General features: G+C 43.8%; 6 protein-coding genes across 17 annotated transcripts in view; 2 read left to right on the top strand and 4 right to left on the bottom strand.

The window, feature by feature from the left end:
* Window positions 1–91784: 91784 nt before the first annotated feature.
* On the bottom strand, window positions 91785–111501 carry LOC115172615 (intraflagellar transport protein 43 homolog B). 3 transcript variants are annotated; one of them, XM_029730231.1, is made up of 9 exons: window positions 111319–111501; window positions 109706–109816; window positions 105302–105366; window positions 102903–102941; window positions 101566–101612; window positions 94936–95008; window positions 92671–92746; window positions 92413–92475; window positions 91785–92085 (listed from the first exon to the last, which is right to left on the bottom strand). In XM_029730231.1, exons 1-9 carry the CDS (start codon window positions 111361–111363, stop codon window positions 91957–91959), a joined length of 648 nt encoding a protein of 215 aa, XP_029586091.1. In that variant the 5' UTR covers window positions 111364–111501; the 3' UTR covers window positions 91785–91956. The 3 variants fall into 3 exon arrangements, with proteins under 3 accessions (XP_029586091.1, XP_029586092.1, XP_029586093.1); XM_029730232.1 differs by lacking the exon at window positions 111319–111501 and adding an exon at window positions 106697–106781 and having other exon boundaries at window positions 109706–109774; XM_029730233.1 differs by lacking the exons at window positions 109706–109816; window positions 111319–111501 and adding exons at window positions 106697–106781; window positions 107715–107733.
* Window positions 111502–119555: 8054 nt separating this feature from the next.
* Window positions 119556–136714, top strand: LOC115172613 (transforming growth factor beta-3 proprotein). The gene is made up of 7 exons (XM_029730230.1): window positions 119556–120381; window positions 129018–129181; window positions 130705–130834; window positions 130998–131105; window positions 133939–134107; window positions 134725–134878; window positions 135590–136714. The coding sequence occupies exons 1-7, from the start codon at window positions 120036–120038 to the stop codon at window positions 135746–135748; spliced, it is 1230 nt and encodes a 409-aa protein (XP_029586090.1). The 5' UTR covers window positions 119556–120035; the 3' UTR covers window positions 135749–136714.
* ttll5 (tubulin tyrosine ligase-like family, member 5) lies at window positions 127136–227932 on the bottom strand. 7 transcript variants are annotated; one of them, XM_029730227.1, is made up of 33 exons: window positions 227797–227932; window positions 227191–227347; window positions 225036–225142; window positions 224831–224913; window positions 222476–222582; window positions 222082–222212; window positions 221873–221955; window positions 218257–218326; window positions 218067–218151; window positions 216746–216847; window positions 216397–216488; window positions 215948–216055; window positions 205269–205350; window positions 204642–204703; window positions 198252–198343; window positions 195990–196031; window positions 194867–194968; window positions 194653–194744; window positions 193996–194058; window positions 193493–193525; window positions 190800–190948; window positions 190224–190482; window positions 188900–189017; window positions 188413–188559; window positions 187598–187692; window positions 187336–187484; window positions 186425–187024; window positions 185545–185732; window positions 176580–176731; window positions 165269–165467; window positions 160512–160732; window positions 156631–156716; window positions 127136–127437 (listed from the first exon to the last, which is right to left on the bottom strand). In XM_029730227.1, exons 2-33 carry the CDS (start codon window positions 227247–227249, stop codon window positions 127412–127414), a joined length of 3984 nt encoding a protein of 1327 aa, XP_029586087.1. In that variant the 5' UTR covers window positions 227250–227347; window positions 227797–227932; the 3' UTR covers window positions 127136–127411. The 7 variants fall into 7 exon arrangements, with proteins under 7 accessions (XP_029586087.1, XP_029586083.1, XP_029586086.1 ...); XM_029730223.1 differs by lacking the exon at window positions 127136–127437 and adding an exon at window positions 136486–139000 and having other exon boundaries at window positions 227797–227931; XM_029730226.1 differs by lacking the exon at window positions 127136–127437 and adding an exon at window positions 136486–139000 and having other exon boundaries at window positions 194867–194962; window positions 227797–227931.
* Window positions 227933–228449: 517 nt separating this feature from the next.
* On the top strand, window positions 228450–230445 carry erg28 (ergosterol biosynthesis 28 homolog). The gene is made up of 5 exons (XM_029730235.1): window positions 228450–228620; window positions 228848–229002; window positions 229250–229340; window positions 229456–229574; window positions 229784–230445. The coding sequence occupies exons 2-5, from the start codon at window positions 228870–228872 to the stop codon at window positions 229870–229872; spliced, it is 432 nt and encodes a 143-aa protein (XP_029586095.1). The 5' UTR covers window positions 228450–228620; window positions 228848–228869; the 3' UTR covers window positions 229873–230445.
* A 2298-nt stretch (window positions 230446–232743) lies between these two features.
* Window positions 232744–276100, bottom strand: flvcr2a (FLVCR choline and putative heme transporter 2a). Of its 4 annotated transcripts, XM_029730219.1 has the most exons (11): window positions 275309–276100; window positions 262184–262325; window positions 259171–259311; window positions 243902–243969; window positions 243677–243780; window positions 241205–241315; window positions 240577–240682; window positions 240336–240447; window positions 239751–239815; window positions 238606–238718; window positions 233276–233369 (listed from the first exon to the last, which is right to left on the bottom strand). In XM_029730219.1, the coding sequence occupies exons 1-10, from the start codon at window positions 275897–275899 to the stop codon at window positions 238644–238646; spliced, it is 1515 nt and encodes a 504-aa protein (XP_029586079.1). In that variant the 5' UTR covers window positions 275900–276100; the 3' UTR covers window positions 233276–233369; window positions 238606–238643. The 4 variants fall into 4 exon arrangements, with proteins under 4 accessions (XP_029586078.1, XP_029586081.1, XP_029586079.1 ...); XM_029730218.1 differs by lacking the exon at window positions 238606–238718 and having other exon boundaries at window positions 232744–233369; XM_029730221.1 differs by lacking the exon at window positions 238606–238718 and having other exon boundaries at window positions 232744–233363.
* A 6818-nt stretch (window positions 276101–282918) lies between these two features.
* The window catches only part of LOC115172610 (jun dimerization protein 2), an 8186-nt gene continuing 2746 nt past the window's right edge, over window positions 282919–288358 (bottom strand). The window contains exons 2-4 of the mRNA XM_029730217.1: window positions 284323–284540; window positions 283876–283980; window positions 282919–283763 (exon numbers count right to left, since the gene is read on the bottom strand). Of these exons, the coding sequence (XP_029586077.1) occupies window positions 283578–283763; window positions 283876–283980; window positions 284323–284540 (509 nt within the window). The 3' untranslated portion in view covers window positions 282919–283577. The remainder of the gene's footprint in view (window positions 283764–283875; window positions 283981–284322; window positions 284541–288358) is intronic.

Genomic DNA, 288358 nt, shown 5'->3' with positions numbered 1-288358 from the left:
AGTAGTAAAACAAGGTTGTCCACTATCGGTATATCTATTTATTATGGCCATTGAAATGCTTGCTATTAAATTCAGATCCAACAATATTATCAAGGGGCTGGAAATCCAGGGCTTAAAAACAAAGGTGTCATTGTACGCTGATGATTCATGTTTTATTTAAAATCAGAAATGTGAATCCCTCCACAGACTCACGGAGGATCTAGATACTTTTTCTAATCTTTCTGCATTACAAGCAAATTATGATAAGTGTATTATATTACGTATTGGATCACAAAAAAAAATGTAACTTTTACATTACCGTGTAGTATACCAATAAAATGATCTGACGGTGATGTGGACATACTCGGTATTCATATCCCTAAAGAAAGAAATGATCGACCTACAATACCTTTTAATAGAAAATTAGCAAAAATAGATAAAATCTTGCTACCATGGAAAGGAAAATACCTGTATATGTGTGGAAAATCACCCTGATTAACTCTTTAGTCATATCCCAGTTGAGTCATACCCCTGCCTTGCCTACAACCCTAGTGACCTGTTTGATAAATTATATGAGCAAAATAGAATCAATTTTATTTGGAAGGGCAAGCCAGACAAAATTAAACGGTCCTACTTATATAATGAATATGAATTAGGATTAAATATTAAAGCATTAGACGTCCCATTAAAGGCTTCAGTCATACAAAAGTTATACTTGAATATGAACTGGTTCTCTAGCAGATTAGTAAGAATGTCTCACCCCATGTTAAAGAATGGCCTTGTTTACCTTTATTCAGATTACAACCTCTCACTTTCGTTTATTTGAAAATGAAATAATCTCCAAAATATTGCTATTTTTAAACTCAGCCATAGGAAGTTGGTTGCAATTTCTGTTTCATCCACCAGAAAAGACAGAACAAATAATACAACAAATATTATGGTTAAACTCAAATATACTAATTGATAAAATATATATGTACTGTATATATTTTTGAGGGAAAAAGGGTATAATATTTGTAAATAATATCAGAAATAGGATTGGTGGAGTTACGTCACACATGAAGCTAACAAAAATATATGGAAATGTCTGCTCTACCCAAAATTACAACCAACTAATTGCAGTATTACCACAAAAATGAGGGGCAAGTGGAAGGGGGAAAAAGTAAGAAACTTATCTGTCAGCCCTGCATTAAAGACCAAAATTGGTTAAAGAAAATTGTGATGAACAAAAAAGTATACCACTTTCATTTAAGGACCCAAAAATGTACAGTTGTGTCATATCGTTTGCAAAATAGTAGGGAAGAGATTTTCGATGTACCAATTCTATGGCACATGGTTTATGAACTGATATGCAAAACAATGCCGGATTCAAAACTTTGAATTTTTATTTTAAATTATAATACAACATTCTTGCAACCATATATAGACACAACCATCCCAGCTCTGCAGATTTTGCTGCGAAGAGACAGAATAATTAAATAATTTGTTTTGGTACTGTCCATTTGTAGCTTGTTTTTGGTCGCAGGTCCAGGAATGGCTGAAGAATTGCAACATTTACCTGGAGCCAACTCTGCAAATTACACTGATGGGTGATTTGAAAAGTCATAGTCAATCAATCAATAAGATAATACTTTTAGCAAAAATGTTCATCTTTCATTTACAATCTGTAGAAACTATGAGAATAGCAAGGTTCAGAAATTTTGTGAAACATCACAGCACAGTTGAACAATAACAAATATAAATGATAAATGGATGGTGTTAAGAGATAGATGGAAGGGGTTGAGGGGAGCTGAAGGGTGGGACTAAAAACTACAAGATAACTAATGTAAAATATACTGTGTCCGTAAAATGTATATAGGTTCAGAACTTTTGTGAAACAGCACAGTTCAAAATATATGGCAAATAGAAATCAAACTGGATGGTCTTAAGAGATAGATGGGAGGGGTTGCTGAAGGATGGGATTAAAAACAAACACAAGCTAACTGTTGTAATATACACTGTGTCCCTAAAATGTATATAGTATGTATAAGCTGGAAGTAGAAGCCTGTGTTGTTGTCCATTTGTTTACTTCAGTTAGGGGAGGGGTGGTAGGGTTAGGAGAAAATAATAAAGGAAAAATATATATTTTAAACAATAAAAAGAAGGAAAAAGAAAATGTATGTGAACCCTTTAGAATTACCTGGATTTCTGCATGAATTGGTCATAAAATGTTATCTGATCTTCATCTAAGTCACAACAATAGACAAACACAGTCTGCTTAAACTAATAACACACATACAATTATAATTTGTCATGTCTATTGAACACACTGTGTAAATATTCACAGTGCAGGTTGGAAAAATTATGTGAACCCTTGGATTTAATAACAGTTTGACCCTCCTTTGGCAGCAATAACCTCAAACAAACGTTTTCAGGAGTTGCAAATCAGACCTGCACAACAGTCAGGAATAATTTTGGACCATTCCTCTTTACAAAACGGTTTCAGTTCCACAATATTCTTGGGATGTCTGGTGTGAACCGCTCTCTTGAGGTCATGCCACAGCATCTCAATCGGGTTGAGGTCTGGACTGACTGGGCCACTCCAGAAGGCATATTTTCTTCTGTTCAAGCCATGCTGTTGTTGATTTACTTCTGTCTTTTGGGTTGTTGTCCTGTTGCATCACCTAACTTCTGTTGAACTTCAATTGGCGGACAGATAGCCTTACATTCTCCTGCAAAATGTATTGATAAACTTGGGAATTCATTTTTCCATCGACGATTGCAAGCTGCCCAGGCCTCGAAGCAGCAAAGCAGCCCCAAACCATGATGCTTCCTCCACCATACTTTACAGTTGGGATGAGGTTTTGATGTTGGTGTGCTATGCCTTTTTTTCTCCACACAGTGTTGTGTGTTCCTTCCAAACAACACAATTTTAGTTTCATCTGTCCACAAAATACTTTGCCAGTAGCGTTGTGGAACATCCAGGTGCTCTTTTGCGAACCTCAGACGTGCAGCAATGTTTTTTTTAGACAGCAGTGGCTTCTTCCGTGGTGACCTCCCATGAACACCATTCTTCTTTAGTGTTTTACGTATCATAGACTTGTCAACAGAGATGTTAGCATGTTCCAGAGATTTTTGTAAGTCTTTAGCTGACTCTCTAGGATTCTTCTTAACCTCATTGAGCATTCTGCGCTGTGCACTTGCAGTCATCTTTGTAGGATGGCCACTCCTAGGGAGAGTAGCAACAGTGCTGAAATATCTCCATTTATAGACAATTTGTCTTACCGTGGACTGACTTTGATAGATACTTTTGTAACCCTTTCCAGCTTCATGCAAGGCAGCAATTCTTAATCTTAGGTCTTCTGAGATCTATTTTGTTCGAGGCATGGTTCACATCAGGTAATGCTTCTTGTTAATAGCAAGCTCAAATGTTGTTTTTATGGGGCTCGAACCAAAATCTCGAACCAAAATCTCCATTCTCGTCTCATTGATTCGACTCCAGGGTAGTTGACTCCTGGCTCCAATTAGCTTTTGGAAAAGTCATTAGCCTAGGGGTTCACATTTCCAACCTACACTGTGAATGTTTAAATGATGTATTCAATATAGACAAGAAAAATACAATAATTTGTGTGTTATTAGTTTAACTTCTCTAAGGTAGGGGGCAGTATTTTGACGTCCGGATGAAAGGCGTGCCCAAATTAAACTGCCTGCTACTCAGGCTCAGAAGGTAGGATATGCATATTATTAGTAGATTTGGATAGAAAACACTCTGAAGTTTCTAAAACTGTTTGAATGGTGTCTGTGAGTATAACAGAACTCATATGGCAGGCAAAAACCTGAGAAGAAATCCAACCAGGAAGTGCATTGTAGTTTTTCAAGACTGGGCCTATTTAGTATACAGTGACTTATTTGCACTTCCGAAGGCTTCCAATAGATGTCAACAGTCTTTAGAACGTGTTTCAGGCTTTTGCAGTCAACAGAGAGCGAACAAGACCTCCTGGAGTCTGATGACCGAGAGAATGACAGGCCACAATTATGCGCGTTCACGTGAGGAGGTAGCTGTGTTCCATAATGTTTTTCAAGACATTGGACTCGTCCGGTTGGAATATTACTGAAGTTTTACGTTAAAAAGGCCATAAAGATTGATGTTTTACAACATTTTACATGTTTCAACGAACGTAAATATAACTTTTTGTTGTGAAATTTTCGGAGCGCTTCCTACATTTGGAGTAGCTTACTGAACGCGCAAAAAACAAGGAGTTATTTGGACATAAATTATGGACTTTATCGAACAAAACAACATTTATTGTGGACCTGGGATTCCTGGAAGTGCCTTCTGATGAAGATCATCAAAGGTAAGTGAATATTTCTAATGCTATTTATGATTTTAGATGACTCCAAAATGGCGGGTATCTGTATTGCCTGGTGTATTTTCTGAGCGCAGTACTCAGATTATTGCAAAGTGTGCTTTCCCCGTGAAGCTTTTTTGAAATCTGTCACAGCGGTTGCATAAAGGAGATGTTCATCTATAATTCTTTGAATAACAGTTTAATATTTTATCAACATTTATGATGAGTATTTTTGTAAATTGTTGTGCTTATTCACCGGCAGTATTGGAGGCAAAATATTTTCTGAACGTCACGCGCCAATGTAAAATGCTGTTTTTGGATATAAATATGAACTTTATCGAAAATGTCTGTGTGATTATTTTTGTCTATGTACTCTCCTTACATAATCTAATGTTTTGCTTTCGCTGTAAAGCCTTTTTGAAATTGGACAATGTGGTTACATCAAGGAGACGTGTATCTTTAAAATGGGGTAAAATAGTCGTATGTTTGAGAAAGTTGAATTATGACATTTTGTTGTTTTTGAATTTGCCGCCCTGATATTTCACTGGCTGTGTCCCGCAGGTGGGACGCTGGCATCCCACCTAGCCCATAGAAGTTAAAGGACAGCCACTCCTAGGAAGAGAACCAATAGTGCTGAACTTTCTCCATTTATAGACAACTTGTCTTACTGTGGACTGATGAACATCAAGGCCTTTAGAGATACCCTTTCCAGGGCAATTTGATCAAGAAGGAGAGTGATGGAGTGCTGCATCAGATGACCTGGTCTCCACAATCACCCGACCTCAAACCATTTGAGATGGTTTGGGATGAGTTAGACCGCAGAGTGAAGGAAAAGCAGTCAACAAGTGTTCAGGATAAGTGGGAACTCCTTCAAGACTGTTGGAAAAGCATTCCAGGTGAAGCTGGTTGAGAGAAAGCCAAGAGTGTGCAAAGCTGTCATCAGGGCAAAGGGTGGCTACTTTGAAGAATCTCAAACATAAAATATATTTTGATTTGTTTAATACTTTTTTGGTTACTACATTATTCCATATGTGTTATTTCATAGTCTTGATTATGACACCGAGGTGGCGACACGCATCTCTGCGTGCCTGGCAGACATCTTTGCTTGGATGTCGGCCCAACATCTCAAGCTCAACATCAAGAAAACGGAGCTGCTCTTCTTCCCGGGAAAGGCCTGCCCACGCCAAGACCTCTCCATCACAGTTGACAACTTCACAGTGTCCCCCTCCCAGAGTGCAAAGAATCTTGATGTGACCCTGGACAACACCATGTCATACTCTGCAAACATCAAAGCCGTGACTTGCTCCTGCAGGTTCATGCCAGGTATTCCCAAACTGGGATGCCAAATAAAAACATGATTCACATGTATAAAATATATAATATATAAAATAAAACATGTATTTTCAAACAGTCCATTTATATTTTCCAACAGGGCTATACATTTGGGTGAGTTTGTTTTCTCGCCTGTGTAGCCTCGTTTCACTGCCAAAAATAAAACTAAACCATCTAGTGTTCAGCGAAATAACAACACAATGTCAAATACAGGTAGCCTAGTCAAATAATTAACATCCAATCACATTAACCGTTACTCTCTCGCGGGAAACCTTCACGCTTGCGCAGACATTTAGAAACGAAACATGCCAATTTGAAAAATAAGCCACGGGAGTTTTTGAGCGAGAATTAAGACGACTTTCGAGTAGTAAGACATGTATAAAAGCAACAGATACCATTAATAAAAGGGGCTAGAAGCTTCTTATATGGTGAGCTACAGAGTGGCTAGGACAGGCAAGTCCCATACTATTGTAGAGGATTTAATTCTTCCTGCTGCCACGGATATGGCTGGGACAATGCTGGGGGAAAAGGCCAAAAAAACAACAGACAATGCCTTCATCAAACAACACTGTTTCATGACACATCAGTGACATGGCAGGAGATGTTTTGAAACAATTACTGCTTTGCATACAAGCCAGTGAATTATATGCGTTACAGCTGGATGAGTCAACAGACGTGGCGGGCCTGGCACAGCTCCTGGTATATGTTCATTACGTTTATGGGGGTCAATTCTTCTGCAAACCACTGGAAACCAGGACAACAGGAGAGGATATTTTTAAATTACTGGAGAGCTTTGTGACATCAAATGGACTTTGGTGGTCAAGATGTGTTGGTATCTGTACTGATGGTGCAAAAACCATGACTGGGGGACATAGTGGAGTGGTAACATACGTGCAAGCAGTTGCTCCCGACGCCACTTGGGTACACTGCAGCATCCACTGAGAGGCTCTTGCTGCCAAGGGAATGTCTGAGAGCTTGAATGACCTTTTGGACACGACAGTGAAAATGGTTAACTTTGTTAAAGCAAGGCCCCTGAACTCTCGTGTATTTTCTGCATTATGCAATGATATGGGCAGCGACCATGTAATGCCTTTAAAACATAAAGAAGTGTGCTGGTTATTAAGAGGAAAAGTATTCACACGTTTTTTTTAACTGAGAGACGAGCTTAAAGTTTTCTTTACTGACCATAATTTTAACTTGTCTGACCACTTGCATGATGATGAGTTTCTCACACAATTGGCCTATCTGGGTGATGTTTTTTCTCGCCTGAATGATCTGAATCTAGGATTACTGGGACTCTCCGCAACTATATTCAATGAGTGGGACAGAATTTAGACTATGTCTGCATTAACAAGGACAACACACAGGTCTTTCCATCATTGATTTTTTGTGTACAAATGAACTCAAGCTTACGGACAATGTCAAATGTGATATAGCTAAGCACCTGAGTGAGCTGGGTGCGCAATTACGCAGGTACTTTTCCCGAAACGGACGACACAAACAACTGGATTCATTATCCCTTTTATGCCCTGCCTCCAGTCCACTTACCGCTATCTGAACAAGAGAGCCTCATTGAAATTGCAACCACCGGTTCTGTGAAAATTGAATTTAATGAGAAGCCACTGCCAGATTTCTGGATAGAGTTGCGCTCAGAGTATCCTGCCTTGGCAAATCGCGGTGTTAAGACACTGATGCCCTTTGCTGCCACATACCTATGTGAGAGTGGATTCTAGACCCTCACTAGCATGAAAACTAAATACAGGCACAGACTGTGTGTGAAAAATGATTTAAGACTGAGACTCCAATAAAACCCAACATTGCAGAGGTATGTGCATCCTTTCAAGCACACCCTTCTCATTAACCTGTGGTGAGTTATTCAAACTTTTTGATGAACAAGTAAGGTTTTATATGTAAGATGGCTAAATAAGGAGCAAAATTATTTATTATTATTATATTATTATTTGTGCCCTGGTCCTATAAGAGCTCTTTGTTACTTCCCATGAGCCGGGTTGTGACAAAAACTCACACTCATTCTTATGTTTAATAAATGTATCGTATGGTGTGTGTGGCCGGCTTATAATGATGGAGAAAAAAAAACATTTGAGAGTGTGCTGACCTTGGTGCTAGAAGGGGTACGCAGCTGGAGGTTGAATGTTTGAAGGGGTACGGGACTAAAAAGTTTGGGAACCACTGCTCTACAACATCCGCAGAGTACGACGACCTTTCCTCACACAGGAATCAGCACAGGTCCTAATCCAGGCAATTTTCTTCTCCAGTCTAGACTACTGCAATTCTCTGTTGGCTGGGGTCCCCACTTGTGCCATCAAACCTCTGCAACTTATCCTGAATGCTGCAGCCCGCCTGGTGTTCAACCTTCCTAAGTTCTCCCATGTCACCCCGCTCCACCGCAGACTCCACTGGCTTCCAGTCAGAGCTCGCATCCTCTCCAAGACCCTGGTGCTTGCCTATGGAGCAGAAAGGGGAACTGCACCTCCTTACCTTCAGCCTATGCTCAAACCCTACATCCCAACCCGCGCACTCTGTTCTACCACCTCTGATTACTTGGCCCTCCCACCCTTACTGGAAGTCAGCTTCCGCTCTGCCCAGTCAAAGCTTTTCTCTGTCCTGGCATCCCAGTGGTAGAACAAGCCTCCCCCTAAAGCCAGGACAGCGGAATCCCTGCCTATCTTTCCAAAACATCTGAAATCCTACCTCTTAGAAGAGTTTCTTAAATAACTCTCACAGCGCCACAGACGGTGACTTTGCTGATAAATAATTTTTTGAGGGAAAATGTACATGATACGGTTGTGATGAGTTGTTCTCTCAACTAGCTATCTTAAGATGAATGCACAAATTGTATGTCGCTCTGGATAAGAGCGTTGGCTAAATGACTAAAATGTAAAAATATAAAATGTACACAGATGCAAAATGGATAGAAAACAAGAAGCTAAACCCATGCAATTGTTTGTACTGATATGTCTATCACCTAAAAGAAAACTTCGACGTACCCAAGCTTCTTGAAAATCGTTCAGTGTATGAGTGTGTAAGTTAGTGAGTTGGTGCTTATTATCGTCCTCGTATTTCATATTTCAAATGAAGATGAAGGGCATTGTGCAAGACAGCGGGGGAGGGGGGGAATTAGAATAATTAATTAGTCTGCATGTGAAACAAGCCGAGGGTATTAAAATCCATCAGGATCTTTACACTCACTGATTTATCCCTGCCAATGCCATACAATTAATTATCTTTTATGCTAAATGTAGATGAACCAAATGAAACATGCCCAACTTAAGTCTCTTTTTATGGAATAGTGTACAATGAAACCTTTTCTTAATTTTCTTTTCAAACCTTTAAAATGTCAATAAATCTCCCTCAATTATCCACTTTTTGTTAAAGAATTGTATGTTTTTAAAAACGTAGAATCGAAGTCAAGATCTGAACACAGTATACAACTTAAAGGGACAGTGTCTACATAACGTGAAGTCCAAAAAATAAGAATGAAAGGACCCTAAGAAAATGACTCCCGTTGATGTCGTAGGTCACACAGGAGACCGCCAACCATGGCATTTTCTGTTCTGAAGGATGTTGTTGCCTTTTGTATTGATGGTAGTGAGAAGTGTACAGAATGGCCAATTTGAGCCTGAGAAGTGGAGTGGTCATCCAATACAAACAGATACCTGGGTTGATAAGTTATTTCACAGCCAGCTTCAACACTCAAGCTGGTAAGTGCTAAAAGTATAAAGATGGAAGACACAGCAACAGCTGGGTTCCGTCTCAGAAATCCCCCCAGGAATCCTGGGAGACACCTCCCACTACAGGCCATTCTCAATCCTTATTACAGAGATGAAATCAACCACAATACAAAAAAAATTCACGTCCCAAATTCATATATTGTCTTTCAATACTCATCAGACAATCTGCACGTGTTCGTCTAAAGGAATTCTCTACCTCTCAGAAATTCCCTTGCAAATTCAATCCGGCAAAGTTGTTTATAAGGAAAACAACCCATTTAAATGTTAAACTATTAAAGAAAACAAATGTGTGTAAAGAATTGGTCATTCCAGCAATAATGAGAATGCCTATTATTTACTATTTCTACAAATAAACTGCAAATGCATTTAGGAGCCATTGTGCTCCTGGGTTCTGTGATATGACCAAGGAGAGGCATGGAATACTGAAGCAGGGCGCCAAAGTAAAGATTTATACAGAGCAGTAGCAGCCGCAGAAACTGACATTGGATGACATCCCCTGCATGATAAATCCCTCTGGACAGACTCCAAAACAAGGAAAAGAACCGCTCAGAACAGTGGCATTGGAAAAGGAGGAAAATACTGTAAGCTTAAGCATTTCACTTCAAAAGGGTTGGGGATATGTTAATAACTTTAATGAAGCCTATTAAGAATGTTAAAAAGCTCCCTCTTAATAGACGTTATTACTTATTGAGAATGTTTTATTCATTCCTCACCAAGTTGTCTGTTTGCACCTAGTCTACTTATTGAGTGTGGCATCTTTTTCTTTGGAACACATAAAAATGACCCAAATATAACGTTAAGGTTTAATGCAATATTTACTTCAGCTCAACAAACCCAATGTGTCAGTTCCAGCAGATGTGATGGTAACTTATTGTCTCTCCTGGGGGGGGGGGGGGGGGGATGTTGAGGGATCCACCATCCCTGCCTCTGCTTGGAGAATAACATGGTGAATATGAGGGGTCTTTAAGGGCCAGGGGTGAATCTTTTTTAGTTTTATGTGAAGTGGGTGAGCGCCAGGGAGGTGAAGGACAGAGTCGCTGGCCGTTCCATCACTCAGTGCAATAAATGGATGCAGTCTGCATCCCAGTTAAGCATTGGCTGTTTTTAAATTCTACCTCTTTTATCCAAATGAATGATGGACCCCGGTACAGTGCACTGTGCAGCAATATTAATATACATCAAGGGCCAGCGCCGCTCACTAAATCAGGAAACCACCCGCATTTGTTATTTAAATGACAAACAGAGGCTGCAGAAGCGGAGCAGGGAGAGGGGACTTTGGAGAAGAGGTGGACAAACCAATTCAAATTTCAATCCGGCAAAGATGCCAGGCCCGGAGCCATCAGTCTAATGAAAAAAGGCAGCTCTATGAGCCTAAACGGACTAGGGGGCTACTGCAGGGTGCCTCTTCTAATACGGCCTACTTCCAATGATTTATATGCACACTAGATGACTCCCAGGGTGTACTGTTTTGAAGCAACCGTGTCTCCATCTTGGCACTCCCCCACTGTTGTAATGTTTTGGGAGGGAAGCTATAAATTGCATTTATTAATGTCTACATTTGCTTTTTCCACGATTATTCTACTACAGACACCTTAATGCATACTTTTAAATTATACTATGTGAGCTAAACATAAAAATACAAAACATATAAAAACATTTTCCTTAAACTTTACATTTTGGAAAGTACTAATGTTACTGTACCCACTAAAACAAAAAGAGACTTAAAAACATGTAATTTTGTAGTTGAAAAATGTAAATTAAATACTGTAGAATTCCATTCATTCCTATGGAAGACTGCTTTTCTGAGTAGTGCCAATATGGCTGACCGGTAGCTTCAAAATCTCTCATTGGCCAATACATAGCATAAGCAATCCAAGGTTTATATACACATCATTGCCTGCTTCCCATCACACTTTCACCAGACTCATTCAGACCACTTCCACATGGGAGGACAGGCAGGATGCTCACAGAGCCCTGCTCTATCAATAACACAGCACACTAGTCAAGTCTGAATTTTTCCCTCAGCTAATAAAAAGTAAATACAGTCTCACAAATATTGGAGACACTATTTGCAATGAAATTCATGAATTCACATATATCCTATATTCCTTTATTAATGGATGTGATTCACATGTATCCTATATTTTTGGTTATAAAGGATAATCTAAAGTAGGATAAAGGATAATCTATTGCCCCATAGCACTCACTTCTGTCATCATAAAGTGCTTTGAGAGGCTAGTTAGGGATCAATTTGTATGCCGCCCCAACCGATCCATGGATTAAGCAATCGCCATTGCCTTGCACACTGACCTATCCCACCTGGACAAGAGGAATACCTATGTAAGAATGATGTTCATCGACTACAGATCAGCCTTCAACACCATAGTACCCTCCAAGCTCATCATTAAGCTCGGGGCCATGGGTCTGAACCCTGCCCTTTGCAACTGGGTCTTGGATTTGCTGACAGGCCAACCCCAGGTGGTGAAGGTAGGCAACAACACCTCCACTTTGTTGATCCTCAACACAAGGGTGCATGCTCAGCCACCTTCTATACTCCCTGTTCACACGTGACTGTGTGGCCATGCACGTCTCTAAATGAATCATCAAGTTAGCTGATTACTCAACAGTGGTAGGCTTGATCACCAACAATGGCGAGACAGCCTACAGGGAGGAGGTGAGGGCCCTGGCGGAGTGGTGCCAGGAAAATAACCTCTCCCTCAACGCCAACAAAATGAAGGAGCTGATAGTAGACTTCAGGAGACAGCAGAGAGAGCACGCCCCCATCCACATTGACGGGGCCACAGTGGATAGGATGAAAAGCTTCAAGTTCCTCGACGTGCACATCACTGACAACCTGAAATGGTCCATCCACACGGACAGTGTGGTAAAGAAGGCACCACAGTACCTCTTCAACCTCAGGAAGCTGAAGAAATTCAGACCCTCACAAACTTCTACAGATGCACCACTGAGAGTATCCTGTCGGTCTGTATCACCACCTGTTACGTCAATTGCCCCCACCACAACCGCGTGGCACTCCAGAGGGTGTTGAGGTCAGTCCAACGCATCACCGGGGGCCAAGGCCTGTTCACCCCGCTAGCATCTAGGCGGAGACAGTACAGGTGCATCAAAGTTGGGACCAAGAGACAGCTTTTGTCTCCAGGCCATCAGACTGTTAAACAGTCACCACTAGCCGGCCTCCGCCCAGTACCCTGCCCTGAACTTAGCAACTGTTACTAGCCGGCTACCACCTGGTACTTTACCCTGCACTTTAAAGACTGCTGCCCTATGTACATAGTCATGGAACACTGGTCACTTTAATAATGTTTACATACTGTGTTACCCACTTCATATGTATATACTGTATTCTAGTCCAGGCTCATTCTATATTCAGTGCATTCGGAAAGTATTGACCCCTTGCCATTTTCCACATTTTGTTACATTACATTCTAAAATGGATTTAATTTTTTTTTAACTCATCAATCTACACACAATACCTCATAATGACAAAGCAAAAGCAGGTTTTTAGAAATGTTTGCAAAATGTATAAAATAAAACTGATATCACACTCTAATGTACTTGTCCTCTTATTCAGCCCCCTTTCCATTCTGGTTAGAGACAGTTTGCGCTGTTCTGTGACGGGAGTAGTACACAGCGCTGTACGAGATCTTCAGTTTCTTGACAATTTCTCACATGGAATAGCCTTCATTTCTCAGAACAAGAATAGACTGACAAGCTTCAGAAGAAAGGTATTTGTTTCTGGCCATTTTGAGCCTGTAATCGAACCGACAAATGCTGACGCTCCAAATACTCAACTAGCCTAAAGAAGGACAGTTTTATTGCTTCTTTAATCAGGACAACAGTTTTCAGCTGTGCTAACATAATTGCAAAAGGGTTTTCTAATGATCAATTAGCCTTTTGAATTGATAAACTTGGATAAGCTAACACAACATGCCATTGGAACACAGGAGTGATGGTTGCTGATAACGGGCCTCTGTACGCCTATGTAGATATTCCATAAAAGAATCTGCCGTTTCCAGCTACAATAGTCATTTACAACATTAACAATGTCTACACTGTATTTCTGATAAATTTTATGTTATTTTAAATGGACAAGAAATGGGCTTTTCTTTCAAAAACAAGGACATTTCTAAGTGACCCCAGACCTTTGAACGGTAGTGTATATACACTGCTCAAAAAAATAAAGGGAACACTTAAACAACACAATGTAACTCCAAGTCAATCACACTTCTGTGAAATCAAACTGTCCACTTAGGAAGCAACACTGATTGACAATAAATTTCACATGCTGTTGTGCAAATGGAATAGACAACAGGTGGAAATGATAGGCAATTAGCAAGACACCCCCAATAAAGGAGTGGTTCTGCAGGTGGGGACCACAGACCACTTCTCAGTTCCTATGCTTCCTGGCTGATGTTTTGGTCACTTTTGAATGCTGGCGGTGCTTTCACTCTAGAGGTAGCATGAGACGGAGTCTACAACCCACACAAGTGGCTCAGGTAGTGCAGCTCATCCAGGATGGCACATCAATGCGAGCTGTGGCAAGAAGGTTTGCTGTGTCTGTCAGCGTAGTGTCCAGAGCATGGAGGCGCTACCAGGAGACAGGCCAGTACATCAGGTGACGTGGAGGAGGCTGTAGGAGGGCAACAACCCAGCAGCAGGACCGCTACCTCTGCCTTTGTGCAAGGAGGAGCAGGAGGAGCACTGCCAGAGCCCTGCAAAATGACCTCCAGCAGGCCACAAATGTGCATGTGTCTGCTCAAATGGTCAGAAACAGACTCCATGAGGGTGGTATGAGGGCCCGACGTCCACAGGTAGGGGTTGTGCTTACAGCCCAACACCGTGCAGGACGTTTGGCATTTGCCAGAGAACACCAAGATTGGCAAATTCGCCACTGGTGCCCTGTGCTCTTCACAGATGAAAGCAGGTTCACACTGAGCACATGTGACAGACGTGACAGAGTCTGGAGACGTCGTGGAGAACATTCTGCTGCCTGCAACATCCTCCAGCATGACCGGTTTGGCGGTGGGTCAGTCATGGTGTGGGGTGGCATTTCTTTGCGGGGCCACACAGCCCTCCATGTGCTCGCCAGAGGTAGCCTGACTGCCATTAGGTACCGAGATGAGATCCTCAGACCCCTTGTGAGACCATATGCTGGTGCGGTTGGCCCTGGGTTCCTCCTAATGCAAGACAATGCTAGACCTCATGTGGCTGGAGTGTGTCAGCAGTTCCTGCAAGAGCAAGGCATTGATGCTATGGACTGGCCCACCCGTTCCCCAGACCTGAATCCAATTGAGCACATCTGGGACATCATGTCTCACTCCATCCACCAACGCCACGTTGCACCACAGACTGTCCAGGAGTTGGCGGATGCTTTAGTCCAGGTCTGGGAGGAGATCCCTCAGGAGACCATCCGCAGACCTCATCAGGAGCATGCCCAGGCGTTGTACGGAGGTCATACAGGCACGTGGAGGCCACACACACTACTGAGCCTCATTTTGACTTGTTTTTAAGGACATTACATCAAAGTTGGATCAGCCTGTAGTGTGGTTTTCCACTTTAATTTTGAGTGTGACTCCAAATCCAGACCTCCATGATAAATTGGATTTCCATTGATTATTTTTGTGTGATTTTGTTGTCAGCACATTCAACTATGTAAAGAAAAAAGTATTTAATAAGATTATTTCATTCATTCAGATCTAGGATGTGTTATTTTAGTGTTCCCTTTATTTTTTTGAGCAGTGTATATGTATACACACTACCAGTCAAAAGTTTTAGAACACCTACTAATTTTCTTTATTTTTACAATTTTCTACATTGTGGAATAATAGTGAAGACATCAAAACTATGAAACAACACATATGGAATCATGTAGTAACCAAAAAAGTGTCAAACAATTCTTGAAATAGCCACCCTTTGCCTTGATGACAGCTTTGCACACTCTTGGCATTCTCTCAACCAGCTTCATGAGTTAGTCATCTGGAGTGCATTTCAATTAACAGGTGGGCCTTGTTAAAAGTTAATTTGTGGAATTTCTTTCCTTCTTATTGGGTTTGAGCCAATCAGTTGTGTTGTGACAAGGTAGGGGTGGTATACAGAAGATAGCCCTATTTGGTAAAAGACCAAGTCCATATTATAGCAAGAACAGCTCAAATAAGCAAAGAGAAACGACAGTCCATAATTACTTTAAGACATGAAGGTCAGTCAATACGGAAAATTTCAAGAACTTTGAAAGTTTCTTCAAGTTCAGTCGCAAAAACCATGAAGCGCTATGATGAAACTGGCTCTCATGAGAACCACCACAGGAATGGAAGACCCAGAGTTACCTCTGCTGCAGAGGATAAGTTCATTAGAGTTACGAGCCTCAGAAATTGCAGCCCAAAATAATGCTTCACAGAGTTCAAGTAACAGACACTTCTCAACATCAACTGTTCAGAGGAGACTGTGTGAATCAGGCCTTCATGGTTGAATTGCTGCAAAGAAACCACTACCAAAAGGACACCAATAATAAGAAGAGACTTGCTTGGGCCAAGAAACACGAGCAATGGACATTAGACCGTTGTAAATTTGTCCTTTGTTCTGGAGTCCAAATTTGAGATGTTTGGTTCCAACCGCCGTGTCTTTGTGAGACGCAGTGTGGATGAACGGATTATCTCTGCATGTATATTTCCCACCGTAAAGCATGGAGGAGGAGATGTTATGGTGTGGGTGTGCTTTGCAGGTGACACTGTCAGTGATCTATTTAGAATTCAAGGCACACTTAACCAGCATTGCTACCATAGCATTCTGCAGCGATACGCCATCCCATCTGGTTTGGGCTTAGAGGGACTATATTTTGTTTTTCAACAGGACAATGACCCAACACAACTCCAGACTGTGTAAGGGATATTTGACCAAGAAAGAGAGTGATGGAGTGTGCATCAGTTGACCTGGCCTCCACCAATTGAGATCGTTTGGGACGAGATGGACCTCAGAGTGAAGGAAAAACAGCCAACAAGTGCTCAACATATGTGGGAACTCCTTCAAGACTGTTGGAAAAACATTCCAGGGGAAGCTGCTTGAGAGAATGCCAAGAGTGTGCAAAGTTGTCATCAAGGCAAAGGATGGCTATTTGAAGAATCTAAAAAGTACAATATTTTTTGATTTGTTTAAAACTTTTTGGGTTACTACATGATTCCATATGTGTTATTTCATAGTTCTGATGTCTTTACTGTTATTCTACAATGTAGAAATAGTACAAATAATGAAAAACCTTTGAATGAGTAGGTGTGTCCAAACTTTTGACTGGAACTGCATTTATATAGGTGCTTTTAATCAAAGAACACAGTTTTTGTCAAAGTGGACACAGTGTTATGAAACTAAATGTGAGATGGTGATATCATGCACTTGCACACATACGAGTGCACGCACACACACACACACACACACACACACACACACACACACACATAAAAACATAACTTCAATCACTCCCCCCAGCCATGGCGGGGACCTTGACCTTAACTTTACATCGCAGTAATCAGGGCTAGGAGCGGCCATGGGGGGCCCTTCCCGTTTGGGGGCTCCTGACATATGACACAGGAGGTCCACAGCAGGGGTAATTTGTTTATCTGGACCTGGCAGTGACAGACAAACACAACCCCCACACCTCCTTCTTCATCCGCTGATCTTTCTGTTAACGTTTCAACAAAACAGAACAAAATGGAACAAAATTGGGGTGATTCTCTCCAGTACACAAAAACTGTTTGTAGTATTTTTAACTCCTTTGGGGTGCATGGTTGGATATTCCCTTGCAGCACTTTTTTGGTTACTACATGCTCCCATGTTTTATTTCATAGTTTTTATGTCTTCACTATTATTCTACAATGTAGAAAAATAGTACAAATAAAGAAAAACCCTGGAATGAGTAGGTGTGTCCAAACTTTTGACTGGTACTGTATATCTGTAAAAAAGGGAATGTCTGTAGTGCAAAACAACAAAGGAGGACCATAATACAGCAGACCCGTTAACGGCGGTGTCTCATCCTGAGCGGCCAGCTATATAAACCTCACTGGCCAAACGTGTGCTAAGATAGGATAGGGTCCTGTCATGGCAGCCTTTTAACAGCCTGCGTGTTCCATCCATGACCCCAACACCCATCAATCACATGATGGCGCAGCAGCAGGGGGTGCAGAGAGCTATGTGGGGAACGCTTTGAGCCAAGTCTCTATGTTGTATAATCAATAGGTATAAAAATAAATGGCTTGACTGTTATTCTCTCCCTGCTACCCTTCTCTAATAAAATCCTAGTAATGCATATTTCATTTACTTTTATACTTATTGATTGCCTGTACTCCAGTTAGTAAATCACGCGGCTATCGATCCCTCAATCGTACCTCTGTCGGATAGAACATAACCAGCCATTTGCGCCCTTTATAAAGAGCTCGGACATTAAACTCTCCACAGTAAATCTTTGCAAACTAAGTTTTTAATTCAAAAATCGATCCGCACTTCAACGTCACATTATGTCTTGAGGCACACCCGCAGTATTAAAAGTAATACCCTGATGCATTATGGTCTTAATGCATGGAGGTCCATCCTTCCATCTCTCCCCTCATTACAAGGAGCCCTGATCGGGCAGGCGCTCTGGGGCCTAGACTGAAGCCTGGAGGGAGAGATCCTGTGGAGGGTGGCTGCCTGCCTGGCCCCTCCCCTGCTGCTGCTCCAGGATCCAGGCTCCAGGCTGAGGAGCAGGGAACACTCACGGGCCACAGGGAGCCCACAGAGACACCGAGCCACATGCTAATCAAACAGTAGAATACCATCAGCTGGCTCATTAGGCTAAATGAGACAACTCGTTTAAAAAATGGAACTAAAAGGCCTCTGGCAACAGGCTTGTTATGCATGCTTTGTAGCTGTTTCAGTAACTCACTGCTGGATAACACAGCTAAAATTGAACTTAAAGGTGTAATCATTTGGAAATTGGTTTGCAATAGAGTTGGCCTTAAGATGTGTTCAAGAGAAGCAGTTAACAGATACAATATACAATACATGAGAGTGATCTTCTTGCAAGATTTACATGGCAACATTACAAAATAAGTGGCAAAAAATTCTGGTGAAAAGTTGTTTCCTTGCACATGGGAACGATTAACATTTGAATGTAATGTAATGTTAAACTAGAAAGAAAGGAAAGTCATAGAATTGGGGATTGAAAATGTATCTCCAGTTAAGAATAGCAGAGCTGTATTAAGAGCTGTATTAAGTAATGGAAAAATAACCAAATATCCAATAAAGCAGATGAACAACAACTACCTTTTCCCAAAGACATGTCGAGGACATTCAAGAAAATGTCTGAGCAATATATTTTACAGGTCATATGAGTCATACAAAGACAGTCCTAAATGCAGCGTGGTCCCTTAGGCAGGGAGTAAAACAACAGTGACACAGGGTCAATTGTAATTCAGGCGCACACATTCAAAAGCAGATATATCAATTAAAAATAATTCATCAAAAGAAGCGAGAGGAGCAGCAGTAACAAAATGGCCATCTATTTTCATTAGGCTACATGGCGCTTCAGGTGTGAGCAGGATCACAAGATGAATAGAGGTATTCAGATGAATCAGAAATGATTAGGGTCTCCTGGGAAGCCGATCAATAGCCCCAAATCAATAATCAATAGGCCACTCACACCAATATACTAACTGCTGACACCGAGATCTCACAATTAAAATGAAAACTGGGAGAGGAATGGCGTAAGACTATGATTTATCTTGCAGCACAAATGTCATTTAGAAATAAATAAGTCAATATATATAACCTGAGTGTGGCCGGCACAGGTGGGAGGCAGTTATGCATTTTAACATGGCCACCATCCCAGAGTCTTAGAGCTAAATTCCACTGTGCACAGTGCCCGTTCACACGACCACACAGTACAAGGACAAATAACATGGAACCACATAGAGCCCTTTAGCACTTCATATCAAATCCCTGATTGTTGCCATCAGCTCTCCCAAAACAGGAGATGACAGGTTTTATTAATCCAGTATCATTTCAACCTCTGCAAGGTACAAGATTAATGTTTATACTTTCCTTACAGACCAAAACACTTTTCTTTCAAGGGTATTTTGAAACAAAGTATAGAAAATGTATAGACACATGAGAGCTCATTGATAAAAATGGATCGTTCAAAAATCTAAATAAACATACTGAAGGCAATTGTTGTAAGTATAAAATTTGCAATGAGCAAGGTGTTATTTAATACAGTTACTGACTCTGAGTATCGATGCTCTCTGCTAGAGAGACACAGCACTATATATCTCCACCCATTTAGTACCAATGCTGATGCACTATATAAGAATATTGATGACGTTTATGTAAGTGAATGTGTGTGTGCCTGCATGCATTTGCATTGGTAAGCGTGTGTAATGTATGTGTTGGGTGACTTGGTTAGGGGTGTGGAGAGGGGGTAAGTCTGGACAGTTTGGGGGCCGGAGAGCAGTAAGGACAGAGACGCCGTCTCACTGGAGGATGGATTTGAGCAGCTTGGGGAGATGGATTCAGGCTTGTGCCATCCGACGGGACACATCAGAAGCACCACTCGTCAATCCCCCTCTCTCCCTCGTTCATTTGGGAGTATGATTTATACTTTTTGAAGTGAAGGGTCTTCAATCCCTCTATAAAGGAATTAAGAGGGTTCCCCTGAGACTGCATTTAAATGAGAGCATGCCAGGGATATGAGGGCTTTTTAATAGATAGAAATTAGTATTCACAATGCCTCAAACTGGAATCTGAAGGAACCTTTCAGGTGGAGAAGAAAGGGCCAGTTAAGAAAAGAAAGCTCTAAGAAGTTTAGCCTTTTCATAGCAGTCGTGTTTTTGCCCCTCATCAAGGAATGGTGGAGGGCTTTCTGAAATAGCCCAGGAGAGAGAGAGAGGGCTTGAAACAGAATTAAAAATGCTCTGTAAATAGGCACTGTGGAACTGGAAACAATGCAAGGAAGAGTCCCAGGCTGAGGGCTGTTCAGCTCCTCAACAATCCCCATGCAGATCCAACCGTACAGGAACTCACTTGGAGGCTTTGAGAAAAACTCTTTAGAAAAACTTCTGCATTTATTTATATTTTTTGCATTTTCAGAAACACTGGAATTCAAAGATTCTACATGAATATATTCTATGTTTGAGAAAGACAACCTTGAAAAATACAGCAGTTATTATTCATTGGAGTCATATATCCCACTGCAGAGTTGTCTGTAGTATAAAGCACAGGTCAAGCTTGCCCCATATACCTGACTGTGCTAGCTAGTCTTTCACAGGAGGCTGTGATGGGGACGTGGCTAATATCACAAAAGTCAGATAAGTGTTTCTACAGCCTTACCCATGTCCTCATCCTACATGACCTTCTCTGTGGGACCATTCCCTTTCATACACTAAAGACCAGGAGAGCCCACACCAACAGCAACAAAGCAGAAAGCACAACTTTACGCTGCTTGATGTGATGTCATCTACATGAACACCCGAGTCTGGAGGTCACAAGGTCTCGCTTTGAGATCCTGTCTCTGAGGAGTTGGTCAATGTTCTAAACCTCACAGACATTGAACACACGTCTCTGAGGTACAAACTTTGATGTAGCATGCATTGGTTATAACACGACCTGTGTTTAGTGACTGGTTCATTTAGGAGAGTTAACCATGTCTGTCAATATATTGAGCTTCAGAAGGGAATGGGCTCAATGGCTCCAATTGGCCCAGGAGAGGCGGAGTCTAACCATGCCGCCAATAATGAGTGCTGTGCGGTGCTCCTAACTGGTTTTGCAGATGGAAGAGGAGCATCTCCGATGGGAGCTGTCTGGCACCATGTCAATGGGATAAACAGGTAACGGTCACAGAGGGCTGAACCGGAACACATTTAGAAGGTGTTCATCCAGACCTACCAAAATAGGGCTAGATAGCCGAAATGTCTTATTCAATAGTCAACACAAATATACCTGGCTCCGGTCTCGTTATCCAATGGAAGGCAGCCATTGGTAGAGGTCCTGAGAGAAATACTTAATTCTCTCCACAGACACGGATATACTGTTGTCCTGCAACACACACATTTTTTTGTATAACATACACTGAGTAGGAACACCTTCCTAATATTGAGCTACACCCCCTTTTGCCCGCAGAACAGCCTCTACAAGGTGTTGAAAGCGTTCCAAAGGGATGCTGGGGCATGTTGACTCCATTGCTTCCCACAGTTGTGTCAAGTTGGCTTGATGTCCTTTAGGTGGTGGACCATTCTTGATACACAGCAGCGTTGCAGTTCTTGACACACTCAAACCGGTGCGCCTGGCACCTACTACCATACCCCGTTCAAAGGTACTTAAATCTTTTTTCTTGCCCATTCACCCTCTGAATGGCACACATACACAATCCAACGCTTAAAAATCCTTCTTTAACCTGTCTCCTCCCCTTCATCTACACTGATTAAAGTTGATTTTACATATGACATCAGTAAGGGATCATAGCTTTCATCTGGTCAGCATATGTCATGGAAAGATGTTTTGTACACTCAGTGTATGTATCACATAACTTGTTAGATACCAGCATTGAAAGCCTTGTAGCCATTCATGTGGGAAAGGATTGTGTCGATAGTGTGCCACTCTGCTATCACCTTGCTGGGCAGCCTCCTCCGGCCTTTCCTGATGCAGCGGGCAGACGGTTCCACCAATCAGAACAGGAGAGCCTGGAGAGATACATTTACAGTGGAAGTGCATGGTATTTTGTATTAGTTATCAAAAGCAAGATCATCACATCTCTGAGTGGGCTGTGCAGGCTGTAGAAAGGTGGGTGGAGCTGAGTCTGGTACCTCTAGGACAGGAGGTGTGTCTGGGTCCCAGCTGGGCAGCAGGCTGGGAACGCCCATCCCCCTTCTCCACACTCCCCCTCAAAGAACCAGTCACTCTGCTCATCATCACCTACTACACAGGCAGGAAATACAACACTGTTAGTCACAATTATACATTGGGCAATTCCATAACAATTTAATAGGATTCTGTATTACACATTTTGTTTGATTGTTCAAAAAAGTATTCACGGATGGCCTGCACCAATTTATAATTTAGTGATGTACAATTAGCCATGGAATGAAGTACTGACTGCATGAGGGCCTATTTCCTAATTGTCCTCCATCAATCCTCTCTCTATTTGTTGACAGACTATCCACCAACACCACACCACACACACAGCAGACAGACAGACAGAAGACCACCCTGGTCCCCAGACACTGCTCTCTCCACAGACCTGTCAGTCAGCGGGGCGCACGCAGGGGGCATGCCTCTCACAGTCAAGGTGTAGTGACAACTGTTAAATCAGGGGCTACCTCGCCCCACCACGGCTAATGAGATTAGCAGAGGCTTCAGCGCTCATTAACACGACATGACAACGCCTTATTAGAGCCGCCTGGGTGCCCGGCAACCAGCCTATTGTATCGGAACCTCCTTCTGTCTAGTCGCAGGATTCTGTTACACGTACAAAGAGCAAAGGCATATCTCCATCCTTTTAACCAACTGGTAATGCTAGAATTAAAAGGCTTATTACATGCTTTTTGTTTGCATTTTACTACCTTACTATAGTTGTATTTTATTTAATTTGCACATACATACCTGTTATGTACACTGAGAGTACAAAACATTAAGAACACCTGCTCTTTCCATGACATAGACTGACCAGGTGAAGGCTATGATCCTTATTGATGTCACTTGTTAAATCCACTTCAAGTCAGTGTAGATGAAGGGGAGGAGACAGGTTAAATAAGGACTTTTAAGCCTTGAGACAAAAGATTTAAGTTCCTTTGAACGGGGTACAGTAGTAGGTGCCAGGCACACCAGTTTATGTCAAGAACTGCAACAGTTTCCCGTGTGTATCAAGAATGGTCCACCAACCAAAGGACATCCAGCCAACTTGACAACTGTGGGAAGCATTGGAGTCAACATGGGCCAGCATCTCTCTGGAACGCTTTCAACACCTTGTAGAGTCCATGCCCTGACAAATTGAGGATGGTCTAAGGGAAAAGGTGGGTATACTCCGTGTAAATGCCACAGAATAATAATATTACATGAATACCTTGTCTTCCCTCATCATTAGTCAATAGGCCAGAATCACTACAAAAGAGGAAGAATAATATCATTGTCAGTATGCATTTCATGTTGAAATTAGAAAGCAGTCTTTATGTAGACACAATACTCATGTGTAACAAGAAAAATGATTTACATTGTGATGAATCATTTCAAAATTAACATTCAATAACCAAATAAAATAATTCCCTAGCTAGGTCGACATAAATATAAAATGACACAGAAAGACAACGTGAGCTCTCCCCACTGGGCTCTCCCCACAAGGCAAGGGGAAGGACTCTGATCGAAACCACTGAGTGACATGCACAATCTAATTGAATATCCTCCGCTGTCAGCTCCAATCTAATCTGTGCTGCGTTCTGGAGGATGACATGAGCGTGGCAGATTCCCCTGCCTTCCCCTCCGTCTGTGAGCAGGATCTGCGGACAACAACTGGCCAGCATTTGCTGTGAAGGCTGCTCCAGCCCAGGCTACTCCATGGCTGGCCCTCTCCATGCCCCCCGGCGGCCCCCGTGTCATTCCTCCACCCCCCTCTGCCACGGGCCCCTACCCCGGGTCTCTATGCCTCTGTCACACCTCTGCCACCTTGGGCTGAGAGATAGAGCCACCAAGGTCACACATTTTTTACAATGATCGTCTTAATGAAGTGGACATTGATGCAGTTCATGTAGAACTGTGTTCTGTTTGACAAAAGGTGAATTTTAATAATTAATATGTCTGTATTGTGCTAAAATTACATATTTCGTTTTTTAGATCCTTAGATTCAAACTGCCATGGACGGAATAAAGTCATTGATTTTGAAATGTCTTAAATTATCTCACAGTATGCCAAGTGGTAATTGTAACACAAACATGCAAGCTCCGTCCTTTGAGGCTTTTTGTCCATTGGGTCAGAGGAAGTCTGACGGTCTTGTTTGCGTTGCATTTTGCTTTGTGGTGATCAGCGTTGACCTTGGTGACGAGGGAGAGAGACCGGTGGGGTCAGATACACGCTGGTATGGTTCTTTGCCATATTGCACAGGCGTGGCGGTGACTGCAGGCTCAGACTAGGCTGCTGCCAGATGGTCCAGCACCATTTCCCCTCACACACCCAAGAAGCAGATGTGAGAGGGACCAGGCCTCTCCAGGGAATGTGGAAGTTGTTTGGCCTAACCAAGCATTCCTGGACCATCTCTCCCTCCCTCCCTCCCTCCCTCCCTCCCTCCCTCCCTCCCTCCCCACCCCCTTCCCCAGACCCTGGTTCCCCAGGCCTCTCCTCAGCTGTCCTCCACCTCTGGACACACGGCTGAGCATCTGGAGCACACTGCTTTCTGTTCAACAGCAGTAGAGGGCATATCTCCTCACCATGCATCCTCCTGGCTATATGCAGCAGCCCCTATAATACACACTAATGGCCCTTTCAGGACTATTGCTACTTATCCCACAGCCTTTCTAGTTCTCCCTCTCTCTTTATTCAGTCCATCCAGGAATTCCCTGGGATTTTTTTTATATTTGCGGGTTAAAATGCTTGATTTTGTAATAATATTACAATGATTTGACTGTTTAATGCGTAAATAGTGCAGTGATTGGGGAAATTTACGGAGAATTGTTGATTTTGCAAAACAAATTGGATCACAGAATCATGGAGGGACTGTCTAATATATAAATATTCTGGTCTTAAGGAGAATATTCTGAGTACAGTTTAGACATGTATAATAGGGCCAGGAATTGCCAGGGACCTCACGATAAGATATTATCACGATACGTAGGTGCCGATACAATATATATTGTGATTCTCACGATTGGGATTTGATGTTCCAAACATAATGCTCACCATATGTCTGCTGCAGAGGAACAAGAGAGCCATGAGAAAACAAGTTTTGATCAGTCATGAAAATAAAAGTGCTGAAAACAATTTGGCTAAATATTTAAAAAGAAGATGGAGAACAGGCTATAGTAATACTGTAGTTTTGGTGCAGCTCCAAATGACTACCCCTTGGGTTGTGCCGTGGTGGAGATCTTTGTGGGCTATACTCGGCCTTGTCTCAGGATGGTACGTTGAAGTTATCCATCTAGTGGTGTGGGGGCTGTGCATTGGCAAAGTGGGTGGGGTTATATGCTGCCTGTTTGGCCCTGTCCGGGGGTATCGTCGGATGGGGCCACAGTGTCTCCCGACCCCTCCTGTCTCAGCCTCCAGTATTTATGTGTAACGGCTGTCTTTGGAAGAAGTGGACCGAGGTGCAGCGTGGAATTTGTTCATCTTTTATTTTGGATGAAAACGCACTTCACAAAGAAAAAACAAACGACAGCCAAACAGTTCTGTCAGGTATACTCACAAAACAGAAAACAACTACCCACAAACCCCAAAGGAAAACAGGCTACCTAAGTATGACTCCCAATCAGCGACAACGATGTACAGCTGTCCCTGATTGAGAGCCATACCAGGCCAAAACAAAGAAATACAAAGCATAGAAAAAAGGACATAGAATGCCCACCCAAATCACACCCTGACCAAACCTAAATAGAGACATAAAAAAGTCTCTCTCAGGTCAGGCGTGACATTATGCTGCAGTAGTTTATGTGTCGGGGGGGCTAGGGTCAGTCTGTTATATCTGGAGTATTTCTCCTGTCTTATCCGGTGTCCTGTGTGAATTTAAGTATGCTCTCTCTATTTCTCTCTTTCTTTCTTTCTCTCGGAGGACCTGAACTCTAGGACCATGGCTCAGGACTACCTGGCCTGATGACTCCTTGCTGTCCCCAGTCCACCTGGCCGTGCTGCTGCTCCAGTTTCAACTGTTCTGCCTGTGGCTATGGAACCCTGACCTGTTCACCGGACGGGCTACCTGTCCCAGACCTGCTGTTTTCAACTCTCTAGAGACAGCAGGAGCGGTAGAGATACTCTAAATGATCGGCTATGAAAAGCCAACTGATATTTACTCCTGAGGTGCTGACCTGTTGCACCCTCGACCACTGTGATTATTATTATTTGACCCTGCTGGTCATCTATGAACTTTTGAACATCTTGGCCATGTTCTGTTATAATCTCCACCCGGCACAGCCAGAAGAGGACTGGCCACCCCTCATAGCCTGGTTCCTCTCTAGGTTTCTTCCTAGGTTCTGGCCTTTCTAGGGAGTTTTTCCTAGCCACCGTGCTTCTACACCTGCATTGCTTGCTGTTTGGGGTTTTAGGCTGGGTTTCTGTACAGCACTTTGTGACATCAGCTGATGTAAGAAGGGCTTTATAAATACATTTGATTGATTGAAATTTGATTGACTAGCGTAAAAATATTGCAATATTGTAAACAATGATATAACGTTATATCATCCAAAATAATGTCTCGATATGTAACTGTGTCGATATTTCCCCCATCACTAATGTACAGTATACTTTTAATCTGGCTCCCAATACTCTTTCTCCTTAAACCTTTACACTCAAGGAATGGCCTATATGGATAGGGCTACATTTAAATGATTCATACAGAATATGAAATGCATTCCAATGCATTTACATAAGCATAGTACCAATTGAAAGGGAAAAGTTTGGAGATTATAGGAAAATTATTAGACCAATATTGATGACACAACAGTTTACCTGACATAAGACTGAATCCAAACATTAAGCTGTCGATTTTATGTGCATTTTAATTTTTACTATACTTTTTTACATTCAGTAACATGATACAAATATTCTTGGAAAATGTGGGGTAGGTGCAACATAAAACAAAGAAATGACAAGGGTTTGAGTGAGAGGACTAACTGGTGTCTCTAAGTGGACACACACCTCTCCAGTGTGCACAACTAGTTGTTTTGTTTGGAACACAGCCCTGCATCCCTGCCATCACACAATTACTGTTGTTGTTTAGGCAATCAAAAAAACAGACCATTATAAATCGCAATCTGGGTCAGGTGGGCATCATTTGAAAGCTTGTTCTATTGTCAACATGACTAGCTACAGGTCTACTAGCTACAGGTCACAGGTCAATTCAGAGAAACGGATCGTAGGTACACATAGAAGGTAGTCATGTGTGCATCAGGTGCGTGTTCAGTGGCAAATCCTCTTCATCCTGTTCAGAACAACCCAGGTTATGATGCCATGTCATCTTGTAACTGTACATCAACTGTACATAGACTGTATGTTTGTTTATGTGTAACTCTGTGTTGTTGTTTTTGTCACACTGCTTTGCTTTATCTTGGCCAGGTCGCAGTTGTAAATGAGAACTTGTTCTCAACTGGCCTACCTGGTTAAATAAAGGTGAAATAAAATAAATAAATAAAAATCAAACATAGTGATCATAAGTGTTGACACTGTACTGTATATGACAAGAGTTTTATTAAATGGAAATGTGAAGTGCACATTTGGACTCTTGGCTTGCTTGTAAGACTTCAAAGCGGTATTTATTATAATCATCAACATCTTGTCACGCCCTGGCCATAGAGAGGATTTTATTCTCTATTTTGGTTAGGCCAGGGTGTGACTAGGGTGGGCATTCTATGTCCTTTTTTCTATGCTTTGTATTTCTTTGTTTTGGCCTAGTATGGCTCTCAATCAGGGACAGCTGTACATCATTGTCGCTGATTGGGAGCCATACTTAGGCAGCCTGTTTTCCTTTGGGGTTTTGTGGGTAGTTGTTTTCTGTCTTGTGTTTTTCACCTGACAGAACTGTTGGCTTTCGTTTTTGTTTCTTTGTTTAAGTGTTTCGTCATTTATAATAATGACCACTTACCACGCTGCATCTTGGTCCCCTCTTTCAGACGATCGTGACACGTCTCATCTTTAAAAATATTTTGAGTCTTTTTAATTTACAGTATTTCCCTGAATCAGAAAACAAAACATTTACAAAAGTTGCCCAATTAGCAGGAGAGTTTAAGGCAACTTCTCAGAACGGCTGCCGTCAGTCAAAACCCATACAGCACTGTGAAGGGCAGAGCCTGAGCTCTGACGTCATTTATAACATGTTATTGTACAGCCACTATTTTCACGGCTGTCGTAGGAAGTGCAGCGTGCATGTCGTTCCACATATTTATTTATACTGTGAAACTATGCAATATATAAATACACTGAAATGAAAAAAACAACAAACCGTGACGCAGAGGTGAACACATACACAACTCAAAATTAATCACCCACAAAACCCAGGTGGAAAAACCCCTACTTAAGTATGATCTCCAATTAGAGACAACGAGGACCAGCTGCCTCTAATTGGAGATCATCCCAAACAAAACCTAACATAGAAATACAAAACTAGAACCTAAACATAGAAATATAAAACATAGGAAAAAAAACCTGTCACGCCCTGACCTACTCTACCATAGAAAATAGCATCTTTCTATGGTCAGGATGTGACAGTACCCCCCCCCCCCCCCAAAGGTGCGGACTTCAACCGCACCTAGACAAAACAACAACCACCCCCCCAAAAAAAAGAGAAAAAAAGGGAGGGCAGGGTGGGTAACTTGTCTATGGCAGCTCTGGTGCAGAACCCAGAACCCTATCATCCATCGGATCCTCCCACAGAGGTGGCGGCTCCAGTTCGGGGCGTAACCCCCACTCCGCCCGCTGATCCCTCTGCTTCAGTACCACCGGACTGTGGATCGTCATCGGAGGAACCGGAATGTGGATCATCGCCGAAGGCTCTGTACTGCAGACCGCCGCCGGAAGTTCTGGGCTGCAGACCGCCGCCGGAGGTTCTGGGCTGCAGGCTGCCGCCGGAGGTTCTGGGCTGCAGGCCGCCGCCGAAGACTCCGGGCTGCAGGCCGGAATGCGCACTGGAGGCCTGATGCGTGGGGCTGGCACAGATGACGCCAGACTAGTAACACGCACCTCAAGGCGAGTGCGGGGAGCAGGAACAGGACACACCGGACTGAGCAGGCGCACTGGAGGCCTGATGCGTGGGAGTGGCACAGGTGGCACCAGACTGGTGACACGCACCTCAGGGCAAGTGCGAGGAGCAGGCACAGGACGTACCAGGCTGGATAGACTCACTGGAGGCCGGGTACGTGGGGCAGGCACAGGATATACAGGGCCGTGGAGGGGCACCGGCAAACGCAGGGAGCTGGCACAGGACGAACTGGGCTGTGACTATGCACTGGCGACACAGTGCGCAGCGCCGGCGCAGGATATCCTGGACCGAGAAGGCAAACTGGAGACAAGGAGCGCTGAGCTGGCACTACCCTTCCTGGCTGAATGCTCAACCTAGCACGGCAAATGCCGGGCACAGGCACAGGCACAGATCGCACCGGGTTGTGAATGCGAACTAGCGACACAGTGCGCATCACCGCATAACACGGTGCTTGCTTCTTCACTCGCTCCCCATGGTAAGCACGGGGAGTTGGCTCAGGTCTCCACCCTGACTCTGCCAAACTCCCCGTGTGCCCCCCCCCCAATTTTTGGGGGGGTGCCTCTCGTGCTTCCGTCGTTGCCGTGCTAGTTCCTCGTAACGATGTCGTTCTGCTCTCGCTGCCTCCACCTGTTCCCATGGGAGGCGATCCCATCCAGCCTGGATCTCCTCCCACGTCCAGGATCCCTTGCCATTCAAAATGTCCTCCCAGGTCCACTCCTGATCACACTGCTTGGTCCTTTGGTGGTGGGTGATTCTGTCACGGCTGTCGTAGGAATGAGCGGACCAAAGTGCAGCGTGTGTGTCGTTCCACATATTTATTTATACTGTGAAACTATGCAATATATAAATACACTGAAATGAAAAAAACAGTAAACCGTGACGTAGAGATGAACACATACACAACTCAAAATTAATCACCCACAAAACCCAGGTGGAAAAACCCCTACTTAAGTATGATCTCCAATTAGAGGCAACGAGGACCAGCTGCCTCTAATTGGAGATCATCCCAAACAAAACCCCAACATAGAAATACAAAACTAGAACCTAAACATAGAAATAGAAAACATAGGGGAAAAAAACCTGTCACGCCCTGACCTACTCTATCATAGAAAATAACATCTTTCTATGGTTAGGACATGACAACTACGTTCCAATTTAGGTACGTATCAGTGCCCAAATATGCAATTTTCAACATGTATACGGCTAGCAGTGTAACGGGTTAATAGCAGAACATTTAGAAAAGTGCTCCTCCACAAAGAAGGTATGGCTCACAGATGGCAGCGGTACAACAGCTTCTTCCATTTCTGAGTTGAAAATGTGTTTGCTTCCTATAGGGGGATTTGGTGCAAAGTTTGAAAAAGATCACAGGTATAAACAATGAATTAGAGCCACACATGAAGTATTTATCCGTACTAAAGGTCTAACGTGATGTCGCTGGGAGCAGCCCTGAGCCAATGTGAAACCATTTCCATTAAGTGCTATCTATTTAATGACCATGAATAATTGAGGCTGCCATTTTTCTTGAGACGAGTTGAAACACCTCTCTCTTTCATCTCCCATGACCTTTGTCAGGAAAAGTTAACTAACATTTTAGTCAAACTTAGTCTGTTTTACATGCACTTACGAAAAAAGGGATCATCCCTGTGTTAGTATCATCCCTGTGTTAATATCAACTACAGATAACGCTCATTAAAAACACTCACCTTCCATTTCTTCATCGCAGAGAAATACCATCACATACTTTGCATCAGGCACCATGTCACTAAATAAGCCTTCACACTGATGTTCCCTACAACCATGGTGGCACTCAATTAATACAAGGACGGTTACATGTTATAAGACATGAAAACTGCATTCCAGTGTGGAACAAAAGCTCCTTTCTTTTCCGTGAAGCAAAAACACACTATCCAATAGGATATAATCCCTGGCTCCTTGGAGAGGCAGGCTAGTTTGCTCAGAGATTACGAGTCGGCCGCCATTTATTGAGCCTGGGCTCATTCAGCAGAGGAATAAAGAGACAGAGACAGAGGGGGGCAAAGCGCTGATAACAATGGATCTGTAGGCTCTTCAAGCAAGCCGCCCCAGCCCAAATCCATGCCCTCTTCCATAGGCGTCTGATTATAAGGTTATCCCACCCTTCCTGAGCTCCTGTAATTGGATTAGTCTCAGAGATTTCTGAAAATGAACTTCAGCAAATGGAATACAGCTCTAAACCAAAACTCCTCGTAGAGTTTTCAAAAAAATCCAAATTACAAAGTGATGGAGTGGAGTGTGACAAATGCACGCCAATGGCTTGTGTTTTTCCGGTGACAAGGTTGTCCACCAACAGTTCCACCACCACAGCTGGAGAAAGTGGCTGTGTCTCTGTGTGCCTCCAACTACAGGTGAGGCCTGCTCTCTGGGCCAGACTGGGCACCAGGTGGCCATCCTGCCAGTAGGCCAATGCTACTCTAATCAAGGATGTGGAGCCCAGCTGGAGCTGCCAACATCTGCTACCCATGCACTTGGTTGGCTAAAGGCAGGCTCTGGTCTGGGCACATACTGCATGAGCTGTGACCTTGAGGCAAGGCACGTTTCAGAGATCAAACACAGAATATGAAGAGGTTAATGGAACAAACAGAGAGAGACTACTGAAATCTAAAAGGTTAAAAGACACTTTAAGACACACTAAAGTGTCTTTAACTCTAAAACATCAGATGTATCATAGCATTTCCTGATGTCTAAATATGGCTGTTGTACCACTGTTGACCCCCCATTACTTGCTACCATTTTTTCATCTCTTTGGGCTTCAGTAGGACTTAACCCATTGATTGTTCAGTCCTCAGTACAGAGCGGCAGTCTACTGAGCAGCAATCAGCAGTGTGCTGTTGTGTAAGTGAGAAATGATTGACAGTGTGCCACGGTGTTCCCATTTATTTCTTCTTCGGAGCTGTTTTCTGTCAGAACGGTTATTGATTTTTCCATAAAGTAAGAAAACAAGTACCGTTGAGAGGTCAGCACAAATTAAACCAGAAGATGTAAAGCCCTCTGTATCCCTATTATTGGTTACCAAAGACGTCTTCTCCCTATTTTTTATAGCCAACAGATAATGAGATCATCAAGGGGAATACCCAGTGGAGGCAGGTGTCTAGCAGTGGGAGGGACATGGGAGGAAAGAGACCAACCAGATTTACACACAGGCAGCACCATGTACTTATATGGGACTAGCCTATTGCGCCATGGTCCAACTTTCTATTTTCGTCCTAGTGTAGTATACTGACACTGATGATTTCCTCTCTGTTGAGGGTATCAGAGGTCAGGCTTGATCATTTATGTAAAAATGTTGACCTCTGGCTCAGGCCTACAGTGGCCAGGCAGGACTGTATAAGCCTATTTAGTAAACCCATTATTATAATTAATATGACAGCATGGTAACTGATTGGTTCCAATGTCACTTAAAGAAAGTTGTATATCTCATTTTGAACAAATAAATGCACTGGAATGCAGTCAGTTGAACTCAGGGCAACTATAACTTCAATTATCAAGAATAAGATAGAAATTCATTTTGAAACCAATCAATACCTCACCAAGTGACATTAATTTGTGACAATATTTCTCCCAACAAAGTAATGAGCTGAGTGATGCCTTGCGGCCAAAGAATCAGTGACCCTACCGACTGATCACCTCAGAGAGAGAGAGGAGATGAGCAGGAGAGGGGAACGTCATTCATTTTTAATGTCAATTGAATACTTAAAGGTGCAGAGGTATCAACGTGATACACTTTTTGTTTTAGATGGGGCCACATTGAATATTGACAACTAGATGAAGACAGGCAGTATAGATCATTTTAAATGTCGGCGTGTTTAATTGCCTCTGTCAGATAGTAGTTATGCCCATGACTTTTATATTACGGGCCAAACTGCCTCAGTAACTTCACCACATAAAGGGTAAATGGAGCATGTGATATTTAGGGGTAATTTGCAGTCTGACTTGGTCTGTGTCAACAAAGGCTAACAATAACATATTTTACAATGGATGTGTTGTAAATATTGCAAAGGTTGCAAACATGATGTAATATTTAGGAAATGAAACCTCTTCATGTAAACTTTCATTATCCTAAAATATTCTATCCTATAGGAAGTTATATTATTGTTTTTCCCAAATAGATATTTTCTCACACACAAATAAAATGAAAGTGATGTTTAGATATATGCATAATGTTTAGAACATTACGCTTCAGACATGCTCTCATCACAAGCCTCTCATTGCTCATTGGACTCTCGGACCAGTGGGATCTTATTTGAAATGTGATCATATTACTCCAGTGCTAGCCTCCCTGCACTGGCTTCCTGTTAAGGCAAGGGCTGATTTCAAGGTTTTACTGCTAACCTACAAAGCATTACATGGACTTGCTCCTACCTATCTTTCTGATTTGGTCCTGCCGTACATACCTACACGTACGCTACGGTCACAAGACGCAGGCCTCCTAATTGTCCCTAGAATTTCTATGCAAACAGCTGGAGACAGGGCTTTCTCCTACAGAGCTCCATTTTTATGGAATGGTCTGCCTACCCATGTGAGAGACACAGACTCAGTCTCAACCTTTAAGTCTTTACTGAAGACTCATCTCTTCAGTAGGTCCTACGATTAAGTGTAGTCTGGACCAGGGGTGTGAAGGTGAACGGAAAGGCTGGAGCAACGAACCGCCCTTGCTGTCTCTGCCTGGCCGGCTCCCCTCTCTCCACTGGGATTCTCTGCCTCTAACCCTATTACAGGGGCTGAGTCACTGGCTTACTGGTGTTCTTCCATGCCGTCTCTGGGAGGGGTGCGTCACTTGAGTGGGTTGAGTCACTGACGTGGTCTTCCTGTCTGGGTTGGCGCCCCACCCCCTTGGGTTGTGCTGTGGCGGAGATCTGTGTGGGCTATACTCGGCCTTGTCTCAGGATGGTAAGTTGGTGGTTGAAGATATCCCTCCAGTGGTGTGGGGGCTGTGCTTTGGCAAAGTGGGTAGGGTTATATCCTGCCTGTTTGGCCCTGTCCGGGGGTTTCATTGGATGGGGCCACAGTGTCTCCTGACCCCTCCTGTTTCAGCCTCCAGTATTTATGCTGCAGTAGTTTATGTGTCGGGGGGCTAGGGTCAGTCTGTTACATCTGGAGTATTTCTCTTGTCTTATCCGGTGTCCTGTGTGAATTTAAATATGCTCTCTCTAAATCTCTCTTTCTCTCTTTCTTTCTCTCTCTCTCGGAGGACCTGAGCCCTAGGACCATGCCTCAGGACTACCTGGCATGATGACCTGGCCGTGCTGCTGCTCCAGTTTCAACTGTTCTGCCTGCGGCTATGGAATCCTGACCTGTTCACCGGACGTGCTACCTGTCCCAGACCTGCTGTTTTCAACTCTCTAGAGACAGCAGGAGCGGTAGAGATACTCTCAAAGATCGGCTATGAAAAAGCCAACAGACACTTATTCTTGAGTTGCTGACTTGTTGCACCCTCGACAACTACTATGATTATTATTATTTGACCATGCTGGTCATTTATGAGCAGTTGAACATCTTGGCCATGTGCTGTTATAATCTCCACCCGGCACAGCCAGAAGAGGACTGGCCACCCCTCATAGCCTGGTTCCTCTCTAGGTTTCTTCCTAGGTTTTGGCCTTTCTAGGGAGTTTTTCCTAGCCACCGTGCTTCTACACCTGCATTGCTTGCTGTTTGGGGTTTTAGGCTGGGTTTCTGTACAGCACTTTGAGATATCAGCTGATGTAAGAAGGGCTATATAAATAAATTTGATTTGATTTGATCTTATCCGTCCAGCACTCCTCTAGCCTGAGACCCACTGCATCAGCCTCCCTGTCCACTCCCACTCCCACCCAGCCTCCAGACCCTTCTTCAGCCTGGACAGACCTTTATTTTTGGACGACCTGTGGTTCCCACCCCACTCGCCATCCACTCCCAACACCGTCAACTTCTGCTGCAGGCTGACCGTCTCGTCTGAGGTCATGCGCTTGACCATCCGCCTCCTCCTAAAATGGCCGTTCCGGGGTGTTCTCTGTGAAGGAGTCCTACTCAGGCCATGAGTGCTGCTTGGTTTTGATGGCCTCAGCCTCACTGAGGCAGCAGCCATGCTCCATGGGGTGGAGGGAGGAGTCACAGTGGTGTTTCCATCCCCGACATCGGAGGATCTAACTGCGCTGCTGCAGAATGGCTCAGAACCATCTCATCCCAGAGCTCCTCTATCTTGGTCTGCTCTGAGGTCTGCTCTGGGGTCTGCTCCAGGGCTGACACCAGGTCATGCACCAGCTCATCCATCATGCTGCTGGGGGAGAGGGGGAGAGGAATACAGGTAAGCTGGTGGATTACAGCTCCAATATTGATGTGAATAGCACATGAATATGATGAGTATGGTGTAAGTTGATACTAGCTTATGGTGCGTCTAGGATAGGAGGACAGTGTAAGCTGCTGGTGTCAACTACAACAATCAGCATCCTCAGATGTTAAAGCATAATGCAGAAGACTATGAAGATGTTTTGTTCAACTAATATAACAATGATTTGGACCCATTTTAAATGCACAACAATTGTGTTAGTCTTAATATATCTTTCATAGACCCTTCATAAGGCCAAGGTGGTTGCTTCACATCTTATATAGCATGGACTACAGGAAAAGGAGGACCGAGCACACCCCCATTCTCATCGACGGGGCTGTAGTGGAGCTGGTTGAGAGCTTCAAGATCCTTGGTGTCCACATCACCAACACACTATCATGGTCCAAACACACCAAGACAGTCGTCAAGAGGGTACAACTTAGCCTATTCCCCCCTCAGGAAACTGAAAAGATTAGGCATGGGTTCTCAGATCCTCAAAAAGTTCTAAAGCTGCACCATCGAGAGCATCCTGACTGGTTGCATCACTGCCTGGTATGGTAACTGCTCGGCCTCCGACCGCAAGGTACTACAAATGGTAGTGCAAACGGCCCAGTACATCACTGGGGCCAATCGTCCTGCCATCCAGGACCTCTATACCAGGCAGTGACAGAGGAAGGCCCTAAAATTGTCAAAGACTCCAGCCACCCTAGTCAAAGACTGTTCTCTCTGCTACCGCACGGCAAGCGGTACCGGAGCGCCAAGTCTAGGTCCAAAAGGCTTCTTAACTGCTTCTACCGCCAAGCCATAAGATTCCTGAACAGCTAATCAAATGGCTACCCAGACTATTTGCACCCCCCCTGACGCTGCTGCTACTCTCTGGTTATTACTTATGCATAGTCACATTAACTCTACCTGCATGTACATAAACTCAGCAAAAAAAAAGGAACGTCAGGACCCTTTTTCAGGACCCTGTCTTTCAAAGATAATTCGTAAAAATCCAAATAACTTCACAGATCTTCATTGTAAAGGGGTTTAAACACTGTTTCCCATGCTTGTTCAATGAAACATAAACAATTAATGAACATGCACCTGTGGAATGGTCGTTAATTAAGACACTAACGGCTTACGTGTAACAACACCTGCACAGGATCGGTACATCCGAACATCACACCTGCGGGACAGGTACACGATGGCAACAACTGCCCGAGTTACACCAGGAACACACAATCCCTCCATCAGTGCTCAGACTGTTCGCAATAGGCTGAGAGAGGCTGGACTGAGGGCTTGTAGGCCTGTTGTAAGGCAGGTCCTCAGCACACATCACCGGCAACAACGTCGCCTATGGGCACAAACCCACCGTCGCTGGACCAGACAGGACTGGCATAAAGTGCTCTTCACTGATGAGTCGCGGTTTTGTCTCACCAGGGGTGATGATTGGATTCGCGTTTATCATCGAAGGAATGAACGTTACACCGAGGCCTGTACTCTGGAGCGGCATCGATTTGGAGGTGGAGGGTCCGTCATGGACTGAGGCGGTGTGTCACAGCATCATCAGACTGAGCTTGTTGTCATTGCAGGCAATCTCAACGCTGTGTGTTACAGGGAAGACATCATCCTCCCTCATGTGGTACCCTTCCTGCAGGCTCATCCTGAAATGACCCTCCAGCGTGACAATGCCACCAGCCGTACTGCTTGTTCTGTGCGTGATTTCCTGCAAGACAGGAATGTCAGTGTTCTGCCATGGCCAGCGAAGTGCCCGGATCTCAATCCCATTGAGCACGTCTGGGACCTGTTGGATCGGAGGGTGAGGGCTAGGGCCATTCCCCCCAGAAATGTCCGGGAACTTGCAGGTGCCATGGTGGAAGAGTGGGGTAACATCTCACAGCAAGAACTGGCAAATCTGGTGCAGTCCACGAGGTGGAGATGCACTGCAGTACTTAGTTAATGCAGCTGGTGGCCACACCAGATACTGACTGTTACTTTTGATTTTGACCCCCCTTTGTTCAGGGACACATTATTCCATTTCTGTTAGTCACATGTCTGTGGAACTTCTTCAGTTTATGTCTCAGTTGTTGAATCTTGTTATATTCATACAAATATTTACACATGTTAAGTTTGCTGAAAATAAACGCAGTTGACAGTGAGACGACGTTTCTTTTTTTACTGAGTTTATTACCTCAATTACCTCAACTAACCTGTGCCCCCGCACATTAACTCTGTACCGGTACCCCCTGTATATAGCCTCGTTACTATTATTTTACTGCTGCTCTTTAATTATTTGTTATTTTTATTTCTTACTTATCTATTTTTTACCTAACACTTGTTTTTCTTAAAACTGCATTATTGGTTAAGGGCTTGTAAGTAAGCATTTCACTGTACTACACCTGTTGTTTTCAGCGCATGTGACAAATAAAATTTGATTTGATACTACATAAAACAATCGTTCAAGCCATCTGGCACTATAGTAACACAGCACTGGCACAACAAAGGCTACAGAATTAATCTATTCACGACTCATACCCTATTACAGCACAACTACGGCTGAAACACGTTTGAATCGATCATGAAGACAGAGAATTGAACCATTATATAGGCTATAATCAGGAAGACTATATGTGACAAATAAGAGTAGTGAAAAACAGGGGAAGAAAACTATTATGTAATATCAATTGTGTGTAGACTTCACCACTTCGGCAGACTCGAAAGATCATAATCGTTCTTCAATGTTGATTGATTCTTTTATTCTGAAGATGGTCACGATAATTAGCTAATAGCCTGGGGAGCGAATAAATGTGCTGAGAAAATAACAAACCAAAACATTACTGTTATGTAATCTTACTACAGTATCTCTTAAAACAGTATTGTGACACAATTGTTGTTACTCCATTTAAAATGAGAAAGATGTCTGAAATAACACGCTCCGTTTCTTAATGAAATAATATCATTATGTTATGATGCTGTTGTTTCCACTCACCATACCGCGGTTCCTGCTTGTTTTGTTTTCACAGCTGTAAACATGATACCTACTTCCGCCCCGCTGCCAGATAAATGAATTAATTTCCACCCCCCAGAAAAATGTTAAAAAGCTAACTCCGTTGAGGTCTCTGCACATAGGCTACCAGTCCTCTGGCTGTTCTGTTTTGTTTGTGTTCAGCATGTTACTGTTGTTTAATAAAAAACAATAAGAAAAACAATAAATAAGTAAATAAAAATAATGAATAAAATAACAAAAAATATAGGCTACCAGTAACAGAAAAATAGTTATAAATATCATACAACAAGAAAATAGACTAGAATAACTGTATTGTTTTCTTTAAAAAGTGAACTTCCCAGAGGGTAATATAATTAAGCAATAAGGCACGAGGGGGTGTGGTATATGCCCAATATACCACGGCTAAGGGCTGTTCTTAGGCACAACGCATCACGGAGCACCTGGATACAGCCCTTAGCCATGGTATATTGACCATATACCACAACCCCCCAAGGTGCCATATTGCTATTATAAACTAGTTACCAACGTAATTAGAGCAGTAAAAATAAATGTTTTGTTATACCTGTGGTATCCGATCTGATATACCACGGCTGTCAGCCAATCAGCATTCAGGGCTCGAACCTCCCAGGTTATAACAGTACATACATCATGTCAGGTCAACATTATGTTTTCTTGACCAGGCAAGCAATAGATGCCTGCCTGTAGGCCAATAATATAGTTAGTATGAAAAAAGAATTCTCAGAGGTTTGCAGAAAACTTCCCTCAAAGTGACATTGTTCCTAGTGTGTGGAGCAAGACCAATACATTTCATGTATATAAGACTTTTTAAAACAATAGAAATTAGTGTTTTTATAATGTCTGGCAAGTGCCAGTAATGGAAGTTTTCCTCAAAGCCAATGGGTGGCTGAATGAAGTGAAAAGTCATTTACCACTCCTTTCATCTCTCGGCTGGCCTAATAATGAAAAAAAGAAAAGTCTCTGCGAAAATGAGCACAAAGGCCATTTAATCTCTCTCATCTTCCTCTTAATAACTGCAAATTTCCCTTTGGGCCCATGGGAGAGGGCCTCTCTGTGCCGCTGCGACCTTATCTGTCCCCTCCATATTTCAGCGTGCCGAGCGGCTTCCTCAGTACCAAGCCCCCGGCCTCCTCTCGCCGGGCCTGTGGGAGAGCTGGGCTCCTGGGCCTGCCATTGTTCTGGCCTGGGAGGAAGTCCGGGGAGAGGGCTGAAAGCCGGAGAGGGGCAATAAAAAAAACTGCCACCGCTTCATTAAGCGCCAGCCTTTCACAAGCAAACATATCAGAAACAGACCCCTTTCAGAGGCGGTAATTAGCAATTTGGAAACCTTGCCCCCTCAGGATATACAGTTTCAATTTAGTCGGCAGGACAGCGTTAGATTCTAAGGCACTTAATATTCATTGTTTCTACCGTCTTCCCAATTTCTCAACATACATTGTCTAGCCTTCCACTGGTGATATGTTTTATCTGTCATGTAATTCTTCTTTTCAAGTACATTTTACAAATCATTTTCAAAGGGATTTGTCAAGAATGCATGGGATATGATAGCAAAGCGCTCTTCAAGAAGCACCAAGCCGGAAATCCTGTAGAGTTGTGCATGCTTGATTAAGTTGAGAAGTAAATAGTCAAAATTTGAGGTAACTCCTTCCAGCCAGTAGCTCTGCCACAGAGGAGACTCTCCCCTCCACAAGAGAGGGCAGATGGGTATTAGAATGTCAGGTCAACAAAAGCCAGACAAAAAAATATGCAAGAAATGCATCATATGTCAAATATGACTGTGATGACCAATGGATATTGTAAAAAACAAAAGGCCATCTTCAGACAGCTATTCTAGCACAGCCTGCGCATCCTTATGCTGTAGTACTTGCTGTTGTATCTGGTTTGAAAGACCAGTGCTAGAATAGATGTCTAAAGACAGATGTTTTTTACAGATCGTTGAAGGATTTTGTGATTAGTTCCCAATTGGGCCTGTAATACTGTAGTTTTGCAATATAGGACAATGTTTTATAATGTCTAACACTTTAACAGTATGGTAAAGTATCATTGTTGGTACTGCTATACTACTTATTTTGCTGCCTGGATGAGAGGGCAAATGTTTGCAAAGTGTTTAATAACCCAAACCACACGCTTTACCTCAGGGGGCAAGAATAACACTTATCTGGGCCACTCTGAATCCTTTGTTTCTAAATGCTACCCATTCCATTCCAATCTGCTTTGTCTAATAAAAATAATTGATTTTTGCCTCTCACATAAATGAAAAAGGAATGTGATTAAGCATTTTGTCTCAAAATCTAAATTCCAAGATCCTCATCAAAAATGGAAAAATACGCAATTCATTAAAGCCAAAAATAAATGGCTTAAAATTTAAAAAGAGGGACAGGGAATGAAATAATGAATGGAGTCCGAGTGAGCTATCTTTCCCAGGCAGAGCGTCACTAGGGATGTAAACTCCCAGCCAGCAGAATGAGCTACCTATCTGTGAAAAGACTGACTGTTCCATCCTATTTGATTTGGTTTCCCTATCATCTCTTAAGAAGATGTCAGCCTTGCTTCGTCTATTGCTCTGAGCCTTTATCAACCCATAGACGCTCCGCTGCAAAAAGGGGAGCCGCATTTCAATGCCTTTCAAGGAGCAACACTAAAGAATAAGTGTTATGCGATAAAAAGAGGGTTGTTAAATAGATCTGTCTATTTGTATGGTAATAATGATTGCTTAAAGACCTGGGGCGTCGTGACTTGTAGAGCAAGGAAACAAATCTGTATTCAGGTATTGTGTTAACATGCCTCTCCAAATGACCTTGTGAAACTTTTACATAGTAAGAAATGAGTTGCATGCTACATTTTTTCATTTCAGATTTTGTATAATTTTCTCTGCACTAGTCAGACTGAAAGCAGCTTGGTATGAGAGCAACCTGTGGCTGCTCAGCACAACTCACTGTCTTATGATTTGATAGAAAATGGGCCTCAATGGGCCCTAATTGATTCAAAGTTTCCCACAATTATTGTTTGTTCTAGTCACATTCTGGGCTTATAGATGACTCAGTTAGTAATGTTGACAAGATCAGAACAATTTGCTTCAGAGAAAATCATCCTGACGTTTCACATTCCTTCAAAAGGAAATAGGCCTACTATTTTAGTAATCATTGTTGATTAAAGAAGCTATTGTCCTTAGTTGCTAGTGCTACATACATGTTTTGTACTCATAAATGAATGAAATATGCCCATTGATTCTTGAAGAACAGGACTTGCAACAGCCTCATGATATTAGTTCAACTGACGTACCCCTCAAAATATGTTTTCAAACTATCATTTTCATATCATGGATGGTCAGTCCTTGCATCCATAGCTCTGTCTATACATTTTTACATTACATTTACGTCATTTAGCAGACGCTCTTAGCGACTTACAAATTGGTGCATTCACCTTATGATATCCAGTGGAACAACCACTTTACAATAGTACATCTATATCTTTTTTTGGGGGGGGGGTAGAAGGATTACTTTATCCTATCCCAGGTATTCCTTAAAGAGGTGGGGTTTCAGGTGTCTCCGGAAGGTGGTGATTGACTCCGCTGTCCTGGCGTCGTGAGGGAGCTTGTTCCACCATTGGGGTGCCAGAGCAGTGAACAGTTTTGACTGGGCTGAGCGGGAACTGTGCTTCCGCAGAGGTAGGGAGGTGAGCAGGCCAGAGGGGGATGAACGCAGTGCCCTTCTTTGGGTGTAGGGACTGATCAGAGCCTGAAGGTACGGAGGTGCCGTTCCCCTCACAGCTCCGTAGTCAAGCACCATGGTCTTGTAGCAGATGCGAGCTTCAACTGGAAGCCAGTGGAGTGTGCGGAGGAGCAGGGTGACGTGAGAGAACTTGGGAAGGTTGAACACCAGACGGGCTGCGGCGTTCTGGATGAGTTGTAGGGGTTTAATGGCACAGGCAGGGAGCCCCGCCAGCAGCGAGTTGCAGTAATCCAGACAGGAGATGACAAGTGCCTGGATTAGGACCTGCGCCGCTTCCTGTGTAAGGCAGGGTCGTACTCTGCGAATGTTGTAGAGCATGAACCTACAGGATCAGGTCACCACCTTGATGTTAGCGGAGAACAACAGGGTGTTGTCCAGGGTCACGCCAAGGCTCTTAGCACTCTAGGAGGAGGACACAATGGAGTTGTCAACCGTGATGGCAAGATCATGGAACGGGCAGTCCTTCCCCGGGAGGAAGAGCAGCTCCGTCTTGCCGAGGTTCAGCTTGAGGTGGTGATCCGTCATCCACACTGATATGTCTGCCAGACATGCAGAGATGCGATTCGCCACCTGGTTATCAGAAGGGGGAATGGAGAAGATTAATTGTGTGTCGTCTGCGTAGCAATGATAGGAGAGACCATGTGAGGATATGACAGAGCCAAGTGACTTGGTGTATAGCGAGAATAGGAGAGGGCCTAGAACTGAGCCCTGGGGGACACCAGTGGTGAGAGCACATGGTGCGGAGACGGATTCTCGCCATGCCACCTGGTAGGAGCAACCTGTCAGGTAGGACGCAATCCAAGAGTGAGCCACGCCGGAGATGCCCAACTCGGAGAGGGTGGAGAGGAGGATCTGATGGTTCACAGTATCAAAGGCAGAAGATAGGTCTAGGAGGATGAGAGCAGAGGAGAGAGAGTTAGCTTTAGCAGTGTGGAGAGCCTCCGTGACACAGAGAAGAGCAGTCTCAGTTGAATGACCAGTCTTGAAACCTGACTGATTTGGATCAAGAAGGTCATTCTGAGAGAAATAGCAAGAGAGCTGGCCAAGGACGGCACGTTCAAGAGTTTTGGAGAGAAAAGAAAGAAGGGATACTGGTCTGTAGTTGTTGACATCGGTGGGATCGAGTGTAGGTTTTTTGAGAAGGGGTGCAACTCTCACTCTCTTGAAGACGGAAGGGACGTAGCCAGCGGTCAAGGATGAGTTGATGAGCGAGGTGAGGTAGGGGAGAAGGTCTCCCGAAATGGTCTGGAGAAGAGAGGAAGGGATAGGGTCAAGGGGGCAGGTTGTTGGGCGGCCGGCCGTCACAAGTCGCAAGATTTCATCTGGAGAGAGAGGGGAGAAAGAGGTCAAAGCATAGGGTAGGGCAATGTGAGCAGGACCAGCGGTGTCGTTTGACTTAACAAACGAGGATCGGATGTCGTCAACCTTCTTTTCAAAATGGTTGACGAAGTCATCCGCAAAGAGGCAGGAGGGGGGAGGGGGAGGAGGATTCAGGAGGGAGGTGAAGGTGGCAAAGAGCATCCTAGGGTTAGAGGCAGATGCTTGGAATTTAGAGTGGTAGAAAGTGGCTTTAGCAGCAGAAACAGAAGAAGAAAATGTAGAGGGGAGGGAGTGAAAAGATGCCAGGTCCGCAGGGAGGCTGGTTTTCCTCCATTTCCGCTCGGCTTCCCGGAGCCCTGTTCTGTGAGCTCGCAATGAGTCGTCAAGCCACGGAGCAGGAGGGGAGGACCGAGCCGGCCGGGAGGATAGGGGACATAGAGAGTCAAAGGATGCAGAAAGGGAGGAGAGGAGGGTTGAGGAAGCAGAATCAGGAGATTGGTTGGAGAAGGATTGAGCAGAGGGAAGAGATGATAGGATGGAAGAGGAGAGAGTAGCAGGAGAGAGAGAGCGAAGGTTGCGACGGCACAATACCATCTGAGTAGGGGCAGAGTGAGTAGTGTTGGAGGAGAGCGAGAGGGAAAAGGATACAAGGTAGTGGTCGGAGACTTGGAGGGGAGTTGCAGTGAGATTAGTAGAAGAACAGCATCTAGTAAAGATGATGTCAAGCGTATTGCCTGCCTTGTGAGTAGGGGGGGACGGTGAGAGGGTGAGGTCAAAAGAGGAGAGGAGTGGAAAGAAGGAGGCAGAGAGAAATGAGTCAAAGGTAGACGTAGGGAGGTTAAAGTGACTGTGACAGCATGGAATTCAAAGGAGGAGATAGACAGATGGGTCAGGGGAGAAAGAGAGAATGTCCACTTGGGAGAGATGAGGATTCCAGTGCCACCACCCCGCTGACCAGATGCTCTCGGGGTATGCGAGAACACGTGGTCAGACGAGGAGAGAGCAGTAGGAGTAGCAGTGTTTTCTGTGGTAATCCATGTTTCCGTCAGCGCCAAGAAGTCGAGGGACTGGAGGGTAGCATAGGCTGAGATGAACTCTGCCTTGTTGGCCGCAGACCGGCAGTTCCAGAGGCTGCCGGAGACCTGGAACTCCACGTGGGTCGTGCGTGCTGGGACCACCACGTTAGAGTGGCAGCGGCCACGTGGTGTGAAGCGTTTGTGTGGCCTGTGCAGAGTGGAGAGAACAGGGATAGACAGACACATAGTTGACAGGCTACAGGAGAGGCTATGCTAATGCAAAGGAGATTGGAATGAAAATTAACTAAACAACTGGGGAAGCGAGAGAGCAGGGCCTCCCTCACTAACCATTCACTGAAACACTCAAATATAACTTTTCCAACTTCCATTTTAGAAATTATAATTTATGTAAACTACAGTGGTTCAATGTTTCCAGGAATAGGCTCAAACTTAGTTTATTCAGCTAGATAACGTGGTACAGTATTCTTCCGTGAAACCCACCCAGTGCACCGTATCCTATGACGCCGTAGCTAACTAGCATGTGAGAGTGGTTACATTTCTCCAGGCCTATCCCTCAGCCTTTTACCAAAACAGAGACGGGTGACCTCTTTGTTACTGTTTCAACTAACGATTCTAGCTTTAAATCACTGCTAGCTACAACAATGGCTGTACGACAAAAAACACCAACTGAACAATATGACTAAAGCCAATAGAGATCTCTCATTGGGATTCAAAGAATCCTGTTTTCTGGCCCCAGATGGCGTAAGCTATTAACAACATTATCTGAAAAGCTGGTCCACAGACCTCCGGAGCATTGTTTTTGTTGTTAAGGAAATCAAACAGTTGTGAGTGTGTTCGTTGTGGCTCTGTACCCGGAGACCTCACTGTGGCACATTGTTTCAGGTGTGTTATTTGCTACAGTTAGTGATGTCAGTTAGTCCCAACAAAGTTAGTCCCAGTTAGTCCCAACAGGGTTGACATGTCAACTTGGCAGAGTGGCAGGCCAGGGTTCACCTCAGTAATTTGATCCCTTATCTCCCCTTTTGATATCTCAGTCTTGTGTCAGTACAAACAACAGCCTAGCCAATGACGTCTGCCAGAGAGTGGCTGATGAACATGATTGATTCTTCAGGCACACCAAGGGATTAGTACAACAATGACATGAACACTTGATGAAAAAGCTCCCTTCTCGCCATAGAGCAGCTGGAGTGAGTCAGGATGTAAACTTTGTGGCCATCCCTCTCAATAAAAATGACCTAATAATGACACAATAAAGGCCATGTCCATTTATTCAAATATCAATACACCTTGTGACATTTTTCCCTGAAAAGCAATGAGGTTCTCTGTATATTCTCTGTGCCCCCTACATGCCTCCATAGAGTGTATTGGGAAGGAAGGGAATTGAAGAACTGGGGATAAAATAGCTAATTTCTCCATTAGCAGCCACTGGTTGACCTGTGAGTAATCTCTGTAACCCAGAAGTAAAATCTTGCGTAATTGGGTCAGCTGCATGATTAACTTATGTGTTCACTTGTGTTAGAAATTGAGAGTCCCGGCAAAAACAGTCTCTGCCCTTCTGATCCATGTGGGCACACACTCAAAGCCAGGGGCGCAACTTTCACTGGGGACGGGGGGGACATGTCCCCCCACATTCTGAAATAGCATTTTTGCCCCCCCCCAGTTTAATCGTTGGAATATTATACAAAACGAGGCAACAGTGTGCTTTAGGGCCATGCGGACGCCTCCGAGTGGTCGGGTAGGCTGTTTGGAGTGTTTGTTATGTGCAAAACACTCGCGGCCAATGTTTCCTCTAACCTGTCCACGTGCGCTCATGCGCAGTAGGCCCGAGACTGCTGCACAGCTCCCCCAGGACTGCCCAGCAGAAATATTAGCCCACAGAGTGAAGCACATTGAACTTCACTCAACTTTCTAGAGCAGTGGTCGACCAAACCGGTCAATCACGATAGACTGGTCAATCTCCAAGGCATTCCTAGTCGATTGCCAAACATTTCTGTAAAAAAAACAACGATAAAGCATTTCCAATATGCGGTGATAATGTATTGGGCCTATAGCTTACTGCACAAACCTACATTGAACACCAAACGTTGGCTTCTACTGAATGATGGAACAGCTATTTCCATGTTCAAATGTTATGGGATGCATTTGCTCCATTGTTTCTGATGGTAGGCCTATATTATCATCAAATAGCCACAGTAGCCTACTTGGCCACTGTTAAAAATGTAACTTAAAGCGGGTTCAGACTAAGTGTTCACAGTAAACTTGCCGGCAGTTGCACAGAATTTTCACAATGTTTAAGTTTGCGCTCAGCAGACCTGAAATTTGCTCAGTGCTGAAAATAATTACAGGGTTCATTGCTTGAGGCATAGCAGTTTAAGCACCGCCTTCTCCCAATCCTGATAGGTCATGTTGACCAACCCAACTCCCCATGCCTGGCTTCAGTATGGCCTTCCCCAGCCTGGTCACACGCTTCCATTTATCTGGTGAGATAAGAAAAAAATCTGTCAGGAGGCAGGGGGAGGATTTTTTGCTCTGAAACAGCCGAGCTGGCAGGTAGAGAGACCTGTAATGCACAAGTCTGTTTTTATTATTCTTGCTGGGGGAACACTATTTCATCAAGCGCATGATTCCACAGAAGAGAGGAGATAGTCCCAGCCGGCTATATTTCTTCCAATCAAAAAGGGGAAAATATTTGTGGGTGCCATCAAATCTCAGAATAATGCTGCCAGATTTTATGTAAAAAGAAGGACTGATGGACAAATACAGGAAGGCAAGACAAGTTTAATGGCATGTGTTCATGAGCAGAGATTGGAAAACTGACAGAGAAAAGCAGAGAAAAGTCTCTTTGCTGGAATATAAATTGTTGTGCGCTGTAAAAAGGCTTTTATCTGGAGTGAATATGGGACATAATACATAGGTCAGGGTTAAGTAATTTTCTCTGGCAAGTTAAGTGAATAATGAAGGCGAGCCCACGTGCAGAATGAGCAGTGCTACTGCCAGTTTGTCTTCATTTATTAAGCCAAATCTCATGATTTTGGCGTTGCCACGGTGGGTGCTCTGGCGCGCACCAGTGGACGACGTATCGCTTAATTTACACAAGGTAATGAAAGCAGGGAATGGGATGACAAAACAATTTACCTGCTGACACGGGAAGAAGTGATTTGCGAACATGGAGGTGAGCGGAAGAGCAGGCAGAGGGGCAGAGGGGTGGAAGAGAAAGGGATAGATGGAGAGGGTGATGAGGAGAGAGAGAGAGGGGAGTAGTGGGATGAAAGAGAGGGGGTACTGGTCTTCTCAATGGGCACGTTGGTGGGGGCTGGTGTGTATATATGTAAGCGGTAGCATAATGTGGAAACACATGATTAGGTAAAGACTAAGGAGAGAGAGAGAGAGCGAGAGAGAGAGAGAAAGAGAAAGAGAGAGAGAGAGAGAGAGAGAGAGAGAGAGAGAGAGAGAGAGAGAGAAAGAGGGGGGAGGAGGTGTGCGTGAGGGACTCACCACTTCTGATCACATGATGGCTCTGGTAACTCCAGTTTATCACACACACACACACACACACACACACACACACACACACACACACACACACACACACACACACACACACACACACACACACACACACACACACACACACGCAATCAAGCTGTAATTGACTTCAAACCTGTTGGAGGGTCTGTTCTGACAAGGCCCTTGTTTTGCTCTGTCCCCCTTCCCAATTTTAATCACTTAGAATATGCCACTCCAGTGAAGGGGTGGGGGGAGGGTAACTATTATCATCACACTGGCCGTGCAACAGGTATTTCTACCCACAGACATCATGAGTCTGTAAGACTGCTATCTCAAACTGTTATGCTTGACAACCACATTACAATCATGTATAGTTTGCCACACACATTTCAAATTTTGTGTGATCTCTGACATTGCTCGTTCTGACATTTCTATACTTCTTAATTTATTAATTAAAAACAATAAAACAATTCTGCATTGTGTGTATTGTTTTTATTTAAATGTTTTATTACTAGGTATTACCGCACTGTTGGAGCTAGAAACACAAGCATTTCGCTGCACCTGTGATAACGTCTGCAAATCTGTATATGCGAACCAATAACATTTGATGACGGCATTGTATTACAGAAATTCATAGTGTAATTGAAACATAGTAATTTTTTTCCTATAACGTATTCAAAGTTATAGAGGAATTTCAGTTTTCCAAGATTGGCTTGACTTACCTTTAAAGGAGCTTACAGAGATGCTGAAACCCTCAGACTTGCCATGATGTTTCGTAACATTCTCCTACAGAGTTTACAGACATAACCCTAAGCTTCCTAGAATTGCCAGATGGGCGGCGACAAAGTTCTAAATTGAATGATTGGTGGACAATCACTGGACTGCATGGAGGCTTGTGTTCCGAAGTGTATGGTGGCCATTCAGCTGATGCTCTTCCACCTGACCAGACAAGAGTCCAGCTGCCGGGACTTGTGACAATGCTTGCAGAAGCCCTGTAATTTTCCAATCACTACCTTTCAGGCCAGGCCACTCTTTAGGGCCGTAAGATCAGATGAGCTCCAGTATTTTCTTTTGTAAGAGGCCACAGTCTATTTGTCTGCACACTGGAACAAAAACAATCAGACAGAGAATCAGGCTTTTTCTGTCTCTCTGGAGAGAGACCATAGGGAGGGAGAGGAGGGGAGGAGGAGGGGGTGAGAGAGAGAGTCTCGTCCTCCTGGCTGGAGCGTTGTCAAAAGTCTTGTCCCCCTGGCTGCCCGCGGTGGGTGGTGGTGATAAGCGGAGTGGCGGCACAGCACCAGGGCTCTGCTGGACCAGACACAGAGAGGAAGTGTCACTCTCCGCAGGCCTGCTGGGTCAACCTGGAGTCTGCTGTGTCCTGCTGGTTGAGTCTTCACAACAAATCAAATACCATAACGCCCCCTCCCCAAACACAGCTGGGGCCCTCCTCTGTCTGGAAGATTGTGCTAACAAAAACTGGTGGTCATCCTGAATGAATTGAGCAGCACAGCTCTGCTCACTGAATATCTGAATGAAACATAACCATTCAACTGCTTACATCTCCAACTCAATATTTAGTCCTTATAACACAATGAGAGCTGGTTAGCTAGGAGACCTGTTCTCCCTGGGAGAGTAACTGGTCTTGGGCCCTTGATCTGAGGGTGTTCCCCTCTGCAGGCTCTCCTCTCCTCCACCCTGCCCTGCCCCTGGCCCCCTCTGCAGGCTCTCCTCTCCTCCACCCTGCCCTGCCCCTGGCCCCCTCTGCAGGCTCTCCTCTCCTCCACCCTGCCCTGCCCCTGGCCCCCTCTGCAGGCTCTCCTCTCCTCCACCCTGCCCTGCCCCTGGCCCCCTCTGCAGGCTCTCCTCTCCTCCACCCTGCCCTGCCCCTGGCCCCTCTGTGGGCTCTCCTCTCCTCCTCCACCCTGCCCTGCCCCTGGCCCCCTCTGCAGGCTCTCCTCTCCTCCACCCTGCCCTGCCCCTGGCCCCCTCTGCAGGCTCTCCTCTCCTCCACCCTGCCCTGCCCCTGGCCCCTCTGTGGGCTCTCCTCTCCTCCTCCACCCTGCCCTGCCCCTGCCCCCTCTGTGGGCTCTCCTCTACAGGCTTATTTCCTCTCACAATGAGAGGTGACAGTGAACAGCGGAACTCGTCAGTGTGAATAACACAGTCATGCTCTGCGAGACTCTATCTGGCTGCATGCACACACACATATGAGTATCACGGGGGGCTGGGGGCTTGGTGCAGAGCAACACAGTGGCAGGAAGGCTGACAGCCCCACCCCCTCCAATATGGCTTAACTAGGGACAAATTGAGAGAATTGATGTGTTACTGTTTATCGTTTGACTCACTTTGTTGTCTTACAATGCCGTAGTGCTATCGCAGACTAGTGTACAAATGAAATAACCTCTAGCAGAAGGAATGGTATAAAGGGCACTCTGACAAGATAACTTGGATGAGTTAAGATGTGTTAAGGAAAACATATTCGAAAAATAAAGACCTGAAAGCAGTGACTTCTTGTGTCGTCAATGCAAAAGTGTGCTGTCTCAGATCTATACCAAGGGCATGCCAGTCATATTTGATCTACAGAAATAACTATTCTCACATTACTGTAAATTCAGGTGTCCCATAGTTGCATGCTCTCTTTAGTTTTTCTCTGTCCTTCCGTAACAAACAGCCTTTCCTGCAGGAGCTGCTGTCTCCAGTTAAGCCGCTATAAGACCACTGGTCAGGCTTAATTTACCCACTTTCCCTGTCCACTGCCCCATCAGCACACAGTATCACATAACTGCTAATGGGCTAATAGGGGGAGAGAGGGAGAGAGAGGGAGAGGGAGAGAGTGAGAAAGAGAGAGCGAGAAGGAGTGAGCGAAAGCGAGTGAGAGAGAGAGAGAATAGTTAGGTCAATTGAGCTCAGGTTCATCCAAACATTTAATAACTTATCCAATCTGGAGCGTTCAACTCTTACTGGGCATAATCATATCATTTAACTGGCCTGGATGAGTGGCCAGCGCAGCCACTCTTTCTTACACTGTCATCACATAATTATGACTTATGCCAGCGCAGCTTATCAAGCTGGATGAAGTCAGCTCGCCGTAAATTTTAATGATCACTTTGACGATATGAACATTCACACATCTTCCACAGCATTAACAGAAAAATATGGGCGCCATAACCACAGTCCTGCAGTCACAAAGACAGACCAGACACTAGGGAGAGGAGAGAGAACAAGAGGAGACACAGGGACTAGAAAGAGTAGAAGACAAACTGGGGAGACGTAACAGAGGGACAGCCAGGCCAACTGATAGGGGCCGACACATCCTCTTGCGTCTGTGGAATGGGTTTCTGTCTGTGGTCACTCTGCTGGCTCTGGGTGAGGAGTGACAGATCTGATCAGTTCAGGCAAGTCAGAGAGGTAAACACTGGAGCAAGAACCAGAGCTGCTGTTGCTATGGTGTGACACATCCAATCCAGCAGCAATGGAAAAACAGCAGCTGACACTACGCCTGGGGCGCTGCTGATGACCTCATTTAGAGCATGGGCTTTTGGAGGAGGCGTGAAGGGGGGGGGGTACTGTATATGGTGGACAGGGGACGCTGGTTTTGACTCCTAAGGTCCAAAACTAAAAGCACTCGCACAAAGTTTGAAATAACTTTCAAAGGTTGAAATAAAGAGAATTTGAATAATGAACAATGGTGATATAAAAATAGATTGGACACAATGAAAATGGCTGCGTGTCTTTTTAATAGCTAATTACTCCACTATGATTGATCAATGGCAAGGCGCATTGGGAAATTTGAGACCCCTGAGTTTTCTACTGAAATAATTCAACTTTTCTTGTGTAATAAGACATGTTCTATGACTTTACTGACCTTAAATGACTATGAAAGAAGTTATGTAAAAACACATATCACAGTAAGAAATAAGCCTAGAAAGGGTGGAGTTTAAGAGAGAGTGGGGGGGATACAGAAGGAGTTTAGAGCACCTGTGCCCACTGATCACAGGAAATGTACAGGTAACTCCAAAAATAAAGGGAACACCAAAATAAAATCTCTTAATAGGGCGTTGGGCCACCACGGGCCAAAACAGCTTCAATGTAACTTGGCATAGATTCTACAAGTGTCTGGAACTCTATTAGAGGGATGCAACACCATTCTGCTGGAGAGATTAGCTCTGAGGAGTAGCCTTGCACCTAATATTTATGTCTGCTTTTGTGGCTCTCCTATTTCAGGAGGATCTCGCCTCGCGGTGGAGCGAATGAATGACAGAGATGACCTGTTTGGAAAGCCCCAGTCTGAGCATGCACTACTTGATTTATGCATGTTTTTGTTTTCTCTCCGGGCTTTGTGGAGGCGTTGGGTCTCTGTTGTTTTTCTCCTGTAACTTGACTCACTAAACCTGAGGAGGGTGATTCTTACCTAAAGGACTCAGAGGTCAGTCAGTTCCTGATTGAGAGTTAGCTCAGAGTCTTAAAGGTGAGTAGCTTTTCTGGACCAGGGGCCCACCACATAGTCATCCCGTGGGTCTCTCAACAATATAAAAACATCTCTCACCACCACCACAGTTCCATTCTTCCCCAACACTAAATGAGATTGAACGTTCCCCCGCACACTTTCCTGGGGCTGTCAAATGAGCTGTCCGTCAAGTGTCAGAGTAGGCCGATGCTCATCTGTTCTAATACATCACAGCCTTTTATATGTACCAGGATCAGGGAGGCTCCTCTTTCCTCTCCTCTCTCACCAGCCCCCCACTGGGACCCAGAGTGATTGATAACAACATCCAGGCAGGGACAAATGGGCACACAGGTGCCCATTTGGAGAACGAAGTGGCAGAGACCCTACAGTGTCCACTGACTTACGTCCTGGTGCCCACCACAGCACCACTAGAGAACATTACATCATGGTGTTAAATATACAGCAGCATGCTGAGCGTTTTCAATCACTCTATGGGATGTACTAGAGTCAAGCTGAACAGTGTTTTCATCCATAAAGTATGCTATGACAGCCGTTGATATGTTACAAATAACAGTATGAAATGTTATGAATTTCAATTCGTTGAATATGTTAGGAATTGCAATTTTGACAATATGTTACGAATTTGCAAAATTCCCTCACTGCTCTAGAATGTAGTGAAATATAGTTCAATTTAAGAGGGGTGCTACTAAATGAATGTCTAAACGTAGTTTTCTTTAGCCTATGTCATTATGAATCACATATAATGAATCATTTGATAGTTTTCTACAATATTATAACCTTAATATTCTTGTACAATATTGATTGAATAAGAAAGTTAGTTTGTTGAGACCGTTGCTAGTTTAGACCAATCCGCTCTTCCATATTTCGGCATTGGGAGGAGATATCATTTGGAGACGTTTCCATGCTTTGGACCAACCAAAATCAACTTGATACCTTCAACATTTTCATCTCCAGAGCCATTGAGAGAGGCTGTTTCTATGGCGATTTAAAGGGAAAGACTCAGAAAAACACCATGAAAACTGGAACAGATTTTTTTCAGGGAGGGTAGATATTGAAATTCAGTCTGTTAGCTTTGTAAATCAAATCAAATCACATTTTATTAGTTGCATACACATATTTAGCAGATATTATTGTGGGTGTAGCAAAATGCTTGTGTTCCTAGCTCCAACAGTGCAGTAATATCTAACAAATCACAATAATACACCCAAATCTAAAAGCAAAAGAATGGAATTAAGAAATATATAAATATTAGGATGAGCAATGTCGTAGTGGCATTGACTAGAATACAATAGAATACAGTATATACATATAAAATGAGTAAAACAGAAAGTAAACATTGTTAAAGTGCCAGTGTTTCAATCTTAAAGAGACCGTGTAGATTAAAATGGCGCCGGAAGAAATGGCAGCAGTTTTACGGGCGCCCAACCAATTATTATGTGTTTTTAACTATTATGTGTTTTTTTTTTGCGTTATTTGTAACTTATTTTGTACATAATGTATCTGCAACCGTATCTTACGGCAAAAAAGAGCTTCTGGAAATCAGGACAGCGATCACTCACCTTGGATTAGACAAAGATTTTTTCTACAATAAAGGCATTCTCCAAACACCCCACAGGACCGACATCCCCGTTATTTGCAAGAGGAAGCGACGCAGGTACAGAGGACAAAGAGCCGGATGCCTGGTCAGGACCCGGCGAAGGCGACTGGGAAAGCTGCCGTTACCGTCAATACTACTCGCCAACGTGCAATCATTGGACAATAAATTAGACAAGGTACGATCACGAATATCCTACCAACGGGACATCAAAAACTGTAATATCCTGTGTTTCACTGAATCGTGGCTGAATGATGACATGGATATTCAGCTAGCGGGATATACGGTGCACCGGCAAGATAGAAAGCACACTCCGGTAAGACGAGGGGGGGCGGTCTGTGCATATTTGTAAACAACAACTGGTGCATGACATCTAAGGAAGTCTCTAGATTTTGCTCGCCTGAAGTAGAGTATATTGTGATAAATTGCAGGCCACACTACTTGCCTAGAGAGTTTCCAGCTATACTTTTCGTGGCTGTTTATTTACCACCACAGACAGATGCTGGCACTAAGACCGCACTCAGTCAGCTGTATAAGGAAATAAGCAAACAGGAAACCACTCACCCAGAGGCGGCGCTCCTAGTGGCCGGAGACATTAATGCAGGGAAACTTAAATCAGTTCTACCAAATTTCTATCAACATGTTAAATGTGCAACCAGAGGGAGAAAAAATTCTAGATCACCTGTACCCCACACACAGAGACGCGTACAAAGCTCTCCCTCGCCCTCCATTTGGTAAATCCGACCAGAACTCTATCTTCTTGATTCCTGGTTACAAGCAAAAATGAAAGCAGGAAGCACCAGTGACTTGGTCTATAAAAAAGTGGTCAGATGAAGCAGATGCTAAACCACAGGATTGTTTTGCTATCACAGACTGGAACATGTTCCAGGATTCTTCCAATGACATTGAGGAGTACACCACATCAGTCACTGGCTTTATCAATAAGTCCCCCGAGGACGTCATCCCCACAGTGACTGTACGTACATACCCCAACCAGAAGCCATGGATTACAGGCAACATTCGCACTGAGCTAAAGGGTAGAGCTGCCGCTTTCAAGGTGCGGGACTCTAAACTGGAAGCTTACAAGAAATCCTGCTATGCCCTGCGGCGAACCATCAAACAGGCAAAGCGTCAATACAGGGATAAGATTGAATCATACTACACCGGCTCCGACGCTCGTCTTATGTGGCAGGGTTTGCAAACTATTACAGACTACAAAGGGAAGCACAGCTGCGAACTGCCCAGTGACACGAGCCTACCAGATGAGCTAAATCACTTCTATGCTCGCTTCGAGGCAAGCAACACTGAGGCATGCATGAGAGCATCAGCTGTTCTGGACGACTGTGTGACCACTCTCTCCGTAGCCGACGTGAGTAAGACCTTTAAACAGGTCAACATACACAAGGCTGCGGGGCAAGACGGATTACCAGATTGAGTCTGTAATACCAACATGTTTCAAGCAGACCACCATAGTCCCTGTGCCCGAGAACAAAAAGGCAACCTGCCTAAATGACTACAGACCCGTAGCACTCACGTCCGTAGCCATGAAGTGCTTTGAAAGGTTGGTAATGGCTCACATCAACACCATTATCCTAGAAACCCTAGACCCACTCAAATTTGCATAACGCCCAAACAGATCCACAGATGATGCAATCTCTATTGCACTCCACACTGCCCTTTCCCACATGGACAAAAGGAACACTTATGTGAGAATGCTATTCATTGACTACAGCTCAGCATTCAACGCCGTAGTACCCTCAAAGCTCATCACTAAGCTAAGGATTCTGGGACTAAACACCTCCCTCTGCAAATGGATCCTGGACTTCCTGACGGGCCGCCCCCAGGTGGTGAAGGTAGGTAGCAACACATCTGCCACGCTGATCCTCAACACTGGAACTCCACAGGGGTGCATGCTCAGTCCCTTCCTGTACTCCCTGTTCACCCACGACTGCATGGCCAGGCACGACACTATCATTAAGTTTCCAACACCATCATTAAGTTTGGAGAAGACACAACAGTGGTAGGCCTGATCACAGAGAATGATGAGACAGCCTATAGGGAGGAGGTCAGAGTCCTGGCCGTGTTGTGCCAGAAAAAGAACCTATCCCTCAAAGTAGCCAAGACAAAGGAGATGATTGTGGACTACAGGAAAAGGAGGACCGAGCATGCCCCCATTCTCATTGACGGGGCTGTAGTGGAGCAGGTTGAGAGCTTCAAGTTCCTCAGTGTCCACATCAACAACAAACTAGAATGGTCCAAACACACAAAGACAGTCGTGAAGAGGGCACGACAAAGCCTATTCCCCTCAGGAAACGAAAAAGATTTGGCATGGGTCCTGAGATCCTCAAAAGTTCTACAGCTGCAACATCGAGAGCATCCTGACTGGTTGCATCACTGCCTGGTACGGCAATTGCTCGGCCTCTGACCACAAGGCACTACAGAGGGTAGTGCGTACGGCCCAGTACATCACTGGGGCTAAGCTGCCTGCCATCCAGGACCTCTACACCAGGCGGTGTCAGAGGAAGGCCCTAAAAATTGTCTAAGACCCCAGCCACCCCAGTCATAGACTGTTCTCTCTACTACTGCATGGCAAGCGGTACCGGAGTGCCAAGTCTAGGACAAAATGGCTTCTCAACAGTTTTTACCCCCAAGCCATAAGATTCCTGAACAGGTAATCAAATGGCTACCCGGACTATTTGCATTGTGTGCCCCCCCAACCCCCCCCCCCCCCAAACCCTCTTTCTACGCTGCTGCTACTCTCTGTTTATCATATATGCATAGTCACTTTAACTATACATTCATGTACATACTACCTCAATTGGGCCGACCAACCAGTGCTCCCGCACATTGGCTAAACGGGCTATCTGCATTGTGTCCCGCCACCCACCACCCCTCTTTTACGCTACTGCTACTCTCTGTTCATCATATATGCATAGTCACTTTAACCATATCTACATGTACATACTACCTCAATCAGACTGACTAACCGGTGTCTGTATGTAGCCTCGCTACTTTTATAGCCTCCCTACTGTATATAGCCTGTCTTTTTACTGTTGTTTTATTCCTAACACCTTTCTTTCCTAACACCTTTCTTGCACTACTGGTTAGAGCATGTAAGTAAGCATTTCACTGTAAGGTCTACACCTGTTGTATTCGGCGCACGTGACAAATAAACTTTGATTTGATATGACCAGTGATTCCATGTCTATGTACAGTTGAAGTCGGAAGTTTACATACACTTAGGTTGGAGTCATTAAAACTCGTTTTTCAACCACTCCACAAATTTCTTGTTAACAAACTATAGTTTTGGCAAGTCAGTTAGGACATGTACTTGGTGCATGACACAAGTAATTTTTCCAACAATTGTTTACAAACAGATTATTTCACTTATAATTCACTGTATCACAATTCCAGTGGGTAAGAAGTTTACATACACTAAGTTGACTGTGCCTTTAAACAGCTTGGAAAATTCCAGAAAATGATCTCATGGCTTTAGAAGCTTCTGTTATGCTAATTGACATCATTTGAGTCAATAGTACCTGTGGATGTATTTCAAGGCCTACCTTCAAACTCAGTGCCTCTTTGCTTGACATCATGGGAAAATCAAAAGAAATCAGCTAAGACCTCAGAAAACAAATTGTAGACCTCCACAAGTCTGGTTCATTCTTGGGAGCAATTTCCAAACGCCTGAAGGTACCACGTTAATCTGTACAAACAATAGTACGCAAGTATAAACACCATGGGACCACGCAGCCGTCATACCGCTCCGGAAGGAGACGCGTTCTGTCTCCTAGAGATTAATGTGCAAATCAATCCCAGAACAACAGCAAAGGACCTTGTAAAGATGCTGGAGGAAACAGGTAGAAAAGTATTAATATCCACAGTAAAATGAGTCCTATATCAACATAATCTGAAAGGTCGCTCAGCAAGGAAGAAGCCACTGCTCCAAAACCTCCCTAAACCAGACTACGGTTTGCAACTGCACATGGGGACGAAGATCTAGCTAACGCCACCTAGCCACCTAGCTAACGTTAGCCACAACAAATTGGGCTAGGGGGCAGTATTGAGAATTTTGGAAAAAAATGTGGACATAGGATTTTGACTATTGTTTTTCTGACGCAATTCTCTATATAAACAATAAAATAATCATTTTATGGGTGAACAGCCTAAAATTTGTTGTGGCTAACGTTAGCTAGGTGGCTAGGTGGCGTTAGCTAGGCTAGGGATTAGGGGTTACAGTTAGGATTAAGGTTAGGGTTAAGATTAGAGTTAAGGTTAGGAGTAATTAGATAATTAGATAAAATTCTATAGTAGTCCGTGATGAGATTCGAACACGCAACCTTTGGGTTGCTAGACATTCACATAAAACGCTCACCCATCCACCCCGACCAACCACCCTACTTTCATTTGTGCCTTAATTAACCTTCTCTGTTATGTAATCATACAAAATGAAACATATCATACCAATTTCAGTGTCCTGGATTTACATTTACTATGTTATATCTAGTCTATGAGACCAGGCTGGTATTATTGGCATGTTGCGGTGCTGCCAAGCTAATGGCCACTTGGCACATATCCTAATCTCAGCCTCACTAATCCAATTCATGTGACCTGCTTGGCATTAGAGATACTCATCTGTCTTTACTGTTCATTAACAGACCTCCTCTTGGACTAAACCCATTCACATTCCGCTCCTCTGGATTTCCTGAAAGGGAACACCAGCATATTAACCCCTGATCTAATATGAAGACTCAATAGAAGGGATGGATACACATCATAAGATATTCTACATAGAGCTAAAATCCATATTAACTTCACAAGAGGGACATGATTTTCTGCGAAACTGAAAATCATTTCTGGACTGCAACAGTACCAGTACAACAGTACCTCCAGACCAGTACAGGAAGATCTTCACTCAAACAAGCCTAATCCCTCATGAACCTCGCCCCTGACTCCAAGAGTTTGATCTCCAGACTTGTAGATCACTTTACAGCATAATACTCTGTATCCACACAACATTTGAAGGAGACCTAGGAGGAAGACCTTGGTATGGAGTTGGGCTGATTGCCTTCAAGATATTCAATTGTGATCGCTAAACTCCCGACACCAACTTATTCAGTACAAAGTGATTCACAGACTACACTATTCCTGTACCAAATTACACTCGTTCTACCCCTTGGTCTCTCCGATATACAAATCTGCTGAGGCTACCCTGGGTCACCTCTTTTGGTCATGCCCCAAACTGCACAGATTCTGGCGGGACGTTTTTAAGTGTTACTCAAAAGTATACAGCTGTAACCTCATATCAGTCCCGGACACTTAAGTTTAAGGCAGGTCACAGCACCTAACAACTTTAACCAACTGGGAACAGAAGACTACAATATGCCACGGTTATTGCAAAAATAAACATTTTAAGCCTTTGGAATAAGGAGACTGTACCTGTTTTTAAAACCTGGTTAGCTGAAGTCACCAGTTTGCGACATATAGAAAGGATTTGCCATGATATCTTTAACCAGATCGAATATATTTGTTAAGATATGGCAGCCCTTTATAGCGTGGGTTTCACATGATGATGGGCAACACAACATACAACCTGCAACCCACCCTGATTCACAGTAATTATCTTTAATGCTGAGCATAATCCTTATACTGTACCGTATGTCAAATATCAATGAAGCAAGGTGCCAATTCCTTAAGAGCAATGTTGTGTTCTGTTTTTCTGTCTCCTGTTGAGGGGTGGGGGTATTCTCAATGTATTGTTTGCTGTCATTATGTGTCTGTTTGATAAACTGAAAATACATAAATAAAATGCATATTTTTTAAAAGCCTAATCTCTCCATGTGTGGAGCAGCAGGAGCAGCAGCAGTGGAGGGGTATGCAGATCCTGCTCTACGGGGTGGAAAAGCCAGGCATGCACCACCCAGATAGAATTTGTGACCCCCAGTTTTGTTTCCCCATAAACATAAAATGGTATATGAATTACCCTGCCCGGTTTTGGCAATTTAAAAAATATATATATTTTATTTTATTTCACCTTTATTTAACCAGGTAAGCTACTTGAGAACAAGTTCGCATTTACAGCTGCGACCTGGCCAAGATAAAGCAAAGCAGTGTGACACAAACAACAACACAGAGTTACACATGGAATAAACAAGCGTACAGTCAATAACACAATAGGAAAAAAATAAAGTCTATATACAGTGTGTGCAAATGGCGTGAGGAGGTAAGGCAATAAATAGGCCATAGTAGCGAAGTAATTACAATTTAGCAAATTAACACTGGAGTGATAGATGAGCAGATGATGATGTGCAAGTAGAAATACTGGTGTGCAAAAGAGCAGAAAAGCAAATAAAAACAATATGGGAGGAGGGGTGAGGGAGGGGGATGTAATAATGTAATATTTATTACATTTATTACAAATATGCATTCTGATTGGGAACCTAGCCATGCAATGTCTTAAGATAATGCCTTCATTACCTTGTTTAGTAAGCTCAATGAGAGGGAAAAAAAGTTCTTCACTTTTGAAGACAGCTAATAATAGGCTAGCTAGTAGCTACTAGCTTCGTTAAGTTTTGGTAGCAGCGCACTGAATAATTATAGCTAGTTGGCTAAGCTTTGATCAGCCTGGATATCCAAAAATGGCTGAGCACTGCCAAGAACAAAAGAACTGAGGACCACCATGCTGAGAGTGATGCCAAGCTCACCGACCACCAAGACTGAGGAGCCTAGCAGAAAATGCACCAGCAGCACGAGGGTAACATCAAAACAAGCGCCTGCACCTCTTTTACCCCAGCCATTAGCACCTGACGACCTGTTGAATCTAACCATAACTGAATCAGTGGAAGCAGAGTTGATTGTGGCTCGCACGTTCTTGCAAAGGGAAATCACAACCACAACAAGCAACAACAACTGGACCCCACTCAGTGTTCTTCAAAAGACACGCAGGCCTTTTTCAGCAATGCCGACTGTGCTGTTGGCACCGAAAGATGATTAACATTTTTGGGGCATCTACAGCAATGTCCGAGAATTCGTTCTCCACCCTGAAGAACTCATTCAGTGAACACAGACTCTGAACACAGAGCATGTTACATCAACAAAATACCCAGCTTGTCCAGTTGGCCTTTGAGAGGGACCTGACAAGTACATTTTGACAGGTAGGAGAATGGAATCAGAAACTTTTCATGAAGTTCAACACAGAATTGAGGAGGCTGCAACTCTTCTAAATAGTAAACTACAAACTTTATGTCCCTGGCCGCCTTACCAGTATTATTTATTCATTGGTTTTCCCTCATGTAAGCCTACTGGTTGTTTGGCACATTTTTTTAATGTAATGTATAGTTTAGGCCATTGCTTTTGACTGCAGTGTAACTTTTAGATTTATCTGTGATTCTTAATGTAATTAATGTAGAATTGCTATTGATAGATATACAGCTTTGCATTATTTGATGGGTATAGGGACAATAACCAATGCAGCCTAATTGGTTGTGCTCTGAGGTGAGCCCTGGTGCAGTGCTAATGTTGTCCTGGCTCTCCACTCCGGTGGTGCTGAAAGCGGCAGGGCATCTAACATTATCCTTTCATCTGACTGGCTGTAGCCTTCTGTTCATGGTCCTGAATCAATGGTTAAGGTGTGTGCTGTTTTAATGAGCGCATCTTGGGCTACCAGTCATCATGGGGCTTCTCTTCAACATTGCATGCTTTCTTGTGTGCAATATGACAGTTGTTTTGTATATTTTGTATGTCGCAGTAGTAGGACCAACACCCTGTGTAGCCTACTAAAACAAGTAGGCAAACATTCACTCTGTTATCATTAATTTGCAGAACAGTTGTTGTTGAGTGATAGGGTACTGTAAAAGTCATATCAATAATGTAAAAACGACACATAGCCTACTTTTTGCCCCCTCCCTGCTCTCTTGCTACAGCATGTGTGTGTGTGTGTGTGTGTGTGTGTGTGTGTGTGTGTGTGTGTGTGTGTGTGTGTGTGTGTGTGTGTGTGTGTGTGTGTGTGTGTGTGTGTGTGTGTGTGTGTGTGTGTGTATTGAGCACCTGGAGAAGTGCCGGTTTGATCACACTCATTGCGTAGTGTCACAAATTTTACTGCAATGTAGCCTATAGTTCAAATGATTGAAGTTTAAGCTATGAAGCTTTGATAGCGTAGTGGTGCTCATCCTGTCCAGCTGATTTGTGTGTGTTGGTAGACACAAATAATGTGTAGGCCTATGGCAGATACACTTGTATGTCGTAGTGGGGCGCATATGTTTATTGTGTTATTATACTGAACAAACAAATAAACACAACAATTTCAAAGATTTCACTGAGTTACAGTTCATATAAAGAAATCAGTCAATTTAAATAAATTAATTAGGCCCTAATCTATGTATTTCACATGTCTGGGCAAGGGTGCAGCCATGGGTGGGCCTGGGAGCACATAGGGCCACCTACTTGGGAGCCAGGCATGCCTGCAGTCAGCATGCCAATTGTACGCTGCCTCAAAATTTGAGACATCTGTGACATTACGTTGTGTGACAAAACTGCACATTTTAGAGTGGCCTTTTATTGCCCCCAGCACAAGGTGCACCTGTGTAATGATCATGCTGTTTGATCAGCTTCTTGATATGCTACAGCTGTCAGGTGGATGGATTATCTTGGCAAAGGATAAATGCTCACAACAGGGATATAAACAAGAGAAAGGAGCTTTTTGTTGTTGCATATGGAACATTTCTGGGATCTTTTATTTCAGCTCATTAAACATAGGACCAACACTTTACATGTTGCATTTATATTTTTGTTGAGTTTATATAAAACGATAGTTGTTGATTTTTGTACATTTGAACAGTAGTAGGGGCCAACCTGCCTTGTTTTATTAGGGCTCTAAAACAATACTAGTTGTGCCCCCATATGGATTTAAAATGCCCATTCAGGTATGCCATCCTGGAGCCAGGCCTGTGGGTATGTCAGTCAGTCTGAAAGTAATAAGTATATCAGTTGAGGCTGTCGTGTGTAAAAGTGTGTGAAGCGATGTAATCATGGCAGTCACAGGGCTTAGGTCCAGCACAGCTATTCACCATGCTACGATAGGAGGCTGTGAGTAAATGGACCTGTCCTGATAATCACACACAGGCTAAACGCACGCACTCACACAACAACTAGTTCCATCATAAATGACATCCCTCCCTCGATCCAGATCCGGATGACAGGGAATTAATGCTTTTGACAGAAAAGCATTCTCACTTTCTCTCTATAGCGATCTCCAGCGAGATGTTAGTCCAACTGTCTCTTTTAATCTAGACACTATCAAACATTCAACTGTCTCTTTTAATCTAGATACTGTCAAACATCCAACTGTCTCTTTTAATCTAGATACTGTCAAATATCCAACTGTCTCTTTTAATCTAGATACTGTCAAACATCCAACTGTCTCTTCTAATCTAGACACTGTCAAACATCCAACTGTCTCTTCTAATCTAGACACTGTCAAACATCCAACTGTCTCTTTTAATCTAGACACTGCCAAACATCCAACTGTCTCTTTTAATCTAGACACTGTCAAATATCCAACTGTCTCTTTTAATCTGTTCCATGCAAAAAGCATGCAATTTGTCACATGCTTCGTAAACAAAAGGTGTAGACTAACAGTGAAATGCATACTTACGGGCCTTTCCCAACAACGCAGAGAGAAAAATAGAGAATTAAAGAAACAAATAATAACATGAAGAATAAATACACGAGTAACGATAACTTGGCTATACAGTGCATTCGAAAAGTATTCAGACCCACATTTTATTACTTTACAGCCTTATTCTAAAATGGATTAAATAAAAAAATGTAATCATCAATCTATAGTTGAAGTCAGAAGTTTACATACACCTTAGCCAAATACATTTAAACTCAGTTTTTCACAATTCCTGACATTTAATCCTAGTAAAAAATTCCTGTTTTAGGTCAGTTAAGATCACCACTTTATTTGAAGAATGTGAAATGTCAGAATAATAGTAGAGAGAATGATTTATTTCAGCTTTTATTTATTTCATCACATTCCCAGTGGGTCAGAAGTTTACATACAGTCATTTAGTATTTGGTAGCATTGCCTTTAAATTGTATAACTTGGGTCAAATGTTTCGGGTAGCCTTCCACAAGTTTCCCACAATACGTTGGGTGAATTTTGGCCCATTCCTCCTGACAGAGCTGGTGTAACTGAGTCAGGTTTGTATGCCTCCTTGCTCGCACACACTTTTTCAGTTCTGCCCACACATTTTCTATAGGATTGAGGTCAGTACCTTGACTTTGTTGTCCTTAAGCCATTTTGCCAGAACTTTGGAAGTATGCTTGGGGTCATTGTCCACTTGGAAGACCCATTTGCGACCAAGCTTTAACTTCCTGACTGATGTCTTGAGATGTTGCTTCAATATATCCACATAATTTTCCTTCCTCATGACGCCATCTATTTTGTGAAGTGCACCAGTCCCTCCTGCAGCAAAGCACCCCCACAACATCATTCTGCCACTCCCGTGCTTCACGGTTGGGATGGTGTTTTTCAGCTTGCAAGCCTCCAACCTTTTCTTCCAAACATAACGATGGTCATTATGGCCAAACAGTTCTATTTTTGTTTCATCAGACCAGAGGACATTTCTCCAAAAAGTACGATATATATATATGCATATATATATGTGCAGTTGTAAACCGTAGTCTGGCTTTTTATGGCGGTTTTGGAGCAGTGGCTTCTTCCTTGCTGAGCGGCCTTTCAGGTTATGTTGATACAGGACTGGTTTTACTGTGGATATAGATACTTTTGCACCTGTTTCCTCCAGTATCTTCACAAGGTCCTTTGCTGTTGTTCTGGGATTGATTTGCACTTTTCACATCAAAGTACATTCATGTCTAGGAGACAGAACGCGTCTTCTTCCTGAGCAGTATGACGGCCGCGTGGTCCCATGGTGTTTATACTTGTGTACTATTGTTTGTACAGATGAACGTGGTACCTTCAGGCATTTGGAAATTGCTCCCAAGGATGAACCAAACTTGTGGAGGTCTACAATGTTTTTTCTGAAGTCTTGGCTGATTTATTTAAATTTTCCCATGATGTCAAGCAAAGAGGCACTGAGTTTGAAGGTAGGCCTTCAAATACATCCACAGGTACACCTCCAATTGACTCAAATTATGTCAATTAGCCTAACAGAAGCTTCTAAAGCCATGACATCATTTTCTGGAATTTTCCAAGAAAATGTGTCATGCACAAAGTAGATGTCCTAACTGACTTGCCAAAACTATAGTTTGTTAACAAGAAATTTGTGGAGTGGTTGAAAAATGAGTTTTAATGACTCCAACCTAAGTGTGTGTAAACTTCCGACTTCAACTGTACACACAATACCCCATAACGACAAAGCAAAAAACAGAAATTCTGCGGCATTGAAGGTCCCCAAGAACACAGTGGCCTCCATCATGCTTAAATGGAAGAAGATTGGAACCACCAAGACTCTTCCTAGAGCTGGCCGCCCAGTCAAACTGAGCAATCAGAGAAGAAGGGCCTTTGTCAGTGAGGTGACCAAGAACACAATGGTCACTCTGATAGAGTTTTATTGGACAGACTCCTCAGAGGAGGAAGGGGAGGACCATCCTCCTCAGTGAATTTCATAAAAATTAAAATTAGAAAACATTGGAAAAGTTATAATTTTTTACATAAAACTACACTAAATATATTCAAGTCACCAAATAATTGATTAAAACACACAGTTTTTCAATAGTCTACAGTAGCCTCAACAGCACTCTGTAGGATAGCACCATGGTGTTGCCGGAGGACAGCTAGCTTCTGTTCTCCTCTTGGTACATTGACTTAAATACAAAACCTAGGAGGCTCTTGGTTCTCACCCCCTTCCATAGACTTACAAAGTAATTATGACAACATCCAGAGGACATCCTCCAACCTATCAGAGCTCTTGCAGCATGAACTGACATGTCCACCCAATCAAAGAATCAGAGAATGAATCTAGTAATGAAAGCTAAGCTACAGCTAGCTAACACTGCAGCGCATAAAATGTGGTGAGTAGTTGACTCAAAGAGAAAGACAATAGTTAAACAGTATTGAAAAAATGTATTTCTTCAAAAATGAAGGAGAAGCGAGAGAGGGAAAGAGACGTCATTTTTTTCACTTACTTAGCTACCAAATGCAGCTGGCTAGTTTAGTTACACAAACATCCGGCACAAACAGAGGGATGCTATGTTAGCTAGTTTGCTATGACTATCCAACACAACACTGGAACTCTTCCAAGTCAAGATAAGCTTTTGGTTTTATTAATTTATTGCCACCGGGGCCTGCCAGTGTAACTGCTTACTGACTATACAGTGTAACGTTACTGCATGATTGTAGTGGGTTTCCTAGCGCATTAGTTCCAAATCAAATCGTCAAATCAAATGAAATTGGTCACATACACTAGGTTAGCAGATGTTATTGCGAGTGTAGTGAAATGCTTGTGCTTCTAGTTCCGAGGAACTTTCCACCTTCTCCACTGCTGTCCTGTCGATATGGATAGGGGGGGGTGCTCCCTCTGCTGTTTCCTGAAGACCACGATCATCTCCTTTGTTTTGTTGACATTGAGTGAGAGGTTGTTTTCCTGACATCACACTCCGAGTGCCCTCACCTCCTCCCTGTAGGCTGTCTCGTCGTTGTTGGTGATAAAGCCTACTACTGTTGTGTCATCTGCAAACTTGATGATCGAGTTGGAGGCGTGCATGGCCATGCAGTTGTCGTGTCTTGGCTATCATTATGAGCCCAAATGGCAAGTCATGACACAGTCATGGGTGGCCAGGGTGTACAGGAAGGGGGCTGAGCATGCACCCTTGTGGGGCCCCAGTGTTGAGGATCAGTGAAGTGGAGATGTTGTTTCCTACCTTCACCACCTAGGGGCGGCCCGTTAGGAAGTCCAAGACCCAATCGCATAGGGCAGGGTTGAGACCCAGGGCCTCAAGCTTAATGATGAGCTTGGAGGGTACTATGGTGTTGAATGCTGAGCTGTAGTCAATGAACAGCATTCTTACATAGGTATTCCTCTTGTCCAGATAGGATAGAGCAGTGTACAGTGTGATGGCGATTGAATCGTCTGTGGACCTATTGTGGCGGTACACAAATTGCAGTGGGTCTAGGGTGACAGGTAAGTTGGAGGTGATATGATCCTTGACTAGTCTCTCAAAGCACTTCATGATGACAGAAGTGAGTGCTACGGGGCGATAGTCATTCAGTTCAGTTACCTTTGCCTTTTTGTGGACAGGAACAATGCTGGCCATCTTGAAGCATGTGGGGACAACAGCATGTGGGGACAACAGCGGCTAGGGATGCCGTCTGGGCTGGCAGCCTTGCGAGGGTTAACTCGTTTAACTTCTCTGGGAAAGGGGGGCAGTATTGAGTAGCTTGGATGAATGAGGTGCCCAGAGTAAACTGCCTGCTACTCAGGCCCAAAAGCTAGAATATGCATATAATTAGTAGATTTGGATAGAAAACACTCTGAAGTTTCTAAAACAGTTTGAATGATGTCTGTGAGTATAACAGACCTAATATGGCAGGCAAGAACCTGAGAACAAATCCAACCAGGAAGTGGGAAATCTGAGGTTTGTAGTTTTTCAAGCGATTTCCTATCCAATATACAGTGTCTGTGGGGTGATATTGCACTCCCTAAGGCTTCCACTAGATGTCAACAGTCTTTAGAACGTTGTTTCAGGCTTCTACTGTGAATGGGAAGAGAATGAGAGCTGTTGGAATCAGGTGGCTGGCAGTAGGCCATCTTCTCAGTCATGCACACGGGCGTGGGCACGAGCTCCCTTCTCTTTCCTTTATGAAGACAAAGGAATTGTCCGGTTGGAAAGTTATTGAAGACTTATGATAAAAACATCCTAAAGATTGATTCTATACATCGTTTCACATTTTCTACAAACTGTAATGTAACTATTTTGACTTTTCGTCTGGACTAAACGTGCACTCTTGTGAATTTGAAATGCTGGACTAAACGCGCGAACAAAAAGGAGGTATTTCGACATAAAGATTAACTTTATCGAAACAAAACGAACATTTATTGTGGAACTGGGATTACTGGGAGTGCATTCCGATGAAGATCATCAAAGGAAAGTGAATATTTATAATGCTATTTCTGACTTTTGTTGACTCTACAACATGGCGGGTATCTGTATGGCTTGTTTTGGTGACTGAGCGCTGTACTCAGATTATTGCAAAGTGTGCTTTCGCCGTAAAGCTTTCTTGAAATCTGACAGAACGGTTGCATTCTGCTAACCATGTGTATGTGACCAATTTCATTTGATTTGACGATTTGATTTGGAACTAATGCGCTAGGAAACCCACTACAATCATGCAGTAACGGTTGCATTAAGGAGAAGTTTATCTGCATAACATAACAGTTGTATATTTTATCAACGTTTATGATGAGTATTTCTGTAAATTGATGAGCTCATTCACCGTAAATTTTGGAGGCAAAACATTTCTGAACATTACACGCCAATGTAAAATGGGGTTTTTGGATATAAATATGAATTTTATCGAGCAAAACATACATGCATTGTGTAACATGAAGTCCTATGAGTGCCATCTGATAAAGATCATCAAAGGTTAGTGATTCATTTTAGCTGTATTTTTGGTTTTTGTGACGCCTCTCCTTGCTTGGAAAATGGCTGTGTGGTTTTTCTTGTCTAGGTGCTGTCCTAACATAATCTAATGGTATGCTTTCGCCGTAAATACTTTTTGAAATCGGACACTGTGGTTGGATTAACGAGAAGTTTATCTTTAAAATGGTGTATAATACTTGTATGTGTGAGAAATTTGAATTATGAGATTTTTGTTGTTTTGAATTTGGCGCTCTGCTATTTCACTGGCTGTTGGCAGGGTTGGCGTCCCACATTTCCCAGAGAGGTTTTAAACGTCTTTCTCATGTCGGCCACAGAGAAGGAGAGCCCACAGTCCTTGGTAGCGGACCGCGTTGTTGGCAGTGTGTTATCCTCAAAGCGGGCAAAGAAGGTGTTTAATTTGTCTCGAAGCAAGACGTCGGTGTCCTCCGGATATATGGTTTCCAGTTTGCATAGAGTCCAGTGGAGTTCCTTGAGGGCCGTCGTGGTATCGGCTTGAGGGGGGATATACACGGCTGTGACAATAACTGATGAGAATTTTCTTGGGAGATAACATGGTCAGCATTTTATTGTGAAGAATTCTAGGTCAGGTGAACAGAAGGACTTGAGTTCCTGTATGTTGTTACAATTACACCATGAGTCGTTAATCATGAAACATACACCCCGCCCTCCTTCTTCCTGGAGAGATGTTTATTTATGTCGGCACGACATACAAAGAATCCCGGTGGCTGTACCGACTCCGACAACATGTCCCCAGAGAGCCATGTTTCCGTGAAACAGAGTATGTTACAATCCCCAATGTCTCTCTGGAAAGCAACCCTTGCCCTAATTTCGTCTACCCTGTTATCTAGAGACTGGACATTAGCGAGTAATATATTCGTAAGCGGTGGGTGGTGTGCGCACCTCCAAAGTCTGACCAGATGGCCGCTCTGTCTACCTCTTCTTCGGCGACATTGTTTTGGGTCAGCCTCTGGAATCAGTTTGAATGCCTTGGGTGGTTCGAACAAAGGATCCTCTTCAGGAAAGTCATATTCCTGCTCGAAGTGCTGGTAAGTTGACGTCGCTCTGATATCCAACAGTTCTTCTTGGCTGTATGTAATAACACTTAAGATTTTCTGGATTAACAATGTAAGAAATAATACACACAAAACAAAATACTGCATAGTTTCCTAAAGACTAAAAGTGAGGTGACCCTCTCTGTCGGCGCCATCTTACTATGTTGACTAGGACGTTACTTTAGTACTAATATGGGGACAACAATGTAGGCTGTGTATAGCGGTTAAGTTTTTTCTCCTGGTCCATACTGTTACATCTGCACCTGCCACGACCTCTACTGCTCATCCTGTGTCTCCCTAACCTGCCGCCACTCCCCCAGTGCTCTCTCCCTCTTTCTCTCTCTCTGTGTGTGTGTGTGTGTGTGTGTGTGTGTGTGTGTGTGTGTGTGTGTGTGTGTGTGTGTGTGTGTGTGTGTGTGTGTGTGTGTGTGGAGACAGGTGTGCTGGAGGCAGAGCAGATCCCCACCAGCTGCAACCTGTTCTATAATCAAGAACTCTACAAATACTCAGCCCTGCCACTTCCATGCTGCCAGATCGTAACCTCTGCTCAGTCAGTCTGCGTTTTTAGCCATTTGTTCCTGCATAGATCCCGTTTTTGTGTTGTGCCTGTTTTCCCTTGACTGACACTGTTTTCCTCTCTGCTACAGTTCTGTTCGCACTGACTCTGGTCCCTGTCTCCAGTCCCACGTCTCGTCAGTCCTGCGACCCTGTTCTGGACCCCCCACTCTACTGCTTCCTTGGATTCCTCTCCGGACCTGCTTACCCAGCCCCAACTGGCCTAACTCCAGCCTTAGCCTCAGCACCTGGCTCCCTGCAACCTGCCCAAGCTTTCCCTGGCCTGCACCCCATCTTACCCCTGTTTTTCAATAAATACCTTTGTTACCTTATCCCAGTCTCCTCATCTGAGTCTACTCTTGGGTTCACCTGCTCCGCTCCGCGTAACAGTACGATCTGGCCAAGATATGAACCTAGCAGACTCAGATCCTCTCCACCAAACCCTCGCCAGCCAAGGCGCCCAACTCGACCAACATGACCAAGCCCTGAAAACCCTTCTGGAGCACGTCAAGGAGTTTTCACGGAGCCTTTCGGATCTGCAGGGCCGAACCTTCGCCCAGAGCTAACAGCCAGCCCCAAGTCCCTCTCCTCTGCCCTGTGAGCCTTTTGTTCTGGCCCCTGTGCATTACGATGACAACCTCGGAGCTTACAAAGCCTTTTATGTACAATATTCACTAGTATACGAGCAACAGCCTTACGCTTATGCTAGCGAACGGGCCAAGATTTCCTTCCTGATCGGCAGCCTCCATGGAGCAGCGCTTTCCTGGGCCACGGCGGTGGGGGAGAGACAGTCTCCCATCTGCTCCTCTTACTCCAGCTTCACAGAGGAGATGAGGAGAGTCTTCGACCACCCTGTTTGCGTAAGGATGCCGCTAAGCAACTCCTGTCCCTCTGTCAAGGCTCCAATAGTGTCGCTGAGATGGTGATCGAGTTTCGCACCCTCACCACTGAGAGCGGTTGGAATGAGGAGGCCCTTCAGGGAGCATTCCAGCAAGCTACTGCTTCCTTGGATTCCTCTCCGGACCTGCTTACCCAGCCCCAACTGCCCTAACTCCAGCCTCAGGACCTGGCTCCCTGCAACCTGCCCAAGCTTTCCCACTGAGAACATCAAGGATGAGTTGGTGTCCAGGGATGAGCCTGATGGACTCGAAGAGCTCATCTCTCTTGCCATCCTTATTGACAACCATCTCCGTGAGCTTCGGAGGGAGAGGGCAGGTAGGGTTGCATGCCCCATCACTACATCTGCTTCTTTGCTTGGTTCTCCTCCACCGACTACCTCACTTCCCAAGTCTCTTCCAGAACTTGAACCCATGCAGCTTGGCCAGGCACGTCTCTCACCTGAGGAGAGGCAGCGGCGAATCAGCACTAGGAGCTGCCTAAACTGTGGCCAGGTTGGTCACTTTGTCTCCACTTGTTCTCGGCGGCCAGCTAAAAGGAGGTGGCTCGGCAGTTGTGGGGGATATACTGTTGAATCAAATCGCCGCCCCATCTCCCCCCAGACCCTTGTAGACGGCACCCTTGTGAAGCAGAGCCAGGCTTTTCCTCTGCCTGCCCTCACCGACTCGGGCGCCGATGAGAATTTCCTGCACTGAGGTATCGTTATCCAATTGGGCCTGGACACTGTTCCACTCGCTTCACCCCTGAATGCCAAACTCTCAATGGACAGCACCTCGCCCGTATCTGAGAGAACTGTCCCTGTCATCCTGTGTCTCTCTTGGAATCACCAGGAAAGGATCATTCTCCACATAATCAACTGCCCTCACTCTCCCCTGGTTCTTGGCCATCCTTGGTTAAAGCTGCACAATCCACAGATCGACTGGACCACCGGAAAGGTAACCACTTCATTTTGTCACTTAAATTGCACTGGATTTTTCTTCGTTCTGCCCTTGCCCCTGCCTTGCCTGTGCCCCAGTTCATTCCAGAACCTACGGACCTGTCATCAGTTCCTCTCGAGTATCACGATCTAGCTCCTGTGTTCAGCAAGCACCACGCCCTGTCGCTGCCGCCTCATCGACCGTACGACTTGCGCCATTGACCTCCAGCCTGGGGCTCCTCTCCCCTGTAGCCGGTTGTATAACCTCTCTTGCTCCGAGCAGGAGGCTATGGAGGTATACATCCAGGATTCCCTGGCTGCAGGGCATATCAGGCCTTCTTCCTCTCCGGTAGGTGCTGGATTTTTCTTTGTAAAGAAAAAGGATGGGTCGCTGAGGCCGTGCATAGACTTCCGTGGGCTGAATAACATCACTGTGAAGAACAAGTACCCCTTGCCACTCATCAGTTCTGCTTTTGCCCCCCTCCATGGTGCCATGGTGCTCACCAAACTCGACCTCCGGAATGCCTACCACCTTGTCCGCATCAGAGAGGGGGACAAGTGGAAAATGACATTCAACACACCACTTGGACAATTTGAGTATTTGGTCATGCCTTTTGGTCTCACTAACACCCCTGCTGTTTTCCAGAGCCTAGTCAATTATGTACTGAGTGATGTGATTGGACGCTTCATTTTTGTCTATGTGGATGACATTCAGATTTTTTCTAAGGTCTCTGAGGCTCACCAGCAACATGGTCGCCAAGTTCTCCAATGGATTTTGGAGAATATGTTTTTGTTAAAGCTGAAAAATGTGAGTTCCATGCTTTGTGTCTTTCCTAGGTTATATTATTGCACAGGGACGGTTACGTATGGATCCCACCAAGGTAAGGGCAGTCACAGAGTGGCCTGCACCCTCAAACCTGAAGCAGCTACAGCATTTCCTGGGGTTTGCACATTTTTACAGGCGTTTCATCCGCAACTACAGCAGTCTGGCAGCACCTCTCACCACTACTCCGTTCCATTGGACCCCTGAGGCAGAGGCACCTTTCCAGGAACTCAAGCGCAGCTTCACTTCCGCTCCAATCCTCACCCAGCCAGAGCTAGAACTCCAGTTCATCGTGGAGGTTGATGCCTCCGACACCGGTATAGGTGCTGTTCTGTCTCAACGTTCCTCCATTGATCGGAAGCTCCACCCATGTGCATTCTTTTTCCGTAAGCTCTCACCTGCAGAGAGAAATTTTGACATCGGTAACCGGGAACTCCTGGCAGTTAAGGTGGCTCTAGAGGAATGGCGTCACTGGCTGGAGGGCTCTGTAACCCCCTTCATATTGTGGACTAACCATAAAAACCTGTCCTACATCCAGACCGCCAAACGTCTGAACTCCCGGCAAGCCAGGTGGGCATTGTTCTTCAGGAGATTCAACTTCACACTCACTTATCGCCCTGGTTCTAGGAATACCAAGCCTGACGCCCTCTCCTGCCAGTTCACTGCCGACAACACTGGTTCCGAGGCAGATACCATTGTGCCATCCACGTGCATCGTTGCTGCCATCTCATGGGAGATCGAACCGGACCCTCTGGACTTCGTTAATGGCCTTCCCCCATCTAACGGTAACTCAGTCATCCTCACCATAATTTACAGATTTTCCAAAGCTGCTCACTTCATTCCCCTCTTCAAGCTTCCGTCCTCCAGGGAGACTACGGACCTACCTCCCATGTGTTTCGTCTGTATGGCATTCCTACTGACATCGTTTCCGACAGGGGACCCCAGTTTACATCCCAGTAATGGAGATCCTTCTGTTCAGCACTGGGTATCAATGTCAGTCTTTCATCTGGATATCACCCCCAGACCAACGGCCAGATCAAATGGGCCAACCAGGAGATGGAGACTACCCTGCGCTGCGTGACTTCGGCTAACCCTTCCTCCTGGAGCGCTCAGCTACCCTGGGTTGAATACGCCCACAACACCCTCACCAACGCCTCGTCAGGTATGTCATCCTTCGAGTGTGCTCTGGGTTATCCATGCCCATTGTTCCCCGCCCAAGAGGTCGAGGTGGCGGTTCCGTCAGTCCATGACCATATGCGCTGTTGTCATTGCATCTGGAGAAAGGCCCAGGCTGCCCTTCTTTGTGCCTCCACCAGGACCCAAGCCAACCGGCGCCGTGCCTCAGCTCCAGTCTACACTCCAGGCCAAAACGTATGGCTCTCATCGAAGGACCTGCCATTGAAGGTGGCTTCTAAGTAACTTTCCCCCCGATTCATTTGTCCATTTGAAATTGATCGTGTCATTAACCCCTCTGCTGTGCACCTGAAACCCCCAGCCTCTCAAGATCCACCCTACCTTCCATGTATCCCTGATCAAACCTGTCAGTTCCAGTCCCGTTTCCTCCTGCAGCAGCTCCTCCACCCCCTCAGCTCATTGATGACTATCCTGCCTATACCGTCCGGAAGCTTCTGGGCGTGAACTGTCGGGGTCACAACTGGAAGTACCTGGTGGACTGGGAAGGATAGAGTGCTGCTGGGTTCCCCGCCATCATTCTGGACCACTCCCTCTTACGTGCTTTCTATACCTCACACCCAGATAAGTCATCTAGTAGCCTAAACCCATCAATGTTACATTGAACTGGGTGAATGGAAAATGAATTACTGTCATCCAACATGCTTTAATATAAATATGGCCATGCTCATGAAAAAATAAATCTTCCCTCATCATAAACGGCACTGACCACCAGTGTCTCAATTCCTCAACTAGACAATGTTTACAAGTCAAGAAAAGCGCTTCGGCAGATTTCCCCCATATCCTATTCAAATATATATCGGAATACTTGTCCCAAGTGCCTACTTGGGATCCCCCATCTCTCCTCTCCTCTCTCCCAGGCTGTGACAGGGACTTTATGTCTGGCGGTGGAATGATAATGTTTCTAATCTTGTTACATTGCACAAAGAATTGTGTTCCATGTTAATGATGAACTGGCCCCCTCCCGGCCCTGCCGAGCTGCTTACTTTCAATTTGTGTACTGTCATCTCCCTGCAACGATGCTGAAATTGATGCGCCCTCTTCCTTTTAATTAAATCAAACCCAGTTGGGGGCCGGGCATGTCGGGGGCCTGCGCCCATTCAGCCGTAAAAAAGACCTGCCTGACTTCCAGCCAAAACTGAGTGCTGGTTTAAACTCTGGTTTGGGTTTGTGTGTCCTTCACCCTTCTCTCTGATTATAGGCTCTTTGAGGCAAACAGGACATTCAGCATTTTGTAATTTACCATAGAGGTGTAAACCACTGCTTCCATGAAAACTCATTGAAAACATAGCATTGGCACGGGATGTCAACTGTCTAACGTATAGATTTATAAAAAAATAAAAAAACGTTTACCCCTTTTTTCTGATATCCAATTGCAAGTTACAGTCTTGTCCCATCGCTGCAACTCCCCTACAGACTCAGGAGAGGCGAAGGTCGAGAGCCAATGCGTCCTCCGAAACACAACCCTGCCAAGCCACACTGCTTCTTGACACTGCTCGCTTAACCCGGAAGGCAATCGCACCAATGTGTCGGAGGAAACACCGTCCAGCTGGCGACCGGGGTCAGCTTGCAGGCGCCCCGGCCCGCCACAAGGAGTCGCTAGAGCGTGGTGAGACAAGGAAATCCCGGTCGGCCAAACCCTCCCCTAACCCGGACGACGCTGGGCCAATTGTGTGCCGCCTCATGGGTGTCCCGGTCACGCCTGTGACACAGCCTGGGATCGAACCCGGGTCTGTATCAACGCCTCAAGCACTGCGATGCAGTGCCTTAGACCGCTGCACCACTCAGAAGGCCCTAATGTATAGATTTAACTCAAATAAAATATTTACCTTGACACTATCTTGGTCTTTTCCAATCAGTCAAAAAAGTAATAGCTTGTTGGTTGGGTTATGAAAAGCCTGACATGTTTTGTAGGTTACATCACAATACAATATAATAGTCATGGAATAATTTATGTCAGCTAAAACATTCCAGTTTCACAATCTAAATTCAGACATTTTGGAGTTATATGGACACTGCCTCAGCTCTACAAAATCTCTGCTAGAAAAGTAGTCCCTCCAACTTGCCTTGTAGCTTTCACAGGTACAGTGGAATGTTGGAGCCAGCCAGACCATAAAAAAAGGAAGAGATTCCCACACATTTGAGGTAGGATAATTGGATTCCCTGGCTATGTCCTGTATGGTGGGCTGTGGGCAGAGGTGATATTATCAAGGTAACGTAAGGCTGTGGTGCTGTGGCGCAGGGATGCCCGGCAAGGTCCGTCCTCCAGGTTCCACATCACTGCCTGCTTGGCTATTCATCCTGTGGATCCTGCAAATTAAATTATGGGAGGAAGAGCAAAGGACATTTTTGGGGAATTAATCCCATTTAAGCCTAAACCTACTTCAAAATGTCATAGCGAGGCAATCTTAAGATATAAGGCACATGTACAATTAGACAAGACATTGGAGCACACAGAAAGGTTGTTTTTTGGTAAGCAGGCAGATGTGAGAGATGTATCAGAGTGTCTGGAAATGATCAAACAGTTGGATAATCAATTTGAACAAATAAAGAAATGCAACATGTACAGATTTTCCCTCAAACAGTCTGAAAGATTCACACCTGGTGTCCTGGAGACAACCTTCATTATGTCACTTATCCAGATGCACACCTAATAAAAGTCTACATTTTTCAAAAAATATAATTATTTTGGAAAAGTTATTTTCAAAGGATAGTCATCTCACATATTCAAATGAATTCAAATGAACTCAAATGAGCATTTTGATTATTAGTTTCTATGTTTAGAAATGTATGATTTAGATTTTATGTAAAATATTGCCCTAGAATGATAACATTTTGTTTCTGTTTTTATATCTAGGCCTCTAACCCTATTCCTTGTTCAGAAAATGTGTAACGATTGTTGTTGGTATTTATGGAATACTTCTTATTCAATGGATTAAATGTATTATATCTACAGAATGCACTTTGATGTGAAAGCATCCCAAAGTAATCAAATGACCGTACAACGCAACAATAAACACTGGTTTAGGCGAAATGATCAGATGACTCCAGGCATCCACACGTTCTTCCTTTGACCATCTTTGAAATGGAACATTGTTTTTAATTCAATAATATAAGAAAAAAGATATACATTGATTTTATTTGTTTAGCCCCCATATGACTATATACTTGTATTTTAAATAACGTTTTCATGGATTCATTTCGACGTGATTCTAAGAATAACACCGTTGTTTTGGTTTTTGAAAATTAAACAATCATTTTAAAATTGTAATCGGTCTCACTGGGCCTTCAGTTTTCTATATCGCATCAGTTTTACAGGTCATCTACAGTAGCTGGTGGCCATATACAATCCACCTGTCACTACGAAACAGGGCTGGCTGTATGGGCAAGGTCAATGCATGGACTTCCTCGCATGTAAATATATCACATTTCAAATGAAACACCTGTCAAAAAAAAGAAACTAGCCTAACTGGTCACTCAGCCTAAACGGTCAACATTTTTCCGTTTGTTGAAATATTATACCTAATCACACAATATGACATTTTGAACAAAGGCTACTGAACATAAGTACATGTGTGCAGTTTATGCTTACATTTTTTTTGAATAATTTTAGTCATGCAAATGATCGAATTACAATAATATAGCAGTAGACCTATTAATTTAAATATGAATGAAGCATATAGGAGCCATAGGCTTATCGAGACTGCTGCAATTATTATTTGAAATAAAGTTGCAGGATTACCCTGTCATTTTACAAAGAAAACCCCAATCTAACCTGTAATTATGTGATTAGACTTTATTACGTCCTAATCAGCCAATTTACGTCAAAAAACGAAATACTGTTACAACTAAACAATTCAACTGCATTCAACGCCTGAAGCCACAAATACGGATATTTAACCTGCCCCAGCGTTTTATGAAGTTAACCACAGTAGGCTACACTGCGTAGTGTGATCCTCTCGGCATTGCAGATAAACACTGCCCCCTGCTGATCAATACAAATACAAGGAGGATTCAAAAATGCCTTTAAAAAAATCGGATTATTTGCACATTCTACATTAATTCATACAATACTACACAAATTAATACATTTCCATACACAGAAGCTTCGGAAGCATTCAATAAAATAAAAAACATAAATCAAGAACATATACCAAATAGAATTTCCCCTATAAATCATATTGTTGTTTGTGGAACAACAATATGACTGCAAAATACATTTCAGCCTGTCAATAAGAGTAAAACATAATTTGATGTGGCTTATATACTGACATATCAGTATTGCATGTCCCACAAACCTGGAGGAATATTGTAAAAGATAGGATGGGGTATACTAGTGTAAGCATATTGCCTATAGTAAGTTTCAATCTCAGGAAGGTCTATCACAGAATTCAAAGTTGTTAATTTCAAAACTCTATATTTAAAAAAAAGCGATATTTTAACATTCTATATATTTGAATAAAAATGATGCTAGACTAGAGAAGAGGACAACATTTTAAACAAAGACATACTGTGCACACGTTCCAGGGAGGGCAGTGGCCCTAAATGGTCCTATAGCCTGATTACCTGACAGGTCCTTCACTGTCCTCCTCATCAGGAGCAGCACAGACCTCAGCCAGGACTAACAGGCCACAACACTGAGTATGTCTCTTCTCCCTGGTTACACATCTCCCCCACCCAATGCAAACAAACACAACATGCACAGTAAACAGGATATTGACACACACACACACACACACACACACAAGCAGGCATGCATGCACGCAAACACACACACACACACACACAAGCAGGCATGCACACAAACACGCAAACACACACACACACACACACACACACACACACACACACACACACACACACACACACACACACACACACACACACACAAACAATAACACACACTTGCACACTCCTCAGTACACCCAGATGTCCTGCTTGGCCCTGCCATTATCCCCTCCTCTACTCCAAACACACAGTTTTAATTTCAAAGCTCTGATTAGCTGATGATTGCATGACAGCCGCCGACCAGGTTCCCTTTTCGACAGGCTCCCAGACTGCAACTCAATCATGCCCAATTAGTGGGTCCCCAAACACTCTCTCTTATTAGAGGACTCATAATCGACTCATTGTGTCCTGATTTGGCAAATAAATCACTCTGGAGGTCTCTCTCTCTTCTCCCGCTCTCTCCCTTTTTCACTCTCTCTTTTCTCCCCTCTCTCTCTCGTCTCTCCCCCTCTCTCTCTCTCTCTCTCTCTCACTCACTCACTCTAACCACCCCCCCCCCCCCTCCCTCTTTTCCTTGTCCAGGGGTTCAGTGACAACATTTTCAGGCAAGCTTTTCATTGGAGCTGACAGTTTGAGCTACACTGCTGGACTCCTTTTTTTATTACCCAGAAGAATGAAGAATCATTTAGCGGCGAAGGCATGCAGCATGCGGGTGTCCTTGTCCTACAAGGTTAAGAATCCATTCCGTCTGGACAAGAAAGGAGTGAATTAAAATAAATGACGGCCAGATATTTATTGCGAGTTTGTAGATGAAGCTAAGTCACTCCAGTGGACAAGCGGGGGCTGCCAATCGCTCAGTGTCACCGCATGACCTGTTAGCTCTTTCTGCGTGGCACAAGGGAATAACGCTGAATGTCACATCATTCCTTTCCTGCTTGTATATATTTTTTTGATATATATTGTTGTATACTGTATATAAATGCGTGTTGTTGCGGACAGTAGGGGATAGACGTCAAATGAGATAGCAAGGCATGAAATAATCTAGTGCTGGATGCTAATAATATTAGTCATTTGATTGAAAGAAGAGAAATCCTGAGAAATAGAAGCTTGGTAGACAACACTAGCAGCTGACTTAGACAACAAGATCTAGAATGAAGAGGACGGATGGGATACAAGAGGACCCTTGACACTGTCCATTCATTCATACAACATTCCACAAACTCCTAGTAGAAATCTGTATGTGAGCCTCAGATCTCAGCACAAGGGTATAACAGCCTAATTAATTAAGTGGACTGTGATGAAGTAGCTTTATCATAGTGGAAAGATGTCCGGTGCCAAGGAAAACAATACGGTTTTCACACAGGTGTTTCCACACAGTGATCATGTGCTATGTTCACAGAGAGTTGTGTTCTGTACAGGCCTCAAGATGAACTACAATGAACATGGAACAGAAATGAATCACTGCACTTCATAGGCTCTGTGGGGTCTACTGGGTGGAGCTCCAGGGGCATGAGTAGCAGGCAGGAGGTCTATGAAGTGATGGACTTACAGGGAACCGCCTAACTCTGTGATGCAGTGAACTCAGAACCCCTAGCCTACAAAGTGGACTCAGTGGTCTCCCACTGTCATTCTGAGCCTGGTTATTGGGCTCATATGGCTTCTGCCGGTACTGTGGATTTGAGCATGCCCAGTGGGCTCTCAGAGGGGTCTGTGAAGTAACCTCTGGATTGTACGTATAGAGACTGACAGTAGCCCTCAACAAGCTGTTGCTGAGTGGCTGTGCATGTTCAGATGTCCCTCGCATACCTTAACATGATGATTACTGTCACATACTTTTCACTGTGTCCAAATCACACAGCAGAACACAGTCCTCATCATAGGAGACTTTCTTTACTGTAACCACTTGACTCTTATACAGGGTTGGGGAGTAACTGATTACACGTAAGCAGTTACATGTAATCCGATTACAGGAAAAACTAACTGTAGTCAGTTACATTACCAGCTAAAAATATTGTAATCAGATTACAGATACTTTTGAAAAACTAGATGATTACTTCTTGGTTTACTTTTAAATTCAGAAAGGATATTTGCGAAAAAATACATTATGACACCGTACTGTTGTCTCAATGATATTCAGTTCAGCATTGAAAACAGGCGCACGTTTAAGTTTGTTCCACCTGAGCGAGTCTAACCACAAGTAAGAGAACACCATGATGATGACACACCAAATGCATCTGATGGATCCTTTATTTTACTCTCAGTTATGTTACTGATTACAATTTTGGACAGATAACTAGTAACTATAACGTATTACATTTAGAAAGTAACCTACCCAACTGCTTTTAGGCATGTGTGTCTCTCTTAACTTTGAACTAAAGAATTCCCCCCAAACTCTCTCTCCCACCCACCACTATCCTCTCCTCCTTCATCCTTTACCTGGTGCTGTGTGTGGACTGAGGATGTCTATGTGTGTGTGGTGGTCATTAGTCTCTGTATACAAGGTAAAAGGAAACGTCCTGGCCAGCTGGCGTGTGATGTGGGGTGCAGCGTGGTGTGGTCTGCCACTGTGAGACCCCCACGGATGAACCACCAAGGCCTGGTGCCCCCCTCCCCCCGGCAAGCCTATGAGACCACCACAGGCACTCAGCAGATGGAGTCTCCAGCTCTCCTCTCCCTCTTCCACAGGCAGGCAAGGAGGCTGGGGCTGGGACTGGCCTAACTAACCTCCGTCACAGATGGCAGAAGAAGCCTGGGCCTCCAGTGGAGCCCTGCTGGGGAGATGCTGTGCTGCAGCAGGTGTGATCTCAGCTCCTCTCTCTCCCCCCTGTCAGCACCTCAGTGGTGGAGCGCACACTCTGCACTCCCTCTTCCTGTCCTGACTCCTCTTCACTTAGACACCGTCTGTGCTGAGGTAACACAACCACATCCTCCCCCTCACTAACCAAAGACATGTCCACTACACTACAGTCCATAGCACAGCAGTTTCACATCTCTGTAGATCCAGATATTCTGACAAACCACTTTTTATCATTCACTAACACAATGAAATAGAGATCACTGAGAGGTGACTCTGACTGAGGACTGAATTGGAGGTATGGTGAATAATATGAAGTACCAAGATCAAAAGTACAACAACCAAAGTAGATGTTTTTGCCCATTTGAGGGCAAATTGTTTCAGTCTGTTGACTCAGGTGTTTTTTTTACTGCTGGAGATGAAAAGCTCTCCACCTGACCTCACCACTGCCATGGGGCCTGGCCCACACTACCCCTCTCCTTCCCATCAGCCCCTTCTTTATCACCAGCGGCTTCAAGACAAACAGGTTGTGCTACAGGTTCACACGTCTGCAGCCAGCGTTCTCCGTGATGGAGAGGGTTTATAGGGGGTGCCACCACACCGCGCCGCCGAGTCCCTCACCTTGAACTGTCCCTGTCCACAAGGCCTCAGTGAACCCTATCCCCTGCCCCCTGGCCTCTCCAGCGCCCTGGCCACTCCGACTGCCGCTGAGTTATTATCATAATTTCCCAGAGAGGCATTGCAGGGCCTCCACAGCGTGAGTCGCCCGTGTTTTACAGAATGTTTTGTGTTTTATTGCCTTTGAGTCACTCGTAGGCCAGTGGAGAGGGCCCACAAAGATAAGAAAACCACTCATGTGAAAAATGAAGGGCCTCGTGTCCTGGACTGAGAGGAGAAAAGACGAAATAATAAAATACATGACAAATGTGGACCCTGACTGTATTTCATGTCCCCCCCAACCTATAAAAAAAAATATGAGGAAAAAGAGGAAAATAATAATAATGAATTCAGCCAATCTCTGCGTTACTAAAAGAACATACGCTTTTTTCTTGGTTGGTTTGTACTTGAAAAAACCTCCCATGAACACCACCCTCCCCTCTCAACACCAACACCCATCCCCCCCGACTACCAAGCCCTTTGACAACCTGACACCCGTAAGATGCCCAGGGGCATTCCAAGCTGCTGCCGTCCTAGTCATTTCATGTCCAAGCCCACCTGGGGTAAACTAAAAAAGGACTAAGAGCAAGAGAATATTAACAAAAAAGGAGAGAAAAAAACAGCACGGTAGAAACTGAAAACCCTTTCCCAACTCACACAACTTTGGACTCTTAAATTTAAAGCTTTGTCTTTAAAGTGGTCAGGAGAACCCCTCCCCTCAAAGCCCCCCTGTAGTTTCGCAGTATAAAGGTGCAGCTTAATATTTAATGGAAAATAAAACATCTGTTTAATCTATTACTTTCAAAGGCAAATCCCCTTTTGATCAAAAAATGATATTGATCTGCCTGCCTCAGTTCTATGACGGGGATTTCTCTTTCAAACTTGAAATATCATCAAGTCTTTGTGGCAAATCAATACAGGGGCTAAACAGCTCTACTTTTTCAAGTCATTTTCAAAGTGCACTGAAACTATTTGAATATGGTTGCATTTGCATTTACTTCCACAATATAAAATCTACATTCAGGTTGCCTATGTAAACAGAACGTATGTAATGCAGTCGACATTTGCCCTAGAGTTAAAACATTGCTAATGTTTCATCCTACATATCGCCTACAACGCATAATAATGAACAAACTCAGGGTCTGATGATTTATTTACTGCATCTCTGGAATAATCAAACCAGATCACTCATCAGAGAAGCTGGACATCCAGGCTTGGCTTGTAGCACCTGACTCAGCCTGTAAACCCCTGGCCAGGCCAGTAACTGCCGGAGGCCTGTGACAGGCCAGACACGTGGCCCCTGGTGGAACGAGCAGGTCCGCTCCTAATATCCCGTGAGCATTGGCGTGTCTGTCCTCACCCGTCACTCTGTGTGTGAGGGGCCCCGGCTGAAGGCTCAGGCTATCTTCACATCTCCTCATTTTCGTAACACTTTAATTACACATCAGCATATTGCTTTTGGGCCATGTGGAAGGCAGATAATGAGACTAGATAAAATGTATAAACTTCTGTCAACACCACGGCATATTAGGGGTAGTTGGAAGCATATTATCTCTATTTCTTCTTCCAATTAGCGCCCTGTATCAAAATACATTAAGACAAAACTGTCATCCCCGAGTAGGAAAAAAAACATGTTTTTTAAGGAGGCCTTGGTCCATTTTTTTTTTTAAACTGTTTTACTTCCCCTGTTTGTTTTCTTTGCCAGAAAGTGAAAAGTCATTTCCACACAGGGAGTCATTTCCACACAGGGAGTCATTTCCACACAGGGAGTCATTTCTACACAGGGAGTCATTTCCACACAGAGAGTCATCTCCACACAGGGATCCAATAAAACCCCAGATAAAGGACCCAGTAAACTTGGTGTCCTCTCAAGGTTTTACAATTGGAGTTAAAAAATATAAGAAAACTTCCATAAAAAATAACCAGTGTAGATTCACATGAGAAACAACTTCTACTAAATAAATACCGGGTGAGAACATCACTTTTATATAAAAACTGATGTAACTTCTGATGAAAGAGCTACAACACTTTATATGGGACCCTGACAAATGATAAGAGTTCCACCTAAGAGTTCTTTATTCCATTGAGCTGCAATTATTCCACATTAAATACTGGTCAGAGGATCCCACTAAAATAATACCTCGATAAGTAAATCACCATCACTCCCCCCAAAAATGATGACCTCAAACAAAATGAGACCTTATCCTCTAAATAGCTCCCTACATTTGATCAGAGGCACACAAATAAGTCTCTGCTCACCTCTCCGTGACACTGTGTTCTTCTGGAGCCAAATACATCTACACTGCGAGGAGCTCTAGGAGCACGGGCCGTCTCTCTTCGTACAAATAACGTATGTGTTACAGATGGTTTGACGTGATTAAATTCTGTGCGCCCAGCTACCGAGAGGTCATTCTGAGCCTTGCTGCAGCATCAGGATATAAGAGAGAGGAAGAGAGATGGAGCGAAAGAGAGAGGGAGGGGGAGCATAAGAGCGGAAAGAGGAGAGTATGAGGGACAGAGAGAGGTCACTTTGAGGAGCTGGATGCAGGCACATGCCAAACAGCGTCTCCTCTCCCTCTCTAATCCCCACTATGATCCACTGGTGTTCTGGCGAATCGTCTGAGAGAGGCCACAACCCGTGATCACTGCGGCCTAATCTGGGTCCTCCGCCCGCGAGCCGTCCACCTCAAACGCCAGCAGCCTGGCGCCAGCAGAGGAGTGGCAGGCGCTGCCATCTCCAGAGAGACAGCTAGAGGTTGTCTCTACATGGATGGGCACTTCGCAGCTCTGCGGGGGTGGGAGGAAGGGGCAACACGGCAGCTGCTCAGGGCATATGGGCAGAATTCATTAAGGCTGGCTAAATAAGCCAATTGTGGAGAGACTGTACTGTGTGTGAATGTTGGAGAGAGAGAGTGTGAGGGAAAGAGAGAGATGGAAGAGAGGGATGGAAGAGAGGGAGCCCTCTCGTTACAGTAATTCTGAACTCTGGGCATTAACTTTGGTACTTTCCGTTTCTGTAATACCCATGAAGACTGATTTGAGGACTACCAAGTAACTGGCTGAATGGTTATCTATGTGTGACTGGAGATAATTGAGCTGTGAAGATTGTGTGTCGTCCAGGCCTTTGGTGTGTATCCACAAGTGTCATGAGACCGCTCTCCACTTCAGGTAGAAATACACCTAATCACAGTCTGTAAATGTTAAACCTGTTTTCTCAATAGCCAGTGTGGCTTCGGAGGCCTGCGTCTTTATTCACACACATGAACCAGACTACTCTGAGTGAAGACACATTTCACTGACAAGGCATAAACACACACTGACACATACTAAACATGTGTGTGCAAACTATGACTATCTAAGGTATAAATTATTTCTGATATATTAATGGCAGAGGACATACACCATGAGAACTTCTTAGCTACTAACAATCAGTATTATTTTGCACCGGACCCATGCGCAGGACGATAGGCATATACAGTGCATTCTGAAAGTATTCAGACCCCTTGACATTTTGCACATTTTCTTACGTTACAGCCTTATTCTAAAATGGATTACATTGCATTTCCCCTCATCAATCTACACGGAATACCCCATAATGACAAAGATTTTTTTTTAAATTAAAAAACGGAAATATGACATTTACATAACTATTCAGACCCTATATCTAGTACTTTGCTGAAGCATCTTTGGCAGCCATTACAGTTTCAAGTTGTTTTGGGTATGATGCTACAAGCTTGGCACACTTGTATTTGGGGAGTTTCTTCCATTCTTCTCAGCAGATCCTCTCAAGCTCTGTCAGGTTGGATGGGGAGGGTCGCTGCACAGCTATTTTCAGGTCTCTCCAGAGATGTTTGATTGTGTTCAAGTCCGGGCTCTAACTGGGCCACTCAAGGCTGTGTGCTTCGGGTTGATGTCCTGTTGAAAGGTGAGGTTTTCATCAAGGATCTCTCTGTACTTTGCTCCGGTCATCATTCCCTTAATCCTGACTAGTCTCCCAGTCCCTGCCACTGAAAAACATCCTAACAGCATGATGCCGCCACCACCATGCTTCCCGGTAGGGATGGTGCCAGGTTTCCTCCAGACACGATGCTTGGCACTCAGGCCAAAGAGTTCAATCTTTGTTTCATCAGACCAGAAAATCTTGTTGCTCATGGTCTGAGAGTCCTTTAGCCTTTTGGCAAACTCCAAGCGGGCTGTCATGTGCCTTTTACTGAGGAGTAGCTTTCGTCTGGCCTCTCTAGCATAAAGGCCTGATTGGTGGAGTGCTGCAGAGATGGTTGTCCTTCCAGAAGGTTCTCCCATCTCCACAGAGGAACTCTGGAGCTCTGTCAGAGTGACCATCGGGTTTTTGGTCACCTCCCTGACCAAGGCCCTTCTCCTCAGATTGCTCAGTTTGGCCGGGCGGACAGCGCTAAGAAGAGTCTTGGTGGTTCCAAACTTCTTCTATTTAAGAATGATGGAGGCCACTGTGTTCTTGGGGACCTTCAATGCTGCAGAAATGTTTTGGTACCATTCCCAAGTTCTGTGCCTCGACACAATCCTGTCTCGGAGCTCTACGGACAATTCCTTCAACCTCATGGCTTGGTTTTGCTCTGACATGCACTGTCAACTGTGGGAACTTATATAGACAGGTGTGTGCCTTTCTAAATCATGTCCAATCAATTGAATTTACCACAGGTGGACTCCAATCAAGTTGTAGAAACATCTCAAGGATGATTAATGGAAAGAGGATGTGCAAAGCTGTCATCAAGGCAAAGGGTGGCTACTTTGACGAATCTCAAATATGAAATATATTTTGATTTGTTTAACACTTTTTTGGTTACTACATGATTCCATGTGGTATTTCATAGTTTTGATGTCTTCACTTTTATTCTACAATGTTGAAAATAATACAAATAAAGAAAAACCCTTCAATGAGTTGGTATTCTGAAACTTTTGACCGGTAGGGTATGAATTTATGGTTGGATCAGAAGGCACTCATTAATATTAGTAGATCAGTCAGTCAGTCACAATTTACCCATGATACATTTAAGCAATAAGGCCCGAAGGGGTGTGGTACAGTGAGGGAAAAAAGTATTGGATCCCCTGCTGATTTTGTACGTTTGCCCACTGACAAACAAATGATCAGTCTATAATTTTAATGGTAGGTTTATTTGAACAGTGAGAAACAGAATAACAAAAAAAAAATCCTGAAAAACACATGTCAAAAATGTTACAAATTGATTTGCCTTTTAACTTCTTTGGGATAGGGGGCAGTATTTTCACAGCTGGATAAAAAACATACCCAATTTAATCTGGTTACTACTCCTGCCCAGAAATGAGAATATGCATATAATTAGTAGATTTGGATAGAAAACACTTTAACGTTTCTAAAACTGTTTGAATGGTGTCTGTGAGTATAACAGAACTCATATGGCAGGCCAAAACCTGAGAAGATTCCATACAGGAAGTGCCCTGTCTGACAATTTGTTGTCCTTCTGTTGCATCTCTATCGACATTACAGCATCTGTGCTGTAACGTGACACTTTCTAAGGCTTCCATTGGCTCTCTAAAGCCGCCAGAAAGTGGAATGGGGTGTCTGCTGTCTCTGGGCAAAGTATAGGAGCAGAGTTTGTAAGTGGTCAGCCTGGGGACAGTGAGACTGGAGATGCGCAGTCATAAGAACTCGCCATGTTTTTTTTTCAGTCTTTGAATGAATACAACGTTGCCCGGTTGGAATATTATCGCTATTTTACGAGAAAAATAGCATAAAAATTGATATTAAACAGCGTTTGACATGCTTCTAAGTACGGTAATGGAATATTCTGAATTTTTTTGTCACGAAATGCGCTCGCTTTACCCTTCGGACAGTGACCTGAACGCACGAACAAAACGGAGGTATTTGGATATAACTATGGATTATTTGGAACCAAAACAACATTTGTTGTTGAAGTAGAAGTCCTGGGAGTGCATTCTGACGAAGAACAGCAAAGGTAATCCAATTTTTCTAATAGTAATTCTGAGTTTAGGTGACCCCGAAGTTGGCGGATGTCAAAATAGCTAGCCGTGATGGCCGAGCTATGTACTCAGAATATTGCAAAATGTGCTTTCGCAGAAAAGCTATTTTAAAATCGGACATAGCGATTGCATAAAGGAGCTCTGTATCTATAATTCTTAAAATAATTGTTATGTATTTTGTCAACGTTTATCATGAGTAATTTAGTAAATTCACCGGAAGTTTTCGGTGGGTATGCTAGTTCTGAACATCACATGCTAATGTAAAAAGCTATTTTTTGATATAAATATGAACTTGATTGAACAAAACATGCATGTATTGTATAACATAAGGTCCTAGGAGTGTCATCTGATGAAGATCATCAAAGGTTAGTGCTGCATTTAGCTGTGGTTTGGGTTTATGTGACATATATGCTTGCTTGGAAAATGGCTGTGTGATTATTTGTGTCTATGTACTCTCCTAACATAATCTAATGTTTTGCTTTCGCTGTAAAGCCTTTTTGAAATCGGACAATGTGGTTAGATTAACGAGAGTCTTATCTTTTTGTTGGTTTTGTATTTCGCGCCGTGCGATGCCATTGGCTGTTGGCTAGGGGTTCCGCAGGCGGAACGGGGTTCCGCTAGCGGAACGTCTGTCCTCAACAGGTTTTAATGAGGGAAATAAGTATTTGACCCCTCTGCAAAACATGACTTAGTACTTGGTTGTAAAACCCTTGTTGGCAATCACAGAGGTCAGACGTTTCTTGTAGTTGGCCACCAGGTTTGCACACATCTCAGGAGGGATTTTTGCCCCACTCCTCTTTGCAGATCTTCTCCAAGTCATTAAGGTTTCGAGGCTGACGTTTGGCAACTCGAACCTTCAGCTCCCTCCACAGATTTTCTATGGGATTAAGGTCTGGAGACTGGCTAGGTCACTCCAGGACCTTAATGTGCTTCTTCTTGAGCCACTCCGTGGTTGCCTTGGCTGTGTGTTTTGGGTCATTGTCATGCTGGAATACCCATCCATGACCCATTTTCAATGCCCTGGCTGAGGGAAGGAGGTTCTCACCCAAGATTTGACAAGACATGGCCGCGTCCATCGTCCCTTTGATGCGGTGAAGTTGTCCTGTCCCCTTAGCAGAAAAACACCCCCAAAGCATAATGTTTCCCCCTCCATGTTTGACGGTGGGGATGGTGTCCTTGGGGTCCTCCTCCTCCAAACACGTTGAGTTGATGCCAAAGAGCTCCATTTTGATCTCATCTGACCACAACACTTTCACCCAGTTGTCCTCTGAATCATTCAGATGTTCATTGGCAAACTTCAGACGGGCATGTATATGTGCTTTCTTGAGCAGGCGGACCTTGCGGGCGCTGCAGGAATTCAGTCCTTCACGGCGTAGTGTGTTACCAATTGTTTTCTTGGTGACTATGGTCCCAGCTGCCTTGAGATCATTGACAGGATCCTCCCATGTAGTTCTGGGCTGATTCCTCACCGTTCTCATGATCATTGCAACTCCACGAGGTGAGATCTTGCATGGACCCCCTGGCCGAGGGAGATTGAGAGTTCTTTTGTGTTTCTTCCATTTGCGAATAATCGCACCAACTGTTGTCACCTTCTCACCAAGCTGCTTGTCGATGGTCTTGTAGCCCATTCCAGCCTTGTGTAGGTCTACAATCTTGTTCCTGACATCCTTGGAGAGCTCTTTGGTCTTGGCCATGGTGGAGAGTTTGGAATCTGATTGATTGTTTGCTTCTGTGGACAGGTGTCTTTTATACAGGTAACAAACTGAGATTAGGAGCACTCCCTTTAAGAGTGTGCTCCTAATCTCAGCTCGTTACCTGTATAAAAGACACCTGGGAGACAGAAATCTTTCTGATTGAGAGGGGGTCAATTACTTATTTCCCTCATTAAAATGCAAATCAATTTATACAATTTTTGACATGCGTTTTTCTGGATTTTTTTGTTGTTATTCTGTCTCTCACTGTTCAAATAAACCTACCATTGAAATTATAGACTGATAATTTCTTTGTCAGTGGGCAAACGTACAAAATCCGCAGGGGATCAAATACTTTTTTTCCCACACGAGTGCTTGGATACAGCTCTTAGCCGTGTTATATTGGCCATATACCTCAAACCCCCAAAGTGCCTTATTGCTATTATAAACTGGTTACCAACGTAATTAGAAGAATAAAAATAAATGTACCTGTGGTATACAGTCTGATTTACCCCAGTTTTCAGCCAATCATCATTCAGGGCTCGAACCACCCAGTTTATAATATGGTTTTGATGCTCTCGAACATGGCCAATGTCTATGGCCTCGGAGCGCGAGCCTCCTCGTTAACTGCCGGGCCGTGATTGGCCTGTGTCAGCACGTGGTCCTGTGTGAAGACAAATGTAGTAGTCAGAATGGATCCCTATTTAATTAAATATCTCAATTTGTATCGAACTTAAAAATAATTCACTGTGGGGCTCAAACTTGATAATTTTAAACAAATTTAAGAGCCCAAAACGTCCGTCTAAATTATTTTTGTTTGACTATTCTGGCGATCGTAATTTTTATAGGTTTTTTGGACAGACCAAGGTTTTTGCCACCACTAGGTTGCTATGCAGTAGCCAACCAGCAGATCTTGTGACTTCACGCTCCAGACCAGACATGGGTGGCCTGTGTATTATTGCTTCTCCTAAGGCCCTGTGGTTTAGGTTTGATGCATGGTTGTTCTGTAAGTTTGGAGAGAGCATACACCTGGACACCTCCAGCCTTCTGCTAAGGAGGAAGATGTCTTCCTTATATAATGTATGCTAATCCCCCAGGTGTCAATGGGAAGTGTGTTCAATTCATTTGAGATAATAGTGAAAAAGGGGCTGCTCTTGTCGAAGAGCTGGAAGATAAAGTCAATGGCACAGTCAATAACAATAAGGTTGTGGGCTTTAATGAACAATGTTAATTTGAAGACAATTAAATGGATTTCAGCTTAGCTGATTATCAACCTTGGACTTGTATGGGACTAAGGTTGTAGGGGGGTTGATAGTGCAGGTGGAAGACACAGGGGCATGTTGATCTGTATCAGATCATTTAGAAGGCTTTCTAAAGTAAAGGTGAGTTTGTCTTTTAGCAGTTTAAGTAGAGTCAAACAGATAGCACTTCAGTGTAATACCATATACGTGTTACTAAACTTCTGTGTTTTAGAGGAGATAATTCATTTGGAACCTACCATAAAATTAGAGTAATTCATTTCACAACAAATACAAATGTGGTTTGTTAAAATTTATTAGGAAAAACAAATACATTTTGCACTTGGAAATAGACATTTGGAATATGAACAACAATATGAGGCAAGCTACGTATATTTGATGGTCCCTATGTTTCAACGGAGCATTGACATGCACCCACCCAGGTCCCAGAGGAGACGTTCTGGTCCACTTTATCCCATCTTGGGGAGGCTTGTCCTCATAACACAGACCTGCTCCTCCTTCTCTCCTTGATCCCATTCCGTCAGCAGCTCTGAGGACACCTCTGTAAACAGATGATCCCAGTCCCAACCCACGTCCTCCTGAGAGAGAGCGAGAGAGAGCGAGAGAGAGAGAATATGGGAAAAGAAACATACAAAAATGGTGTAATAGATAGTGTAATAAAGATGAGAAGTATGAGAGAAAAGAGGGGAATAAGAAACAGAGAGAGCGGAAGAGACCAGAGGGGGAGAAGGAGAGCAAGAGAGAGGAAAGGGAAGGTGAGAGAAAGAGAATAGAGCTTGTTAATGTACACATCATAAATCTTGATTACCTGGGAGACTGGGAGGCGACCTCCCCTGGTGCTTCAGAAACATCTGGACACCCCCTCACAGGGAACAGCGGCTATATTTACAAAAAAACTCACTCACCTCCCTCACCTCCTGCTCTGGAGCTAAAACCTTGGTGAGGAGCTTCAAGTCAATCTCACCGTCCTAGGTAGAGGCAGAGACCTTATGAGAACACCAGCTTGCAGAAACACACTCTACAGACAGAGGTCATTTATATTGGATGCATCCTAAAAGGACCTCCTTGAGGAAGAGAGAGGGCTGGGTAATCTAATACAGAGTCAAAATAAATAGCCATTGAAACCTGGCTATGTGTGTGTGGCCCCATATGAAATGTCTTACCAGGGTCTGGAAGGCAGAGTACTTCATGAGGTCATTGTCCAGATCTCTGTATGTCATTACCCGGTTCACCTGGATGCTGGGGAGAAGGACAAACACTATGTAAACAAAAATCCCATCATAAATGTAGCTACCAGTGGAGGCTCCTCAGAGGAGGAAGGGGAGGACCATCCTCCTCAGTGAATTTCATAAAAATAAAAAGTGAAACATTAAAAAAAGTTATCCTTTTTGATAAAACAATATAAAATATATTCACGTCACCAAATAATTTATTAAAACACACTGTTTTGCAATGAAGGTCTACACTAGCCTCAATAGCACTGTGTAGGGTAGCACCATGGTGCAGCCGGAGGACAGCTAATTTCTGTCCTCCTCTGGGTACATTGACTTCAATACAAAACCTAGGAGGCTCATGGTCCTCACCCCCTTCAATAGACTTACACAGTAATTATGACAACTTCCGGAGGATGTCCTCCAACCTATCTGTAATGGGTCCTGTGTGTAGCTGGTGTAGAGAGTCAGGCGCAGGACAGCAGATATGAGTAATCAACGTACTTTACTCAAAAATACACAAATACAAAGCAATAAATGCGAGCCCACAATAACGGACCGATATACAACGAACAATTACTCACAAACAAACATGGGGAACAGAGGGTTAAATAATGAACAAGTAATTGGGGGATTGAAACCAGGTGTGTAAGACAAAGACAAAACAAATGGAAATGAAAAGTGGATCAGCGATGGCTAGAAGGCCGGTGACGTCGACCGCCGAACGCTGCCCGAACAAGGAGAGGGACCGACTTCGGCGGAAGTCGTGACACTATCAGAGCTTTTGCAGCATGAACTGACATTTTGTCCATCCAATCAAACGATCAGAGAATTAATCTAGTACTGAAAGCATAAAGCATAATACAGCTAGCTAGGACTGCAGTGTATACCTGAATTTGTCCAATATAAACTCTTGTTTGCAACTATTTTACTAAAGATTACACTCTAGATCAGCTAGATGCAGGCGAGATTGTGCACAGTGGTATTGAATGTGTCAATGTCTGTCACCTTGATTAAGCAAATTCCTCTCGACCTGTGAACCTACATTGTAAACTTTCATTCATAGGCTAGAATTTGAGTATCATGTAGTAGCCTAAACCTATTGATGTTACACTGAGCTGGGTGAATGGAATGTGAATGACAGTCTTCCAATATGCAGAAATATAAATAAGGCCATGCTCATTAAAAAGAACGATCGTCCTCCCTCATCTTAAACAGCACCAACCACCACTGGTAGCTGCTATACCAAACATGTACTTGTTGGCATGCTTTTCCTCACTAGCCTGATTAGTGCATGTCTATTGAAATACAGTAAAGTATTCACTACCTGCATCAGTAAGATATCACCAGACCAATCTAGAAGCTGTATCATAGTACAGTACAACTTGCAAGTATCACTCTGTGAGACAGATATCTTCTCAGAAGTTTGAGGTAGTGCACACAGGGCATGGAGAGTTCATTAAAGAACAGAGCGATCAGGAGATGAGCGCCAAGTGGTAACTGCCTCAAATTGAAACCCAGCTGCTTATCTGTAGTTGGAATTAAGAGGGGGGCTCTGAAAGTGGCGAGGGCCTAGCAGTGCATGCCAGTCCTACTTACTGCACATTACACGCTACATTGCCCCCTCAATGAGTTCAATGTGAATATTATCTCGTACAGAGAGCAGGTCTCAGCCTAATAACCTCCGCCGCTGTCATAGCCGCGCTACATAGCGGACACATGTCGGCGTGTCTCTCACTGCCCTGTAAATCGTTAGTAAGGGTCCCACTAACCGCCATGCATAAATCACATCTCAACTGTTATTTCTGCATAAAGGCTCAATATGCCAAGACACCTTCAATACCATGATGAGAGGAGGCAAAGTAACAGTCAAAGTCACCATCTAAGACCAGTGTATTCTTATCTTTTACTCTCCTTGATGTTAAGATGTAGGCCAGGTACTGTACATGGCTCTGAAGATGGGTCAGCAACCCGCCAGAGGTATGGCGAATCTGGTAATATATGAACATCTGAACAGCTGTCTGGTCACTTATACCAGAGTTATGCAGTCAGAGACAGTATGTGAGACAGTGTGCAGGTGTGTCTGTATTCACTTAAGTGCAAGACTGACCAAAAGGATGCACTTCATCAATCATAAAAATTGAGTGATGGGATGCCATGAATCTAACTGAGTGACTGGGGTCAACTAGAGTGGAGCGTGAGATGTTTTTACAGTACCTTGGGGGAGCAGCAACTTGCATGTTAAGGTCTTCCTCTTGTACTTCGTCAAGGTCTGGGATCACCGGTATATCTAAAACACAACATACATCCAGGACATACTGTATCAATATCTTATCAATGTCACACTGTCTATTATTTAGTAATTCAATCTCTACACCTAAAATGTTAACTGAGATGCAATAGTGGTCAACCACATTAAAACTGGACATGGATTACAGAAACACTAAGATAGTCTTCTTTGTGTTTGGTATGACAGTTTGTGTGTGTGTAAGCGTGAGTGTCTGGGAGTAAATTGGCACCTGATTTGTCCTCTCCCTCTCTCTCTCTCCCTACATCTTCCATAGAGCTGCCCTGTCACAATAGCCAGGCGGCCATGAATATTCAGGAGACCAGGCGGCAGCTCTTCCTGCTGCGAGAGGGGCGCTGGCCAGGGGCTCCCCGGAAAGAACCCCCCGCTACCCCAGCATTTTGGCCCTGTCAGCGCCACCCACCCCCAGGACCAGTGGTGGCCGGCAGGCCGACCTGTGTCCACTCTGCCACTCGGACAGGGGCGGCGTCAAGCCATGTGCAAGAGTATTTGCTGGCGGGCCCATCTGTGTGGGGTCGGAAGTCACGGTGCGGCCTGGCAGGGGCTGCGGTGCCAGGAGCCACTAGCCCGCTGCTCAAACAGTGGGAACCCGCTTTAATTGGCAAAACGCAACAGGACAGAGCATGGCTCAGCTCCCAAGAAGGACGGGCAAACTTTCACAGCACATTTCAGATGGACTTTTGTTAGAGTGGGAGACGGGGAGGCGAGCAAGACAGACAGACTGTGATGAATATTGAAATGTTGAAGCCACTTAATGTACTTGTAAATTTAATATGAAATTAATACATTCATTATGCCATGTTATAAACAAACAACAAAATAGAAATAGATGAACTACAAGTATATTACATAATCTGGGGGAAAGTAGGTCTCCACTACTGACACAACTGAAACCGATCAATTCATACTTGTGCAAACTTTGCAATTACACTCTTAAAAATAAAGGTTCTAATTGGAACCAAACAAGGTTCTTCAGAGCGATGCCATAAACCAGAGGAAGCATTTTAGGTTCTCGGAAGAACCTTAAATGGGATGGTAAGAACCACACACACAACACATTACTTTATGCAAATATCTATTAGCATATTTCCCAGGGTGCCTTTTGAGTGAATTTTAGAGTTACCAGTACCACCGGTGACTGTGTTTGCTAGTGACAAAGACATTGTTTTTCCATTCATTTCAGTCCCATGGCCTTCAGGTGAGATCCTAAGTAAATGTGTATATTTCATAAGACCTTATTTTAAGCCCCTAGTTTTACCCTAATAAAATGGCCTGAAACTCATAGTTTACAGGCCACATCAGGCCTGCAAGTCACATTCTGTTATGCTGGCTTGTAAAGTGACGTGTAATTCCTATTGGAATCCAGTCACATTCCTTTATTTAGAATGTGCATTCACCTGCATTCAGAATGTTCGCCTGGGTTGGGATAAGTAAAATGGGATTAGCTAAAGCATCTAAACTGGAACAACAATTTCATTAACAGATGAAATAAGTCTAAGTAACAGATTGGATTCATTTAGCAAAGTGTATGTTATGTATATTTGAGTAGCAAGTAGCATAAGATTATATTAATCAATCAATGTACAGTACATCCAAGAATAGATATTTAAACAAACAATTCTAAAAATCAATCTGCAAAAGAGTGTGATGGAAAGTTTTATGTTGGTGCTTTTCTATTTACCAATCTCTGTGCTCTGTGTGTACTTTTCTAATAACCGTTTTCTGTCTTCATGCAAGTGACTGACTGAGCAAATCCTCACTATCAGTATCTGCAATCTGGCCTTACACCCAGAACCTTGTTTTGAGAACAAAAGATATCTTAATTTCAAGGTCTCAGCTTAGAGAGAAGAAGCCTTGTGAGGTATTGGTCTGTCACATGCATAACCCAGTATTGGTCGGTCATTTGAATTAAGCAAACGTTAATGATAAATTATTTTGAATAATGAAAAAGCTAAATCATGCAAATATTACTTTCTGTGTAAGTATATAAGAGAACTAATGGGACTGCCCCGTTAGAGCTCCTGACAGACATTCACTATGGTGCATCAATGTTATGGAACCTCTCCAGCGCGCTGACAATGATTAATTTAAGATTGACTTAGAGTGTACCTGTGTAAGAATTTCCACGACAAGAGCATGCTGGGAAATATGATGATGGGCTTGGTTTTGGTTCAACTCTGGTTATTAACACCAACATTGGTGTTCTTTTACACCACTGAGTGTTAATTTAACTCTTTACAGTGTTAATTTAACTCCTGAATCAACACTAGAAATGTTATACTGGCCAATTTGCTGTGTGCTATGAAAGAGACATCTGCAGGCTTCAATACATTTCAAGAAACATTTAAAATTCGGAAGAACCGTAGATGACACGTCAAGAACCCCCGATTTAACTCAAAGGTTCTTTATCGGGCAAGAGTTTTCCAAGGAATCTTAAGAGCGGAGGATGAATCTTTTTCAGTGTAGAGTTTTTTGCCTGTCAACATCAAAGTCACAGACATCTACCTAGTCCTTGTTGCCATGTAACAACTCTAAATGAACACAAAAGCAGAGACAGAACAACCCACGTGACCTCAGAGGATAGGTCTGATTTCCATGTGTTTTGTCTCTTTTTTCAATACTGGTTTTGGTTGAAGGCAGTTGAAAAGGTGATTACTATATGGTATACAGCTATGAACAGAAATCAGCAAGTTGGAATAACTTATTCAGCAGGTTAGGATAATTAATGTAGCAGGTTAGGTTAGGAGAATTAGGTTAAGGTTAGGACAGTGGTTAGGCTTAGGGTAAGTTAAAATACTTACATTTTAACAATTTATGTATCACTTCCATCCGTAGCTATATACCATCTAGCCATAACCGTTGAACAGTGTAGCTACATTTCCTTCTGACTTCTTCCAGTCATACAGTGTGCTAGGTGTCAGTGAATAGGCCGGGAGAAACTGGGGAGCGGTAGGGAGGGTGCAGGGATGTCAGTAATCTCTGAACACAGCAGTGCACCCTGAAGGGAAAGTCAATAGAGGAGCTAAATACAGTAGAGGCCAGGAGATGAGAGGCACGATCTGATGGGAGGAAATATTTGTACATCTGTGTCCCTATTCCTTCAAAATACTGTTTTGAAAACACACTGGGGGTTGTAAAATAAAGATGCTCTGAGATGTTTAGTCTGTAATATTCTCATATAACTGTATAAGCAAAGATTTCAGCAATGACATAAGAAAAATACTCAAAAAGGAAGTTATTTGTGTTCATAGAATAAGCTAAATGAGAAAAAGGATTAAGGTTCTGAATGATTCTTCAGTTGAAGGAAACAGGAAAAAACCTGGTCAAATTCCATCCACTTTGTACAGATAACAACCCTCATCATCAGTTGATAACTCATTCCTTTCTCTTCCAAAAAAATTATTATAAAAAAAATGCCACACTCGGTTAGCCTCTGACAAGATTCATCTGTGTTTCTGATATCCAAATAAAGGCGGGCCGGCTATTTCATATTCATGAGGCCCCGGTGACACTTTGTCCTCTCATTTACAAAGCACAGCGTTCAGCAGAATCCGTCCCCCCCGGACCCCCAATCAAATGTAATGGTCTTAGCGCAATGACATCAAAATGCCTCGCCGTCCTGTTCTTTGCAAATAGCTTCTTGGGTTGTTTCCCCCCATCCCATCTCGCCCATAATGCACTATCAACACTTTTATGAGAGTTCAACGTGAAGCAGTTAGGGGTAGGTTCTCTATATGCAAACTCTATTATTAAGTGAAAATAGGAACAACATTTTTAAATGAGCTTCAAATTCAACCTATTACTGGAGGTCAAGAGGGGATTAATACGAGCTGCAAACAAGCTAGAGTTTTTCTGAAGGAAAGGTCAACTCCATCAGAAGGAGCTGTCTGTTCCCAGCACTGCTGGCACAAATTACCTGATACATTTCCTCCCTTCCACATACCAGCCTGGACATCTATCAAGGTTGCTTTGTCTAGCGGCGACTGGGCCAAGCCTCTCCTTATTACACGGTCACGGCGAGTTTCCTCGCTGAAGCATGTAAATATCAAAAGGGGATAATTTGCTGTGAATGTAGACATACTGTACTCCCGGCAGGCACGCCTCAGTCAGCGACTTTGGGGAAACGTCCCCACATCACCAGGCAGGGCTGTTATAATCTAAGCAGCGAGTCAGTGGGATGATTACCTAGGCACGGGACACATTTGAAAGGCTTATGGGACAATATTCAGCAGATCACTGAGAGAGAGAGAAAGAGAGAGAGAGAGAAAGAGAAAGAGAGGGGAGAGCGAGCGATAAGAAAGAGAGAGATGAGAAATAGAGAGAGAGAAGGAAAGAGAGAGGAGAGAGATGATAAAGAGAGAGAGAGGAGAGAGATGATAAAGAGAGAGAGAGGAGAGAGATGAGAAAGAGAGAGGATAGAAAGAGAGAGACAGGAGAGAGGTGAGAAAGAGAGAGAGAGAGGAGAGAGAGAGAAAGAGGGGGAGACAGAGATGAGAGAGAGAGAGAGAGAGAGAGAGATGAGAAAGAGAGAGGATAGAAAGAGAGAGACAGGAGAGAGGTGAGAAAGAGAGAGAGAGAGGAGAGAGAGAGAAAGAGGGGGAGACAGAGATGAGAGAGAGAGAGAGAGAGAGAGAGAGAGAGAGATGAGAGAGAGGGGGAGAAATAAACAGATTTAGAACAGATGAGTGTGTTTGTAATGGCAGTTCTTTGTAATGTAACTGTCAGGGGACTGAAGGCCAGCCGAGGGGTAGAGGGGGACAAGGGTGCAGGGTCTAGCCCTCTCTCTCTCTGCCTCTAGCCAGTGGACATATGGGATAGGGTAGGAGACATAATCAAGATCGGAGGGGCTATCTCACTAACCCTCAGCACTGCAATTTCCACTGCCCCTGCCTCTGGCACTGTATTAAGAGGTCTCCCTCCACTGAGGAATAATCTTTCCAGCTGCATTTACTGGGTAAGAAGCATACCACTGGGGTCTCCACACAACTGACCCTTTCAGCCACTGCGTGTGTGTGTGTGTGTGTGTGTGTGTGTGTGTGTGTGTGTGTGTGTGTGTGTGTGTGTGTGTGTGTGTGTGTGTGTGTGTGAGAGATTGTGACTGTGACTGTGAATGTGTGGTATAGCAACTTAAAAGCAGTGTCAAAAACAGGATGTATGTTTACGGACATTTGTTTAAACAAAAAATATCAAAAACAGAAGAAAAATGAAAAAGGCTTTGTAAAAACAAATTGGCCATAAAACTAAAATAGGATATACCCTTCAGAGGGTAAATGGGGAGACAAAATATGTAAGTGCCTTTGAACGGGGTATGGCAATAGGTGTCAGGCACACCGGTTTGTGTCAAGAACTGCAACACTGCTGGGTTTTTCATGCTCAACAATTTCCTGTGTGCATCAAGAACGGGCCATCCAGCCAACTTGACACAACTGTGGGAAGCATTGGAGTCAACATGGGCCAGCATCCCTGTGGAACGCTTTAAACACCTTGTAGAGTCCATGCCCCGATGAATTGACAATGTTCTGAGGGTAAAAGAATGTGTGGGGGGGTCTTAGGAAGATGTTCCTAATGTTTGGTAAGCTCAATGTACAACGATTATAATATTTTGTCAATCTAATTCCAGTAATGTAGTTCATAACATTAAACATATAACAATCTAGAAGATGAAACATGTAAATACATTTTTAATAGTATTTTAAGAATCTAAATACACAGAAAAGGGCTATGGTGGGTATATGTGTGAGCATAGTAACTACAGCCGCAGACACAGTGTTTCTGTTCCTCATCAATATGTCAGCTTAATACCTCAGAGACAACCTCCTTATACAATGCCAGCCAGCCTGGCCATTGTCATTGGTGTGCATATGTATAACTCCTTAGTGTTCTAACAGGGAATCACAACTCCTATCTTTGCTAAGGCAATTTCACCCTTATTTCCCCTGCTGCTTTGCTCTGAAAAATGTAACAATTATCCCAGGCTGTGCTTTGCTGAAATGTCCTCCATCTATCCTGACATTGTTTGTGATGCGGAGAGCAGGACCCTGAGGTGACCGCTGGATCCATGCGCTGCTGCACCTGCCCTGGTGTGTGTGTGTGTGTGTGTGTGTGTGAGAAGACGTGTGTGTGAAAAGCTCAAAGGGGACAGCCACTTAAATCCTGCCACACTTCAGCCAATGAATAGGAGAATGAATTTAGTGAATACTGTATTTGAGGTCTGTTATGGACTTGTGTGTAATGTGATTTAATGAGGAGGATTACCTGTGATCCCCCAGTTCTAACTGAACATATTCACCTGTGACTTTCATCTATAAACGATTGTGTGCTCTGGTTAGTTATGGGGCATCTCTCAGTAGCTGGTCTAAACAGAGTTCTTATGAAGGATTCATCAATAGCACTGACAAGAAATATGTAGTGTCAGAGAGCGCGATGAGAGGCTACTTATATGCTCTATTTCCAGTGGATGAATGTGCTGCAGAGGGAATGGAGGACTCAGCTCTACCCTCCAGAAGAGACGCAGGACTGGGATGCAAGGGTGCTCTCACCTCCTTCATCATCCGAGCCCTGGGGGGTTTGTGGTCGCAGGCGTCGACTGCAGAAACAGGAAGTGGGAGAGTATGAATTATTGAAGGCATTCAGCGGTGAGGTCATCAGAGGGAGCCAGATTTGGATTGGGCTGATGTGCTTTGATGATGGGCCTGTTTCTGTGGGCTGAGCGAGGCTCTAGATCAGCCTGATAGGAGGCTTGCTCTGTCTCTGTCTGTCTGCTGCAGGCTGACTGGGACTGTGTCTACAATACAGCAGCAGACGCAGCCAAAAGGCTCCGCAGCCACAGCAGCATCGTTGGGACTGCCTGCCTGTCTGTCAGTATGAGCACCCCAGGGCTTCAGCTACTTCAACAGTATCCCTCCAAGAATCAGGGATTTTTCTTCCATTGAAATCCTTGGGCGGGCCACCTAAGCATTTTTTCGGGTTGCCTAAATCCAAATAGTGTAAAAAAAAAAAGGGATGGAAAAACACTTTCAAAAGATAATGGACCTATATATTTTTTTATAAAATAATCTATGAGAACTAACAATCACCTAAATAAAAGCTAGACAGTCAGGGAGAATTGAAAATTCCAAAAACAATGCATTTATCAGTATAGATTTCGTTATTATGTTTGAGCAAAAGAACACAGCATTAGCCATGGCAAAATACATAAAATTGCAGGAAATGAGCTTTAAAACCGCAACATTTTTTCTTAGCTGCATGAAGAAATTTGTCAAATTGCAGGAAATTGGCTTAACATTTTTTTGATTCTGTCGTGGGCGTGACAGAAGCCACGTTCTGATCCAGAAAAAAAACCTGAGAATGAATAAAAAAATAACACAACGAGGGCAGTAAATAACTGTTACTGAGATGGGCTGGTGGTGAAAAGAGCATATATCAAGGGACTATTTTGAAGTGCTGCCTGTGTTTCTGTCAAAGCTGCGTCTCAACACCACTATTTAAGCAAGGGGCTCCAGCAATGATGAGTAAAACACACCATGTTCTTTAGTCTCCTTCCATGTCACTACTGTCTATTCAATGCCTATTATGAACGTTGGAAACGTGGAAAAACTAAAATTACAGGCTAAACTTGGCTCCCAACAACAATACAAGTGATGACAACTCTAGTCACACAGGCTTTTTAAGTGATTGTTCTTGGAAGGCGAGGATTAGTTGCAACCAAGGACAATCTCAAAGTACAGCAATTTCCACATCAGAGCATTGGGTATAAACAAACACTTAAATTGGCCTAATTTTGCTCCTGTGTTTTTTTTTACAAAATAGTTATTTCATTTCATCAACAACTGAGGGAAAAAAATCAGAGTAAAAAGACGAGACTGAGAAAACGTACTCTTCCACGTCCTGCACCATGGCAGGTCTTCTTCCAGACCTAAGGGAGAAAAAAGATCCTTGTTAAGACTTTGCAACAAAGGAATACAGAGAAAATACTTTTGGCCACAAAAATAAAAGGACTAGAATCAATTCAATTTTAATAAAACAAAACAATTACCAATTCTATTATTGAACAGTTCTTCTCTTTCGATTTGTAAGATACATCTTTAAAAACCGCTGCTGGTTTCTGATATAGGCTAGTTGTTCTGTCTGATTTGAGCCTCATAGGGCCTAGGTCAGGGGTACTCAAGTACTATTTGAGAAGGTCCGGTCACACAAATTTCATAGGTGGCAAAGGTCCGAATGGATATTGTCATTCATCTGCGTAGTAACAAACCCCCACCTTGCAACCCATGCAATCCCAAACTGTTCACACCCCTCTTGTTGGCAGAGGAAACATTTAGCAGTTGTAATGGTAATTTCCTGCAATTCTACAAATGTTGCCATGTCTTATGTGTGTTCTAATGATACCAGGGGCCCGCGGTCCACCTATTGTGTTCTCTGTTGTCCGTCTCTCTATCTGAGCCCTCAGCCTCCTCCCCTGCTGGACCACGGGGTTATTTTCAGACTCCTCTCTTACACAACCCTGCTTGACTGTGGCACCGCATCCCACGCCCTACACACTCTGACCAAATCACTGTCTTTTCACACATTCTCACCTCAACACACTATTCTTAGCTTAACACTGTTTCACACCAGAGAACGGGGGAGATAATATTAAACAAAACCCGGCTACTGTCAAATAAACTAATCTTAACAGCATTAGAAAAGCTAATCAATTATTACATTCTTGAACTTTTAGACCAAGACAGTCTAGGTATGTTTGGCTGTGAAGTCAACTTATACAAAGTTACATTAGATATGAGTGTTTCTGGAATTCTTTAGGGGAGGAGATGCATGTCACATTCTGAAGGTTCTCCTGGTTGAGGAGTGCCCCCTACTGGTTTTAAAGAAAACACATACTGTCATTTTCTCTGGACTGAAAAAACATTTTCTTATTATTTTTCATTACTGTGTATCAATAACCTGAATAAGAAATGTAATGACATTTAGTATGTTTATAAATTGCACTTTATAAATTATATATTCCCTCATCTCTGGAGGCTCTGGAGTCTGCCATGATGGTCAGTGAGACAGATCAGAGAGGGCAGGGCTGAGGGAGCCCACCTTGCTGCCCTTGGACTGTGTCCTGTCCTGTGTGCCTGGCACCGGGGGCGGGGCTGGCGACACTTAAGACACATTACAGGCCCCTTGATTAAGACTCATGTAGGCTGAAGCGATAGACATGGTAAAACTGTCTGGAAAAAGTTGTTAGGGATAAAATATATTGTGACAACCCGGCTTCAAAGGTTCATCAATAAACTGACAGATCATTTAGTGTCAATTAGGAGTGATAGATCGACAAATCCTGGGATTTCTGCGCTGGGATTAGTGGGAGGAGGGCAGCAGTGATTGAGCATGAGGGGTGACATTGAAGGGAAAAGTCCTTGCCGGTTCCAGGGGGGGCCATTACTTACTTTGTTTCAGAGAGGATCAATGCACGTGAGAAACCCTTAACACCTCCTGTATTCCAATCTCTCTGAACGCAGGAATCAAGACAAGTTACACTAATGCAAGGAAGCGACACCCTGACCTTCCCAGAGTGAGAAAAATATATTGAATTTGCTGTTCTCTTTACATGCACTATCGGCACAGAAAACCATGCAAATAAACCCAATTGAATCGTCTTGTTCACTTCAATGTATGGATTTATGCATCTCCCCAGCTCTCCTCCCCACAGAGACTGGAGTAGAGTGGTAGATGGAGCCATCTGGAAGAGTGGAGAGCCAGTTCCACAGTCTGACTACAGTCACACTGACATCACATAGGGAGACGTACAGTCATTTGAATGTGTTCTATTGGGGGGAAATGATTTTGTTTCAGACATTCCATCTGTCTGTGGTATGAAATATTCATACATTCATTGTACAGAGATTTGAATGAATTCACAACGGCATGTGTGCCTTTAAAGGCGAGCGTGCTTTAGTTAGACAGCCATCGTAAGAGGTGATGAAGTGGCCTAAGCCCTGTGATGAAGTGGATAGCTGACTAACAGTGCCCTCCTGTGGCTGATACATGAACCATGTCAATTACCGGATCCCGCGCTGATGAAGATGAATGTGGAGTTCACTGCTCAGAGGCTCCCTGGAACGTTGTTGATTCAGAGCAAAAAGTGTAAAGAATTTGCACTGATAAATATCCTATTCTCTGTCTACAGCATGAGCGATCATTAGTAACAAAATAATACATGTTGGAGACTGTGAGGTAGAGTTACCTAGAGGCTGGAAATACAATTTGTTGAGAGAAGGTGATACTCACTTGGCTGATCCAGAAGTCTCTTCAGCCCAGCCGCCCTGCCTGCGGGCTGGTTTAGGAGGGGGCCCCTGAGGTGAGAGAGACCATTAATGACAGGCATAACAATGGTCTGACAAGACAACTCCTTTAAACTATTCAATTCTACACTTAGGTTGAAAACATACAGGAGGAAATGTGAATCATTTTGAGTCCAAAATAGCAAGTATGTTGTGGCATGTCATGGTCTCTAAATCTATGTGAAAATAATACTTTATATCAAGCTTAACCAGAAAGAAAAATAAAAAGCATGCACCCATGCACAAACATATTTCCAAAACGGAGCAGACCTTATAAGTTAAGATGAGTCAACAGGAGGCTCTCTGATGTTTAAAAACAGAACCCTTCACGGAACTGAATTTGTGAGGTATAGCCTACAACAAACCAAGTAACGCTTAGTTTCCCATATCACTGGGGAAAGCCTACTTTATCTATTCTTCTCTTCAGTGTTCTGGTAATCTATGTTTGCTGCACTGTACCATCCTACAGATGGCTGCACATTTCTAGCAATGAATGACATAGCTTCTCACTTAGCCCACTTACAAAATACTTAGGAATGGCATGCATGACATATTGCTGTTGTTTATTATGGTTTTAACTGCTGTCCAATCACAGAGCCTGAACATATGGAGTAGAGTGTGGGAACTGCCACACAGAGGACTGCCCGGGGGCTGCGAGTCTGACCTAAAATAGCTTCACAGGAAAAAATGACCCTCTCCCTCTCATTCTTCGATTCTGAAAATAGTCAATTGAGTTTGGATTGTGGTCCTGAGACCGGAGCCCGGGGAGTCAGGGACCAGCACTTGAATGAAAGAATTCCTCAGAGCACACAAGGGTGGGCAGCAGACAAATTAATTTTGGGGAAAAAAGCACAACACTCTCATTACCAAATTGGGTCTGCAAAAGACACAGTGGCCAGGAGGAATTTCTTTGTTGCGACATGAAAGAGGAAATCAATTTTTCATGGCTGGTTCTTTCACCAAACCCATTTATAAATGTGAATGTCAGCATCTAGAGAGGGAGGTGGAGGCTGCTGGTGTTAAGCTGGAAGGTTGAGGATGAACAAGTAATTTCATGAAATTAGTAAACAATGGGATTTCAACAAGAACAAGGGAGGCCAAATTAATAATAAATGTGGTAGCTCATCGATACTGTTCAATTCCTCAGGGTAAAACCCGCTTTTACAGTCTGCTACCAAGAAAAACGCTCAGAAGACTATGTAATTAGGAGTTCATGAAAGGAGGGTAAATACTGATGACAAAGATGATACAAAAAGCAAGTGTTCTTTAAACATGCCTATCTTTAGCTTATGATGAGTTATTTGAAACTAACAAAAACTTAATGAAATGTTTTTATCCTCACCCAACGAGGGAGATTCATTGAAAACGTCATGGCCTTTTTAGCTTCAGTGGAGGCTCCTCAGAGGAGGAAGGGGAGGACCATCCTCCTAAGCGAATTTCATAAAATAAAAATATTGAAACATAACAAGAAGTTATCCTTTTAGATAAAACTATATTAAATATATTTACGTGCCCAAATAATTGATTAACACACCCTGTTTTGCAATGAAGGGCTACAGTAACCTCAACAGCACTCTGTAGGGTAGCACCATAGTGTAGCCGGAGGACAGCTAGTTTCCATCCTCCTCTGGGTACATTGACTTCAATACAAAACCTAGGAGGCTCATGGTCCTCACCCCCTTCAATAGACTTACAGAGTAATTCTGACAACTTCTGGAGGACATTCTCCAACCTATCAGAGCTCTTGCAGCATGAACTGACATGTTGTCCACCCAATCAAAGGATCAGAGAATGAATCTAGCACTAAACGCATATGCTACAGCTAGCTAGCACTGCAGTTCATAAAAAGGGGTGAGTAGTTGACTCAAAGAGAGAGAAAGACAATAGTTGAACAAATTCATGTATTTAATGCAGCTAGCTAGTTTAGCCTACACAAACACCCAGCTCAAACAGAGAGGGATGCTATATTAGCTAGCTGGCTATGGCTATCCAACACTGGAACTCTTCCAAGTCAATGTAAAACTTTTGGTTTTACATGTACATTTACATTTAAGTCATTTAGCAGACACTCTTATCCAGAGCGACTTACAAATTGGTGCATTCACCTTATGATATCCAGTGGAACAACCACTTTTTATTAATTTATTGCCACAGAGGCCCTGCCGGTGTAACTGCTAAACTGCTTGCTGACTGTACACTGTACTGCATGTTTGTAGTGGGTATACTAACGCATTAGTTCCTCGTAACTATGTTGACTAGGTATGATGTTAGCTAATATGGTGACAACAGTGTAGGCTGTGTGTAATAGTTAGCGGTTATGATATGGCTTGGGAAGGTTTGGCTTGGAATGTTTTTTTCACCTGGTCACAGACAGCTGATGTGTTATGCACTGAGGTCCACAAGCTATGGGAAAAGGTGAGAGGAGGAGAGCGCATAGAAGTGAGAAGGAATTCTACAAAGACCAAAATTATCATGCTGTTTGTATGTGACTGCTATGAAAGTGAACTGTGTTTTTGCGTGTGATCAGGGGGTGTATTCATTCTGCCAATTCTGTTGAAAAACGTTTTATAAATGGAAGCAAACTGAACGAAATAGGGATAAACATACCTGAATTGGTCCAATAGAAATTCTCTCATTTGCAACTGTTGAACTAAGGGTTACACCCTAAATCAGCTAGATGCAGGCGAGAGTGTGCAAGGCGGTATTGAATGTGTCTGTCACCTTGATAACTCACATTTTTCTCTTGACCTGTGCACCTACAATGTAAACTTTCACTCATAGGCTAGGTTATGGCAACCTCATGATAGGTATAGGAAAAATGTGAGTATCATGTAGTAGCCTAAATACATTGATGTTACATTGATCTGGGTGAATGGAATATTTATGACAGTCTTCCAAAACATCTTTCCTCATCTTAAATGTCATCGACCACTGTTCCACTAGACTGTATGACCATATATGAACTTTACAGTTATAGTAGAATAGTGGCAGTGGGGTGTATTTAGGCAATAATGTCATCAGAGTGAAGGGTTAGGCTACATATTTTCTATTCTAGACTTTTCTGAAAGTCCAAGCAGTAGACCCTTGTGGTGGTCAAACTCAGACTAACAGCCCATGAATGCAGTTCAGCCTTTGTTTAAAAGGATGTCAAGAATGTGACCAATCAGTGGGTATTTATAGGAAAAGCAGACCAGGGCTGATAAATAAATCTACTAAGTCGCACGCCACTGGGAAAAAAATGCATTTCATGTGCATGTCAGGTCACTAGGGGCGCGAGAATCCTGATTCTACATTAGGGAAGTTGGCCTAATTTGGGAAGATTACTGCAAAAGCATAGCTGGAATTCCTGGTCAGGGAATGTTGGGTGGCTTACAGTTTGCCACTTCTAGGGACAAGAAAGACCTCCATACCATGAATGCCAATGCTTTGGAATAAAGTGGTTGACATTGTCATATGTCATTTCCAATTTGACTTTGAAAGCAATTATGCCTGTAATCACGTTCTGTGTGTCTGTGGGAGATGAGGGTCCAGGAGCAAAGGCTGGTATGAATCAGCATGGATCAATACAGTCGAGCAGTAGACCTTTAGCCTCTCCCCACACAGCACTGAAAATCAGACTAACTAAAGATGATCCTTTCTCTTCATAACAGGGGAAGTTATAGAATGGGCAATGCTGTACCAAAGCAAACAGCATAGGCCCACTTAAAAATGAACACCTAGACCCTGCTCCTTTGGTTTCATATCTGAAGGAAATGGGTAGGTGGGCTTTGCCAACAACAACAAAAAAATTCAATACCACCAGGTACGTAGGACAACTTTTAAGTCAAAGAAAGTGCATGGTCCACTTCAAACACATTTTACATAAAAGGAGCAGCATCCACAGAAACTACTGTACTGTAATAACCCTACATGTATAAAGCAGAATAAAGCAGTGCATCCCTTGAATACAACACAAAGTAACTTTATACCACAATGTGAGGTATTCAGAATAGAAGTGACAGCTGAGTAGGTATATAAAATGTCTACATTCAAATCATATGGTATGTGTACTGATTTGAGTATGTAGTCTACTGTACACTATGAGGGTATACTGTATGTTATTGGGGTATAAAGTTACTCTGCAAGGTTTGAAAAGGAATACTGCCAAGACATGCCATATCATTACTTAGGTGTCCTCATACAATACCTCTTCCTCATCCTTGGTTCATGCATAAGAAATTATTCACACGTATTCAGATTGAGTGTATGCAGTGAAGTTAACGGCCATGACAGGTAATATATGATATTTGGTTTTAGGTAAATACAAATGCATTACAAGCAGCACTGATAATCAATCACAAATCACAGCTACCTCTCCCATGGATGTAGAAGAAGAGGATTTCCTGACGTGTCGAGGCTCCTCCAGAGATGTTTGCTCTGCAGCCTGTTGAGCCCGTTGACCCCGTCGACCCAAACTTGCAACCTGAAAATCATATTTCAAGTCGATGAAAATGATCTTAAAATGACACGAACACGTCGTAAACTCTCAAGCATTACCTAGGAATTGACTTTTTGAGATAATATTGCTGGCTTTATGGTAACCCAAGAATGTACTCTTAAGGAGAAGGGATTTACACATACCCACTCTCAATTATGATACGGTTCTAGAAACGTAAAGCCCTTTACTTTCAGCGGCAGGTATCCTAGCGGTTAAGAGCGGTTCAAATCCCCTAGCCTTCTAGGTGAAAAATCTGTCAATGTGCCCTTGAACAAGGTAACCCTAATTGTAAGTCGCTCTGGATATGCACTTCTGCTAAATTACAAAAACAATACATTTAAAATGTCTTTCATATCACATCAAAATGATGTTTTAACACATTTTTGGCAGCCATATTCTGTTACAAGGAGAATGCTTGCCCATGATTATGACTCTCAGTTCCATTACATTACACATAAGAGTCATTGGACGAAGGCATCTTCTGTAGTGGGGAGTTCGGTCCGAACATTGACACGCATTGCTTGAGCTATGGTTTTAGAAGCATAAGGACCTTATCTTTCATATGTTTGAGAAATCATTTTCAAAAAACAAAAAGGTTATTGATAAACACCTTTATTGAGTTAGGGTTCCCACAGGGCCATATCTCCATGTTACAGCCGCTTGTTTAGAGAAAACAGACAGAAGACAGAGTGGACTGACTACTTGTGCTAATTAGCTATCTGAAGAAAAACACCACACAGGTATTGTCACTGAAAAATACTGTAAACCGGTTTAAACAGTGTACAGTAAGTGTGTATTTTGCATTTCTGAAACGCTTTTGATGTGATTTGAAAGTAGAGGGATTTATGTTTCTAAACCGCAATTGAGAATAATTTCACGTTTAGATGGAGTATTTGGGTGTTTTAGCTTCCAGAGCCAATTCGCAGTACAGCAACGTTAGGCTCCTTTAGTCCCTTTGAGCATGCTAGATCATTAGCACTGATGGTACAGTAGCCTCTGTCTTCCATACACACCACACACTGTAACATGGAGATATGGTCGTGTGGAAACACAGTAACCCTAACCAAAATAAAAGGTGTGTATCAATTTAACCTTTTGTTTTTTGAAAATTATGTATCGCTGATATATAAAATAAGGTCCTTATCCTTCCAAAACCTACTGGCGCAAGCGATGCATGTTCGAGTTCAGATCAAGCGTCAGGGCTCTTAACCAAATTTCGCCGGAAGAAGATAGCTACTGTACCTTCATCAATAGCGCTAAATGTAGTTAGCTAGCGTCTGACTATGAATAGGGTAGGGTTAGCTTTATGGTCGTTACTTTTTTATGCTTACTAATACTAGCTAGCTGCATGGGAAAGCAAAGGCACATAATCATGGACAACAGAGAGATCGCAAGAAAGTTCAAGGTTTGCCATGTCATCCCAAACATTGCTAGCTACTTCTGTAAATACTCTGTATGCATACAAGTTGAAAGCGTAAATCACTCACATTCTTTACAACTCCACTGTCTCCGAGTTTAAGATGATCGTCCATTTTTTCTTGCGTTGACAGATGTAGCAAGCTACTTCCTGGAGACCCGGAGCGTCACACAGCAACCATCTCTATGGTGACAACAATTGGGGGGGGCTGGTGTTTGGTCCATGCTCGAGAGGCAGAGCAGTCTGGTAATAGCAAAACTGGCCTTAAACATAGATATTACAAAAAAACATTAATCATCTTCATTTGAGCCAAAGCTCGCAAAGTCATGAAAATAGCTTGTATTAACTATGTTATTATTAGTCTTACATGCCCTGTAGTCAAGGTTCGGTATAGCTCGTTTGATAGTTTATTTGTGTTAGTCAATGGGTAGTTGGGTGCATGCCAGCAACTGGACTGGAGGTCCAGTATTGTTTACTAGGATCTTGCCGGTAGATGTTGATTTAAGCCCACTGGAACTGGCCGTATATAGAGATGCTGATATGGATCCTCACCCTGGAACTACACCAAATATTTCATACCGGTATGTTCATGTCATTCATGACCTAAAACATCATGCTACATCTCGATCAATTTTAGTGGTAGCGATTTCTGCAATTAAAGATTTCGCTAGTCCCTAGGGAAGCATGCTTGGTGTCGTTTTACAATAACCGACATTACTGAAATGATATTGTATAAATCATTGGAGAAACAACTTTAACAAAGTTGAAGGACATAGGAACTTGTTGGACATATGCCTCAGACCCAATAACTCAAACTCTCAGCATACAGGCTAATACAGGTTCATCAGAATCACCTTTATTCGCAAAGTACATTTACACATACCCATAATTTGCCTTAGTGAGAAGGTGCTGCCAGCAATAGATAATATACAAACAGACATCATACAGAATATACAATAGGCCTATCAGAACAGTAAACATAAAACTCTTGAGACTAGGCTAGTTACAGTGGGAATATACAATTTATAGAGGGGATATACACTGCTCCAAAAAATAAAGGGAACACTAAAATAACACATCCTAGATCTGAATGAATGAAATAATCTTATTAAATACTTTTTTCTTTACATAGTTGAATGTGCTGACAACAAAATCACACAAAAATAATCAATGGAAATCCAATTTATCAATCTATGGAGGTCTGGATTTGGAGTCACACTAAACATTAAAGTGGAAAACCACACTACAGGCTGATCCAACTTTGATGTAATGTCCTTAAAACAAGTCAAAATGAGGCTCAGTAATGTGTGTGGCCTCCACATGCCTGTACAACGCCTGGGCATGCTCCTGATGAGGTGGCGGATGGTCTCCTGAGGGATCTCCTCCCAGACCTGGACTAAAGCATCCGCCAACTCCTGGACAGTCTGTGGTGCAATGTGGCGTTGGTGGATGGAGCGAGACATGATGTCCCAGATGTGTTCAATTGGATTCAGGTCTGGGGAACGGGCGGGCCAGTCCATAGCATCAATGCCTTCCTCTTGCAGGAACTGCTGACACACTCCAGCCACATGAGGTTTAGCATTGTCTTGCATTAGGAGGAACCCAGGGCCAACCGCACCAGCATATGGTCTCACAAGGGGTCTGAGGATCTCATCTCGGTACCTAATGGCAGTCAGGCTACCTCTGGCGAGCACATGGAGGGCTGTGCGGCCCCCCAAAGAAATGCCACCCCACACCATGACTGACCCACCGCCAAACCGGTCATGCTGGAGGATGTTGCAGGCAGCAGAACGTTCTCCACGGCGTCTCCAGACTCTGTCACGTCTGTCACATGTGCTCAGTGTGAATCTGCTTTCATCTGTGAAGAGCACAGGGCGCCAGTGGCGAATTTGCCAATCTTGGTGTTCTCTGGCAAATGCCAAACGTCCTGCTGTAAGCACAACCCCCACCTGTGGACGTCGGGCCCTCATACCACCCTCATGGAGTCTGTTTCTGATCGTTTGAGCAGACACATGCACATTTGTGGCCTGCTGGAGGTCATTTTGCAGGGCTCTGGCAGTGCTCCTCCTGCTCCTCGTTGCACAAAGGCGGAGGTAGCAGTCCTGCTGCTGGGTTGTTGCCCTCCTACGGCCTCCTCCACGCCTCCTGATGTACTGGCCTGTCTCCTGGTAGCGCCTCCATGCTCTGGACACTACGCTGACAGACACAGCAAACCTTCTTGCCACAGCTCGCATTGATGTGCCATCCTGGATGAGCTGCACTACCTGAGCCACTTGTGTGGGTTGTAGACTCCGTCTCATGCTACCACTAGAGTGAACGCACCGCCAGCATTCAAAAGTGACCAAAACATCAGCCAGGAAGCATAGGAACTGAGAAGTGGTCTGTGGTTACCACCTGCAGAACCACTCCTTTATTGGGGGTGTCTTGCTAATTGCCTATAATTTCCACCTGTTGTCTATTCCATTTGCACAACAGCATGTGAAATTTATTGTCAATCAGTGTTGCTTCCTAAGTGGACAGTTTGATTTCACAGAAGTGTGATTGACTTGGAGTTACATTGTGTTGTTTAAGTGTTCCCTTTATTTTTTTGAGCAGTATATATACGCAGAGGGAGGGATGCTGCTATGGCATCCCTACCCCATTTTTCATCTTGCCCATTCACCCTCTGAATGGCATGCATAAACAATCCATGTCTCAATTGTCTCAAAGCTTAAAAAGCATTTTTTTAACCTGTCTCCTCCACTTCATCAACACTAATTTAAGTGGATTTAACAAGTGACATCGATAAAGGATCATAGCTTTCACTTGGATTCACATGGTAAGTCTATGTCATGGAAAGAATAGGTGTTCTTAATGTTTTGTAAACTCAGTGTACAGTAGTAGGCCTAAGGTGTTCTTAATGTTTTGTATACTCAGTGTAGGGCTACAGTGTTGTGCTGATGTGTTGGGGAAAGTGGGGTAAGTTGAGCAATTTTTTACATTAGCATCACCCTGTCAAGGGAAATATAGTATTATTTCTAACAAAGATATCTGCATGTATTTCAGGATGTTGTGTATCCATGGAAATAATCAGAATTCATGTAAAAATGACAGTTTCGAAAAACACAGCATGTCCAAAAAAAGTGGTTTCTTGGCACCACTTACCCCGGGTATGGGGTAAGTTGAGCCGCGGGACAGTGTAAGTTAAGCCGCCTACAAATTTCTGTATTGAATTAGTTTTATAAAAGGTAGTGCTGAAATGTATCTTTATTTCCCAAATTTGACACAATCACAATCGTTTTTTGTATTTTAATCATTTTAAGCATCTTTTAACACAGGCTTAACATCTAACAAGCACTTTTAACATAGGCCCTGTTGTTACCTCATATCTAGCGATAATTCCTTGCATTATGCCTGGGGGGGAAAAAACACTTCAATTTGCTCAACCATTGGCTCAAGTTACCCCATGGCCATTTGCTCAACTTGCCTCAAGGCAAACATTTTGAGTATATTAGCCCACACAGCTACAAGGATGCACTTTGATTATCAGTTTAGGACCTCATATTGAAACTTAGAGAGACCGCAACTGATGTTTAGAACAATCTTAAAATTATTTACTTTGGTTTAGATACAAGCATCATGAAACATCTAACACAAATCATTTTTCTGGAACTAAGTTGTTTACCAGTTTGTCCATGTGGTTTCTTTCTTCAAAGACTCCAGGAAATTGGATCATTACGCAGAGTTCACCAGCCGCTTTCGGGCAGTGTTCGACCACCCGCCTGAGGGTCGAGCAGAGGGTGAACGTCTGTTCCACCTGAGGCAGGGGACAAGGAGTGCGCAGGATTTCGCCTTGGACTTCCGGACCCTCGCCGCCAGCGCGGGATGGAATGACAGGTCCCTAATCGATCACTACAGGTGCAGTCTGCGCGAGGACGTCCGTCGGGAGTTGGCTTGCCGAGACACCACTCTCACATTGGACCAGCTGGTGGACATGCCCATCCGGCTGGACAACCTGCTGACTGCCCGCCATTCCCTGCACCATCTGTGGCCGCAGAGGGCACACTGCTGGTCGGTGCTGGGGGGGTTCCTCAGGGAGTCGAGGCAGCAGGCAGGGCACTATCGTGTCACCCCAGGTGAGTCAGCACCAGGCTCACCCAGAGCCCCCTGTTGCTCACATGTATATGTGTTTATTTCATTTCCTGAGTTTTCCCCACATTCCCAGCATAAGGCGCTAGTAGATTCAGGCGCAGCTGGGAATTTTATTGACCGTTCATTTGCTCGTAGGTTTGGGATTCCCCTTGTTCCTGTGGATATGCCCTTCCATGTGCACCCCCTAGATAGTCGACCATTAGGGTCAGGGCTGATTCGGGAGGCCACCGCTCCACTTGACATGGTTACGCAGGAGGGTCACAAGGAGAGAATCAGTCTCTTCCTTATTGATTATCCTGCGTTTCCCGTGGTGCTGGGCCTACCCTGGTTGGCCTGTCATAACCCCACTATTTCGTGGCAACAGAGGGCTCTCAAGGGGTGGTCACGAGAGTGCTCAGGGAGGTGTGTGGGGGTTTCCATCGGTGCGACTACGGTGGAAAGTCCAGACCAGGTCACCACCGTGCACATCTCCCCAGAATATGCCGATTTGGCTCTCGTCTTCTGTAAGAAGAGGGTGACTAAATTACCACCCCATCAACTGGGGGATTGTGAGATAAATCTCCTGGTAGACGCTGCACTTCCCAGGAGTCACGTGTATCCTCTGTCACAGGAGGAGACGGCGGCTATGGAAACATATGTCTCTGAATCCCTGGGGCAGGGATACAGTCGGCCCTCCACTTCACATGCCTCCTCGAGTTTCTTTTTTGTGAAGAAGAAGGATGGGGGTCTGCGCCCGTGTATTGACTATCGAGGGATCAATCAGATCACAGTGGGGTATAGCTACCCGCTGCCTCTCATCGCCAGTGCGATCGAGTCAATGCACGGGGCGCGCTTCTTCACAAAATTGGATCTCAGGAGCGCCTACGACCTGGTGCGTATCCGGGAGGGGGACGAGTGGAAGACGGCATTTAGTACCACCTCAGGGCACTATGAGTACCTCGTCATGCCGTATGGATTGATGAATGCTCCATCAGTCTTTCAGGCCTTTGTTGACAAGATTTTCCGGGACCTGCCCGGGCAGGGTGTAGTGGTGTATATCGATGACATTCTGATATACTCCGCTACACGCGCCGAGCATGTGTCCCTGGTGCGCAGGGTGCTTGGTCGACTGTTGGAGCATGACCTGTACGTCAAGGCTGAGAAATGTCCTTCCAACAGTCCGTCTCCTTCCTAGGGTACCGCATTTCCACTTCAGGGGTGGAGATGGAGAGTGACCGCATTTCAGCTGTGTGTAATTGGCCGACTCCCACCACAGTAAAGGAAGTGCAGTGGTTTCTAGGGTTTGCTAACTACTACCGGAGGTTTATCCAGGGTTTTGGTCAGGTAGCAGCTCCCATTACCTCACTGCTGAAGGGGGGACCGGTGCGGCTGCAGTGGTCGACTGAGGCGGACAGGGCTTTTGGTTACCTGAAGGCTCTGTTTACCTCGGCTCCCGGGCTGGCTCATCCGGATCCCTCTTTGGCGTTCATAGTGGAGGTGGACGCGTCCGAGGTTGGGATAGGAGCCGTGCTTTCTCAGCGCTCGGGCACACCACCAAAGCTCCGCCCCTGTGCTTTCTTTTCGAAGAAGCTCAGCCCGGTGGAGCGAAACTATGATGTGGGGGACCAGGAGCTGTTGGCTGTTGTCAAGGCTCTGAAGGCGTGGAGACATTGGCTTGAGGGGGCTAAACACCCTTTTCTCATCTGGACTGACCACCGCAATCTGGAGTATATCCGGGCGGCGAGGAGACTGAACCCTCGCCAGGCAAGGTGGGCCATGTTTTTTACACGTTTTGTTTTCACTCTATCCTACAGACCAGGTTCCCAGAACGCTAAGGCAGACGCACTGTCCCGGATGTATGACACAGAGGAGCGGTCCATGGATCATACTCCCATACTTCCAGCCTCTTGCCTGGTGGCATCGGTGGTGTGGGAGCTGGACGCGGACATCGAGCAGGCGTTACGCACAGAGCCCACTCCCCCCCAGTGTCCAGCTGGGCGCATGTACGTTCCGTCTGCTGTCCGTGACCATTTGATCTATTGGGCCCATACGTCACCCTCCTCTGGTCATCCTGGCATCGGGCGGACGGTGCGTTGCCTTAGTGGGAAGTACTGGTGGCTCACCTTGGCCAAGGACGTGAGGGTTTATGTTTCCTCCTGCTCGGTGTGCACCCAGTGCAAGGCTCCCAGGCACCTGCCCAGAGGGAAATTACAACCCCTACCCGTTCCCCAACGGCCGTGGTCGCACCTATCGGTGGACTTCCTGACGGATCTTTCTCCCTCACAGGGCAGCACCATGATCCTGGTCGTTGTGGATCAGTTTTCTAAGTCCTGCCGTCTCTTCCCTTTTCCCGGTCTCCCTACAGCCCTACAGACTGCGGAGGCCCTGTTCACTCATGTCTTCCGGCACTACGGCGTGCCTGAGGACATAGTCTCTGATAGAGGTTCCCAGTTTACGTCCAGGTTCTGGAGAGCGTTCATGGAACGTCTGGGGGTCTCGGTCAGCCTCACCTCAGGTTTTCACCCCGAGAGTAACGGGCAGGTGGAGAGAGTAAACCAGGATGTGGGTAGGTTTCTGCGGTCATATTGCCAGGACCGGCCGGGGGAGTGGGCGGCGTTCATCCCCTGGGCAGAGATGGCCCAAAACTCACTCCGCCACTCCTCCACTAACCTCTCTCCTTTCCAGTGCGTACTGGGGCCGGATCAGCCGGATCTGGCACCGTGGCATCAGAGCCAGATCGAAGCTCCTGCGGTGGACGAATGGTTCAAGCGCTCGGAGGAGACCTGGGACGCCGCCCATGTGCACCTACAACAGGCCGTGAGGCGGCAAAAAGAGGGCGCTGACCGTCACCGGTGCGAACACCCCCCGGGTCTGGCTCTCAACCCGAAACCTGCCCCTCCGCCTGCCCTGCCGGAAGCTGGGTCCGCGGTTTGTGGGGCCATTTAAAGTCCTGAGGAGACCGAACGAGGTATGCTACAGGTTACAGGTTACAGCTTCCCCCAGATTATCGTATTAATCCCTCGTTTCATGTGTCTCTCATCAGGCCGGTGGTGGCTGGTCCACTCCAGGAAGCTGAGGTGCGGTAGGTTCCTCCGCCCCCTCTGGACATCGAGAGGGCCCCAGCGTATATGCTGTTTGAGCTATCCTGGACTCGAGGCGTCGTGCGAGGGGCCTTCAGTACCTCGTGGAGTGGGAGGGGTACGGTCCGGAGGAGAGATGCTGGGTGCCAGTGGAGGACGTCCTGGACCCTTCGTTGCTGCGGGATTTTCACCGTCTCCATCCGGATCGCCCTGCGCCTCGTCCTCCTGTCGGCGTGCTGCTGAAGCCGCACGTCAAGGGGGGGGGGTACTGTCATGACTTCCGCCGAAGTCGGTCCCTCTCCTTGTTCGGGCGGCGGTCGACGTCACCGGCCTTCTAGCCACCGCCGATCCACTTTTCATTTGTTTTGTCTTTGTTTTACACACCTTATTTCACTCCCACAATTACTGTTTCATTATTTAACCCTCTGTTCCCTCACAGGTTTATGTGAGTGATTGTTTATTGTATTTTCGGTCTGTCATGGTTTGCGTGTATTTGTTACTTTGTATATTTAACATTTTGAGTAAAAGTACGTTGATTACTCATATCTGCTGTCCTGTGCCTGACTCTCTACACCAGCCACAAATAAGACCCCTTTACAGTTAAGCCAGTGAAATGTCACAAAAAAAAAATCAGCTTTTAGTTTTTGAGATATTTAGCACCAGCCTATTGCTAGTTACCCATTATAAAACTGACTGGAGCTCTATGTTAAGGGTGGCAGTTATTTATTTTACAGTAGGGTCATTATATCACTAAATTATTCTCTGAATATCAAGTCATATGCAGGAGATCATGTCTTCCACATTAGCTTCCTATATCCACTAGGAGGCAGACGGTCACTTCTTAAAAATGTCCATTGCTCTTGTGTGATCCAAACTATTTTGTGACCTGACGTGCCCACGTAGGCTATTATCTGTATACATTGATTAAATACTGTATAGGACAATCACAAACAAGTTGTTTATGTATCTATAATACATGGCTCCAAATAGACAGACATCATAGAGGGTGAAATGCGCTCCCAGAAATGTCCCTGTGGAATGATAATCTGCAGTCCCTCCTTCTCAGACGTCACAACTACCACTTACTATAAAGTACCAGGGAAATCACAGCGCGCCCATTGAGTACAAGACTGTTGCGCAAAGAGGACAGGAGCGTGAGGGAGAGCGGCACTGACCTTACACCAGCAAACGTTGATGGAAAAGAAAAAAATGCAATGGAGAAAGTACATTTTGTCATGATGAACGAATGACGAGGGAAAACGGAAGATGTCAAGGGTGTGACACAACATTTGAAGGAAGAATAGAAAGACGACAGATTGAGTGAAAAGGGGTCTCAGATAAGATAAAGATAATTTTCAACAATGATCTGGACTATTCTTGGAATGGACACCCGGATAGCACCCAGATGACACTAGCCCTATATTGACAAGATGGGTTTCCTCGGGGGAAAGGACTCATTGACCTCCTGAATGCAAAGAGAGAGAGGATAACATTTCATCAGGAATTTAGTCCAAATAATTGTCTTTTTTCTGTTTCCCCTTTACCATACTTCCTTATATTTCATCAGCTTATTAGCTAAGCAAGGGCAGATAGAAATATGCATTTGGGTAAAGCACTTCTGTTTTTCCTCCTGTTGAACTGTGTGACCATGACTTTGTCACTATCCACTTGCACCACTGTGGACATAGACCACATAAAGAAAAAGAGAGTAGAGGCAATCCGAGGACAGATTCTCAGTAAACTTCGACTGACCAGCCCGCCGCAGACAGTGGGTCCGAATCAGGTACCGTTTCAGGTGCTGGCGCTCTATAACAGTACGAAGGAGCTGATCGAGGAGTTGGGGAGAGACAGACAGCAAAGTTGTGGACAGGATAACACGGAGACTGAATATTACGCCAAAGAGATTTACAAGTTCAATATGATTAATGGACCACCAGAAAACAGTAAGTGCTGTTAATGTATCTATTTTACGCGTTTTACGCATGAAGGCCACTTTTCTATCCATGCGCTTTGTTCGTTTTGTGAAATCATGATCCTACCAACAGCTGATCGTGTTGCCACGGTGGCTTCTATTCACAGGAGGTTGGTGGTACCTTAATTGAGGAGGACAGGCTCGTGGTAATGGCTGGGGCGGAATAGGTGAAATGGTAGCAAATTTGGTCTGATCCCATTTAGTCAACTGGTCGATTGTTTGCTCCATAGGCTGTTGGTCAACCGAGATTTTTTTTAGTCGAGCAGTGGCATATATATATATATATATATATATATATATATATATATATATATATCTCACACGAGACACCTGTCTGATTCACGCCTGTCTGAGTAGACTTATCCAAAGACAGAGGCTGTGGGGATTGCCCACCAGTATCACCAGATTACCATTTACCATTAATGACCATTTCGAATCTACAATGTTTGTTTGGTTACGGTCATTTTTGTTAATGCATTCAATATATTATAATTATAACAGTCTTACGGTTGTCATTGTAGGAGTGGACACGTTGTTTGCAGAGTGCACAACCTAGGCTACACTTGTGGGGTAAAAGTTTTGGTTTATTTCATTCCATTTATGAGTTGTCATTTTATTAATTGTCTTTTGTTTGGAACTCTTGTCAATCTTGAGTAAGGACACGCACCTGATTACGCAGCCTGCACACAAATGTAGGCTTATAAATGTGCCCATTTGGGGATCTGATACTAGGCTACTTTCCTGATGCTTTATTTCTGATTGTCTTAACTCACCATCATTGTGGAGCTTCTCAAAGTCATTTTTTTCTTCGCCTCAAAAGGCAAGTAAACGAAGCCTGTTTTTACATCCATTGATAATGACAATAGTTCCTCAACACAGCCTATTTGAAACATATTTCCATCTCTCTCCCTTTCAATTACCACTCAGCATGAAAGGGATCACGCTCTGGCCCGGTGGAAATATCATCAAAAAGGCCTACCTGATTACTTCTTATCCCTTGCTCAAATAGCCTACAGCTGTGTCTGTCTGGAGTTCCCTGGCGCAGCAAACTCTTGAAGGCCCAGAATATTTTATACAATGTTGCAAGTTTGCTAGCACAAGCTTCTGGCTGGTCACAAAAATCTGGCACCAGATCAGTAGAAATGGTACGATAACTTGGCACTCCAAATGGAAAAGGTTGCTGACCGCTGGTGTAGCCTCATACCGGCAACTTCAAGAGCTTAATGGCAGAATCTGCGAAGGCCAGCATCAGCGGGCAGTGGGAGGAGGAGGGTCGGTCGGGTTGGAACAGGTTTTGTTCTTCTGGTTAAGCTATATCTTGATCTTTGGCTCCCTCTTTATTAATTTCTGTGTCTTAATGTTCAAATGCAGTGCTTAAAGCATCAGGAAAGTAGCCTACATATAGTTGATTTCATTCAAACATCTCATGCAGATGTAATATCAATCTCTGGTGGTTTTCCATATAAATAATTGAAACTAATAGAGGAGCATACCTCTCCAATAAATAAAAATGTAGTATGAAAGATCAGTATAGCCTAAAGCAACTTTTTCATTGACAACTGAAGAAAACCCATATAGCCAATGTATTACTCCCCTTTTCAAAATGTCATTCTTTGACTCCCCTGCAGAGTTAAGCCCCCTGTGTCCAGTTTGTCAGTGTGCAATGCAAGCAGTGTCTGTGATTTATTTTATGGCATTCATACAACTGCCATATGTTCCATTTCCAGCTGAATTGATCTATAAAAGCACCCGTAGATCTGCAGCATAGGCTAATACCTACTGTAAAAACGTGGAGACAACGTTAACAAATTGTACTAATGAAATAACGCACGAAATAACGCAAAAACACCCTTGCTCCGCCTACAGAGGAATTGACCGACATAACGTTAACGCACGGTCGCATCTCTGCGCAGTGGAAAGAGCGCGACAAACGGAGAGGGCAAAGCAAACAGTCTAATTGGCGTGAGCGCCATTCCTCCCTCATACCTCACGTAAAAGCCATGGGAACTCCCAATAGCTGACCCAGCACACGACCGTCTGAGACATTCCATTGGAACACTTTTTTCAGGCACTCTAGCGATTTTAGCATCCCTTCAACCACTGCACCAATTACAGTTTTTTCCCAACTCCAGATATTATTTGTTCCCAAAACTTTTGGGATTCTAAGAGCATTGTTTCATCATGCATTGTTTTCACCTCACCACTGTTTTCTTTATTAGCACTATTTAGAAGTTCAAACGCAGCTAATTCAGCTGCAAATTGGCTTGTGCACTAGAACAAAATTGCCTTGCTCATCCTAGTAGTCATTTCCTGTATAAATAGACCACAATTGATTGTTCCAGTCTAATCGGAGTGAAGTTCATTGGACCATCTCCCTCTTTTGCAGTGTATTGTCTGGAGGGGAATTGTTTACTAAGTGGAAGACTTGGAGGTCTATTCACTGTTCAGATGCTGGATCATTGCATCATGTTACTTCTTTATAATCAACAGGTGTTTAAAGCTATTCAATGACATTGAACAGAGCTTCCTCTGGCAACAGCTCAAGCCCCCCGTGTCAAATCTGTTTCCTGAGTGCTTCTGACTCTCAAAATAGTCACTACTACAACCATCTTGGTCAGAGGTATCCAGAGGCCACAAAACAAACAGAGGTCTGGTGCGTGGGCTCTGGGCTGCATTATAGCCAGGAGCCCTAGTCACATCACTCTGTCATGACACTGTCATGATCAAAGTAAATAAACAGGGCATAGTGGCCACAGTTGTCACAACGGCTGGCTCCAGGCATAAGTGACATAAGTGGTCGCTTAGGGCCCACGGCTGCTAGGGGGCCCCGACCAACTTTTATTTTATTTATAAAAAAAATAAATATATATATATATATATATATATATATATATATATATATATATATATATATATATATATATATATATATATATAGATATATAGATATATAGATATATATATATATTAGTGACTCAGTCAGGGTCGGGTTCTCAACTAACAGTTGAGAGTTAATTTGATGGAAACACATCTCTGGTGGGATATATTGTTTTTAATGCAGATTTTTTAAATATTCTAAGATCGGCATAAAAACAATGTATCCCACCAGAGATGTGTTCCCATCAAATGGACTTTTTGCAGATAAAAGGCTGTGTGTGATGATGTAGTGTACATTAAAAAAATAACATCATATAGCATGTGCCTCTCTGGTATTTTCACGTGCGCTCTAGCCAACAGAGCTATCTGCACACTGTTGGCTAGAGTACACGTATAGACTACATGATGAGATTATATTGACAAAAGAGTGAGATTATTTTTATTTTTCAAACGGCAGCTAAGCATTGATTATCAGGTCACCAGGATAAGACCCTAGATATTTATTAGACAGGAGCATCAAGCTCATCACATTGCACTTTCACCACCCTGCGAAGTTCATCATAACTCTGTAGTTTAATAAACTGCATGCCTTCCCAACAAGTTGTAGTGGGAGGACCACACAACATGTCATCGCGTGACTCCAAGTTTACTTCCATATGATGGTTATTATTCATTTTTATTTTTCCTTTATTTAACTATGCAAGTCAGTTAAGAACAAATTCTTATTTTCAATGACGGCCTAGGAACAGTGGGTTAACTGCCTTGTTCAGGGCCAGAACAACAGATTTTTACCTTGTCAGCTCAGGGATTCAATCTTGCAACCTTTCGGTTACTAGTCCAACATTCTAACCACTAGGCTACCTGCCACCCTATTATATAAATATTTGCGCATAAAAGCGTTTCAACCAACATTTATCGCATAATTCATTTTACAGACCCAAAAAGATCTCACCTCGTCTAGCGTATTTTGTTTTGACAACATTTGGAAAGTTTACTGAAAAATGTTGTTTCCATCGGGCCTGTCATTACATGTTTATCCGACATGTACTTTACTCACATAAAAAGGTTGGATGTAAATCTGGTTACTGAGAGTCACTCAATTAGCCATGTCACCTAATGATTTTTAGATTGGTAAATTAGTCTAGCCAGTTATCTAAACTTGTAGTCAGAGTGACTAACAACCAATCAATCAGGGCCCTCTGGAGGTCAGGGCACATGCCTTGCATGCCCAGTCGGTATTCAGCCATGATTACTATATCATTAACATGGCATAACATGGCCCCCAACCTAATCTTGTTTAGGGCCCCCAAAGGCTAGAGCTGGCCCTGGTTGTCACTCATTGGCCATTGAACAAGACTAATTCCATTAATCTCGTACATTTACCTAAATGTAGCCTACAATGCACTTTTCTGTCCCTGTTGTTTTTTCTTTGTTTAATCCTGTTCTTTGTTCACATCCAGATACACCCTCTAGAGTAGACTGTAAGGGAGGGAGGGAGAGTGTTGTCCCCTCAATAACAAGGCCTGCAGTGTTGATGAATAATCACCTTTCTCTTCCCTTCACTTTCCATTATGTAATTTTCATAAGAAGTAGGGCCTGTTTCAGTATCAGTGAGCGTAATGTCTATCACCACAGTAATACAGCAAGACATATTTTCATTCCATTTCCATAGTCTAATGGGTTTTACATACACTCTTTTTGGAAGGTGGGAATGTCTTGGATTATTGTCAGATTGGTGCTTTTTCACTCTTTTTATTACTCAGTTACAGGGCTGAGTGTAAGACGAAGAGACTTTTCCTCCCAGACTCATATGCTTTAATAACTAGAGTAATTTGCCAAAATACTCATGGTACCATTAGTTAGGTGTCTCTGAATATAAACAGTGTTTTCCAGTAAAGCTGTGGATAAGACAAGTGCAGATGGGAGCCATTTGGTGAACACTGGTAGAGGAGCCAAACTAACGCCACAAGGTCCAAGCTTCTCCATAATCCACAGCACCCAGTCCTAGGTTTGGTTTGGGTACTGAACTCCAGTTGTACTCACTCCTCCACATATATTAGCACTCATTCACTGTCTTTATGTTGACATTTGGCATAGTAAGTCTGTCCAAAGACTACCACTGAACCATCTAAGAATACCACGTATTGGCTCTCATTGCTGCAAATTAGGCAGAGCCAGGTTTATTTAGAAGAAAAGCATGCAGTGAGTGTTTTGGCATACGGCAGTCATTGATTCAGCATTGGGAGGGAAGAAGATGTGTGCCGGAGCTGAGAACAGCAGTGTTCCTGATATATGGAATTGTAGAAAGGTGACGTCATCCCAAGCAAACAGACTTCTCTGGTCCATTCCGAAAGACAGCCCCCCCCATCCCCCATCCTTGATCAAGTGGAAAAAAGCTGTCTTACTTCAGCAGAGAACTCCATCACATTATCTCATCTTAACAGTCAGCCACAGGGCTCCATGTGTAGAGACTTACTCAGGACAGGAGTACTGGAAATGTCTTGGTCTGAGGAATGGCTTGGTCTGAGGAATGGCTTGGTCCACACTAGAGTGTTGTTTAAATGACAGTAGCACAGACAGGTGATCATGGCAGGTATGTTTTTATTGATTATGACCATTCATTCATATGTAGTAATTTGTTTCGCAAAAGTGTGAATTGTAATTGGATTAGAATTTACTGCTCAAATTATAACGTTTATTCATCTGGAGATAGCTAAATTATTTTATTGACATGTTAGATAAAGATAAAACTGTAAGTTGAAAAAATGCCATATGTGTGGCCTTCTGGATAAGCCAGATTAGTCTAATAACATTAGTTATTAGACATTAGAATACCAGCTTTTGCAGCGCCGTTGCCATTTTTCACTGGTAAACGAGGTCCAGACTCCTCAGCAGCTGGCCAGCACCTGCTTTCTGTGCTTCCCATTTCCTTTGTTTACCTTCACATAGCTTTGGCGAGACTGACATCACGGCCGGCCCTTTGGGCACTGGGAACATGCTGATTGCTGGGAGTGTTTGATGGGAGCTTCTGTGTGATGTCACCTACCAGGGCAGGGAGAGGAGAGGAGCTAGCATGGTGGGGCATCCCAGACACAGGAAGCAATGAGGTGAGGGCGGAGGGGGAAGGGGGCGGAGGGGGACCAGTGTCTGTCTAGGGTGGAAGCTTTATGAGAAGCTTTAGAACAGAGCTATTCTGTCCCTCGATGCTCCTGTGTGGAAGATTTCACTACTATTGTAACCCTCGCCTAAAATTATTCTATTGACCAGGCAGGTTATTGATCTAGAACATGAATATCTGGTCAACTGCTCAACATTTTGACTACAAATACTCTGCTTTCAAGTTTCAAAGTTTATTCGCCACGTGCACAGGATACAACAGGTGTAAAACAGTACAGTGAAATTCTTACCTTGAGAGCTCTTTCCAAACAATGCAGTGATAATAACAATAATAATATAGATCATAATAAATATAGATAATAAAGATAGTAATAATATAGATAATAATAGGAAATATCACAACAAATAAAAGCAAGAATAAAAACCTACGATGAGCGTTAAAGAACACCAGAATGGAAGTATATACAGGTCAGTGCCAGTACCTTATTCAATGTGCAGGGGTACTCCTCAGCCCCACAGTCCATGGAAGTCATTGCAGACACACTGCCACATAAGAGAAAGGTTACAAAAAGCAGGACCCCATTTTCAGTCCCTTCGGAAAAGTGGGAGAGGTATTTGTACCACTTCATATGAAATGCCATGAAAACCTTGTAATTACATAGTAGTTACCGTGTAGATACACAATTTTACATAGTGCTTAGTGTGTAGTACGTAACTGCGATACCTGTTTGTGCCATTACACACAGGATTTATTACATGTATTATATTTGCAAACAAAGCCAAATTTGGACAGCTTTCTTTCACCACAAAACTGACTATTTTCAGCATATTCACAATGAATCTCAAAAGAAAGGTTAACAACCTTGAGAAATGGGAAGGACTACAATATAATAAAAGTTTGTCGCATTGACAAATAAACTATTTTGAGGGGCCATAGAAGCTCTTTGGGACATGTTTTGGTTGCTTCAGATAAGGTTCAGGTCAAGATCCCGCTGATGTCAGCATGCTCACGCTGCTGGCCTTAGAACCAGATCTGATAATGGAGAGAAAAGAGACTGTAAATTAGTCTGCTGTGTATTTCACTCTAATTATGCTGGCAATCTCTTACACTCACAGCCATGGAACAAATTACCTTCAGACCCTTGGCAATAATAAGCCATAATGTGAAATCCACCTAAAACCATTGCAATGGGAAAAATGAGGTAATCCAAAAGGAAACCAAAGACTTGATTAGAATTTCAAATCTCCTCTTGAAGTGGGCCTTTCCACCTTCTGTGGGGGAGGCAGAGGGACAAGAGAGATGAGAGAGAGAGAAGGGGGATAGTGAGACAGGCCAAGGGAGTACTGGGCTATTGAGCCCTTATAGATTGTGAGCAAGCACAGGACAGATATTTGACTAGGGGTGAAGAGTCTAAAGACTGAAAAGGTCACATATAAATAGGGGGACTTAAAAATAAAATAGTCCATGGAAATATGAGAGAATGGCTAAACAGCTGTGAAATAGGATTATGGATCATAGGAAGTTTAGGTAGATGTGTGAGCTCACAATGCATTATACAAAAACATCCTTCTCCATTGTTATAAACATATCTAGATTCATGTCAACCAAAGGTGCGATATCCTTGTTAACCATCACCAGTGAATCACAGGGTCTCTATTAAAGCTCAGGCTTGGGGTTATAAATTAGCAATGGCTTGGCTGTAAATGAGTGTTTCCACTTGGCTCGTAAAATGCTTGCCGTGTGCTTGTTTTGCTCAGCGCTGCATGCGCTCGGCCTGTTAAAATAATAAACGATTCAATGGTATTAGGGTTGGAAAAAAATAAAAGCTTCCTTGACTGGGCAGTGCAACAGGAAGTATTTCAGAAGGGGCCCATCGAGAAGTGTTCTGTGGCTGTTACTATAACTACTGTACTGTACTACTGTAGCTGGGTTCACGGTCTGCCTTACACAACCACACCACACAGGTTGACAGGACTGGTACCCCTTCCAATTGATGGTTAAAAGAACCTTAAGGTGTTTCTCTCAGTTATACAATCAGCCCCCCCTGACAAACAGTCCACTGAAGGACTCTCTCCCTTACAAACAACACATTGATTGAGCTAGTGTTCTGTATCTACCTGCATGTGATTGCACATGTTGTGAGCTGAACTGAGCTAAACTGGTTGGTTGTTCTAGGGAACGCTTGGCTTCTGAACGAGCTCTGGAGCAGGAGGCAGGGAGGAGGAGCACACTGCCATCTCAGCCCAGCCTGTTCAGTTCCACCAACACATGGGACATTTGGTTTTCATTTCATGACTTCAACTTGTTGCTAACTCGGACTGCACAAAGCATAAACAGATGGCCCAAGGCTTCATTTTATTCACTGGCAATAGTTGGAGAATGGTTAAGTGTATTTTTTCTGTTTTAAAGGACATTCGTTTGGAATGTCGAACTATGAAATACAGAAGATATAGAGATAAACTGAACAATTATTTAATTTAAAAACAGAGCTTACGCTGTGTACCAAGAGTGAAGACTTTTGTCATAGTCCTGCTGTGTGGAAGCAGTGAGGATGGCATCATTAGAGTTGTGTTTTAAGGTGAGTCACTTTGTCTCTGTGTCCTGCCCTGCAGATGACCTTCCCTACTGCCCCAAGGGCATCACTTCCAAGGTATTCCGCTTCAACGTTTCTGTCATGGAGAAGAACTCCACCAACCTCTTCAGAGCCGAGTTCCGAGCCCTTCGTGTCCCCAACTCTAGTGCCAAGAGGAACGAGCAACGGATTGAGCTCTACCAGGTGTGTGAACGTAATAAAATGTCTCAATACACATGGGACAGTGAAGTCAGTCTACATGGAAAGAAGAAAACATTTATATCAGGGCCCCTAACTCCCCCTGTCTTTAAGTGATTATCATTATTCCATGTGCCTCAAGTCAAGTACATTTGCACACAATTCAGAGCGTGCTACAGCAGACTCTGAGAAACTCTAGATTACCATTTTGCAATCGCTCCTTTCACAGCTGTCAATCTCAGAGCTTTTGTCCAACCACCCTTTTTTTCAGTTAGATGTTTTCAACAAGAGATTCAGACATCTGCACCTGTATTTGTATATTTTAGGAGGTGTGTATGTGTTTCTGAGTGGTGTGTGTGTGTGTGTGTGTGTCCGTGGATTGTATGTGGGTGGGGTGGATGGGATGTATTTTTGTTTCCTCATTAATCTCCCGTGAGAGACTGGGAGCTATGATCAGGTTCCAACATTTCCTGCCAGGGAGACGAGCGTCTCCAGCCTGCATACCGCCTCGGAGGCAGGCTACTCTCTGGCCAGGGCCAAGCTCAGCTCAGACTGGCTGTCAGGTCCCCAGATTGTTTCCAGGAGCCCAGAGGAGATAGAGGCAGGGTCAGCCGCTGCACTGGGGGAGTAAATAGAGCTGCTCGCCCCCACACATTAGTCGGGAGCTGATTGGCAGGCCCTGGTGCTGGCCGTGCTCTCTTGCTGGGTCCCCTGTTCCCACAGGAAGCCGGATTAGAAACTGACAATGTTCAGGAACCTGTTTATCTAGCCTGCTGTGGTGCTGAGCCCCCCACTTCACTGGCCTCTTTCTGGAGATAACACTTATCGTTCACAGAAAGCTTAGGCGTTATTTAAAGTGTGGATCCCTAAATCCTATGCCTTAGGGCTGGATTCAATCCGTATCACGAAAGATCGCCGCTTAAAATGTAAAAGTAATTTCCAATTGAACGGACATATGTAGTGTTTACCGTTTTTTAAAATTACTATTATTATTTATTTATTTATTATCAAGGGGTGCTGCAGCACTCTCAGCACCCCTACTTCCCATGGCTATGTTGCATTTACATTTCAATCTAGCTATAACGCGGATCTTTCGCGATATGGATTGAATCCAGCCCTTAGTTCGGCAATTTGAGACAAAGTATACGTCCATGCTGGTATACAGCACATAATCAGAGACACTCAGAGATCTGAAGCAATGGCGGCTCTAGCAACATTTGCAGTGCCTCATCCTGACTAGACCAGTGTTAGGAAACCAAAAATGTTGAGAGCCCAATTGAAGTTTGAAGTGCAAATGGAGGGACAGCCAGGTTCTTCATTGGCAGTAGGGCTACACACAGGCATTAACTTGCAAAATGGGGATATCAACACAGGGAGTCACATTTTCCATGAGGAGAAGACGTTTGGCCCAGGGCATCCTGCAGCGTCTGGCTCAGACAGCGCTGGCTGGGTTGCCGTCTGGTGTGTGTGGGTGTGTGTGGGAGAGAGAGTATATGCAGCTGGGTCACTCTCTTACCTCTGGCTGGCAGATCCTGCGGCCAGACGACCACATAGCTAAGCAGCGCTACATCGGGGGCAAGAACGTCCTGACCAAAGGAACGCCAGAGTGGGTCTCCTTCGATGTCACAGACACAGTCAGGGAATGGCTTATGTACCGAGGTGAGTGGGCCAAAGCCCTAATGTTCCCGGTCTCATACCATGTGTTGCATATCAAAGCACGAGCCAAAAGGTATTTGGAAACTCAATTTCATTTGGACAAAGGAAAATGGTCTCAAGGAAAATACCACTTCCTCATATTGCCTTGCTCTCTTCTTCCCCTCAGAGACCAACCTGGGCCTGGAGATCAGTGTGCACTGCCCCTGCCACACCTTCAACACCAACGGTGACATTATTGAAAACGTCAATGAGGTGCTACAAGTCAAGTTCAAAGGTAAAATGATATGAGGTGCTGCATTTAAGAAACCAACCATTTGATTCCTCCTTTTTGGCTTTTCCACTGCTCATCACAGCCCCTCTTTCTATCCATATGAGCTCTGATTTAGAAAAAGACCAGTGAACATGGGCCTCAATGGTTGATACTTATATGGCTTTCTTTTGTGAAGATGATGGTTTTCCTCTCAGAGAGAGAATGAGGTGAGAGAAAGGGAGTGAGAAAGGCAGAGGGAGAGAGAAAGGAAAAGAGATGAGACAAAAGGACTAGAGAGGAAAGAAAGAGGAGAGAAAGAGGGAGAGAGCGACAGATCATGGGAATACAATTGGTCTGGTATCTCACTTAGCATTCGGGCCTCCGGGTCCCTGGTCCTGGGAACGCTCCCCTGACTGGCTTGGCCACAAAGAATGTGCTACCACGGCACTCAGACGCTTGGCCCCGAATTAAAGAGGGGCTCCAAATCCACCGGCAAGGTCTCTCCTGAGATCTCTACTGCTTTTGCTATCAGGGGCAGATTGGATGAGCAGACACTAACCCAGGGGGAAGACAGAGGGATCAGCTCTGACTGGTGGAGGAGGAAGAGTGAGAGCAGAGAGAGGAGGAGGAGTGGGGCTGAGTAGGTGATGCCTAAAGTCCAGCCTCTTACCAGTGGAGACAATGCTTTTAAGACATTACAGAAAGTACTATGACAAAAACAGCAGTGGTGAATTCTAATTCTGTATAACTGACTCAGACATACCCCATTCCTGAGCTGAGGGGCAGGGTTCTCAAATCAAATCAAATTTTATTAGTCACATGCGCCGAATACAACAGGTGTAGACCTTACAGTGAAATTCTTACTTACGAGCCCCTAGCTAACAATGCAGTTTAAAAAAAACACATAAGAATAAGAATTAAAACTAACAAGTAATTAAAGAGCAGCAGTAAAATGACAATAGCGATACTATATACGGGGGGTACCGGTACAGAGTCAATGTGCGGGGGCACCGGTTCGTTGAGATAATATGTACATGTAGGTAGAGTTATTAAAGTGACTATGCATAGATGATAACAGAGAGTAGCAACGGAGTAAAAGCGAGAGGGGGGGGGGCAATGCAAATAGTCTGGGTAGCCATTTGATTAGGTGTTCAGGAGTTGCATGGCTTGTGGGTAGAAGCTGTTTAGAAGCCTCTTGGACTTAGACTTGGTGCTCCGGTACCGCTTGCCGTACGGTAGCAGAGAAAAGTGTATTACTAGGGTGGCTAGAGTCTTTGACAATTTTTAGGGCCTTCCTCTGACACAGCCTGGTATAGAGTTCCTGGATAGCAGGAAGCTTGGCCCCAGTGATGTACTGGGCCGTTCGCACTACCCTCTGTAGTGCCTTACGGTCGGAGGCCGAGCAGTTGCCATACCAGGCAGTGATGCAACCAGTCAGGATGCTCTCGATGGTGCAGCTGTAGAACCTTTTGAGGATCTGAAGACACATGCCAAATCTTTGCAGTCTCCAGAGGAGGAATAGGTTTTGTCTTGCCCTCTTCACGACTGTCTTGGTGGGATTGGACCATGTTTGTTGGTGAAGTGGACACCAAGGAACTTGAAGCTCTCAACCTGCTCCACTGCAGCCTCATCGATGAGAATGGGGGCATGCTTGGTCCTCTTTTTCCTGTAGTCCACAATTATCTCCTTTGCCTTGATCACGTTGACAGACAGGTTGTTGTCCTGGTACCACAGGGTCAGGTCTCTGACCTCTTCCCTATAGGCTGTCTCGTCATTGTCTGTGATCAGGCCTACCACTGTCGTCGGCAAACTGAATGATGATGTTCGAGTCGTGCCCGGCCGTGCAGTCATAACAGGGAGTACAGGAGGGGACTAAGCACGCACCCCTGAGGGGCTTGTGTTGAGGACCAGCGTGGCGGATGTGTTGTTACCTACCCTTACCACCTGGGGGCGGCCCATCAGGAAGTCCAAGATCCAGTTGCAGAGGCAGGTGTTTAGTCCCAGAGTCCTTAGCTTATTGATGAGCTTTGAGGGCACTATGGTGTTGAACGCTGAGCTGTAGTCAATGAATAGCATTTTCACATAGGTGTTCCTTTTGTCCAGGTGGGAAAGGGCAGTGTGGAGTGCAATAGAGATTGCATCATCTGTGGATCTGTTGGGGCGGTATGCCAATTGGAGTGGGTCTAGGGTTTCTGGGATAACGGTGTTGATGTGAGCCATGACCAGCCTTTCAACACACTTCATGGCTACAGACGTGAGTGATACGGGTCGGTAGTCATTTAGGCAGGTTACCTTAGTGTTCTTGGGCACAGGCACTATGGTGGTCTGCTTAAAACATGTTGGTATTACAGACTCGGACAGGGAGAGATTGAAAATGTCAGTGAAGACACTTGCCAGTTGGTCAGCGCATGCTCGCAGTACACGTCTTGGTAATCCGTCTGGTCCTGCGGCCTTTTGAATGTTGACCTGTTTAAAGGTCTTACTCACATTGGCTGCGGAGAGCGTGATCACACAGTCTTCCGGTACAGCTGGTGTGCTCACGCATGTTTCAGTGTTATTTGCCTCGACGCGAGCATAGAAGTACTTTAGCTCGTCTGGTAGGTGTACTCCTCAATGCCATCGGAGGAAACCCGGAACATATTCCAGTCTGTGCTAGCAAAACATTTCTGTTGAAATACTTGGGTCTACATTTGAATTGACCTGAACTTTGTTTTCTAATGGACTAGGACTGCACTTCAGCTTGATTTACCAAATCTGTGCCTTTTTTTCCCTATCGAATGGTCTTGGTCTACGTAGTTCCATCCGCTAATGACACCTCTGTACTAACGCCTGATGTCCCTGTGTCTTCCTCCTGTAGGTGTGGAGGGTGACTACGATGAGAGCCGCTGGGACCTGGGCAGACTGAAGAAGCAGAAGGAGCAGCTCTTTCCTCATCTCATCCTCATGATGCTGCCCCCTCATAGGATAGACACCCAGTCCTCATCCCGCAGACGCAAGAGAGCCCTGGACACCAACTACTGCTTCTCGTTCGTAACTAACCACCTCACTCTTCTTATTCAATCACTAAGTTGCTGTGCAAAATCAACCTGTGAAATCATAGCTGAAAAAAACAACGATTTGAGTGCATGTCATATATTTAGATGAAAACGTACTGCAGGATGAGTAGCCACATTTTTGTCCAATAGATAAATAGCCCCTGGTTACTCCTGTAAGCAACACAGTAGGTCAAGTTGGATCTCAAATGGTAATGGTGGCTTCTCTCGTTTGTAATTCACTTGGCAGAGGAGCGTAGGAATAAGCTGGTTAATTTGCCGTCAGATAGCATGGCAGAGGCATTAGCAACCTGATACAAGTCAAGATTTGTCCCTGTACGACAGCTACCTCCCTCCCCTCTCTTACATGCGGTCCCCTCTTCTCCACTCTGGAATCTCTCTGTCAGTCTCACTGACAACAGTAAGACACCTGGGCTGCCTCCAAGAGGGAAATGAGGACACACACACATCTGTGGAATTTGTGGTCTTCTTAGGGCTCAGTCAGACTGCATGCATGTAGTGAAATGTACGCAACCTAGAAATAAAGCATTTCTCCTTCAGGTGAAGTATTTCATTGCTTCATAAAGATCTCTCTCTCCTGCCTACTGTAGTAACTATGAGGAGAACTGCTGTGTACGACCCCTCTACATTGACTTCCGCCAGCACCTGGGCTGGAGGTGGATCCACGAGCCTAAGGGATACTATGCCAACTTCTGCTCCGGGCCCTGCCCTTACTTAAGGAGCGCAGACACCACACACAGCTCGGTGAGACACGGCTTGTACACCAGTAATGCACTCATTACCCTGTGTTAAGTATTATTACCACTAAATGACACAATGGAATGCAGGCACTTACAAACATGTACTGTATGTTGGCACACCTAAACAGACAACACCCACCTACACACTCTCACAATCTGATAGCCTGAGGTTTCCCAGGCCAATATGAACAAATACCAACCCATCATCACATTGCTTAGTATTAAGGCTCTATTCAATCAGATCTGCTTTAGCTGACATCCGCATAACGGTTGTTTTGGTGTTGTCGGAGGTGGAACTGTGTTAGTGCTGTCAAATCCACAAGTGGCTCCAGGCATTATACCTAAAGTGGACATTACAATTGGCTGCACGGAGTCGAAATCTGAATTTTTTCATTGAATGATTTAATTATTTCTATATAGCCTACACTTTTTCATTCTGAACTTCTAATGCGAGTGTGACGGGTGTGGCTTTGTAACAATGATCAAGAGCAGCTGCTCACCGATTTGAAAGCGCCAACTCTGTTACACCTCCGACACCGCCAAAACAGCAGCTATGCGGGTGTCGCCTATCGCCAGTTAACGCTTGATCTGATTGAAGGTCTAACTTCAAAATCAAACTTGTTTTTCATCCAAATGAAATGAAAGGGAATAACAATTATTTTTGTAGTGATTGTACCTGGCCTGACGTCCCCTCCCTTCCTCCATCCCTCCGTAGATGCTGAGTCTGTACAACACCCTGAACCCTGAGGCGTCTGCCTCTCCCTGCTGTGTGCCTCAGGACCTGGAGCCCCTCACCATCCTCTACTATGTGGGCCGCACCCCCAAGGTGGAGCAGCTCTCCAACATGATCGTCAAGTCCTGCAAGTGTAGCTAAGGGCCACGGGCCCAGCACACTGGGATCTGACAGGGCCACACACGGCACTACACCGAGGGAGGGGAAGCGAAGGGTGGCATGCTGTCTGTCCCACCACCAAGAGTACACCTGTCCACCCTCAACACTCTCCCCCCTCCTTAGTCGAGCCCACAGAGGCCCTGCAGAGAGAGACGCAGCCCACCACTCTACCCACAATTCCCAGGCTGTGTGCCCAAATTACTTTCAAACCTCACTCCAGACCCAGCAATCTCAACATAACTTTTTTATTGGCCTTTTACAACAACAACAAAAATTATTCTCAATGTCAAGTGTTTTCCCTTATTTTTTTGTTGTCAATATTTCAGCCTTCTGAACTGCCTTTAGCTTTGTGCCATATGACCACGGGCATTCAAAGCCAACCTCTGTGTGCTCAGAGGAAAAGAACAGACGTAAGCTGTTCTAGCCATGACCACTGCCTACTCAAGGACATACAGTAGTTGCAGTCAAAAAGAGAGACCCACTGAGAACCTGGATTTACAGTGCAAATTAATCAAAGGGGCTAAAGCAAAAGCTCTGTCAGGCTTTTGTTTCCTAAAGAGAACCATCCTTTTTAATGGAGGGCTGACACAAAGCCTTGACGCACAGGACAAACAGACTGTCCATGCTGGAAACTAGCGCAGCGTGCACCACATCTCCCTACACTGGTTAATCTAGGACAGATGCTGATGGACTCTAATAATCTTAGGAAAAATACAAAATGCTGGAAAACAACCTTTATTCAACAAAGTATCTTTATGGTTATGTTTACCTCTGTTATGCAACAGAATCATGTTTTCTGGATTTTCTTTTCTTAAATGAAGCTGACTTTTCTGTTGTACAAGACAATGTATGTCACTAGGTGAACACTTCACTAGATCAAACTGTAAAAGTTTTTATTGCTATTACTCTTAAACACTTTTTTTTAAATTAAAAATGGTCTTGGAAGAACAGATGTATATTTTCTTTCAAAATCTTTAGATAATTTATACTGATACCCACAAATGATGATTATGTATTTACGCCCAGCTCAACAGCTATCCATATTAAGATCCTAGTGACAAAGAGCTAGATTCAATCAGATCCTCTTTAGCCAAAATCCGCATAGATGATGTTTTGACGTGTCGGAGGTGGAACTACGTTAGAGCTCAAATACACAACGGCTCCCGTAATTATACCTAAAGTGGACATTGCCATTGGCTGCACGGAGTCGCATTGAAATGATTCCCATGCAGCCTAGTTTACAAGTTCAAACACTGGAATGTGAGATGTAGTCTACACCTCAATTAGGCTGATTGAAAATCATTAAACAAAATTAGGATTTCTATTTGAACGCCACTATTTCTATGTAGCCTACACTTTCTCATTCTGAACTTCTAACGCGAGTGGGACGGGTTTGGCTTTCTGACAATCACCACAAGAGCAGCTGCTCACCGATTTGACAGCTCAATGCAATTTCACCTCCGAGCCTGCCAAAACATCAGCTATGATGGTGTCGGCTATCGCCAGTTAACGCTGGATCTGATTGAACTAGGCCCTAGTTCACTTTCAGAGGTGCAGGAAACTGATTTGATTGACAACCTTCTTTAAATAAAAAATAAATATATATACACACACACACACACAATGCAACCATTTACAGTACATATAGACGACACTAGCATAATAAACATATTGCTACTTATATTAATGGTCTTGCTTGCAAATGGTCACTGATGGTTCCCACACTGTTTGGTCCTCACAATACAGCAGTTGGGGAGACACATGCAAAAGGCTATTAATAACCTACTAACTGTATTCCCTTTCAATAATACATGACCCAACCCACTGCTGCATATGTTCTTCCCCAGTTTGTACTCGAGATAACAGCATGCTGGCATACACTCTTAGAAAAAAGGGTTCTTCGGTTGTCCCCATAGCAGAACCCTTTTTGGGTTCCAGGTAGAACCCTCTGTGGAAAGGAGGGTTGAGTACATTTACTACACAAAAGATGGCATTGCATAGGTAGGCCCCTTCATCACCATGCTCTGAGCACAGGGTCCATGAGACAGACATTCAATAGCTTTTTCCCTCGGGTTGTAAAAGAGCACACACACTACAAACGGACAACATTGTCATTGCATTACAGTCCGAAACGACTGACTGCAAGGTATTGTGTAACATACAATGGAGTTAAAGCCAGATAAAAACATTACTGTGCAGGTCTAACAGTATACTGCACATTACTAAGCCAGAGCGCACAAAGAATGGCAGTATAACAGGTGTACACCTCGTTACAGTTCATAGTGGGAAAAGTCTGGTATATACTGTTACTGTAGAGTCTAGACAAACAAGGGAGTGCCAACATGAGAACTGGAAAGGCAACAATACAACTCATTCAAGTGTCCTGCTAGCCAATGTAACAAGTCTTCATGAAAAGAGAGGAATCCCTTCAGTATACATTAACAATGACCAAAAATAACTGGATTGGCAACTGTTTGTGATACTCTGATAAATTCATTCATGAGAGAATTGTTGGTTCCCAAGCACAACATCAAGCCTGCCTCACCAGACAACACTTCCTTTACTTGCTCATTTCTCAGTAAAACAAGATCATTGAGACAATCTCTAAAATATTGGTCAATTGCAGTTTCTCTTGTACCCAAACATCCCTACACCGCAAACATGTCTTTAAAATGAGACAGAAGGGGGTGATAAAGCACATCTCTCTGGCTGTACAGTAATTGCTATAATGTATTAAGACTATACTGTGAGCTCCAGTGATAGTGCCCATGGGGCCTCTGGTGGGAACCAGCTGTTGCTGGGTGTCTGTCACTGAAGTCTTTCCATGGCATAGACAGACAGACAGCATGGGGAGAATGAGGGATGACAACTGCTGCGATAGGGTTATGGAGTTGGGGCTGGGGCTGGGGGGATACAGAAAGCCACTGGAAAGTCTTGGCCTGTGCAACAGATCCCGACCTGCGTCAGGCCCAGGGATTCCTGAAAGGGCAGGCTATCCTCTTGCATGTCTCCTTCATATAGAAACAGTAACAGGGCCTGGTGTGATGTCAGACATACAGTCACAGCAGTGGGATCCTTAAGTTGTTTCCTACCCAGCATGCACCTGTGGTCACATGCAGCGACACCTCTGTCGGCAAGATGGTGTGCCATAGCTCCCGTCCTTTCTCTGGTTATCTCGCTGTCATCTGAGCTTGGACCCCTGTCCCTGAAACAGTTTGCTGTACCCAGAAAGACCTGCAGAGGACAGAAGATAACTAAGATGAATAAAATAACTACATTGGGGTGAACATCGAATCTTGTGCTTTCAAGGCCGAATCTTCAGTGTGCAGTACTACTGTGGGAGCAGGCCAGGGCAGAAGCTGGGGAAGAAAGTACTCCCTAGTGCTGACTGGTGTATCTTACACAAAAGAGCATTTAGAGTCAATGCCAAATACAAATAGTGTGAGGAGTTGAGCCAAACTTTAAAAGTTCTATATGGAATTTATTTTGCTAATGGTTGCAAAATTATGCTAGATCAGGGGTTTTCAAACTGGGGGTCTGCAGAGGTAGTCCAAGGGGTCTGCAATTTTTTTGTATTATTATATTTTGGGAAAATACATTTCGGTGGTATTTTTATGTGAAAAATAAGAATTTTATGAATATCGCCAGCTGCAACAGAATACCATCATGGAAATACTTTTTATATCCCTGCGTCCAGTATGAAGGAAGTCAGAGGTAGTTTCACGTGCATATGCTAACTAGCGTTATCGTAATAACTGCCAGCAGCATACAACCCTGCATCCCACTGCTGGCTTGCCTCAAGTTAAGCAGGGTTGGTCCTGGATGGGAGACCAGATGCTGCTGGAAGCAGTGTTGGAGTGCCAGTAGGAGGCACTCTTTCCTCTGGTCTAAACAATATCCCAATGCCCCAGGGCAGTGATTGAGGTCATTGCCCTGTGCAGGGTGCCGTCTTTCGGATGGGATGTTAAACGGGTGCCCTGACTCTGTGGTAACTAAAGATCCCATGGCACTTGTCGTAAGAGTAGGGGTGCTAACCCTGGTGTCCTGGCTAAATTTCCAATCTGACCCTCATACCATCATGGCTTAATCACTTAATCATCCCCAGCTTCCAATTGGCTCATTCATCCTCTCCCCTGTAACTATTCCCCAGGTTGTTGATGTAAATGAGAATGTGTTGCCAGTCAACTTACCGGTTTAAAAAAAAAAAAAAAAAAACTGAAAGTCTACAGGAACAGTTTGTACGCTGGTTGGAGTCATTAAAACTCATTTTTCAACCACTCCACAAAGTCGGTTAGGACATCTACTTTGTGCATGACACAAGTCATTTTTCCAACAATTGTTTACAGACAGATTATTTCACTGTATCACAATTCCAGTGGGTCAGAAGTTTACATACACTCAGTTGACTGTGCCTTTAAACAGCTTGGAAAATTCCAGAAAATGATGTCATGGCTTTAGAAGCTTCTGATAGGCTAATTGACATAATTTGAGTCAATTGGAGGTGTACCTGTGGATATATTTCAAGGCCTAGCTTCAAACTCAGTGCCTCTTTGCTTCACATCATGGGAAAATCAAAAGAAATCAGCCAAGACCTCAAAAAAAATTGTAAACCTCCACAAGTCTGGTTCATCCTTGGGAGCAATTTCCAAACGCCTGAAGGTACCATGTTCATCTTTCTGAACAATGGTACGCAAGTATAAACACCATGGGACCACGCAGCCGTCATACCGCTCAGGAAGGAGACGTGTTCTGTCTCCTAGAGATTAATGTATTTGGTGCGAAAAGTGCAAATCAATCCCAGAACAGCAGCAAAGGACCTTGTGAAGATGCTGGAGAAAACAGGTACAAGTATTTATGTCCACAGTAAAACGAGTCCTATATCGACAACCTGAAAGGCTGCTCAGCAAGGAAGAAGCCACTGCTCCAAAACCACCATAAAAAAGCCAGACTATGGTTTGCAACTGCAAATAGGGACAAAAACCATAATTTTTTGGAGAAATGTCCTCTGGTCTGATGAAACAAAAAATAGAATTGTTTGGCCATAATGACCATCGTTATGTTTGGAGGAAAAAGGGGGAGGCTTGCAAGCCAAAGAACACTATCCCAACCGTGAAGCACGGGGGTGGCAGCATCATGTTGTGGGGATGCTTTGCTGCAGGAGGGACTGGTGCACTTCACAAAATAGATGGCAGCATGAGGATGGAAAATTATGTGGATATATTGAAGCAACATCTCAAGACATCAGTCAGGAAGTTATAGCTGAAATAAATCATTCTCTCTGCTATTATTCTGACATTTCACATTCTTAAAATAAAGTGGTGATACTAACTTCCCTGTAGCTCAGTTGGTAGAGCATGGTGTTTGCAATGCCAGGGTTGTGGGTTCGATTCCCACGGGGGGCCAGCCCAGAATAAAAAATGTATGAAATGTAAGTCGCTCTGGATAAGAGCGTCTGCTAAATGACTAAAATGTAAAAAATGTAAATGTAAGTTAAAGCTTGGTCGCAAATTGGTCTTCCAAATGGACAATGACCCCAAATATACTTCCAAAGTTGTGGAAAAATGGCTTAAGGACAAAGTCAAGGTATTGGAGTGGCCATCACAAAGCCCTGACCTCAAGCCTATAGAAAATTTGTGGGCAGAACTGAAAAAGTGTGTGTGAGCAAGGAGGCCTACAAACCTGACTCAGTTACACCAGCTCTGTCAGGAGGAATGGGCCAAAATTCACCCAACTTATTGTGGGAAGGTTGTGGAAGGCTACCCAAAACGTTTGACCCAAGTTAAACAATTTAAAGGCAATGCTACCAAATACTAATTGAGTGTATGTAAACTTCTGACCCACTGGGAATGTGATGAAAGAAATAAAAGATGAAGTAAATCATTCTCTCTACTATTATTCTGACATTTCACATTCTTAAAATAAAGTGGTGATCCTAACTGACCTAAAACAGGGAATTTTTACTAGGATTAGGGATCCATCTTTAAAAAAACACTGCTGGTTTCTGATGTAGGCTAGTTGTTCTGTCTGATTATCCCATTCTTCCCTGCAGATCCTCTCAAGCTCTGTCAGGTTGGATGGGGAACGTCGCTGCACAGCTATTTTCAGGTCTCTCCCGAGATGTTAGATCGGGTTCAAGTCTGGGCTCTGGCTGAGCCACTCAAGGACATTCAGAGACTTGTCCCGAAGCAACTCCTGCGTTGTCTAGACTGTGTGCTTATGGTCGTTGTCCTGTGGAAGGTGAACCGTCGCCCCAGTCTGAGATCCTGAACGCTCTGGAGCAGGTTTTCATCAAGGATCTCGCTGTACTTTGCTCCGTTCATCTTTCCCTTAATTGTGACCAGTCTCCCAGTCCCTGCAGCTGAAAAACATCCCCACAGCATGATGCTGCCACCACCATGCTTCACCGAAGGAATGGTGCTAAGTTTCCTCCAGATGTGACGCTTGGCATTCAGGCCAAAGAGTACCATCTTAATTTCCTCGGACCAGAGAATGTTGTTTCTCATGGTCTGAGAGTCCTTTAGGTGCCTTTTGGCCAAGTGGGCTGTCATGTGCCTTTTACTAAAGAGTGGCTTCCGTCTGGCCAGTCTACCATAAAGGCCTGATTGGTGGAATAATGGAGGCCACTGTGTTCTTGGGTACCTTCAATGCTGCAAAAATGTTTTGGTACCCTTCACAAGTTCTGTGCCTCGACACAATCCTGTCTTGGAGCTCTAGGTACAATTCCTTCGGCCTCATGGCTTGGTTTTTGCTATGAAATGCACTGTCAACTGTGGGATCTTATACAGACGGGTGTGTGCCTTTCCAAACCATGTCCAATCACTTGAATTTACCACAGGTGGACTCCAAGTAGTAGAAACATCTCAAGGATGATCAATGGAAACAGGATGCACCTGAGCTCAATTTTGAGTCTAATAGCAAAGGGTCTTTATACTTATGTAAATAAGGCGTTTGTTTAATTTGCAAAGAATTGAAAAAAAAAATGTGAAAAAAAATTGGGTTTTTGCTTTGTCATTATGGGTTGTGTGTGTAGATATATTAAATAAATAAAAATCCTCAATTTTAGAATAAGGCTGTAATGTAACAAAATGTGTCAAAAGCCAAATGGTCTGAATACTTTCCTGAATACACTGTATATACTGCCTTCAGAAAGTATTCACACCCCTTGACCTTTTCTACATTTTGTTGTGTTACAGCCTGAATTTAACATGGATTACATTTAGATTGTGTGTCACTGGCATACACACAACACCCCTTTATGTCAAAGTGCAATTATGTTTTTAGAAATGTTTACAAATGAAAAATATGAAATGTATTGAGTAAATAAGTATTCAACCCCTTTGTTATGGCAAGCCTAAATATGTTCAGGAGTAGACATTTGCTTAACAAGTCACAAAGAAAGTTGTATGAACTCACTGTGTGCAATAATAGTGTTTAATATGATTTCCAATCCCTCGCAAAGAAGGGAACCTATTGGTAGATGGGTAAAAATAAAAAAAGCAGTCCTTCCTAACTCAAATCAAATGTTATTAGTCACATGCGCCGATTACAACAGGTGTAGTTCTTACAGTGCAATGCTTAATTACAAGCCCCTAACCAACAATGCAGTATAAAAAATATGAATAAGAAATATATTACAAGTAGTTAAAAAGCAGCAGTAAAATAACAATAGCAAGACTATATACAGGGGGTACTGGTACAGAGTCAATGTGCGGAGGCACCGGATAGTCGAGGTAATATGTACATGTCGGTAGAGTTAAAGTGACTGCATAGTTAACAACGGAGTAGCAGCGGTGTAACATAGGGGTGGGGGGGGGGGGGGGGGGGCAATGCAAATAGCCTGGGTAGCCATTTGATTAGATGTTCAGGAGTTTTATGGCTTGGTATTTTATTAGGATCCCAAAAGCAGCAGCTACTCTTCCTGGGGTCCACACAAAACATGAGACATAATACAGAACATTATTAGACAAGAACAGCTCAAGGACATAACTATATACATTTTTAAAAAGGCATACGTAGCCTACATATCAATGCATACACACAAACTATCTAGGTCAAATAGGGGAGAGGCGTTGTGCCACGAGGTGTTGCTTTCTGTTTTTTGAAACCAGGTTTGCTGTTTATTTGAGCAATATGAGATGGAAGGAAGTTCCATGCAATAAGGGCTCGATATAATGCTGTACATTTCCTTGGATTTGTTCTGGATTTGGGGACTATGAAAAGACCCCTGGTGGCATGTATGGTGGGATAAGTGTGTGTGTCAGGGCTGTGTGTAAGCTGACTATGCAAAGAATTTGGGATTTAACACAATGTATCTTATAAAAAGAAGAAGTGATGCAGTTAGCCTCTCCTCAACTCTTAACCAAGAGAGACTGGCATGCATTGTATTTATATCAGCCTTCCGATTACAATTAAGAGCAAAACGTGCCGCTCTGTTCTGGGCCAGCTGCCGCTTAACTAGGTCTTTCCTTGCAGCACTGGACCACACAATAATCAAGATTACACTAAACTAGAGCCTGCAGAACTTGCTTTTAGGATTGTGGTGTCAAAAAAGCAGAGCATCTCTTTATTACGGCTAGACCTCTCCCCATCTTTGCAACCATTGAATCTATATGTTTTGACCATGACAGTTTACAATCTAAGGTAACGCCAAGTCATTTAGTCTCCTCAACTTGTTCAACCGCCACACCATTCATTACCAGATTCAGCTGAGGTCGAGCACTTAAGGAATGATTTGTACCAAATACAATGCTCTTAGGTTTTAGAGATGTTCAGGACCAGTTTATTACTGGCCACCCATTCCAAAACAGACTGCAACTCTTTGTTAAGGGTTTCAGTGACTTAATTAGCTGTGGTTGCTGATGCGCATATGGTTGAATCATCAGCATACATGGACACACATGCTTTGTTTAATGCCAGTGGCAGGTCATTGGTAAAAATAGAAAAGAGTAGAGGACCTAGAGAGGTGCCCTGCGGTACACCACACTTTACATGTTTGACATTAGAGACGCTTCCATTAAAGAAAACCATTTAAGTTCTATTAGATAGATTGCCATAACGTGGATTCAGAGCTGAGGTTGAAAAGCCATTGCACTTACATTTTTTCAACAACAGGTTATGGTCAATAATATCAAAGGCTGCACTGAAATCTAACAGTAGAGCTCCCACAATCTTCTTATTATCAATTTCTTTCAACCAATCATCAGTCATTTGTGTCAGTGCAGTACATGTTGAGTGCCCTTCTCTATAAACATGCTGGAAGTCTGTTGTTCATTTGTTTACAGAGAAATAGCATTGTATTTGGTCAAACACAATCTTTTTCCAACAGTTTGCTAAGAGCTGACAGCAAGCTTATAGGTCTGCTGTTAGAACCAGTAAAGGCCGCTTTACCACTCTTGGGTAGCGGAATTACTTTGGCTTTCCTCCAGGCCAGAGGACAAAGACTTTCCTTTAGGCTCAGATAAAAAAATATGACAGATAGGATGGTGGCTGACTATAGCCACTCCTTAGTAGCTTCCCATCTAAGTTGTCAATGCCAGGAGGTTTGTCATTATTGATCGTTAACAATAATTTGTCCACCTCTCCCACACTAACTTTACAAAAATGCACTGCTTTAATTTCATTATTTGTTTTTTCATGCATGAATATAATTGCTTACTGTTTGTCGTGGGCATTTCCTGCCTAAGTTTGCCCACTTTGCCAATGAAATAATAATTAAAATTATTGGAAACATTAAATGGATGATGAATAAGCCATCTGATTCGATGAAAGATGGAGTTGAGCTTTAACAGTTCTAACAGTCAGTTTCTTAACAGGTGTAGGTTTATCAATAATTGGAAGAAGCAATTTCATAAATTTATCAAGCGCAGCGTCTGGATGCTCCTCCTTAATCACATCAGACCAACAAATATTTTTAACATCATCCACATAAGAGTCATAGCAAAATCTTTTGTATGATCTCTTATAGACTATTTGAGGCCCAGCTGTTGGAACTTTGGCTTTCCTGGATATAGCCACTATATTGTGATCACTGCATCCAATGGATACGGATATAGCTTGTCATGACTGTCCTGATCAGGTCAGGGTACAGGAGACCACCACCCTACAGATTATCTCCCAAACCCCCAAAAGAGGAGGAGAGATCTAGGGGTCTGAAGATGTGGGGGTTTTATGACACCTCATGCCCATAATAAACCTTAGGCCACAGAGAAATTCCTTTGTCCTAACAATGGAGAACTGGCCTCAGAACATTAAACATGCAATAAAGGGACTTTGGAACAATGGTTTCCGTCAGCCACAATGGTGGTCATGACGAGAGGTGGAATATTAAAATGTATGTAACTTTTGTATTGTTTTTAAAGGTTAAGAGATGACGTTATTATGAAAACATTGTACCATTAAGAGTTTTCCCAGTATATGCCTGATGTTTATACATTGTACGTTGTGTGGAAAATATCCAAATCAAACAGAATGTTTTAGTAAAGATGAAATGTGAAGTTAGTGTCTAAAATTGGATTTTAGTCAAATCTAGGCCTTGCCCCTTAACTTGGTCCGCCCAGAGAATTGCCCTAAAGGCGGTTACGCCCACTTCTGACCCGAGGGTATAAGACAGGAGAGTGAAGAATTAACATAGGAGACTAATTGACCCCAAGCTGCAGCGAAGGTCTAACAAAGTCGACGAACCCCAAAACGAAACACAAGGTTGAAGACAAAGAAATATTTTTCTACACGAGCTACGGACGAGTAGCTGTGTCTAAGCGGGTGAATTCAAGCCGAACCACCCAGCCTCCACTCTCCATTGAATCGTGGTATCTACACCGTTCGAGCCCGAAGCTGTGAGCTCTGAGCTACAGAGCTGTCTGTCCTCAGAAGACCGCGAGGGATCAGACCACTAAGCCAAGAAGGACACTGACATCGTGAGGACAACCAGAGAGTTGCGCCGGAGAAGTGCGTCATTGAGAAGCCTAAACGACCCACGTGGAGCTTCCCACCTGAGACCTGCAACACGTAATTACATCATTATATTCTGACCCATAAGAGCGGCAGTTCGGGGCAAGGCTAGGTTTAAATAAGCATGGCTGACAAATGAACCCAAATGTATATTTCTCTCGTGTACTTTCTCTTTTAAATCCCCATTTTGGGTAACACGTGCCATAGTGTGTTGGCCCGTTATACTAAGTCCTAATCAATAGCTAGACTGTGTTTTGTGTATGTGTATTTTTATCATCATTTTAGCTTGCTAGTAAATAAATAATCAACTAAGATTGGTGTGGTAAACTCATCGGTGAAGCCCGGGTTCGTGCAGATTCCCGGATTATGCGACGTTCAGACATGAGACAAGAGGTTGATTAATTTAGCGACTGTTGTAAAATCGATATTCTGATATCCTTTGAGTTAATTTGGGAAATAGAAACTCAATCAAAATAATGTTCCCATGGTGCCCCAGGTTAATGAGTTAATAATTGCTTGATTCATTGCTTAATTCATTTAATCACGCAATTATAAACCGTTAATCATTCGATGAGCAACAGTCGTCACATTAACTAATACAACGTCACGACAAGCTTTAGAACAAAGTTCTACAGCATTAGTAAAGATGTGATCAATATATGTGAATGATCTTGTTCCTGTATTGGTTTGTAAACACCCTGGTAGGTTGATTACTAACCTGAACCAGATTACAGGCACTGGTTACAGTAAGAAGCTTCCTCTTGAGCGGACAGCTTGATGAAAACCAGTCAAAATTCAGGTCCCCAAGAAAGTAGACCTCTGTTTACATGACATACACTATCAAGCATTTCACAAATATTATTTATATACTGACTGTTAGCACGTGGTGGCCTATAGCAACACCCCCAAAAGAAAAGGTTTAGATGTGCAACCACAACACTTCAATAACACTTGACATAAGATCTTCTCTAAGCATTACAGGGATTTGGCTCTGAATATATACAGCAACTCCTCCCCCATAAGCATTTCTGTCTCTTCTATAAATGTTATATCCTTGTATTGCTACTGATGTATCATCAAATGAATTATCTAAGTGAGTCTCAGAAATGGCTAATATATGAATGTTCTGATGTTAGCAAGTTACTGATTTCATGAACCATATTTCTAAGACTACATATAATAATATGGGCTATTTTCAGCCCTTTCCTGGGTAGCTTATCAGAGATAGACATAATATTGAAAAGAGCAGACAAAGCAAGAGAAAAAAAATATACATTCAGCAGACCATTAATCAGTTGGTGTGTGTTCTGCGGGGTTGAGGCTACGAACCCATAGGCTTGGCTCTCTCATCCCTTCCAGGCTTCTGGGAGGGAGGGTGGACAATGAGCCTGTCGTAGCGGATGTACGCAATGTCCCCACGCGCTCTGGCAGCTTTCATGGCTGGGATCAGTTCTTTCCTTTTCTGGTGCACAGCTTCAGGATAGTCCTCGTTGAGGAACATACACGTTCCTCTCAAGTTTTTGGCTCTTTCAAGAACAGCTACCTTGTCCTTGAACCTCAGGAACTTGACCACTATTGGCCTAGGCCTATCACCTGGGCCGGTGGTGGGTTTTCCAGTCCTGTGGGCGCGCTCCACCTCAATCTTCCTGTGGTCCATCTTCAATTTCTCAGAGATCATTTCCCTCACTTTGTCCTCAGACTCTATCCAGGTCTCATGTGGAGATTCTGGAATTCCATCGACAACCATGTTTCGGCCTTGATTGTCGCTCGAGATGACTTACAGATTGCTGTCATCTTGCTGTGTTCCTGTTCCATCTCGTTGAGCTGACCCTGGGAGAACTGCAAACTGTTCTTCAGGTCCTGGACCTCTCTGGTCAGGTCGTCCATTATTTTATTAGTAGAATCCACAAATATTTGGACAAAACCCTTTAACTATTTTCTTGTTGTTGTAACTGCTTATAGGTCTCTTTTTATTAGTTTAAAAGATCTTTCACGTGTGATGAACACCACTGGCACGGTCCTCAACAGTACTCCCGCCGGCATTGGTCTTTGTCATGGTAGCTAGCAATGTATGTTAGGCTGTTACTCCTCGCAGTTCCAGACAGGGAAGGTCACGGGGAAAATTGAAAACAACAAACGGCAGGGATCTAGACAGCCACAAACCTGGGACAATCCGTGGTCCCAGCCACAATGGCTAACCGCGTTGCTGGCTGCATTCAAGAACAACTCGCTAGCATGATGTCCAGCTAACTAGCAGCTAGGCTAGCTGCAACGCCAAATAGCTCCTCAGACCTGTCCTTGGTCGGCAGGATCACTGGAAAGATACAAGCAGTCCCAGCAACTGACGCCAACTGCGTTGCGGGATCCAACATAAGAAGCTAGGTAGCTACCAAGAACATTCCAATATACTTTTAAACAACAAACTTTCCAAACAAAACCGAGCTCTTCCTCGTTCCTTGTGGAGGTAGAAGCTGTTTAGGAGCCTCTTGGACCTAGACTTGGTGCTCCGGTACAGCTTGCCGTGCGGCAGCAGAGAATAATCTATGACTAGGGGGCTGGAATTTGACAATTTTTAGAGTCTTCCTCTGACTGCCTGACACCACTTTTTCCTGTAGCCCACAATCATCTCCTTTGTCTTGATCATGTTGAGAGGTTGTTGTCCTGGGACCACAAGGCCAGGTCTCTGACCTCCTCCTTATAGGCTGTCTCGTCGTTGTCGGTGATCAGGCCTACCACTGTTGTATCATCGGCAAACTTAATGATGGTGGTCGAGTCGTGCCTGGCCGTGCAGTCATGAGTGAACAGGGAGTACAGGAGGGGACTGAGCACGCACCCCTGAGGGGCCCCTGTGTTGAGGATCAGCGTGGCGGATGTGTTGTTACCTACCCTTACCACCTGGGGGCGGCCCGTCAGGAAGTCCAAGATCCAGTTGCAGAGGGAGCTGTTTAGTCCCAGGGTCTTTAGCTTAGTGATAAGTTTTGAGGGCATTATGGTGTTGAATGCTGAGCTGTAGTCAATGAATAGCATTTTCACATAGGTGTTCCTTTTGTCCATGTGGGAAAGGGCAGTGTGGAGTGCAATAGAGACTGCATCATCTGTGGATCTGTTGGGGCGGTATGCAAATTGGAGTGGGTCTAGGGTTTCTGGGATAATGGTGTTTGTGTGAGCCATGACCAGCCTTTCAAAGCACTTCATGGCTACAGACGTGAGTGATACGGGTCGGTAGTCATTTAGGCAGGTTACCTTAGTGTTCTTGGGCACAGGCACTATGGTGGTCTGCTTAAAACATGTTGGTATTACAGACTCGGACAGGGAGAGATTGAAAATGTCAGTGAAGACACTTGCCAGTTGGTCAGCGCATGCTCGCAGTAACGTCTTGGTAATCCGTCTGGCCCTGCGGCCTTGTGAATGTTGACCTGTTTAAAAGGTCTTACTCACATCGGCTGCGGAGAGCGTGATCACAGTCTTCCAGAACAGCTGGTGCGCTCATGCATGTTTGGGTTATTTGCCTCGAAGCGAGCATTGACATGGTTTAGCTCGTCTTGTAGGCTCGTGTCACTGGGCAGCTCTCAGCTGTGCTTCCCTTTGTAGTCTAATGGTTTGCAAGCCCTTCCACATCCGACGAGCGTCGGAGCCGGTGTAGTACGATTTGATCTTAGTCCTGTATTGACACTTTGCCTGTTTGATTGTTCATTTGAGGGCATAGTGGGATTTCTTATAAGCGGCAGCTCTACCCTTTAGCTCAGTGTTGCCTGTAATCTATTGGTTTGGGTATGTATGTAGTCACTCTGGGGGCAACGTCATCGATGCACTTATTGATGAAGCCAGTGACTGATATGGTGTAGTCCTCAATGCCATCGGAAGAATCGCGGAACATATTCCAGCCTGTGCTAGCAAAACAGTCCTGTAGCTTAGCATCTGCTTCATCTGACCACCTTTTTTAATTGACCGAGTCACTGGTGCTTCCTGCTTTAATTTTTGCTTGTAAGCAGGAATCAGGAGGATAGAATTATGGTCAGATTTGCCAAATGGATGGCGAGGGAGAGCTTTGTACATGTCTCTGTGTGTGGAGTAAAGGTGATCTAGAGTTTTTTTTCCCTTCTTGTTGCACATTTAACATGCTAATAGAAATTTGGTAAAACAGATTTAAGTTTCCCTGCATTAAAGTCCACGGCCACTAGGATCGCCGCCTCTGGATGAATGTATTCCGCCATAAGAAAACAGGAAAACTGAGTTATTTTTTTCAGTCATAAGAGACAGTAGCAGCAACATTATGTACAAAATAAGTAAAAAAAAAAAAGTTAAACAAAAAAAAAAAACATAAAAACACAATCAGTTACAAACACGTAAAATGTCAGCCATCAACTCAGTTGCCGTAGAGGAAAGAAACCGCACAGATTTGCGACCATGATGCCAATGGTGACTTAAACCGTTACAGAGTTTAATGGCTGTGATTGGAGAAAACTGAGGCTGGATCAACAACATTGTAGTTACTACCCAATACTAACCTAATGATCAAGTGAAAAGAAGGAAGCCTGTACCAAATAAAAATATTCCAAAACATGCATCCTGTTTGCAATAAGGCACTAAAGTAAAACTGCTAAAAATGTGGCAAAGAAATTAACTTTATGTCCTGAATACAACGCATTATGTTTGAGGCAAATCCAACACATCACTGAGTACCACTCTTCATATTTTCAAGCATGGTGGTGGTTGCATCATTTTAATGATATCGTTGTCATGGGGCAAGGACTAGGGAACATTTTTGGATATAAAGAAATGGAGTAGAGCTAAGCATGTGCAAAATCATAGAGGAAAACCTGGTTCAGTCTGCATTCAACAGACACTGGGAGACAAATTCACCTTTTCACAGGACCATAACCTAAAACACCAAATATACACTGGGGTTGCTTACCAAGACGACATTGTATATTCCGGCCTAGTTACAGTTTTGACTTAAAAGCTGCTTGAAAATCTATGGTAAGACTTTAAAATGTCTGTCTCGCAATGATCAACAACCAACTTGACAGAGCTTGAATAATTAAAAAAATTATAAAATGTGCAAATATTGTACAATCCAGGTGTGCAAAGCTCTTAGAGACTCACACAGAAAGACTCACTGCTGTAAGCCATAAAATCTATTATGTGACTTGTTAAGAACATTTTTACTCCTGAACCTATTTAGGCTTGCCATAACTAAGGGTTTGAATATTTACTGACCCAAGACACTTCCGCTTTCATGCTTCATTAATTTGTAAAAATAAAAAAGAAACAATTCCACTTTGACATTATGGGGTATTGTGTGCAAGCCAGTGACACAAAATATCAATTTAATCAACATTTTAATTCAGGCTGTAACAACAAAATGTGGAGAAAGTAAAAGGGTGTTAATACTTTCTGAAGGCACTGAAAGTATCCACACCCCTTTGCTATGACACTCCAAATTGAGCTCAGGTGCATTCAATTTCCTTTGATCATTCTTGAGATGTCACTACAAATAGATGGAGTCCACCTATTCCTAATTTAATTGTTTGGACATTATTTAGAAAGAAACATACCTGTCTATAAGGTCCCACAGTTGACAGTGCATGTCAGAGCAGAAACAATACCATGAAGTCCAAGGAACTGTCCGTAGATCTGTCACGTCCTGACCAGTAATAGGGGTTATTGGTTATTGTAGTTTGGTCAGGACGTGGCAGGGGGTATTTGTTTTATATGGTTCGGGGTGTGTGTGTACTTAGAGGGGTGTTGTATTTATGTGTTCCGGGGTTTTTGGTTTATGTTCTTGTTTTTGTATTCTAGGTTGTCTATGTTGTGTATTTCTTTGTTGGCCTTGTGTGGCTCTCAATCAGGAACAGCTGTACATCGTTGTTTCTGATTGAGAGTCCTACTTAAGGAGCTTGTTTTTCCACCTGTGCCTTTGTGGGTAGTTATTTTTTGTATTGCTGTTAGTATAGCCTGCGAAAGTGTCATTCTGTCGCTTCTTTGTTTTTTCTTGTTTTTTTCGTGTTCACGTTTAAATAAAATAATGATGAGCACGCAACCCGCTGCGCCTTGTTCTCTACATTACGACACCCGTGACAAGATCTCCGAGGTAGAATTGTGATGAGGCATATACTGTGTCTTGGGAAGGGTATAAAACCATTTCTACAGTGGTGCTCTTGGAAATGAAACTACCCAGATTCTGCCTAGAGCTGGACGTCTGACCAAACTGAGCAAGAAGGACCTTGGTCAGAGAGGTGACCAAGAACCCAAAGACCACCAGAACTACAGACTTCCTTGGCTGAGATGGGAAAACCTGCCAGAAGGACAACAGTCTCTACAGCACTTCACCAATATGGGCTTTATGGGAGAGTGGCCAGACGAAAGCCACTCCTGAGAAAAAGGCACATGACAGCGTGCTTGGGATTTGCCAAAAGTCATGTGAAAGACAGAGCTCATAAGGGAAAAGATTCTGCGGTCTGATGAGACAAACATTTTACTCTTTTCATGAATGCAAAGCGATATGTCTGGAGAAAACCAGTCATCTAAGCATGGTGGCAGCATCATGCTATGGGGATGCTTTTTAGCAGCAGAGACTGGTAAGGATAGAGGGAACAATGAATGGAGCCAAATACAGGCAAATCCTTGATGAGAACCTGCTTCAGATTGCAAACGACATTAGACTGGGGTGAAGATTTACATTCCAACAGGACAATAACCCCAAGCATACAGCCAAAGCAACACCCAGGTAAAGCCCAGACTTGAATCCCATTGAAAATCTGTGGAACGACTTGAAGATTGCTGTTCACTACCGCTCGTCATCTAATTTAACAGAGTGAGAAAATCTGCAAGAAATAATTGGAAAAAATCCCCAAATCCAGATGTGCAAAGTTGATAAAGACATAACCAAAATGGCTCAAACCTATAATTGCCGCCAAAGGTGCTTCTACAAAGTAATGACTAGGGTATTTAATTTTCAATAACTTTGCAAACATTTCTAAAAACACGTTTTCACTTTGTCATTATGGGGTAGTGTGTAGATGGGTGATATATATATATTTTTCAGGCTGTAACAACAAAATGTGGAATAAGTCAAGTGGTATGAACACTTTCTGAGGGCACTGTTTGTTAGAGTTTACACTTCCTCTTCCAATGAATTGTGGGGAGGTCAAAAGAATGAAACTGTCCACCAAATCTATTCATTTTAAAATGTTGATTACTTCTACTTGCCATTCATCTGATAAGACAATATTTTTTTTTTGGTAACAGATGATGGGGATCCCTGGGTTGGCAGTTTGCTTGGGTGGGGTCCCTGGGTTGCCAGTTTGCTAGATGTTTGAATTGTTATAGGGAGAAGAATTAGTCTAAGGACAATTCTGAAAATAAAATCAGATGAGGTATTGGATGTAGAAATATTTCCTGAACTTTAAAACGTTTCGGAGGAACGTGCAAAACCAATGGAGAAAAAGAGGAATCCGCTGGCAAAAAGTCATGGTATGGCTGTGTTACTTTTCATGGCCAATGCAGGTATGAGTGGAGCCGCCCAGGCAGCCACTGGGCAGCAGCCCTTTTCCTGCTGTCCCCTCACCCCTTGCATATCGCCTGGCCCAGCGCCAGGCATCCAGTAGAAAAGGAATTCCAAGTGCAGGTCGAGCTGCTGTATTTGTGCTTCCAAACAGTATTCCCTTTCATTCCCTCTCGGCAGACTGTTTATTTTGGTGCTCTTTTACACCGTGGGGCCTGATGGAGCTGGAAAACGAAAACATCTCCCAGACTTCCAATCCGATGACATGACCGTTGGAAGCAGCTTTTTCTAGCTCAGCAAAAGAAAGAGAGAACGGCCAATATTCCCCTTCCTTTATCCCCAACAGTAATGCAGAAATCAAAATCATAAACAAACACTAATGAAACAAAGCCACCAAACCGATACAGACTGATAAAGAACACTAGATACCTGTGAAAAACCAGGATTTTTCTGAATTGGACAAAAGAAGAATGAGAGTGATGCGTCTTTACTTGGTTCACTTATAATTGTCTTCAACTGCAAAGTGTCAGCAAAGCAAAACTGGAAAAACCCGGCTAGCAAAGCAAAAACAAAATGGCAGAACTATTACTCTGTACCGGTCTCCTACTAAAACGACACAAGTGCAGCATTCATTTCCTTCTCAAACAGAATACAATAAATCTCTCCTCAGCTGCCTTCTGTGTAGCACCACCCACTTCATGAGAGAAAGACCATTTGGGACCAATAGGTATAAATATTTTCATAAGCTTTGATAGGTCCTCATTTGGGGAGAAAGCACGAGAGAGAGTGGGAGTTGAGAGAGTGAGTGCGAGAGAGAGAGAACGAGGGAGGGGAAAGTGAGCGAGTGAGAGAGAGAGAAAGAGGAAAGAGAGTGAGAGCGAGTGTGTGATTAATATTGGCTGACAGCTGATCAGAGAGAATGCTGTCTGTTCAGACCCATTCTAACTCCCTGTCAGAGTGGATCAGAGGAGGCCAGTCACCTCACTACAAAGGGACACTGGGCAGGCAGCGTTCCTAAGCCCCACAAAGCTATGTCCACTCGAAAAACAAAGGGCATAACACCAGCGATACCAGCGCTGGCTTCAGGACTGCTCCAATCTCAATGCATGGCTAAACCTGGTCCAGGGCTGGCTTGTTAAAAGGTTTGGTACTGACTTTTTTTGGTTCTTTCTCTCCCAAGCTAACTGTTTCGCGTTGTATTGGAGTCACCAGGCATCTCCCCCAACCTGGTGCCCTAAATTATGGAAAAAATGCATTCATGAAATTCAGGAGCTGCTCCCCACGGATCCAGTTACAGTTATTGATTACTTTATAAGATGTTTGTTAACCTACGCCAACCTTCATACTTTGAAGAGAGAAAATCGGAGAAAAAAAAGAAATGTTCTGGTGGCACACATTTTTGGGTTGGTGCATAGCTGCTGTCTTTTTCCAGCTCCGTTTGGACAGATGCAGGCTGATCTGGGTTTCTCTTGGTCGGCTCAAGTGTGACGCTCACATGATGAATGGTGTGATACACTAATGCTAACGTATAGAAGGACTATGGAAAAAGGCCCTGATCAGACAAACAGATGTGCATCCGCTAAAACTGCTTAATATCACTGTTACTGCAATAAACTCAACAGTTCCACCAGTCCCTTTCTCAGGCTCCAGGGTGGAAAGAGTTGTGCAACTGCAGGATGAGAAGGCGGTAGACGCTCACACACTCTAAAAGGTATAAGTAACAAAATGTACGATTTGCAGACATCAAACTAAATTGAATAATGTTAATATAACAGCAATAAAATAACAAAATGCAATACCACAATGAGACCAAAATGCACATACTATGTTTCCTATGAAAGACCTGCTCAGCCGTGTGTGATTTCTGGGGCACAACTGGCCAGGGATTTAGGTGGCTGGGCAGCAATTAGGATGGGAAGCACGGCCAACAGCTGGGAATGCACAAACTGTGTCTATATCCCACCACTGGATCCCATTACAAAAGAGAGATGGCAATCACACTCACCCGCTAGCAGTCATCTGACCTCTATAGTTAGAAACTTGGAGCCTATCTGATCAAACAGCAGATCACCATTGCAGTAGAAACCTAATTAAGTATTTACACAGTCAGAGATGGCCCCTAAATCTTTTGAAACAGACCCATCAGGCCTGGATTTGTGCACAATGAGAAGAGCCTTGCAATAGCTATACTCTTGTCATTGCTTGCAGATCCGGTCTGAAGCAGTCAGGCCAAACAGGACAAAAATATCCAAATGGTGTTGATCAGTCCTCGATGGAAGAATGGTCACTATGCCTGGCTGTGATCACTGACACTGGCATGGAGAGGGCATACCATCTGCCCAAGGACTACAGCACCAGTGGGCAAGCGACAGACAGGGAGGGGAGTGTGTGTGTGGACTGTCAGACCCACCTGCTTTCCCGCACACGGCCTCGTAGACCACATGCTGCGAGTTGGACGTCAGAGCTCCATTGGCTGGGCGTTCTGATGAGGTCTGTCTGTGGGCAGAGACAAGATAAGAGTGATCGACTCCTGTACAGTACATTACCCAGAGAGATCCAGAGATAGGGCAAAAACAAACCAATGCTGTTCCACATTCATTGTTGTGGAGGGTTCCACTGATATACTGTAGTGCCCTTCACTCTTATTGTAAGAGCACTGTGAAGGCCAATTCTCTTAGAGCTACAGTGGAGGCATAGGGATTACTGGCTCCTATTACGACTATGGATACATTGTGTGTGTACTGTGACATCACCAGGCAGGCGTGGTGGTTTGCTATGTGCTGTCCATAGGGTCTGGTGGGGGTCTCTTGACACTCCAAGAGGTTAAGTGTTTAGTGAGTGTTGGGACACATTCCTCTACCATGGTAGCTGTCCTGGATGACGTTTTCCTCAACACTGACGCTCCAAAGGAACACGTACGTTGTAGGGTTAGCTGATACGGTTGTGGTGCCGGCTGGGTCATTTGTGGAATTACCGGTGTGTTTTTAAATAGAAAAGTCATGAGAACAGGTCCCATTGTGACTGATACTGTTTCATAATGTTTCATGAAATGGGTGACCAATTCTTTCCAGCAAGTACTACCAACATGTATAGGGCACTGCCTCTTAATAGAACACACAACACTGGCTCTCACAGAATCAGACTACACAGGGACAATGTGTGTATACAGCTCCTCAGACTAAATCATTATGGGTGGAAGAAGGACATAAAGCAGGGGCCAACAAGCCTGTAACTCTATACATTAAATGTGTTAAGCATTTTTGGGGGAACAATAAATAAAGCTTAGCTGGTATTAACCTCTCGCCCCATAACAGTGGGTTGACAAAGCAGCATTAAGAAGGTAATGAGGGCACACACTGCTTCCTTGTAGGGACTGCACAGTTGTTCCTTCACACCATTACACAACCACAAATAGGACTGGCTCACTTAAAGTGCGGCATAACTATACAGGAAGCAACCCTTTAATATTTGGAGAAAGCTTGACCTCTGAGTTCTTCATATCACTTTGTAAACCGTCTCTCACTTCTACACGTCATAAGGTGTAGACCGGCAAACACCGCAGTATGGAAGGGCTTAATATATTGAACACGTATCTCTGCATGGAGTATGCACCCACAGTTAGACGTTTAGGAAATAAATGTAAAGCCTTGTAAGAAGCTTTTTCTTTCAGAGGGGGCTTGAGTGGATTTTCCCAGATAGACTATGAAATCTAGGAACATGGTTGCCTATGGTTGTGTGTTTCTTTGTGTATGGTGGAAGCGAGCGTTTCTTTATGCTATCTGGACGTCTAACCGGGGGGTGGCGGGGGATTAGTGTTCATTTATAAACAGAGTTTTGGCAGCATGATGTGTTTATAGTATCAAGTTGTTCCTACAGCTGACTAATAGGCAGCGAAGGCAGCAGCCAGTTTGACAGTAATGGTTCTGCTGTAATTGTCACCCTATTAAGAATGCCACATGACAGCCTGGGTTTCCGTAGCTACAGCTGCAAAACCCGCCAAGCCTCACAAACACCAAACACAATTTATTTGTGTTACAAATTGCTTTCAAATTTGTAACTGAAGTCATTCCCAGTTTGCAACCATGTTAGGCCAATCGACACTCTAGGGTCCTGCCCAACTGTATGCCACAGATACAGTAGCAATTTGGTTATGCAGAAAAGCATGACAATTGGGGTATTGGTGAAGTTTAGAATTTCATTGACGTTGTCCATAACCATAGACAAGCCTTGATGCTTTGGTTTCATCTTAGGATATCTCAGAAGCAGTCATTGTTGCGAAACTAAGCTTCATTGTGGTCCATTCACATTCTTTCGGTCATCTCTCTCATCAATTAACATATAATGAGACAGAAACTAATTCTGACAAATGTACTGACAAGTCTGTCCAATCAGTGGCTGAACAGACTTGGCATTTCCTCATGATGTTCCGCTCTGATTGGCTGACAGGGCAGCTTGGTGGTGGGTCCAGTGAATTGGCTCTTCTTTCTACATCCCAGCCCTCGGCGAGAGAGAGGAGACAGTTTGGCTGCTCCAACATATAAATCCACTCCCCTCTTTATTTGACTCCCAAACACAACTGCTAATCTTGATCCTTATTACTCACTTACCGTTCTCCAACAAACCCAAACTGCATGTCATTCAGATCCTAGATTCAATAACAAAGATTTACTCTCTGTGTTCATCAATGATGTATTGTCCTGTAGGAAAACAGGCAGCAGGGGCAACATTTTGAGATAAGTATCAAATGTAATGTGTTTCGAAGATAAAATAACCTTGAACATTTCTAATACCTACAGTACAGTGATTTCATGTTGGGGTGGACGAGCTAAGACTACTTAAACTCATTTCAAGGGCAACGCAATACCTTGGTTAACATAAAGGGAAACAACTTATTATCCATTTTCTGTGAACAATCATCTCATCTCTTTCAGACAGAGGTTTGCTTTCTATCCGTCATTCTTTATTTCCCTCTCTTCTTTCTTTTCTTCCTTTTTTCCATCAGTGCATTTTTGGTCTAGAAGCTTCCGTTTTCCCACACTCTCCCCTGTCACACAGGCCGACCACAAAAATGCAGGACAGTGGAGAGTGTGAGGAGGTTCTGGAATTCCGCATGCAGAGGGTAAACACAGTAACTGCCAGGAAGACACACAGAGAGGAGCAAACATTGCACCTACCCTGCCCTAACCGACCTTGCCATAACCGACCCTTAACTATTCACTGCCTTCCCTCCCCTCTGACCGTGCCGCTTGTCCAGGAGAGCGCTCCTCACACATCAGCAACATAACACAACCACATCCCTCTAGCCTCTCCTGCTCCCTGGCTGGCCTCAGCCACCACAACAAAGCTGCTATCTGCTGAGGCGGCCACTAAGGCTTTGTGTCATTAGCCAAATCCTTGTACCCCTGATGAAAGGCACCAACACGGACCCTCTGATACAGACAGAAAGACAAGTGACATGCGCACACACAGACAGAGATACAGTAGGAGCAGACAGGTAGAGCAACGGCTTTACCATACAGTTCTATAAATATTCCTACTTAGCAAAAAAGACAGCAAATTCAAATGGCCAGGTCCATATAAATCTCTGATGTAATACTAGAGAAGCACACATCATGGCCAGAGGGGGTGGAGGTTGAGGAGAGGAGAATGACAGAGCTGGGACCACTGCGCCTCACGCTGGGGGAGAGGAGCCCTCCATCGAAGCCATGTGCTTTAAACAAACAAGCAACCGTATCACTGAGTTTTGCCATTGCTGTGTAATTTAGCCAGATGTTGGGTAATAAAGTCATACTGCAGCATGGGAAAGTGATGGCAGTTTCAGGCTTCGCTCCGTTTGCGCTCTCCCCAACTTTTCTTTCTTTCTCCATTTTTCCTCCTCTCTTCTTCTGTTAATCTCCAAACAAAACAGGGTTTAAACAGCGCTCATAAATAGGGCCCTGCAGTTGAACCGCATTGTGTTTACTGAGCAGGCAGAAATCAGGCCTGTGATGAGGTTGTTTACTGAACAGGCAGATACAGCCTGAAGCCAAGGGACTGGTACTGTTCGCTCCACGCTTCATGTAGGCTAGTCTAACTCTCAGTTCCTTTTGAACTCTCTGCTGCTGCTGGACCCTGGTTCACCCCTCCAGCACAGCCATAGTCCTTTAGACCCACTAGCTTGCCATCGCATATACTGCATATTCATGTCATGGTCCAGTCAACGTTTCCACATTACAGTGGTAATAATGAACATTGTAGTAAGAAACTAATGAACAGCAGCATCCCAAAGGCAGCTCTAGCTCCAGGTCTTACTTGTTGAGGCGCTGGGTGGCTGTCTTCCTGACCAGACCCTCCCTGGCACTGCTGGGTGGTTTGGGGTTGAGGATGTGTCCTGGGCCTGTGCAGGCGTGGCTGTGGTTCTGGCGGCCTGGGTGGATCACTGGTGAACTGGAGGAGGATGGGCCGGTGGGAGCCTGGGGCCAAGGAGCCGTCACAGGATAGGATGGCATCATGGCCTTAGCAGCCAACATGGCCTAAGGAGCAAAAACCACACATTTAGCTTCAGATTCACAATCAAGTAAGTTATGACATTACACGTAAGAGGATTTATACAATAGGGCATCATGTCCCTAATCCCCTACCTAAATCAGGGATGGGAAAGGCTATCAAATTGTAAATGTGCTCAGTACAACCATAAAAAACATCAGACTTTGATTTTAGCAAAAAAAAAGTTCTGCCTTCCAGGTCATCTAAGGTCAAACGTCATCGATCTAAAAGACAACTACATCAATTAGCTTTGAAAAAAGTGCTATCCTTTATCAAAACATGCTCTACATATTTTGAGGTTGGAAGCAGTGCAACACAAATTCTTCACATTTCATACTTGTTTAGACAAGATCTCTTTAATGACTTCTAGAAACCTGGTAAACAACATGTTCATCCTGACATAATATTTAAGAACTACCGTTCACCGGTTGCCTGTGTTGCTGGGGAATGCTTCACAGACATTCCTTCCAGATCTCATGTCTATGCTATTTTCTCTGCCACTTTATATATCTATCTAACAAGCTAATGGTTTTCCAGCTTCCCAGCGCATGATTTCAAAGGGCCGGCAGCGTGACAGAGAATATTTTGATGTAATTTCTGTGTTGATAAATGAGAAGCTGAATTTCCAGGTTGGAGGGTCTGTGGTTGTGGAGCAGTTGAGCAGGGCCAGGGAGGGCACCTTTATTTGGCTGCCAGGTGGCCCCAGGCCAAGCCTGTGGAGGAGCCGTGCAGTCTGCACCCAGTAACTGGAACATAGAGTAGAGCACCGGAACAGCACTCTCTCTTTCACACACACACACACACACACACACACACACACACACACACACACACACACACACACACACACACACACACACACCTACCTACCTATGCTCCCCTGGACACAGTTTTATATTCAGTTAAGCCAAATACTTCAATAAATTCTGCCACAAGGCAGGGGAGGTGAGTGCCGGAATGGAGAGGGCGCTTATTTCAGTAAGACCAAAACCCACAATGGTTTTTCACGTGTCATTACAGAGTAGGGTCAAGGCATTGACTAATTCTCTGACCAATGGAAGGACAGTCTTGGAAGGAGGGTTTACTGGGCAATTCTACTCTGAGCCAAAGTGAATGAGCCTTAAGGCCATGGAACACATGGAAACGCTACACAATTGCAGGGCGTCTGTTAGTATAGACTCCCATTCAAGTCAAGCTGGCGAGAGAGACTGAGGGGCAGAGCAGAGGGAGAGGATATTTAAGGGACGGTTCCCTGATTGGGTGGTGACTCAAGGCGCACAGTCAGCCCTCCCATGAGCTCAGTAAAAGGGCTGTTTGTTAAGGGGAGAACAACAGGTTGGCTCTCTTGCTCTCTTAACGCTGTTCCCTTTATGGCATATGATTACACACACACACCAACTAATGCTGCAAACTATTTCCTGCAATTTCGCAATCAGGGGGAGAGATGGTCCCTGCTCAACCCTACCTGGTAATCGTGGATGGATGCTGTGAGTGGCTGGCTGAGAGTGGTTGTGGCTTGGTGAACTCGTGAACTATGCTCAATCAGCGAACTGGCGATGGGAGCGGAGTGGACAGGAGCTGGGGGATCACTTTCAAAGAGAGTCTTGCGTAACCCAGCCAGTCCGGGCCAAGAAAAACATCCCCTCAATTGCATTAATTAGACTCAACCTAGACGTAAAAAGGATGATGTGAGAGCAACTGCATTACTCAAAAAAAAAAAAAAAAAAACTGTGCCTCCCATCATCCCACCCCGAAAGGTGTATTTGTATTTATTATGGATCCCCATTAGTTCCTGCCAAGGCAGCAGCTACTCTTCCTGGCATCCAGCAAAATTAAGGCAGTTTATACAATTTTAAAAACATTACAATACATTCACAGCACAGATTTCACAACACACTGTGTGCCCTCTTGGCCTTAGTCACAGTTTAGTCACCTCAACCTGCTCAATTTCCACATTATTTATTGTAAGATTTAGTTGAGGTTAAGGGTTTTGTGCATGATTTGTCCCAAATACAATGCTTTTAGTTTTAGAAATATTTAGGACCAACTTATTCCTTCCACCCACTCTGAAAGTAACTGCAGCTCTTTGTTAAGTGTTGCAGTCATTTCAGTCGCTGTAGTAGTTTACATGTATAGTGTGGAGTCATCCGCATACATAGACACTTAAAGCCGGTGGCATGTCGTTAGTAAAGATTGAAAAACGTAAGGGGCCTAGACAGCTGTCCTGGGGAATTCCTGATTCTACCTGGATTATGTTGGAGAGGTTTCCATTAAATAACACCCTCTGTTTTGTTAGACCGGTAACTCTTTATCCACAATATAGCAGGGGGTGTAAAGCCATAACAAGTTTTTCCAGCAGCAGACTATGATCGATAATGTCAAAAGCTGCACTGAAGTCTGACAAAACAGCCCTCAATCATTTGTTGAATGTCCTTCCCTATAAGCGTGCTGAAAGTCTGTTGTCAATTTGTTTACTGTAAAATAGCATTGTATCTGGTCAAACAATTTTTACTAAAAAGGTTAGTAACAGGCTGATTTACTGGCTCAAATAGCCGACCAAGGGGGCTATATACTATTCTTAGGTAGCGGAATGACTTTTGCTTCACTCCAAGCCTGGGGGCACACACTTTCTAGTAGGCTTAAATTTTAAATATGGCAAATAGGAGTGGCAATATCGTCCACTATTATCCTCAGTAATTTTCCATTCGAGTTGTCAGACCCAGGTGGCTTGTCATTGTTGATAGACAATCATTTTCTCACCTCTTCCACACTCACTTTACGGAATTCAAAATTCCAATGCCTTTCTTTCATAATTTGGTCAGATATACTTGGTGTAGTGTCAGCATTTGTTGCTGGCATGTCATGCCTAAGTTTGCTAATCTTGCCAATAAAAAAATATTAAAATGTAGTTGGCAATATCAGTTGGTTTTGTGATGAATGAGCCATCTGATTCAATGAATGATGGAGCTGAGTTTGCCTTTTTTCTCTAAATGTAATTTAAGGTGCTCCAAAGCTTTTTACTATCATTCTTTATACTATCAAAATAAAAATAGTAAATTACTGGGAGTTTATATATGGAGTGAGCGACTCTATATTGTGAACACTACATCCAATGGGTCTGGATATTGCTTTCAAGCAAATGTCTGCAGCATTAGTAAAGATGTGATCAATACATGTTGATGATTTTATTCCTGTACTGTTTGTAACTACCCTGGTAGGCTGACTGATAACCTGAACCAGGTTGCAGGCACTGGTTACAGTTTGAAGTTTTTTCTAGAGTGGGCAGCTTGATGAAAGCCAGTCAATATTTAAATCACCCAGAAAATATACCTCTAGTCTCTCCCCAGCCTCCATGCTGCCATTCATAGAACGACTCTACAACAAATGCTGCAAGAAGAATAAACACAGATTTCCTGTCCAGATCCCCTTTCAAAGCAAACCAAGAACCAATGCGTTTTTTTTTCCAGTTTCAAAATGATATAGTGTCAAGTAACCCAAGGCATTCAGTTTAATCTCATTCAGCAATGGCAGAAATCGCATATGTCATGACTAGTCAAGCATGACTAAAAGGTTTTGTAACTATAACGGTTTAGAAAAGTTATGCCTCAGAAATCAGTTTCAGCATTGTAATGGGAAAAAAATGAATGTAGAATCTGATATGAGCTGTGAATGATGGGATTAGGCTTCTTATTCAGTGTAGAATCAGTGGCATTGCCACGCCGGAGCCCTTGTGGGCAGCCAGCCTTGATTACTTACCTTCCAATATAAGCACAGCCAGCAGTAGACTCAGTAGAACAAAGAGTTCGCTTGGTGTGAGAATTCATGTTTGCTTTCAAGAAACGAGCTCCCTGTGAGGATGTTCCCACTGGACACCATTTTGTTCAGCGGTTAGAGGAGAAATTCCCAGAATAACTTTGCAAGCACTAACATCAAGGCTTTCCTCTACGGGTGATGGGGGAGCTTTTTACACAACTTTTGGAGAGTATCCCCATTGCTTAACAAAAACAAGCAGTTGATATAGCCCAGACAAAAAGAGATGAGGGTTTTCCTGATTTATAATTCAATAGCACTCAAATACCCTACTAAGTGTTTACATCTATGCTTTATTTGAGTAAGAGGGAAACATCAAGGGATGGAAAGGGAGAATTGCAACTTCTAGTGTTTCTCTGAACTCCAATCAGAGAAAATCACAAAAAGTCTGTAAAACGGTTTTGACACAAAGCTGAACACTGGTTCCAAGGATTGGGTTGTGTGCAACTTTCAGCCCAGTGAGAGAAGGAGCGTTTCTAATACACTCACCACACTGTATATACAGTATAGCAGGGTTTCTAGTCTGGGTCTACCTGAACATGAGGTTCTCCACATTCAGCCTGTGGTTTACAGGAATGCATGGTTCTCATTTCGTTGGGCTGAATAGTTCCAAGACAACCAGAACTACATAGCAGTGATCTTTTTCTCTAAACTCCACAACCACATTTACCCTACTGTTCGGTCCGTGGTATTGTGGTCTGTAGCTCACTGACCTGGTGGCGGGTGCGGCTCTGGTCAAGCAGTTGGCGGGACTGGAACTTCTGCTGCTGCAGCTGCTGGATGGCGAACTGGAGCTGGTAGCTGCCTGGGATGGGCTGGTAGCGCTGCTGGGGGCTGACGCCTCTCACCAGGTTGTAGGCACTCTGGGTCTCCCCATCCCAAAGACCCTCCTCATCTCTCAACGCCTTGGGGCTATGGGAGCAAAAGAAATGAGATCAAAATAGTTCCAAAGTTAACGTGTATTGTATGCTTGATAAATTAAGAACTGAGCATCTAGCTTTTACTGATGCAAAAGGTTAGGCTCAGACAGCAGTGGAACAGAAATAACAGCAGTGGTGAGCCATGTATTTAGGCCTACCATCTCATCATCAGTCACTTGACCATGCAACCAAGACTGAAATGTAGTGTTAGCTCATTAACTGGCCTATTTCCCTCCACATGTTGAGTAGTAAGACTGTGAACAACAAGTAAAGGGGACAAGACAGCGTGCGGCACCCCAGCCGCTGCACCCAGATGCCCTCCTGTCAAAACTGACCAATCAAAGAGGCAAAGCAGAGAGCCGACCCGTGGCAAACATGGGGCACATAGAAAACATTGAAACCTCTCCCGCCGCAGGGCTCTCAGCGCATCACGTTCCATCCGTATCACAAAGCCACAACCTGGAAAGCCAACCTTTGAACGGCTCCACACATTTGTAACTGGATTATCTTTCACTAGGACTAAGCCTTTCAGCCTTTTTGGCCCCATCTAAAGCAATGGGGGGCGTCAGGGCTTGCCCCTCCAGCACAAGTTCACTGCAGAGTCTGAAAAGGAAGGCACCCCTTCTGCCAAAAAACAATGTTCTAAAGAGCAGGGTGCTGAGAGAAAAAATGAAAAGAACGAAAGAGAGAGATAAAGAAATAGAACCCCTGAGGATGAAGAGCTCCTGGAAATTCCTCCCATACATTTACATTTAAGTCATTTAACAGACACTCTTATCAAGTGTGACTTACAATTAGTACATGCATCTTAAAATAGCTAGGTGGGACAACCACATATCAGTCATAGTAAGTACATTTTCCCTCAATAAATTAGCTATCAGCAAAGTCAGAGCTAATAAGGGGGGAAATAGTCAAGTCCTAGTTCATGACAGGCTTATTTTCTTTATATAAGAAAAATAGATAACATTGTAATAACATTTGTATACAGTAAAAGTTAAATAAAATATTATCAGACTTCAAATAACACAATTCACCAAAGACATTTTTAGAACAGAACTGAGATAAGGTCTAAAATTAGAATTCAATTAATCTTGAATAACAATGCACGCTGCGGGAAAATAATCCAGTGTCGCTCACACAGGCTACATGAAAAATATTCCCGTCCGGCGTAGCCAAACAAAGACACAAGGGATCTGAAAGTCATGTGAACGAGCTATCCGCCCGCTCATTTCACGTAATGGCATGTATATTGCAAAAACAACTGGTGTGACCCAGAGCCATTCAAACTTTTTTCACCCTCTTCTGCTAACAAAGGTCTGTCTGTGAACCCTTTAAGACAGAGTCCAAATGACCACAAGACAAAACAAAACCCTGATGGATGGTTTCGCCTCCATTTTTTATTATTTAAGTATTTTTCCCCAAAAATATTCCAAGTACAGTATGCTTCAGTTAGTCTTTAGCAATATCTCTCCACTTGAGCTACATGGGAGGCCAAATCACACATCCTCCGAGTCCCACATCAGGGGCCTCAGTTCCTGGCCATTCAATTCCAGCACAATAAATAACAAATAGGAAAGGGGAAAAAAACTGGCACATCTGAGTTTCCCATCACTGGTACAGTACATGTGTGCAGTTTTAGCAGCCTGGGGCCTGCTCTGCCTGCCTGCAGCATGTGGGTGTCAGTATGAACCCTGCTGAACCCACTGTACTGTAATATGCTGATATGACTTACAATAACACAGCAGTGTGAGCTGAGCACATGTGCAGCATCAATCTAACTCAGAGCCGAATGTGGGAAAGAGGCTGTTATGAAATGACATCATGCTGCTTCAGCCCACCATACCTCCAAGTGCTGGCCTAGCTGGTCAATGTGGACATCAGGCTCAAGGGTTCAGGGGTATTTCCAGCACCAGTCAAAACGTTGGACACACCTACTCATTCAAGGGTTTTTCTTTATTTTTACTATTTTCTACATGGTAGAATAATAGTGAAGACATCAAAACTATGAAATAACACATATGGAATCATGTAGTAACCAAAAAAGTGTTAAACAAATCAAAATATATTTCAGATTTTTAGCCACCCTTGATGACAGCTTTGCACACTTTAGGCATTCTCTCAACCAGCTTCACCTGGAATGCTTTTCCAACAGTCTTGAAGGAGTTCCCACATATGCTTAGCACTTGTTGGCTGCTTTTCCTTCAATCCGCAGTCCAACTCATCCCAAACCATCAACTGGGTTGAGTTCGTGTATTTGTGGAGGCCAGGTCATCTGATGCAGCACTCCATCACTATCCTCCTTGGTCAAATAGCCCTTACACAGCCTGGAGGTGTGTTGGCTCATTGTCCTGTTGAAAAACAAATGATGGTCCCACTAAGCGCAAACCAGATGGGATAGCGTATCGCTGCAGAATGCTGGGGTAGCCATGCTGGTTAAGTGTGCCTTGAATTCTAAATAAATCACCTACAGTGTCACCAGCAAAGCACCCCCACACCATCACACCTCCTCCTCCATGCTTCACGGTGGGAACCACACATGCAGAGATCCGTTCACCTACTCGGTGTCTCACAAAAACACGGCGGCTGGAACCAAAAATCTCAAATTTGAATTTCCATTGCTCGTGTTCCTTTAGTAGTGGTTTATTTGCAGCAATTCGACAATGAAGGCCTGATTCACACAGTCTCCTCTGAACAGTTGATGTTGAGATGTGTCTGTTACTTGAACTCTGAAGCATTTATTTGGGCTTCAATTTCTGAGGTGCCGTTAACTCTAATGAACTTATCCTCCGCAGCAGAGGTAACTCTGGGTCTTCCATTCCTGTGGTGGTCCTCATGAGAGACAGTTTCATCAAAGCACTTGATGGTTTTTGCGACTGCACTTGAAGAAACTTTCAAAGTTCTTGACATTTTCCGGATTGACTGACCTTCATGTCTTAAAGTAATGACAGACGGTCGTTTCTCTTTGCTTATTTGAGCTGTTCTTTCCATAATATGGACTTGGTCTTTTACCAAATAGGTAAAATACTTGTTTAACACTTTTTTGCTTACTACATGATTCCATACTTATTTCATAGTTTTGATGTCTTCACTATTCTACATTGTAGAACATAGTAAAAATAAAGAAAAAACCCTGGGTAGGTGTCCAAACTTGACTGGTACTGTATTTTCTCCCCCTTGTCCTCCATCTAGAGGGGCATTGATATGATAACTATGAAACACAGAGTACTGGAGCCTACAATGTTGAGAAGCAGAGAGCTGGTGGATAGGTTCAAAGTGCCAGTGTGAGTGCAGTGCATACAGTGGGGGGAAAAGTATTTGATCCCCTGCTGATTTTGTACGTTTGCCCACTGACAAAGAAATTATCAGTCTATAATTTGAATGGTAGGTTTATTTGAACAGTGAGAGACAGAATAACAACAAAAATATCCAGAAAAATGCATGTCAAAAATGTTCTAAATTGATTTGCATTTTAATGAGGGAAATAAGTATTTGACCCCCTCAAATACTTTTTCCCCCCACTGTAAGTCCATCTCTCGTGTGTGTGACTGAAATGGGGGGAGAGGGTTTTAGTCCATACTGCCTGCTGAGGGGGGAAGGGCTGTTACTAGGGTGTCGATGTCAACTCATTAACATGGCCCCCTTATCCCAGGTTGGAATTTCTCTCTCCCCTACCTCAGGGGATACCTTACTCCCAGCACTACATCTGGGTCCAATTGAGGTGGGAAAAAAAGCTTTTTATTGAAAGGAGGAAGACATCAAACCGTTTTTTCCCCATTCATTTTTAAGTTTCCTTGAGTTTTCTGGGGAGCCAAAGAGGCTCTGCAAATGGACAGTCACAAAATTTACTGGAATTAAATGCTGCGACAACGTCCGACCAAGTAAAACAACAGTCTGACAAAATATTGAACAAAACCAAAAATACCAGTATGTGTGTTGCGGTGACCAGGGTCTGAGCAGTTCTTGAGTACTGCAGAACCAGAAATGGTGGCCCTGTGGCTATTTGGATATGAAGACAGAGATGGAGGTAACAGTGGAGAGAGAGTTTGGGTGCCAAGGTAGAGAGACACATTAGTGTTCTCCTCACTGAGGGGAGTAGAATGCGCCAACCATGACGTATTACAACCCTAAATACACAATTGTGGTGCTCAATCACAATTTCAAACCACAGCTATTGTTACCCAAAAACTTACTGGACATTAATTCTTACCTGAGCCAGTTGTTCAATCCAGGATCAGGTAAAATTAGTCAAATACATCAGAGACTGTAAACAATCTGGCCTTCTTTTATATGCTTGTCTTAAACTAGCAAAAGCGAGCTAATGATAAAACACCATGCACCCATTGGTCATGCACCCTGATGTTTTGGGCTCCCGAGTGGCGCAGTGGTCTAAGACACTACATCTCAGTGCAAGAGGCTTCACTGCAGTACCTGGTTCAAATCCAGGCTGCATCACATTCGGCTGTGATTGGGAGTCCCATAGGGTGGCGCACAATTGGCCCGGGTTTGGCCGTCATTGTAAATAAGATTTTATTCTTAACTAAACTTGCCTAGTTAAATAAATAAAAAAATGTTAGGCATTAATTTGACCTGTGTCAATTTCACATCAATTTCACATCAATGATGCAGTTTGGGACAATTCAAAAAGCGTCAAAGTATTGGGAAGTCAAGCGTTACTCCTGACAGAGTTGTGAATGGTGAGGTGTCTATATAGTAATAGTATAATGGTGTTTATGAAAGTGAGTGTAGCCAGCAGCCCCCTGCTCCAGGTTGACAGCAGACTGGAGTGGAGAGGAGTGGGGTAGCAGCTTCTCTGTGTTTCAGAGTGCTGAGGCAGCATACCTGGCAGATCCTGGCAGCATGTCGGCACATCAAAGGGCCAAGCTACTCTTTGAAACCCATCATGCTTCACCCCTGTGGTTGCTGCTTAAAGAGCCAGCGTGCTTAACTGTTTCAGTATGTTTGGCACAGACCACCGGCCCCAGTTGTAGGGGGCTCAGGAAATCCTACATGAAAGAAACAGCACTCGAAGACGAAATCAAGATAATTTATCCTAATATCTCATCAACGATGTTACACCGCTTTCTAAGATCCCTACGCCAAATTTACGGTTGCGGGTAATGGGGTGGAAAAAAAATTGGGGTTTGTGTTGTTGCGGAAAGTAACAGAGAGAAAGTGATGGATGGCACGTTCTTAACAGGAGAACCTTCTGACAAAGGGATCCTTTTTACCTGAGCTGTCCTGTGACAAGGTGAAGGATCTCATCAAAATCTCTGTTATGAAGTATTAACCGCAGAGCTCCTAAGTGGCAACATACTTTAGTGCACTCAAGAACAGTATTTTATGAGTTTACCTCAGAGGATTTCCAGTTAAAAAGTAGAATAATAGTCCTCACATGAACTGGGATCAAAAAGGAGAAAGTACTGTAGATAAGATAAAAGTACTTAAAGTTTAAATGTCACATGCACAAGTGAGTGTGCATAAATAAAATACAAGGGTCAACTCAGTCTGTGTAGCTACTTGGTTAGCTATTAGCAGTCTTGGGAAGAGAAGCTGTTCAGGAGCCTGTTGGTGTCAGACTTGATGCACCGGTACCGCTTGTTGTGGGGAAGCGGAGAGAACAGTCTATGGCATGGGTGGCTGGAGTCTAACAATTTTCCGGGACCATCCTTTTGCATCACCTGATATAGAGGTCCTGGAAGGCAGGAAGTTCGGCCCCAGTGATGGACTGGGCTGTCTGCATCACCCTCTGTAGCGCCATGCGATCAAGGGCGGTGCTGTTGCCATACCAAGCAGTGTTGCAGCCAGTCAAGATGCTCTCAAAGGTGCAGCTGTAGAACTTTGAGGATTTCAGGGCCCATGCCAAACATTTAACCTCTTGAGGGAGAATAGGCGCAACTGTGGAACTTGTTAACAACTGTCCACGTGTGTGTGGACCATTTTAAGTCTTTAGTGATTTGGACACTGAGGACCTTGAAGCTCTCGACCCGCTCCACTGCAACCCAGTCAATGTGGATTGGGGCGTGAACGCTGAGCTGTAGTCAATGAACAGCATTCTCACATAGGCATTCCTCTTATCTAGGTGAGTGAGGGCAATGTGGAATGCAATTCAGATTGCGTCGTCTATGGATCTTTTGGGGCGGTGTGCAAAATGAAGTGGGTCTAGGATGGAGTTGATGTGTGCCATAGCAAACCTTTCAAAGCACTTCATGATTACAGATGTGAGTGCTACAGGACGGTAGTCATTGTGGCATGAAGCCTTACAGTTCTTGGGAACAGGAATGATGGTGGTCAGCTTAAGACATGTAGGGATTACAAACTGGGACAAGGAGAAGTTGAAAATGATCGTGAATATGCTGTTCTGCGCATGCTCTGAGAACGCACCCTGGAATACCGTCCGGCCCAGCGGCCTAGCGAGTGTTGATCTGATTAAAGACCTTAGTCACTTCGGCCTCAGAGAGCGAGATCACCCAGTTCACTGGGTCAGTGAGGGCCCTCACGCACGGCACGGTGTTGTTGAAGCCTGTATTAAATGCATCGAGTTCGTCTGGTAGAGAGGAAAAGTTAGGCAGATCATGACTTGGTCTTCCTTTGTAATCTGTGATGGACTGTAGATCCTGCCACATGCGGCGAGGCGGCGGAGCTGGTAATATGATTCCACCTTATTCCTATATTGTCCTTTTGCTCGTTTGATGACTGTGCGGAGGTCATAGTGGGACTTCTACTTGTCCTCTACTTCTACTTGTACTTGTCCTCAGCTATAATCTCAGGGTTTTATTTGATAGCTGTGTGTGCGGTAGCCCTGTCCTTTAGTTTAGCGCAAACCTCTGTGTTAACCTTCACTGTGGTTAAGCATCCTTCACTCATGCTGCCAAACATACCCTCTAAAACTGACCATCCTACCGAACCTCGACGATGTCATTTACAAAATAGCCCCAACACTCTACTCAAAAAATTGGATGCAGTCTATCACAGTGCCATCCGTTTTGTCACCAAAGCCCCATATACTACCCACCACTGCGACCTGTACGCTCTCATTGGCTGGCCCTCGCTTCATACTCGTCGCCAAACCCACTGGCTTCAGGTCATCTACAAGTCTCTGATAGGTAAGGCCCTGCCTTATCTCAGCTCACTGATCACCATAGCAGCACCCACCCGTAGCACGCGCTCCAGCAGGTATATCTCTCTAGTCACCCTCGCCTTTACTTCCAGTTCTCTGCTGCCAATGGCTGGAATGAATTGCAAAAAAAACACTGAAGCTGGAGACTCTTACCTCCCTCACTAGCTGTAAGCACCAGCTGTTTGAGCATCTCACAGATCACTGCACCTGTACATAGCCCATCCAACTATCTCATCCCCATACTGTATTTATTTATTTATTTATCTTGCTCCTTTGCACCCCTGTATCTCTACTTGCACATTCATTTCTGCACATCGATCACTCTAGTGTCTAATTGGTATATTGTAATTACTTCGCCGCCATGGCCTATTTATTGTCTTACCTCCCTTTTCTTACCTCATTTGCACACACTGTATATAGATTTACTTCAACTGTATTATTGACTGTATGTTTTGTTTATTCCATGTGTAACTCTGTGTTATATGTGTCAAACTGCTTTGCTTTATTCTTGGCCAGGTCACAGTTGTAAATGAGAACTTGTTCTCAACTTGCCTACCTGGCTAAATAAAGGTGAAATAAAATTTCAAAAATTAACTGGACAACGTCGCAGATGTATTTCCTAATGAAGCCAGTGACAGAGGTGGTTAACTCGATGTTATTGGCGGAGTGTCTGAACATATTTCATTTAGCACTAGCAAAGCAGTCTTGTAGCATAATCTCTGATTCTGATGACCATTTCTCAACCGGAGAGAGTTACCGGTACTTCCTGTTTGAGCTTCCGCTTGTAAACCGGAAGCAGGAGTACAGAGTCATGATCTGATTTGCCAAATGGTGACAAGGGAGGGCCTTGTATGCTTGCTTGTGGGTAGAGTAACAGTGGTCTGGGACTTTATTGCGAAGGAGACGTGTTGATGGAAGTTTGACATCATGTGGTGGCAGGTAGCCTTGTGGTTAGAGCATTGGGCCAGTAACTGAAAGGTTGCTAGATCGAATCCCCGAGCTGACAAGGTAAAAATCTGTCGTTCTGCCCCTGAACAAGTCAGTTAACCCACTGTTCCTAGGCCGTCATTGTAAATAAGAATGTTCTTAACAGACTTGCCTAGTTAAATAAAGGTAAAATTAATGTTTTTTTTTAAGTGTCTCAATGATGTGGAATTAAAATCGCCGGCAACAACAAAAGCAGCCTCCAGGTGCAAGTTTTCCTGCTTGTTTATAGCCTCGTACAGTGCCAACTTGTTATTTTTCTTATCCTGAGTGTAATGTATACAACAGTTGCAATAATAGCTGAAAACTCCCTTAGGATGTAGAAGGGTCAGCATTTGACCATCAGGTATTCCAAGACGGGTGAACAATGGGTCGAGACTTCCACTGTGCTCAAGTCAACACACCATTTGTTTTTGATGAAGAGGCAAAACCCTCCCCTTCAATTTCCCTGACTCTACTGTTCTGTCTGCTCTGTGAATGGAGAATCTATCGAATTGGATAGCCATGGGTAGTATCTTGTCTAAAGCCATGTTTCAGAAAAGCAGTGAATATTGCAGTTACGAGAGTCCCATTGGTAGCAAATCCACGAACAGAGGTCAACCATTTAATTATAGGATGGCATTGGCCAATAGAATGAAGGGAAGAGGTGGCTGGTTTTCCCCTCACCTTAATCTCGCCTGGACTCCCCTATTCTTGTCTCTAACGCCGGTATTTCCTCTTGGTTACCCCGAAAATTGGGTCAGTTACAGAAAGAGCCCAGGGCAGATGAGTCAAAGTTGAAGCCAGAATTGAGGCAAGTAACTGCAGATTTGATGTTCAAACGTTTGTCTGTTATAAGAAATGATAGCAGATAGATTTTGTGGAAATTAAGTAAAAAATAAACGCTAAAAGATTACAAAATAGCAAAGTTGGGTTGGAGCTCGCAAAATGGCTGCAATACAGTACGGTGCCATCTTCTGTTTTGGACTTACAATTGAAAGGAGGATAATCCATCAAGGTCATAACAATTAGGCTACATTTAAAATGTGAAATGTAAAAGTTAACTTCTGTCTCCCTCCATAGAACTACTCTTTGAGATGATACATTCTATTAAACGTGTCTTCCTCCATTTGTGGAAATAAAAACATTTTAAAAAGGGAAAAGGCCAGACATTCCAGGAATTCCCACACAGTTCCATACATAAGGAAGGGCTGGACTGGAAAAACAGAGAACGGGAGATCAGGGCCAAACTGTCTGAGACATTGTCACTCACATATCACTGTAAAAATAGAGAGAGCAACCATGTATGCTTAAACCTTGCTCGGCCACCTCTTCCAGAAGCAGCATCCAGCAGAGGTTGAACCCCCCCTTAACTCACGTGACTCAGTCTGGCACACATATTCACAGTGTCCATGTGTTCACGTCTCTCTTCCCCTCTCCTTCTCTGCAGTCTGCATTGGCCCATGTGAGGGAGAGAGCATGGTTGCAGAGAAGAGGGTTGGAGCAGACTGGCTATGTGGCGGACTTACTGTTGACTCTGCCCCCACTTATCCAATGCAATGTATTAGGCTGCCAGCATGCTTCACACACTCCAGGCAGCTATCAGCAAACTCCACAGCTAGCCTCACAAAGCACAATTAAAATGCTTCAAAATAAGCATTTTGTTAGTCAAAGGCCTACATTGAAATACCCCATTAAGCCCAGAAGTTGAAAATTATTTTCCAAAAACTCAGTCTTCAATTTAAAGATTCTTCAGAGACCATTAAACCTGGCTTGAGGTTTTATTGACTGTGACCAAATAGGCTACCACAAACTAAAGCACCTATAAAATTGTCTAATGTTGATTATACAGAAAATCCTCAAAATGTTAATTTGCCCCGATGTGAATGAAGCTCTTAGCATAGTCCCACTAAAAGCCTCTCATGAGGTTGAGCACAGCTCATGTGAACCTCTCACCGGCAAGCTTTAGAAGGGAGACCAAGAGAAAGGCATCCGCATTAAGGATAGACCTTTGAAATGCACACTCAAGATACACACTTGGAGAGTCCTCTCCAAATTGACGAATGGGATCCAAGCCGCCTCTGTAAAAACAGGGGTTAAAAAAAAAGTGCCAGACCTGTGTATTATATTCATGGCAGTGATGCATTTAATCAAAATTACTGTTCAAGCCACTGATCAGAGATGTTCCAAGTACTGGAGGGGTTGCAACATCCATCACTTTAAGGGCTTAAACTGGTAGAGAAAAAGAGAGCACACCATTTCTAATGCTCCAAAAGTTGGTAATACAAGTTACCTTTGACCATCAGAGAGACATCAAATAGTGACTATGTAGTCCAGTGGATGCAGAACAGACTAGACCACAGGAGGAGGTCTGTAAAAACAGTTCTGATTATTCTTTATGAGGCCTCCACTGCCCCAGCGCCACACTCAACCTGCTGCTCTGAATGACTGTATACAACTGCCCAGCATCTCAGACTCCAGTCTCTCTGAGGAGAGGAATTGCTGTTTACTTTGGCAGTGAACCTCGTTGAGATTGCAACGCGCCATTCCCTCTCCACAGCCTTTGGGGAGGGCAAATACCACTGGAGAAGCACAATGGTAATATTTTGCCCAAAGCAACACGAGAGGTCTTATAAGGGAACTGAGGTGTAGTGCATGACAAATGGATGGTATACTGGTGACAATCAAGGGGAGATCAAGGGGTATTGCAGACAGTCACCCCGTCTTTCTTGATTCAAGACTGCATTTAATCCCACATAATTTCTCATTGTACAACCAATGTAGTATCAGTGATACTGTATATAATGAATCATCTCATTCCAAACAGACCCTTGACTCTATCTCATAAACAGTCGTTATCAGTACATGAACAGAGTAGCGCAATGAACCAATGGACATAGGTGATGGTTAAGGGAATTTCCTGCACGTGGGTCAGTATAAATGCATTACGTTGTTGCATGTGAGTATCGTGCAACTCTTTAGGAAGGTGTCTGTTGTCATGCACTACACCTGTGTTTGACTCACCCAGTAGTGCTGTGGATGGGGCCTGTGTCAGAGTGGACAGCCCTGACAGGCCGCTGGGTCACAGCTCCAGTTCCATGACCATGCCGCACTCCTGGGGTCAGGGTGATGGCCCCTCTGCTCAGCACCCTGTTAGTCAGGTTCAGGTTGGTCAACTGCAGGGACAAGAGAACACACAGCGACAATGCATCAGAAACGCAACTGTGTTCATCATTGGCACGCTAACTGCTAAATCGTGAGAATTTGTGGTGAAAAATGTCTGCAATCATCTCTCCAGAGAAAAATGGTTAAACCTGAACTGTCAATACATGGTCTTATTGAGTAAGCAAGCAAATAGTGATATTTACATTTACATTACATTTAAGTCATTTAGCAGATGCTCTTATCCAGAGCGACTTACAAATTGGTGCATTCACCTTATGATATCCAGTGGAACAACCACTTTACAATAGTGCATCTAAATCTTTTAAGGGGGGGGGGGGTTAGAAGGATTACTTTATCCTATCCCAGGTATTCCTTAAAGAGGTGGGGTTTCAGGTGTCTCCGGAAGGTGGTGATTGACTCCGCTGTCCTGGCGTCGTGAGGGAGCTTGTTCCACCATTGGGGTGCCAGAGCAGCGAACAGTTTTGACTGGGCTGAGCGGGAACTGTGCTTCCTCAGAGGTAGGGGGGCCAGCAGGCCAGAGATGGATGAACGCAGTGCCCTTGTTTGGGTGTAGGGCCTGATCAGAGCCTGAAGGTATGGAGGTGCCGTTCCCCTCACAGCTCCGTAGGCAAGCACCATGGTCTTGTAGCGGATGCGAGCTTCAACTGGAAGCCAGTGGAGAGAGCGGAGGAGCGGGGTGACGTGAGAGAACTTGGGAAGGTTGAACACCAGACGGGCTGCGGCGTTCTGGATGAGTTGTAGGAGTTTAATGGCACAGGCAGGGAACCCAGCCAACAGCGAGTTGCAGTAATCCAGACGGGAGATGACAAGCGCCTGGATTAGGACCTGCGCCGCTTCCTGTGTGAGGCAGGGTCGTACTCTGCGAATGTTGTAGAGCATGAACCTACAGGATCGGGTCACCGCCTTGATGTTAGTGGAGAACGACAGGGTGTTGTCCAGGATCACGCCAAGGTTCTTAGCACTCTGGGAGGAGGACACAAGGGAGTTGTCAACCGTGATGGCGAGATCATGGAACGGGCAGTCCTTCCCCGGGACGAAGAGCAGCTCCGTCTTGCCGAGGTTCAGCTTGAGGTGGTGATCCGTCATCCACACTGATATGTCTGCCAGACATGCAGAGATGCGATTCGCCGCCTGGTTATCAGAAGGGGGAAAGGAGAAGATTAATTGTGTGTCGTCTGCATAGCAATGATAGGAGAGACCATGTGAGGATATGACAGAGCCAAGTGACTTGGTGTATAGCGAGAATAGGAGAGGGCCTAGAACAGAGCCCTGGGGGACACCAGTGGTGAGAGCGTGTGGTGCGGAGACAGATTCTCGCCACGCCACCTGGTAGGAGCGACCTGTCAGGTAGGACGCAATCCAAGCGTGGGCCGCGCCGGAGATGCCCAACTCGGAGAGGGTGGAGAGGAGGATCTGATTGTTCACAGTATCAAAGGCAGCAGATAGGTCTAGAAGGATGAGAGCAGAGGAGAGAGAGTTAGCTTTAGCAGTGCGGAGAGCCTCCGTGACACAGAGAAGAGCAGTATCAGTTGAATGCCCAGTCTTGAAACCTGACTGATTAGGATCAAGAAGGTCATTCTGAGAGAGATAGCAGGAGAGCTGGCCAAGGACGGCACACTCAAGAGTTTTGGAGAGAAAAGAAAGAAGGGATACTGGTCTGTAGTTGTTGACATGATATTAAACAAGTATAATCTGCTTGAGTTACTTGTCCTCCCACTATGGTACTGCAGATACCAGGGATTTCGATTTCTTCTTATTGGACTCATACCCACTGGCGGCCGCCTTGTGTGCTGCAGCAGCAGTCTCATTTCTCCCTCCCCAGCTGTGTGAAATGTACACAGTGCATCTCAGAGCTAGTCTCCAGTCTCCACTCCGCTCTGCAGCCAGGTGGTCCCCCCTCCCCGTAACTCCCCACCCCCCTGAGAGGGACTCTGGTCATTACTCACCAGCCAAAATCAGTTTACCACCATAACAGCACAATTAGCAGTGAGGTGCTACAGTATCCCTCCCCATTACTACAGTACATGCTACAGCATCATCTGACTGCATTGGGCTGCTGCACTCCCCTACATACTGTACGGTCTATACTGCCCTGGGAGTTTGGTGGAAATTAATACTTATACAGATTTTCTGTGGCCCTTCTCTGTCTCCTGCCCTCCAGCATACAGTGCAGAACCAAACAGAGGGACTCATTAAAAGCAGTGGACTGGGGGGAAAAAGACCGGAGAAAATCACAAATTAAAAAAAAATGTAGAATCTGTTTCCTAATGAGTTCAGTTAAGAGTGACAGTTGATATTAAGAAATATATATTCTCATGCACAATTATGTGATTCTGCAAAGCGGGAAAAAGTACTTTTGTTTACAGTTATTTTTAGAAATGACAGCCCAGCTAACAAACGTTCGCACAATTTTAAAGAACGTTCCCTTAAGAGGCTCATTAGCAGTGGTGGAAAAAGTACTCAATTGTCGTACTTGAGTAAAAGTAAAAAGACACCTTAATAGATAATGACTCAAGTAAAAGTGAAAGTCACCTAGTAAAATACTACTTGAGTAAAAGTATAAAAGTATTTGGTTTTAAATATACTTAAGTATCAAAAGTAAATTTAATTGCTAAAACGTACTTAAGTATCTAAAGTAAAAATAATTGAAAATTCCTTATATTAAGCAAACCAGACAGCACAATTTTCTTGTTTTTAAAATGTACGGATAACCAGGGCCACACTCCAACATAGTTTAAAAACAAAGCATTTGTGTTTAGTGAGTCCGCCAGATCAGAGACAGTAGAGATGGCCAGGGATGTTCTCTTGATAAGTGTGTGAATTGGACCATTTTCCTGTCACAATGTAGTACTTTTGGGTGTCAGGGAAAATGTATGGAGTAAAAAGTACATTATTTTCTTTAGGAATGTAGTGAAGTAAAAGTTTCCATAAATATAAATAGTAAAGTGAAGTACAGATACCCCAAAAAACAGATGAAGTAGTACTTCAAAGTATTTTTACTTAAGTACTTTACACCACTGCTCATTAATTATTGGGTTCATAGGAATGTTCCCGTGAATGTTCCTGTGATGTGCAAGGAATGTTTCCAAGAGACCATTCCCTTAATTAAGCAATACGGCACAAGAGGCAGTGATGCATCATGAATGCAGTCACAGGTAAAAGGCGTTGTTCGACCCGACGTGATAGCAGAGGCCAATAAAGCACGGCTTGGAACACTGCCCCTCCAATCAGCATCCAAACAACCAGTTTAAAATGTCAAATAAAACATACCCAGAATGGGGCTACCATGTTCTCAGAACTTAAGATATGAATATTTTAGACACATTTCATGGGAACTTTGCAAAAACATTTATGTGCCCGCCCCCCAAAAGAAAATGGTGCCATTCATAGCTCTTTGTCTGTTGGCAATGTTAGGGAATACTCACACAGTTGTCAGGGCTGGCTCAAGGAAGCAGGAGAGGTAGAGTCAAGCGCAGGAGACAGTACATTCTTGAACACACTTTAATCCGTATGCACAAAAAATCAAGACAGTCCAAACACGGCAGGGCAGGGTGCCAAACAGATACCACGCTCCAAAACCCTTATTAGACGTCCAAAATAGGGACGCAGCCCATAAACACCTCTGCGGTGATAAAACACAAAACAACCACAGGCAGAGGGAAAAAAACACACGTTCCTCAAGATTCCACAAACCTGACAAGGAACATAATCACGCACAAACACAGACATACCTCGCTAAATTAAATAACCCCCCCTACTAATAACTAAACCAAAACAGGTGCGTGCCTACCTAGACCTAACCAACAGAAAGTGAAACAAAAAGGATCGATGGCAGCTAGTCGGCCGGCGATGACGACCGCCGAGCGCCGCCCGGTCGAGGAGGGGCGCCACCATCCGTCGGTGTCATGACAACAGTGCTTTTAACATAGTGTTTTCAACTTACATATTTGACACACATGATTACATTGTGCATGTTCATGTATACAGTAATTGTTATTCAACATGTCTTCACTTGTAATTTGAACTCACAACCTCCTGGTTCACGGTACGGCGATCTTTAAAAAAAATATTGTTTTTGTCTGTGCTACAGAAGGCTATATCGGTCCGTTAATACAGGACAAGTAAAGACCCATTACTTTTGTGAGAAAACAAACAAAACAAAAAAAGGTAGAGGGGTTCAGCAGCAACCTCAGCACCCCTACTTCCTGCGACTATGCAAATAGAACACAGAGGGGTTTATTTAATGGAAGCCTCTCTAATGCAAATTCGGTTGAGTGTTTTTTATTTCACCTTTATTTAACCAGGTAAGCTAGTTGAGAACAAGTTCTCATTTACAACTGCGACCTGGCCAAGATAAAGCAAAGCGACACAAACACATAGTTACACATGGAATAAACAAGCGTACAGTCAATAACACAATAGAAAAAAAAGTCTATACAGTGTGTGCAAATAGCGTGAGGAAGTAGGCAATAAATAGGTCATAGTAGCGAAGTAATTACAATTTCAGCAGATTAACACTGGAGTGATAAATGAGCAGATGATGTGCAAGTGGAGATACTGGTGTGCAAAAGAGCAGAAAAGTAAATAAAAACAATATGGGGATGAGGTAGGTAGATTGGGTGGGCTATTTACAGATGGACTATGTACAGCTGCAGTGATCGGTTAGCTGCTCAGATAGCTGATGTTTAAAGTTAGTGAGAGAAATATAAATCTCCAGCAATTTTTGCAATTCGTTCCAGTCACTGGCAGCAGAGAACTGGAAGGAAAGGCGGCCAAATGAGGTGTTGGCTTTGGGGATGACCAGTGAGATAGATATACCTGCTGGAGCGCGTGCTACGGGTGGGTGTTATCGTGACCAGTGAGCTGAGATAAGGCGGCGCTTTACCTAGCATAGACTTATAGAGGACCTGGAGCCAGTGGGTCTGGCGACGAATATGTAGCGAGGGCCAGCCGACTAGAGCATACAGGTCGCAGTGGTGGGTGGTATAAGGGGCTTTGGTAACAAAACGGATGGCACTGTGATAGACTGCATCCAGTTTGCTGAGTAGAGTATTGGAAGTTATTTTGTAGATGACATCGTAGAAGTCGAGGATCGGTAGGATAGTCAGTTTTACTAGGGTAAGTTTGGTGGCGTGAGTGAAGGAGGCTTTGTTGCGAAATAGAAAGCCAATTCTAGATTTGATTTCGGATTGGAGATGTTTAATATGAGTCTGGAAGGAGAATTTACAGTCTAGCCAGACACCTAGGTATTTGTAGTTGTCCACATATTCTAGGTCAGAACCGTCCAGAGTAGTGATGCTAGTCGGGTGGGCGGGTGCGGGCAGCGAACGGTTGAAAAGCATGCATTTGGTTTTACTAGCGTTTAAGAGCAGTTGGAGGCCACAGAAGGAGTGTTGTATGGCATTGAAGCTCGTTTGGAGGTTAGTTAACACAGTGTGGTGTACCGCAGGGCAGCCGTCTTGGACCATTATTGTTTTCTGTGTTTAATAATGACCTAAAAATTACCTTGAATAAATCCTGTGTGTGCATGTACGCTGACAACTCAACAGTAAAATAAATAACTAACACCCTTAACATAGAGTTCCAGTCAGTTTTAGAATGGGTAACCGTCCATAAGGCATTACTCTGTTTTCTTGATATCTCAGTCAACCACTTTGGCCATGTAGTGTATGTTTCTGAGTGTAATATATATAGGTTACTTGAAAAAGTAACTAATAATATTACAATATTTGAAGACAGTAACTCGTTATATTAATGTGTTACTAAAATTATTGTATTACCCCCAACACTGGTCCTATGCGATTCTGTTGGAATTTGTCTATTTTTCCACATTAAAACTTGGAGATGGAACTCTGTGTTGTGTATTGTTTTGGTATAACTGGCATCATCATTGCTTAAATGGCAAATGTGAGAAAGTACAGACATGCTACTCTAAATATACACATTTCTGATATTCTGAGACTATGGCAACCATGTTCTGGGTATGTTTCGATCAGAAGCAACACTACCGCCTGGGCCATGTGTCAGAAATGAATTAGGAATGTTACAGACATTATTCCTTATCAGAGGCATGTTTGTTATACATGGTATACATGGTGTGAATAAAAAAGACGATAGCTGAGCATCTGAGAACTCTATCTAGAATTCTACTGAAACCCATCTTCCAATGAGAAACTAATTTTAATTAGATCAGATAGGTGTGTTGTATCTGTTGCCAAATAATGACATTAATAACAAGAATGTGAGTAGGGTAACTACCCTAGCGGGTCTCAAACACAGACCATCAGCACCAATGACAAACACCCTAGCCAGTGTTCCAATAAGGGATATCTCCTGGGCATGTGCTTATTGGGACATTATAGTTAGGCCCTGTCCAGAACAAACCCTAACCCCTTCTTCCCTAGGCATTTGGGTAGCTCTGAAACAACTTGATAGGTGTAAGCAAAAGGATGAATACACTTTGAAGTAAATCTCAGCTCGAACATTAATGTTGTATATTCTGAGAACATTGTAACCATGTTCTAGATGATGTCAAACATAACTTAAGGGAATGGCCTCCCAAATTTAACACCAGAACATGCTAAAAAAGGTTCCAGAAGGTTTTTGCTAACATAATAGAATGTTCCCCTAACTAAAGGAACTGGAAACTCAAACATTAGGGGAACATTACAAAAAGAAGGTTCTCTCTCCATAGAATTGTTAGCTGGGAGGGCTGTTTATTTTTTCTGCGCTTTAAAAGCCAAGTTCTGGGCAGGTGAACGAATTGTTTGGCTAGTAGTCATGCCAGAGAAAGGGAAATGTCAAACATTCCTAAACGACAGGTGTTTAAATTAATGCAAGAGCTGACAGAACACAGCCAGGTCGGGGAGCTTTTCAGGGCCCAATACAGAGTTTATTTTCATTCCTCAAGGATTTGGAAGGAATCTATAATACACTGTCAACAGATCTCAATGGTGAAGGTTCTTCAACCATGCTGACCTAGAAGTGCTGGGATGCCAGTTATCTTCAGTAAATCCATAATTACATTTGAATGTAAGCTCGAATCCATGAAATCGGAAATTCCAACATTTCACAATCAACAGTTCCCCAAAAGGAACTCCCCATTTCATTTTCTCTTTATTTAACTAGGCAAGTCAGTTAAGAACAAATTCTTATTTTCAATGACGGCCTAGTGGGTTAACTGCCTTGTTCAGGGGCAGAACGACAGATTTGTACATTGTCAGCTTGGGGATTTGAACTTGCAACCTTTCAGTTACTAGCCCAACGCTCTAACCACTAGGCTACCCTGCCGCCCCATGTTGTTCATCAGAACTAAGGTGTTTCTCAACTCCAGGCTACCTTAATATGTACATTCCTATCATTACTGCATCCAACTAGGATTACACTTGACGTGTGCCTGCTGCTGCTCTCCTGGGAGGGACTGGGAGAGGGAGGAAATTACTTTTGGGTGGATATGTTTGATATACCCGAAACATAAGAGATATGACATTAATATTATCACGTTTCACCACAATGGAAGTAAAGAACACACGTCTCCAAACCAAATTGTAATTACTTAAATACTAAATCATGTTGAATCATGTCGGGGTGTACATGGACCTGTCTAAAACAGAATGTTATGAAAGTGTAATCATGTTTCACGCCCTCAAGGTACAAGTTACATAGAGGGAGGACTGACAATCCAGCACATATTTATTTGATTTCACATGATAAGAAATACTTACATTTACCCCATTCAAAATTATTACATTGTGAAAAAAGTTAAGGTTATTCCCAAAAGATGAGGCCTGGCATGTGAAAAGGAGTAATTGCTGAATCTTCAAAGGTCAATCAGTGGAACAAACCAGCAACCTTTCGGTTACTGGCCCAACCTCTTAACCATTAGGCTACCACCCTGCCCACACTAACACCACTATGACAAAGGGTGGGAGGAACATGGTGTTGCTTCTCTATACAGAACACTATTTATAAGTGATTTAATGACTTCTAATCTGAGTCGAGAGAAAGGCCAAGTATATTCAGACCCTTTAAGTGCAAACCATTAAACTATTTTGCCCTGCAAAATAAGCTTTTGCCATTACCAGGATTAACTATGCATGGGAATTACAGAAAACATCTTTCAGAGGAATAGAATAGTGTACAGAGAAGAGGAAGCCATAAAACTGCAGTCTGTGTGGTCTAGTGCCATCACAAAAAAACTCCCAGGGAGGGAGAGCAAGTGGGAGGGAGCGAGGTAGAGCGGGAGGCTTGTGGGCTTACCCACTGAGAACGACAAACCCTCAGGGAAGAGAGGAAACAGAGAGGTGGTGGAGGAAGCAGAGCCCTTGCTCCCCCACTCGGTGCCAATTTGCCACATTCTTCCATTTATAAGCATCAATTACCACAAAAAAGTGACTGCCTGTTAAATATCAACAGAAAGCACTCCCTGTGGTGCATCTGATAATGAGACCTCACACAGAGCCTCAGCTCACCGCCCCACCGCTCAGATCAGCCAGCTCCAGCCCACAGGCTGTAGGCTCCAGGAACCCTCTCTACCTGCTGGATGAGCGAGCAGCACTGAGCTCTGAGCCATCACTCCCCATGGGGTCACAGAGAGGTTTACACACTAACAACACAGCGGAATATTAAAACACTCTCAGTAAAACCACTGTGCAAGACAGATCACTTTACAGTACAGTGTATCATATAATTGTAGTAGTTGTGTTTCCTGACATGATCACCCTACCTGTGCATCAGATGACTGTATCTAGTTGTTGAGCAGGAAAGAAGGTAGAGGGGTTGGATAGGGTGACAGGAGACTCACGTGTTGTGTTAGGAGACTGATGTGGCTGGAGCTGTTGTACTGGCGGGCAGCCTGCTTCTCTGCCAGTTTCTGCAGGGCTGAGACTATGGCTTGTTGGTTGGACTGCGCCCGAGCAGGCAGTGAGTCCAGGTCCTTAAAGACCCCATTTGGATCTGGTCTGGGCCGGCTGGAGGCAGTCCTTCTGATTGCTGAAGCAGAGAGAAACATACAATGAATGACGGGTGTAGGGGTCCAGAGGTACTGCAGGGGGTCCATGGAAAAAATATATATATACAAAAATGTGGATTCTGAATTACATACCTACAGTAGAAAAGAGGAGAATATCTTCTTTCCAATGATGTCAACTTTATTTCTCAACTCCTAATAATGAGCAAATTATACTCACTGGCATATCTGACATAGGCTTTTAAAAAGCACCTGCGAATAGGCTACCAATGCGGCAAGTTGCTGCTGGTAACCTTTCTTGACTTAGTTATACATTTTTGCCAACACATGGCTAACATTTGTATATTTATAATATATTTTTTTTTTACCCTTATTTTATATTATTATTGTATAATCAGCTACTCATAGCGAAAATGTGTTTGGAGTTACTTTTCTAGCTAATAGGCTATGTTAGAGTTTACACAAAATAATGAAAAACTACCAACCATATCTATTCATTTTAAAAAGTTGATTACTTTTCTTTGCCATTATCAGTCACCTGATAAGGAATTATAATTTTTTGCTAAAATATGATGGGGATCCATGGGTCGCCCGTTTGCCCGGGAGGGGGTCCCTGGGCAAGAAGAGGTGGAAGACCACCGTCTTAGGCCATAGAAAGACTGGGAGCTGAGAACACACCAAACATCTAACAGGATGTTATTCATCAAGGGTTTACCTTGACCTGCAGAGATGGGCCTGGAGAGCTTCTGGCTGTAGATGTGGATGGCACCAGGCATGGAGGACGAGGCTGCAGCCGCAGAGGAGGTGGAGGTAAAGGACTGGACCTGCCTTAGCACCTGGGAGACTGGTGGTGCTGAGACTGTGGTGGGACCAGGGCGGGCAGCTGCCCATATTACCCCAGGGGGCTGGGGGACAAGGGTCGAGGCTGAGGAGAACACAGAGGCCTGGGGCTGTGGAGGGGTTTCTGGCTGGCGAGGGAAGTGGAGGCGAAAGTGGGACTGGTCGTAGGATAGGGGCTGAGATGGGGGCGGTGGTGGGGGGCAGTGCAGGGGCAGAGACTGGGGTGGATTCTGGGGGTGAGAGTAGTGCTGCAGGTGGATGTGGCCACAGTCTAAGGCAGCTGGAAAGCTGGAGCAGTGCTGAGAGGCCTGGACCTCGGGTTGTTTACTACTTCTGAGGGCTGCAGCCGGTTGCTCTACAGTGGGTTGGTCAGCAGTGGGTGGGACTACACTGGCCTGGTCTGTGCTGTTTCTGACTTCAGACGTTGAGGACTCAGAGGCTGAGGCGCTGGAGCCCTCTTTTGCCACGGGCAAAGCTGTTCAGAGCACAAAATAAGCCAGATCCCTGTTATCATCCAGCTGGCCATTCCATGGCTCTGACACACGTGGGTTAATAATTAGAAGCTGACCTGTACTTGACTTTGTATGACTCAGCCTTTTTTCCCTTAATGTGACTTTTCAAAATCAAAACAGCAAAATTCCCAAATACATTAAAGGATTTGTCAACAAAAGATGAAATAAAAAAAATACAATTCTACTAATTGTAGAAATATGTGGAATCTGTGGCACACTGGAATACAAAAGTCCCTACTGAACAGATGTAATTCATCTGACAATTTCTACTCACTTTTCTGGTTCTCTGTGGTAGCTGGCTCTCTTGAACCTAGGCTGTTGCTATTGTCAGGTTTAGTGCTCCGACATTTGGTTCCCAAAAAGACACTGGCTGATTTGTTTTTGTGTGTGTAGAATGTCAGGACCTCCTCCAGATCACTTTCACTGGAAGAGAAGAGAGCAGTGTGAACATTCGCCATGATACCAAGAGTAAGACCAGTGTTAAGTAGCAGAAGTAAGTGAAACAGTCAGGAGCGAGTAGGTGCCAGCTCACTTACCTTGCCTCAGCTATAAACTCCTGAAACACACTGGGGTTGATACAATGTTCCTGGTCTTTGACCTTCTCCAGTTTCTTCACCATATGCTCCGTCTCCTGTGAGGAAAGAGACCAGTCAGAGACCAAGTACACTGGCCTGTCTGAGCAAGTCAGTATTAACAGTTATTTGTTGCTTCCTCATAAAATGAACAACTCAACCAATTTATTTATATTTTTACCACTTTTTCTCCACAATTTCAGGGTATCCAATTGGTAGTTACAGTCTTGTCTCATAGCTGCAACTCCCGTACGGACTCGGGAGAGGCGAAGGTCGAGAGCCGTGTGTCCTCCAAAACACAACCCAACCAAGCCGCACTGCTTCTTGATACAATGCCCACTTAACCCGGAAGCCAGCCGCATCAACGCGTCGGAGGAAACACCGCACACCTGGCGACTGTGTCAGCGTGCATTGCGCCCGGCCCGCCACAGGAGTTGCTATTGCGCGATGGGACAAGGACATCCCTGCCGGCCAAACCCTATCCCCTAACCCGGACGACGCTGGGCCAATTGTGTGCCGCCCCATGGGTCTCCCGGTCGCGGCCGGCTGTGACAGAGCCTGGACTCGAACCCAGAATCTCTGGAGGCACAGCTAGCGCTGCACCACTCGGGAGGCCCTCAAACCAAACATTTCTAATTGGATAAGAACTCAAAGGAAAAACTAATAATGAAAATAAAATGGAGACTCCCTGACTAGTGTAATAACTATAAACAGGTCCTAGAACAGTAGCAGACACTAGAGGCTGAAGAGTCTCTTGCTGTGTGGCTGGCAGTGGACACCTTGTTGTAGCAGTGGATGAACTCTCCTAGCTGGTGGGACAGGATGCGTCGGCGGTCCTGGAGGGGGAGCTGGCGACTGGGCAGGACCATCCTCATGTCCTGCTGAAGGTTACTGGCCGCACGCTTCAGGAAGCGGATCACCAGCTCCTGGAGATGAGACCTGCTGTCACTGCACTTCATCATCATTACACTCACTTTTACATTGTGTTATTATTTCATTTATTGCAGCAACAAAAAAATGGATGGACTTTTCATGATGAACACATGTCCACGTTTATTTTCTCCAGAGGCTTTCTGATAAAATCAACTTTGACGCAGTCACGTACTCACACGATTTTCCTCTCTATGTGGCCACAAACACCTCAGCACATTATGACCCAAGTGGCTCCGATGAGTAACATAATGCAGATAAACATAACACAAGGGTCCAGGTTCTCTTTTCCATACAGTCATTCCCCGGGGCAATGGTATCAGACAGTTGTATTACCATTTGCTCATTGTCCTTCTCTGGCCAGGCGGAGTTAGCGATAGTCCTGCTCTCTGCGAGTAGCCTCATCTGCACCCGAAGGAGATAGGACGAGAAGGCCATCCGAGCCTGGACCTTACTGCAGCACAGGGAGAGAGAGAGGCTTGATTTAGGAGGACATGAGAGGCTGAGGAGAGGAAACTAAAGAGGAAGAGAAAAAAATATGGCAGAGACAGGAAGAGGAAAGAACATTTTGTAAAGATAAAAAAATTGCAAAGATAAGCACGGTTAAAAAAGACAAATGGGATGGAGAGAATGACAGTAGAGAAAGGAATTGCCCACGCAGGAACACACACACTGCAACACAGATCTCATCTCCAACTTTGTCATTCCCTGACAGTAAATAATGAATAATCTCCACCCGGTCTCCAGACAATTTAAATGGGAACAAAGGTTTACTGCCTTTCAGGAATCTCAGATACATGTGTTACAACAGCAAGCAAAAGCACTGACGCATATTCTGTTTGTTATTTTAGGCATCATGCAAGAGACAAAACAAATACAGGTATGTATCATTTTCAGTCAGAGTGTTGGCGCACAGTGTGACTTGCCCTCTCGGCCAGCACCAAGAGTGAATAATTGTTTTCATGGCCCAAATTAACCTGAAAAGGGTACTGCCAGTACAATGTAGTGGAAAAATGTTTTGTAAAAAGCTGTCAAACACAAACAATGATATACTGTCCTATAATTTCCCAGGTCCCTTCACAGTCCTGGCAAGCTCAGAGGAATTTCGACAAACGTAGACTTGTTATTGTAATTCCCCCTCAAATTACAATTTCAGACACACTTAAAAAATCTATAGGAGACTGGAGCCTTTGTTGCCGTTTAGACAGAAGTATGTAATATTCATTAATGTTATTGTAAAAACAAAAAGAGGTCTAAATGTTTTTGCATGCGTATTACAAAATGAAGGATGGTGTGGAGCCTTTCAAGTCCTTCCAAATTAAAACAAAGAAAGGACAGTTTGACTCTTACAATTAACAGTCCAATCACAGGGAGTGTCTCTAGATTGAATTCAAGGCTGATACCCAGGATTCGCTTCCTCAGTGTTTTCTCTATGTTGTGAATTAGGTACACATGGAAGGGACTGATCACAACATGCTGGGGTAAGAAAAGAGGCCCAGATTTTCTCCTTTGCTTTTTTGGCCCGTGCTCTGGGAGCCTCATATTTCTCCTTCTGCTGCTGAGAGAAGCAAAGAGAGGGGTGGTGGGATGGATGAAAAGGGAGGGAGGAGAATTCGGAGAGGGCTGCCAACAGGAGCAGAAGCCTGCGGTGTGCACTGACCTGAGGTCCCAGCCCTGCTGGAGGATGTGGAGCAGGTTGACTTTGGGTTTGGTAATGGCGGTGGTGCATCGGGCCGGTTCTGCTGAGGACAGGGCCTCATTGTGGAACCGCTTCAGTGAGGTGGGCATAGTGTCGGTCTGCACCGCTAACGAACCCAGGGCTTTCTTCTCCTTCTCCTCTTCCTCCTGAACCCTCTCCTCCCCTTCTTCAACATCCTCTTCGTCACTGGTCCCAGTAGGGGAGGCCTTGCGACCCCTCGCTTAAGTACAAAGCATTACAGAAAAAAAGTCAAACCTCAGAATGTCAATTACATCATTGTCTCTTTACTGGATCAAATGCAGACACACTTCAACACTTTGCAAAGAGAACTTATGGTAGTTGTTATATAAACTCTCACTGTCATATTAGGCCATATTCATTCTGGTAGTGGGGAGTTCTTCATAGAAAGTAAAGGAATGAACGCATCTGATTGTCTCCCCCTTGGCTTGGCCAGACAGGCCGTGGTCTCGGTCTGAGACTAGACAGAGTGTTGCTATGCTGTGTCAGCTGGAAGAGGACAGACTCCCTGAGGCCTACCTGCTCTTTTCCTCCCCATGGCGGAGTGCTCTGCCAGGTGGCGCAGCCTCCGCCTCCGCGCCTCCAGCGACAACAGCTTCCTCTCGTACTGGATCACGTGACACGCGTGGACCACATCCACCTGCAGCTGCACATTACCATTCAGCTTCCTGATGGGGGACGAGAGGAACGGCTTTAATATGATTCCTTAACCACAGATTCCCATTCAGTATGATAAAACTGAGGGATCAGTTCGATTCATACAGCCTGCATTGCAATATTTTCTGCTATAGCATTCAAGTGTTGCTTTATTCCCAATGTCAAATAATACATCAGAATGATTTAAGGAACTGTAATAATATACAGGTACATTAGACATTGCTAAGACAAGTCTGGCTGAATAAGTCCCTGAGAAGATAAATGTATCAGATTATTATTTTCCGAGATATTGTGGTAAGATATGGAAAGTTGGAAGACATGGAAGTGGTCAGATGACACAGATGCTATGCTACGCTACAAGACAGTTTTGCAAGCACAAACTGGAATATGTTCCAGGATTCATCCAATGGCATTTAGGAGTATACCACCTCAGTCACCGGCTTCATCAATAAGTGCATCGACGACGTCATCCCCATAGTACATATCCCAACCAGAAGCCATGGATTACAGGCAATATCTGCACCAAGCTAAAGGCTAGAGCTGCCACTTTCAAGGAGCGGGAAATCCTGCTATGCCCTCAGACAAACGACCAATCAGTCAAAGCATCAATACAGGACTGAAGATTGAATCCTACGACATCAGCTCGGACACTCGTCAGATGTGGTAGGGCTTGCAAACTATTACGGACTACAAAGGAAAATCCAGCCGCGAGCTGCCCAGTGACGCGAGCCTACATGACGAGCTAAATGCCTTTTATTCTTGCTTTGAGGCAAGCAACACTGAAGCATGCATGAGAGCACGAGCTGTTCCGGACGACTGTGTGATCACACTCTCCGTAGCCGATGTGAGCAAGACCTTTAAATAAGTCAACATTCACAAGGCCGCGGGCCAGACGGATTACCAGGACGTGTATTCAGAGCACGGGCTGACCAACTGGCAAGTGTTTCTTCACTGACATTTTCAACCTCTCCCTGACCGAGTCTGTAATACCTACACGTTTTAAGCAGACCACCATAGTCCTTGTGCCCAAGAAATGGAAGGTAACCAGCCACCGCCCCGTAGCACTCATGTCGGTAGCCATGAAGTGCATTGAAAGGCTGGTCATAGCTAACACCATCATCTCAGAAACACTAGACCCACTCCAATTCGTATACCGCCCCAACAGATCCACAGATGACGCAATCTCAATCGCACTCCACAATGCCTTTCCCACCTGGACAAAAGGAACACCTATGTGAGAATGCTGTTCGTTGATACATTTAGCTCAGCGTTCAACACCATAGTGCCCTCAAAGCGCATCACTAAGCTAAGGACCCTGGGACTAAACACATCCCTCTGCAACTGGATCCTGGATTTCCTGACAGGCCGCCCCCAGGTGGTAAGGGTAGGCAACAACACATCTGCCATGCTGATCCTCAACACGGGGGCCCCTCAGGGGTGAGTGCTTAGTCCCCTCTGTACTCCCTGTTCACCCACGACTGCATGGCCAAGCACGACTCCAACACTATCATTACATTTACTGACAAAACAACAATGGTAGGCCTGATCACCGACAACGATAAGACAGCTTATAGGGAGGAGGTCAGAAACCTGGCAGTGTGGTGCCAGGACAACAACCTCCCCTTCAGCGTGCACAAGACAAAGGAGCTGATAGTGGACTACAGGAAAAGGAGGGACGAACACACCCCCATTCACATTGACAGGGCTGCAGTGGAGCAGGTCAAGAGTTTCAAGTTCCTTGGTGTCCACATCACCAACAAACTATCATGGTCCAAACACACCAAGACAGTCGTGAAGAGGGCACGACAATGCCTTTTCTCCCTCAGGAGACTGAAAAGATTTGGCATGGGTCCCCAGATCCTCAAAATGTTCTACAGCTGCACCATCGAGAGCATCCTGACCGGTTGCATCACTGCCTGGTATGGCAAATGCTCAGCATCCGACCGTAAGGCGCTACAGACGGTAGTGCGTACGGCCCAGTAAATCACTGGGGCCAAGCGTCCTGCCATCCAGGACCAATATACTAGCCGGTGTCAAAGACTCCAGTCACCAAAGTCATAGACTGTTCTCTCGGCTACCGCACGGCAAGCGGTACCGGAGCATCAAGTCTAGGTCCAAAAGGCTCCTTAACAGCTTCTAACCCCAAGCCATAAGACTGCTGAACAATTAATCAAATGGCCACCAGGACTATTTACATTGACACCCCCCCCCCCTTTGTTTTTACACTGCTGCTACTCGCTGTTTATTATCTATACAGTCATTATTATTATCTATACCCCCTACCTACATTTACAAATGACCTCGACTAACCTGTACCCCCGCACATTGACTTGGACCGCTGTATATAGCTTCGTTATTGTTATTTTATTGTGTTACTTTTAATTAGATTTTTTAGTTTATTTAGTAAATATTTTCTTAACTCTATTTCTTGAACTGCATTGTTGGTTAAGGGCTCGTAAGTAAGCATTTCACGGTAAGGTACCTGTTGTATTCGGCATATGCGACAAATACCATTTTATTTAATAGTGAGGGAAAATGGCGGCAATAACACCCACCGTGATCTTGACGTCACCACCGCTTTCCCCAATCTGAGGACCAAAGCAAGCAACATGGAAAAATCATAAAGGGCCAGAGGAGATGCCAGCTCCCCAGATAATATTATGCTATAGTGAAACTGAGTAAATGAAATACTGTACAAAAACCTAAAACTCATAAGCACAATATGCATCTGAAGTCTGAACCCATGCAACAGAATAAATAAATGTTGAATTGTGTAACAAAATTCTTTATCGTTTTGTTTATTCTGTAACATTTTCCCTGCTCTATTAACTCTCCCCAGCCCCAAACGCTGTTTGAGGACTAGACTACCAAAGCCACACTGCCACATAGACACTGTGCTCGCTCTGGAAAACTTTACAGTTTACTATTACCATACAGATCTTATTAGCTGTTGTCCTCACCTATTCATCTGAAGACAAAACAAACAGTCAGGGTCCAACCGTTTCCACAAATTGATGGAGAAGCTGTTCCCTTTCCCAACCACGAAGAAAATGCTTACCTTTCATGGAAAAGTCTGTTAGCCAACATGGAGTTCATCGATGTCTTATACTCCAGATAACCACTGAGAAACAGAGACACAGATAATGACAAAATGACAACCATCAACATCACAGGCTGCACTGGGCTTCAGCATCTTCTATCGAATTTGTGGGGAGATGAATGTGTTACAACAGGGATATTGTGATACTCAATGTCATAGGCCGTAGTAATTTCAAGACCACTTCGAAACATACTGTGTAAAAAGCCACAAAATCCCCAGTATTAACAGGCCCATAAAGCTAATCAAGCAGCAAATCCCTCATACAGGAATATGGACTGTAAGCACAAAACTGGATTTCCCCCTAAATAGGGGGTTTAATGCTGTTTCAACTAGAAGTCATCATGGGATTTCAGCCATGTTTGGGGAAAATATAAAAATGTAAAGTGTATAAATACTCTGAGATGTAATGTACAGTAACCAGCCAATTCTCTAATGTGCATCAGCTTCTCACCTTACTCCTAACTGCAGTAGTAATAGATGTATTAAGTAGTAATAGCAGTGGTTAAATGTAGGGAGGCAGCAGTATGGACATCGCTTTTCTTCCCTTATTCTAAAATGTATCTAGACACTTGAATTAGTGTGCAACATTACCCAAAGTGTCTGAACCCCTCTCACCTATACAGTTCCCATGTCTCTGGGGTGGGGAAGATTCGGATGAACCCCCCTCGTCTCTCGTGCTCCTCTCTTATCCTCCTCAGGACTTTCAACTGCCATGGAGAAAAAAAAGAAGAGAAAAAAAAGAGAACCCTTAACAACAATTCTATGTTAGTGATAGATAATATGATAGATCTGCATGAGAGGGAAACTAACTTCAGCTATGTATATTTACCTCCTCAGCAGTCAGGCCCAGGGTGCTGTCCCCCTGTTTACTTCCTGGCTTCTCCTTAGGCCCGTCTGTGTCAGTGTTGTTGGCTGACAGGGGTCTCTGCCGCTGCAGGAGAGGGGAGTGAACACATTGTTATATTGATACTGTACCATCCACGTACTTCCCACATAAATCCACCCTGCTACTGGTTTAATACATAAATCCACCCTGATACTGGTTTAGTAAGTGTAATGAATAGGGTGTTAATGCAAGTTGGCTAGCTCTGTTTAATTCTTTCATTTGCACCTAAGAAATCATCTCACACACTGATAAAACATCTTAAAATGTAACAATCTGCTTATCTTTACATACAGAAAAGCACCAACTATATTGAAAATGTAAAAAAAAAAAAGAATAATCATCCCCTTTCCTCCCTCCCTGGGTTAAATAAATGGCGCATATTCCATCTTGGCTAGCTGGCATTCCTGACTCCCTCTTACTCGGCATGCATTACCAGGGCTGATTGACGACTGGAGCGCAGGTTTGAACCCGGTCAGACAGCAGGGGCATAACCCCACAGGATCACATACAGCATTTGTCATCTAAATAGTGGGGGGAGATTACTTTTAATTTGTCTGACTGGTTGGGGGAAATATTAAATAACCTCAAATGTTGCTCCTAATCACTGTATAGGGGAAAAGGACAGGTTGTCCCTAGAAGCCCAGGATTGTGTAACTGCCTATCTAACAGGACTGCTTTAGTGGCAAGATTGTTTTGCTGTGTCTGTAACCGGCAGAGGGGTTGAGGCATTGCACACTTGTACTAATGTGATGGATTCTAAGAGCTGCATTGTGGTGCTTATAAATCATAGTCTTGCCCAGACCAATCTACTAAAGACTATTCGATTTAAAGCACCACTTTAAGACCTTGATGCATAAATCGATAGAGTGTACTTTTTGGAAGGCGCAAGTAGGGAAAATAGCAGAATAGTTTGGACTCAAAAAGAGAGTCTAAAAAGTAAAAGTGGTTGAAAAAGTATCTTTCTTACCAGTTAAATGTAAAGACGTCACGGTGGTGAGGGAGAGGGAAAAGGTGCAGCAGGTTAATGTGGTTGGGTTAGATTATATGAGAAGGCAGGACAACTTACCACTCTGGAGGGTGCAATGGCTGACTGAGCAGATAAAGGACGCTAAGAGAGGCAATGGAGTGTAAGTGACAGTGAGATGAACATCAGCCGTTAACTACACCTCACTGTAAACATACACACATGCAAAGACGCACACTTAGACAAGCACATCGAAAGACACACAAACAGACACATGCATAGAGTACACATATGAACAAACTTCCAGCCTTCTTACTGTAGGGAAACTCTATCTGTGCTCATTGCACGATAGCTATAAGGTGGAGTAGAAAAATGTCTGATTTGATGTCCCACCAGCAGATCCCAGCCCAGACCGGGTGCAGTAGTTGACTGCACGGAGCCAAGTGTATTAGCTGCTGTGGCATCATTAAGCAAAAGGGCCTAGTGAGAGGATTAGTCACTTGATAAAAAATGATAAATTATAATCCACGGAGCGCTGCACTCGCAGTGCTGATGATGTCACCCCAACACTGCAATTACATTAACAGTTGTTTTTCATGAGAATGATTTTCCATGGGGGCAAAAAGGGCTCAGCTCTAACAGCAAAACAAGTACAGTACAGCACAGTAAGAGACATGATGAGATGCTGAGAAAGACGTTCCATGAAGTTAAGTTACAATTGAAGTTGGAAGTTTAAAAACACTTAGGTTGGAGAATTTAACACTCGTTTTTCAACCACTCCACTAATTTCTTGTTAACAACTATAGTTTTGGCAAGTCGGTTAGGATGTCTACTTTGTGCATGACAAGTACATTTTCCAACAATTATTTAAAGACAGATTATTTCACTGTATCACAATTCCAGTGGGTCACAAGTTTACGTACACTAAGTTGACTGTGCCTTTAAACAGCTTGGAAAATTCCCAAAAATGATGTCATGGCTATAGAAGCTTCTGATTAATTGGCTAACTGACATAATTTGAGTCAATTGGAGATGTACCTGTGGATGTATTTCAAACTCAGTGCCTCTTTGCTTCACATCATGGGAAAATCTAAAGAAATCATCCAAGACATCAGGAAAGAAAATTGTAGACCTCCACAAGTCTGGTTCATCCTTGGGAGCAAATTCCAAATGCCTGAAGGTACCAAGTTCATCTGTACAAACAGTAGTACACAAGTATAAACACCACGGGAACACGCAGCCGTCATACCGCTCATGAAGGAGACGCATTCTGTCTCCTAGAGATGAACATACTTTGGTGCGAAAAGTGCAAATCAATCCCAGAACAGCAGCAAAGGACATTGTGAAGATGCTGGAGAAAACAGGTACAAAAGTATCTAGATCCACAGTAAAACAAGTCCTATATCGACATAACCTGAAAGGCCACTCAGCAAGGAAGAAGCCACTGCTCCAAAACCGCCATAAAAAAGCCAGACTACGGTTTGCAACTGCACATTGTGACAAAGATGATACTTTTTGGAAAAATGTCCTCTGGTCTGATGAAACAAAAATAGAACTGTTTGGCCACAATGACCATCGTTATGTTTGGAGGAAAAAGCCCAAAGAACACCATCCCAACCGTGAAGCACGGGGGTGGCAGCATCATGTTGTGGGGGTGCTTTGCTGCAGGAGGGACTGATGCACTTCACAAAATAGATGGCATCATGAGGGAGGAAAATTATCTGGATATATTGACATCAGTCAGGAAGTTAAAGCTTGGTTGCAAATGGGTCTTCCAAATGGACAACGACCCCAAGCATACTTCCAAAGTTGTGGCAAAATAGCTTAAGAACAACAACGTCAAGGTATTGGAGTGGCCATCATAAAGCCCTAACATCAATCCTACAGACAATTTGTGGGCTGAACTGAAAAAGTGTGTGCAAGCAAGGAGGCCTACAAACCTGACTCAGTTACACCAGCTCTGTCAGGAGGAATGGGCCAAAATTCACCCAACTTATTGTGGGAAGCTTGTGGAAGGCTACCCGAAACGTTTGACCCAAGTTAAACAATTTAAAGGCAATGCTACCAAATACGAATTGAATGTATGTAAACTTCTGACCCACTGGGAATATGATCAAAGAAATAAAATAAATCACTCTTATTATTCTGACATTTCACATTCTTAAAATAAAGTGGTGATCCTAACTGACCCAAGGCAGAGACTTTTTACTAGGATTAAATGTCAGGAATTGTGAAAAACTGTATTTGGCTAAGGTGTATGTAAACTTCCGACTTCAACTGTATATGGCATGGAAAGACGGTTCCTTCAGATGTCTAAACTAAATCACTTTTTTGTGAAACAATTAGAAGGGTGGTGTCCCATACCTGTGCTTTGTGGGCTGGGTACTTCAGGCCCGGGTCCAGAGCCACCCGTTCAGAGCGGGGTTGTCGTAGCAGGGGGTCCTGACAAACAAAACCTGCAGGGACATGACACTACAATGAGTAAATGACAGAGGCCAAATATTCTAGAGAGCATGTGTTATCTATAGCAGTAAAGCCACATGAATAAAAGATCAATCTGACACTACCATTTGTGACATCAATACGGCAGCTGTAGTCCTAATCTTTATCCACAGTTCTTCTCACACCGACTCCCAATAATTGACATATGCTCTCTCTAAAACTCACTATGAGCTAACTGATCCAAAAAGTGAAGACAGAAAAACTACTTTATACTTTCCCTTCATACTTTCTCATACAGAGTGATAGGAAAACTTATTTTGGATCAAATCGACAGCTCAGGTCCTGAGGTTATTTGTACTGCCTCATCCAAGCCGTCAGGTAAGAATCGGGCTCTTGCCACGTTCTTGTCTAAATGCAGCAAAATATTACAAGCACGGCTGACGCGTTACTGACAGCTACACACAAGGGGAAAATGAATGCTAATGGCATGCTGTCATTATTTACAGAGCTGGTATGCAGCCCAAGTGTTATCTGCCAAAAGCGCCGGGGTTTGTTTGGTGAATAATAGATGGGGTATGTTTTACATGTCACTGCTCATTTTCCCCAGGCCTGCACTCATGCATCAGTCCAAAGATAACTGGATATTTATGATTCCCTCCTCTCACTTAATGAGCGGGAGGGAGTGGAGGGAGATCCAGCCGCAAGCTGGCCCTGGTACAGACATACACATCACAGTCCCTCACACAGCGCCATTAGATATGGCCTCCAGGCTCTGGGGCTCAGTGTCATTTTATATCGTCAACGGATCATGACAGGGAAGTACAAACAAATGATGACAAAAGTACTGATATGAACATACAGGGAGATTAAATGTAACCTTTATTTAACTAGGCAAGTCTGTTAAGAACAAATTCTTATTTACAATGACGGTATACCTGTCACGTCCTGACCATATACTTAGGTATTTTTGTATTATATTTGGTCAGGACGTGGCAGAGTTATGTTTGGTTATGGTATAGTGGGGTTGTGAGTATTGGGTTAGGTTCTAGGTTAGGTTTTCTATGTGTAGGTGTATATCTATGTTTGGTTAATTGGGGTTGGGACTCTCAGTTGAAGGCAGGTGTTGTCTATCTGCCTTTGATTGAGAGTCCCATATAGTGGGGTGTGTTTGTGTTTGGTATTTGTGGGTAATTGTATCTTTTGCATTGCTGTCTGTTCAGCCTGTGAAACTGTCATCTGTCGTGTTTATTGTTTTTTTCGTGTACATCATATTTAAATAAAATGATGTGGAGCACGCAACCCGCTGCGTATTGGTCTGACAGTGATTTCGAGATATCTTCAGATGAAGGTGAAGAGCGTGACAGAATTACCCACCAACAACGGACCAAGCAGCAGAGGAAGGAGCAGCACAAGGAGAGGCACCAGGAGAAAAGCTATCTGGAGTCATGGTCTTGGGAGGAAATCCTGGATGGGAAAGGACCATGGGCTCAAGCTGGGGAGTATCGCCGCCCGCAGTGGGAGATCGAGGCGGCGAGAGCTGAGAGGCGCTGGTACGAGGCAAGGGAGCTCAACGGACACAGGAGGCAGCCCCACAATTTTTTTGGGGGGGGGCACACGGGGAGATTGGCAGAGTCAGGTGGTAGACCTAAGCCAACTCCCCGTGCTTACCGGAAGCAGCGTGGTACTGGTAGGACACCGTGTTATGCTGTGGAGCGCACGGTGTCCCCAGTGCGCGTTCAAAGCCCGGTGCGCTACATACCAGCCCCCCGCAAGTGCCATGCGAGTGCAGGCATCGAGCCAGGGCGGATGGTGCCAGCTCAGTGCGTCTGGTCTCCAGTGCGCCTCCTCGGTCCAGGTTATCCTGCGCCGGCGTTGCGCACTGTGTCTCCAGAGCGCTGGGAGGGTCCAGTTCGCCCAATGCCTGCTCTCCGCCTGTGCCGGGCCAAAGTGGGCTTTCAGCCTGGAGTGTGGGTAAAGAGTGTCCGTACCAGAACTCCAGTGCTCCCCCACAGCCCGGTTTATCCTGTGCCTCCTCCTCGGACCAGGCCTCCAGTGGGTCTCCCCATCCTGGTCCATCCTGTGCCACCTCCCAGGACTAGGCCTCCAGTGGGTCTCCCCATCCTGGTCCGTCCTGTGCCACCTCCCAGGACTAGGCCTCCAGTGGGTCTCAACTGTCCTGAACTGCCAGAGTGGCCAGGGACGCCCGCCAGCCCGGTGAGTCCTGTGCCTACGCCTAGGGCCAGGCCTCTGTCATGTCTCCCCAGCCTGGTGAGTCCTGTGCCTGTGCCCAGGGCCAGGCATCCATCATGTCTCCCCAGCCTGGTGAATCCTGGGTCAGGGCCGTTGGAGTATCCGACCCCGGTGTACGGCCCAGAGGATCCGACACCGGGGTGCGACCCAGAGGATCCGACACCGGGGTGCGACCCAGAGGATCCGACACCGGGGTGCGACCCAGAGGATCCGACACCGGGGTGCGACCCAGAGGATCCGACACCGGGGTGCGACCCAGAGGATCCGACACCGGGGTGCGGACCAGAGTATCCGACAACAGCTTGCGACCCGGGACTGAGGGGAGCTGCCTGTGACCCAGAACCGGGTGAGTCTGGTCACAATTCTAAAGTAAAGTTGATTAACTATGACTGTGATGATTCTGCCTACAACCCAGAACCGAAGGAGGCTGCTTACAGCCTGGGACCGAAGGAGTCGGCCCACGAACCAGAACCAAAGAAGTCTGCCTACTGTCCTAAGCCCAACAGGTCGGTCTACGGTCTGTTGGACAGTAGGCCAGAACCGGAGCCACCTCCAATATAGGTGGGTTGGGGAGGGGGGGTGTAGTACTGTGCCATCGTTGACGGCAGCCACCCTCCCTTCCCTCCCTTTAGTTAGGGGGTTAATTGTGTGTTTTTTTGTGTGTTTTTTTTTTTTCTGTTGGTTTGGTGCATTCAGTGTATGCACCTTTAGGGGGGGGTAATGTCACGTCCTGACCATATACTTAGGTATTTTTGTATTATATTTGGTCAGGACGTGGCAGAGTTATGTTTGGTTATGGTATAGTGGGGTTGTGAGTATTGGGTTAGGTTCTAGGTTAGGTTTTCTATGTGTAGGTGTATATCTATGTTTGGTTAATTGGGGTTGGGACTCTCAGTTGAAGGCAGGTGTTGTCTATCTGCCTTTGATTGAGAGTCCCATATAGTGGGGTGTGTTTGTGTTTGGTATTTGTGGGTAATTGTATCTTTTGCATTGCTGTCTGTTCAGCCTGTGAAACTGTCATCTGTCGTGTTTATTGTTTTTTTCGTGTACATCATATTTAAATAAAATGATGTGGAGCACGCAACCCGCTGCGTATTGGTCTGACAGTGATTTCGAGATATCTTCAGATGAAGGTGAAGAGCGTGACAATACCAGGGAACAGTGGATTAACTGCCTTGTTCAGAGGCAAAACGACAGATTTTTACCTTCTCAGCTTGGGGATTCGATCCAGAAACCTTTCAGTTACTGGCCCAATGCTCTAACCACTAGGCTACCTGCCACCCCAAATGAGCTGTACTTGTAGTACAAGTGTCATTGTCAATGCTCAACTTGCTTTGGAAAAAATTGGCTGAGATTGAAAGTGTAATAAGAATATTTATTTCAGATGTGGACTTGAATTTCTATCAAATATTCTCCACAGCGCCAACCTAGCTACCTGAGAATGCATTAATTGTGAAGGAAGGTGACATAATAAAGACATGTTATTCTCTGCATTAAGAGTCTGTTGCATAAACAGTGTTAATCTGCACCTAGGGCTAACCAATTTTTTGTTTGCAAGCTAAGGATTTATTTGGCTTAATAATGTGAGATCGCATTTCTCAAGAGAGCTTAATGACTCCAAAACAACCAAGTCATCTGTTGACAATTTCCCCTGCCAGTCATTGAATGTCAATTACAATGATGCCTGTGGTTTCTCCACAATTCTGAGGCCCCATTATGGAGCAATCCTACTAGGCATATTCTCTAATATACAACGTTAAACTAAGTGTGGGGCAAAAGTTAAAGTGTAAAACAATGCCTGACTATCTCCACAGGCTGAAACCAAGCGTCAGGCAGCAGAATGGCCAATTAGTGGCTTTCTTCCTTCGCAGTGAGGATTTGCTGAAGAAAGCCCTAATAACAAGAGACACCGGGCTGAAAAATAAACGTAGTGGAACCTGCTGCAGGCTAAATGCTGAGGATGGCAGGAGCCAGGGCCAACAAAGTTTCCATCTACGCTGGCACTCCCCAGCTAGGCCGCAGCCCAGTTCACAGGTAAAGAGAGGCCTTGGAGGAGACATGGAAACGGGTGTTAAAGGCATGAGCAAAGTGATCACAAAAGGGCAACTCATTAAGCAGCCTGCCCATGACATGTCCTAAATGAAGTGTTGAGAATCGGGCCTGTTCTGAACTGACTTACTATGCAAAGCTATTGAGATGGCTTGAAAACATTTTGTGTGCATGATTAGACAGATGCCTGCCTGAGAAAAGGTCCTTACAATTCATTATATTGTCAAAATGGAAATAGGTATCTTAGCAAGAGTGGTTATAATGAGATAAAGAGCCTGCATGGCAATTTGTGGATTCCTAAAAACTGGACCTTTCTGACAAACTAGGCTTTAAAACAAGAAAGTATATAGAGGTTATGGTTTAAAATAAACAGGTGGGTAGGGTTGGGTGGTACACCATATATGCGGTATCCTGGGGTATTTCAAAATACCATCAGTATGACTTTCCAATAAGGTCAATACCCAATATTACATTTTTTAATACACATTTGAATATTAGTACTTTTTAAATAAATACCTGCAGTCAACTTGTGCACTAGGTAATAGATAAAGCAGATCGCGTTCATCATTTTGCTTGTTAGACTATTTTGTTTGCCAGCTATATACACACACCTTATAATGATTAAGTTAACTCTATAGGATTTGCCAAATGTTATTCTCTCAAGCTGGGTTTTACTATCTTGCTAATGTTAGCTAAGTGGCTAAAGTTAGCTTGCAAGATCAAGCTTCTTGATAACAGGAGCAGAGACAATCCCCTCCTGGATTAAGATCCCTGCTGTCTAATGTTTGTTTTGTTTGTGCTGCAAACTGCATTTTGATATGTACTGAACAAATATAAAACGCAACATGTCAAGTGTTGGTCCCATGTTTCATGAGCTGAAATAAAAGATCCCAGAAATGTTACATATTCAAAAAGCTTATTTCTCTAAAATGTTGGGCACAAATCCCTGTTAGTGAACATTTCTCCTTTGCCATCATAATCCATCCACCTGACAAGTGTGGTATATCAAGAAGCTGATTAAACAGCATGATCATTACACAGGTGCACCTTGTGCAGTGGACAATAAAAGGCCACTCTAAAATGTGCAGTTTTGTCACAACACGATGCCACAGATGTCTCAAGTTGAGGGAGTGTGCAATTGACATGCAGACTGCAGGAATGTCCACCAGAGCAGTTGCCAGATAATTTCTCTGCCATATGCTGCATCCAATGTCCTTTTAGAGAATTTGGCAGTACGGCCAACTGGCCTCATAATCGCAGACCACGTGTATGGCGTCGTGCGGGCGAGCGGTTTGCTGATGTCAATGTTGTGAACATGGTGGCGGTGGGGTTATGGTATGGCCAGTCATAAGCTACAGACAAAGAACACAATCGCATTTTATTGATGGTAATTTGAATGCACATAAATACCGTGACAAAATACAATTTATTTTAAGGTATCTGTGTCCAGATGCATATCTGTATTCCCTGTCATGTGAAATCCATAGATTAGGGCCTAATGAAATTTACTGTATTTAAATTGACTGATTTCCTCATATGAACTTTAACTCAGTAAAATCTTTGAAATTGTTGCATGCTGCGTTTATATTTTTGTTCAGTATACTTACATAACTTTATGATCTGGGTTATCAGTCTTAGTAGTAAATGTTCGCATTTGCGCGTTAGCATTTACCTAGCATCCACTATGAGGATTCCATAGTACTAGTTAGCATTCTGGTAAGTAACTTTTTTTAAAAGGGGGTTTTACATTTGATAAAAATATATATAGCACCCCTTGTGTGCACTACTGGTAATTCCGTATATCCCCAGGATGACACAGGCACGGTATGAAAGTATGGACATCTGGATACCGTCCAACCCTACAGGTGGGTATGTAATAAACAGAAACATTTTGGCCTAGAGCATTCATTCAGGTGTAGTCGCAAGCCCAAACCCTTGGCATTCCCCCCTCCCCAAAACCCATGCATTAACACTTTTTTTTATGTGCAAAGAGAGAAGGAGAAAGAGACTCACCCACAATAGAAAACATGTCTGATATCATGCTGGCCTTTATCTTCAGATCCAGAGGAGCGTCGCTGGAATGAAAGATTCAAATCATATAAAAATTAACAAAAGACATTAGAAAGACATCAAAGTCCATACAATAAAATAACACAATATGCCCTCTCACAAACAAGTGCAATCCCAAAGTTGTAGAGGACACAAACGTCTCAATCACAGTCAACTCACAGAATTTACTGGGCTGGAAAGAACTGCTCAGATGTATTTCAAGAGGATGAGGACATAAAAGCTTACATTTAGCCACTGGGTATTTATCAACAAATGAAGTGTAAATCCTCAAACATGCCATTTCATTATGTGTTATATTAACATGTCTATTACTAGAGCTCACCAGAGGATGTTTAAGGGTTTATGGGAGGAAAACAGAAGTGTGTTTCATCTCAAAGAAGGACAAGAAGAACACTTGTTTGAGTTACCCTAAAGTCCCTTCAGCAATTTACACAGGTTTTTTTTCAGAGCAGAGTAATGCTCTCAGAATGATGTTCAGAGAGCAACTGCTGTAAGGTCAAAGATCTGGCATAAGTATGTATTTGTTCCTGTGAACCGTGAGATGACATGCAGTCAGTCACAGTCACTCACCAGGCCAGGGAGGGAGAGAGGTTGACCTCCAGGAGCCATGGTTTGAGATTGGAGTCGATGAGCACATCAAAGCCATACAGTTCTGTAGATAAATACACACACATGAATAATGGAGTTACCAGAGGACATGGGAGGTCAGCAGAGTCTGTCTATTCTGGCTTCCGCTGACCCCATTTGTGATAACTAGGAATCTTTTCCCAACCACATATTAGGCTAAGTAATAGGCTAGGGCCTAGCGTTTTTCCTGGTCAGGTCACGTGGTGAGGAAAACCTTCTGATCCTAGTAATGGAAGAGCCTGTTGTCTTATAAACAATAATAAGCCACAATATAACACAGAAGACTTCAAGCGTCTTATCTTGGTTCCCACAAACTGGCAGTTGACAACATGGCTGGTGTTCAGGCTACTGATTATATGGATATTAAATATCCAATCACTCAGAGAGAGAAACTACATCAAACGACTGCTGCTACTGAGGATTGGCTGGCTGCATTACATTAGCTAAGTATATTCACATTTCAGCTCCACTGAGCTGCTTTCATAAGAGCTGAGATGAGAACAGAGCATGTGAGCGGAGTAGAGCAGTTGGAAATCCCGCTCATCGAGCGGTTCTCCGCTCCGGTGCTTCATGTCCTTTCCAACCACTCCTCTAAAAGGAAAAAAACAACAACGCTACTCCAAATTCGCTCCATTCGTTAAAATCAATTTAACCAACACCCATCTATTTTTGTGACCACCATTTGGTTTTGAAGTATTAAAACCAAACCATATGATTTGAAAGAAAAGTATTTCAATAAACATGAAAATGTGAATGTAAGAAGCGCACATAATTTCAAATAGGCTACATGTCATATTAAACAGCATATAAACACTCTAAATACGTCAGGAGCCAGACAGGGAGCCTAAGAAGGAACGAAAATGAATTACCTAGGCTATATTATTTCAATTATTTGAAGCCTATAAAGAAATACACTGAAGCATGTGCGAGTGCGACACAATAGGCTGTTAGGGACATATAGCACTCAGCATTTAAACATTTCATTATAGTCTATAAATTGCGCATCATCAAATCCGCTTTCAAATGAAATAATTTGTCGTCACACGCTTACTTACAGGTCCTGTCCAACAATGCAAAATTAAAGATCAATTTAATAAAAATAAAAAATTGTGACAGTGAATAACGAATAAAACTAACATGGCTATACAGTGCATTCGGAAAGCATTCAGACCCCTTGACATTTTCCACATTTTGTTACGTTACAACCTTACTATAAATGAATTAAATAAATGTTTTTCCTCATCCACACACACAAAGTGAAAACTGGTTGAGAAATTTTGGCACATTTACTACAAATAAAAAAACAGAAATACCTTATTTACATAAATATACAGACCCTTTGCTATGAGACTGTTTTTCAGTGGCAGGGACTGGGAGACTAGTCAGGATCAAGGGAAGGATGAACGGAGCAAAGTACAGAGAGATCCTTGATGAAAACCTGCTCCAGAGCACTCAGGACCTCAGACTGGGGTGAAGGTTCACCTTCCATCAGGACAATGACCCTAAGCACACAGCCAAGACAACGAAGGAGTAGCTTCGGGACAAGTCTCTGAATGTCCTTGAGTGGCCCAGCCAGAGCCCAGACTTGAACCCGATCGAACATCTCTAGAGAGACCTGAAAATAGCTGTGCAGCGACGCTCCCCATCCAACCTGACAGTGCTCGAGAGGATCTGCAGAGAATGGGAGAAACGCCCCAAATACAGGTGTGCCAAGCTTGCAGCGTCATACCCAAGAAGAGTCGAGGCTGTAATCGCTGCCAAAGGTGCTTCAACAAAGTACTGAGTAAAGGATCTGAATATTTATGTAAATGTGATTTATTTTTATTTTTATTAATTTGCAAAAATAAAACCGTTTTTGAGTGGTCATTATGGGGTATTGTCTGTAGATTGAGGGGGGAAAATGATTTAATCAATTTTAGAAGGCTGTAATGTAACAAAATGTGGAACGTAACATAGCTATATAAAGGGAGTAGAAAATAACATGGCTATATAAAAAGGGAGTACCAGTACCAAGTCGATGTATATGGGTACAAGCTATGTACTGTACATATACAGTACCAGTCAAAAGTTTAGACACCTACTCATTCAAGGGTTATTGTTTATTTGTACTATTTTCTACATTGCTGAATAATAGTGAAGACATCAACACTATGAAATAACACATATGGAATCAGGTAGTAACCCCAATTTTTTTTAAACAAATCTAAATATATTTTAGATTCTTAGAGTCACCCTTTGCCTTGATGACAGCATTGCACACTCTAGACATTCTCTCAACCAGCTTCATGAGAAATGCTTTTCCAACAGTCTTGAAGGAGTTCCCACATATGCTGCTTTTCCTTCACTCTGTGGTCCAAACCATCTCAATTGGGTTGAGGTTGGGTGATTGTGGAAGCCAGGTCATCTGATGCAGCACTCCACCACGCTCATTGTGTAAGGGCTATTTGACCAGCCTGGAGGTGTGTTGGGTCATTGTCCTGTTGAACAACAATTCATAATCCCACTAAGCGCAAACCAGATGGGATGGCGTATCACTGAAGAATGCTGAGGTAGCCATGCTGGTTAAGTATGCCTTGAATTATAAATAAATCAAAGACAGTGTCACCAGCAAAACACCCCCACACCTCCTACTCCATGCTTCACGGTGGAAACCACACATGCGGAGATCATCCGTTCACCTAGTCTGCATCTCACAAAGACACGGCGGTTGGAACCAAAAATCACAAAATTGGACTCCAGATGTCCACTGGTCTAATATTCATTACTCATGTTTCTTGGCCCAAGCAAGTCTCTTCTTTATTTTGGTGTCGTTTAGTAGTGGTTTCTTTGCAGTAATTTGACCATGAAGGCCTGATTTACGCAGTCTCCTCTGAACAGTTGATGTTGAGATGTCCGGAATGACTGACCTTCATGTCTTAAAGTAATGATGGACTGTCGTTTCTCTTTGCTTAATTCAGCTGTTCTTGCCATAATATGGACTTTTACCAGATGGGGTGGTATACAGAAGAAGGCCCTACTGTACCTTGTCACAACACAACTGATTGGCTCAAATGCAATAAGGAAAGAAATTCCACAAATGAGCTGTTTTGACTGGTAGTATAGGTAGAGGTAAAGTGACTAGCAGGAGCGTATGTGTGTGGCGTCAGTTTGCATGTTTGTGCGTGTGGGCGTATGTGTCTGTGTGTGTTGGGGTGTCAGTGGAAGTACACTGCATATACAAAACATTACAATGACAGCTTTCACCTGGTCAGTCTATGATCACTTATGAATGTCACTTGTTAAATCCACTTGAAATCAGTGTAGATGAAGGGGAGGAGACAGGTTAAAGAAGGATTTTTAAGCCTTGAGACAATTGAAACATGGATTGTGTGTGTGTGTGTGTGTGTGTGTGCATGCACGCACGTACTTGTGCCATTCAGAGAGTGAATAGGCAAGACAAAAGATTTAAGTGCCTTTGTACAGGGTATGGTAGTAGGTGCCAGGAGCACCGGTTTGTGTAAAGAACTGCAATGCTGCTGGGTTTTTCACACTAAACGGTTTCCTGTGGGTATCAAGAGTTGTCCACCACGCAAAGGACATCCAGCCAAATTGACAAAATTGTGGGAAGCATTGGAGGCAATATGGGCCAGCATCCCTGCGGAACACTTTCGACACCTTGTACTTTCGACATCAGTGATGTACTGGGCCGTATGCACTACCCTCTGTAGCGCCTTGAGGTTGGATGCCAAGCAGTTGATATACCAAGCGGTGATGCAGCCAGGCAAGATTCTCGATGGTGCAGCTGTAGAACTTTGAGGATCTGAGGACCGATGCCAAATCTTTTCAGCCTCATGAGGGGGAAGAGGCGTTGTCGTGCCCTCTTCACGACCGTGTTGGTGTTTGGACCATGATAAATCCTTAGTGATATGGACACCGAGGACCTTGAAGCTCTCGACCTGCTCCACTACAGCACCGTCGATGTGAATGGGGGCATGCTCGGCCCTCCGTTTCCTGTAGTCCACGATCAGCTCCATTGTCTTACTGAAGATGAGAGAAAGGTTGTTGTCTTGGCACCACACTGCCAGGTCTTTGACCTCCTCGGTGATCAGGTTTACCACCGTTGTGTCATCAGCAAACTTAATGGTGGTGTTGGAGTCGTGCGCAGTCGTGGGTGAACAGGGAGTACAGGAGGGGACTAAGCACGCACACCTGGGGGGCCCCTGTGTTGAGGGTCAGTGTGGCGGATGTGTTGTTGCATACCCTCAACACCTTGGGGCAGCCCGTCAGGAAGTCCAGGAACAAGTTGCAGAGGGAGGTATTCGTTCCCAAGGACCTTAGCTTAGTAATGAGCTGAGGGCTCGATGGTGTTGAACACTGAGATGTAGTCAATGAACAGCATTCTAACGTAGGTGTTCATTTTGTCCAAACAGGAAAGGGCAGTGTGGAGTGGAATATAATTTGCATCATCTGTGGATCTGTTGGGGCGGTATGCAAACTGGAGTGGGTCCAGGGTGTCTGGGATGATGGTCTTGATGTGAGCCGTGACTTTCAATGTATTTCATGGCTACAGATGTGAGTACTATAGTCATTTAGACAGGTTACCTTGGTGTTCGTGGGCACAGGGACAATGGAGGTCTGCATGAAACATGTAGGTTTTACAGACTGGGTCAGGGAGAGGTTGAAAATGTCAGTGAAGACACTTGCCAGCTGTTCAGTGCATGCTCCAAGTATGCATCCTGATAACCTATTTAAAAGGTGTTACTCACATTGGCTACAGAGAGCGTAGTAACACAGTTGTCCGGAACAGCTCATGCTCTCACGCGTGATTCAGTGTTGCTTGCCTCGAAGCGCGCATAGAAGAAATTTAGCTCGTCTGGTAGGCTCGTGTCATTGGGCAGCTCTCGGCTGTGCTTCCCTTTGTAGTCTGTAATAGTTTGCAAACCCTGCAACATCCGACGAGCGTCAGAGCCGGTGTAGTAGGATTCAATCTTATTCCTGTATTGATGCTTTGCCTGTTTGATGGTTCGTCGGAGGGCATAGCTGGATTTCTTAAAAGCGTCCGGGTTAGTGTCCCGCTCCTTGAAAGCGGCAGCTCTAGCCTTTAGCTCAGTGCAGATGTTGCCTGTAATCCATGGCTTCTGGTTGGGATATGTACAGTACGTACGGTAACTGTGGGGACTACGTCGTCAATGCACTTATTAATGAAGCCGGTGACTGATGTCGTAAACTCCGATGCCAGCGGATGAATGCCGGAACATATTCACGTCTGTGCTAGCAAAGCAGTCCTGTAGCTTAGCATTCGTTTCATCGGGCCACTTCCGAATTAAGCGTTTTAATGGTACTTCCTGTTTCTGCTTGTAAACAGGAATTAGGAGGATAGAGTTATGGTCAGATTTGCCAAATGGAGGGTGAGGGAGAGCTTTGTACACATCTCTGTGTGTGGAGTAAAGGTGGTCTTGAGTTTTTTTCCCCCTCTAGTTGCACAGGTGACATGCTGGTAGAAATTAGGTAAAACAGATTTCAATTTTCCTGCATTAAAATCACCGGCCACTAGGAGTGCTGCCTCTGGATGAGTATTTTCTTATTGGCTTATGGCCCTATATAGCTTGTTGAGTGCGGTCTTAGTACCAGCATAGGTTTGTGATGGTAAATAGACAGCTCCGAAAAATATAGATTAACTCTTGGTAAATAGCATGGTTTACAGCTTATCATGAGGTATTCTAATTCAGGCGAGTAGAACCTTGGAGACTTCCTTAATATTAGAGATTGCACACCAGCTGTTAAAAGACACACACCCCCGCCCTTGAGTTTACGAGACGCTGCCGTTCTGTCCTGCCGATGCATAGAAAGCCCCGTTATATTTATATATATTTATGCGAGTGTCAAGGATTTGGGCCTGGTCCGGGTGAGCATTATGTCCTGAATTCTTCAGCCAAATCGAGGTTAGTGACTGCTGTTTTGATGTCCAGAAGCTCTTTTCGGTCATAGGAAACGATGGCGGAAACATTATGTACAACAACAAAAAATTAAGATCAGCACAAACAAAATAGCATAATTGGTCAGGAGGCCATTATATACAATATAAAATGTTCATGCCATTATATACACACTATAAATCCTTCCACATTGGGCTGGTGTTGCTCAGTCAATATTGTAGCACAACATTTGCCTACATGGTGATCTCAGTTTAAACCACACCTCAGTCCCAAACGGTCACCCTCTAGGCCTAGCTGAAGAGAAGCAAATGATTATGACGGAGCAAATTATTGATAGACCCTGAACGCCAACCAAGCTAAGTTTGGAAAGTATTTTCCAAGTGCGAGGGACCTGGCGAGACAGACAGACAGACAGACAGACAGACAGACAGACAGACAGACAGACAGACAGACAGACAGACAGACAGACAGACAGACAGACAGACAGACAGACAGACAGACAGACAGACAGACAGACAGACAGACAGACAGACAGACAGACAGACAGACAGACAGACAGACAGACAGACAGACAGACAGACAGACATATTCCACTCCATCGTCAGCTTGGCAGAGAGCGACACAATAAAGACCTTTTACTGAGTGGTCAGGGAGTTCCCTGTGTGCAAACTCATCCATTCTCTCCCACTCCCTCTCTCCTTCCTTCACGGTTATAAAACAGAAATTTCACCACAGCGCGACGGGGCTAGGAGCCCTGTGGAAGCCCTCCTCACCACCACTCCCTCACACTGCACCGCTCGGCCTGGGGAGAGTCCATTAGCTCAGCCCACTGCCCCCAGAGAAAAGCCACAGTCTTTTACAGGGACAGGGCACTGGGCAAAGCTCTGGCCATAATGCCAGGGGAAAATCTGCTTAAAGGCTCTTCAAAAGAAAAGAGTCAGTTTTGAGAAGAGGCCAGAGGTTGTTGTTTTCAAAGCGGTCATAGCGCAAGTTGTTTATTCTAGTGTTAGAGGTCAACATCAGTGTTAATACAGAGAACCCATGCTATGTTATGTTCACACAGTTGTTGGCGGATGAGTGATATTACAGTGCAAGTCAAGTTTTATAATAAACAAATCTATATTCAGTCATTCATTGTTTGTTTATTTATTGATTTTCAACAAGGGCCTCCCTATCCTCTTCTTCATGGTTTTCTGACAATAGTAAATGGCAGCATGAGACTTCCAAAGTCTCTGAGATTCTAACTTCTTCAAGAGTAGGCAAATTTATCTTTGCTTGTAAAATATTTATTTAACTGACTTGCCTAGTTAAATAAAGGTGAAGAACAAATTCGGGGAACAGTGGGTTAACTGCTTTGTTCAGGGGCAGAATGACAGATTTTTACCTTGTCAGCTCGGGGATTTAATCCAGCAACCTTTCGATTACTGGCCCAATGCTCTAACCACTAGGCTACCTGCCGCCCCTAAATATGACACTTACGAAAGATCTAAATTATTTCCAACTCATCCATATTCTTTTTAAATTTGAGAAAAGGCATTCATCATGTCATTACTAGGGGTCAAGGGGCTTGCTAAACTCATGTTAAAGTGGAATTGATCCAAAATGTGACAATGCAGTCCTTAGCCAAGGCCTGTAACATTAGTAGCAGAACCAATCTGTCTTTGGGTAAGGATTGGACACTAAAAGCCAAACAGTAGTTGCTAAGCAGAATGCAGGGATTTTCTTTTCCATTCACTGACACAGAGAGAGAGACAGAGAGAGAGAGAGAGACAGAGAGAGAGAGACAGAGAGAGACAGAGACAGAGAGAGAGCGAGAGAGAGAGAGAGCACCATAAAACAAGTATCAGGGAACAGAGCATAAATTGTTTGAGCCTGGAGTGCCTCAGTGGCACCACAACAACGGGAGAAAGAGAGAAAACAAACAAAGCCTCTCCACCTCGCCAGCCCCCAACAAGCAGACTCCATGTGCCGCGCATTTTCCCCCAATTAGGAGCAGACGCCGCTGCTGCCCCATGAGCCCCTGGAGCCGGCAGCCGCTCGCGCCGAGACGCGTTTGTTCTGTTGCTCGACCGCTGCCTGGGGAGTGCCGTTAACGCAGCCACAGAGAAGCCACAACAGACATAACACAGCGAGAGAGGAGAACATCCACAACACCCATTAAAAGAGGGAGGGAAATAAATAAAGAAGAAGTGATGATCAAGAGGAGCGTTTTTTACTATTGGATGGGCGCAGTTGGAAACTCCATCACAAGCGACAGCGCCAGAACAATGATCTCCCCACCCCGGCCATGCAGTTCATGGGCCCCACAATAACAACAACAACATAAAGAATCTTCTTGAAGTGGGTTTCATTGTTACTTATCACAAATTGGATTATTGCAGCATTTTCAAATAAATCACTTATGTTGACATTGTAAATCCTGAGAAACAGAGAGGAGCAACAAGTTTGATGCCAAAGGCACGAAGACGCCCTGAATGCAATAAAATAAAAACTGCTGTATCTCCATGGATAACACAAAAAAGCACTACGATAAAAATGAGCAGCTCAAAACATAGGCTAAATCCAGTGATTTGCAAAGAATTTCATAATAACCATATATCATCCTCATCGTAAAACCCCTATTTTTGGGACAGTAAAGTGTTTGATTTACGGACAAATGTAGGACTAAAAGTTGTTTATAAACTATTGCTGATTCCACACTATGTAGTAGATTAAATGAGAGATGTTCTGTGGAATACATGAGCAGTTAGTGGAATGTTTTGTGTTGAACAAAATAAGCCTTTGGCTTGGCTAGATCAGATCTCAGTCAAAACATGTCTTAATCAGCATCTCTCAGTAAAAAGTCTATCCATTAATCATAAGGCATAGTGGTAAAGAGAGCAGCATGGGTGGCATCCTCCCCCCAACACACAACTCACCAAGGCAAGTTAGAAGGGAAAAAAATTGTTGTTTTTACTCTTTCCCACATCACAGAGAGTATTAAAGGATTTTGTTACAGTAGGCTCGTTAAGATAGGCAGAGCAATTTGTGCAAAAAGTGCAAATCCCATTTGAAAACAATAAACATTGTATTAAAGACACTAAAAAGGCTTGGAATAGTTTGCTGCAAATTAAGATTACAACCCGCTTTATGGCCATGTGTGGCTATGGTCCAGAAGTGGCAGAGATTGCCTGTTAACTCTGAACAATAGGCCCTATTTTAGGGACGCATACACCGCCCTCATTACCCACAATTATTTAAAAGGATACATCACAGCCTACTAATGTTTTCCTTTTAATTGGTGCATGGCAACATTGCTGGATCATTTCAGAGCATGAATTAAGATTGAATTCCTGTTTGGGAGATTGTGGGAGGAGGAGAGGAAGGCAGAGAGAGAAGGACGTCGACAGGAGCTGAGAGAGCTGTGGTTTGGGTTGAAATGATTTACGAGAGAAGATAAAGCACAGTGATACTGGACTCCCTGAAGCAGAGGCAGGCCTGGCCTCCCAGCACTCATGTTTTATACTGGCTCCTACAGTACATGTCTCCACAGACACTCAGTTAAAAAGCAACAGGCCCACCTTGAGAGGAGGATGAGAACAGAGGTAGCAGGACAAGGGTGGTCCTCTGGAATTGTCAGGACTAGAGTTGTCACTGTCTTCCTTTGGAAATTGTCTCCAGCAGACACACTGAATTTTATAATTAACTAGCTTGAGGCGATCTGAAGACAATAAAATTACACCACATTAGACGGTAAACTGATATCACAAAGGGTAAATGGGCATGTTTATTAGTCAACTGTCTTGTGTATAGAACAAAATAGATGGGCCTAATTGCCTGTGAACAGTGTGTGTATGCTCACAAGGATGTGTGTAAGTTCATTGGTGTGTCAACATCCATTCATGTCCTGTTCTCTCACTCTACTGTCATCTTTCCCTAAAATGACTCATTTCCATCAGGCAAGTACAAAGGCAGGATTAAGGCATGCCGCCCCGGCCCCACCTCATCCCACAAACACCTTCATCTGAACATTTCACACCCAGAGCCCGTCTGCTTGTTAAGCACTGTGGTGATGCCTGCCGATCGGGGCACAGATATTATCTCTACACAAGCGATGCTCAGATAACATGCTTTTTGCCTTGGTACACAGCCCCTACAGCCCAAACAATCACAAGTCAGGGCCTATTATGTCTACAGTGGCTTGTCAAAAGTGCAGCCAGGGCTCTCTACTTTTCTAACCAGTGAGAGCACAAAGCAAAGAGAGACAGAGTTACAGACAAGAACAGGAAGAGAACGGGAGACAGAGAGAGACAGCGTGCAAGAACGAAAAGGAGACAGAAGGCAGAGGATGCTCAGCAGACCTGGCTACAGTCAAACCCCAGGTCTCGGAGAGAACGCCAGCGAGAGAGGGAAGACAATTAGTGCCAACACTAACATCAGTAATGGCTCCAAAATGGAGTTCACGCGAGCCTGGTGCTACACAGGAGCAGCCAAGAAAACAGACACCCTAAATCAGACAGACCTGAATGGCAACAGAAAAAAGGAAACAAATTCCTGCTTCGGTCAACAGGCTGACTCCAAAACCATCCGGACTGTCAGAGAGCAGGACGGATTTGGGAATGTCTGTAGTCTGCACCGAAGAAATGAAGGAGAAAATTAAATGCTATGGAATACTACATATTCAAAGATCGAGCATCAACAAGGCAAGAGTGTGGCAGACAATCTTACCGAAGCAGTTGTTCCTGTGGGGCACAAACATCTTGCAGGCAGTGGCTATCTGCAGCTCAGCGCTCAATACAGCCTTGATCACCAGGTCCTCCACCTGACTCATCAGCACTGGAAAACACAGAAACAGACAGCAGGGTGACACTCAGTCTGAGACCTGCCATGGGTTAGTCAACTTTACACACAGGACCCTAAAGAACTCTACACTGGACACAAAGTGGCTAGAATATCTCAACATCTTTAACACAATCTGTGGTTACAGGTTGACGTGTAGATTCTGCCCTACTGAGCATTTTGACAGAGAAGGGTGGGGATCTGGGTGTAAGACTGAATCCGGTTCAACTACAGTAACATTTCTTTGACTGTTCATGGACAATAGCATGGACGTTCTGAGCCAGGAGAGGGTGGAGGGGAGGAGGTTCAAAGGAGAGTGAAGAGTTCAGACTACTCACATGTGGTGTCTTTTCCCTCCTGCTTCAAATACCGCAGCATTGCACTCATGCTCCATTTGTTCCCATAATCCTCCACTTCAGGGTCATCACAACTGAAAAGGAAGAAAATAAATATAATGGTCTGGCTTTTTCCAAAACAATTCATGCTACAACGTTGAAAAGATAGTCATTAGAAAACCAAAGTGGGAATCTATCTAGCATCTGAAAATACCATTCAAAAGCCCAAAACACAAAAGGTGTATGATTTGCCGTTTTCCCAATTCTATGCACCATCAATGAGCTACATATTAACTTAGAGATTCCTGAAGGAGAATAGAAAAGTGGTTGTTCCCTGCAGATCCCAGGTTACCTGACATAGTCGCTGCTCTTCTTGTTCACGCTGTAGTTGGTGAGATGCATGAACTGGTTCTTGATGTTCTTTGTGCCACAGTCATACTTCACGGTGGCAAACCTGTAGGCAGAGTTGTGGTTCAATTAAACAATTTCCAAAACCACAACTTACAGAGGATGCACAAAGAGTTACTATACAGTACTTACAGCAATTGATATGATTGACCTTTGACAGCATTAGAGGGTATTTTAGTAAAGGAGAGATGTTCCCCATACTGTACTATGTATTAAAGAGGTTTGGACACCACATGTGGAATATTGAGAATTCCTTGGCATACAGTGAGTACCCGAATCCAGTCAAACCAAATGGAATGTCAAAGATTAAAGTGGTATTCGCGATTCAGCCAGGATTAATTGCCCACCGTTAATAATCAAGCACGGTCTGCGCTAAACAGCAGTGTGCGTTTGTGTTTGCGTGCCTCACGCTGTGCAGCACATCTCTGTCAAGCCCAGCCGAGATGAGCCAATCATTATGCATCATCCACCCATCACTGCCCCCAACCCCACCTGAGCCCAGACGATCTTAATGATGAATGAATACAATATTACAGCTGGCTCCAGGTAAAGAAACAGGAAAATTGTTGATCTAATATGATAATAAGAAAATAACTAAATATTGCAAATAGCATTGCGGCTGTGGGACACTCATTTTTAGTCTGTCACTGCAGATTTACATCTGAGACTCATAAGATAATTACAGCACAATATCATTCATGTTTAATAAATCTGTAAAACAATTTGAAACAGAGTTCTGTCTCCTGCTTATCTGGGTCCAAGTCTGAGCAAAGAGCATTTGATTATCTCATTGGACCATGGAGACAATGGAGAGCTTTGTTTGAAAGCCCCACCAAACCGTACTACTCATCAGTGGCAGATAGAAACGTTTAGACCGCCCTCTACTGGTCATTGTGTCGTAACTTCCTAACTACAGTTGATACTTTTCTTCACTACTTTCATGAGGACAGGAAATAATTCCAAAGGCACTATCCAACATGGACCCTTTTGACCCAATACACACTTCAATGACCTAGCTAATGGAGATTAGATATCCCATACATAATCATTGGTGGCAGGTAGCCTAGCAGTTAAGGGCGTTGGGCCAGTAACCAAAAGGTCGCTGTTTCGAATCCCCAAGCCGACTAGGTGAAAAATATGTCGATGTGCCCTTGAGCAACGCTTTTAACCCTAACTGTTCCTGGATAAGAGCTTCTGCTAAATGATTCAAACGTAACTGGACATTATTTGCATAACACAAAGGAAAGATCCAGTACACAGCTCACCTGGCCAGGCCCTCCTCATAGAGATAGATAGTGAGTGGATCATATGATGTCACCAGCACATACAACCGCACATCAAACTTGAAGTCTGCAAAAAATGTATTAAACATAGATCAAAATTACTGCTTTTCTAACTACTGTCTTCACCTGCATAAGTAACTGATTTGACAACACAAGAAGGGCAAAAACTCACCATCAATCAGTAACGGGTTATTGATGTAGCGAGAAACTAAGATGTTCTCATCCATTGGAATCTGGGTGGGCTTTGTAGGATAAGGATCATATGTTAGGCTAAATAACACGTCAATCATTAGATTACACATACAGTGAGCTCAAAGCATTTGACAGTGACACACTGAAATTATAAAATGACTATGGAGGTTAAAGTGCAGACTGTCAGCTTTAATGAGGGTATTTTCATCAATATAGGGTGAACCGTTTAGAAATTACAGCACTTTTTGTACATAAGTCCCCCCCATTTTAGGGGACCAAAGGTATAGGGACAAATTCCCTTATATGTGTATTAAAGTACTCAAAAGTTAAGTATTTGGTCCCATATTCCTAGCACGCAATGATTACATCAAGCTTGTGACTCTACAAACTTGTTGGATGCATTGCTCTTCGTTTTGGTTGTGTTTCAGATTATTTTGTGCCCAATAGAAATGAAGGGTAAATAATGTATTGTGTCATTTTGGAGTCAGTTTTATCGTAAATAAGAATAGAATATGTTTCTAAACATGCTGCCATGACTCCTGAGAGTCCTGAATGAATCGTGAATAATGATGAGAGAGAAAGTTAGACAAAGATGCACAAACATCATACCCCCAAGACATGCTAACCGCTCACCAATACAGAGGTTAGCATTTTTGGGGGGGTATGATATTTGTGCGGCTGTAGCTTTCTCACTCATCATTCACGATTCATTCAGGAGTACAGAGCCAAAGTACAGAACCAAAACAAAAACATTTGTCACTGTTCCAATACTTTTGGAGCTCACTGTATAATGCACCAGGTCCAGTACGATCAAGTCAGACACATGAAATTGGCCATCCAAAGAGAAAACCCATCCTGTACAGCAGTCTATCAGAGGAGCGGGGTCATTTATGAGTATGAAATGTGTTGCAGGTGGTGAAACCGAGAGGGTTGAGGGAGGTGGAGAGCTACTATCCGTCGGGCTGGCTACAGTTCAGAGAAAACCCCCAAAATGAACATCCTTCTTTCTAAATATCACCCTGACATTCTTTCCACTGTTTCATAAAAATACCCCAGAAGAAAAAGCATGTTTATAGGTTGTCCAAGTCAGAGAACCTTCTGGAGCTCTTCCAAAGCCTTGAAGTGTGTGATTTACTCAGTGCTTAATGTCTATGACACACATTGTTTTATACTTAATTTTTCAACAGAATCCACCCCCTCCCACAAGTAACTGCCATATTGTTTCATTTACAACCAGAGATCCCTCAGGCCTTTATCCCCGAGTAGCCTTAAGGTGAGTGTATCTACACTGTACAGTGCATTCAGACACTATTCAGAACCCTTTACTTTGTCACGTTACAGCCTTATTCTAAAATGTATTAAATAAATAAAAAATCCTCCACATTCTACACACAATAACCCATAATGACGAAGTGAAATAAGGTTCATACATTTTTTTGCAAATCTATTAAAAAGAAAAAACAGAAATACCTTAATTACATAGGTATTCAGACCCTTTGCTATCAGACTCGAAATTGAGCTCCTGTTTCCCTTGATCATCCTTGAGATGTTTCTACAACTTGATTGGAGTCCACCTGTGGTAAATTCAATTGATTGGACATGATTTGGAAAGGCACACACCTGTCTATAAGGTCCCACAGTTGACAGTGCACGTCAGAGCAAAAACCAAGCCATGAGGTGCAAGGAATTGTCTGTAAAGCGCCAAGACAGGATTGTGTCGTGGCACAGATCCGGGGAAGGGTACCAAAATATTTCTGCAGCATTGAAGGTCCCCACAGACACAGTGGCCTCCATCATTCTTTAATGGAAGATGTCTGGAACCACCAAGACTCTTCCTAGAGCGGGCCCCCCATCCAAACTGAGCAATCGGGGGAGAAGGGCCTTGGTCAGGGAGGTGACCAAGAACCTGATGGTCATTCTGACAGAGCTCTAGAGTTCCTCTGTGGAGATGGGAGAACCTTCCAGAAAGACAACCATCGCTGCAGTACTCCACCAATCAGGCCTTTATGGTAGAGTGGCCAGACCAAAGACACTCCTCAGCAAAAAGGCACATGACAGCCCGCTTTGAGTTCACCAAAAGGCACCGAATGACTCTCAGACCATGAGCAACAAGATTCTCTGGTCTGATGAAACCAAGATTGAACTCTTTGGCCTGAATGCCAAGCGTCACGTCTGGAGGAAACCTGGTACCATCCCTAAGGTGAAGCATGGTGGTGGCAACATCATACTGTGGGGGGATGTTTTTCAGCAGCAGGGACTGAGAGACAAGTCTCTGAATGTCCTTGAGTGTCCCAGCCAGAGCCCGGACTTGAACGAATACCTCTGGAGAGACCTGAAAATAGCTGTACAGCGATGCTCCCCATCCAACCTGACAGAGCTTGAAAGGATCTGCAGAGAATAATGGGAAAAACTCCCCAAATACAGGGGTGCCAAGATTGTAAGCATCATCCCAAAGAAGACTTGATGCTGTAATCGCTGCCAAAGGTGCTTCAACAAAGTACTGAGTAAAGGGTCTGAATACTTATGTAAATATTATATTTCCGTTTTTAGTTTTAATAAATTAGCAAACATTTCTAAAAACCTGTTTTTGCTTTGACATTATGTAGATTGATGAGGGGGAAAAAACAATTTAATCAATTTTGGAATAAGGCTGTAAAGTAACAAAATGTGGAAAAAGTCAAGGGGTCTGAATACATTCCGAAGGCACTGTATATACACAAAAGCATGTGGACACCCCTTCAGCCACACCCGTTGCTGACAGGTGTATAAAATAGAGCACACAGTCATGCAATCTCCATAGACAAACATTGACAGTAGAATGGCCTTACTGAAGAGCTCAGTGACTTAACGTGGCACCGTCATAGGATGCCACCTTTCCAAAAAGTCAGTTCGTCAAATTTCTGCCCTCATAGAGCTTCATGAAATGGGTTTCCATGGCCGAGCAGCCGCACACAAGCCTAAGATCACCATGCACAATGCCAAGCGTCAGCTGGAGTGGTGTAAAGCCAGCCGCCATTGGACTCAGTGAAAACGCGTTCTCTGGAGTGATGAGTCACGCTTCACCATCTGGCAGTCCAACGGACGAATCGGGGTTTGGACGGTGGCCAGGAGAACACTTCCTGCCCCAATGCATAGTGCCAACTGTCAAGTTTAGTGGAAGAGGAATAATGGTCTGGGGCTGTTTTTCATGGTTAGGGCTAGGCCCCTTAGTTTTAGTGAATGTGAATCTTAACGCTACAGCATATAATAACATTCTAGACGATTCTGTACTTCCAACTTTGTGGCAACAGTTTGGGGAAGGCCCTTTCCGGTTTCAGCATTACAATGCCCCCGTGCACAAAGCCGAGGTCCACACAGAAATGGTTTGACGAGATCGGTGTGGAAGAACTTCACTTGCCTGCACAGAGCCCTGACGTCAACCACATCGAACACCTTTGGGATGAATTGGAACGCCGACTGCAAGCCAGACCTAATCGCCCAACATCAGTGCCAACCTCACTAATGCTCGTGGCTGTATCCACATAATGTGTTATACACTAAATGACCAAAAGTAACACTTTAACAGTGCATTGTTCTTCCTATGGTCTATCCCTTACATTGCTGACCAGGTAGATCCCTCGTCCTCTTGAAGATGCGACTGGCTTTATGATCCAGGGGCCCTGGTCCTTGACGAAAGAACCTGGGATGAGGCAGAGAAGACAGGGAAGAGTGGTGTGCTGTGAGAAAGACTAGCGGAGAAACATGGTGGCTTATTGTGTTTACAGTAATGACAGTCAATAGATGTTAACAGACAAGCAGGACTTACTACAGAACTCCTGGTACTCTGAGGGAAGCACAAAGGTCTGAGGGACGATGTGGAAGTTTTTAAAGCCGTGAGACTGCTGCATCCGCTGGATGTTTTTATACAGCCGATCTTTGCGCGTCAGTTCATATGACCTGGAAATGAACAGGGCCATTGACCTTTCAGCTTGAAATGCTTGAGTTCTCTACTGCTTGGATGCTGATAGAAATAAGAGCTTGTACAAACACAATGGCAACAAGACTACTCTGCATGACAGTTTGTTTCATTTCATGTTTTAGAAAGGCACTGGTTCAAACAAAATGTTATTTCCTGTGAAAGCCAATAAACACAAGGTCGACTTCAAGGGGCTTAAACAAAGAAGTTGGACACAGTCATACAGTTGGACACACAGTCATACCTGGGAAAGTGGTTGACCTTCTGGAAGTCTTGAAGGCTGCGTAGGAGGTAAGGCTTGAGGTGAGACCCCGTCCACATGAGGTTGAAGTCATTACTGTTTGGATGGATCTGAAAAACAGACCTTCCAGTCAAGCTCAGATCTCAACGTTATGTACTTCAGACGATTCAGAGGCAGTACTCACAGTAAGACCAAACTATATGCAACGGCAGGGGAAATCGTTAGGAAAATTAAAGGACATCATAACAGGAAAAATATAGCCTTGGTGCAAACACAAGGTTTGCACAGTTACTGTTGATAACCACAGTTACTGTTTTATATACATCACATCTGACGATATACAGCCACTAATCTCTACCTTCAGATCATCTCAAAGGGAAGCCAGCTCACCAGCTATTTTAATCACAATCATATTAATTTATATCTGTTTTGTTTTATTCGTACCCTTCTGCGCTCCTTTGTGAAGAGGCAGGTTTGACATGGGCCAGCACTAACTGCTATGAGAAAGACAGATGTTTGCAATAGAGGGTTATTAAACTTTGGCTCTGGGATGATGTGGCAGACACTAGCATGTCTTTGATGATGGGTTTAGTGGGAGTCAAGTGGCATTGAAGTGAAAAAAAATAAAAAATTAATAGTAAGTGCTTGGATGAAGCAATAATGGGGAGTGTGCTCTCTTGTGAAACAGGATTAACGCTATACTGGGCCAACTTTGTCTGTGCGTGCATTTCCAGGCTTCGACATAGACTGTCAGTCAGGAAAAAACAGACCTATCCCCTTACAACGCATGACAGAGAGGAACATACAGTACCAGTCAAAAGTTTGGACACACCAACTCATTCAAGGGTTTTTCTTAATTTTTACTATTTTCTACATTGTAGAATAATAGAAAAGACATACAAACTAATGAAATAAAACATATTGAATCATGTAGTAACCAAAGGTGTTAAACAAATCAAAATATGTTATATTTGAGATTCTTCAAAGTAGCCTTGATGACAGTTTTGCACAATCTTGACCAGCTTCATGAGGTAGACACCTGGAATGCATTTCAATTAACAGGAGTGCCTTGTTAAAAGTTAAATAGTGGAATTTCTTTCCTTTGAGCCAATCAGTTGTGTTGTGAATGCACCAATTTGTAAGTCGCTCTGGATAAGAGCGTCTGCTAAATGACATAAATGTAAATGTTGTGAAAAGGTAGGGGTGGTATACAGAAGATAGCCCTATTTGGTAAAAAAACAAGTCCATATTATGGCAAGAACAGCTCAAATAAGCAAAGAGAAATGACAGTCCATCAATACTTTAAGGTCAGTCAATTCGGAAAATGTCAAGAACTTTGAAAGGTTCTTCAAGTGCAGTCGCAAAAACCATCCAGCGCTTTGATGAAACTGGCTCGCATGAGGACCGCCACAGGAATGAAAGACCCAGAGTTACCTCTGCTGCAGAGGATAAGGTCATTAGAGTTACCAGCCTCAGAAATTGCAGCCTAAATAAATGCTTCACAGAGTTCAAGAAACAGACACGTCTCAACATCGACTGTTCAGAGGAGACTGCGTGAATAAGGCCTTCATGGTCAAATTGCTGCAAAGAAACCACTCCTAAAGGATACCAATAAGAAGAGACTTGTTTGGGCCAAGAAACACAAGCAATGGACATTAGACCGGTGGAAATCTGTCCTTTGGTCGGATGCAAGAATTTTGGTTCCAACCGACGTGTCTTTGTGAGACGCAGAGTAGGTGAACGAATGATCTCCGCATGTGTGGTTCCCACCGTGAAGCATGGAGGAGGTGTGGTGGTGTCGGGGTGCTTTGCTGGTGACACTGTCGGTGATTTATTTTGAATTCAAGGCACACTTAACCAGCATGGCTATCACAGCATTCTGCAGCAATACACCATCCCATCTGGTTTGCGCTTAGTGGGACTATCATTTATTTTTCAACAGGACAATGACCCAACACACCTCCAGGCTGTGTAAGGGCTATCTGACCAAGAAGGAGAGTGATGCGTGCTGCATCAGATGACCTGGCCTCCACAATCACCCAACCTCAACCATATTGAGATGGTTTGGGATTTGTTGGACCGCAGAGTGAAGGAAAAGCAGTGCTCAGCATATGTGGGAACTACTTCAAGACTGTTGGAAAAGCATTCCAGGTGAAGATGGATGAGAGAATTCCAAGAGTGTGCAAAGCTGTCATCAAGGCAAAGGGTGGCTGCTTTGAAGAAGATAAAATATATTTTGATTTGTGTAACACTTTTTTTATGTAGAAAAATAGTCAAAATAAAGAAAATGTAGGTGTGTTCAAACTTTTGACTGGTACTGTATGTGCAAGTGAATCAGAATGAGATTTCATGTAATACCTCATGGAATCCATGAGTGGTCAGTAAGCCACGAACCAGCCGGCTCTCCGTGCGCACAATCTTGAAGGCCAGGTTGTACCGTTCTAAAGACAAAATATGAACATAACATTATCATTCAACAGAAATTAAAGGATTGGGCCAGGATATGAATTCAACAGAATTCTATACTCTCATATCTTTAGAATGTTTCTTATGGACATCGTACCTCCAACAGAACGGATGTTTCCATCTTTAGAGACGATGGCTTCAGCAAAGAACACCAGGACTGGGATCTTCCTGCTGAGGCCACTCCAGGCAATGCAAGGATGGTCCCTGATGAGACAGAGAAAAACAGATCAATAAAGTATTATTCTTACATTGAGAGGGTCATGCAGGGTCAAGCTACTCAAGAGTAGAGTTTATACTTTAAGCTCAAAAAATAAAATATGGGTGACAAAATACCCATATAAAGTCCAATAAAACAAGAACCTAAATGAGAGGGAAGAGTATCTAAAACACAGCATACCATTAGCCTAAAGCTGTAAACCCTTTCCAACATGTCTTTAATGTCTCTTTATGTTGAGTTTAGAGTCCTGATGATGCTACCCTTAGTGTGGTGGAATGCAATCTGACAAGGTGTTTACATTAGCGGAGCAGAGAGTGGTCGAGCCACACACAGGCTCATGGATACTGAACAATAACAAACCTGTCAAGTAATCAACACTCTGGTAACATTGCACTGAAAATATCTGATAGGTTGGTTGTGTCTGGTTCTATCAGTGACCATGGTGGAGATAAGGGCCTCTTTACACGACACATACTAGTCCCAGGAAATATATTTTTGTAGTGTAAAGAGTCGGATCTAGATTCAAATCTCTCTGAGAGACGTTTCTCCAACTACCACCGGAGATAGTGTGGGACACATCTACACCACTGAGTGCTATAGTGTAACGAAAATTGCTGTCCCACAACACATGTCCCTGCAAAGATTACCTTAATACCAGTACAGTATTTTTGGTCTGTTAGCCAAAACCTGTAGGATGTTATTATGCCTGTGTAGAAGACTGGGTTACACAGTGATTTGTCTACATCACAGGAGCTTTACAACAGCAGTATGCTCAGTCTCCTCCAAGGTGCAAGGAATTCAGAGAACTTCATTTAGGTTCTGCTTCCTTTTTTCAGTAAAAGGCTTTTAAAACATCCACACATTTCTGAATCGTTGCATTAATCAAGTGCGCAACATTATGTGCAATATGATTTAGATGAGAACCTCCTGTATATCAGTTTGAATTGCTATCTTTATTTTGTTTGTCTATATACTATTTTATTATGGAATGCTAATAGGTACACACAAAGCAGGAATGTGGCTTCGGCCACACTACATCCAAGGATAAAGTAAGGATAGTGTAAACAGAAAAGTTGCAAATCTGATGTTGAAGAGCGATAAATCTTACTACACATATTCTACTAATGTAAATCCACACTTAAGATGGCCTGCTGCTGGAGAAGAACTATCAGACTTGACCATTCTAGATAAGGTTGGGCGCGGTAGTAAACAATACCTGCTCCTGGCTCAGGTATTTAGGCATGTCAGACAAAACTGTGCCACTATAGTGAGCTTTAATGAGATGTAATAGTTAGGCTTGTGCCCTGCAGCATCACCACCAGTAATAAACCAGTATCTACCTAATATAGGCTCAGGTCATAGATGTCAAGCTCAGTCCAATATTAAGCAAGCAGTGCCTAATTATGTAGGCCTATTGCATGTCTTGAGGGAGATTTGTCTGGCACTCAAGACACTTTACTTAAATAATACATTTTAGTCTCTGATGACCAGGTCTGAGATAGGACTATTCTATACATTTTTTACAGATTACATTACAGCTGTATGAGAATGAGCTAAGGTGCATTTGCAGATTAATTAGTTGCTAAAGAGTTTAGTAGCCTAATGAAATTTGAATTCAGGACTAGATGAAGACAAGACCGTGAACATCTTGGACTCTTCTGCTGTGGTAGTACATGTTCTACTTAAGGACATACTTGAGGTGCCAGGCTATTTACGTGCCAAATTGATCACATTTATAGACACCAAATAAGCCAGGCTTAATTTAGATTGCACGGTAAGCTCTAGTTAAGTTTAACCACATATCGACACTTTATACAGTATATTTAGATCATACAGGGATCTGTTCTTACAGTGTTTATTATTGTTGCATATAATTACATACTAGAACTCTTTGAATTGAATCTCTGTGGTGGCAATGAGTTTAAACATTATCTGTGTATTTTTCTGTGTTACTTAGCACACTAATGTTGCTTTCTACAACTAGAAGGAAATGTAACAAAACCATTAGAAACACTTAATCAGAACAGCCACTTACTCTTGCTCGTCCTCTGAGGAGGACTCTGAATCCTCTTTATCCCGGATCACAGTTGGCATTTCCACCACAGTGAAGGGGGAAGTACCTCCTGATTAAATCTGCTTTGAGTCAGGTATCTGGGGTTATGACTGTGGGCATCTCCAACTCTCACCGTCTACTGTTGAAATATCAGTCCAGTTAAAACACAGCATTTTCATACTGAAGAAATACACTGCTGTCTGCAATTGAGTTAAGTTATATATCATTAATAACCATGCATAAATTAATATTATGAGTCCATATTAGCACTGCCCAGAAACAAGCTGAATCATAGACCGTGAAACACCTAGCCCTAACAATGTCAAATATTTTGTGTTGCTATTACAGCTAACGCTAGCTATGTTATAAAGATATTACTAGCTCATGATACCAGCCAGCTAGGAACTTTCTGCAACATCTGAGATTGGTTAGCTACTTAGCTAGATAGCTAAATTAGGTAATAAGGTTGGCACATTAGCTACCTAGCTTTACTGTGTTTTGTAATACAAACTATATGTTTCATTGAGAGAGCAAGCTAACATTCAGGTTATAAATCATGACAGCCGTCAAACTACCATATAAACATACCCAACTCTTTAGCATAGGATAAACTTCTGTATTCGAAGAACCACAGTTAGCTAGCTAGCCATCATAAAAAGTCTTCCTGTAGCTAGCCTATTTGTAACTACAACAACTGACTGGCAACCAATGAAGAGAGCATGCGCACTGTCCTCAAGCACGTGACCTTTTTGGCCACACAACTTCCAATTTGTGATGAATTTCTATAATTCCAAATATGCATAATAAAATAAGAATTCCAATGTTTTTATTGAGGGATAAAAACGGACTTGGGCATTCCAATGCCTGCAATGTACTACTGAATCGGTGCATTTGGTCAGAGAATGTCACGCAGGGAATGCTTTGGAATATTCAAGACGAATTACATTGTCTAGCATAGTATTAAAACAATTGTTAAAGTAATATAACAGATTTTTGGTGTTTTAATTTGTATAGTAGGAATGTAAATCGTCGCCACTCCGTCTCCTGTGACCGGGAGCACCACGAGAGCTAAATCAATCGTGCACACAGTCGCAACTAAGATTTGTGTTGTAATGATTGGTGGAATGAGCGAAATAAGGCGGAACCTAAAAGCACGTTACCAGTCGAACGACCCATTGTGATGAATGGGACGATGATGAAGCCATCTTTTGAGCTCTATAATTGGCCAAATTGAATGTCCATATCAGCTAGTTATTGAGCGACAATACAATAGCGAGATTCACACGGTAGTCTCAATCTCCAAACATTAGCTATGTTTTTACAGACATGTTGACATTATATGCCTATTGATTTCGACTCGCCGATCACTGTCGTATCAGGGTATGCCCCAGGTATAAACTACATCTTAGAAGGTAAGTTAGACACATACATAATTTCGTTTGTATCGAGCTAGCAATGATGGTTGCTGTTGTAGCTAACGTTAGCTATAGTACCTACGATCATGGTGGTTCTTGCAACCTGACAGGTACTGTAGCATTCATCTGAGCTGCAACAAGCAGAATGAAGCTGTTATTTTCTTGTTCGTTTTTGCAAAGTGCTGTGCTGTCTGCCCCTTACTCTCAGCCAATGTGTCTGGCAGGTGCATCCCACAGAAGGCAAGGATGAGTCGTTTTCTGAATGTTCTGCGGAGTTGGTTGGTCATGGTGTCTGTCATTGCCATGGGAAACACCATCCAGAGTTTCAGAGATCACAGCTTCCTCTCTGAGAAACTCTACACAGGGACACCAGAGTTTGGTGAGTAGTTTCTACACGGGATTGCAACACTCTCTAAAGCAGGCCATGATAGATCTTACCGTGCAAGGGTGGGTGTGGGTGCAGGATTTTGTTCCAACCTGTAGGATGTTATTATGCCTGTGTAGAAGACTGGGTTACACATTGATTTGTCTACATCACAGGAGCTTTACAACAGCAGTATGCTCAGTCTCCTCCCAGGTGCAAGGAATTCAGAGAACTTCATGTAGGTTCTGCATCCTTTTTACAGTAAATGGCCTCCAAGCAAGAACATTTGGAATCTGGACATTGTTGTCGTCAATTATCCGCTGCGCGTGTGCCATAGACATTCAGAACAAAACGTAAGATGTCCTGCATCCCTGCACGGTTGTCTGTTCATGCAACAGTGAGTGCATAAACTGTGATTAGTGTTCTGTGGGAGTTATCTTAAATAGTTATTGTCTCCTCTTCATGTAGGCTCTATCACATCACCCTGTGGACATTTGTACTGGCTCTGGGACACTTCCTGTCTGAAGCCTTCATCTACAAAACGGCACCTCTGACCATTGGCGTTATGGCACCTCTCATTGTGGCGAGTAAGTACTGCAGCTCTATAATCCCATCTGATCAAATAGTGAGCTTGTTTTGGTAACCAGTAACAACAGTATTAACAAATCATCAAACTACCAGGTACATAAGGTGCATCGCTCAACTAAATGTTTCGTCTGATGGAACTTGCTCAGAGCTTGTGCAGCTGGTGTCTGTTATTGCAGAGTAAACCCATTGCATCCTCTCACCTCTCCAGGTTTCTCTATTGTGGGAATGCTGATTGGGTACCAGTGTGTTCCAGAGCATCAGGAAGAGGTGGGTGCACGGCAGAAGAAGCGGAACTGATTCCAAGCAGCAGAAAACTGTTTTAGCCCACCTCTAGAGAAAGCTGTGGGATAATCTACTGCTTATTGCCTTGAAGAATGAGTGGTATATTTATTATACTGTATGTACACAAAGACAAGAGTCCAATATGTGTAAACTTTTTTTAAGACGGGCTATGCAATAAGGGGGATTTATTTTGCAGGTGACTCGTTCCTGTGCTTCGTGATATGTACATGTGCTACAATATACTATGGTTTTTATGGCTACAGCTGTTTCACTCTTACACTGAAAATTGAACAGTGATTGTCAATCAATGTTTCATGATGTACAATAATAATGTAGAGGTTTATGTATTAATTATGGTTTGATTGTGTGATAGAGCTTGTGACTGTGGATTTTGACATCTGTCATTCACAGTACTTTAATGGAGGATCTCAACATTGGGCCTTTTGTCTTGCTTTCTAAACTGCTCTGAGTGATAGTGAGTGATTTCTGTATGTTACTGGATTGTGTCTGTGGTGTAACATGTCCATGAATAAAATAACAGAGCATTTTTCTCAATTAAAAAAATAAAATAAATTTTAGTTCACCAGATTACCAGGTGCAATTGTTCACAGTATCTGAGAATTTGTCCAAACAGTTTTACAATACTATAATTATGTTCTTCATTACAGAGTATGACAAGCATTTTAAAATTGCATCACCATTTGTACAGTACCAGTCAAAAGTTTGGACACCAACTCATTCAAGGGTTCTTGTTTATTTGTACTATTTTCTACATTGCTGAATAATAGTGAAGACATCAACACTATGAAATAACACATGGACAGGGTTTTTATTTATTTTTACTATTTTTCTGCATTTTACAATAATAGTGAATACATCAAAACTATGAAAGAACACATCATGTAATAACAAAAAAAGTGTTAAACAAATCAAAATAGATTTTAGATTCCCACCCTTTGCCTTGACAGCTTTGCACACTCTTGGCATGCTCTTAAACAGCTTCACCTGGAATGCTTTTCCAACAGTCTTAAAGGAGTTCCCACATGCTGAGCACTTGTTGGCTGCTTTTCCTTCACTCTGTGGTCAAACTCATCCCAAACCATCTCAATTGGGTTGAGGTTGGGTGATTGTGGAGGCCAGGTCATCTGATGCAGCACTCCATCACTCTCCTTCTAGGTCAAATAGCCCTTACGCAGCCTGGAGGTGTGTTGGGTCATTGTCCTGTTGAAAAACAAAGGATAGTCCCACTAAGCGCAAACTAGATGGGATAGCGTATCGCTGCAGAATGCTGTGATAGCCATGCTAGTTAAGTGTGCCTTGAATTCAAAATAAATCACTGACAGTGTCACCAGCAAAGCACCATCACACCACCACCTCCATGCTTCACGGTGGGACCCTCATGTGGAGATCATCCATTCACCTACTCTGGGTCTCACAAAGACACGTCGGTTGGAACGAAAAATCTCAAATTTGGACTCATCAGACCAAAGGACAGATTCCACCAGTCTAATGTCCATTGCTCGTGTTTCTTGGCCCAAGCAAGTCTCTTATTATTATTGGTGTCCTTTAGTAGTGATTTCTTTGCAGCAATTCAACCATGAAGGCCTGATTCACACAGTCTCCTCTGAACAGTTGATGTTGAGACGTGTCTGTTACTTGAACTCTGTGAAGCATTTATTTAGGCTGCAATTTCTGAGTCTGGTAACTCTAATGAACTTATCCTCTGCAGCAGAGGTAACTCTGGGCCTTCCTTTCCTGTGGCGGTCCTCATGAGAACCAATTTCATCATAAAGCTTGATGGTTTTTGCGACTGCACTTAAAGAAACTTTCAAAGTTCTTGAAATGTTCCGCATTGACTGACATTCATGTCTTAAAGTAATCATGGACTGTCATTTCTCTTTGCTTATTTGAGCTGTTCTTGCCATAATATGGACTTGGTCTTTTACCAAATAGGGCTATCTTCTGTATACCCGCCTACCTTTTCACAACACAACTGATTGGATCAAATGCATTAAGAATGGAAGAAATTCCACAAATTCACTTTTAAGTAGGCACACCTGTTAATTGAAATGCAATCCAGGTGACTACCTCATGAAGCTGGTTCAGAGAATGCCAAGAATGTGCAAAGCTGTCATCAAGACAAAGGGTGGCTCCTATGAAGAATCTCAAATATGAAATATATTTTGATTTGTTTAACACTTTTTTGGTTTCTACATGATTCCATATGTGCTATTTCATAGCTTTGATGTCTTCACAATTATTCTACAATTTAGAAAATAGTAAAAATAAAGAGAATCCCTTGAATGAGTTGGTGTGTCCAAACGTTTGACTGGTACTGTATATACAATGATTATACAAAACAATATACTGTATCATTTGAGTGAAAAACACTTCTTATAAGATTACACAATCATTAAAAAAGAAAAATCACTGGACAACTTCTAACCGCTTAACATCAAGTCAAATAAGCAGATGAAAAAGTTCTCAGTAACAAACTACAGGTCAAAGAAATCATATACTTTAGAAAATACAACACTAGCCTACTTCCAAAAAGTCCATTGGATTGTCTCTCGCCACGCTAATGATTTTTTGCTCACATTCTGTTATCATTGTGTTCCTTTAAAGGCTATTTAACAAGTCAATGCAGAGAAATATTAAATAGAATCGTCCCAAAGTTCTAAGAATGTGGTTAAAGAGGTTGAGTCCTTACGAGACATACTCAGATGCACAGTAAGTATCAATCATATTCACCATTATCAGCAGTATTTGTTACTTTTATTTATTATTTTTTACTTATCTATTTTTTGCTTAACATGTATTTTTCTTAAAATTGCATTGTTGGTTAAGGTCTTGTATGTTAGCATTTCACTGTGACAAATACGCATGTGACAAATACAATTTGATTTGATTTGATTTACTCATAATTATCTCCTTGTAATCCTATATGGCAGATAACAATCTCAAAATCCTGTTAAGCCACTAGGTGAGTTGGCTTGACTGGATCGGCCCTCTGAACAGACTGCCATTCAACTGAAACCACTGAATCTGTAGTCTAATTTTAACTAAACTTAACAAATTCCAAAAATAGAACAGTTACATTAATACTTTCTCCTCCAGTATGGTATTGGTCAAATGTCAGGAAACAAAAAGCACAGTTTGAATATTGCTCTTATCAAAATGCACAGACATCAACATTTATAATATTTAGATTGGAGACATTTAAAGCTAGAGAAACCAAATGTAAATATAAACAATTCATAGTGAACTCTCAAAAAGTGACAGTTAAATATGAATTATCAGCACAAAAAAATTGAAATACCCTTGGTTGTGCTTGATAATCAAACCGTTATCTTCTGACGAGTAATTTGCTGTAGAGGGAGAACCTGTGTGATTCCAAGTGTATGATGGGATTTCTTTCTTTTCACACCCGTTCAACTTGATTTCCTCCTTATACTTTGACCTCCTTCCGTGTAGCTGGCTGAGAGGCCTTCCTGTGGGTGACCTGCCTGTTTCTGTCAAATCAAAACATTACTATTAGAAATCAGATTTTCCTAATGATGTTCCAATATTATATTATGTATTGGTACTACATGTTAAAACTTTAAATTGTGTTATTTCAATTGAGGTGGAGCTTGCAAACAACAGAACATCTTATCGGGTCTCATTATACCATAACATTGTTAAATACTCCTTTCTGATTGGCTTGAAGGACATTCTAGAGTGTGCATTATTTCCCTTTATGGTCGAGCCCTGAATGCTGATTGTCTGAAAGCCGTGGTATATGAGACCATATACCACGGGTATGACAAAACATTTATTTTGACTGTTCTAATTACTTTTGTAACCAGTTTATAATAGCAATAAGGTACCTTTGGGGTTTGTAGTATATGGCCAACATACCTAGGCTAAGGGCTGTATCCAAGCACTCCGTGTTGCGTTGCGCATAAGAACGGCCCTTAGCCATGGTATATTGGCCATATACCACACCCCCACGGGCCTTGTTGCTTAAATAACGCACTGTATGTTTGCATGGTAGAATTCAATGGCTATAGTTCATGTTTTTGAAAGCAAAAGTTGAATTGAAAACAGTATTGGTTGGTAGAGCATGGTGTTTGCAACACCAGGGTTGTGGGTTCGATTCCCACGGGGGACCAGTACGGGGAAAATAAATGTATGAAATGTATGCATTCACTACTGTAAGTCGCTCTGGATAAGAGCGTCTGCTAAATGACTAAAATGTAAATGTAAAAATCTTCAGTGGTGTAAAGGACTTAAGTAAAAATACTTAAAGTACTATAAGTAGTTTTTATGGGTATCTGTACTTTACTTTTTATATTTTTGACAACTTTTACTTTTACTTCACTACATTCCTATAAAAAATGATGTACTTTTTACTCCATACATTTTCCTTGACACCCAAAAGTACTTCTTACATTTTGAATGCTTGGCAGGACAGGAAAATGGTCCAATTCATGCACTTATCAAGAGAACACGTGGTCATCCCTACTGCCTCTGAGCTGGTGGACTCACTAACACAAATGCATAATTTGTAAATGATTTCTGAGTGTTGGAGTGTGCCCCTGACTATCTGTAAATTTTCTAAACAAGAAAATGGTGCCATCTGCTTTGCTTAATATAAGGAATTTGAATTGATTTATACTTTTACTTTTGATTTTTAAGTATATTTTAGCAATTACATTTACTTTTGATACTTAAGTATGTTTAGAACCAAATACTTTAAGACTTTTACTCAAGCAGTATTTTACTGGGTGACTTTCACTTTCACTTGAATAAAATAAATACAGAAATAAACTAGCAAGTCTCTTTGTTTGGTTACCATGGCAACTACTGTAGCTATCTTGTAAACTTGCAAGCTACTTCAGTGGATGTTGAACACATTTCTACTTGCAAATGAACACATTACTAGTGGCAAATGTGTTAAATTATAGCCATGGTATCAAGGGGATAATAAACTCAGGGCTCTATGCATTATCTGGAAAACAATACATATTTGTAAATTAAGCATAAATAAGACACAAACAGGCATTTGCGTTTGGTTCCCAAACATGTTATAGTCCCATACCCCTTAAACATTCAACCTCCAGCTGCGTACCCCCTCTAGCACCAGGGTCAGCGCACTCTCAAATGTTGTTTTTTGATCATTGTAAGCCTGCCACACACACACTAAACAATATATTTATTAAACATAAGAATGAGTGTGAGTTTTTGTCAAACCAGGCTCGTGGGAAGTGACAAAGAGCTCTTATAGGACCAGGGCACAAATAATAATATAATAATAATCAATAATTTAGCTCTTTATTTAGCCATTTTACATATAAAACCTTATTTGCTCATCAAAAATTGTGAACAACTCACCACAGGTTAATGAGAAGGGTGTGCTTGAAAGGATGCACATAACTCTGCAATGTTGGGTTGTATTGGAGAGAGTCTCAGTCTTAAATAATTTTCCACACACAGTCTGTGCCTGTATTTAGTTTTCATGCTGGTGAGAGCTGAGAATCCACTCTCACATAGGTACGTGGTTGCAAAGTACGTCCGTGTCTTAACAGCCCGATTTGCCAAGGCAAGAAACTGAGCGCAGCCCTATCCAGAAATCTGATTAACTTAAATTTTCACAGAATCGCTTGTTGCAATTTCAATGAAGCTCTCTTGTTCAGATATCGGTAAGTGGACTGGAGGCAGGGCATGAAGGGATAACGAATCCAGTTGTTTGTGTCGTACGTTTCGGGAAAGTACCTGCATAATTGCGCACCCAACTCACTCAGGTACTTCGCTATATCACATTTGACATTGTCCGTAAGCTTTAGTTAATTTGCACACAAAAAATCAAACAATGATGGAAAGACCTGTGTGTTGTCCTTGTTAATGCAGACAGAAAAGAGTTCCAACTTCTTAATCATAGCCTGAATTTTGTCCCACACATTGAATATAGTTGGAGAGAGTCCCAGTAATCCTAGATTCAGATCATTCAGGCGAGAAAAAACATCACCCAGATAGGCCAGTCCTGTGAGAAACTCGGCATCATGCAAGCGGTCAGACAAGTGAAAATTATGGTCACAAAAGAAAACTTCAAGCTTGTCTCTCAATTTAAAAAAAAAGTGTCAATACTTTTCCCCTTGATAACCAGCCCACTTCCGCATGTTGTAAAAGCATTACATGGTTGCTGCCCATATCATTGCATAATGCAGAAAATACACGAGAGTTCAGGGGCCTTGCTTTAACAAAGTTAACCATTTTCATTGTCGTGTCCAAAACGTCTTTCAAGCTGTCAGACATTCCCTTGGCAGCAAGAGCCTCTCGGTGGATGCTGCAGTGTACATAAGTTGCGTCGGGAGCAACTGCTTGCACGCGCGTTACCACTCCACTATGTCTTCCTGTCATGGCTTTTGCGCCATCAGTACAGATACCAACACATCTTGACCACCAAAGTCCATTTGATGTCACAAAGCTGTCCAGTACTTTAAAAATATCCTCTCATGTTGTCCTAATTTCCAGTGGTTTGCAGAAGAGGATGTCTTCCTTAATTGACCCCCCATAAATGTAACAGACATATACCAGCAGCTGTGCCAGGCCCGCCACGTCTGTTGACTCATCCAGCTGTAACGTATATAATTCACTGGCTTGTATGCGAAACAGTAATTGTTTCAACGCATCTCCTGCCATGTCACTGATGTGTCATGAAACAGTGTTGTTTGATGAAGCCATTGTCTGTATAGTTTTGTTTGCCTTTTCCCCCATCATTGTCCCAGCCATATCCGCGGCAGCAGGAAGAATTAAGTCCTCCACAATAGCATGGGGCTATCCTGTCCTAGCCACTCGGTAGCTCACCATATAAGAAGCTTCTAGCCCCTTTTATTAATGGTATCTGTTGCTTTTATACGTCTTGCTACTCGAAAGTCGTCTTTATTCTCATTTAAAAAACTCCAGTGGCTTATTTTTCTAATTGTCATGTTTTGTTTCTAAATGTCTGCACAAGAGTGAAGGTTTCCCGCAAGAGAGGAACGGTTAATGTGATTGGATGTTAATTATTTGACTAGGCTACCTGTATTTGACATTGTGTTGTTATTTCACTGAACACTAGATGGTTTAATTACATTTTTGGCAGTGAAATGAGGCTACTCAGGCGAGAGAAAAAATACTTTTAAATGTGATTCACATTTTATTTGGCGTACCCCCGACGGCATTGCCCGTTTGGGAATACCTGTACCAGAATATACGAGTATTGCTGTCATCAAAACAATATATGTTTCATGCAAGAAGCACATCAATCCACAATTTACAGGTAATGTATACAATTTATAGGCAATGATCATCTTTCTCTGGAAGACAGAAACAGCTGATTGATCTGCTAACCGTTTTTGTAAGGTACCAAAACATTTCCTCTGGGGTTTATTAGCGTCACTTAAAAAAGTGAACTGGAAGTGAAAAGGTCTGTGCTGCACAATAAACAAAAGGGTGATTCTTTTTCCAATGAGCTCATATAGTAGGGCTTTGCTTTGAGAAGGATGATCAACTCAATGAGCTCATATAGTAGGGCTTTGCTTTGAGAAGGATGATCAACTCAATGAGCTCATATAGTAGGGCTTTGCTTTGAGAAGGATGATCAACTCAATGAGCTCATATAGTAGGGCTTTGCTTTGAGAAGGATGATCAACTCAATGAGCTCATATAGCAGGGCTTTGCTTTGAGAAGGATGATCAACTCAATGAGCTCATATAGTAGGGCTTTGCTTTGAGAAGGATGATCAACTCAATGAGCTCATATAGTAGGGCTTTGCTTTGAGAAGGATGATCAACTCAATGAGCTCATATAGCAGGGCTTTGCTTTGAGAAGGATGATCAACTCAATGAGCTCATATAGCAGGGCTTTGCTTTGAGAAGGATGATCAACTCAATGAGCTCATATAGTAGGGCTTTGCTTTGAGAAGGATGATCAACTCAATGAGCTCATAGTAGGGCTTTGCTTTGAGAAGGATGATCAACTCAATGAGCTCATATAGTAGGGCTTTGCTTTGAGAAGGATGATCAACTCAATGAGCTCATATAGTAGGGCTTTGCTTTGAGAAGGATGATCAACTCAATGAGCTCATATAGTAGGGCTTTGCTTTGAGAAGGATGATCAACTCAATGAGCTCATATAGTAGGGCTTTGCTTTGAGAAGGATGATCAACTCAATGAGCTCATATAGTAGGGCTTTGCTTTGAGAAGGATGATCAACTGAAGCACAAATAGTTCAAAGCACTAATATTGCACTCAAGCAGCAAGCGGCAACACTTTATTTCCACCAAGGTTTTACAGTGCTTTAGTGCCTCACTCACTGCTTAGCTGACAGAAAATTAGTTTTACTGATTCTTATAATTAAAGTGCAGTACACTGTCCAGATATTAACTCCCAAACCTGCTTGGACCCTAATGCTTTACCAATCCCTGTAATCGGTTTTGGCTAATCCCACAAGGCATCTCAATCCACATTATTGATATTTTCACTTAGCAGAAATAGCAAGTGCCATGTCTTTGTTTAAGACCTTTTCACCGTATTGAGGTGGGTTATAGACTACAGTATTTTGAAAAGATTATAAGTAAATTAAGTGTTTGATGTGTTTATCTTCCAATGGCAGTTCTCAACACATCACCAATACCAGTGCTCTTTATGATTGCATTTTGTACAGTACTGTGCAGCTGCAGCATTTTTCTTGTGTGATATAACCTCAAAGACTTGATGCCCCTACCTTGGCAGGTGTGTGTTTGGGTTTTAGTGAGGTTAGTGTCAGGACTGCTGCTCCTGTGGGCTGCTGGGTGCTGTGGCCCCGTAGTCCTGTACCCGAGATGGGGAGCCTGCAGCCTGGAACAACAGCTAGGGAATCACGCACAAGAAGGGCCAAGGGCTCCTCCACCACCGCCATCATCCGCATCACCATAATCCCTCTGCCCTTACCAGGCCCTCCCATAACACTGGCCTCTAATTCCAGCACTCCACCTGCTTCTAGAGAGAGCCTCCTCTTACTGAGGACTGGGGGTGGAAATGATATGGCATAAAACTGGATTAATGGGATTATCGTAGTTTTGCATAAATTAGTTGAGTAAAGCTCCCAACCTGCGTTGAGATAAAAGAAGTGATAGCAATATTCTCATAACAGAAAGAATACAAGCACTGAGCAGAATGGATTTGTTAGGTATGAGAGTATTGTTAATTATTTAAAGTTGATCTTGAACATCTCATCATCCCTGACCACTTGTGAGTTGAGCCTGAAGTTTATTATGAATCTATTATATGATTAAAGCTCATTTAGTTTGAGAAAATTCCATTTTATATTGAGTGAGCTTGCCATTTTTATCTGATTTATTTTGCTACCAAATGAGTGTAATTGCCTACTGTAAACTACAGTGTGATGAAACAGTATGAGTCAGTGTAATATTATTGTAGTTTTATACTCCAGATAAACGAGAATGATAATTCACCCTGACATTGTGTGATAGCTTTCTATAGTTCTGCAAACTGTAGTCATAATCTGTGACAAAAGGCATCTTTGTAAAACAGGTGATTGTGTCGAATGAAACAGAAACTTCTCAAGCATAAATTCTGTATCAAACACCCGCAAGGCATACAATCAAATAGAACGAGTTGGAGAACTGACAGCAGGTGCAGAGTCATGCTTTCAGAAACACCTGGGATGTTTTCAGAAAGCTGAAGAAAAGCATGGTGGTGTGTAACACCTGCCTGTAACCCCTGCGTCCACTCCACAGCAAGCAAGAGGAACCCATCCCCACAGAAGCAGCCAGCCAGAATAGTCCATTGAATGGAGCATCAGCCAGGGGCAGTATCCGACACATCCCCTTTAACTGGACACCAAATAGCAGAAACAGACACACTTACACTCGCCACCTGATTCTCAGCCAGATGGTTGGCCTTTTGCCGTCGGAGGTCAGACTTGATGAATGCTGTAAGATTTAGAGAGAGGAAAGGCACTTCTCAGAAACATATATTCAGGAATGCATGGGTCATACATAGCATACATATTTAGGAATACACAGGACATGTATAGCCTTTGAAACAATATGGGAAATGTCCTACTGTATATAGAAAATGTGTTCATTTTCATCATGATCATTATAAGTCACTAGAGGGCATTATTACTCCATGATGAATGTTAGACACAGCTGTTATGCAATGTCTGCTTGACTGACACAATGATCTGAGGAGTCATGCACTACTAGAGCCCCATATAATGTGGATCACATAACATGTCACTGTGCTTAACTATAACAACTGCAGGCAGAGGAGTCCAATGTTCAATCAACTGTAAAGCTACTCTGGGGCGGGGGGGATTTATCAGTGTTGTTGGTACTTGAGCTAAAGAGCACTTTTACATTTCATGCCTGCTGACTATGCTGAGAGAAAATCAACTCCACAATCAAAAACCCTCTGAGGCCATTACCTAGCATACCCTTTAAACTCTACCTGTCATGATGGTCCCTATGAGGAGGAAGACACATAAAAAGATGTTCCCAGCGAATGTGCCAAAGTGGTCTATGATTTTCCCTTGACCGATGGTGAATATGATCCCAAATATCTGGAAGATGGAGGGCAAATGAGGGGAGTCAGCATGATAATTGATCATCTCTAAACACATTCATACATACAGTAGACCTCATGCATACAACAAACCTTTCGATGCTGTCATTAGTATGGTCCCTGTTACCTGAGCTGAACAGTTGAGCAGGCCTGAGGAGGTGCCCTCACCCTCTGGGAAGGTCAGCTCCACAGCAAACTCAAAGCCAAGTGGCAGGTATCCAGTCATGAAGAACCTAAAGACATAGGAGGTTTATCAGTGTTGTTGGTACTTGAGCTAAAGAGCACTTTTACATTTCATGCCTGCTGACTATGCTGAGAGAAAATCAACTCCACAATCAAAAACCCTCTGAGGCCATTACCTAGCATACCCTTTAAACCTTCAGCTCTTGGTCATCTCCTTTATACATCAATTAACAAATGATAAAATACTTATTCAATGCCAAGGTAAAATAATGAATGTTGCACAGAATCATTAAAATTAGCTTGTCTGCCACAACACTTTACAAAAAATTGTCTTTTAACACAACTAATCAGTGTCTCAAGATGTTGTCTGTCTCTTCTCACAGAGTGGCTGTTTAAAGAGCAAGGAGACAGTTTGTAATGTAAATAGCATACAGTGTTCCTGGAGTGTGACCAGAAAAGAAGGCCTAGTCTACCCTCTCTTATAACTGACATGTTAGAGGTGGGAATAGCTGAGAAATGCAAATCATTCACAAACATCATTGTGTTTGGTCACAGTGTTTGTTCACTCTTACCCTAGAGCCCCTGATGTCACAAACACCACCCATATGTGGCCTAAGTTCAGGGTGAAGGCATAGACCACCATTCCCACGAAGGACATGAGATACACAGCCAGGGTAGTCTGTCTGGGGAGAGAGGTAAATAATATTTGTTTGTTTTATCCTGCTTTTGCCTGTATGAAATCTACTGTATGTATGTATAAACAAAAAAATGTCTAACTTTATTTGGTGCCTTTTTCACGTCCTGACCAGTGAGAATGGTCATCTTGCCATAGTAGAATGGTCAGGGCGTGGCAGGGGGGTTGTTTTGGGTGTTTTGGGGTTGGTTTGTTTCTAGGGGAATGTGTTCTAGTTTTCTGTTTCTATGTTTCATTTTCCATGTGTGGCCGAGTATGGTTTCCAATCAGAGGCAGGTGTCTTTTGTTGTCTCTGATTGGAAGCCATACTTAGGCAGCCTGTTTTTCTTTGGGTCTTGTGGGTGTTTATTTTCCGTTTAGTGATTGTACCTGACGGAACTGTTGAGCGTTTATTATTTTGTTGTGAAGTGCTTTTCATTAAAAGTAAAAGATGACCACTATACACGCTGCGCCTTGGTCTAATCCTTTCGACGCCTGTGACAGCCTTGCTCAATATTTTATAACCCATATAGGATTTGAATGAGTCTGCAATGTTTTTATCTCATCTGGATATTGCTTTTACATAACATGGCCACAAAGCACTTAAGAAAAGTCCCAGTCCTGAAACTTCCTAGGGGCAACACTGCCTGTGAGACCTACACACAGCACCAGCAACAAGTTCCAGTTCTCAATTGGCATGCAGAACTGTTGGATGAGGCTGGCTGTGGCTTCACTGTCAACACCTCCCATCCCATTCTTTATGAGAAGAAAAACAAGATTCCTAAGACCCCCTTAGCATAACTCTGGCATATTCTGGCCTAGATCAACATGCTTACTATGGTGAAGCTCTTCCTGTACAACCACAAGTGAAACATTGCTCCACTCAGCTGTTGTTGTTAATACAACTTAGTCCTGTGACTCTCTCACATGGATGTATGTCAACAACAGAAATATTGGTTGACTGTTTTGGCTGAATATATTAAAATAGCATGTGAAGAATTGTTCTGTTTTAGACTGCTGGGTGAAGTGAGGGTTAGGGGGCTAGGTTGGCAGGTAAACATTTGGTTTTGGTACTGCAGTTGTTATTCATAAATGTGTAAAACTGGGTGTCAGCTGCTACTGAACCACATAGATGAATCATTGTTTGTTCAAGATCAGGTCAGAAGGTGTTTGATGAATGGATACTCTGTGGTGAGAAACAACAGCCTGTTTTATTTGACTAAAACAAATAGAAAGGTAAAACGGAATTAGACATTGTCTGTGCAGATGTCTGAATGACTGCATGAATGTCTCCGGAGCTTCCATTCCAACAGGCCAGTACTTCAGCTGATAGGACGCTTGGACAAAGCCTGTCAGCTTAGATATGCAGGGAGACGCATCAGATTCCACTCTCAGTTCCTCCAGAACCTCAGTGGTTCCCACTTCCAACACAAATACTTCATCCACCTAGAAGCCTGCTTTTGAATAGGAGATTTAAAAGACTTTCATGCAGAAAGTGCTTCATTTAGAGTGGCTAATGAGAGAGGCTGTTGTGTGCAAGAGCCCAGCCCATCCAATATCATATTGGGTTTACTGTTTTGTAACCGGAGCTCAAGAAAGTATCACAACATAACTGATTGTTACCTTTTCAAGCTATGGTATTTTTGACAAGGAATAAGTTATTGGGATACAATATATACGACTTACAAGTAAGCTTAGGTAGATACAGTGAATCTGGTTACTGCTTGAGCATGAGAGCAGAATTAACTAGACTATACACAATAGTTTCCACGAATCACCTTTTAATCAGTAATTAACAGGGCAAAAGTTCTCAAAGATGACTCATCAGCAGTTACTAAACCTTTTCTAACATGGACAAATTACAACAATGCAAACAAATAGAGTTTTGGTGACTGACATGACTTACATTAACCACATTCTTGTTTCCTTCATGTTCAATATTTACATAATAACCACTAGATGGAGTCTGATGGTGTCAGAAAACGAAGATAATGTTATCTAACTAAAGTGTTCGGTTGACTGACTTGATTACAGAGCTTGACCAAAAAGCTTCAGAGGATCATGACATTTCCTGGGAATCTTCTTGTGTCATCAGATTAAAGATTAGAGTCAGCAGCCTTGTCAGCAAATCAGCTACAGCCACACAATTATAATCTTATGAAATGTGTCTTAGGTGGGGACTGGGGACCTTGTGTATGTTACCTTATTTAGTTACTTAGTTCTAAGAAAGAGCCACTGAGATATCAAAGTCACAAAAAAAGAGTTGAATCTAGGAGCATAATTCTGATGTAATAATGTGTGTTTAATTTCAGTTAAGTCTTTCTTGGGTACTCTCAAATGTTCAGTCCTAGGAGGGATAAGAGTGTCTTACTTGTAGGTTTTGGTCTTGTCCAACCAGATCCCACATATGAGGGACCCCACCATCCCGGCAATGACAATGGTGAGGCCAATTCTCCCAGCATTCACCTCTTCACCCTTCGGGGAAATAAATATTTTACTTATTTGGGAAGGGAACAACTCAATATTTTCCTTTGAATAAGTGTGGCTATAACTGCAGGTCATGGCCAGTTGTGTTAAGATTTGGGGTGAGACTTACTGGATAATGCTCAATTATCATCCGGTTCAGCAGTGTGGAAACAGCATAGAAACAACCGACATTCAGCCCTGCAGAAAACATAAAGGAACATGTTGTCACGGCTCTCTACGAGAGGTGAGTGTAGGAGTCAGGTGCAGGAGAGGAGTAAATGCAATCAAAAGTTTTTAATAAAGTCCATCCAAAACATACAGGCACAGGACCTAAATACACAGTCCAAAAACACCACTAGAACAAAATCTAGGGAAAACACCTGAATGAAGTAATGAACAAAATCACGTCACCCAACATAAAAACAGGGAAACGAAAATAAACCCGCACGAAACAAAGCGGGTAGGGAGAAAATAAATACCCACAATAATCAACCTAAACAAGGAAAAGGTGCACAATCAAAACAGACAAGACCAAACAAAAAATAAAAAAAGGATCGGTGGCAGCTAGTAGACCGGCGACGACGACCGCCGAGCACCACCCGAACAGGGAGAGGAGCCACCTTCGGTAGAAGTCGTGATAGTAACCCCCCCCCCCCGACGCAGCGCGTCGACGCCGGCCTTTGAGGACGACCCGGAGGACGAGGCGCAGGGCGATTCGGACGGCGGTTGTGGAATTCACTCAGCAAAAATGGATCCAAGATATCCCCCTCCTTACCCAGCACCTCTCCTCCGGGCCATACCCCTCCCAATCCACGAGGTACTGCAGGCCCCACATCCGGCGCCTAGAGTCCAGGATGGACCGTACATTGTACTCCGGTGCCCCCTCGGTGTCCGGGAGGGAAGGGCGGAGGGACCTCCCGCACCTCAGCGTCCTGCAGTGTACCAGCTACCACTGGCCTGAGGAGAGAAACATGAAACGAGGGGTTAATACGATAGTGAGGGGGAGCCTTAACCTATAACATACCTCGTTTATTCTCCTCAGGACTTTAAATGGCCCTACAAACCGTGGGCCCAGCTTCCCGCAGGGCAGGCGGAGGGACAGGTTTCGGGTCGAGAGCCAGACCCGGTCCCCCGGCGCGAACACTGGAGCCTTACTGCGGTGGCGGTCAGCGCTCACCTTCTGCCATCCACCAGCCCGTTTAAGAGACTCCTGGACGGCTCTCCAGGTCTCCTTTGAGCGCTGCACCCAATCCTCCACCGCAGGAACCTCGGTCTGGCCCTGATGCCATGGTACCAGGACCGGCTGACAGCCCAACACACACTGAAATGGGGATATGTTCGTGGAAGAGTGGCGGAGTGAATTCTGGGCCATCTCGGCCCATGGGACGAACCTTGCCCACTCTCCTGGCCGGTCCTGGCAATATGACCGCAAAAACCTGCCCACATCCTGATTAACTCTTTCCACCTGCCCATTACTCTCGGGGTGAAAACCAGAGGTCAGGCTGATCGAGACCCCCAGACACTCCATAAACGCCCTCCACACCCGGGACGTAAACTAGGGACCCCGATCAGAAACTAATGTCCTCAGGCACCCCATAGTGCCGGAAGACGTGTGTAAACAGGGCCTCTGCGGTCTGCAGGGCCATAGGCAGACCGGGCAAAGGGAGGAGTTGGCAGGATTTAGAAAACCTATCCACAACGACCAGGATCGTAGTGTTCCCCTGTGATGGAGGAAGATCGGTGAGGAAATCCACCGACAGGTGGGACCAAGGACGCTGTGGAACGGGAAGGGGCTGTAACTCCCCTCTAGGCAGGTGTCTAGGAGCCTTACACTGAGCACACACCGAACAGGAGGAGACGTACATCCTCACGTCCTTAGCTAAACTGGGCCACCAGTACCTCCCTCTAAGACCCCGCACTGTCCAATCAATACCTGGATGACCAGAGGAGGCTAGCGGGTGAGCCTATCTGATCAATCTATCGTGAACACCAAGCGGAACGTACTTCTGACCAGCTGGACAACCTGGTGGAGGGGGATCTGATCGTGATACCCGATCGATGTCCGCGTCCACCTCCCACACCACCGGTGCCACCAGGCAAGAGGCCGGAAGTATGGGAGTGGGATTGATCGACCGCTCCTCGGTATCATAGAGACGGGACAGTGCGTCAGCCTTAGTGTTTTGGGAACCTGGTCTATACGAGATGGTGAAGCGGAATCTGGTGAAAAACATCGCCCACCTAGCTTGACGGGGATTCAGTCTCCTCACCGCCCGGATGTACTCCAGACTACGGTGGTCAGTCCAAATGAGAAAAGAGTGTTTCGCTCCCTCAAGCCAATGTCTCCACATCTTCAGGGCTCTGACAGCCAACAACTCCCGGTCCCCCACATCATAGTTTCGCTCCGCCTGACTGAGCTTCCTAGAGAAGAAAGCGCAGGGAAGAAGCTTGGGGGGTGTGCCCAAGCGCTGTGAAAGCACAGCTCCAACCCCAGCCTCAGACGCATCCACCTCCACTATGAATGGTAAAGAGGGGTCCGGATGTGCCAAGACGGGAGCATCGGTGAACAGAGCCTTCAGACGACCAAAAGCTTTGTCCGCCTCCGCCGACCACCTCAAACGCACCGCCCCCCCCTTCAACAGTGAGGTAATGGGAGCATCCACCTGTCCAAAACCCCGGATAAACCTCCGGTAGTAATTGGCAAACCCTAAAAACCACTGCACTTCTTTGACCGTGGTCGGAGTCGGCCAATTACGCACGGCCGCAATGCGGTCACACTCCATCACCACCCCAGATGTGGAAATGTGATACCCCAAAAAGGAGACGGATTGTTTGGAAAACACACATTTCTCGGCCTTGACGTATAGGTCACGCTCCAGCAATCGTTCAAGTACCTTGCGCACCAGGGACACATGCGCGGCGCGTGTAGCGGAATAGATCAGAATGTCATCGATGTAGACCACCACACCCTGCCCGTGCAGGTCCCTGAGAATCTTGTCTACAAAGGATTGGAAAACTGCTGGAGCATTCTTCAACCCATACGGCATGACGAGGTACTCATAATGGCCAGATGTGGTACGAAACGCGGTTTTCCACTCATCTCCATCTCGGATACGCACCAAGTTATACGCGCTCCTGAGATCCAGTTTTGTGAAGAAGCGTGCTCCGTGGAATGACTCCACCGCCGTGGCGATGAGAGGTAGTGGGTAACTGAACCCCACTGTAATGGAATTTAGACCTCGATAGTCAATACACGGAGGCAGACCTCCATCCTTCTTCACAAAAAAGAAACTCGAGGAGACGGGTGACATGGATGGCCGAATGTATCCCTGTCTCAGAGATTCAGTGATATATGTCTCCATAGCCACTGTCTCCTCCTGTGAAAAGGGATACACGTGACTCCTAGGAAGTGCAGCGTTAACCTGGAGGTCTATCGCACAATCCCCTCGTCGATGAGGTGGTAATTGGGTCGCCCTCTTTTTACAGAAAGCGATAGCCAAATCGGCATATTCGGGGGGGATGCGCACGGTGGAGACTTGGTCTGGACTCTCCACCGTCGTCGCACCGATGGAAACACCTAAACACCTACCTGAGCACTCCTCTGACCACCCCTCTAGAGCCCCCTGTCTCCACTAAATTTTAGGATTGTGATCAGCCAACCAGGGAAACCCCAGCACCACCGGAAACGCAGGAGAGTCAACGAGGAAGGGACTAATCCGCTCCTCATGCCCCCCTCGCGGCACCATGTCCAGTGGAACCGTGGCCTCCCTGACCAGCCCTGACCCTAGTGGTCGACTATCTAAGGCGTGCACGGAGAAGGGTTGGTCCAACTGAACCAAGGGAATCCCTAACTTATTAGCGAACCCACAATCAATAAAGCTCCCCGCTGCGCCTGAATCTACTAGCGCCTTATGCTGGGAGTGAGGGGAAAACTCAGGAAAGGAAACATACACATACATTTTACCAACAGGGAGCTCTGGGTGAGTCTGGTGCGGACTCACCTGGGATGTTCGAGCAGCGCTCTGCCTGCCCTCTCGACTCCCAGACGAGCTCCTACAGCACCAGTCAGCAGTGTGTCCTCTATGACCACAACTGGTGCAGGAGGAGTCTCCTCCTCCAGTCGGCCTAGCGGCATCACTTCCCGATTCCATGGGGATCGGAGCAGGTGGGCTGGGGGGTGGAACGAGCAGGACCCGATCAGGACGCCCACGGGCAGCCAGCAAGTTGTCCAGTCGAATGGACATGTCTATTAACTGGTCCAAGGTAAGGGAGGTGTCCCGACAAGCTAGCTCCCTGCGGACGTCCTCTCATAGGCTACACCTATAATGGTCTTTCAGGGCCCTCTCATTCCACCCTGCGCCTGGGGCCAGGGTCCGGAAATCCAGCGCGAAGTCCTGTGCGCTCCTCGTCTCCTGCCTTAGATGAAACAGACGTTCACCCGCCGCTCTACCTTCAGGTGGATGGTCGAACACAGCCTGGTGGCGGGTGAACTCGGGTAATCCTCCCTCGCTGAGTCTGGGCCTTCCCAAACTGCGTTGGCCCACTCCAGGGCTTTCCCCGTAAGGCAGGAGACGAGGGCGTTAACACTCTCCTCTCCCGAGGGAGTTGGGCCAACGGTTGCCAGGTAAAGCTCTAATTGGAGCAGGAACCCCTTGCACCCGGCAGCCGCTCCATTGCACTCCCTCAGGAGCGCGAGTCGAATCCCGCTGGAGCTGGATACCGTTGGAGTGGGTGGTGGTGCAGGCTGAAGAGTGGCTGATGATGGTGTAGGGATACCACTCCTCTCCCATCTCTCCATTCTCGCCAGTACCTGATCCATAGCCGTTCCCAACTGGTGGAGAACGGCTGTATGTTGGTGTACACGCTCCTCCATGGAGGGGGAGGGCACATCTGCTCCTGCTGACTCCATAATTGTGGTGCGGGTTTCTGTCACGGCTCTCTACGAGAGGTGGGTGTAGGAGTCAGGCGCAGGAGAGGAGTAAATGCAATCAAAAGTGTTTAATAAAGTCCATCCAAAACATACAGGCACAGGACCTAAATACACAGTCCAAAAACACCACTAGAACAAAATCTAGGGAAAACACCTGAATGAAGTAATGAACAAAATCACGTCACCCAACATAAAAACAGGGAAACGAAAATAAACCCGCACGAAACAAAGCAGGTAGGGAGAAAATAAATACCCACAATAATCATCCTAAACAAGGAACAGGTGCACAATCAAAACAGACAAGACCAAACGAAAAAGAAAAAAGGATCAGTGGCAACTAGTAGACCGGCGACGATGACCGCCGAGCACCACCCGAACAGGGAGAAGAGCCACCTTCAGTGGAAGTCGTGACACATATACGTTTTGTTTCTGCACTCTGAGTATTTTGCAGGATCTGTAGTCTGCAGAGAAGCAGGTCTTTATTTAGTTTGAGCGAGGAGGCCTGCAGGGAGAGCAGGGGGATCCACATGGGACACTGTGTTTGGGTTTCACTGGCCCTGTCCTAAAGGAAGCCTAGCAGACACACACATGGAACCCATACTAGCCTGTTCAACCTCTCTTTTGTGTCGTCTGAGATTCCCAAAGATTGGAAAGCAGCTGCGGTCATCAAAGGGGGGGACACTCTTCCCAAACTGCAACAGACCTATATCTATACTACCCTGCCTTTCTAAGGTCTTCGAAAGCCAAGTTAACAAACAGATTACCGACCATTTCGAATCCCACCGTTCCTTCTTCGCTATGCAATCTGGTTTCAGAGCTGGTCATGGGTGCACCTCAGCCACGCTCAAGGTCCGAAACTATGTCTTAACCACCATCGATAAGAAACAATACTGTGCAGCCGTATTCATTGACCTGGCCAAGGCTTTCGACTCCGTCAATCACCACATCCTCATCGGCAGACTTAACAGCCTTGGTTTCTCAAATGATCGCCTCGCCTGGTTCACCAACTACTTCTCTGATAGAGTTCAGTGTGTCAAATCGGAGGGTCTGTTGTCCGGGCCTCTGGCAGTCTCTATGGGGGTGCCACAGGGTTCAATTCTTGGGCCGACTCTCTTCTCTGTATACATCAATGATGTTGCTCTTGCTGCTGGTGATTCTCTGATCCACCTCTATGCAAACAACACCATTCTGTATACTTCTGGCCCTTCTTTGGACACTGTGTTAACAACCCTCCAGACGAGTTTCAATGCCATACAACTCTCCTTCTGTGGCCTCCAACTGCTCAAAAATACAAGTAAAACTAAATGCATGCTCTTCAACCGATCGCTGCCTGCACCTGCCCGCCCATCCAGTATCACTACTCTGGACGGCTCTGACTTAGAATATGTGGACAACTACAAATACCTAGGTGTCTGGCTAGACTGTAAACTCTCCGTCCAGACTCACATCAAACATCTCCAATCCAAAGTTAAATCTAGAATTGTCTTCCTATTTCACAACAAAGCATCCTTCACTCATGCTGCCAAACATACCCTTGTAAAACTGACCATCCTACCGATCCTCGACTTCAGCGATGTCATTTACAAAATAGCCTCCAATACCCTACTCAATAAATTGGATGCAGTCTATCACAGTGCCATCCGTATTGTCACCAAAGTCCCATATACTACCCACCACTGCGACCCTTCAAAACAGCTACTGTGGCCCCAATTTAAGGCACTTCCGGTTGGCACAGGAAGCGTAGAATCGACACATGTTTTCAATGGGGTAGGCTTTTACACAATCCTGAGTTTTAAGTCTTTACGTTAAGAATTGACTGATTTACACAGGGTTGAATTGAGTGATTTTCACAATCTGCAGGTTGGTTATATCAAAACACCTTTAGGGTGTTTTTAACAACTTCCGGTTGCTACAGGAAGCTTAGAATCGACACAGGTAGACCTCACAGTAGCCTGATGGATTGTCATTGAAGACAGGTTCAAAAGACATTCATAACCCACATAGGCTTCAGGTTGAATTAAGGGGAATAGGCAATGTATTCCTATGGGGAGAGAAGTCATTGCAAACTTTTTGATGTAAACACCTTCTTTTCACTGTTAAGGGTTAATGCCACACGGTCGAATTGTGCTTCTAACCCTAATGGTTCTCTCGCTGTCAACCAAAAGCACTTGAAATTTAGGTCCAGGCTTCATTTTGGGACTACTTTTTTTCAAGGTCGCTGCGCTCAGACCGAGCGAGCTACGGTCAAGCGGGGCATCTCGTTGAACTCGGCACAGCCTAGAGATAATGGTAATGCCATTGCAGGCTCTGTGTGTCTTTAAGCACCGCACTGTGTCACTCCATCCTTGCTGTGTGTGTGTGTGTGTGTGTGTGTGTGTGTGTGTGTGTGTGTGTGTGTGTGTGTGTGTGTGTGTGTGTGTGTGTGTGTGTGTGTGAGTGAGAGAACTTTTCTTTGACATCTGATGGGATAAATGACTGATTTACAGTTCATGAGGGTTGCCTAGTCACACATATGAAGTTTTGGAAAGATGTGACTTTTTTAACCCTTCAAAACAGCTACTGTGACCCCAATTTAAGGCACTTCCGGTTGCTCCTAGAAGCTTAGAATCGACACACGTTGCCATTGGGGTAGGCTTTCACAGGATCCTGAGTTTTAAGTCTTTACGTTAAGAATTGACTGATTTACATAGGGTTGAATTGAATGATTTTCACAATCTGCAGGTTGGTTATATCAAAACACCTTTAGGGTGTTTTTAACAACTTCCGGTTGCTCCAGGAAGTTTAGAATCGACACAGGTAGACCTCACAGTAGCCTGATGGATTGTCATCGAAGACAGGTTCATAAGGCATTTACCATCACGAATTTGACATGCTCAAAAATACTGCAGAAATGCATAATTGACTGGCCCGATGAACTCGGGATGGCCGGGCAGTGACTGTGGTTCCTCTCCATCGCTCGTTGGTGTTGATTTCAGAATGTCATTTTGGTGATTGTACATCACTGTTTAAACATTTTGTCATTCTGACACCAAACTGATACCATCTGACACCAAATCCACTTTTTCCAACTCGTTTAGAAGCCAACAATCACATATTTCAGAGCAGGCCCATAATTCACAGCGCCTTCAGTTTAAACCAAAAAAAAACATAAAACACTAGCTGCGGGTCCAGCTTTGACATTATGTGTAGGTCTATGTGAGGCGACCCCGAATCCCAAGTTTTGGCTCGATAGGTCATTCTGTGCCCGAGCAACGACCTTAATTGGTGCTGAAAATCCACTTTTTCCGGGCGTTGCTACGGGGTCCTTGAATGAGCTATCGGACAGAAACGTTGGGGTCCGTCTCTATAGGCCGAGGCGGTTTCAATGCACCTAGTCTTGTGACTCTGGGACATTTCTAAATGTCGCAATTTTCGTGATGTCAAAATTAATTGAAGTTATAGCAACTGTACGAGGCTGTTTCTCGGTCTGAGAACCGTCTAGAGCCATATAACTCACCGTGCACTATCGACTTGAGCTCTAGAACAGGTTTCTAAAGTTTCAGAGCTCTAGGTCTGAGGGTTCTTTGACAGTTCAAACAAAGGTAACTATTGCAGACTGTGTGTCTCTAGGCCCCACACTGTGTCACTCCATCCTTGCTGTGTGTGTATAATTTTTTCTTGCAATTCTGATGGGATAAATGACTGATTTACAGTTCATGAGGGTTATCTAGTCACACATATGAAGTTTCAAAATGATCTGACCTTTTTATCCCTTCAAAACAGCTACTGTGACCCATATTTAAAGTAAACACATATTTAAAGTAAACACATATCCTCATTGGGGTAAGCCTTTACAGAATCCTGAGTTTTAAGTCTTTATGTTAAGAATTGACTGATTTACACAGGGTTGAATACAGTGATTTTCACAATCTGCAGGCTGGTTAAATCAAAACACCTTTAGGGTGTTTTTTACAACTTCTGGTTGCTTCAGGGAGCTTAGAATCGACACAGGTAGACCTCATAGTGGCCTGATGGATAGTCATCAAAGACAGCTTCACAAGACATTCATAACCCACATAGGCTTGAGGTTGAATTAAGGGGAATTGCAAACTTTTTGATGTTAACACCTTCTTTTCACTGTTAAGGGTTAATGCCACATGGTCAAGGTTATGCTTGCACAGATCGGGAGGACCTTAGGAACATTCCTGTGGTTAAATTGTCCTTCTAACCCTAACGGTTCCGCCGTTGTCCCCCAAAAGCACCTGAAATTTAGGGGCAGGCTTAATTTTGGGCCTACTTTTTTTCACAGTTGCTGCTCTCAGAGCGAGCTACGGTCAAGCGGGGCATCTCGTTGAACTCGGCACAGCCTAGAGATAATGGTAATGCCATTGCAGGCTCTGTGTGTCTTTAAGCACCGCACTCTGTCACTCCATCCTTGCTGTGTGTGTATGTGTGCGTGTGTGTGAGAGCTTTTCTTTGACATCTGTTGGGAGAAATGACTGATTTACAGTTCATGAGGGTTGCCTAATCACACATATGAAGTTGTGGAAAGATCTGACCTTTTTTAACCCTTCGAAACAGCCCCTATGACACCATTTTAAGGCACTTCTGGTTGACACAGGAAGCTGAAAGTGAATACATATCCTCCTTGGGTTAGGCTCTTATAGAATATTGAGTTTTAAGTCTTTACGTTAAGAACTGACTTATTTACAAAGGGTTGAACGAGTGTGTGTTATTTCAGAAAAAAAATCACAGAAAATCACAGAAATCTCACAGAGCTCCGAAACCCGCCTTAACGGATTCATCTGAACACGCTGCAACTGGATCTGTAACTTTTTTGAGATTTTTTTTTTTTTTTTTAATATCACCAATTGTACATTGTACGATTTCTCTTAAATGACGATAGATAAATGTCTGGTTCTTTTTTTCCTGACACCGTAGGCTCATGTACTTTGACGTGAAGTGGTCAAATTAGCACTCTATTTTAATTTTTGACCTTTAATCCCAGAAAAATGACCTTAACTCAAAAAGCGTTGAGGCCTCGACTCCATCTTGTTCGGGGCCAACTGCCCATTATGCCAAACCAATGCTCACCAAGTTTCGTCTTCGAAGTCTTTTCCGTTTAGGAGAAAAGGCCACGTCGTGATTGGTGATGTTTGTTACATTTGCAATATGATTCCATTCGCCCTCTTGTGGTATAATCCGGGACAGGTGAAAAATTACAAAAATGTGAACATTTTATAAAACGGAAACCGAATGTCCGAAAGACTCCGTTCGATGACTTCCCGGAAGATCTGGCCCCGGTGCACGGCCCGACGCCGTCCGCGAATTTTACAAACGTTCGTGGACGTCTAGTAAGGGACCGTACATTTGCAATATGGACTTTCTCATCAACCATTCAGTAAATGCCGAAATGTTCCCTGGAGTGGGCAAACGCCGTGTGGAGAGAAGGAGACACGGCGCCAGACCACTTCGAGGAGTTCACCCGTCGCTTCAGGGCCGTCTTCGACCATCCACCTGAGGGCAGAGCGGCGGGGGAGAGGCTCTTCCATTTGAGACAGGGGACGAGGAGCGCCCAGGACTTCGCTCTGGAATTCCGGACCTTGGCAGCCGGAGCAGGCTGGAACGACAGGGCCCTCATCGACCACTATCGATGCAGCCTACGAGAGGACGTCCGACGTGAGCTGGCCTGCAGGGATGCCACTATTTCCTTTGTCCATCCGGTTGGATTACCTGCTGGTCACCCGCGGACGTCCAGAGGGGGCTCTGTCGGTTCCATCATCCAGCACCCCCGCTCCGGTGCCCATGGAGCTTGGAGGGGCTGCGCATAGGGAGACTGGAGGAGGATCCATCACGTGCGCCATCTGTGGCCGCAGAGGACACACTGCCGGTCGGTGCCGTGTTGGTTACGCTGGGAGTCGAGGCAACAGGCAGGGCACTATGGCGTCACCCCAAGTGAGTTTGCACCACACTCATCCAGAGTCCTCTGTTGATCAACTGTTTCTGCCTGTTCGTTTCCCTGAGTTTTCCCCACATTCCCAGCATAAGGCGCTTGTCAATTCAGGCGCAGCTGGGAATTTTATAGACAGAGCATTAGCCATTAGGTTAGGGATCCCCATTTTTCCTATAGTTAGACCCTTCCCGGTACACGATCTAGATAGTCGACCATTAGGGTCCGGGCTAATCAAGGAGGCCACCATCTCCTTGGCTATGGTTATGCAGGGGAGTCATGAGGAGAGAATCAGTCGCTTTCTCATTGACTCTCCTGCGTTTCCTGTGGTACTAGGCCTTCCTTGGTTGGCTCTGCATAACACCACTATTTCCTGGCAACAGAGGGCTCTCACGGGGTGGTCGCGAGTGTGCTCAGGGAGGTGTATAGGGGTTTCTGTTGGTGCTACCATGGTGGAAAGTCCAGACCAGGTCTCCACCGTGCACATCCCCCCCAGAATATGCCGATTTGGCTCTCGCCTTCTGTAAAAAGGCGGCGACTCAATTACCACCTCATCGACAGGGGGATTGTGCGATAAATCTCCTGGCAGACTCTGCGCTTCCCAGGAGTCACGTGTATCCCCTGTCGCAAGCGGAGACGGTGGCTATGGATACATATGTCTTTGAATCCCAATTCGGCCCTCTACTTCACCCGCCTCAAATTTCTTTTTCGTGAAGAAGAAGGATGGAGGTTTACACCCGTGCATTGACTACAGAGGTCTCAATCAAATTACGGTGAGGTACGGTTACCCGCTACCTCTTATCGCCACGGCGATTGAGTCAATGCATGGGGCTCGCTTCTTCACGAAACTGGATCTCAGGAGTGCGTATAACCTGGTGCGTATCCGGGAGGGAGACGAGTGGAAGACAGCGTTCAGTACCACCACAGGGCATTATGAGTACCTCGTCATGCCGTACGGGTTGATGAATGCTCCATCAGTTTTCCAATCCTTTGTAGATGAGATTTTTAGGGACCTGCACGGGCAGGGTGTAGTGGTGTATATCAATGACATTCTGGTTTACTCCGCTACACGCGCCGAGCATGTGTCTTTGGTGCGCAAGGTACTTGGATGACTGTTGGAGCATGACCTGTACGTCAAGGCTGAGAAATGCCTGTTCTTTCAGCAGGCCGTCTCCTTCCTAGGGTATCACATTTCCACATCAGGTGTGGAGATGGAGAGGGACCACGTTGCAGCCGTGCGTAATTGGCCGACTCCCACCACGGTTAAGAAGGTGCAGCAATTTTTAGGGTTTGTCAATTACTACCGGAGATTTATCCGGGGTTTTGGTCAGGTTGCTGCGCCCATTACCTCACTGCTGAAGGGGGGTCCTGTAAGGTTGCGGTGGACGGCTGAGGCGGACAGGGCTTTTGGGCAACTAAGAGCTCAGTTTACTTCGGCTCCAGTGCTGGCCCATCCGGATCCCTCTTTGGCATTCATAGTGGAGGTGGACGCGTCCAAGGCTGGGATAGGAGCCGTGCTTTCACAGTACTCGGGCACGCCACCGAAACTCCGCCCCTGTGCTTTCTTCTCGAAGAAGCTCAGCCCAGCGGAGCGTAACTATGATGTGGGGGACCGGGAGTTGTTGGCTGTGGTTAAAGCGTTGAAAACGTGGAAACATTGGCTTGAGGGGGCTAAACACTCTTTTCTCATCTGGACTGACCACCGCAACCTAGAGTACATCCGGGCAGCGAGGAGACTGAATCCTCGTCAGGCAAGGTGGGCCATGTTCTTTACCGGTTTTGGGTTTACCCTATCCTACAGACCAGGTTCCCAGAATAAGAAGGCAGACGCACTGTCCCGGCTGTATGACACAGAGGAGCGACCCATGGATCATACTCCCAGCTTCCTGCCTGGTAGCGCCGGTCATGTGGGATCTGGATGCGGACATTGAGCAGGCGTTGCATACAGAGCCCCTCCAGTGTCCCGTTGGGCGTAAGTACGTTCCGTCTGCTGTCCGTGACCAGTTGATCTCTTGGGCCCACACATCTCCCTCCTCTGGTCATCCGGGGATTGGTCGGACGGTGCGCTGTCTGACTGGGAAGAACTGGTGGCCCACTTTGGCTAAGGACGTGAGGGTTTATGTCTCCTCCTGCTCGGTGTGTGCCCAGTGTAAGGCTCCGAGACACCTGCCCAGAGGTAAGCTACATCCCTTACCCATTCCACAACAACCTTGGTCACATCTGTCTGTGGATTTCCTAACGGATCTTCCTCCCTCACAGGGAAATACCACGATCCTGGTCGTTGTGGATTGTTTTTCTAAGTCCTGTCGTCTCCTCCCTCTGCCTGGTCTCCCTACGGTCCTACAGACTGAGGAGGCCCTGTTGACACACGTCTTCCGGCACTACGGGGTGCCTGAGGATATAGTGTCGGATCGGGGTCCCAAGTTCACGTCGAGAGTTTGGAAGGCGTTCATGGACTGTCTGGGGGTCTCGATTAGCCTTACCTCAGGTTTTCACCCCAAGAGTAATGGGCAGGTAGAGAGAGTCAACCAGGATGTGGGCAGGTTTCTGCGGTCATATTGCCAGGACCAGCCAGGGGAGTGGGCAGTGTTTGTGCCCTGGGCCGAGATGGCACAGAACTCGCTTCGCCACTCCTCCACTCCTACACTAACCTCTCCCCCTTTCAGTGCGTATTGGGGTACCAGCCAGTTCTGGCACCGTGGCATCAGGGTCAGACCGAGACTCCTGTGGTGGACGACTGGTTTAGGCGTGTGGAGGAGACATGGGAGGCTGTCCGTGTCCATCTGCAGCGAGCCGCGCGTCGCCAGAAAACCAGCGCAGACCGTCACCGCAGTGAGACCCCGATGTTCGCATCGGGGACCGGGTCTGGCTCTCGACCCGTAACCTGCTCCTCCGCCTGCCCTGCCGGAAGCTGGGTCCGTGGCTTGTGGGGCCATTTAAAGTCCTGAGGAGGGTGAACGAGGTATGTTATAGATTACAGCTTCCCTCTGATTATCGTATTAACCCCTCGTTCCATGTGTCTCTCCTCAGGCTGGTGGTGGCTGGTCCACTCCAGGAATCTAAGGTGCGGAAGGTCCCTCCGCCCCCTTTGGACATCGAGGGGGCCCCGGCATATATCGTTCGTTCCATCCTGGATTCGAGGCATTGGGTGGGGGGCCTTCAGTACCTCGTGGAGTGGGAGGGGTACGGGCCGGAGGAGAGGTGCTGGGTTCCAGTTGCAGATGTTTTGGATCCTGAACTGCTGCGGGAGTTTCACCGTCGCCGGCCGGATCGCCCTGCGCCTCGTCCTCCGGGTCGTCCTCAAGGCCAGTGTCAGTGCGCCGCTGGAGCCACGCGTCAAGGGGGGGTACTGTCACGACTTCCGCCGAAGTCGGCTCCTCTCCTTGTTCAGGCGGCGTTCGGCGATCGACGTCACCGACTTTCTAGCCATCGCCGCTCCATTTTTCTATTATCCATTTGTTTTGTCTTGTTTCCATACACACTTGGTTATCATTTCCCCAATCAATCTACTTGTATTTAACCCTCTGTTTCCCATCATGTTTTGTGTGTAATTGTTTCATGTTTTTCGTGGTGTTTGATTTACGCGCTTTACTTTGGTATGTTCCGTGGTTTTGAGCGGATTTTTATTTATGTAGTGCTCCCGTATTTTGGAACTATAATAAAGTGCGCTTGGTTACATTTCGCTTCTCTCCTGCACCTGACTTCGCCTCTCATACACCCGATGTTGACAACATCAAAGGGTAAACAATGTAAAAATGAACAAAAACACAATACACTACCTGTCAAAAGTTTTAGAATACCTACTCATTCAAGGGTTTCTTTATTTGTACTATTTTCTACATTCTAGAATATTAGTGAAGACATCAAAACTATGGAATCATGTAGTAACCAAAAAAGTGTTAAACAAATCAAAATATATTTGAGATTCTTCAAATAGCCACCCTTTGACTTGATGACAGCTTTGCACACTCTTGGCATTCTCTCAACCAGATTCCCCTGCAATGCTTTTCTAACGGTCTTGAAGGAGTTCCCACATATGCTGAGCACTTGTTGGCTGCTTTTCCTCTGCGGTCTGATTCATCCCAAACCATCTCAATTTGGTTGAGGTCAGGGGAATGTGAAGGCCAGGTCTAGCATTTAAGTCATCGTTGACATTAAGATGACACAGCCGCAGCAGCCAACAATTTTGTAAAAACGTAATCACACTTTAATGGACGGGTAACGCTACCATTACACCTTCAATTAGTTAATCATCAACTACAGGACTGTGACCTTTCAACCATAAGAATCTGATGGTAAACTTCAAATCCTCAAACCTCACTGTTTCAAGAGACCTTCAGATGTACACATGTACAGCGCGCTGGATACAAAAACATAGTGAGAGATATATTCACATATCTCTGCACAAACTGATAACGACCCTCTATTGATCTGACCAGCCATAGGTATCCTGGCTCTTTGTGTTTTCTCAAATAATAGGAGTCCAAACATGATGGTAGACATGGGTGTGGTTTGAGAGTGATTGAGGGTGAGTAGGACCCACCATAGCTGATGACAAGGAGCATGAAGGGTAGGTTACGCAGCAGTCTCAGGATAGAGGCCATGTAGGAGTACTCTTCTGGAGGGGTGCTCCTGGCCTGGACCTGAGCCAGGGTGGGAGGGATTTCCGGCTTCTCTTGGAACACTGTTGGACACAGATAGAGAACCGAGAAAAATCATGTAAATATTCTGATATACTGTAGTGTCGAGGTTTGTATGCAATTCCCCTGACACTGGACCATTCATACATTATCTAGAAACACCCAAAATATATTAGAAAAGAGTATAATGTAGAATCTGAAGTTGCACAACTGTGCTCCTGCCTGACAGAGCCCTATAAAAGAGAATGTTTGAAATGGATCCAACCACAAGCCAATCCTCCTCCTTGTCTGTTCCCCTAAGAAAAACAAGCAGCAGTCACCCAAATAATCTGATGATAGCAACAGAACAGTGCAAGCTTGGCCAATGGCCATCCCATGTGACTAAAATCCCACCATCTGTGCTCATATCAATCAACACAGACACATAAGCACAGTAGGAGTCAAGGCAGTCACAGGCAGTCAAAGAGCTCTGGGGGACTGTGGGACAGGAAGGTCCAAAGTTACAGCCAGGGTGGTACAGCACACACAAGGCAAGAAACAGGGCCTATCTCTGAGAGCCAGAGAGAGAGAGAACGAGAGAACGAAGGAGAGATGATGCATGTCTGGGACTTCGCCTGAGGACTGGAGAGATAAGATAAGGAGACACAAAGCGTTGGAGAGATGAGATGCACCAGTAACTGTTTGCTTCCTGCACACCCCTGGTGCTTTCCAGAATGTGTCAGTCAGTCAACAATAGCCACGCTGGAGAGGCCAGCTCCAACGTTCAGTCTGAGAGGGAGGGGAGGAGAGATCAGCTCACATGGGCAGAAGTTCATAAAGGCGTCAGATATCTTCAGGGTTGGGGAGTAACTGATTACAAAAAAAGCTGTAACTGTAATCAGATTACAGATACTTTTGAAAAATTTGATGATTACTTCTTAGAGTACTTTTAAATGTAAAAATACATTATGACACCTTTCTGTTTTCTCAATGCATTCAATGTACCATTGGAGAAAAAAAAATAACACAAGTTTAAGTTTGTTCCACCTGATCGAGTCTGACCACAAGTCAGAGACCACTATGATGACACACCAAATGCATTTGATGGATCCTTTTGGTCTTCTTCTAATGCCACTTAAGGGGAAAGTAATCCAAAAGTAATTGAAAGTAATCCGATTATGTAACTGAGTTTGGGTAATTACCTTAATGATTACAATTTTGGACAGGTGATAGCCACAAAATAGTGAAAGCTTGGCCAATGGCCATCCCATGCATTCTCTTGTTCTCTCTCTGTAAGTAACTGTAATTGATTACATTTAGAAAGTAACCTTCCAAATCCTGGATATCTTACAGCACCAAGCTAACAGAGGTCTTCAACAGGCGTCAGACATCTAAAAGCACCAAGCTAACAGAGGGCTTCAATATAGCATCAGCTATCTTACAAGCTCCAAGCTAACAGAGGGCTTCAATAGGCGTCAGATATCTAAAAGCACCAAGCTAACAGAGGGCTTCAATAAGCATCAGATATCTTACAGCACCAAGCTAACAGAGGGCTTCAATAAATATCAGATATCTTACAGCACCAAGCTAACAGAGGGCTTCAATAAGCATCAGCTATCTTACAGCACCAAGCTAACAGAGGGCTTCAATAGGCATCAGATATCTTACAGCACCAAGCTAACAGAGGGCTTCAATAAGCATCAGATATCTTACAGCACCAAGCTAACAGAGGGCTTCAATAGGCATCAGATATCTTACAGCATCCAGCTCACAGCCATAACCACAGATGAGGGACACATACAGTACAGCCACCACATCAGCACACTGCAACCTACATTGCCTGTTTGTTTAAACACACATTTATAAAGGCACAATTGATAATAACTGACATCAAACATTGGTTGATCTCAAAGAAACAGGTTCCTGTTTGTTTAAAGACTTACAGACTGAACATATAGTGTGTATCAGTTTCATTCTCAGAATATATATTTTTTAATACAGATTCACAAGGGATATATAGTAGCAGTTTGAGGTGGGATCAACCACTCAGCAGCAAACCTCATCTGACTGAGAAATCCAATAACTATAGCCCAAAGATAGGATAATAATAAAATATGCATCCTATCCCCTAAGTGCAATAATGTTGCTGGCCAGGCCTCTATTTGCCCACTGCCTCACACCATGGCTCCAGTTCTTCTTCTAAGGCCAGGTTCCATGTCTAAACTTGCCCAATGTGAGTCCTTCAATGAAACATGGGAGGCCGCAAAACAGAAGCGGGATGACTTGGTCTGTGTGTTGAAAGAAAAATACTTTCAAAGGCAGTTCAACGAGGTCGTCAAACCATGGTCAATTACAGTAATTGCAGCCATGTGGTATCCCCACAGCAAGTGAATGAAGAGACATTGACTGGTCTGTTCAGAGCACATCTCAATATGCACTAATCCCTGAGAATGCTAAACTATCCACCAACACTGCCAGGAGAACATGACTGCCAGGAACAAGTAGACATCCAGGACTACAGAACTGCAGACCCAATGACGAGCCCCGGAGATGCAATGCTGCAATGTAATCATATTCAAACTTCCACAGCAGAGCTCTCAGTGTCCCCGTTTAAAAATAGTCTTCCACTGATACAAGTCGAAACAAGGTCACAAGGTTAGGGGCCGTGGCTCCGTTTGCCGTCTACCAAGAGTTTATTATGAGTTGTTGATACATAGACAATGCCAGGGGAAAGGAAATACTGACATTAAAATGTAATGTATTCAACACCTCATACTGGCATTAGAATGAATTCAACACCTAAGGCTCATAATGATTGAAAGAGTTATATGTTATAATGGGAATGAGTTTAGGAAGGAGTAACTACTAACCAGCTCTGTGTGTTAGCCATAGGCCATTCTGTATGTATTAGAATGGCCATTTTCCCTCAGGACTTACTGAAGACTACGAGGATGAAGATCACGGTGGCCATTCCAGCAGTGATGTAGAACATGATGCTGATGTGGTATGCCAGCTCGTCCATATCGTCAACATTTGGCACGAGGATGGGTGGCACCAGGAAGCCAATGGCAATGCCCAACTGTAAGCGAGGGAGACAAAAATACACGATCAGTCAATGACTCCTCACATCACACCTCCACACACATATAAAGCAATGCTTTTAAGCGGAAACATATAGACAAACTATAACGTTAAGTAAAGCGTGAAATGTTTAAACAGTCCTATATGGCTATACTGCTTGATAGTTGTTAGAGTGACAGTAAATAAATCAGCTATGGCAGAAACGCATGCTTGATTAGGTGTTGACATGAGTGCATACAAAGTACAGAAAAAAGAGTGTGGCAAGTCGTAAAGTTAATGTCAGGGCCATATTTGAATGGCAGGGCCATATTTCTTGGTAGTCCAGAAATGAGGATAAAGTGTCTTTGCGTCTTTCCCAACCCCTTGTCAACTGGCCTATATTCCCCCTCTCCCCACTGTCTGGCAACAATTGTGGTGGTTTTTGGACATTGAGGGTTGCTAAACCTTCCAAATTTGAATACCACATGTGCCCATGTCCTCATCTTCCTAGAGCCTCATCATTCCAGAAAGGACATCAGACAAGGTCCCATGACTCTAGGGGAAAGGTGAAAGTGAGACAAGGTCAAGAGGTGACAGAGGCATGCTCCTCGAAGGAGGACCAGAGTGTGACATCTCCCCATCACCCTCCCAGCATGCTGCTTCCTCATAGTTGCTGGGGACACTTACCCTGCAACTACCCTCTAGGGAATTCACTGCACAAAATGTCAATACTGGTGTTGACGTTGTTTACCACTACATCACTATAACTTTGATGAACTTACCTGAGGGATAGCTTAGTAACAGACTCACAGGAGCATTTTAAAGATCAGCATTCCTACAACAGAATATGTGATCTTTGTTCAATCTGCATCATTTGGTTCAAGAACATAAATTTCATAGATTTCATACTTTCTAAAAGAAAATGTTGGTACCAGTCCATCTTAATGCATTACAATGGACCTTTTAACATGTTCCCCAAACCTTTTCAAAACAACTTCTGAAATACCATTCAATTTCCACGCTATGTTTAAGCAAGATGGCCCGAAGGGGTGATGTATATGGCCAATATACCACGGCTAAGGGCTGTCCTTAGCACGACGCAGCGCGGAGTTAATATTAAGAACAAAACAAAGTGGCCTTTGATCTACATAAAAGCAAAGGAACTGAAGGTGGGACTGAGTCAAAGAACAATAAACATGCTTAACAATGAACGGTATGAAGTATTTACAGTAAGCTCTGACTGCGTGAGACTCTATTGAAAGAAAAATTAACTGTTTGGCTTCAGAGTTTGGAGGGCATTTGTGTGGTACTCCATAGTAGGATATTCAATCCATCTGAATGTGTCAGACCATTATACTTCCCATGAATGATGACAGGGGCTTCAGGCTGGTCAACACTATCCATATCCAAAGCTTTCCCCAAGAGTACCCAGGGCCAAAAGGTATTCTAGGCCACCTACAGATGCTGTATCTGCAAGACCACAAGAATTGTCAAAGCAACTTAGAATGTGCTGAGAGATAGTTCTAGTGCAAGGTTCCCCAATAGGTGGGCAGCGGGCCAAATCCGGCCCACAGGTAAATGTATTTGTATTTCTTTTTTTATATATATAATATAAGTGAATTTACTTTTTTGTGATATCCAATTGGTAGTTACAGTCTTGTCCCATCGCTGCAACTCCTGTACGGACTCGGGAGAGGCGAAGGTCAAGAGCCATGTGTCCCCCGAAACACGACCCTGCCGCACTACTTCTTGACACACACACATGCAAAAATGTACTCACCACGACTCGACAAAACATTGGCGAAAAATAACGACCTGTCTGTCTTTGACAGTTTGAGCAGTCATAACGATGGTGGATGATGAGTCAGAAAAAGAAAGACGTTGCAGCAATCAAGTTACAAACCAACTGCATTAACACTGTGTCACGTCCTGGCCAGTATAAGGGTTAATTGGTATTGTAGTTTGGTCAGGACATGGCAGAGGGTATTTGTTTTATGTGGTTAGGGGTGGTGTTTTTCTAAAAAGGGCATTTGATTTAAGTATTCCGGGGTTTTTGGGCACTGTTCCTTGTTTACGTATTTCTATGTTGATCTAGTTAGTTGTATGTCTATGTTTGGTTAATTGGGGTGGACTTCCAATTGAAGGCAGCTGTGTGGTGTTGCCTTTGATTGGAAGTCCTATATTAGTTGGGTGTGTTTGTCTGTTTAATTGTGGGAGATTGTTTCTTGTCTAGCGTATGTGAGCCTGAGAAGACTGTCTGTAATCGTGAGTTCGTTTTGTTATTGTTGTATGTTCATTTTGAGTTTATTAAATGTTCAAGATGAACAATCACAGGCCTGCTGCATTTTGGTCCTCCTTTACCGACGATAACCGTGACACACTGTCTACTGTAGAATATTTCAGTGGAGATCAACATCATACCTAGAGCCTGCCCACCCTGGCCAACAGGTTGACACCATTGACCTTTAACTGGTATATTGTTTGATACATTCCTCAGCAGTGTAAAAACAAATGTACATGTAAACAGTCCTGGTGGTCATTTGATTAGCTGTTCAGCAGTCTTATGGATTGGGGGTAGAAGCTGTTAAGGAGCCTTTTGGTCCTAGACTTGGCGCTCCGGTACCGCTTGCTGTGCGGTAGCAGAGAGAACAGTCTATGACTTGGGTGACTGGAGTCGTTGACAAGTTTTGGGGCCTTCCTTTGATGCAACCGGTCAGGATGCTCTCAATGGTGCAGCTGTAGAACTTTTTGAGGATCTGGGCACCCATGCCAAATCTTTTCAGTCTCCTGAGGTGGAAAAGGTGGTCGTGCCCTCTTCACAACTGTCTTGGTGTGTTTGGACCCTGATAGTTCGTTAGTGATGTGGACAACAAGGAACTTAAAACTCTCGACCCGCTCCTCTTCAGCCCCGTCGATGTTAACAGGAATGGATCTCATGAACTCACACGAATGTTTTGTGACCCAGATTTATTGCCCCCCTGCCCAGAATTCAGCCCTGGCATTTTATCCACACCAGCCCACATCGCTGTGCGCGCCACCAGCTCAAGAGTTGATAAATACAAATTATACCTACAGAAAGCTGAGACCCCCCTCTCTTCGACAGGAACAAGGGGACGAAGTTTCCAAAGTAGTTTTTCCCGCAATTGCATTTTGAAATGTTGTACAATCAGAACGCTGATCAGCTCATTACAGATTAGTATAACAGAAAAATGATTCAAAAATATTTTACAAATACACTGCTCAAAAAAATAAAGGGAACACTAAAATAACACATCCTAGATCTGAATGAATGAAATAATCTTATTAAATACTTTTTTCTTTACATAGTTGAATGTGCTGACAACAAAATCACACAAAAATAATCAATGGAAATCCAATTTATCAACCCATGGAGGTCTGGATTTGGAGTCACACTCAAAATTAAAGTGGAAAACCACACTACAGGCTGATCCAACTTTGATGTAATGTCCTTAAAACAAGTCAAAATGAGGCTCAGTAGTGTGTGTGGCCTCCACGTGCCTGTATGACCTCCCTACAACGCCTGGGCATGCTCCTGATGAAGTGGCGGATGGTCTCCTGAGGGATCTCCTCCCAGATCTGGACTAAAGCATCCGCCAACTCCTGGACAGTCTGTGGTGCAACGTGGCGTTGGTGGATGGAGCGAGACATGATGTCCCAGATGTGCTCAATTGGATTCAGGTCAGGGGAACGGGCGGGCCAGTCCATAGCATCAATGCCTTCCTCTTGCAGGAACTGCTGACACACTCCAGCCACATGAGGTCTAGCATTGTCTTGCATTAGGAGGAACCCAGGGCCAACCGCACCAGCATATGGTCTCACAAGGGGTCTGAGGATCTCATCTCGGTACCTAATGGCAGTCAGGCTACCTCTGGCGAGCACATGGAGGGCTGTGCGGCCCCCCAAAGAAATGCCACCCCACACCATGACTGATCCACCGCCAAACCGGTCATGCTGGAGGATGTTGCAGGCAGCAGAAAGTTCTCCACGGCGTCTCCAGACTCTGTCACGTCTGTCACATGTGCTCAGTGTGAATCTGCTTTCATCTGTGAAGAGCACAGGGCGCCAGTGGCGAATTTGCCAATCTTGGTGTTCTCTGGCAAATGCCAAACGTCCTGCACGGTGTTGGGCTGTAAGCACAACCCCCACATGTGGACGTCAGGCCCTCATACCACCCTCATGGAGTCTGTTTCTGACCGTTTGAGCAGACACATGCACATTTGTGGCCTGCTGGAGGTCATTTTGCAGGGCTCTGGCAGTGCTCCTCCTGCTCCTCCTTGCACAAAGGCGGAGGTAGCAACTGCTACTCATATAACCTTTTTATGATATCCTATAGAAGAAGCCTCTGCCCCAATAGCTACGACTCTCAGTGAGGTCAGAGTCGTAGTAATTGGGGCAGAGGCCTCTTCTATAGGGTCTTCTAATGCCAGATCACATTACATCATCTGTCTTGTGCATTACCAGGCAGACCAACTCGACAGGGCATAAACTCACACCTCAGCCAGTTTATTTTCAATCTGGTTTTTTATCAGCCAATGACTCCCTGGTGTCCTGACCTCAAATGGTAGAGCATGTACTGACAGAATTAGCAAAGAATAAGCATAATAAATTCAACCATGAAACCTTGACAACAAAAGCAGAACCAACATGTTCGCAGGATGTGACCCTAATGTCTTTCACAGACAAGAAATGCGCTGAGAGTCAGAGCGCCAGTTAAGAGCATGATCCCCCCCTTTGCCCCGCTTTGTATATTCTGCACAGCACTTTGAGAAATACAGATAGAGGTGGGTAAAACGGATATGCCTGTGATATGGTCCTTCTAAAACCTATTCAACCCAACCATGGCTGTGGTGGAATAACCCGGGAGATAGGTATTTCACAAGCCACATCATTTCAAATCAGATATAGAGATACAGAAAAACAAACTTGGGCTACATCATGTTCCAGTGACAAAATATGATCGTTTGAGTGCATATTAAGTACAGGCAACTTCACAGGAACTATCCAATTCAAAATGTCTCAAAAGGTCTTGAGGTAACTTCTGCAATTAATTCTGTGGGTTACAGTCAATGGGTTACATAAATAATGGCAAAATTCACACAACATGATCCTAAAGAGGCAGAATTCCACTAAGGCTCATACCTGTAGCATTACCATGCCGCATGTTCTTTATGTCTCAGTCTCAGACGCCACAGTGAAGCATTGGATATCACATTAAATATATGACTACCTCAGAGGCAGAATAACTTCACCACAAAGAAGATGAGAATAAATTACTGTCCTAGAACAGCAAAAAAAAACTTTACCCACACTAAATGACATGTAATTAACATGTAATAACTAATATCTCAGGGGGAACAAATCATATAATAAAACAACAAGTTCTGCTTAATGTGGGGTATATACTAATCATTAAAAAAAATTAAGAACACCTGCTCTTTCCATGACATAGACTGACCTGGTAAATCCAGGTGAAAGCTATGATCCCTTATTGATGTCACTTGTTAAATCCACTTCAATCAGTGTAGATGAAGGGGAGGAGACAGGTCAAATAAGGATTTTTAAGCCTTGAGATAATTGAGACATGGACTATGTGTTTGCCATTCAGAGGGTGTTTCTGCAAGACAAAAGATGTAAGTAACTTTGAACAGGGTATGGTAGTAGGTGACACGTGCACCGGTTTGTGTCAAGAACTGCAACGCTAGTGTGTTTTTCATGCACAGTTTCCCGTGTGTATCAAGAATGGTCCACCACCCGAAGGACATCCAGCTAACTTGACACAACTGTGGGAAGGATTGGAGTCAACATGGGATGGAGCACAGTGGAAACTTACAATGGTATACTGCCCCTACAGTCTCTGCTATGTCCTACAGGGACACACTTTTTTCACTCCACCTCAATACAAAGTGATTTTCTTAGCAGGTTAGGAGAGTATTTTTGCTAACCAGTGGATGCTCTTCAGAGGAGGAAGGGGAGGACCATCCTACTCAGTGAATTTCATAAAAATAAAAACAGTGAAACATTTAAAAAGTTATCCTTTTTAGGTAAAACTATACTAAAAATAGTCATGTCACCAAATAATTGATTCAAAATGTCAGTTAAGAACAGATTCTTATTTTACAATGACGGCCTACCCCGGCCAAACCCTCCCCTAACCCAGACAACGCTGGGCCAATTGTGTGCCGCCCTATGGGACTCCCAATCACGGCCGGTTGTGATAAAGCCCGGGATCGAACCAGGGTCTGTAGTGATGCCTCTAACACTGACATGCAGTACCTTAGACCGCTGCGCCACTTGGGAGCACTAAACACACTGTTTTGCAATGAAGGTCTACAGTAGCCTCAACAGCACTCTGTAGGGTAGCACCATGGTGTAGCCGGAGGGCAACTAGTTTCCATCCTCCTCTGAGTACATTGACTTCAATACAAAACCTAGGAGGCTCTTGGTTCTCACTCCCTTCCATAGACTTACACAGTAAGTATGACAACATCTGGAGGATGTCCTCCAACCTATCAGAGCTCTTGCAGCATGAACTGACATGTCCCCCAATCAAAGGATCAGACAATTAATCTAGTACTGAAAGCATACGCTACAGCTAGCTAACACTGCAGTACATAAAATGTGGTGAGTAGTTGACTCAAAGAGAAAGACAATAGTTTAACAGTTTTGAACAAATTAATTTCTTAAAATTGTGTTGAGATGCGAGAGAGAGCTATATTTAGTTGTATATTCTTTTACTTAACTAGCTAATTACATTTCAGTAATTTAGCAGACACTCTTATCCAGAGAGACTGACTGTAACGGTCGTCGTACGTAATAGACCAAGGCGCAGCGGGTTGAGTGCTCATCTTAACTTTATTTGAACACATACGAAAGAAAACGATTGAACGAACAGTATTGCAGGCTACACACACAGCTATGCAACAACAACTTCCCACAAGGGACAGGTGAAAACAGGGCTACCTAAGTATGACTCTCAATCAGCAACAACGATGTACAGCTGTTCCTGATTGAGAGCCATACCAGGCCAACACAAAGAAATACACAACATAGATAGAGCATAGAAATACAGAACATAGAACATAACCAAAACCCCGGAATACTCTAAACAAACACCCCTCTACATAAACACACATATCTACAAACCCCGAACCACATAAAACAAACACCCCCCTGCCACGTCCTGACCAAACTACAAATACAAATAACCCCTTTACTGGTCCGGACATGACACTGACAGGAGCAATTATGGTTAAGTACCTTGCTCAAGGGCACATCGACAGATGTTTTCACCTTGTCAGCTCTGGGATTTGAACCAGCAATTTTTCAGTTACCGGCTCATCACTCTAACTGCTAGGCTAGCTGCCACAAGAATGCAGTTAGCTAGTTTAGCCTACTCAAACACCCAGCTCAAAGAGAGGGATGCTGTTAGCTAGCTGGCTATGGCTATCTAACACTGGAACTTTTCCAAGTCAAGGCAAGCTTTTGATTTTATTCATTTATTGCCATTGGGGCCCGCCGGTGTAACTGCTAAACTGCTTGTTGACTGTACACTGTACTGCATGATTGTAGCTGGTTTACTAACTCATTAGTTCTACTAGCTATGTTGACTATGACATTAGCTAATATGGTGACAATGATGTAGGCTTTGTGTAGCGGTTATGATATGAAGGTTTGGCTTGGAAAGTTTTTTTAGCCTGGTCACAGAAAGCTGATGTGTTGTGCACTGAAGTCTACAAGCGAAGGGAAAAGGTGAGAGGAGAAGAGCACGTAGATGCGAGAAGGAATTATGCGAGCAAAGTGATCATGCGGTTTGTATGTCGCCGCTATGAATGTGAACTGTGTTTGCGTGTGATCGGGTGTATTCATTCTGTTGAAAAACTTTTCTTAAACGGAAGCAAACAGGCATTAACACACCTGAATTTGTCTAATAGAAACTCTTGTTTGCAACTGTTGGACTAGGACTAATGATCACACCCTAGATCAGCTAGATACAGGCAAGAGTATGCAAGGCGATATTGAATGTGTCACTATCTGTCACCTTTTCTCTCAACCTGTGCACATATGTTGTAAGTTTTCATTCATAGGCTAGGTTGTAGCAACCTCATAATGGGTATAGGGAAAATTTGAGTATCATGTAGTAGCCTAAACCTGTCGCTGTTACATTGAGCTGGGTGAATGGAATATGAATTACAGTCATCCATTAAGCTGTAATAGAAATAAGGCCATGCTCAACTTTTTTAAATAATATTGTCCTCCCTCATCTTAAATGTCACCGACCACCACTGTTGCTAACCCTAACCCTAACCCTTTTCCTAACCTTAACCTCTTAACCTGTTACGTGAATTCTCCTAACCTTCTACATGAATTCTCCGAACCTACTATGTGAATTCTCCTAACCTGCTGCATAAATTCCCCTAACCTTCTACGAAAAAGTCACCGGTATCAAAGTGCATGAAGAGTGTTTCCCAGGTCCCGAAGTCCTACACCTCTGCTGATTGCAAACATTTAGTGGACCAGGAATGAACAAAGCAAGCCCGACTAACACCGTCCTCTTTATGTAAACTGAAACCAAAACTACAAATGCATTCCAAATAGGCCATTTAAAGATTGTTCTTAAAGTAATGTTACCATTAAGCTTAAGACATTTTTTTCCTTTCTTCCATTTGAAATAGGACTTCGAATTTGAATATTTGGAGATATTTCTGTCTTATTTTGCAAAGTGTATTTTGATATCATCAAGTCTATTTCGATATCTAGCCATTGACATATTTATTACATCAAATTAATATAAGTCTAGGCCTATATTTCGATTTGATCAAAAAGTATTTATTTCATAAAATATTTGAGTGGATTTCCATATACACAGTAAGAGGGGTAGTCTAAGGCACTGCATTGCAGCGCTTGATGTGTCACTACAGACTCGGGTACGATCCCAGCCTGTGTCGTGACCGGGAGATCCATGAGGCGGCGCAAAATTTGCCCAGCGTCGTCCGGGTTAGGGGAGGGTTTGGCTGGCCGGGATGTTCTTGTCCCATCTGTGGCGGGCTGGGTGCTTGCAAGCTGACTGCGGTCGTCAGTTGTACGGTGTTTCCTCCGACACATTGGTGAGGCTGGCTTCTGGGTTAAGAGAGCAGTGTATGAAGAGGCAGTGCTGCTTAGCAGGGTAGTGTTTTGGAGGACGCATGGCTCTCGACCTTCGCCTCTTCCAAGTCCATACGTGAGTTGCAGCGATGGGAAAAGACTGTAACTAACAATTGGATATCCCAAAAAAAGTAAATTCAGTTATATTATATAGGAGGACACACTTGTATTTTTCTTTCTTTTTACATTACGTAAATACTTTTTTAAAGAGCGATGATTTAGCATACCTTGATCAATGCATTAAGTGCGTGATTAAGTGTAGCCTACTGTACAGATGCATACACCGTACTAGCAAAAGATCGCGGAATTGTACCACGTAATTTCCTCCTTACATGTCTTTATATTTTTCTGTTTTTTTTATCTGTTTTTCTTTCATTTCCATAAATTACTGTAGTGACAGCTTTCTCACGAAACCTCGCCAATCCTGGAAGGTCCATCGAGTTATATTAGAAACATAACAGAAATCCTTCTGAAAATGCTTGTGCATCATTCAGCTATAGAGATGCTCAGTGTTGTATATTTGATAGTTAGGCTATTGTGATGGCATATTGAAACATGCTGCAATTTGAGAAGAAATGACATGTTCCTGTGGTTTGAGTTTCGTATGTGTATGTTGCAATATTCATGTTAGCATTAGGGTATAGCCTCTAATTTCAGTTTCAGTCTGAATACATTTCAAATTTGAGCATGGAGTTTTTTGTACTAAGTGTACATATTCAAAGAGATCATCCTTACAGAAAAGGCTACATCCCAAGGAGTCTTTTTGGATAGGTTGAAAAGGAGGGGGTTGGCGAGATGTAGAGTTGACTTTCCAGGAGAAAAAACGTATCATCCTGCTCAATGCACTACACACACACACACCTCAAAAAATACTTCAAACATGTTAATCCGAGCGCAAAGCTTTACTGGCTAAGTAACTAAGCTCAAACAGCATGTTCAGTATTTCATTTTCATGAACTCAAACACTTAATCACAAAGGGCTACTTTAGTCATAACAAAGTAAGCTAGTCAGAAAGAAAATAAAAATGATTCCATACAAAAGTGAGCTCTGAAAGGAGGTAATCCAGCAAAGAGGCTGACCAAAACTGTGACTGCTTGCAAATTGGAAATCTACTTTGTAGGAGCAGTGCTCCTCCTTGCCATGTGAAACCGCCAATGAAAATCATCTCAATTCAGTTTTTAGGACATGCTTGTCACTATGCATGTAACTCACTATACGGCTCGATTAAAGAATCTATAAAAGGACCAGCAATATCAAGCTCTAAACGAGAATACAATGCAGCGCATCTCATCAAATCGCACTAAATTGGATTTCTAAATATACTGCTCAAAAAAATAAAGGGAACACTTAAACAACACATCCTAGATCTGAATGAAAGAAATAATCTTATTAAATACTTTTTTCTTTACATAGTTGAATGTGCTGACAACAAAATCACACAAAAATAATCAATGGAAATCCAATTTATCAACCCATGGAGGTCTGGATTTGGAGACACACTCAAAATTAAAGTGGAAAACCACACTACAGGCTGATCCAACTTTGATGTAATGTCCTTAAAACAAGTCAAAATGAGGCTCAGTAGTGTGTGTGGCCTCCACGTACCTGTATGACCTCCCTACAACGCCTGGGCATGCTCCTGATGAGGTGGCGGATGGTCTCCTGAGAGATCTCCTCCCAGACCTGGACTAAAGCATCCGCCAACTCCTGGACAGTCTGTGGTGCAACGGGGCGTTGGTGGATGGAGCGAGACATGATGTCCCAGATGTGCTCAATTGGATTCAGGTCTGGGGAACGGGCAAGCCAGTCCATAGCATCAATGCCTTCCTCTTGCAGGAACTGCTGACACACTCCAGCCACATGAGGTCTAGCATTGTCTTGCATTAGGAGGAACCCAGGGCCAACCGCACCAGCATATGGTCTCACAAGGGGTCTGAGGATCTCATCTCGGTACCTAATGGCAGTCAGGTTACCTCTGGCGAGCACATGGAGGGCTGTGTGGCCCCCCAAAGAAATGCCACCCCACCATGACTGACACACCGCCAAACCGGTCATGCTGGAGGATGTTGCAGGCAGCAGAACGTTCTCCACGGCGTTTCCAGACTCTTTCACGTCTGTCACGTGCTCAGTGTGAACCTGCTTTCATCTGTGAAGAGCACAGGGCGCCAGTGGCGAATTTGCCAAACTTGGTGTTCTCTGGCAAATGCCAAACGTCCTGCACGGTGTTGGGCTGTAAGCACAACCCCCACATGTGGACGTCAGGCCCTCATACCACCCTCATGGAGTCTGTTTCTGACCGTTTGAGCAGACACATGCACATTTGTGGCCTGCTGGAGGTCATTTTGCAGGGCTCTGGCAGTGCTCCTCCTGCTCCTCCTTGCACAAAGGCGGAGGTAGCGGTCCTGCTGCTGGGTTGTTACCCTCCTACGGCCTCCTCCATGTCTCCTGATGTACTGGCCTGTCTCCCGGTAGCGCCTCCGTGCTCTGGACACTACGCTGACAGACACAGCAAACCTTCTTGCCACAGCTCACATTGATGTGCCATCCTGGATGAGCTGCACTACCTGAGCCACTTGTGTGGGTTGTAGACTCCGTCTCATGCTACCACTAGAGTGAAAGCACCGCCAGCATTCAAAAGTGACCAAAACATCAGCCAGGAAGCATAGGAACTGAGAAGTGGTCTGTGGTCCCCACCTGCAGAACCACTCCTTTATTGGGGGTGTCTTGCTAATTGCCTATAATTTCCACCTGTTGTTTATTCCATTTGCACAACAGCATGTGAAATGTATTGTCAATCAGTGTTGCTTCTTAAGTGGACAGTTTGATTTCACAGAAGTGTGATTGACTTGGAGTTACATTGTGTTGTTTAAGTGTTCCCTTTATTTTTTTGAGCAGTGTATATTTTCCTTGGGCTATATCAGTGGTGTGGAAATTGTGCATCCAAGGGCTGATAAATGGAGGACAATCACTCAGACACGTGTCCCGGTTTGTTTATTAATTGCTCAACCCCATGCTCAGAGGTATTATGACCATTATTTTTAATAAATTGATTATTAGGGATTATAATCGACGTGCCTAAACATAAATTGATTATTAGGGATTATAATAAATCCCAACATTGTAAATCCCAACTGGCCTCCAATTCGTGGCTTGGCTTCAACATAGCTGGATACTGAATACAGGCGTATTGCAGTAGTATAATCATACACATTACCTATTGCATTTAGGGGTCGACTACCCAATGCCTAAATAGATTAATAATGGGGAATTTTGAGGGAGAAAAGAAGAGAAATCTTGTCCAGTAAGAGAGGTTGTACATACTCAGTTTCAGATGTTGACCACTGTGTCAGATCTTTATTAAAAGAGGATGCATCCTCACCAAAAGGTGTCCATTTCAGAACTACAGTATCTCCATTTCTGAATGCATATGAATTGCTCTAGGCTAAATCCTAACTTCTTTAACCATTATCAATGTATCATCAAAACAACTTCTGAATCTAAAATACCACAATAAGTAAGAATAATCTCTTGATAGCCATTGGTCATGCCATACTGTCTACCTATGTCATTTTAACTATCTAAGATCTCAAATCTATAAACGTCAGATAAATAAACTGTCCAAGACCAACCTTTTTGAAAACATCACATATAGTAATCGGGTTACCCATGTGCGTAATGCGTAATGTCTCTCTAAACGGCATTGCCGTTCATGTTATGGGCACTCTTTCTTTGGATCAGCAAATCAATATCTGTTGCGAATTACAATCAAAATAATTAATCATAAATCGCCACAGATTTTACTTAATAGGGTACCTTTGTGTGATGTGGAATAAACTGACCTGATTCCCAAATACGCCGATGGAACAGGCGGTGGACACCTCTTCAGAGCCAAACCAAACCGATGCTAGGCGGGAAGGCATCCCAAGGATGAATACCTGTGATAGTGAGCCTGCGAATTGTCCGAGCATGGTCACCCAAAATAGGTTTTGCTTGACGCTGGCCACCTTGATCCATGTCCCAAGACAATTAATGGCGGTGGCCATCAGTGCTATGAGCCGCAGTCCCTTTTTGTCCAAAAGCCAGGATACAGGCCATATAAAGGGAATATAGGTCAGCATATAGATCATTGACATCCAGTCAATGGCAAAAGAGTCCACATTGTAGAATTTCATAAAAATATTGTTAATTATTCCGTATTGGATCCATTGAAATGCGTTGCACAGGGAATAAGAGCTGAAAAGGAACACCATCACCCATCTCCTTTTGTATACATGCGTAGTAGTTGTATTGTCCTTGTTCACATTCGGGATGCTCGTGCATTCGATATGTTCCTCCAAGTACACGGATTTGGAAGGGTTCGTTTTTCCCAGATCCAGACAATTTTTCTCTTCTTTAATTTCTTCATCATCAAAGTCAGGGTTGTCGCCCATATTAAGACAATTTTTCTGTTACCTGCCCTTGGGTACCTGTGCGCACTGTTAGTTTAGTCTACGCAGAAACTGCAACTTAAACAAATATGTATTATTCAAAATGAGAACGCAGTGTAGGCTAATACGCAACAACTTAATTAAAACGTTTAAAATGTTAAACGAACGTCAAAATGCAGGGTGAAAAATATCTTAGTCTAACTAACTAACTATTAAAAAACAAATAGAAAACCAGTATATATATATATATATATATATATTTATATAATATCTTGTTAAATTGCTATCATTATTAAATAATGATATAAAAACAAGTGATACATAACTTGAAATAGGAAACCATACACAAAGCCTATGTTTCTCTTAACATAACAATGTCCCAAATATGTCCGTAATAGCGCTCCTGCTCTAAGAGAAATTCCAATCCCTTTATTATAACACCACGTGGTGTCCAAACTCCAACTCCACTCTGATGTAAGTTGAAACAATGATAAGGAAGACTTCGGCATGCGACGTGTATGACGGGACAATATAACCTGAGCATATGGGTACTATGTTAATGGCCCTTCTTACAAGCATGTTTCTTGTTAAATGTGACAATGAATACAATGGATACCCAAACATTGTGCACAAATATTGGAACAGTTTACGCACAGTTTGGGGGGAGGTCTCTAAATAATGCTAATTTAACCATTCTCTTATTTGCTTAAAATGCTATTTGTAGTGCTACATTGGTAAATATATTTAAAATCTTATTACAAATCTTAAATAAACGAACACCCCCACCTCTGTGTTTAAACAAATGTATTTTATTATTATTATTTGTCTCGGATCCCTCGGAACTGTCATTACGCACACCTGGTCCCTATTCCCACTGATTAGTAATTGTATAAGTGTGTCCTTTGTTTACCATTGTCCTGTCGATTACTGTTCCAATGTCCGTTGGACGTGTGACTGACTACCTGTGCTATGTTGTTTTGGCTTTCGTACCACGTGTATTGTGCAGATGATTAAGGGTCTCGTCCCGTGTGATAATCATTGTGTGATTGTGTATTTATTTGAGGTACTCCTCGCTCTTTATTTTGGGTTTCTACCCTGTGTCTTGTATAGTACCCTTCCAGACTCATATTAAACATCTCCAATCCAAAATTAAATCTCGAATCGGCTTCCTATTTCGCAACAAAGCCTCCTTCATTCACGCCGCCAAACATACCCTCGTAAAACTGACTATCCTACCGATCCTCGACTTCGGCGATGTCCTTTACAAAATAGCTTCCAATACTCTACTCAGCAAACTGGATGCAGTCTATCACAGTGCCAGCCGTTTTGTCACCAAATCACCTTATACCACCCACCACTGCCACCTGTATGCTCTAGTCAGCTGGCCCTCGCTACATATTCGTCGCCAGACCCACTGGCTCCAGGTCATCTATAAGTCTTTGCTAGGTAAAGCCCCGCCTTATCTCAGCTCACTGGTCACGATAACAGTAGCACATGCTCCAGCAGGTATATCTCACTGGTCATCCCCAAAGCCAACACCTCATTTGGCCGCCTTTCCTTCCAGTTCTCTGCTGCCAATGACTGGAATGAATCGCTGAAGCTGGAGTCTTATTTCCCTCACTAACTTTAAACATCAGCTATCTGAGCAGTTAACCGATCGCTGCAGCTAAACATAGCCCATCTGTAAATAGCCCACCCAATATATCTACCTCATCCCCATATTGTTTTTATTTACTTTTCTGCTCTTTTGCACACCAGTATTTCTACTTGCACATCACCATCTGCTCATCTATCACTCCAGTGTTAATTTGTTAAATTGCAATTACTCCACTACTATGGCCTATTTATTTCCTTACCTCCAAAAAATGTCTGCAGCATTGAAGGTTCCCAAGAACACAGTGGCCTCCTCCATTCTTAAATGGAATGAAAGAAGTTTAGAAACACCAAAGGCTCTTGCTGGCCGCCCTGACAAACTGAGCAATCAAGGGAGAAGGGCCTTGATCAGGGAGGTGATCAAGAACTCGATTGTCACTCTGACGGAGCTCCAGAGTTCCTATGTAGAGATGGGAGAACCTTCCAGAAGGACACCAATCAGGCCTTTATGGTAGAGTGGCCAGACAGAAGCCACTCCTCAGTAAAAGGCACATGACAGCCCACTTGGAGTTTGCCAAAAAGGCACTTAAAGACTCTGACCATGAGAAACAACATTCTCTAGTCTGATGAAACAAAGATTGAACTCTTTGGCCTGAGTGCCAAGCGTCACATCTGGAGGAAACCTGGCACCATCCCTATGGTGCAGCATCATGCTGTGGAGATGTTTTTCAGCGGCAGAGACTGGGAGACTAGTCAGCATTTAGGGAAAGATGAACGGAGCAAAGTACAAAGAGATCCTTGATGATAACCTGCTCAGGACCTCAGACTGGGGTGAAGGTTCACCGTCCAACAGGACAACGACCCAAGACAATGCAGGAGTGGCTTCGGGACAAGTCTGAATATGTTTGAGTGGCCCAGCCAGAGCCCGGAATTGAACACGATGGAACATGTCTGGAGAGACCTGAAAATAGCTGTGTAGCGACGCTCCCCATCCAACCTGACAGAGCTTGAGAGGATCTGCAGAGAAGAATGGGAGAAACTCCACAAATACAGGTGTGCCAAACTTGTAGGGTCATACTCAAGGCTGTAATCGCTGCCAGTGGTACTTCAACAAAGTACTGAGTAAAGGGTCTGAATACTTATGTAAATGTAATTTCCATTTATAAATTTGCAAAAAAATCTAAACCTGTTTTTTTGGTCATTATGTGGTTTTGTGTGTAGATTGATGAGAGAAAATACAATTGAATCAATTTTAGAATAAGGCTGTAAAGTAACAAAATGTATAAAAAGTCAAGGGGTCTGAATATTTTCCGAATGCCACCCCTCCCCTAATTCGAGTAAACAAATGAAATATATTTTCCTACTTCATTATTCTCCCCTAACCCTACCACCCCTCCCCTAATTTGAGTAAACTAATGGACAACAATACTTTGGCTTCTACTTCCAGTTAATTTATACATATTGTTGTCACGTCCTGACCAGTATAAGGGTTATTTGTTATTGTAGTTTGGTCAGGACGTGGCAGAGGGTATTGTTTTATGTGGTTCGGGGTGGTGTTTTTGTAGAAGGGTATTTGATTTATGTATTCTGGGGTTTTTGGGCACTGTTCCTTGTTTATGTATTTCTATGTTTAGTCTAGTTGGTTGTATTTCTATGTTTAGGTTAATGGGGGGTTGGACTCTCAATTGGAGGCAGGTGCTTTCTCGTTGCCTCTGATTGAGAGTCCTATATATGGGTATGTGTTTGGTTTGGTGTTTGTGGGAGATTGTTTCTTGTTTTGCTGAGTGTGCCTGACAAGACTGTTTCGTTGTTCGTGGGTTCGTTTCGTTTCGTTTTGTTTTGTTGTTTTTTGGTGTTCTTGTTATTTAAATAAATATACAAGATGAGCATCCACATTCCTGCTGCGTTTTGGTCCTCCATTCCAGACGACAACCGTGACAATTGCATACATTTCACGGACAGTATATTTTACATTAGTTATCTTGTGTATGTTTTAAGTCCAAGTCTTCAGCTACCCTCAACCCCTCCCATCTATCTCTGAAGACCATTCAGTTTCTAGCTGCCATATGTTTTTCTACTGTGCTGTGATGTTTCATAACATTTCTGAACCTTTCTATTCTCATAATTTCTACAGATTATAAATTATAAATTATAAATTAAAGATGAACACCTTTGCTAACAGTTTTATTATAGTATTGACTATGACTTTAAAAATCACTGAACAATTTTTTCCATATGGCTACATTTGTCATCCGGGACAGTCTCGTATTTCAGCCCCTTTTCAGGTGTACCACATTTTCTTCCTACAAAATAAACATGTCAGCAAGATGCATCAATTAATTCAGGCAATTTGGTGTTTTGTAAATGTCTCTTTCAATTCATCAAATGGCACGAGTGCACAGTGCAATATTTGGATGCTGGTATTATTTTAGAGTGGACAAACATGAACAGGTAGCCTACGTTTTTAATTGATTTGTTTGACAATAAGATGAAAACACAATCACTGGTGTGTTCATGCCAAATTAAAAGGTAATAAAATATTGTTGTTAACAACTATAGTTTTGGCAAGTCGGTTACACAAGTAATTTTTCCAACAATTGTTTACAGACAGATTTTTCACTTATAATTCACTGTATCACAATTCCAGTGGGCCAGAAGTTTACATACACTTAGTTGACTGTGCCTTTAAAAAGCTTATGTCATGGGTTTAGAAGCTTCTGATGGACTAATTGACATAATTTGAGTCAATTGGAGGTGTACCTGTGAATGTATTTTAAGGCCTACCTTCAAGCTCAGTGCCTCTTTGCTTGACATCATGGGAAAATCAAAAGAAATCAGCCAAGACCTCAGAAACAAAATGGTAGACCTCCACAAGTCTGGTTCATCCTTGGGAGCAATTTCCAAACGCCTGAAGGTACCACGTTCATCTGTACAAACAATAGTATGCAAGTATAAACACCATGGGACCTTGCAGCCATCATACCGCTCAGGAAGGAGACGCGTTCTGTCTCCTAGAGATGAAGGAACTGTGGTGCGAAAAGTGCAAATAAATCCCAGAACAACAGCAAAGGGACCTTGTGAAGATGCTGGAGGAAACAGATAAAAACGTATCTATATCCACAGTAAAACGAGTCCTATATCGACATAACCTGAAAGACCACTCAGCAAGGAAGAAGTCAATGCTCCAAAACCGCTATAAAAAAAGCCAGACTACGGTTTGCAATTGCACATGGGGACAAAGATCGTACTTTTTGGAGAAATGTCCTCTGGTCTGATGAAACAAAAATAGACCAGTTTTGCCATAATGACGATCGTTACGTTTGGAGGAAAAAGAGGGAGGCTTGCAAGCCGAAGAATACCATCCCAACCGTGAAGCGCAGGGGTGGCAACATCATGTTGTGGGGTGCTTTGCTGCAGGAGGGACTGGTGCACTTCACAAAATAGATGGCATCATGAAGACGGAAAATTATGTGGATATATTGAACCAACATCTCAAGACATCAGTCAGGAAGTTAAAGCTTGGTCGCAAATGGGTCTTCCAAATGAACAATGACCCCAAGAATACTTCCAAAGTTATGGCAAAATGGCTAAAGAACAACAAAGTCAAGGTATTGGAGAGGCCATCACAAAGCCCTGACCTTAATCCTATGGAAAATTTGTGGGCAGAACTGAAAAAGTGTGCGAGCAAGGAGGCCTACATCCTGACTCAGTTACACCAGCTCTGTCAGGAGGAATGGGCCAAAATTCACACAACTTATTGTGGGAAGCTTGTGGAAGGCTACCCAAAACGTTTGACCCAAATGAAACAATTTAAAGGCAATGCTACCAAATACTAATTGAGGGCATGTACACTTCTGACCCACTGGGAATGTGATGAAAAAAATAAAAACTGAAATAAATCATTCTGTCTACTATTATTCTGACATTTCACATTCTTAATATAAAATGGTGATTCTAACTGACCTAAAACAGGTAATTTTACTAGGATTAAATGTCAGGAATGGTGAAAAAACTGAGTTTAAATGTATTTAGCTGAGGTGTATGTAAACTTCCAACTTCATCTGTACCACTGTTTTCTGTGTGCATTATCAAGACCAGCCTTTAAATGTTATCTACATGGTAAGGAAGGGTTCATAACTTCTACTGTCTGAGATGGTGCATTTCATATTAAATATGTGACATCATTTTTAATCTAGATTAGGTCTAAAATAGGATAGAAATGAGTACCTTGAATAACTAGTCCAATATGTTGGTATGTGAAATGCAAGTTTTGGATTGGAATAGTTCAAGGGGTAGTATTGCTGTGGCGTACCACACATACAGATCAGGCGGACCATTGAATGCCAAGACACGTGCACCTGTATGAATATTCACCACCAGATGAGTGTATTACACAAAATGTACCCTGTTAATAAATTAATGAAAAAGAGTCAAGTGATCAAATCAAGCAGCTGATTTAAATGACCTCATAGACAAATCCTCAGTTGTATTTAAATTAGCTTATAGTAATGTTGTGATGTCAGGGTATGATATCGCTTCCAACTAGGATTTTTGTAATGGCATTATTAATATCACAGGTCAAATAGTATGATGAATAAGGAAATTACCATTTGAAATGCTGTTCACAGTTCTAAATCATAACAAAAGCCAAGGAGAAAAGAAACTGTATTTATTTGTAATATAAATACAAAATGTATCACCTCGTGATAGCTTATACCACTGAACAAAAATATAAACTCAACATGTAACATGTTGGTCCTATGTTTCATGAGCTGAAATAAAATTTTCCAGAAATGTTCCATATGCACAAAATACTTATTTCTCAAAAATGTTGTGCACAAATTTGTTTACATCTCTGATTAAACAGCATGAACATTACACAGGTGCCCCTTGTGTTGGGGACAATAAAAGTCCACTCTAAAATGTGCTGTTTTGTCACACAACAGATGTCTCAAGTTTTGAAGGAGCATGCAATTGGCATGCTGATTGCAGGTATGTCCACCAAAGTTGTTGCCAGAGAATTGAATGTTCATTTCTCTTCCATAAGCCGCCTCCAACGTAGTAGAATTTGGCAGTACGTCCAACTGGCCTCACAACCACAGACCACGTGTATGGCATTGTGTGGGCGAGCAGTTTGCTGATGTCAACGTTGTGAATAGAGTGCCCGATGGTGGCGGTGGGGTTAAGGTATGGGCAGGCAGGCATAAGCTACGGCCAACGAACACGATTTTATCAATGGCAATTTTAATTCACAGAAATAGCGTGACGGGATCCTGAGGTCCATTGTGAGGCCCAATTTTTTTTAAGGTATCTGTGACCAACAGATGCATATCTGTATTTCCACTCATGTGAAATCCATAGATTAGGACCTAAATAATTTATATCAATTGACTGATTTCCTCATCTGAGCTGTAACTTTGTAAAATATTTGAAATTGTTGCATGTTGTGTTTATATTTTTGTTCAGTATGTCAAATGATACATATAATGTACAGCGAGTATACAAATCAGAACCATATTTGAAAGTAACAATAACAGACCAACTACAATGTAAACAGTCAATATATACTGTAGGCTATGTGCATATATGACGCCTGCGCCAAAAAAAAAAAAAACGGTTCAACCGGTCTGCCATCGAAGGCATAATACAAAGAAAAAATTATATTCAAAAAACCATCCGTGTTCATCTTAACCAGTACACATATGTATAAACAAAAAATACAGCTCTGACTGTGCCTAGGGGCTTGAGAGATCTGCCATGTTGCCTTGGAATGGTGGAGTATTGCTCACCAAGCTGCATTTAGCCATTTATTCAATTCCATTTATTTATAGTGATAGTGGCTGGGACTATGGGGCCCTTAATAACAACAACAAAACAAACAATCTAAACAATGCATTTAACTGCCAGCACAAAGTCCAATCACATTGGGTCACCTTTGTGTTTAAAGGCTCTCTGGCTCCAGGCAGGAGTGCTTAGCTGGTTCTCCTCTAAGCAAAGAACCCAGAGGTATTGAAGTGCTGCTAGCTGGCCGGAGTGGAGCTTCACTGTAAACTGTAACTGTGACACTGCTGCTCTGAGCCCTGTCACATCACTTTCCCTCCAGGTGCTCCAGCAAGGGGTTGGCTTCGCTTTCAGGGGTCTTGACGCTGTCTGTTCTTACGATGCACGTTGGGCGGTGGTGATTCAACATGATGATCAGCTGTTGCCGCTCATGCTTCAGCTCCTCGATCTGGGCTTTGAGGTCAGAGTTCATCACCTCTAGTCTCTCTGATTCCTGAGACATAGGGTGCATGAGGAAGGAAGGAAGGATAAGATCATTACTTATTCTTAGAAGACTGGAGATTTTAGAAGACTGGTTTTTCATTAAAGAAAAACCTCCCTCTCACCCTTTGTAGATAGTCTGTCCTCTCCTTCTTTTTGTTTCTACAGCGTGCTGCTGCAACTTTGTTTTTCTCTCTCCTTCGTTTCCTCCTGTCCTCTTCCTCATCTCTCTACATTGAGGGGAAATGCAAACATGCTTTAAAATAGAACTTAAGGTGGAAAATGGACTCAGCAATTATGGTTCAAGTGTGGGAAACCATCTAAAAGCAGATTGTTTGTTTTAATGATAATTCTGTCCACTAGGTGATGCCCTTGGTCAACATTAAGTAGATACTGAAGTCCCTCTGGTGCTCTGGGGAATAACATTGCCTATGTTTTCTACAAATTTCTGTGATGGTTAGAAAAGTCAAAGCATCAAAAGAGTGAGTCTTAAACAGTATAATGACCTGAAAGATGTCTGAATTTGAACTTCTCACAACATTTTCAAGAACTAAAACAACTTTCATTCTCACCTCTGTTTTGATGTTTAGGGGCCTCTTCCCTAGCTTGCCCAGGAAGTGCAGTGGAGAGAGCATGGACCCCAGTTCCCGGAGGTCGGCGTATTTGAGCTGGTCAGTCAGCGTGGTGGAGGGGATCCCTGCCAGGGGACCCAGGCTGGGCAGGGAGCCCGCTGTCACCAGGGGATCTGGGATTGGTCCCGGCATCATGTTAGACCCGGCTGTGACCACAGCTTATAGGGAAAGGGACAAATGGATAGGAAAATACATTGAGAAGAAAATAAACACATGGTTTGAGATGTACGATTCACCATCTCTGAACATTTCACAGGGATACTTGCCTGACGACTCACCCTGAATTTAATTCTGCTGCTCTATCGATCGCTACATACATTCAGTCTGAAACTACCATCCTACAAGTCGTTTGTGTGACTTGAAAATTAGGGGTGTTGTACAAAATAAAATTATCAGCGATTGGATTGTCTCTAACAAATCTAACCAGAGTATCAAAGTTGATAATGTCATCATGAAAACCAGCTCTGTCCCAACCCATCGGTTTCTGGGACCAATCATAATGGTCAGAATGTGTTCACAGATTCATCGTGGAGAAGAAACTTCCGTTGGCTTCAGGCAATAGCTATACCAGAGTTAAAGATCTGAATACATTTTACCTCAAGCATTCACATCTCAAACCTGCTTGTGGTTTTGGTATAGAAGGCAGATCATTAATTGCTCTACTTCCATTTAAGTCTGCTAAAGGGCTTGAAGGAGGCATTTCCCAGGGTGCACCTGGTCTCCCTGGCAGCCCTCTCTAATGAATTGTTGGCCTGTTGCAGAGCAGGAGGCCGAGGCTGTCTCCCATTAGGACATTTTATTATTTCATCTCTTTTTTTCTGGAATGTATGTATACTCCCATTTACATAGGTCTTGGCAAGGATCTATGTTTTTCTTTTTCATTCCCGAGGAGCCCAAGAGAGAAGCACATAGCCCTGCACAAAAGTAGACTCAGACACATTCCCCTTTATCCCAAGAGCTGCAGCCAGCCCTTGCCAAGAAACATCCGTTGCCCATGTTTCCTCCATATGAGTTATTTTCTCCATATCAGGGAAGTTGAATGTGGCTACGGGAGCTCAGGACAATGTAGCCAACCCTGTTCCCCTGATAAAGGTTCTTCGTCAAACCCTTCTCCTTCTATTTTGTCTGACTAAACTGACACTCTACAATATCTACATCAACACTACATTGAGTCTTCCCTGTAAATCTGTTTTGTTTATAACTGTAGTAATATACGTTATGTAAAGACATCTGCCTTTATTCCCAGGTGAGTAGCAAGTAATTCATTTGGTAGGATGACGGATACCGTATATTACACTGTAGCTCACTAAACAGAGTCTCAAAAGTCTGTTTAAACAGAAGCATTGTACATTTTTACATCAATAACTGTTTGAGAACACTTTTCTTGATTCTACTCGTTTTTGCCTCACTCATTTATAAGCTTACATCAGCCAAATATTCAATGCAGAGGTTGGCATGAAAATCAGCAAGCGCTAAAATCAAAGAGAAGGTGCCTGGAGAGAGGTAGCCAGGGACAACAGCTAGCTACATCAACTCTCCCAAGAATATCCGAGCCAAAGAACGCTACAGACAAGACGGCTGTCTGATTTAATTTGCCCACACTCATTCACATTTCCCACCACATTATAGATGGAATTAGATTCAGAGGCACGTGAGCAAATAAATATTCACAACCCCACCAGGTCACCACTGGGATACAATATTAATAAAGAATCATAATAGTTTACCCATTTGCGCTGAATGCACAGTATTCTTCCACAATCTCAAAAAATAAATGACTTATGGGCCCAGAAGGATAGGCAGAGTGAATGATGAGGAAAAATAAACAGAACAGAAACAGTGTTCCCATTGTTTGAAAGCTAGCAAGAGTGTAATACAGATACCAACTACACCCCAGGATACATTGATACAGGATCACCTACACTGACCTCTGACTTTACCCCCAGAAAATGTAAATACTGAAGGTTTCCTTCAATGTCTATACAGTCAGGACCTATGCTGTCTAGTTGTACAATGTTGAGTTCCAACAAATGGGACCCAAGCAAAGTAGGCCAATAACCTTATTCTGGGCACGGTACCAAGACAAGTAATTTGAGGTTTTTGCATGTTTGCATGCAAGTGTGTAGCCTGTTTCACTCCACAATACTCCATCCCTATCTACCTGACCCCTTCCTCAACCCCCTCCTAACTGCTCCATTGTGCAGCATTAAATCTACCAACAGCTGCCATTTGGCCTCCTTTTGCAGCTAATTATGTTCAACAAAGTCACTCCTAAATCATTACTACTGCACAGATACAACCCAATTTGGCTTTACATATGAAAATCTGGTCCTCTCAGTTTACATAACATAATAAATATTGGTATGTCTCAGCAAAACCGGCGCTTTACCTTATGTGCAAAATGTGATTCCATGTTTGCTGTGTGGTGCACATTTTGACTGTACTGGACTGAAACCCTTTTTAAAATCTATAAATACAAGCAAATATCCATAATTTTGTTTCTGTGTAAAATGAGTTACAGTTCCAAAGTTCCTCAAACAAAAGTATTGTGACTCAGTTGGTAGAGCATGGTGTTTGCAACGCCAGAGTTGTGGGTTCGATTCCCACGAGGGGCCAGTATGGGAAAAAAAATGTATGAAATGAATTGAAATGTATGCATTCACTACTGTAAGTCGCTCTGGATAAGAGCGTCTGCTAAATGACTAAAATGTAAAATGTAATGAAAGTAGCATGTGGAACTCCTCTGGTATTATAAGATAACAGTGCTGTTATGACTTTAGTTTTGAAGCTACATGATGACAAAGACCTTTGTGGTGGCGTTAGTAGGGTAACCCCACCATAAAGATAAATAATCCACTTGTTTAATTTTTAATAAAGCAGTAACATTTAAGGTGAGTGTGTTGCTTGAAGGTTTTATTTCACTTAGTCCTGCATGTTGGAGCTTGGAGACTTAGATTTTCACTGTACCCTGCAATCACATCTGCAACCCCTGTACATATGACTATTAAACACTCTGAATCTGAAAAAACAAAGACATAAGAATGTGCTTTGTGTAAAAAATGTAAAATGAACAATATGCAAATATCTTCAGAGCACAGTATACAGTGCCTTCAGAAAGTAATCACACCCCTTGACTTTTTCTACATTTTGTTGTGTTGAAGGCTGAATTTAATATATATTAAATTGAGATTTTGTGTCACTGATCTATGCACAATACCCTATAATGTCAATGTGTAATTATGTTTTCAGAAATGTTTACAAATTACAAAAAAATTAAAATCAGAAATGTCTTGAGTCAATAAGCATTCAACCCCCACACATATAATTAGCTGTAAGGTCCCTCAGTTGAGCAGTGAATTTCAAGCACAAATTCAACCACTAAGACTAGGGATGTTTTCCAATGGTTCACAAAGAAGGGCACCTATTGGTAGATGGGGAAAAAAGCAGACATTGAATATACACTACAGTTCAAAAGTTTGGGGTCACTTAGACGTTTCCTTGTTTTCCATGAAAACATACATGAAATGAGTTGCAAAATGAACAGGAAATATAGTCAAGACATTGACAAGGTTATAAATAATGATTTTTAATTGAAATAACAATTGTGTCCTTCAAACTTTGCTTTCGTCAAAGAATCCTCCATTTGCAGCAATTACAGCCTTGCAGACCTTTGGCATTCTAGTTGTCAAGTTGTTGAGGTAATCTGAAGAGATTTCACCCCGTGCTTCCTGAAGCACCTCCCACAAGTTGGATTGGCTTGATGTGCACTTCTTACGTACCATACAGTCAAGCTGCTCCCACAACAGCTCAATAGGGTTGAGATCCGGTGACTGTGCTGGCCACTCCATTATAGACAGAATACCAGCTGACTGCTTCTTCCCTAAATAGTTCTTGCATAGTTTGGAGCAGTGCTTTGGGTCATTGTCCTGTTGTAGGAGGAAATTGGCTCCAATTACACACTGTCCACAGGGTATGG

Source organism: Salmo trutta, chromosome 33, assembly GCF_901001165.1.
Source record: "Salmo trutta chromosome 33, fSalTru1.1, whole genome shotgun sequence".
Lineage (NCBI taxonomy): Eukaryota > Metazoa > Chordata > Actinopteri > Salmoniformes > Salmonidae > Salmo > Salmo trutta.
Note: the sequence above shows the minus strand (reverse complement) of the source record. Positions and strands in the feature narration are given on the sequence as shown.

Coding starts and splice junctions, on each gene's coding strand:
- erg28 (XM_029730235.1), top strand. CDS start 228,870: ATGAGTCGTTTTCTGAATGTTCTGCGGAGTTGGTTGGTCATGGTGTCT. Junction 229,003..229,249: donor CACAGGGACACCAGAGTTTG/GTGAGTAGTTTC, acceptor TCCTTTTTACAG/TAAATGGCCTCCAAGCAAGA. Junction 229,341..229,455: donor ATAGACATTCAGAACAAAAC/GTAAGATGTCCT, acceptor CTCTTCATGTAG/GCTCTATCACATCACCCTGT.
- ttll5 (XM_029730223.1), bottom strand. CDS start 227,249: ATGCCAACTGTGATCCGGGATAAAGAGGATTCAGAGTCCTCCTCAGAG. Junction 222,583..224,830: donor CCACTCATGGATTCCATGAG/GTATTACATGAA, acceptor TCTGTTTTTCAG/ATCCATCCAAACAGTAATGA. Junction 205,351..215,947: donor CCACAGGAACAACTGCTTCG/GTAAGATTGTCT, acceptor ATTTATCTACAG/AACTGTATGGCTTTGATGTG.
- LOC115172613 (XM_029730230.1), top strand. CDS start 120,036: ATGCATTTGGGTAAAGCACTTCTGTTTTTCCTCCTGTTGAACTGTGTG. Junction 131,106..133,938: donor GCTACAAGTCAAGTTCAAAG/GTAAAATGATAT, acceptor TTCCTCCTGTAG/GTGTGGAGGGTGACTACGAT. Junction 134,879..135,589: donor CAGACACCACACACAGCTCG/GTGAGACACGGC, acceptor ATCCCTCCGTAG/ATGCTGAGTCTGTACAACAC.
- flvcr2a (XM_029730218.1), bottom strand. CDS start 275,899: ATGGGCGACAACCCTGACTTTGATGATGAAGAAATTAAAGAAGAGAAA. Junction 262,326..275,308: donor TCGGCGTATTTGGGAATCAG/GTCAGTTTATTC, acceptor CCTCGCTTACAG/TTGGGCATTGCCATTGGCTT. Junction 259,312..262,183: donor CTTCATCCTCGTAGTCTTCA/GTAAGTCCTGAG, acceptor TGTGTCCAACAG/TGTTCCAAGAGAAGCCGGAA.
- LOC115172615 (XM_029730231.1), bottom strand. CDS start 111,363: ATGGACGATCATCTTAAACTCGGAGACAGTGGAGTTGTAAAGAAT. Junction 109,817..111,318: donor ACAGTGGAGTTGTAAAGAAT/GTGAGTGATTTA, acceptor TATGATTTTCAG/GTTGCAAGTTTGGGTCGACG. Junction 105,367..109,705: donor CTTCTACATCCATGGGAGAG/GTAGCTGTGATT, acceptor CTCTCACCTCAG/GGGCCCCCTCCTAAACCAGC.